Raw genomic sequence first — 288,358 nt, forward strand, 5'->3', positions numbered from 1 at the left:
AAAGCAGCAGCTGGCAACCCATGAGAGTGTGGAAACGCTATTTTAAGAGGCTGTTGTGTTAATGTACTAGAGCTCCCACCTACAATATGCTAAGAGACATTGTTCTAAATATACACTTATGCCAAATGTAGTTATTCAATAAAGAAAAAATACAGACCACCATAACACTAAGCCAAAGAAAAAAGATGGTTATTTAACATGCACTTTTCACATGTGTTACCTGTGTGTGTTGCATTGCAGGAACACATACTCTAATGCAGAATCTTTGTACTCACTTTTGCCTGTGAGTTCAGGGACATCATGGTAGGATTGTTTTTTGGGTTGCTCATTCAGCAGGTATTTTTCCTACAGTAGCTAGAAAAGAGGGATAGTTAGGGAATTCACAAGCTTCCCTTAAGATAAGCAACCATTTCCTCTTCTGGATACTTGCTTACATATATGCACTTTACTTTTACTACACATAATAGCAACATATAGGACACAAGAGAGAGGTACCAGGTTTCTAACTACACAAGTCTCAGAAGGAACTCAGCTGGTCAATCTGTTTCAGGAACTCAAAACCAGCTGCCTTTCATGTTTAATGGAAGAAAATGTTTAAAGCTACAGGCACTGCTTCAGACCAGCAAACCTGTGGGGTTTTGATTTTTTCGTTTGTTTTTGTGTCTGTTTTTCTTGGTGATGGTTTTTTTGGTGGGGTGGTGGTTGTGGGTTTGGTGTTGTGTTTTTGTTTTTTTTTTTTTTTCCCTCCAACTAAGGGTAGATCTAAAATGGTTACTTCATAATATAATCGAACAAATACAAGTCATCACTTGAACTATCAGGTTATTCAATCTCTCACCTCTAACACACCAATAATTTGGCTAGGGAAGCATCAGAAAAACATGCAAGTTTGTCTTCACACTTTTGTGTGGAATATAGATATAAAAGATTATGCCATCTTGTCTGTATCTTTGGTTTAAAAAGTTGAACACATTCATCTCAAAAGAAAAAAAAAATCTACAAATATCCTTATGGGCTTGTGTTGCCCTTAACAGAAAAAGAAAACCATGTTAAAAGATACATATACAGAAAAAGTGTAATGTCTGAAAAGGCAGGTTTATCAAGCCATCAACTGTTAACACTCCCAACAAAAACATACTCTGTAAATAATGAAAAACATCAACCAAACTTCAATTAAAGGGTAGAGCTCATGGTTCCTCTCAGACATCCACATGAAGTCCATTATGTTGCTCACCAGTATTCAGAAACTTGTTAGAGAAGAAATTGCCTTAAAAATTACACTGAAGTTCATGGGAACTTTGGCAGGTATGCAAGTAACAAAATGTTTGTTACCTGAACATGAAAAATTATAAGACCCATCACTACAGGTTAAACTTAATTACTACTTCAAAACAAAGCTGTAAACAGAGAACAGGTATAGGGGGAAAGCTTTTATAAGACAAACAGTGCTTACCAATGGGGGAGAACAGCAGGAAATTCATTCCAGATTTTTAGAGAAAAACTTGCAGTAGTAAAATTAGCATTGGGTAACAAAAATAACTTTTTCAAAATTGGTCTTCCTTTAGATTACAACTGCTTACTTTTGTTTTATTGAAAAAAAAAACAATTACTTGCAACACTCTCACTATATAAGAAACCCTGACAGTTAAATACACAGAAGATCAAAGACAAATAACCAGAATATCTGCATTAAAACAACAAAATGCTGACAAATGTTCATACTCAGCATTTTGAATTCATTGCTCAAATATAAACCAAGCTTTGCTTAAAGGCATGTTGTTATCAGCCTTGTCTGTTTTCCTCTCCTTGAAGCTGCAAAACATAAGGCCTTCAATATGACATGGAAAACCATTCTTATCTAATGCTTTTAAAGCCTTCTTTTACTTTACATTTTATCCTTGAGCTTGGGAAAAAGAACCACAACACAAAAAAACCCACACAACTTCCCCCAAAACCACCCCACAGAAGAAACAAGAGACAAACAACAAATGACACCATACAATTATTGTACCATTCCCACCTTCCCACCTCTGAGCACAGGTCAAGCAAAGGCTGTGGAGACAAGGAAAGTAACACGTGATGGTCTTTCAGATATCACAGGGATTTTAAAAAACTCATTTATGAAGCAGAAGCACACCCCGTTCAGTAGATATTGAATAGCAGGGAAGTCAGAAGATAAATGTTTTGCTTTCAGAGATAATGCAAATAAATATTTACATATAAGCCAAAAGTCTACAGAAACTTGATTTAAAAAAAAAAAAAAATCTGGGGTATCCTTATAACAGAAAAGAGGAACTCCTTGTCTGTGGTGAAGACTCATAGTCAGCATTGTTCTACTGCAGCATGAGCCACTGATGTCTGTCAGTTCTTCGCACAGCTTCTGCAGGGTTCCCACAAAGTTCAGAGGATTACAAGGACAAGTTTCACATACATCATTCTCCTGCAGCTAGCCTTCCTGCATGTAGTTTCTTTCAGACTTTATTGTGAAGAGAAGCCAAACTCGATTCAACAGCAGTTAGTCTTGTCTCCAGAGCCTTTAATACAGAATCTGCCTGTAAAGTAAACAGGGGAAGATACTTGGTTAGAAACAGAACTTGGCAATAGAAAGCAAATGTAGATGTTGGTTAAGTGCTCGAATTTGATCATGCATTATCTATTCTATTAGACTGCTCCTGCAACTTTCATAGCTTGAAAATTCACTCAAGTCAAACATTAACTCTCCATGCTTTCTCAAATTTTAATAGTCTTCAACTTTGTAAGTGCCAGATCCACATATTCAGCTTTTGCTAGACAACTGTCAGCTTTCATAGCTGACTTCATTACTCTATTTGCTTCCAACTGACTGCTACCTGCAATCAGAAGTTTTCAGTAGAGCAAAGTGTCAACTTTATTAATATTTTAATCTAAAGTTAGAGCAAAAGCATCCAGTCAGTTTATATGAAAGACAGAAGAGACAACTAAAAGTGAAAATCTGAAGTGAACCACAACTAGAAAGAAACAATTTCTAGTTACCAAGAAAAATAGTTATCTAAAGCTGTGCTTGATAAACAGAACATGCTAATTACCATTAAAATTGAAAGAAAAGTTACTGAAAATCTTGCATAACACAAGTTACTAAGAGCATGAAGTATGACAGCATATGTTAAAACCCACAGAATTGATCTGGATTAAATACAGGTATTAAGATGTCATAGAGGCAATTTGAACAAAGGACAACATGAGGTTAAATCTTACCCTTTGTACTACCTCTTCCAAGACAGCTCGACTTTCAAGAGTTAAAGGTTCCTCATCAGTAAGAGCTTGCTTTTCTGAGGATCCTAGAATGTAACTGATATGCTACAGTTTAAATCATGCACTTTTCACTCTGAAGGCAAAAAAACCCAAATGCAGGACTCATCCATTGTCCTGGTTTTAGCTGGGATAGAGTTAGTTTTCTTCTTAGAAGCTGGTATAGTGCTATGTTTTGGATTTACTATTATACCAATATTGATAACAATTGAGAACAATTGTCATGGTGTGTTATGAGATTATTATTAATACGCTAGCAAAGTGGAAGCATGACTCCAACAACAACAAAATATCTGTATTGGTTAATCTTGTAGACAAACCATATGGTTGACTAAAAAGACTTAAGTGCAGAGCTGCCAAGACACCACCACTTTATGAAAGTTAGAACTCCAAGAGGCATTCAGGAATTCTGGTGCTACAGGACACAGTGAAAATTTAAGCAGACACTCAGAACAACACAGCACTAGCTGGGAGAAGCATCCATCACCATTATTGTGCATGAAAATGTCATTTCGTTGCCATACTAGTGTTTCAGAGAATTTTAGTGCCATGGGAAAAGCAAAGTATCATAGCTGTGGAAAGAGGAAAAAAAACCCCATCCAGAGTAGGAAGGTAAACCACCATAGATAACAGCAGAATAAACTGGAACATGAAAAAAGCAGAAACATTAAAACTAGCCTAGACAGAAATAAGGGTAACCTGTCACTGTTTACCAGAGTAATGCTTGGATAAAAGCATTCATGTGGAGACATAATTCAGGATATAGTTATAAATAAAGATCATGCAATAGCACACACCTTCATTTTCTAGACAATTTTGACTGCAAGACAGTTAAGTGAGAGCCTCAAGCACATATCCAGTTTTAAGATTTGCTTTTGTCTATTTCAGCAAGGAAAAAAAAAAAGCAGACTTGATCAGTACAGTGCAGATCTCACCTTAAGTTCTGCTTAAGCCACTCTCCTCATGTTCTCTGCTGATATTTACCTCTAATATCTTACAAACAGGCCTATTTGGTACTACCTATGACTGCAGGGTCATTTTGTGTTGTCTAAAGCAGAGCACATATGTAGTCTCTTCCAGTCAAATGAGAAGGAAGCCTCCCGTGTTGTGTATCTAGTGTTATTTTCCTGAGTGGCAAGCAATTTCTTATATAAAAGGCAGCCCTGGCATTTTCTTTATTCTAGTATTTGTTTGACATTACATATATAATGTTTCTAATACTCCAGCACTACAATGCTAACAGCAGTAAACCAGAAAACCATTCTGGGACCAAGAAGCAGAAAAAGCTACTTCTAGACATGACAAAAATATTAATAGGAGCATCTTTCAATATGATGTCTGGAGGTTGAAGTTTCACTGGCAGGCTTACCAATAAAAATTCTGCCTTTACCTTTCAATTGAGTCAACATTGAAACAGAACAAATCCCTCTTGTAATCAAGATGCTTTGGGGTGCATCTGTAGATGTTGCCAAGCATCATTGAGCAGCCAGAGCAGAATAGTGTTTCAATCACGCTGTAAGTAAAATATGTAACATTTATTCAGAAAGAACGAAAATAAACTACCTCTTCCCACCCCATTCTAAAAAAAGATTCATCCACTAAAGCAGGTTCACCCAGAGCAGATCACACAGGAAGGTATCCAGGCAGGTTTTGAACGGCTCCAGAAGAGACTCCACAGCCTCTCTGGGCAGCCTGTTCCAGTGCTCTGGCATCCTCAAAGCAAATAAGTTTCTCCTCATGTTTAGATGGAACCTTCTGTGTTTTGATCTGTGCCCGTTGGCCCTCATCCTATTGTTGGGCACCACTGAAAGGAGTCTGGTCCCATCCTCTTGACATCCACCCTTGAGATATTTATAAACATTGATGAGATCCCCTCTCAGCCTTCTGTTCTCCAGGCTGAACAGACCCAGCTCTCTCAGTCTCTCCTCATATAAAGGTGTTCTAGGCCCTCCAGCCAGCTGACCTCAGCAAGACTAGTAGAGAAGCACTTCGTACAGATTGCCCAGAAGAAGCATTCCAGGCCTAGGTTCCTCAGCCCTGCCCAGGAGAACAGGAGCACTCCTGTCAGCAGCACCTGTCTGCCCGTTTATCACCTTCTTCCTCAGCACCTTTCCCGGGGTCTCTCAGCTCCCTCAGGAAAGGAAAGACCCCGGTGGGGTTCCCCAACCCTCAGGGCAGCAAAGAGGCGGGCCTCACCATCCGCACTCGCCAGGCCGCTTGGAGATCTTCCGCTCCTCGTCCACCGAGACGCTGGCGGCCGCACCTGCGCGGAGAAGGGGAAGGGAGGGAGGTGACCCGCGGCGGTGGCCGCGCCAGGCGGGCTTGGCCGAGGGGGGCCGGACTCACTGCGCAGCATGATGCAGTTCGCCGCGTCGTCGTTGGACACCCAGTTCAGCGTGTCGCCCACCGGCCGCTTGCAGCCGCCGCAGAGGAACACCATGGGAAGCAGGTCAGCGTCCTCCTCCGCGCCCACCTGTTGCCGCTGCTGCCCTCGCCCATCGCCCACCTCCAGCAGCGAGAAAGAGGAGTCCAGCTCCTCCACCAAACCCGGCAGCGGGTACAGCACACCCGCCATCACCTTCAAACCGCCCGCGCCGGAAGCGGAAAGGAAAGGAAAGCAACTCCCGCTCCGAGAGTGACGGCACGTTCACCGCCCGCCGGGGCGGGAAATACCACTCGCCCCGCCCAGGAGGTGGGGCATGCAGTGCTTGTTGCTACGCCCACTGCGCGCATGAGGCCCCCAAGTCCAGCCGTTAACGGCTGTAGTGGCGGTTGTGAGGCGGCGCGTGCTGCCTTGTGGCTGTCCACCCGGGGGCAGGGGCGCGTCGGGGGCGGCGCAGGGAAGGTGGCGATGAGGGGGCTTAAAACTGCCTTTGGCCGGCCTGGTGCTCTGCTTGCAGTACTTGCACACCGTGCTCCAGGTTCTAGGCGGCTTTGTGCCTGGGAGGCGCCCCGGGAGGCCTGCCTTCCCTCGGTCGGCCCAGAGCTGGTGGCCTAAACGAGCAGCCCCGGCCTCCCCCGCTGCAGCACACCCTGGGGGCTTATGGGGCGCGGCCAAGAGCGAGATGCGGGTCAGTTTCACGTGGAGCGTGAGCAGTTTGAGTTCCGTGAACCTCTGTGAAATGCCTGTGTGCGTGTTTGCTGAGGCACCTTCCACTGCTCTGCCAAATACCTTGCACTGTGTTGCTTTCATCTTGGGGGCCTCCCTTTCATCGATTGCCTTCGGGGCAGAACAAATTAAGACGTAGCAAAGCGAAATATGTGGTTATTCCAATGCATCCTGTATTTATGATGTGTTTTATCAGGTCTTGGGCTACTTCTCTATGTCAAGAGAGATTCCGCTATGTCTTTCAGCCTAGCTGTTTTCAGTAGCTCCAGAGCACGCTGCATTGCTGTGTGTTCCTGAGAGGGAAAGGGTTTGTGATCCAGTTGGCACTTGTCCACCCCATTCTTAGGTTACTTGACATCCATCTCAGTTTAAAATACGCTGAGGGATAACATAATTGCCCACTAGGAAGTGAGGACTGCATTTTAAACACTGCTGTTTCATATCTGTTTGTCATTAATGCTCATTGCTGCTGGATGTTTTTTAGTACCAAGGCAGTCCCTGAGCTGCGGGACCCCAGAGTGATTTACATAGGCATCAGTTACGCAATCTCTTTTGGAGGGCGCTGAAGTACAATGAAAAAAAGTGTTTGGTTGGAGTTCTGAGCTGGTTTAAAATGCACTACTGAAATGGCTAACAGAACAAACTCCTCTGAGTATTTTTGGTCGTATGAATATTATTGGGATTATATAGATCCAATTCCAGTAGATGGAAGCAAGTTGAAGGTTAATAAATGTAAGTATTGTAGAGTAGTAGGTGGTAATGTAGTACAGGAAAAATGTTGCTTGTCTTACTGACTTTTGGGTTTTTTCCTTGCAATAGTGACCATGTGGGGTTGTATGTGCGTGGTTTGTACGGATGGGTGTCTGCCTTCCAAACTGACTGTGCTCTAATACCAGTTATTACTAATAGTGAAACTCTGTATCTTACAGCATTTGAAACTATTAGACTGCTGATACTAACTTATTTAGAGGACAATAGGGGTTTTTTTAGCTATTTGCTAAATAGAAATCTCATGACTTGCAAGTCTGTAGTTCGGGTTGTTAGTTACCTGTATGCTGCTATCAGAAAAGTTGACTGAGCAGACTTTTTCGTAAAACTATTGTGTTTTCATCTTGGGTTGTAGGGCTTACATTAGAACTGACAAACATTCAAAATGTTAGTAAAAGAAGTAGTTTTAAGTTTCCGCTAGCCAGCAACGACAAGCTGAAAACATACTCTGTTGCCTTTTCTCCTTTGATTTAGTGCTACTGAACTGTAAGATAAATTACATAAATATACATTATCGTCAATATACTTTCTTGCCATGGAAGCTGATTCTGCTGGGTTTAGAAGTTTATTTTGAAAGTATATAATAGGAAATAACACTCGCCACATTCACCCTGGGACAGTTACTTCTATTTCACACTTGGTTTTGCACAAGAGATAGTGGTGTCTTTTTATGGCTACAGAAAGTGGTAAGTAGTTTTGTTTTGTTTTGTTTTGTTTTGTTTTGTTTTCCCTAACGTGTCTGGATTGCTTAGGTTTTGGTAAGATAAAATGACGGCTATGTCATGAAGAATCAGCTTAACTGAGTGTAGTCAGATGGATTGTGGGACAGCGGGTAGGCAAGTTTGAGTCACTTATGCTGTAGGCAGCGTTTTCCCTTAATTTCTACCAAGTCTCTCCCTATGGTTGTATCCTCATTTGAGTGACAAAGCTACGGACTTTACTGGTTGCTATTTAGTTTACTGAAGACAACCTTGACTGTTCAGACATGATTTCAGAGACTAAAATTTCTTTTCCCAAAGTTATTATAGTGATCCAGTCTGTAAGGAAAATGTGATATTCTTTCAGAATATTTTCGTCTCTCTAATTAACAGTGCAAGAAACTGTCTTCTCTAATAGTAAAGACTGAGCTGGACAGTGCTGGGAGCTTTGCGTGCTTCTCTTGCCTTATGAGAGCAAGAATAAGAGAGCAGAAACTCTTATTCGCACTGCCTCTAAAAAAGCTTTTCTGTCCACTCGGATGAGCCGAAGGTTTATTGCCTCCAAACTTAGAGCACCATGCCTTAAAGAAGGAGCCACATCTTTCCATATATGAAATCTGAATACTGGAGAGCAACATTTGGTGCTGCTGAGGTCAGGCAGGTTACAAGCAGCTTCTCTAATTCTGTTAATTTTACAGTTAGGACAGATAATTGCTTCCAATTCCACCAGGGAAACCCTGAACTGCTGAGTTAAGTCCCCTGCGTGTGGCTGGCTTAGCAAAAACCAGAGCTTAGGAATCTAACCCCTCCCCTCTTTCCTCGTTAATAACATCTTTCTAACATTTGAATTGCCTGATATTTAATGGAGGTGGGGTTTCTTTTATGGCATTTCCCTCCGTGGCCATTTATAGAATTTTCTCTTTATGCAGCTGCCTGTTTCCTTGAAACTTGTAGAAATGGTACTTCTGAGAGAAGATGCTCACCCTCTGTTAAATTTAATTGAAATTCATTGATAGTTTCATGGAGGAAATTAACACACACGTGTGTGAATGCTTATGAGTGATCTCATAAGCCTTATTTCCATTTAAAAAAAAAGGCAGACTAAACCAATCCCTTATTGATTTTTTTTTTTAATTATCTGTTCTCCCCCCGCAAACAAGTGGAGAAGTCTGCCGCTTTTCAGATCTTTTTATATTCTAAGGAGATGATTTATGCAATCATACTTTGTGTTTATGCGTCTGATCTGTTCCTACAGTAAATCCAACTTGTTGATCTAGTTACAAAGGAGTGCAAGCCTCAAAGATTTAAAATATCTGCAGGTTCTTCCAGCTGGTGGCTAAATAATGGAAGAAGAATATTGTGAGTGAAGATCTTTACTGACAAAAAGGCCATGGGGTGAGATCATGTCCTGTTGGACACCAAAGAAATCACCTCTGAGCTCAGCTTTGGGAAACATCTGCAGAGAAGCAGGCTTCTGTGTTTCAGCTGCTCAGCTGCCAGGCAAAGAAGAAAGATGAAAGCGTAGGGCTTGGGACACACTTTTTCCTCCCCTCAGCAGGTTAAAGTTAAAGCAATTTGAGTTCCCTGGGGTGGGTGTTTGTGTAAGATATTTTTAGGCAGCTTGATAAAATGGAGTTCTGTTCCATTATTTGTGTCTTTTAAAGAGCCTGCATTGTCTGTACCAATTCCTAAATTAAAAATGTTGGGTTCAGTTTTCTGATAGCCAGGGAAGTGGAACTGTTTGGCTTTGTTTGTTGTTTTGTTTTGGATTTTTTTTGCTTCCTATAAAAATAAACATTTTCCCATGTCAGCAGTCTAGGAGGGATGGAGACTGCATCATCTTGAGGCTTTTATTCTTCCTTCTTCAAATACCAGTGGGAGTACAGTGACTTACAAGTTATAAAGAAAACACCAAGGGAAATTATTGCACAGCTTGTTAGTTTTTTCCTTGTTTTGAATAAAAGCAGTAGTCAAGCAATGCATATAGTTTTTGGTTTTCCTGTCTTTGCATAATATTTACATTCTTACACCTTCAAAAGCCAGTATTGGTATTGTTGTCTTCATGTGCTTAGAAGTATGTAGATAAGTTCAGTAAGTCCTTGCCCTTTGTGCTGAAGATGAAATGTTATCATTTCCCCTCAGATAGCCACAAACGTTCCAAGTTTGGCAAAATGGCAAAAAGGATACTGCCAGGATTCCAATAACTGATATACTGATGTTCCAGAGGGCTTCTGCTGATTGACTGCAGTGGGACCTGAGCGTTTGTTTAGGTGCATTGCTGTATCATGAAATGAATCATGTGGTCATCATAACCCCTGGAGTGGGAATATAGCTCACTGATTCAATTTTGCTTTTTTTTTAATTTTTTTTTTTTTACTTAATGTAAAACAGAGACCTGAATTTTTGCCCTTTATTTCCTCTGTTATGTGGCCTGTCCCTGAAGCATTGTGAGACTGTATTTGTCTCATGAAAATTAATCTAAATCCAACTACAGTGATGGTTTTACTTTCTATTAATAGTGTTGTGTAGCTCTCTTCATTTTGTATAAATATAAAACTTAATTGGCCCATGAACTAATAGGCTATTAAAAACATGTGCACACAGACACAAACGGTGACTGTAAAATTTAACAACAGAAAAACTTTTCATGGATTGTTAAAATATGTTATCCCAGTTTAAAAAAAAATCCGAACTGCACAACTTTAAAAACAGTCAGGAAGTTTCTGTTTATCTCTCAAGACTTCCAGCTCCCCCTGAGACCTGGAGCAGATTTGGTTAGCTTCAGTGAATGCCATTAGTTGTATTAAGGCTACTTTTAAAAGATGAAAACCAAATAACTCAGAGAATTCTATAAATCTAAACTCTTCATTTCTATCCCAATGGCTCTGAACACTTCAAAACTTGGAGCTTTTCAAAATATCCCTTGACCATGAGCTTGCTTGCCTTTTTTTTTTTTTTTTTTTTTTTTTAACAGAAGTCACCTAATTCTCCCTTCAGGAGTTGGGGTTGGCCGGTAGCACTACATTGCCTTTTCCCGTAATAAGTTTGGGAAGAGCAGCTCAGAATATTTGCCCTCACATGCTAATTAAAGCTAAATAAAACTTTTTTTTTGAACAGAGGAACAGAGGAAGAATAAAATAAGCTGACCCTCTACAATCTTATTTCTCAGTAGCCCAGCCAAAACTCAGCTTTCTGATAAGACTCCGGCTGGGTCAGCTCTAGTTTTAGATTTAAAAGGGGCTGGAATCATTCCCCCTAATCTCTTTGTGGCTCTGATGACAGCACGTTCTGAACCTTTTCACAAAGAAACACCTAATCAAACATGTTTCAAAGAACACAATGTTTTCTGTCCTTTCAGATGGAAGATTTATTTTATCTTGGTCAATATTTGTCTCTGGAGCCAATGACCCTTCTTTTTCACTTCAGTCTAAGTGAGTAGCTGGTTATGAATTCAGGACGTTTCTTGACTTGTGTCCTGGAGAACACTGAACCTTTTCAAGGCTTTAACTGGGACATTCACCACCATCACACTAATCCCAGCATTTTTGAAACATTGACCAGATGTGCTACTGGAACAGGAGCAGATTCCTCCCATCTAACAGCAAGCCCAGAACTAAGGCAGGAATTTGCACAGCACCATAGCCTTCATTCGCGAGAGAGTGACTCCCTTTTCTCCCCCAGGCACTTCATACTCCCATTTGCTCTGGTCACCCAAATCTGGGGTCAGTTCATCTATTTATTTTTTTTTCCTTTTATTTAAAAAAAAAAATGTTTTCATCGGAGTCAGGGATAACAGCAGTGGTAGGGCCTTAGGCTGGTTTAAACCAATTGGGAACCCGTACATTAGCGCTAGGAATCCACTTACTTGTTCTTTAAATAAACTGCTTAGTCCTAATAAAGTAGGGTGCATTTTGAATTATTTTACGATGATTGGAGAAGTATTGCAGCTGAACAGGGTAGGGTTTACATTCTTTTCCTCAGGACTGATGTGCTGTCACAGACACTTTTCAGCAAGATTTCCTTGTTATTTCTCTTGGTAGAAAATGTTTTCAAGGCTAGAATTCTCTCCTTAAAAGCATCATCGTAAAGACTGTGGTGGTTGTCTAATATTTTTTCACCTAAGAGCAGGATTTGGCTATGCACAGAGCAGTAGCAGCTTGGTCATGAGTACCACACTGCTTACTGCACTGTGATTTAGTAAAAGGGACCATATTCCCTGCAAAGAGATGAAACTGCGAAAAGCATCCTAAGTGCTCAGTATTACCTTTTAAATATATGCACAGTACTAGTCATCATTGCACTCACTAGATTCTTTTTTTTTTTCCCAGCCTCTCCCCCAGCCCTGGACATACACTGTTAAAATGAACTGCTAGGAGTCCCTTAAGACATTTAACAAACTGTCACTCAGGTTCCTCTCTCTAAAAAGTTTAATTAAATTTAATTAACTAAATTTAATTAATTAAATTACACACCTTTCTTAGAGATCGTAAATCATATTGCTGTGTTTTATATTTGCTGTGCTACCAGTGACAGAATTACTGTGTTGTGTCCACAGATTCTATTGTCATAGCCTTTTGGGTTGGGCTTGCTGCGTTTGTGACGTTTCTTTTCCTTATTTTACTGTATATGTCCCGCTCTGGATCAACTCCAGTAAAGTAAGTACAACCAGAGATAAAGTAAGTATCCATCAGTGTAATAAAATAACCTACATGAAACATTCATTCACTGCTTCAAGTGATCCAGCAATTACATACATTGTTTGTAATTGCACACAGAGATGATACTTCTTATGTTATTATTCAGTTTGAGTGTCTCTCAGCCCATGGCTATTCACTGTTTGTATTAATCACCTGGATAAAAATAAATCCGTAAGGGATGATGTTTGCAGGTGACAGAAAGATGGGCGAATAGTAAACCACAAGGGCAGGGGAGAGCAGTCTGGACCGCTTGGTATGTTGGCCAACAATGTGCGTTTTACTTATGCCAGATATCCAGGTTGCGTACGATGGAAGTAAGAGTGTTTGTTTTACACACAGAATGGGAACGTACCTCTTGTAAACCACACCTGAGAAAGACGTAGGGATCATGGTGATAAGGGAGGTGAACACAGGCTCCCAAAGCAATTCTGTAAGCCTTGATCAAACTAAGAGAAAATTTGTAAGTGAGATCAGGAAGGTAATAGTATGTGTGCAATTGCTTAGGTTGTACATATGTTTGAATGCACTTTTTAAAAGAGGTTTTAAAGAAATTGGGAAGAATCAGGGGAAAAACTCATTTGAGTTCCAGAAACACATCCAGCAGTGAGAGAAATAAACTCAAATAAATTAGTTTCTCTGTGAACTGTCTACATCTTTTAGAACACTAGTGTCCAATTTGAGAGCCCCATGGTAACTATCTCATGGTAAAGTACCATACTAAAATGCAATGGCTGGAAGCTGATGCTACACAAACCCAGATGTACCACATATTTTATGTGAGGGAAATGATTCACTGGAACAATTTAGAGTAGAATATTAAATGGGTAGTGATGAATTATTTTTTTACTTGATGACTGAACATCTGAAAACCATGCATTTGTATTCATCCAAAAATTACTGTGAGAAGCCTATGGTCTGTCATTCTCTGGCCTGTTATGCAGAAGGTTAGGCAAGCTTCTTTCCTGCCTAAAATAAGAGCATGACTCAGTCCCTAAATACTTTTAAGTTCTTGTGTTCTTGTAGGTTAAATTAACTCAGTGAAATTATTGATTTATAATTGGCTGGAGCTGGGAACATTTTCCATTTTTTTTTTTTCTTTTTCTTTTTGCAAATCCTGACAGGAGTATGACAATTCCTTCCTTCCCAAAGATAGCCCATATCTGAACTTTTGTCCTTCAGCGTAGTAAGCCGATGGTAAAACTATAAATACACTTAGAGTATTAATCAGTTTGAAGTGTGGTTGTGAAATGACTTGAAACACCTACCAACTCTGGATGTGTAGCATTCACAGTGCCAGTCATCTTAGGAGTGAGACAACATGGTCAAACTGTTTTTCTTCTCTGGGGCAGAATCTTCTGGAATTAGCCTCAAGCCATTTCATTAAAGTTTACAGGTGTGATTCTGTCACTCTCACCTGAGTCCCTTAATTTAAATTTCAGTTGAGTGCTCTTCAGCATTAGCAAGACAGAGCTGGGTCTGAGCTGGTGAGTAGCCCAGTAGAGCACAGTGGCATCTTTGGGCTCAGAGTGTGCAGCATTTCTCGCTCTGTTAACAGAGATCCCTGTGTCCATCCCATCCAGGCTGCTTTTACAGCTGGGCTTGGTGAAACAGGGAAATATCCTCCAGTGGCAGGTAGCTGAAATAGCTCATCTACAGGGTGTTTCAAAAAGATGGACCAAACATGTTACAATTACAGGAAATTTTACAAACAGTTTAATGAGTTACCAAGTTTTAGTGATGTTTTTATAAATTCTCTATGTTCCTTCCACTTGCTGTACAGACAACATCAAGACAATAGTTGATAGTTTGTGGTTGCAGAGTTACAGTGATTTCAAATTGGGTCCATCATTTTGAAACACCTTGGACCCTAGCAGGTTAGTTCCGCCTGAAACCTCCATGGTTGAAAAGAGAGGCTGGATAAATACCTCACTGTTGACGAGCACGTCCCCAGTCACCTAAAAGGTTATAGCCCCTGTCCTGTGAGGGTCACGGTAGTGGATGTGCCCGATGGAGACGCAGCACCCACACACTGAATAGGAACATAGTTCTAGCACTGCCCGTGATTCTGAACTTTGTCTAAGGACAGGTTTCTGTTGGCAGCTTTCTACATGTGGTTTACTTTGTTTGCTGCTAGTTTTTCTGGCAAACACGCTTTATGCAACCAAGGATGCATTTGCCCACTGCTCCTTCTAATCTGATCAGGACGCAGAAAATTCAGCTCAGCCGATTAGGCAAAGGTTCAAGATTAGGTCACAAACAAGCAGAGGGAAATTAGTATAATATGGCAGTAAAAAGGAGCACTAATATTCTAATTTATTGGCACCCTAAGGCCGCTGGCTTGCTCACAAAAGGTAAAAACAACAATAAAAAAGGCATCTTGCCCAAATAAACCACAAAGCAGGAGGCAAGCTAACAATACAAGAAACACATGGAAATGGACATAAAATTATAGGGTAACAGAGGCATGTTCCCCATAATTTACTGTTCCTAAAAAACTGGCAGAAGTGTACATACGTGAAAAATCTCAGTGTGCTTCAAAGACTTAAACAAAAGTATTAATTTTAAAAAAAATTTCACTTTTGCTTTGTGTTACTGAGTGAAATACTTGGCTTGAAAATATCTGTATTTATCCCTGATATGTTCAGTTTTGCCCATCAAAAGACCTGTTGTGAACAAGGCAAGTCTAGGAATGTTTTGTGGAGAGCCTAGGAATCATTAATGGAAAGCAGTATTGGATGAGATCTGCTTAGGATTTGAAATCATCCTGTCTTATCATTTTCCTAGGCTTGAAATATACTGTAAGAAAACAATTTTAGGACTGAAGAGACTATTGAACCCTCCTGCAAAAGTTGCCCTTTTTGATTGAGTTCCATTTGTTTTTTAACCCCTCTACTCCAATTACACTTCTCCCAATTCCAGCAATAAAACAAAGTGGGGTGCCTGAAAGATACTCTTCCTCTAAACTTCCACTGTCTTCTGCTCTCATCTTCTTTTTCCATAATCCATCTCTTTCCCTTGGCATGAGGATCATCAGACTTCTGTATTGAAATTTCCTGTCTCTTTTCACGTGATAATTCTGATACATTCACTCAACAAACATACAGATACATCACTGGTCAAGGCTGAAGAACTTTTACCTTCACTATTTCTGTACTCATCCGTCTCTCTGTCAAGCCCAGGGGCATATAGGGCAGCGTGTACTGTTCCAGCTTGCTTGTATAACGTGCAGTGATTGCATCTCTTCCAGCTCTGTGGACATCAAGGCTGCAGTATTTTGACAAGGCCATGCCATCTACCACAGTATAGTCCGCTGATTTTTACCCACATATCCTCACAGAAAAGAAGTCAGTGCCGAAGTATTTTCTGAAAGCCATGTGTGACAACTAGAACTACTTACAATCCTGAGACACTGAGAGTTCTGGGCCTGAATTGCACCATGCTTCTCTGTAATTTAAAGTAATTTGGTGCCAAGTCAGATGAGTGAGTCTGGGAGAGGGGGAGGGTTGATGCAAGAGAGTTGCAGGAAGGAATCCATGTCACAGTCCCTTTTGTCACCATTACACTATCAGGAAAGAAGGGAAAGGGAAGGGAAGGAGAGAAGAGGAGGGGAGAGGGAGAAAGAAAGATGGGAAAGGGGAAGGGGAAGGAAAGGAAAGGAAAGGAAAGGAAAGGAAAGGAAAGGAAAGGAAAGGAAAGGAAAGGAAAGGAAAGGAAAGGAAAGGAAAGGAAAGGAAAGGGAGGGAGAGAGGGAGGAAGGGAGAGAGGGAGGAAGGGAGAGAGGGAGGGAGGGAGGGAGGAAGGAAGGAAGGAAGGAAGGAAGGAAGGAAGGAAGGAAGGAAGGAAGGAAGGAAGGAAGGAAGGAAGGAAGGAAGGAAGGAAGGAAGGAAGGAAGATGCATTTCTGGGCCATATGGTAGCAGAGTTTGAGGATACTGCTTGCCAGACAGAGATGTTTGAGTTGGCTCAAAAACACTTGTTCTGCAGCCAGCTGTCTTCTCAGTTTGCAGGTGAGAGTTTCCTTCATGGACAGACAACCACCGATTTGGTGGACAGACTGTACAATGTCCACATGCTCTTTCAATTTTTTGTTCTATCCAGATCAATTGCAACAGCTACTTCATTCCTGGAACTGGGGAACTTATTTGCATATTTGACAGCTCAGGGGTTTTCTGTCCCTAGGGCAGAAAAAAATCTGTAGCAATATCCTAGATCTCACATGGGGGCAGGTAGTTTTCAGAGCTGTATGGTTTCTTTTTTATTTGTTTAGGCCAACTTCAAGATTGTAATATTCAGTAGTGAACAATATAACCACCATATATATATATATATGTGTATATATATATATTTTTTTTACAAGATCAAAAAAGTACCTGTTCCTGTACATGAAGGCAGTGAATCTGATACATATTCCTCCAGATGACAGTAAGACGTGTCATAGCTGTATCTGAGCATGCTACCTTGTCGTTGGGGAGGGGAAGTCCTTTTTAATATGATAGGAAGAAGATCGTCATGCGAGGTAGTTCTCTAAGCAGACTGTGCTCCTGTTCTCTGCTTTCTTGAGGCAGCTGCTCCTGTTCTCTTCAGCTCCATCTTTCCTATCACAGTAGACTGTTTCCTGGAATCAGGGTAATTTGTCTCTCTCTTAGCTCAAGATATATTAAACTGTGGTCTCTACCTACTATCTCACTAGTGGTAATGTTATGTTCTCAGACCCAGCTATCTTGAAATTCACAGCCAAGTTTGGTGAAGAACTCAGGGATAAGCCAGTTTCTCAGTGGTACTTAAATCTCACAGTCAAGACACTCACAGGACTGGTATTCGAGGTCTATGTGACTTGTCTGCGTGGACTACAGCATCATTCCTTGTGAAAGAAGCAGCTGAGGCAGCCAAGTCTTTAGAACTGGTTTCCCATATACAGTGTTCCTGGGGATCTGTCCCAGTTCCTCCCCAATACAGTTTCTGAATTTAATCTCAAAGAGCAGAAAATAAATCTTGCTATTCTCAAGCCTCCAGTTTCAAGGGATAAAGCTGTCTTTCACAGCTCCATCATTAGGACAACTTTCCCTTTTTATGTTGACAGAACCAGCTCCCTTTCATGTGAGCATCTGTCACACCCACAGGAGCAGAGGCTGTAAAAATGGTTAGCTGTGAACTGTCAAAGCCTGTTACGAGACTTCAGTCAGCGGAGCTCATATTGCAGTGTCTTTCCCAGGACAGTGTTCTTATTCCTGTCATCTAAAGGAGCGTGCTCCACACCTTTTAGCAGGGTATGGGACCTGGGACTGGTCTCACGCTTGGTAAAGTGGTGCTGAGGTGGTTCAGAGATAACCGATCTCCAAGTGAAACTTAGGGACTGGCGTTTGGTTTAGCACCAGCCACCATGTGAACGTACGTGTGAACTCAAAGCCAGGAACAGAGGTTGCTCACCATTAGCCAGTGTCCCTCCTGGAACCTCGTACGCTGAGACTCTGCATTTGAGAGGACACCATGTGCTGAGCATGAGGCCAGAACGTGCCCTCTGCGGCTGCTGCTCAGACGTTCTCCAAGTCTGGTGCCACCAGGCAAACCCCCGGCCGGGGGGCGCTGTGCAGTGGACTGCTCCGGTATGGGGAGGCAGGCTGGTTGTGTGAACATTAAGGTGCTTGCCATTGCTCTCTGAAGTTCTTACTAGTTCTTGCTCTTTCCTACAAACTGAAACCATGGTGCTTTTTGTTTTCAAAGTGTTAAATCATTTTAAAGGATACAGAAAATCATCCTATCTAACAGTGACCAGAGAGATGCTGACAAGTAACAGTCACAAGAGTGAAATAACTCCTGAGCCACGCATTCAAATAACATCCTACAAAGTAGTGTAATATCAAATCCAACATTATCTCCTCAGAGGGTGCAGAATGCCCAGTCCAAGCAGTCCAGAGATTATGTCAGCTCACTCTCAAGGCACATAAAGATTTGAGAGTGCTGCCCACTGAGGGTAGGGATGCAGGCTCCCAGAGTCTCTGCCCTGCTGCTATATCTCTGCAGAGGAGAACAAGTTCTTATGTTGCTTAAGTTGGTCAGTATTTCTCATTTCTCTGCCTAGTTAAATCACAATGCCTTGGCATTCTATCTTGGCTTAATGGATAAACATCTTCAGTAAAATTAGGACTAAATATGTATTTGCATTTTAAAAAATACATATAGTTGCTTATTAATGATGAATGCCAGAAAGTGCTCACTGTGGATAGACAATGTAATAAAGATATGAAATTTTGGAATCACAGTATCACCTACTCCAGGCTTTCAAAAGATGATGTCTGTCCCCAGAAATCCATAAATACAAAACATTAGCTCTACTTTTTTTTTTTTTTTCTGGATATCTCCAGCTTTTCTGTGTGCCATGATTCACTGTTTCTAGGGAGAACAGTTTATGAAAAACCTGCAGTTCTCAATGAAAAGTACTATTGCCAGGGTGAGGCTTTAAATTGAATATATTAATATTATTTGAATAGATCCATCTTAACTAGCTGTCCAGTGTGTGCTATATGACTTACTCTTCCTTGTGTCACTGGATCTTTATCTGCATCTTTCACTCAGAGTGACTTTACATTTACTTCCAGATCACTGATGCAAATGCTGAACAGGATTGGGTGCCTGTGGAGCCCTGGCAGAAACAGCCACTCTCAGGGATCATTCACCGGTTATTCTTTGAGAAGCCTAATTCACATAACACCTGTTTAGTGGGGCTTATGCACAGTTCTTTTTAGTGAAGGCAGTGTGGAATACTAAGTCAAACACCTTACAGCAGTTTTAAATAGCTACATATATGCAGCTACCTTTATCTTCCAAATTGTGTACCACTCAAAAAATGACATCAGAGTTTTTTCACCGTACCTGTCTTTCTATAAAACCACACTGTCTGGAAGTAGTTTTTCTGTCCTTTGAAATACTTTTTCAGCTGTAGCTTATCTTAGCTTTAATTCCATGATTTTTCCAGGGGCTGAGGTCAGTTGTGCTGCCTTATAGTGACCTGGCTTGACCAGTTTGCTCTCTTCGAGTACTGGGACACTGGGGCTATTCCAGGCTCCTCAAACTTCCCTGCTGTTCCAGGGATGGTTAATGATTAACAAGATTAACAAGACCCGGCCAGAGTTCTCCTCAGACAGTCTCCAGGTCTCTGGGATGCAAGTTGTCCAGCAGATTTTAATATATGTGGATAGCTAGATGATGATGTTTAGCTACTTAATGGACTGGAAAGAAAACATCCTGTCTTGGTAAGAGTATTTTTGTCTTGCTTCTCTCAAACAGCGAGAAGAGAGATCTCTTGAACATGCCTGTCTCATAGCAGAGAAAACCACAAACCTGCCTGCTTGTGGTGGGCCTGTTGTTGAGACTTTTGGGCTTCATTTCAGTTTTTTGAATTACCATCAAGCAAAATCCCTGCTGTGCTAGTCTTGTCAGACACAGGTATTTTAAGCTTTCATTAGCAACTATGAAAATCAAGTCATAACATTTATATTTCCCTTCCTCCAAAGTGTTAAAATAATTATTTTGTTTTTCATCCCGTTTACTTTGTAGGTTTTTTTAGATTTTGGATGTTACATTTTGTGTAGCCACTGAAACAAAGGTGGCTTTTAGTCAAAGATGTCTTCTTTCTCATCTCTGAAGCCATGGCTCCAGGACATTAACAAGACTTTTCAAAAATTTCCCATTTTCATTCTCACTTTTGGATTACATTTTTCTTCCTGGTGTAATTTCCCTCTGCAGCTTTGAAGCCCTAAGGATATGGTAGTAGTTGGGATCTTGCGTTCAGCTGTATTGAATGGAACTTATCTGCTTCTAGGCCAGGACTCATCTGCTACTTACATTTACGGGTGAAGGTTGGGAAGCTGCTGGGCAGAGGACTCAGGGAGGAGGAGGCAGAGTGCACTCTGATGTTCCCATATTGTCACCCCCTCCACTCCACCACTAACACATTTTTCTGGCAGAAGCATACATCTTTGTATTGTTACTATTGTTACTATTACAACAGTAATTTCCTGCTGCCCTGGTCCTACCCGCTCCTTTTTAGGTCTGTCCCATTTTCTTACTCAGATCCTCACCAGCCTGTAGAGCTGTGTCTTGCCTTTTCCCAACCCCGGTCTCAGGGATCCTCTCCCGAATAACACACATCCCCCCTGTTCTTGCTGCAAGTGACACCCATTCACAGTCACACAAAGCTCTTACCCCTCTTTCCCAGAAGCAGCTGTGACAGTTCCCTTCACCTTCAGTACAGAGCAAGTCATAGCAAAGTTTCTAGTTTCCCCTTTAAAAATCCAGCTAAAGAATCAAGATTAAGGGCTGGGCTGAAGGTCCCATCTTGAGGGGGAATGGGTAAGCCACCACATGTCAGCCGCAGCTCATGCTTTTGCTGTTGGTTGTACTCTGTTTCTAGGTAAGGACATGATTCTCATGGTATATAAAGAGGGATGAAGTCAAAAGCACCTCTCATGCTGGATTAAATGTCTTTTGTTTAAAAGAACCATCCTCTGTGTTTTTAAAAACTTCAAAATTTATTTCCTTGTGAAACTGCTGTTATCTGTCTTCCAAACAGATGCCCCTGATAACGGTACTTTTTTTTTTTTTTCTCCACATATTACAGACAAGTGATTGTAGGGAACCAGATAGAAGAAAGCAGTTCCAGCGGTGAACAGCCTCACTGCGATGATCTCAGCAGCCCATACTCAGATGTGGTTGCTTCTCAAACACCTCCCTCTCTGTCAGGTGAAACTGGCATTCATGGAAGGATCTGAGCCTGAGTTAAAACTGGAAAAGGTTTAACAAAACCAGCAACACAGTTCTCCTGATCACAGAGAAAACTCAGTGCTGCGACTGCCTGTTAAACACTGATACTACAAACCTTGAATTAGTTCAGGAGAAGAAGAAAAATGTCTTTCACCAAAGGACAAACCTGAAAAATCCTGGATGCATAAGAGGAAGTCCTAGCAACCATTTTTGAGCAACGCTGCTGGATTTGAGTGATCAGCATTTTAGATCAACATTTTAGATCCTGATGATGAAAACAGTAGAATTTCTCTATCTTTTCTTAAGTAAGGCTTCAAACTCCTCTCCCAGTAAGGTGTTGCAAAGGGTGTGCTACAGGTTGAGTGGTTCTCATTCAGACTCACTTGGCTGAGAGCAGATTTATTCCTCCAGCAGCCAGTCTATCCCAGTTATGCCCCAAGTCCTGTAAAGGGTTCTGTCTTGCTCAGCTGAACACACACTGGGTCCTGTTATCCTCAGGGGTGTCTCTGCAGCATCAGTTTTCACTGGATTGTCTTGCTGTGATGGAAGAAAACAGCATCCCATTGATCTCACTGAAGAGGCAGCATAACCTATGTTGTTTATATACCATGAGAGCCACGAGTCATCTATTTCTGGCTCTGTCCTCAGGTCACACTCATCAGCTGCACCTTAGTGACATCTCCACTTGCCCATCCACTGAAAAATGAGCAACAATATCGAGTGCAACATCAACAATAAAACTTTGCTTTTAGAAAGGTTACAGCTTGCTTCACTAACTTAAAGCTCAACAATTCCCTCAAGGATAGAAAATGCTTTTTATTTACTTTTTTACTGCAAAAAAATATTTGTGTTACTTAAAATTTATTAAAACACTGATTGCCTAGAAGTGCCTTTAAAGAGCTAATGGCAGCACTAATTATCTCAAGTGAGTGTTTTACTGAATAAAGTCATTAGCTTTACCTGCTGCCCAGTAATACAGTTTTGCTACCAATAACCAATTACTTTTTGCATCCAGTTTGAAATGGTAGTGAAAAGAAACTCTTAGTATCAAACAGTCTTGAAATGGTATCTGCCAGTTACCCAGGCATTAGAAAAAGAGAAGTGTGTTTACCATATTTTACGTGAAAGTAAAATGCTGGCAAACCCACAAAAGCAACGTCACATTTCTGCATGAGTTTTCTGCTTTCAGCTGGGACTGAAAAGCAGTTTAACAGAAGCTACAGCCCTCCCTGAGGGTCACAGCAGCTTTTCGGTGGGGCGGAGAGATGGGTTCAGCTCAGCAGGAGCAGAGTCAAAAGGGCCACTTGCACTCCCTCTCCCTTGGGTGGCCCCTGGTTTATCCACCTCCCCTCACCCCTGGAGCTCCACCAAACCCAGGCAGAACGAAGTGAAGGTCCACGAATGGATGAGGAACCCTTAGAGCTCCAGTGAGCACAAAGCTGGGACTGCAGAGTTGGGCTGAGGAAGGTAGCAAGGCATGGAATAGACGTAAGCCTGCATAGCTAGTCGCCAGGCTGAGTACAACACAAAATTCATTCGAAATTTGAGGAGAAGCTTGGAAATTCCACATCCCCAAGCAGGCAGCAAAAACTCCTACAGTGAAGCACTGCCAGAGCAGCCTTCTGCTGTGTACAGGGAGCGTGGGCTGTGATGTTACCAGAGACTGGGTGGGTTGGGCTGTGATAAAAATGCCTTGAACACAAGAGACAGACCAAACTACCAGGCATATGTTTGTATTGTGGTGGGTTTTTTTTTTTTTTAATCTTAATTTTTTTTAATCTCTGAGATAAACACTTCTGCAGTTTGCTTCCCGAGCAAACTGACTACTACTGATGTTGGGCTTGGAAACCTGTCAGGGTGTAAAGTCTGTTGGGCCAGACTGAGTCATGGGCAGACAGAGAAAATGAGGGAAGGCTGCAGCAACTGAACGTGCAACATGGACAGGGACATATCAGAGAATCAAACATTTCCATCAGTCATCTCAGATGGTCACAACAGCCATCCCCTCAGATACACTTACCTTGTGCTAGAGCTGCGGTACTTCTCACAGGAGACATCAATCAACTCCCTTCTTGGTACCAGTTGTTCTGCTGCAATTTGGGAGTTACCTTTAACCCTGCTGTGATCACACAGTATCCTTAAAGACAGTCTGAAGAGGACCCCACCACCTAGACCTGTTTTCCTCCTCAAGGATGCAGCAACTGCAGTTCAATCATTCCTGCCGCATCTGTCTACTCCAAGCTAGAACATCTCTCCTACAACAGGACCACGCTGCCTGCCGGCACAATCTGCTCCGGCGTCCTCCTCCCTGACTCATGACAGACCCATATCACCTTGTTTTTCAAGAATCTCTTCTCCACAAATGGATTCCAAGGGGATTTCTGAAACATGTGGATACTCCCATTGGTAACAACTGGTGTTCTTTCATTAGTTGCACTGGAACATGACTCAAAGTAAAGACTTTTTTTTTTTTCTCCTTTAGAATTACCTGGAAATGGGAGGTATGTAGTATGAACTACGTGAACAGCAATAAATCATACGCAAAATGCAAGCTTATCTTATGGCGTCTAACTTGGGAGGAGGGGAGTGGGTGGGGAGAGAAATACATCTCCTTCTGTAACATTTCACAATGTGCCCATTTCAAGGTCTTTCAGTGCTTTGGTCTCCACCGTGAGAGACCTTTATTTTCCCTTCCCCCAGAGTCCTGCATTAACAGCGGCCTTCCCCATGTGGTCTGCAGCAGTCAGGGACGGCTGAAAAGCTGCACCCACCAGTCAGCCACATGTGACCCAAATCAGCTCCTGCTGCTGGTTCAAAGACATGGTTGACTTCCATAAAAACATTACCCCAAACCATTATTCCCACCAAGGCCACATCGTTCTGCCCAGTTGTTCCTGGGGTACTTTAAGTCCTCTCCTGCTAACATGTCAGATGTCTCCATCGGAGCACCAGCAGCCCATCACTGAGATTCATTTCAAATCCTGAGGAGCCTCACCTGCAACTCAAAACTGTATGTGGTCTATACACCCAGTACAACAGGAAGCCATATATTCTTTGGGGCTGTTGACTTTACTGAGTTTCTGTGAATTTCGAGCAAAAGGCTTCAAAGGCCCTTCCTGGCAAGGACTTCTGTGAGGGCAGACAACTGGGCCCGCTGCAGAGCACCTGGAGCTTCATCCACATGGTTCTCATTACAAGAACAGCATCGAAGTGAGTAACTTGTATTAAATCGTAGAAACTCCTTGTTTTAAAACACAGGCCCATGTCTGGGGCAAGTTTTCCATTTCCAAATGCTCTCCACAATTTATTTTAATCAAGTTTAATTTCTTAAGATAATGACTCACCATCTGTATAATTTCTTAAAATGCATTTTGAATATGTTGGCAATAATTCACACATACAAATCATTCACCTGCTAACCATCCATGGATTTTAAAGATACTTGACAGTTATTTCTAGAAGGACTTCATAATTATCTTTTAATTGCCACATTACTAGAATATATTGAAGCTCAGAGGCGGTGAGAGATTAAGTCTAATTTTTAAAATTTCCCACATGCACAACTCTTCACTGATAAGCACATATGAGCTATGTATCTTTTCAATGACAGGCTAGCAGCTTTAAATTGTTAGTCTGTTTGCACCTTTTTTGTGTTACCGAAACTATCATTTAAAAGAAAATAAATGTGTATGAACAATCCTCTCCTCCAAGTATTTTGGTAATAGCAGTATTGGAGATACTAACAAAACACTACAAGCCAGGGATAAAGCACTGACCGCTGGGCCTTCCTCAGTACTCAAGGCCAGGCCTTCAAGTGCACACCTAACAACATCCTGGCCCTGCAACTTGTTGGAGACTGTGTAACATACTGAGTTGGGGCACTGATTACAGAATTTGTGTCTTGTTAATTTATTAGGGGATTCAAAGGGGCTACACTACGTAACAAGGAGCGGCTGAGGGACCTGGGGCTGTTTAGCCTGGAGAAAAGGGGGCTGAGGGGAGACCTTATCGCTGTCTACAACTACCTGAAAGGAGGTTGCAGCATGGAGGGTGTTGGTCTCTTCTCCCAAGTGTTAGGATGAGAGGAAATGGCCTCAAGTTGTGCCAGGGGAGATTTAAATTGGATATTAGGAAAAATTTCTTCACGGAAAGGGTTGTCAGGCACTGGAACAGGCTGCCCAGGGAAGTGGTGGAGTCACCATCCCTGAAGGTGTTTAAAAGATGTGTAGATGAGGTTCTTAGGGACATGGTTTAGAGGTGGACTTGGCAGTGTTGGGTTAAAGGTTGGACTCTATGGTCTTGAAGGTCTTTTCCAAACTGAATATTTCTATGATTCTACATTATTGTGGGTTGGGATTGTCTGGCTGCCAGACAGCAACCCAGCTGCTCTCTCACTCCCCCTTAGCAGCATAATGCGGGAAAACGGGTTGAGAAAGCTCATGGGTCAGGATTAAGATAGGAGATTGCTTAGCAGTTACCACCATGGGCAAAACAGAGTCAACTTGGGGAAAATTCATCTAATGTATTGACAATTAAGATAGATTTGGGTAGATAAAATACATTTCTGCATTACTGGCTTGAGGCTGGTTGAATGGTCTTACCTCATTTCTTTAATTCTCTCAAGAAAATAGTATTATAAACCACTGTTGGATGTGCTCAGTCCCTCAAGACAGCTGAAAAACTCTTTTCCTATGTGTCTATGCTTCATCAGTATTTTCCAGTTAGATGAGATGGCAAGACATATTTCATTTTCTAACTCCTCTGGTTGCGTTTTGTCTGGTTTTTTGTCTTTTTGTTGTTGTTGGTTTTGTTTGTTTGGGGTTTTGGTTTTTTTTACTAAGTAAAGTGTTTTTTTCGTGCAAAGAAAATTTCTTCATGTCACACCTGAGAGATTTTATATGACACACATAAATAGCCTGTAGTGGGGGCTTCACAAATTTTTTCAAGAAATATTTTGTATTTTTAAATCAACTGTTGATATAGACAGTATGGCTTCTTTAGGACAATAATATTTATATGTAGAAGCAATCCACATTATTTGCATTTCACTTTTTTTTTTTTTTAAAGCACATTACAAAAACATGACAAGGAGTGTGCATTTCTGATTTCTTCCCTGTACAGAATTTGTACAAAGTACCCAGGCACAGCATATATTCATGAGTCAATTGAATAAATCCTGTTTTACATTTCAAAGGTTCAAGCACAGGCTCTGCATGTTTGCATAGCTGGAATGGTGTGTTAAACTGCCCCTGAGGCCACATTCAAGAAAAAGTTATCAGATTTCACAGAGAATTTTCAATAAAAAACATGTATATCAATGAGCAGCAAGTCATTTGGGTTTTAGTTCCATGTCTTATATTTTCAGAGTGGAGAGAGGATACACCTTTGTTGGACACACACACAAAACCAACGCAGAACAAAATAGAAAGGAGAATAAAAACAGAGCAGCTTTGATATAAATGTTTTCAAAGGCAATTTAATTTAGAAACAAGAAGAATCCCAGACCATCATGACTTCAGTGTTCAGAGTCTTCTCTTCATACTGGTTTTGGTATTGCATATCATGAAAGAAAACTGGGTTCTTCAAGAAATAGTAAATCGTTGTGGCAAAACCTCTGCCTACTCATTCTTTGCACTGATACCACACTGTGGTGAAGTTCTGCAGTCTCTTTTCCTCATCTTATATTGGAGAGAGGATGGATTTTAACTGCACAGGGACTGAAGTACAACCCAGAGGCAATGCACCAATGACTCTTTTTTGATTCTTCATAAAGTTAAAAATGGCTGTAATAAAAATGATATAAATAACATTCAGTGTCCCATACTGTTCAAGAAAAGGGAAATCATGGCTTTAATGTTCCACTGAGAGATGATGAATACAGTTTTTCCCCTCTGAGTTTGCAAACAGTAATAAAATATTGATCTTTACAACAAAACAAGTTAGATTGGTATGGAGAACAGTTCAGGAGGGTTTCATGGCTTGCAGCAATGAAAGCAGAACCTATAACATTAAAGATTAAGTGTCAGTTCACTGAATTAATGCCCCAATGTAGCCAAGTAAAGGGGTTTGCAAAGAGACATAATAGTTTTTTCTCCTTGTTTATGAGTTTCCAAGTCACCATCATTTAATCCATCATCTGTACTACTGCAGATCAATTTGACATGGGTTATTAACATATCTGGTTCCTGTGCTCCAAGCCATATGTCCCCAATGTAAACAGAAGTCAGAAATACACAAACAGCTGTGGAAGAAAAAATAAGAGAAAAATGAGAACAGATATTCTATTTCCACACAGCAATACAAAACCAAACCATTTTACCTCCAGACCCACATTTTAAAATGGCTTCCTAATTATTTTCCTAGATGGAAAATTTGTGAGGGTTTTGCTTATATAAAGCTAATGACCCTTCCTACACTAACAGTAGAAAAGAGTTTCCTGTTAGCACAACCTTCTGACATCTTTAAATAAAAAGGTCTGAAATCTGACCTGTTGTTTTTGCTATCAAATGATAACATGGAACAGTACATGGGTCAGAACCCATACTCATATGGATTCATTTGTTGCAGACTATTTTTCCCCTTGGAATTCTACTTTTTATACCTCATTGAACTCCATTTTAATCCTAGAAAGGAAAGTTCCTTCGAGGGAGTACGACTGTTGTACTGTCAGGAACCCCAACAATGTGACCCTGTTCTGTGCCTCCAACCCCTGTGCCCGGACCACCAAAGACGCAGCTTTAACTTTGTGATGAGCACCAACAGACACAGGGAAACTTTAGATTATTTTGATGAATTAAAATTAACATAGAACTACTACTATTTTCTACCATTCACACCTTGTAACATGAGCGAAAAGGAAAAGACAAGTTACCTTTCTTGTTCACATCCTCTTCTGTCATTGCTGACAGGCACAACTTCTTCACAAGTTCATGAAAGCTGTTGTTGGTCAGGCCCTGAGCATCCATGAGGTGAAGCATAATTGAACTGAACAGACAGAGCTCCTGACCAAGTCCCGCCGCCTCACCGCTGGCCTCACAGACCCGGGTGTAAAACTTGAAGATGTTGTTTCTCAGCGTCTCATCCCTGAGCATTTCCTGCACTGCCACCGAGTGTGGCATAATGCAGTTCTGTAGCCACCGCAGAATTAACAGAACATTTTGCATATTGAGGCTGTGCTCAACCATAGACTTCACCAGCCACTTGGTTACTATGAAAGCGGACGCGCAGGTAAGACTGACTGTTTCATCCGCAAGGTCAGCAGATTTGAGGGGCTCCCCTGGATGTTTGGTAGGCATGGCTGGGAAAACAGGCTTCCAGTGGGCAAATATGGAACTAAGATGATCCCTGCACTTCCCCAGCTCGGAGGCTTTCAAGTCTGCAGCAATGTTGTCTTCTCTTTCTATCTCATTCTTTTTCCGAATGTGGTGATATGCATGAGATGAGGCTTGAGATTTGTTCTTTTCTTTAATGTTTTCTGTAAGAAGGAAAACACCATCAAAATAAACATCAGATGCTCCAAAGGATTTTCTTGGTACAAAATTATGCAGGAACGATGGTATCATGTGTTGTTTTAGCTGCTAAAAGGATATGTACTAGCCTCATTTAGCAGCCTAATTGAGCCTATGCAATTCGGACCAAACGGGCTACAAGCAGCTCCCATTGACCCAAAGGCTGAAACACTTTCCTGAACTGGATCTGCCTCACTTTGAGGTGAGCAATGAGGCAACCCAGGCCCTGGCCCAAAGCCCAGCAAAGCCAAGGCAGCAATTCAGGGGTCCACGAAATGCAGTTTTGCCAGTAAGGCTACATTATTCACACTGCGGTATGAAGAGAGTTCAGAGCAGGGCGATGAAGCTGTTGAGGGGTCTGGAGCACAAGTCTGATGAGGAGCAGCTGAGGGAACTGGGGCTGTTTAGTCTGGAGAGAAGGAGGCTGAGGGGAGACCTTATCACTGTCTACAACTACCTGAAAGGAGGCTGTAGCATAGGGGGTGTTGGTCTCTTGTCCCACATAGCAAGTGATAGGATGAGAGGAAATGGCCTCAAGTTGCGCCAGGGGAGGTTTAGATTGGATATTAGGAAAAATTTCTTAATGGAAAGTGCTGTCAGGCACTGGAACAGGCTGCCCAGGGAAGTGGTGGAGTCACCATCCCTGGAGGTGTTTAAAAGATGTGTAGACGAGGTTCTCAGGGACATGGCTTAGTGGCAATATTAGGTTAACAGTTGGACTTGGATGATCTTAAAGGTCCTTTCCAACCAAAATGATTCTATGATTATTTACACCACCTCAGGAGAAACACCCAGGCTGCTACTCTCTGGCAAGGTGGGGCAGAGCAGGCACCTGCCTGTGGAAGGAGATTCGGGCACAGCTGCGCTGCTGCTGAACCATGCAGGCTGAAGCAGCGACATCCGCCTCCCTCCAGCACAGCCTGTCCTGGCCGAGCGTCTGGCTGGCGAGGTGCCACTGGCCATGGGCATGTGAATTCCTCACACCCCAAGGGAAGACACAGGCAGCCACATTTCTGAGGCAGGGCTGCCCTTTGTGAGATGCTGCCTGTGCCCTGGGGAGCAGCGCTGCTCCCAAACAGCAACAGCGCTTTACCAGCCTGAAAAATGCAGAGCCATTTTCCATCAGTCTCCTTTCAAGGAGTCACTGAGAAAATCAGCAGAAATATCAGTTATGTTGCACTCTGCAGCTTAAAAGGAACTAAATGCATTTCAGTATTTTCTCCTCGTGGGCCATGGGGGATGGGGACAACTCCTGAAATGTAACCTCAGAAACAAAATTTCAGATAAGGGTCTGTTTTTGTAACTGCTTTATACGCTCCCGAGGCTTGGAGCAACAGATTTTTTAAAGCCACATAGACACTAAGCTACAAATGTCATTAATAACACTCTAAAAACCCTCAGAAAGGCACTAAAAGGGTGTGAAAAACTTTATAAAAACTAAAGCCTTTATAGTATCCCTTAAACACAGTGATACTTTAGTCATTAGTTTAACTGATGCAAAACATTTAAAGAAACTTATGGAAATTTTAGTGTGTACCAAGAGCAGCAGTTGTATTTGCAGGAAACCAGTGTTGTTTAATGCCTCCCACTACAAAATTCCTTGTATATTTTATTCACAGAAATAATGAGAGAAGTCATACTAGTCCAAATGTATTTCTGCTTTCTTCCAGTACTGATGACAACAAGAAAAAAAATAACTATTTCATTTTCATTTGCTTTACTGATAGTATTTACTCATATTTCCCTTTCAGATCCCTCATCCACACTCAGAATGATTCAAATCTTTGAGCACAAAGCCTCCAGGCACCATCTCTTTAAAGATTTCATTTAAGAACGTGATTTTTCAAAGCTTGACACTAGATCTGCAAGTAAGTTTCCTTTCAAAGATCTTTCCCTTTTCAAAACTGTGTTTCTCCAAAGCTTCCAGAATTGTGTTAGAAATCACTACAACGAAGTCCTGATTTCCGTTTCCGCTCCTCCTCCCCCAGGCTCTATCAGATGGTCTGGCAAAAGTCATTAATACTATTTCCTATGAGGGCTGCCTCACTTGTGCAGTTAGCTTCCAACAGCCTCAAAACTATCACTTTTCCAAAATATTTTAGTACTTACTCAGCAATTCTTTGATCTGGCATTTCTGAGCAAGAGCCTGCACATCCTCTTGCAGTTGCAGGTCTTTTTCAATGAGGCTCCACTTCTGCAGCAGCAGCAGGATCTCTTTGTTGGAAAGAACACTGTCATTCACAGTGAACCGGCTCATTTCTTTGAAGGCCTCAACAACTATAGCACGATATTCCAGCACAGAATTGAGCGTACTGAAAAACTGAGTCAGTTTGTCTAGATCCAAATTAGTCCTACGGAAAGAAAACAAAAGTGTCATGTATTTTTCTCCATGCTAATTAATAAAATTAGTACACGTTTTTTCTCCTTACAGCTTCTTCCTACAGTTTTCTCATGCAGTTCTCTAGACATATACTTTGATTTCTCAGGACGCCAGTAATAAATAGTTCCATTCCCACTGGATTGCCAGTACTTTGCTCCACTAGTGTTTGGCAAAACAGACCATGAAACACGTAGTCTTTGCCCTCCTGCCTGTAAATACTAAAGGCAGATGGCACACAAGGAAGAGGACAGCGGTCTGGAGCTTTACCCATGCTTCTTTATTTTGCACAATTTTCCAAAATTTTAAGGAAATGACCACAACTTCTCCAGGTTGTGGCAATACTTGTCTGCACGAGGAGCTGCAGGTGCTCTTATGAACCCTGACAGAACTGGTTACCCATTTGCTTTCTACTCCCCCTGCTGCAACTGCTGTGCTTACACAGGTGAAGAAACTGACCCCTTCTTAACCTTGTCATGTATAACTTTGCACCGTTTCTCCTCCTACAGGTTGCAGGTGTGGTACAGACACAAAGCCTAAACCTTTGGAGAGCGTGAAATATCCTTGCAGCAAATAGCATTGTTAACTGCAGGCTTTAATCCAGCAGGAAAAAGGTAAAACACAGCAGCTTAAAAATGGCCAGTAATAAAGGATGTAGAACGTGACAGTAACTGTGCATCAGCTGTTACTTTATTCCCCATGTATTTAAACAGCTAAAGCTCCCTATCAAAGAAATCCCTCAAAATTCACTACAACATTCAAACTGAAGGCGGCGGGGGGAAACATTAAACTACTAGAGATCAAGAAATTCTTCTCGCCTTAACAAATTTCAAACTGGACAGAGGATGAGATGCAAACTGACTAAAAATAAAAAAAATAATAATAAAAAAAAAATAGGGTCTTACCGAATGTGTTTGATTAATGCAATCAAAACATACAGAAATTCATTTACAAGCTGAATTGGAAGAAACTTCCTGTTCTCCTTGGACTGATTCCTGTTTTCTCTCTTGTCTCCTAAATTTGTTAGCCACAGAGTATGGAGTAAGGAAATAACCTTATTTAGCATCTTGTTTTCCAGAAACCTGAAAAACAAAAAGAAAGAGGAAGCAAACACTCATTTGAAAAGCAGATCCTAACCAGGAGCCAGTCCATCCCCTAGAGGGGACCATATTCTAGTGTACTTGTGGAGCCATGCATGGCAATAGATGCATCTCAGCCAGGACCCCATCAGGGCATGAGAACGTGCTCCTTTGAAGCCGCAGCCTCACTGAGGTCCTGGTTACTGCACTCCCTCCTCTTGCCATGCTGCAGGTGCGGAAAACACCATGGTGTATCACGGCCCCTGCAGGGGACTAGTAATTTCTGACTTGCATCCTCCATCACACAGCTCTGCCAAATGTTCCACTACATTGCAACCACTGCCACCGTTTCTTTAGAGCAGCTCCTGCTCAGGAAAGCTTGGTTCCTTCATGGTTCTCAGACTTAGGTAACAACAGCGATGCTTACAGCAGAACACCAGGAGCTGTATTTACTTTGTTATTCTAAGGTGTGTGGGGGAGATGAAATCAAGGTGAAAGCATCTCAATTTTTTCTTTAGAAACACAGGGGAACACTTCAGAGTTCGCCACGTTCTGCAAGTACGGCCCTAGGTGCCAAACATAACAAGCGCTGACGGGCCATCTCCGTATCTGTCACCCTTGTTTTCATACTCAGTTGTGCAATTAGTCTACCATGGAGGGTAAAATTCTTCCCATTTCACTAGCATTTCCCTAGTTACCTTTCCTCTAAGATGTGCAGTATCCAGGTTAAGAGGCTGTGATCTTGTATCAGCTCATAGGCAGCTCTGGTGACATGGGCAGCATTTTGTAATATGTCCAGAATACGATTCTGAAGCAGAAAATATAATTTGTTCTTTTACAAAATTTATCAAGATCTAATTATTAATCTTTCAGAAGGATATAATCAGCAGTCTGACCGGTATATGGGATCTGATCAACTTAAAGTTAAAATGTATTACCAAACACCACATGTTCTTAGAAACCCCAGGGAAGAAAAGACATTCTCTTTTCAAGGCTTCATACATACAAACACCACTCTTATAAAGTCTTAAGGTAGCAAGACAATCTTCTCTTTTTGACCAAGATTTTGATACCTGATATACTCTTAACCAATTGGATTTCTCAGGGTGGATGCTTACGAACAAGAGAGCTTCTAGCATGTGAATTTTCTTCCTGCTAAAGCACTGTAGAGATAACATGCTGATTTAGGGAATAAACAGACCTAAAACAGTGAAGGCCCTGATCATATGAGGAATACTGCGGTATCTGTAATATTTTCCACAAAGCAGCAGAAATAAGGCTAGAGCCAGACCACCAGCTGATGAAACTGAGTAAGGTTCCACAATGGCAGGGACCTATTCCAATTTTAGCGGGACAAGGATGTGACACTGATTTAGACATAAGCAAATATTTTCCCCCTCAACACATATTCAAACTCAACAAGGAACAGAGTTTCAAGAGGGCTAAATAAGAGTCAATCACTTCTTTCTGCTTTGTATTTGTTTTAGATCTTCAAACCATGCAAACTTTTGTGGTTTTAGGTTTGTTTTGTTTTTAAATTCTTACCTGGGAGCCCTCATCACACAAAGGACTGTTGAAAAAGGAAAGAATGACCTGGAAAATCCTCTGGAAGTCATAGAGCTCGTAGCAATGTTTATCACGCAACCCTTCTCCAAGAAATCTGAGAATCCATTCACGTTCTATTTTGTACTAGAAACCATAAGAAAAATATCAGCATCAGACACCTGAAAATAATGCCTGCTCATAAGAGCACAAAAACCCAGGTTCCCTGGGAGTGCCAGCACACTCCTCAACAGCTTTTTCTGAACTTTTCAGTTTTCATCCCTATCAAATTTAATCAGTAATATCCATCAGGAACAGTTAGTCTGCAGCTCAAATATGCACTGATAATGGAACTTTAAAAGTTGCTGTTTCTAAAATACCTCAACTGATCTCAACATTAATAATCTAAACTCAAATATGAATGTAAGCTAGCTAGAGCAGAACATTGTTGTGCTTACAGAGCATGCACAGCACAACTCATTTCGTGTTACTATTAAAAAAAAAATACAAAGAAACCCAGAAATAATACTTCTAATTCAAATATAAAACAAACAAACAAACAGACGTCTCTAATTAATCACCTGTGGATGAACAAGATTTCATTGCATTTTTATAGCTTTGTTCTATTATTTTCTGAAGAACTAGTGGATCCCCAAGATGGGATTCTCACCTCGAAATCAAAACTGTAGAAAAGCTGGAAAAACGCTGGTACTTTCCTCAGGTCCAAATACTGGTGTGACAGAAGGAATCTGTTTATCTTCATATACATGTGCTCCTCTGTGAAGAGAAACAATGGTTATTGTGAAGGAGGACAATGTTCACAAAACACAACCATGCAGAAAAATAAATGGAACCTGTATTTTCCAGTGTTTCAGCTAGTTGTCAGAATAGTACATTCATTACAGAAGGAGGCCTTCTGCTCTAAGGCTGATTACATTGTTGGCCATCCCTCCTCTTCCCCAAAATGAAAAGCTCATTCAGAGTGCACACAGAGCAGGTGAAAAGAAGAACATTAAATGTGTCTCCCATTTCAGCAAATCCAATGCTGCTTCATTGACAAAACAAATATCTGTGGCAAAGTGAGAGGCAAATCTCTCCACATTTCAAGCCTAACACTTCACTGTTATGGTTAGGCAATCCTCATTTTTAACCTATAGACCAGACACATTCCCCATGAGCAGCAGATCAGGTTGTCTAGAGGGACTGTATGGTCTCCATCCTTGGAGGTTTTCTAGGGTCAGACTAGAGGTCTGCAGGTTTTCTAGGATAAAGCCCTGAGTAAAATGGCCTGCCCGCATAGCTGGCCCTACATGGGGCAGAGGGTTTAGCTAGAATCTGCAAAAGGTCCCTTCCAACCTGAACTACTCTCTGATGCTATGATCCTTCTTTGCAACAGTGACTTACATTGATTCAGTGTCTAGGGACAAAAGGACAACATACTCTGATTCGATGAACAGAACTCGCACACTCATCTAGTTCCACTCATCCAGTTCTCCACCCACCTCCACCCAAAATTATGAGGAGGGAGTGGCTTCATCCCTGATGGATCAGACCAGTTTTGTACACAATCAAAATTTCCCACTTCTCCAGTAAGGCAGTCTACACGAGCACTGGAAGCTCTTTGAAGTGCAGGAAAGCAGGCTTCATGGCTCCTACCAGTGTCACAGCTACCTCCACCTCCAGGATCCATCATTACTCCAAGCACAGTGGCTCTCTCCTGTTTAACGCCCCAGGAGTTCCACACGCACAGTAGGTTACATACCTGGCTTCAGAATCTGCTGTGCCACACGAGCAACATAGAGGGCCAAAGAGAAGGTAAATCTGAGGTTCGGCTGCCTGATTCCATTTTGCACAGAATCCAAAAGATACAGCAACTGCAGCAAAAGAGCCCAGGGGAGAAAAGCTTGAACCATAACCCAAACAAATACAGGAGATCATGAATACATAAATAAGCTTTTAGGGTGTTTCATAGGCCGTAAATCAAATATAAATCCCACCAGGATTTCCATTCCTGCACATAAAATTCCTAGGAAATTTCCAGAACACCTTTTTCTGCCCACTGATTATAACAGGAGGAAACATGAAGAATAGAAGAAAAACAATAGAACAGAGGATTAAAAGCTGCTTTTAGCTCTCTCACCATGTACATATAGACAGATGAGTAAAGCGATGACTTTCCTTTAAGTGCCCATGACCTAAAACGTCTTAAGTTGGCAAACTATCAACCAAGCTCAGTCTTACCTGACTTTTCTCTCGAAAGCGAGCTCCTTCCAGATGAGAACGAAAGGAAGCCAGGACAAAATACGCGGCTGCTCTCATGTTGGAATCATAGCTGCTAAGGGCAGCTACTGTTAGACCCAGGGCATTGACTTCAACAAACTTGTGACACGCCACTACACACTCTGTAGGAAGAGAGAAAAAAAGAAAAAGGGAAAGAAAAACACCCAGTGCATTATAGTGACATGTCATGGAGTATATAACAGCACTATAATCCTTAACAAAAATTCAATTCATAAGCACCAACTTCTAGATCTACCCCTACAAACTATTAGTTCACTGCATGCTGACGGCTCCTTCAGCTAACAAAGGCATTCTGCTAATCACTCTGAACAGGAATTCTTTACCTGAGTTGAAACTAATGTGGTTAGTTTCATTTATGTGAGACAGAGACGACTCTGCCTGCTAGACCATGCTGAGTTAGGAGTAAATTCTGTAAAGACATCACATAACTCACTGTTTCAGGAGAGTTAAGTACAAAGAAGAACAGGAGGGAAAATTCTCCTTAAAACATTTTTCTGTGTATTTGATGTGTCTGTGTCTGAAAGAAAGATCAGTGTCACCAATGAAAAGCCCGTCTGCGCTACAGAGCTTCTGTTAGAGAAAGGACAGGAAAATAATACATAAATAAGCCATTAGCCACACCAGTTGTTACTGTGCAGGCATGAGCGATTCTGCTGGCAAGGCATGTTCCAAGCGAAGCACTCAACTGTGCCCTTCTGGGACAAACAAAATCCTGCCAGGAACAGTAACCAGCCAAACAGAAAACACCCCCTTGAATCTAACATTTATCTTCCATAGCGTTTTGCCATCAATTGGGATTTAGAGTTTCTTATTTAAGGGCTGTGTGTTTTGAAGAGCTTGTGGCGAAACGACTTGATGTAAAACCTCTACAATAGCTTCTGTGCTACTTCTATTCCATTCACCAGTAACAGAAAAAAATGGCACCTCAGTAGTGTTTTACCAGCTAAAATGCAAATGTATTGTGGTTCCGAGTTTAACAACAATATTCACATTTTCTTGTAATTCACACTCAAGGTCAAGAGGAAGTTTCTGAGAAACAAGTATTCCTATTTAAGAAGAGGCTTTAGTCTTACTGACAAGTACCTATATTTAGTCCACTGATTTCCTCCCTCACCACCACCCACACACAACTAAAATATACACATATATATATTTCATAGATATTTATGTGAAAATCACAGATTATTTGTGTCCCCGCACCAGCAGCTGGGCTCTTTCTCTCATGTTTTCCTCAGCTGCCAGAACTCCTACTTCAAAATCTCGTGCCTGGCAGTTTCACATCCAGCTCTGCTAGTTATGGGCCAGGCAATGGCAGGGTCTCCACCTCCCAGCACTGCCCCAAACCAGCCCACTCCTACCTGACCAATGCAAAGGCATCGCTGAATTGCAATAACAGGTATTTTCAGTGAGTTGTTTAACAAGTTGTTTCAAAAACAGCAATTACTGTACATGTTGCTACACCACTCCTCACCAAAGCACATCAAATTTAACTGGTATACTGTAAAACATCTCAGCCATTCTCCTAGTGAGTGAAAAGATCCCTCAGTTGTTATCGTGAGATACCTCTTGCAACACCAGAGCTTGAACAGATACAGCTCTATCCCCCTCTGCTTCCAGGCACTGGGCAAGGCCCAGTGAAAACCATGAGAGGAGCAGCAACAACAGGGCAGGAGAAAGAGAGAGCCCAGAGAGACACCGAATCTATTATGCCTTCTGCCTGGGGCAAAGCAACTCCACACTTCCCACTCCTCAGGCAAGACGCAAGGGTGCAAGGTAAGCACTCAGAAATTGACGCTTTCTGTTGAACCCCAAGTGAACATGCAAAGATGATCTAAAGCTCGTCTGTGTGCAGAGGATTCTCCATCACTTACGGACATCTCACAGAGAGCCCTAGCCCGTACAACAACCCCTCTTCAGTACAGGATCAAATACGTGTTGTGTGCCCTTTCCCAGCAAGCCACCACATGGCTCTCCTTCAGACCGCAGTTCTTCAGAACTACTAATGTACGTGAACTAGACAGACAAAGTGCAAAATTTTATGGGGTCGTAACACATAGTGAAATCCAAGGTCCTCACTTCAGCAGTAAAGTGCACGCTGGTCACAGAAAGATTTATTTGGAACACTTTATTTCACTGAAAACATGCAGTGGAAATATTTTCCATCAAGCTGACCTTGGAGAGTGCATTCAACAACTAACATAAAATAACAAGCTATTATTTAAAAAAAGTTAATTCCAAGTCTGACATACAGTTTGTTTAAAGTACCTTGAGAACCATGATGGAAAAGATTTCCACAAGATGCTTATCAGAGCTAAAGTTAGACAGAACTTGCTATCTGCCCAATTCCAGACTTACTTTTTACTCAGTGAGCATTAAAGACTGTGCAACAAGTCTATGTTTATAAATTCAGCAGTTATATAACATCTGTGCACAGGGCGCTGCGCAGCCAGTACAAAGAGCAAATAAATAAAGAGGAATTGGGAATTCCAAGAGCAGCTGACATGGTTTAAGAGCACCATGGGACTTGAACGCATAAATCTCTTGGGTCATTTAAAAATGCCCCTCTTAGGACACAGACTCTCACTCAGCGTGGAGCAGTTACAAGACCCATTTTTCCCCTCTCCAGTTTTAGAGTCAGTCCATGTCAGGATACACACTGCCTCAACAGCTCCGCAAGAACACCATGTGCAATCGCTCCCCGAGCCCCACTGCTTCCCACACAAGCGGCTGTCCCCGCTGGCTGACCAACAGCCACCAAATCCCTCCTGCCAGTGAAGGTGGTGGTCTCCAGGTGGTGGGTGACAATGACAGGGTGCTTTTTCCAACTATTACACCCAGGTTCAAAAGACACTGGCTGTCTATGCTCTTAATCAACAACAAGGCCAAAGACCCATCATTAATTGGATTGTCTAAGATCCATCCAACTGCAAAGTGCCAAATAATTCTGGTACCTTTCTCCCCTCAGTAGACGAAGAGACAGTTCTTTTTACTGCTGTCAAAATTATACAGGACGGTTAAGTATAGGCTAAGAACACACAAACCAGGTACTGTACTATAAGGGTCTAGGTGAACAAAGGAGGACTGTAAGTATGATTTCACTCAAAGACAGCTATCAGAGCCTGCCAATTGCTTCTGATATTGTTGTCGAAAGCCAAACCCAGCTGTAACTACACAGTGGTTAGTCATAACACACAAAGAAAGCTGGTTAGGAAACTCCTTATGATATTTGTCTCACTTTGATCTTTAATGGCTCTCTAAATAGCGTGCCTGTGAAGTAAACCAGGGTCATGTCAAACAAGAGAAGTGAGTCTAAGCAAGTAGTTTTCAAGCACCATGCGGATCTCATCAAACTTTCCAACAATTGTGAGCACAGGCCTATTCATGACATACAGTGGCCCCATGCAGCTCTGTTCAATGGAAAATGAGTTGGGTGAAGTTTCCTTGTACTAAAACCACAGCCTGTAAAAGGCCAGATCTCCAGTTGATTCAGGCACAGAAATAAATACCCTTATAGAGATTCTCTCTGGTCAGGAAACAACTTCACCCTTCCCCAGAAATGCTGGCTTCTGGTTTATGCCCAGAGAACTCCTCCAGCATTGCAGGGCATGTTTTCTGACCTGTGCTGCCTCTGCCCAGCTCCTACTGACAGCAGAGCCGAAAGGAGCCGGTTACTGTTCCCAAAAACTCAGCCACAAGCAGCCCCCGATCAGAGCAGTCCTGTCACCTGCAGGTGGGGCACTGTGTGTAGCAGCAGAAGGCACCATCCCTCCCATGCCTGTCTTGCTGGGACACCACAGCTGATGCATAATACCATTCTACACATTCATCAGAAAAAACAAAACCTTCCAGTGGGGAATATTCTCTTCTGATCCCTCTTATGCTATTTTATAATGACATTGTGCTGGTTTTCATGCTATACAGAATGCTGTTCAATAGATCAGACTACATAAATCTGTGTCTACTTTGTCTCTTCCAAGCTGTTTCCAGTCTCAGTTTAAAAACTTCTCTTCATCTTAAGCAGAACAGTCCCTCTACAAAGGGTTAATCCAATCCACACTATGTTTAAAAGAGCTATGAGGGAGCACCTAGTCTTCTAGACAAGAGCAGCTCAGCAGGCATGCCTATTTGCTGCCACATTGCTCTATTTTGAACAGCCAAATCTTACTAGATGCAGTGCATTATTTGGAAAAGTGCTTTAAAAAAACCTCAAACTTTAATGCCAATTATGCCTTGTTAATTTTTAAGTTGTTCTGAAAATTATAATGCAATGGAGTAGGTGGTTAAGTGATGTATGTTCTTTCTCTCCAAAGCCAGGAACAAATTTCTTTGTAGTATTAGCTCTTAGATCGAAAATAACAGAGCTACAGAGGAAGCCATGCAGCTCCCACAGCAGAATAAAATTACATTAAATATCAAACATTCACTTTACCTGGTCTGGTCAATTCACTAAAGAGCTGAAGTAGAAAACAAGGATCGTAGAAGTCGTCAAGACTCTTGACACTTTCATCTCTATACAGTGACTTTTGTTCCTCCTGAAATGAAATCAAACCCAGTATTTATAAGGAGTAACACTGATTTCCAGCTTTGTTTCAAACTTCCTTGACCACCTCATCCAATTATAAAGTAGCTGATATTAAACCCCGCAAAATATAATGCAACACAGGGTGAGACGTGCTTGTGTTTTAAACCGGCTTTCATTACCAGGGTTCCAAAACTATTTTCCCTAAGTAAATCAAACAGGTCTAAAAGCATGCTAGCAGACTGTGTGAAAGAAAAGCCCACCATCAGTGGATTCTTGGACAGTCAAATTTAACAACTGTTTAAAAGTTAAATTTTGGTCTCACTTATACATGGCAACCTTTGCAATGCTGCAGAATCACACGTGCAGACAAGATGTTGTCCGTCTACTGCAACTCATTTGAGAAGTGCTCCTAAATAGTTCATTCCAGGCCTCCTATGAATTTAAATTACTTTCCTGATGTAAACAAATGCATTACATGAATGCAAAAAAGAAATTACTGAAGTGAAAGGCTCTTTTTCTATGTCAGAAGGATAATTCGCAGTCTGAACCAAAGCACCTCTGGTGACAGAAGACGGCGATGTTGTGGGAAAGACAGAATTGTCTTCATCATCTTTTCTCGATCTAGCAGACACAAAATCTCCTCCATGCTTGGCTGCTGCCAAAGTGACTTCCCCAGACTCTTGCACGTTTTGTGATGCTCCACAGCTGCTGGACCCCATAGCAGGATTCTTAAACATCATTAAAAGTAAAGGCATTAGTCAACAGACTGCTAACACTGAGTGAAAGGCAATTACAGAGGATATAAATTAGTATTTAAATTTTCCTTCACTTGTACTTATCCCGTGGGAACTTGAAACTAGAACTCGTTTCCCTAGCAACACCTTCTTCATCCATCCAAAAGCTTTTCAAACTCAGTCTGAGGGTGTCTCATTAACTATTTCCTACTCCAAGTCAGAACTTACCTTCTCAGAAAAAAAGCACTTTTAAAAAATGTAAACTGTAAGTGCAGATAAGTATGACAGCAGCTGCATGAAGAGACAAGTAATCAAGACCTGGTCAGACAAGGCTGTCTCAAATGCAATTGATATTTCAAATCAGAATCACAGTGGTTCAGTAAAACATAAATCTTTACTCTTCTCTTCCAAGTTGCTCCTTAGACACCACTTACTTGCTATTGTGCTTCAAGTGCTATTGATATTGTCATTTATTACATAGGTACTGTCAGTGAGGTAGCTGGAGGGATGGCGTTAGGCTTCTTATCCTCCAGAACCTGAAGACTCTCATTTGTAACACAAGTTGGGTTCTGCTGGGTTGCACGTACAGCACTTCTCCTGAATGTTCTCTGTAGTCACTCAAACTCTTCAGTGCTGGGATCAAGTCTAGTCAAAATGTCAAGCTACCAATTCACTTCAGGGTACAGTATGAAACTGTTTCTCCTTTAAAAAAAGCTATAAAAGTTTTGGGACCTAACTGCTTCTGAAATGAGTCTCCTCCTCACATAACACCCTCTCATTCACAAACACTTTCAGTAAAGACTTATACAGGATGCAGCTAGTGTCAAGAGTCCTGGCTTCTAGAAGCCACTTCAACTCCTTGCTAACAAGAACCTTCATCTTCTGTCCTCCTTCACAGGCTACAAGGATTATCTGTATTCTCAGACAAAGCTAAGGGAGGTTCTTTGAACTCAGAGTCCAGTCCTGCTGGCACTCTTAGCTGCTGTTAATATTTATGCTCCTGCCTCAAAGACAGAAAAATGCATTTGAGCAAGGCAGACCACAGACATCGGTGTATGTAAGAACTAACAGCAACAGACTTCCCTGTGGATTGCTTGGGTACAGGGCCTGAAAAGAAACTGACTATTTTATACAACACATGGTTATTTCTTCTGAAGCATGTAGATGCATTGCAAGGTTGCGCTGTAAGGATGGCTACAGTTCAGACTGATGAAAAACAAGGAAGGCATTGATATCATGTTAGTACCCCCAAACTAACAATATACATGTAATACAAGCAGTTATACTCTCAATCCTCCACTGGTATTTTCTTTTTCAGCAAAGCACCAGAGAGGAATATCCCACATACAGGGGTAAGATCACTGAGAAGGGCCAGCAAGGGCTGTAGTGAGTAGCAAATCCTGTATCCCAAGGGAACAGGGAAGGAGAAAGATTTCTACACTAGCAAGTTGTGCTTTGGTCTTATCTGTGATGACATCCCTACAGTGGATTCTTCTCTATCTCTCACTTAGAGAGTGAGGCACTGCTGAAATGGAACAGGCCCCCACCCAACCCACAAATACCCAAAACTTCAGGAAACACATGAGAATTTCGTTAAGAATAGGAAATACGTAGGAAAAATGTTTCCAAAACCAACATTCACCTCTAGGTTTGACCTTGCTCACTGTTTATCTCAGTTAAAAATAGGACCCTGGAAAAATGGCAATTGTGAGACTGCTTATTTCCATGTAGTTACTCGAAAAGGAAAGGTGGTTGGCTTACCTGGAATTTATAAGACTTTGATTATTCTTCTCATATAACTGAAGCAGCAGCAGTATCTTCTGATCTAAAAACCAAGATGAAACCCAAAGTCAATCACCTATGAAGATGAAAACCAGGTCTAGTAGGAAGTACCTTAACCAGACTAACGCACTTACCTACAGCACTCAGCGTAGCCCCATAGGCACCCAGCAACACAGCAAGGTGACTGCTCTCACACAGAGAAGGGCTGAGTTTCACAACTGTCAGCAGTATATCCACCAAGGCCTCTGAAATAAACACACAGCTTCAGCTTTGCTGCTCTCTCAGTGTGCATACAAATACTCCCCCCCCACACATACCCTTTCTAAATAGATGTACATACAGTACTGTACATTTTAGATCAAGATCTATCTCTATAAATACCAAAAGCCATCTCCTTGACTGCACTAAAGGACAATTACGATGCACTTAAGCCAAATGGAACAACATTTTTGAAGAAGTTAAAACACTGTTTCTAAGCTGGACACACAAATGTTATCGTGAGCTGGGGTACACAAGGTGGCACACTACCCTGCAGAAACTTTCCACATGTACACATCCGCTCTCCAGACAAAAAGAAGTGCTATACCCTATCCTATCATACCACAGCTCCCTCCGCTCCTAAGTAGGCATATTATATTAGCTCAGGACTTGCAGAGAGTAAAGGCAGACATCCCAACAACTTCTCTGAGCTACAGCAAGAACTTGTAAGTTCACACCCCAGCTGCAGTTATTTATCAAAATGCATTTAAACAGGGGTCATCACTGCAGGATCCAATTAGCTAGCCAGCTACAGGAACACTTTCCTGGGGGGCACAAAAATTATCTGCTTTTGTTTTATAACTAGCTGAGAAACAGATCAAATAAGTGATCAGGTTGCTCAAAGGCAAATAGGGTATCTGTGGCAGATTCAAGACCTGAATCCAGATTTCTTCACTCAGTGTCTGAAAAGGCATGGGCATTTCCCCCTAGTATCTACAGAAATATAAAATATACATCAAAACAAAACAGATCATAAAGACAACAGCCTGAATTCATGCATTCTTGACACCAAGTTTCTGAATTACTAAAGTTAGTCTCAAACAATCCATCTTGCTCTACAGAAATACATGCAAAAGGTAGAACACTGGCAGTATACAGAAAAGTCTATAACTTGTTTTTAAATTCACTAGATTTGTGACTTCACAAGAGCTTCTTGCTCTTTTCAGGTGATTTAAAACTTTGAAATTTGTTTACATGTTGCTAACTGATCTACACAAAATTTGTTATCAACATGCTGCCCTGAGAACTTCCTCCCCTTTTTTTATGGCTCCTTCAACCCCTGAATCTCAAAGCCCTGTACAGTGGGAAAAACCTGAGGTCTATGTAGATTTAATGATTAGTTCAAAGTCAAGTAGTACTTTAGTTGGCAGAGATGAAGAAACAAAGCCAATCCTACACGTAAACTATCACCCAATTTATATTTCTCATGAAAGGATATTCCTCATGAAAGTTTCCAATAACAAATACACATTGATTAAATCATCAGTTTTGATACAACTTGCAAAATCAACTTCTGAATCAAGCTACTGTCTAATGATGGCCTCTGTCACACGTTTCTAACAGAACCTATATGCCCTTCAGTGACCCTACACTAGCAACCTCACAGAAATCAAAAGAATCAATTCAGTGTTTCAACAAGGTTAAAAAACAAATAAAAACCCCAAACCCACTTTTTCAGTAGTTTCAGGAAAAAAAAAAGTGTTTAAAACCATAAGATGAATACAACATTTGGATCTAAGTAAAGGTAAAATTTAAAAATAAATGCTAATATTCTGGAATTGTTTAATAGCTCTGCAAGTATACGTAGGCGGATAGGTTACTGCATGGATAGAATATAATGCAAGACAAGATTACTAAATATAGTTAAAGGGAAGCGGTAGAAAAAAAAACAACCTCTTGTCGCGACGTTTGTGCCATCTTCTTCTCTTGACCTCAGTATGGCTGACAAAAATAGAGAGTGCTGCGTGACCATCATGTGAAGTTTGGAGAGCTTGACTAATCTCTGACTAAGTGAGGATTCTTTCTTGTATAATAACTGAACAGCAATGTTCAGGACTTTCAAAAATGCTTCATCTCTGTAGCGGTACCTTTGGAAGAAAGGATCACAGAAAATTCAGACCCAACCAAAAGGAAAGTTGCTTGAAAAACATCTGTTTAAGACATGAGAACTTTGCAAAGAAAGCAAATTTAGTAAAACCAAAACAGAATTTAAAAAAATAAATAAAACAAAAAAAAAAAAAAAAAAAAAGAAAACACATGTATCTCTTTTCCTGAGCTGCTTTATTTTTTTTAAGCTATACTGGCACCTTAATTACAAAAAAAGAGAATCAACAGAGAGTGACTCTTGTAGCTGCACTGATCTTAATAAAGGATTAGGACTTTGCCTACCAACCCTTCAGACAGCAATCCTTCAGATTAACACTTCTATCTCTACAGAAGCTAAGATTATCCTAAACCTTTATTTCTTTAATTTAAACGGTTTACATTTAAAGGTGAAAGATCTGATTCTGATTTCTTATGAACTGTATTTAAGAAATACCTTAAATAAAAGAAATCAGATAAGCATAAATGTTCTTTATGCCAGTCGAAAAGAAGCTACTCCAGCTACCTAGTTAGCTATGTTAGTTACACTAACTGGAGCACAAAATCCAAATCCGCCTGCTGTTGTGCAGGTTCAGGATCCAATGAAACCAGTGGATGTGATACAGAGTGCACCCTGAGAAACAAGGAGCACTGTCAAATCTGATTGAACTCAAGGGAAACAAGGTGTTTTCAGTACAATGTGGGACAAGGCCAAGTAAACAGAACTGTAGCTCTCCCAGCACTTTTGGTGCATCTCAGAATTACTTACTTGAGTCCCATCTTCACAAGGCTGTACCAGTCATCTGGGTCCACTTCTTCAACAAAGTGCTGTGCATGTAATAAGTTAAAAAAAATGTTCACATTTAGCACATAGAGCTTCTACAGATCATCAAGACCAGCAATTTTTGTTCAACAGACACACTAGCAATGTGCAAGCCAAGCACTCAGGTGGGATGATCAGAGGATAACAGGGAAGAAAGCTCCTGGATACAACACTCCTACCTCCTGATTCAAATGAAACTGCAAGTCTGGTTTTGTTAGTCCTAGGAGCAGGGGAGCATATGTGCTGTATGCAATTAAAAAGCACGTTGGTCTGTAGGTACCAAAACACCCAGAGTCTTGAAACTGTTCATACTCCTGAAGTGTGAAAGGAATAAAAAGTCCGCAAGTCAAAGCAAGAGACTCGGGTACCAGGATTTTGTGTGCCTACAACGTGAAGCTAACCAGCCTTTGCCTGTTGCAAACAGAGGTGGCTGGGTGTGCATGTTCTTTAAAAAAAAAGATCTTCCCTGAAATGTTATAAACTACAATAAGCAACAATCAGTTTTAAGAAGACTGACAGCTGCACATGCCAGCAGTCCTGGGGCTAACTTTGTCAGACCTGTGAACACCATCAGGATGAACACTACGAGGTGGACCCTCAGGTTCTGCAAGACTGCTGTCCTATACAATCAATCATGTCCCAAAAGGGAGTCTCACCAGAAGCCAGCAAGAGGTTAAAAGCATTCACTGCCTGCAAAGACCTTCATTTTTATGTCTCACATGGATCTGCCTACCTTACTGAACTACAGAAGTGTTCTTTATGATCATAAGTCCAGACTTCTACCTCCAATCCACAGATTTCTGCCACACACCTGGAGGGCATGGCAGGTAGGTCTTGTTGGAAGTGTCCCTATCGCTTTTTTTTTTTTTTTAATGAAGACATTCATTGGCAACCTTTGATTTTTAACTATTGAACACCTCAAACTCTGATTTTCAAAGGGAACTGTTAGCGGAAAGCCACCATCAAGAACAACTCAACTGCTCCTTATAAGGGATTAGCAGGGCTAAGTTAACTCTGCAAAAACTATTAGAACCCCATAGAAGCCATAATCTATAAAAGAGAAAATAAAGTCCAATCTGTATTTACCCAGGATACGAGAGTACAATAACAATTATGCACACAGTCAAATTATGGGAATCCAGATAAAAAGAAGTCTCACCAATAATTCTTCTAGCCTCAGCAGCATGGACCTCTCCACTTCTTGCTTGCTTTCATCTCTACTGCTGTTGTACATGTCAATTAACCCCTTCATGCAGGCTGACAACAGGCGCTTCCTCCAGGAATGCAGCTCTTCTGAGTTTTCAAGCACTCTAGATATGGCATCTGCCACCCTCCAACTGCAGAAAGATTTTTTTTTTTAATGTTGTAACATGCTTTTTGTATGTGTTAAAGATGTCTTTCTGCCCAAGTGTAAAGTGACAGATTCTCTGAAGAGATGATGCCAGCATTGTTCACAATATTTTCATTCATGCATACCTATCACAACGCCTTATAGGACAAGCCGAGTCCTGAAACAGGGAAACTGGACTTGCCTACCTCTCGACATTTTCTGCTTTCTCAAGAGCAGCAGGAAGCTGGTCAATAAGGCTTTGCAGCCCTTTGCTTTCTGAAGATGGCAACAACTTTGAAAGAACTTGCAGTTTCACAGTGGTCTCATGCGATGCTTCTGTGTCTTGCAATACGCTGCAGAGCTCCTTCCACAGAGCCTTCCTCAAGACAGGTGTGACAGCTGAGACCACTGTTGGGGGAGAGCAGAGAATATAGGTTCCACCATCGAAGTGTGTTAAGCAACAACAGACTTACAATTACAAAAATCCCAAATCACTTTTCTAATAGAGGCTCATATTACTTTGTTTCTAGGAAATTACATGACAGTAGCTGCTAATCTGCTACAGAGAAGTGCACTCTCTATTGCTCCATAGCACCATTAGGACTTTTCACTACCTGAAATTCTCCTAGATAGAGTTGGCTTTCCCCACCAACTGCTACAGTCAGCCTGGTTTTGTTGTTCACATTTCTATGCAATATGAGATATGAAAACAAAGTGATCCTGTTCTCTTGAGTTGAATCGTAACTTGTAGTTTTGCGGGTAGAAAATTTAACAGTCTTGTCAATTTAATACTGCTGTTCATTTGGAAAGTTTTGGACTGCCAATTTAGGAAGGCATTACTTTAGGAAGCTGTATTTGGAGATTTATTTTAGAAGGAAGTTTTGGACTCTTGTACAAGTGAAAGCTTACACTCTGCAAAACCATATGGCTATGGCATTCCACTCACCAGATAGGGTTCTATCTATGCCCAAGAAAAAGTTTTTACCTCCTATACTAAGCCAAGATAAGCATGAAGACAGATTTTCACATGCACTAGGTGTTAAGTAAGGGCTTCAAAAGAGAAAACTGAGCACCAGCAACTCTAAGAATACTTCGCTTCAGTCCAACAGGCAAGCTTCGTTACAGTCCTTCACCTTTTATGCTGGAGAGGTGCTTCTAAGAGAATCATCAGAAGTTAGACGTGTAACTGTTATCACCCCTACTTATTGTGCAGAGGATGGAAAACTTCAGAGCCAGCAGAGCCCACACTGAGCATCTGGCCTCCCAAATCAAAAACAGGGATCAGCTGTGGCTTTACCTGCAGAAGGTCGGGTGAAATCATACTGGTCTCTGCATTGCAAATACACATTAAAGAGCGGAAGAAAACTATCCATGTTTTTCCTGAGGTACTTTCCAGTGGCACTGCTCAGACACCACAGCTCAAACTGCAGCAGGTGAGTCCTACAGTGTTTTAGCAGCGTGCCCACAATGGCAAGGCAGGTTTCTGACATCTGGTTAAGGCAGTGAACATGCACCTCTATGCTGACTGCATGTGCAAGGACTGGCTCGCTTTGGAGAGCCTGAAGGAAAACTTTCTCCAAATCTTTGCTGGCTGATGCTGTCATCAGTACCCCCAAAGCTTTAATGTGCTCTGTGGACAGCAGTAGTTCTCCTTGTTGGGTCTGCCTTTGGTAGCTCTCCGTGAGAAGCTGCACCAAAATCTGTCCGTAGAAGCTTAATTGTTTCCCTTTTTTAGGGGATTTTTCAGATTTCTGAGTAGTCAAGGTCATCTCAGGAAGTCGCAGCATGGTTAAAGTGATCTCCTTCAGCTGCGCTGCAGCCATGTGTATGTGCAGCTCCTCCAGAGCCTCCAGCTGGTGAGACTTCTTGGGAGAGACCTGGCTTCTATCTTTCCCTGCAGCATGTAGCTCTTTCAAGACACTTTTTGTGATAGCTTCAAAGTACTTGGATAACACGTGTTTGTGATCCATGCTCTGCAGCATCGGGGCACCCATTTTCAAGAGCTGGAGCACACCGGAATTGAGGTGAGCCGACAGGAGCTTCACAGTGACAGGGTTCAAACTGTGCTGAGGAAGAGAACGTTGTTCTAAAGCCAGGAACCAACTCTCCAGCGTAGGATGTCTGAAAATCAACATCAGCATATCTTCCAGTGTCTGTAACAAATGGTTGTAACAATATCACTGAATTGAAAATTATAGGTTGGGGGCAAGGGGAAAATATCATTCATCTGCCTATTTTCCAGAGTATGTTTTTACAACTAGTGAACATGAAATTGTCTATTAACTGGTCAGAGGATAAAAATATTAACTAATTACAAGCACATAAATACCATTCTTTCAACATATATGATGTGGGAAGCATGCCTTCACTCCACATGCTTCATGTGTCTCAGCATTTCCAGGGGAAAACTGTGTATTCTGGGATTTGTCAACACAATCCCATTCTAATCTTCACAAATCCACAGAACAGATGAAAGGGGGCAAAAATTCACTCCTCCAAGTACATAATCTGCATAACCAGGCTTTACACTGGGCTTATGGAATAGAATTTCTTCTGCAAAGGTGTGAGATCTCTTTCAGGACCTCTCCTGAACACATTCCAGCTTAAGGATGAGACTGTGGATGATGGAGTTGGTCAAATTAATGTTGCAGCAAAACTTCTATTTCCCTAGCGAATAAATAAAATCAAAGTTTACTAGCAAGTGTGTTTCTGACCTCTGTATCAAGAGATTTGGTACCTTGTCATTTGAAGATTCCTCTGTAACCAGAGCTTCTTCATCCACAAAGAGATCTGATTCAGTTTGATGCTCTTCTCGTTTCTTCTGATTATCCAACTCTATCTGATTTCCCCGGCACAACAGGCTGCTCAGTAGGTCCACATAGAGGTCAACAAGGTGAGGACCAGAAGTTTTACTAAGCTGTGAAAATACAGACACCTTGAAAGTTCAGAAAAGAGAAGGATGGGACCAGAAGGATATTTACCCAACAGGAACAGAAATTAACTAAGAACTTCCTAGATTACAACCTTTTCTGAGACAAGGAATCACCCTCCTCTGTAGAAACCTGATTTTAAGAAAAGTCTGAGGGTGTCAAATAAATATTTATACATTTTAATCTACACTGCAACTTCTCATGTAACACAGGCCAATAAATTTCACTCTCTAGAAAGGCCCAAGGTCTATGGAGACCCAAGAGATGGAATTAAAATCTGGAGTTTATTTGCACTACACATAGATCAGTAAGATAACCCATGCAAAGTAAATCCAAGACTCCTCAACAATTAGGACAGGTGTTTGTTCACAAATTAGGTGCAGGTTTGTCTGTTGCTCTGTAGTGTCAGTGAGAGCTGAGCACATGACAAAACACCAGATCTAGATTATTACATTTTAACAATCAAGTCATTTGTACTTTCTGCTTTAAATGGAAATAAACAAACCCATAATATCATCATAACATTGCTCTTACGCTGCCGAAGTTCTCCACTGTGGATTTCAGGTATAGCAACACTTGCTTTACTCCTAACAAAAGCTGTTCAGGTGGGACCCGCGAAGCCAAATCTCTCAATTTTGTCTGGATATCATCTTCCAGTAAGGTGCTGCTTCCTCTCTCATAGGCTTTCTTTAGCAAAGGGGTAAACACAGAATCCAGGGCTACAGCAGGCTCTTTACCTACTTCTTTGTGTTTTTTAAACTGTTTAAAATGGAAAAAACATAAGAGAAAAATAAAGATGAGTATGAATCTAAAGTTTCTTCAGGTACCTTTGCTTTGAAACAAGTTCTGTGCTAAAACTGCGACTGAAGTTCCGGAAGCACATGTGTACAGTCCCATCACCACAGAGCTAGTCACAGGTATCCCATGGGGAACCTGCACATGGTCACTATTTGGCTAACAGAAAAACACACGAACACTGAGCACAGCTGGTCTGTGCATGCCCAACCCCATACCTGGCTGACACCAACCACCATAATCTGGTTCCTTGGGCCACACTGTATTTTATGCTACACTGTGCCTGATAAAGAGCTGTACTCTGAGTGACTGCATACAACCCCTGAGCCCTGGCTTCACTTCCCAGCCCCAGCACAGACCTCTTCTGTCATTGAAGAAAAGCCTTGAGCAATTTCGAGTCACAATGTGATCAAGAAGCAATATAGAATTAGCTAAATGTAAACACACTTTCTGATGGAAATGTAACCTTTATGGACTGTGAGGTTTTATAGTAAGTAATACTGGCTCAAGCATTCTAATGACTTCAGGTATGCCATACCACAGGTTGCTGAGATTGCTGAGGTATCCAGAGACTGTAGTACTGGTTAAATCGGTAGAGCTGAGGATACTTAGAAACTTTCAGTGACTGCAGATCTTTATCATAGAGCTGGAACATCAAGCAGAGGGCAAGGGGATCTCTTTGAGAGTGCAGGAGGTCAGTGAAAACAGCAACAAGATACTCTATGATGTGTGCTCCTAGAAAAGCAAAATAAAAAATGAAACCTCTGTTGACAGAACTAATCTGAATTGGCAGACAGTAAGGTAATCCTCTTTCCTTAAGGCCTGGGCAGCAGGCCATATAGCATCGTTTTTAAAAGCACTGAATAGGATTAAAAGGTGTTTGTGATAAGCTAGACAAGTGTTTCTGACCCACTGAGGTATCTGGAAAAATCCTCCATACAGTAGTCCTTGCTTGATGTAAATAACTACCCACTTTAAGATACATGTTTGGGTTGGCCTTTCTCCTTCCAGACATGCATACACTAACTCCACTTTCACTGTGTCATGCTAAACTTGTCTATATTTTGACAGTAAGGACCCCAGCCCCACACCACCTAAGAGCAGAACAGATATGTACTGGGGGGAACACACCCAGGTTAACATGCACTGGTTAAATATAGAGAATTTTCTTTCAGAACTGGGATGCTCAGTTGCAACCCAGGTGCTATTCAACAGCCAAATATACATAGGGCTTAGTGAGGCACTGTGGAGTTGGCAAATCCTGCTCTGAGGCCAACTCCTGCCCCTGTGATACCTTGCTCCTCCAAATCCTTTCCTCAAGAAGGTGGTAGAACTTGGTAGCATTCAGCCCTGGAGCTTCCAGGTCAAGACTGTATATGCAGGAAAGGTATCTCTGCTCCTCACATCCCCTCTAAACTGTGCTCAGAGCCTGGGGTCATTCTCCTCCTCCATTTCCCTGCATCTCATATGGGAAAACTGGTTTCTCTTCATCTAACCTGGGCAAGTTTCTTTTTTCCCACAGTAGGAATTCCCTAAAGTTAAATGGCAGTTCATAGAATGCCCAAATTTCCACCTGTTTTCTCCAGAAACCCAAAGCTTCCTTAGGGTCAGGAAAAAAGGACAGAAGCACCTCATAAGCTTTCATGCTTCTCAAGCAGGAAATGCCATGGAACTGCACCTCCTCCTGCTTGCAGGGAAGACAACAAAATGTCTTGAGAAGCTCACTGAGTAAGGATGATCCCACTTCCACTCCACTAGCACAGATGATACCAAGAAACAAAAGTCTGTACCTGTTCCATTTTCAGTCTGAAGCAACAGTATATTCCTGGCTTCTAGTGCAGCAGGGACAACAGCACTGAATGGAAATGTTTGGATAACCATGTCTTCATTTAAAGTGAACCCAATTTCTTCATCCAAGCCATCACTGCCCTCAATTAGGACATCCACCATATCCAGGACATCTATTAAGTGGGAAAAAAGAGTAAGCAGAGGGTTCGGACTAACCAGAAAACCACAGAAGTAGAATCCAACACGACAGATTATGAATTCCCCAAGCAGAAAAAAGTATGAAAGACACATTTGTGTAGCAATGTAATGGTAAACACAACTGTACAATTCACTGTCTCCTACAGTGTGCTTAGCTTTACTTCTTGCTTTTCAACACTGCTGTACAACTGACAGAAGAAAGGGAAGGGAAGAGCTACATCACCTACTGCTATCACAATGGCCTTAGGTAAGGATTATCAGAGCATAACAGTGACAGGAAACACATATGGGAAAGTATGAAGGAAGCAGGCACTTCCCCACTAAAAGAACATCCCGACTGAGCAGTCCTTGAAGAGTTTCTCAGCTCTGCATGGCCAGAGAAACAAATCTTGGTCACGAAAGAGTCAAAGACAGCTTTAACATATGAAGAAAATACCATGTATTCTGTGGCTGGCATTACACCTCTGTAGCAGCCAGCTCAAGGCAACTGATCCACATGGTACAGAGTGTTAAACCACCTCAACTATCCTATACTTATGTACTGCAAATTCCTACGCATGGACTGTTACAGCAGAACAACTAGCACGTGGTAAGTTGCCCAAGTGTCCACATCTGCAGAATTTTTAATTCGTCTACCGTAGAGCTGTAACTGGTCCCAAAAAACAGGAGCAGCAAAATTCCAGCTGTGTGCCAGGGAGTAAGTTCGTTCCCTGGATGCCTCAGCCCTCTCTTCCTGGATGAACACATACGAGCAGCCCCAGGGAGAGGAACTGTAGTAGTTTTCATTTTACATAAAAAATGCTACTGCAGAAGCCTGAAGAGAGATTTAAAACACTGTTAAAATGGCATAACTCCATAAAAATTACTTTTGGGGGTAAAGTGGTAACTTTGCAATTGAGACTTCTACCTCTGATACAAAATACAACTGAAGGGCTGAATCCTGTAGGCCCTTACTTAAGCAAGATTTCTACAGTTACCAGTCATCAGTCTGCAGATTAGGGCTTGAAAATTTAGCACAAAGTCTTGGAATCCTCCATTGTTGAGGGAATCACCACATACCATCAATGTGAGAGACAGGGATGCTGACATTATCAGAGTCTTGTTTAAACATATTAACTTGGAGCATACTGGCTTCCTGAACAAGGTCTGCTGCTTTATCTGTATATGGATAGGGGTTTGTCACCAGCTTCAACAGGATCTGTCAGGAAAGGGTGAGAGAGAAACGTAAGTCTACAGGCTATCAGGAAGATATGGTTTCCATAGGCTTAAGACAGACTATGTGCTAAAAGCGGTTGGAAGCTGGGAAAGTTTTAGGAGGACAAGTTCCATACACTTCTGCAGGAATCTACCTATGGTTACTGCTGTGCATAGGACACTGGGTGTGATGGCAAAAGAAATCTCCACTGCAATTTTGCACCTGAAGTGCTACCACAGACTCAGTCCCTGGGCAAACTGCAATGAAAAGGAAGCACTGGGCATTTAACATTCTGAAAGGTACACATGAAATGTCAACTTTTGTTGTAAAAGATGACAGTTTACTCAGATCTGATAATTTTGGCTGGTATTGCCACATAAAGAGGAGATAAGAGCTACCCCCCCCCTCCCAACATTCTACCCTTTTATCAACAATGCTGTAATAATGACGTATCTTTCTGGATTTAATTTTCCTCCAAATCATTTTGCTGTCCTCCCACCCAAGACAAGAAAGATGTCAGCTCTGTATAAAGAATTACAAACACTGCTTTTCTCAGAATTCATTCACTGATCTTTGACACTTTTCTCAACAATACCAAAAAAATAATTAGTTTCCATTAATGCTATTCTTGGCATTGTTTATCTGGCTAATTTCAACAGTAGTTACCCTTTCCAAAAATTGAATCACGGCTTCCTTTTTGTCTTCTTTTGTATTATCCAAGTGTTCCAGCCAAACTGAAAGTTCCTTCCATGTGTACTCGAACACTCCACTGTCACGTAAAACCTGTCCCGAAAACCAAAGCAGGGGGTAAATAAAAAAACAAAACAAACCTCAAAAAAGCACAGATCTTTTAGTATAGCAGCTTCATATTTTCTTCTTGGAAAGAAAAAGAGTAAGTTGATGAAAAGAAATATCTGTCATTCTTACCCCCTCAGTTCAAGAGGCCTTATTGCTAATCACCAGGACTACTCTAACTGCATAAGAGAGAGTAGAACTGAACGCGGTTTTTAAAACAAAATCTCCCAAGACTGCATTGTCTGACCTCAGCATAACCAGGGTCAAGGCCTAGTGTCTTCACCATGGTTGTTTTGCTTACTGCTCTCTCAGGAAGAGCAGCAAGAGGCAATACATGACTACATTACAGATGACAGATGAAACCCTGAGCTTTGCCAGACACTCTCACAGGAGCTGTAGGAAAAGGGCAAGAGGCAGTCCTAGGCCTTTAAGAACGACCAAAGCAAAGGGAAAAACATGGCTTACTCTCTCACAACTGGGAAAAATCAGCTGTGAGCAACTTCTCAGAGCCTCTACTCCTCTCACCTACTGTCTGCAGCACAAACTCAGTACATCTTCGCTTGGTTCTTGCCCTCACACTGACCATGTGTATGGGATGGATCCCATATGCACACCATTCGAGTACACTGCCACAGCTACTCACTGGCCTGGGCAGCCAGCATATGGCGATCTCACTCTGAACATCCACTCCCCTGCATTTGGAACACAAGACTTCCAGAAGTGCTCAGGAACCTGCTCCAGCACATGCCGGGGCAGCGTGGAGCAGACCCAGAGGTCATTGTGCTATAACACCTGCAGTGCTGCAGCCCCTCTGCCACTTCCCACGGTGTGGGGACACAGAGTAAAAGAGCTGGCTGCAGCACAGAGCCACAGCCACAGACAATCCATCTCACTGGTTCCAGTCAGCAAAAGAGCCTTGTATGTTGGACAGCCTCAGCAGAACTAGGGTGTCCTCTGACCCATCACATGGCCTGAAACAAAAGATGTTTCCCCTGCAACAAGGGCTACAGCACCATCTCACACACTGGTAAGGAAGGTGCCCCCAGGGCACAGCCAAAGGTAAGAGCCAGGATAAAGGCTGGCAGGACCTTTAGTCCAAGCATGTCCTTCTGTTGTCAGCACTCAGTCAGCACAAGCCTTACTGAGGTCAAAGTTGCCTGGACACAGAGCACTTGTTCCCTCCACCTTACTAAATCTTATTCTTACAATTTCAGGGGAGCAGGCTATACTGCTTTAAGAGGGTTGTACATCTTTATACCATTATAGCACATAACAAAAAGAATCACACCCTTAAAAACAACCTGTAGGGAGGTTTTTGAAAACTATTGATGTAATATAGAGGAAAATCACTGCTAAATTAAATCTAAATCAGGCACCTTGTGCTTAGAAGAGTTGAGCAGATGGGTAAACAGTCAAATAAATGAACAGTGGGTCGTGACACAGCAAGGTCCAGAGAGTAGCGTAGGCATACTCATGGTTGCTGTGGGTGGTGAGGCAGACACAATTTTACCACAGTCAAGTAACAGACATTAACATATTTAGAATCTTTTTCCCACTTCCATGCTATCTAAATTCAGGCCCTTATCCACGGCACCTAAATTAGGAACTTGGTGATCCTGTGCTTTGTCTGTAAAAGAAAGAAATGAGGAGGATAGAGAAGAGGAGAAGGAGGAAGATCTGTGTGAAGGACAATCCAGATGACAGGCAATCTGAAGTGCACAGCGGTAGAACCACCTGCTCCTCACTCTAAACAACAGAAGAAACCTTGACCAGCTTCCTCACTCCGGCACCTATGTTAAATAACTGCAATTACGCGGGATGAATCCGTGCTTTTGTTTCTCCCCACACACAAAATACAAAGGAAGCTATCACAGCTCATTTGTTCTACATTTACTCCTTGTATACCACTATCAGCTATAAAAATAACAACGCTGCTTACACGAATCTGACAGGATAATTAATTTAAAGAAAGGGGAAAAAAAGAAAAAGGATTCATTTTTAAATAACAAACTATTTTTGGTAGAGTCTCGAAATAGAAAATACACTTGCAGGTCTTGTGAAAACAGGCAGGAACAGCATGTGAAATCCAAAAACATGCCTTCCGATTATATGGCACTGTGTTGAAAAATAAGCAAAACACACTCATTAACATCTATTCTTAGCACTCTTTCTGCTGACATAACTGCCCTAACTTTACTGTTCATGTATTCTTTTCAGAAAAAATGAAATGGACTGAATCTAAAAGAGGAAACAAGAATGAGTCAGGCAGCCCACGTCTCCACTCAGCAGAAGAATCCAAATACACTGGAAAAACTGTACTGGGTAGATTTTAATTGAGATATTCCTTGCTGTCAGACAAAGCTAACCTGCCTTTAACCCCTTAGAGGGATCAAGGGCAACTAAAACTTAATTCAGTCACTGTAACTTGGGTGTAGTGAATTGGATTTTACAACTGCACTTCGTAATTGACACTAAATGCAAAATTAAATGCACAAAGATGTACACAAACTTGTATGCCACTACTACTATAGGACACCACACAAGGAGTCTTGTTCGGGGCTTAGAACAACTTTTTGGATTATCTGTTGGGGGGGACAGTTGTTTGGTTGGGTTTGTTTTTAGCAAAGGTCTCTACTTAGATAACTGAAATATGACCAGTTTTGAAAAAAAAAAGATACTGAGACTGACAGCTGCTGGTGCCCTCATGAGATTTGTAGTTGATCAGCACTCCTGAAAAGTCAGATAACTTATCTAAATGCACAGAAGGGGATTTTAATGCATTTTAAAGACAAAAGTACTCCCTGCATCAGAGCTCATATCAGACTGTAACAAACAGGACTATTTTGCAAGGCCACAAGCAAACTTGCTAAGGCTTTCAGAAGGCTAGAGTGATGAGGTACAGATTAAATAAAGGAGGATAAAATAGAAAGATCAGATATAATCTCTTCTTGATCAATGTCACGATCTTTGCAGGTACTAACTACAGCGGTTTATTACAGTATTGGAATTAATTCAGGCTGGGGGGGATAGGGAAACGCTAAAGTCATTTTCTTTATTATTTCATCAACTGTTGCAGCCAATCCAGTTGGCAGCATTTACTGTCACAGAATATTTAGCCAATACATCGTTATCTTACAGGAATTTCCAAGAACATCCACGGAAAACAGGAAAGATAACTGTTGGCCACACAACTGCAGTAAAGGCATCTGCTTTAAGGAAAATCTTTGGATACAGAAATTTTAGACCAACAGGATATAATGAATATCCTGATATTTCAGACACAACACTTACCTTGACGATCAGTTTTTTGGTTGAAATTTTCAGATGAGAATGGTTACTTGTAACAAACATTTTCATCAGTAAATAGAATACTGATTTTTCACCAGACACCTTCTCTGTCTCAGAGACATCCTAAAAGAAAAATAAATTAAAATTCCCCAGTATAGCAACACTGGATGGGATTGTGTTGCACTGAAGCAGATATGTATTAGAAGTATATTATTTTAAAGACCTGACCAAAAATACCAAGGCCAGAAATGAATGGGATAATTCATACTACTTTGTATTCAGCAATCCAGGAATATGAGTGCAATGGCTTTTTTGGAAAGTGGAATAATAGAGGAGCAACACAAACACCAACTAATACAAGGGTCCAAGATAAAGCCACCTTCCTCCCCAATCATCCATCCTACTTCTACTTCTGTTATCCCCAGGATTTCAGATTTCCTACCATTACTGTCTGAATAAGAAATATAATCATTTAAGAGACTGATCCCCAAAGAAGAGGAAAATAATGCAAGTCACAGGTATGCTGAATGCTCTCTCAACATCAAATGACAACCCTTCAGCCACCTTCCCCACTTTTCTCACTGACTTGCACTTGATACCTGACAACCAGAACCCGCTGTAACGTTGTCAGATTTGGCTTTTACCTTTTCTGTTAAAACCTGTCTACACTAGAAGGTCAAAGTCACAAGAAAATATATTAGCTTCTTTGCCTTTTTCCATGTTTTCCTTTACTTGCTCTAAACTCTTCCTCAGTTTTCTTTTACGGTCAACTGGAAAGGACAAAGTCTCTGCCACGGCAGGGTCACATCCACGGGTCTCTCTGCTTCCACACAAAGCCAGGCCCACTCTTTTCTCCAGATATGAAAAGCAGACTCTCTAAAGCTCTCTTACTCTACAGGCCTGCAGTAAAGAGGAGAGTAGGGGCCCTGAAGGCTTCCAGTAATTATGGAGAGCAGTGAGAGACTTAACAAATGCCAGAACCTTCTCTGGGAATGGGCGGGATGGCTCCCATTAGCAGCTTATTTCTTCGGTCTGAAATCTCAGGATTTTCAGACGAGTAGAAACCAGCGAATTCTCAGTCTTGCCCCTCTCCAAGGACAAGAAGAGCTGAAGAAACCTTGTCCAGCCCACTTCAGGGAGGCAAAGTTTTCTGTCCTTGTAGAAAAACTTCTCAGCTCAGAAGGGATTCTTCACTAATGCTAAGACACTAATTCCTACTGGTTTTACAAAAGGGTCACCTCCTAAAATGACTGGACCGGGGCTAGTTTAAAACTAGGCAGTGCCAGATGTGAAGATTTGAGGACAGCAGGCTGAAGGAACATAAATTTGCCTTGAAGTCTCCTACCTGTACTCTGAACCAGGCAAATTTATTCGCAGGAAGTTCCAAAGCCACCTTCAGTATATGGTGCTGCAGAACAGGAGGGACCTCCTCTCGCAGGCCCTTCTCAGTGACGATACCTGAGGTTTCAAAGCAACACAATCAACTTCAATTTGGTATATCCCCCTGAGATTTCAGGAACACTAAGCATTTAGAGTTTTAAACCACCACTGTAACATAAGCTGACAATCCACAAATTTTCATACCATCAGATCCCCAAACAAACTATGGTTATGTTTGGCCAATCTAAGGCTGGAATCCAGCCCTTAGCAGATAAAGTCTAACACCTGCCCCTAGCACAAGCCATCGCTGGTGCACGGGAATACAAAATCTCTTCTATCAATCTCAGTGACCTTGAAAAGTTGTGTCCTACAGCAAGTAAAGAGGATGTATAAACTGGAGATCAAAACACAAAATTCGAGTAGATAACAAATCTTAACACTTATACAGTTACGTTATTTGCTACAGGCTATGGAACTTGATATTTGTGTGTGTCTCCACATCACTTTTAGCATCTGCTTACAATAACTGCTTTGGCATAGCCTCAGAATTACTCACCTCACAGGTCACACAGTTGTGCAGAGACACTCGCAGTGTGCTACAAAAATTGACTTGCCCACACTTTAACTGCAGTTAAGCTACGTACAGAGATGAGCTGTATAAAGCTTTGATGTCAGTGTGTTTTTCATAGTCTGTGTAGTACCCTTGTGGCCCACAATAAAGAGAGAACAACAAATTTTTAAAAAGCAGCATCACTACAAAGTCTAGCCTACAGTAAGACCAAACAATAAAGCTGCATCAGCTGTGAAAAGCACATATTGCTACAAGGTAGGAAAACATCCTGCCTTTGGAGTGCATGTTTCAGTCAGGGCGAGGGGAAGGAATGACAGAATTCTCAAGCTGGCATCTGAGGGAAGGAAGCCTCATGATTAAATTACACCATCATTTTCTACCATATCATCTTTCATCAAAATTAATATCCAGGCTTACTTCACTACATTTATTTGAGAAAGACATTTTCTTTTCGATCCTGATCAACTTTTTATTTCATACTGTAACAAAACATACCATCACAGAGATTTCTGCCTCACAAAAAGGTGTCCTGCCTTCTGTTCATTTTGAAAAAAGCAGACCAACGCAAGAAATAATGGGATGAACAGGATATGTAATTCAGTGAGTCACCGAGTATATAAACCAATTAAATCTACTTTGTCAAAGGGAGGAAAAATCTCATACATGAGACAGATGATTCAAAGGTTTCTTTTTGTTTAAAGCCTCTTTTTAGGTTAGCAAATATGATGCCCATCTACAAGAAGGGCTGGAAGGAGGATCCAGGGAACTACAGGCCTATCAGTCTGACCTCGGTGCCAGGGAAGGTCATGGAGCAGATCATCCTGAGTGACATCACGCAGCATGTACAGGAGAACCAAGTGATCAGGCCCACTCAACATGGGTTTATGAAAGGTAGGTCCTGTTTGATCAACCTCATCTCCTTCTATGACAAGGTGACCCACTTAGTGATGACGGAAAGGCTGTGGATGCTGTTTACCTAGACTTCAGGAAAGCCTTTGACACTGTATCCCACAGCATTCTCCTGGAGAAGCTGGCAGCTCATGGCCTGGGTGGGTATATTCTGCGATGGATAAAGAACTGACTGGAGGGCCGGGCCCAAAGAGTTGTGGTGAACGGACTCAAATCCAGTTGGTGGCTGGGCACAGGTGGTGTTCCCCAGGGCTCAGTGTTGGGGCCAGTTCTGTTTCATCTCTTTATCAATGAACTGGATGAGAGGATTAAGCACACTCTTAGTAAGTTTGCAGACGACATCAAATTTGGTAGGAATGTTGATCTGTTGGAGGGTATGAAGGCCATACAGAGGGATCTGGATCAGCTGGATCATTGGGCTGAGGCCAGTTGTATGAGGTTTAACAAGGGCAAGTGCCATGTCCTGCACTTGGGTCATAACAACCCCAGGCAGCACTACAGGCTCAGGGAAGAGTGGCTGGAAAAGGACCTTGGGGTGCCAGCAGTGTGCCCAGGTGGCCAAAAAGGCCAGCAGCATCCTGGCTTGTATCAGGAATAGTGTGGCCAGCAGGACCAGGGCAGTGATCATCCCCCTGTATGCAGCACTGGTGAGGCCCCACCTCAAATCCTGTGTTCAGTCCCGTCCTGTGCCCCTCACTACAAGAAAGACATTGAGGTGCTGGAGCAAGTTCACAGAAGGGCAACGAAGCTGGTGCGGGGCCTGGAGCACAAGTCTGATGAGGAGTGGCTGAGGGAACTGGGGCTGTTTAGCGTGGAGAAAAAGAGTCTGAGGGGAGACCTTATCACTCTCTACAACTACCAGAAAGGAGGTTGTAGCATGGAGGGTGTTGGTCTCTTCTCTCAAGTAACAAGTGACAGGATGAGAGGAAATGGCCTCAAATTGTGCCAGGGGAGGTTTGGATTGGATATTAGGAAAAATTTCTTCACAGAAGGGTTGTGAAGCACTGGAACAGGCTGCTCAGGGAAGTGGTTGAGTTGCCATCCCTGGAGGCACTTGAGACATGTAGATGAGGTTCTTACGGACATGGGCAAGTGGTGAACTTGGTAGTGTTAGGTTTTCGGTTGGACTCGATGATCTTAAAGTTCTCCAACTTAAACAATTCTATGACTCTATGATTTTTTTCGCCTGACAGACTTTAACTGAGGCATTTGTACAACCCCCTTCCCTACACATCCCAAGACCTGCCTAAACCACTAAATCACAGATAGATTCTCCAGCTTGGTAGCCTACAAGCTCTGGTGGCCCACAGACAGCAATGATGCCCAAACATTTTGCTTTCTCCTCCAGCCTCATTTTTAAATGGATGCATTTATTGTACCACAAACAGTATTGGAGGATCTTGCCCAGAGTCCATAATTTGTAGCTCAACATCCTTGCAGGTACAGAACATCTCCGTCTACTTCTTTTTGCTGTATGAAATACCCTCCGTGAACATGACATCAGAGACAAAAATACAACAAAATTGCCAAAGAGCTTCCTCATAAATTTTCCACAAGAGATAATACCATACGGAACACTGTTCTTCTCCCTACATACTGACAAACTATGATTAAAAAAATTCAAAACAAAGCAAACAGAAAAAATACTTGAATGTGAAACAATTTTCCAGAGGTGACTGGTGAACTGGTATGTCCTTCTCTCCCACCCCAAACTTCCTGTGAACTGTCCTTTTAAAAAAAATTTGTATCACTTCAGCTAACAAGTTTGGAAATAACTTACTTATGTTGGACTGTTGACATTAAGTCTAGGATAATTACACTCCCAAATCTCATTAAGAGTTGGACATAAATCTTCCTCGGAAACATTAGCATCAAAACCCCATAAAGACCAAATTTTTGCAAGAATACGACACACAAAGAGGAAGACTGCAGCACTTACAACAGCCAAGTGTAGCGAAGCAGCTAAGGAATTTAAGAGGGCAGACTGCCAGGGCACTGCACAAATAGCAACAATAAATGCCAAGACAATGAAGAAACTTAAATGAGTTACTTTTAGAAAACAGTTCTTTATCGACACAGAAGAGCAAACATTCCCTTCTGCTGTGGACTTTGTAAATAGCCAGAGAAAGCAATGAAGGTAACAGAAATACCCATCACATACCTTTTAGCAGCTTGCTAAAATCAAAGTTGCTCCGTGCTACCAAGTGGGGCACAACCTTCTGATAAAGGCATATGACCTGAAGTAGCGCAGCTTTCAGAAATAGTGTCTCAGCATCATCTGAACCTAAACAAAGTGTTGACATAATTAGTTTCTCCTTCCTTCATACCAAGAGAGCACAGCGTAGCCCCTACAGCATCAAACATGAGAATTACTGACTACATTTCCAATACATTTGCCTATGAAATGATCAGTTATCTTCCCCACTAACAAGAAGAAACACAAAAAACACAGAATCTCCAGTTTCATTCCCCAGCATTACTGCGTGAATACTTTTAAAACTAAATCAGCTTGTTCAGCACTTAAATTGGCAGGTGCCGTTTCTAACTTGATTCTAAAGTGTTTACATCTATAAAAGACAACCTCAGCATTTTAACACTCACTAGAAGAATCCAATCAGTCCCACTGCTGTTCAATTTAAGGCTGAACAACAGAAAAAGTGAAAAAAAGGATACAGTCACACTGCTGGTTTTCAGGGACACTATTTTTACCTAATGCCCAGTACGCTGGATTGCAGAACTCTATGAAACAATACGCTAATTTATTACTTCAGTTAAAGATTTCTTTCTTTCTCTTTCCTCTTTCTTCACCAACTGCAGCTAAGACAGCCATCTACTTCTTAAGAAAAGCTATTTGAGCAGCTAAATATTGTTTTAGTTCATAACACCAGGACACAAAAAAGCTACTTGTTATCCAGTCACTAATGAAAGGAAGCAAAAATAAGTGAAGGGCAGTAAAAACTTTTTTTTAGCACCTACTTTTTCCCTGTTAACTGGATCTCCCTCAGGGAGCTATGAAGAACTGGATGGATGCCACGCATAAACTTTGTTTGCCTGAGTCTCAACTCCCATTAAAAAAGAATTCTCTAGTGGCCAGAGTGCAAATAAAGCTGTAAAAGGTGAACTGAGAGAAAGTGATATAGTTTTATCACGCTAGTGTGCAGAAAAAATACAGCTACAGTAGAGATTTGCTACCCCATTGGTTTCAGCAGGCACCCTCCAAATAAAGAGTCTTGAAGCGTGAGCATTGACAACTATTTCGCTGCCCAAAGCCACACGCATAAGGACACACACTGAAAAACTCTGCTCCAGGAAGTCTCACTGTGGAGTATGTCCTGTGAAGGGCATGAAACTGGCTGCAGATTAATCTTTAGTCTGTAAAGTAAAACATTGCAGGCTGCTAGCCAAGCTACAGAGAGTACTAAAACTTGCCGTTCTCTGCAACAGGACCAAGAAAGCAAGTCCTTCAGGAGTGACACTGGTTCTGAGAGAGGAAACCCGAAGCCTTCACTCCCACCCACTCTCCCTCTTCCAACACTTGCATGTTTCTACTTCTGTGCTACAGCAACACAAGCATTTGTGCAGCCACAGTAACTGCTTCAAAAAATGATCTCATGATAAAATAGGTTGGCCAAACTAAAATCCCTCCAAAAATTATTTTTTAGACATATCACACTCCCTGCATGTTTTACTGTGTGGCTGAAAAATACTCCTACAATCACAAAAGGGTCAAGGACAGGAAGGTTACGTTCAACAAGGGGAACTGCAGAGTCCTCCACTGGAGAAACACCATGCACCACTACACACTGGGGGCTACTGAGCTGGAAAGCAGCTTGGTAGAAAAGGATATGGAGGTCCTGCTGGACGCCAGGTTGAACATGAGCCTGCAATGTGCCCTTACCACAGAGAGAGCTACTGGTGCCCTAGGCTGCATTAGGCAAAGCACTGCCAGCAGGTGAGGGAAGTGATCCCCTCTGTTCAGCACTGCTGAGGCCACAGCTGAAGTGCTGTGTCACTTCTGGGCTCCCCAGTACAAAAGACACATGGACACACTGGAGAGAGCCCAACAACGGGCCATGAAGGTCATGAAGGGATAGGAGCTTATCTCCTATGAAGGAAGGCAGGGAGAGCTGGGACTGTTCAGCCTGGAGAAGACTCAGGGGGATCTTATAAATGTGTATAAATACCTGAAGGGAGGATGAAAAGAGGACAGAGCCAGGCTCTTCTCAGTGGTGCCCAGCGACTAGAGGCAATGGGCACGAAGTGAAACACTGGAGGTTTCCTTCGAACATCAGGAAACACTTTCTCACGGTGAGTGTGGCCAAGCACTGCCACAGTCTGCCCAGAGAGGTTGGAGTCTCCATCCTTGGAGATATCCAAAAGCCATCTGGACATGGTCCTGGGCAACCAGGTTTGGGGAGGAGGGCTGGACAAGATGACCTTCAGAGGTACCTTCCAGCCTCAACCATTTGTGATTCTGTGACAGCAGAAAGGCAAACTGCTTAACCTCCTAGTAGCAATGGCAGCCTATTTGTCAAACTGTTCTTAGGCAATTCTGATACTGGTCAGAACTAAACTGCTCAAAGAACTGAACAAAACAAATATGAACAGTAAATGTACTGGTGACTTCTGGACTCTGATGAAGCTAACTACCTTACATAGGATAAGGATTTCACAACACCCATTCACACATATATTGGAAGGGGTAACTCCACCTGCTTTGCCTACCATGCTGTTCAGCAGCTTCTGCTGTGTCAGTCATTGCCTTCACAGTAGAGATATCACTCTCCCTTTTCTCCTCCTGGCCACCATGGTGCTCTCTCCCTTGCTTCAGAAGGGACTGCCAGACAGCCACTATATTGTTCATGTCTGGTAAAAGCTAGAAGTAAAAACAGTGAATTGCAATAGCTCTCCGGTGTGAGACAAAGCTCTTGTGATAAAAATATTCACAACCAATACGAGGATTTGCTGCTCTTCACAAAGGTTGGAACTGATCTTAAATGCAATCAGAAAGAGATCTCAAATCAACTACTGTACTTTCACTTCCGTAAAACATAAATACTGGAAATAACACTTCATTGAAAAAGTTTCCCGTAAAAAAATTACAGTTTAGTTCTTCATCCTCATGGTATATTTTCAATCCAAGTGCTACATTGTCTTGTAACTTCTTACTTGGAATGAACTCTGCTGGCTACAACTTCCCTGAACCACGAGGAGAATTTGCTCTTGGAGAGAGAATTTGCTCTTGAGAGAGCCTGCTCTTGAAATTCATTTGCAGCAAAATAGCTGCCAATGTAACAAATTTGTCTCACAACAAAATTTTATTTGCATTTCCATCAGCCAGCTTTGTTAGGAAATGTAGACTACTACCACAGTAGTTATTAACACCTATCTTTGGGCAGGGTGAGGGGAAGGCTATCTCTGGGCTCCCAAGCCATAACTTGGGGAAAAAGTTCAAAGGAGTAGTTATCTGCTGCAAAATTACTCATGTTATACCCCAATTTTCTCTTTATTTTGTACCTTGCTGACGGCTTCTCTGTACAGCTGGACAAATTCCTGCATCATCGACAGCGTGTATATTTCTGACTTCTGCCAAGTTTCTTCATTCAAACAGTACTCTATATTCTTCAAGGCTCTTCTCAGAACCATTGATACAAGTGACAGTATGCTGTGCTTCACTACTGTGCTGGGTAACTAAAAGAAGGAAATTAAACTGGTGACATTTCATCACTTCCACATAATCTGTACTCTGAATATATGTTAAAATTTGTTAATGAATTAATTATTTCCTAAACCTTGGCTTGCAGGAAAGAATCTGTAGGTTTTCAGATTCCCTGCCTAAACCACTAGTGAGCACTGGCAGAGCTGGTGCTTGTGAACGGTTCTTGGAAGCAGTGGCATTGGGTTTTAATCCATTTCCCAGTACTTCCCCAAACCAGCTTTATCGTGGGACAGACAATATAAAACGTATGTAATCAACCTAATTAAGAAACTTATTGGATGAGCACACACTTAAACAGTATTAACAAGGGCAGAAAAATCCACTGAAATACTATAGGCTGCTCTTACATTTAGTCCTTGGGTGAACATTATTTTATTGCACACTGCAGGGACTGTTGTTACCATCACCATGGAAAGCAACTTAGGAAGAGGAATAAACTCTGAAGTCTTAAAAGAATTGGAAATCTCTGGTTGAGCCTCATAGATCTGAAACAAAAATAACAATTTAATCAATCTCCAATAGCCTCGGAAATAACAGTTTAATCTAGGGAGCATTTTACAGAAGTGTTTTGACTTGTCTAAAGTAACGACCGCATTAAATATCAAGTTTTATGCAGACATGCTACAGAGCATCCCCCAGACTCCTATTCAACTAACTGGAACATCTGCATGTGACCTGCACCACTGCTAAAGGCCACTCTTTTTCAACAGACTGCAAATCCTACTTGCCCATTTTAAGCTAAAGCAAAGAGGAACACTCAGAAAGGACAGAAGTTTTTTCTAGCTGAGCTTCTACACTGCTGCGTCTCAAAACATGTGCCATCAACATGATGTTTCCCACTGCTTCTTATGCCAATTCCTTCCTTCCTGGTTTAGTTAGATGTTTACAGAGCCTCCTGCTCCGAGCACGGCTTTTTACCAAATGACCTTCTAACTCTATGTCTACACTTTTTAAAGCAGCTGTGGCTCTTAAGCCATGGCTCGCTTTCCTCAGGACCCACAGAAAACAGGATACCATTTTCATCCCCTTCATTCACCGTTTTTGACATTTAGCAGCATCCTGCTGGTCCCTTCCTAACATACCTACAGTGATGGTGTTATTTCAGAACCATTAAGTCCTTCCTGTTTAGCTCACTTAAACCTCAATAACCTAACCTCCCCAGGGCTGAACTCGTTTGTTTAAAATAATTATTTGTGCAATACTGTGCCTGTCTGCTTTTTAAGTGATTTCAATAAACTCTAAAGCACTGTGTCTTTACAGCTGTGAACACATCTTCAGACATGAATTTCCTCTGATACAGAACAGCTGCTTCTGAAACAAAAAAACACCACTCCCTGATCCTCAGCTTAGTTCCTCTGATATCAGTGAAATTTTGTTCATTGTCACTAGGAAGACCTCAGCTAAGAACACGAATTCAGAGTTAGTTTATACCTAACACAGCCACACCACAGGCTGACCGGGCTCTGTACTGCACAGTACCCAAATTGTAACAAATTTTACAAAAGACTGGCATTATAATATCTGTCTGTAATAAAAGCAAAGGTAGGTTTACCAATCTACTACCAAGTTCCTTTGCATGGTAACTTTTCTGTAGGTCAGGAACGTTTGACTTAACCATCTTCCCTATTAGAATTTTGTGTAATTCTGCACTCCTGGAGAGGTGTTGTGCATCATTCATACTCTTACCTTTTTGAGTAACTTTATATTGTCCATCCAAGCTGACTTCAGTCTAGGAACAAAGGAATAGTGGGTCTCCTTAAAGTATCTATTCAATAAATCTGGGCATACTTTAAGAATATTCACCATGAGATCAGCAACCATTTCATCTTCTGTTGCAGTTTTTAAACCAAGCAGAAAGCGCAGAAGCACCATATTTCCTCCCCTATTGAAGACAAAAAAAAAAAAACAAACTTTTAAAAAGAAATCCCTGTTTCGATACTTCACATGCAATGCTAACTCTGCAACTCTTCTAACTGTTGCTGGGGTAAATTCAAGGCAAGACTTCTCACACCACTGGCATGATTTCTGAGTGTATACTCAGAAAAGTAAGAACTGAATTTACCTCCAGGTTTTCTGCACAACAAAGAGTAATTACTTTTAATTAAACCCACAATGTTTCAGAAATATTCTAACCAAACTTCACGAAGCTAAAAATGTAGAATTGAAACAATATTAAACTTGCAAGTACTTTCTGTGGTCTTTCAGTCCTCTTTCTTAAGTTTACTTCTGCATGTCCCTAAGCAAATGAGAATATTGCAGATACCAGACGAATACCAGCTAAAATTTTGCTCAAAGCAAGAGACAACCTGCTCTAGCACCACTCAGTGTTAGTACCCACTACTACAAGCTAGTACCTTCTTTGTCCACCTAATGTGGAAGTATAAACTCCGTCTCTGAGAACTCCTCCATGGAATTACAAGAGTCTCAATTATTTTCTCTATCTGTTATAATCTCAGTGAACGCATATTTTAACTAGTTAGCCAATGAAAACAGTAGGGCAAATAGGTGCTTCCAGGTAAGCGTTGCAGGTCAAATTCTAACACTACTGAAATAAACGTTGACATTTTGTCAAAATCTGGGATAAACCACATCTGGTTCTACAAAATGTAAATTAGACTAGATATTCTACTACCACCTGGTTTACACTGCAGCTCCGATGCTTCATTTTCACCTCAAAACCAAAAAAGTCTATGGTGCAAAACCACACCTTACAATAAGGGACATCATCTAGTTATTCAGAGATGGCTCAGAGAAACACAACTGCTGCCTAAGCCCCTATGAACAGGGTAGGCTGCTCTCTAGTATGCAGAGGTATAAGGAAATCCCATAGTTTGATCTTGAAAAGATGAAAACAAAACAACCCAATGTATTTATTTCTTCTGCCACAGAAGAAAGAGAAAGGGAAGCCGTGAAGTTCAGTGAAGTTACTGGTAAAGGCCTAGAAGTGCAGACAAGTTAACTAGTAAGGTCTCCCTTATTCCTAGCAGAGAGCACACACACAATCCCAGCTGTCTGGTGACTTACTTGCCAGAAGTTCCAAGACTTGGATCATAGAAAGTTATGCCATGTTTCAGAGAGCAGCAGAGGTCCATTAAGAAATTATGGACAAGCTCCCGTACCATCATCTTTCCCACCTCTTCAGAACCTTGGGTCACCTATAAAAAACAAAAAAGGAGTTTAAAAGGCTGTCACAGAAGAAAAGATTACACCAATTTCACTATTATTTTTATTAAGCTCCTTTCACATAGTTTGACTTTTGTTCAGATTAACATCGCAAATTTCAATTTCTGTATTAAATACATTAAATATTACAGTATTTTTTGTTTCAAGGAAAGTAAACCTACCAAATTTAGAAACATATGTACTATCTGTAGGGCATTACTGACTTACGACTTTTTGCTAAGAAGCCAGACAGAAGAAGATAGAGAAAAGTCAAGCTAAAGTAGCGATACAAAACTTAGATAAATTGGGCAAGGCCATCCTGGGACTTTGAAGTCAAGGATTTAAAATTTAATCTGAAATAAACAACTTTCAACTGTACAGGCCAAGTGCACTATGAGGAAGTTCAGAAAGACCAAAAATCAGCATAAAGCACATGAAACAAGCATGTGTATGATTTGGGGCCAATTCGGTAGAAGATGGAACAACTTTACCACAGGGCAAGAAAGATGGAGAGCTGACAATGCACCGAATACGCCAACACTTCAGGGAAGGGAGGTGGGGGATCAATGCCATTACAGTCACCATACAAAAATGGAAGAAGTGACCAAATATCTACGTCAAGTAAAAAACTGAAAAAAAAAAAAAGCGAACCCAGATTCCATTAACACTTCACCTCCTGCACAACTCAAGACCTCTACAAATGAGAAGTCTTTTGACAACTGCAGTTGGGAAATCACAAACCATATGACTCACAAGGACTGCATGAAATTTTAAGAAATTAAAATCACTCAAAACTGAAATGCAGGTTTATGAATAAGATTTGCATTGCTCCAAGCAGACACCTACTAGAAACAGAACTCCTCCAGAGAGTGTTTACAATATATCAGGATTGGAATGGCATAGGCATAAACATCCAGCAGAGGAAGGCAGTTGTTCAGTGTTGGAAGTTTTGAAGAACGGTTGGGCTTCTAATAACCCAGAGTTAATCAACACAAAGGTGAAAAGTCTGCAGCCCAAACCCAGTGGAAACACAGAAGCCTTTCTACTGCTTTGCACTGGGCTTACAGTCATGCCTTAGATATTCCCATAGTGAAAAGGAGGAAAAAAAGGGATTACAAGATTAAGCAAAAAAGCGAAAACATAACCTGTTTATGAGATGACAAAATATCTGCAGTACTAACTCTCCAGCTGTGGCCCTGATCCTTGTCTCATCTATGACTTTAAGAATGTGATTTCATGGACCAGTAGCATCAATAATGGCTCAGCCCTCAGAAATTCTGCTAGCCTCTCAAGCAGTGCAAACTGAAAAGGCTGGCAGCCATCTCGGGAGCTCAGCTCTCTGTGCTAGTTTGACTGAAAATGACTTAATTTTCCTTTATGCAGTTAGAAACCTTTCTTTTTCATAACTAGCACAGTCGCTGTTTGAATTCAGTTTGAGAACAAGAGATAACACTCGAGCACAGAGTTAATGTTTTTAATTGCTCTGGTGTGGGAGCCAAGGACATTCTGAGCGCTCTCCCCACAGGTGTGAGACAATGAGGAAGGGGGGCATAGATGGGGCAGAGCTTGACTGACATCCAGACTGATCAACAAGAGTATTCCATCCCATAAGCGTCTTGCTTCATATTTGAGGAGAGTCCAGGATCTTCTGGTTTGACTGTCTCTCTCTTTGTTGGAGCTGTGACAGAGACCTGTTTGGGGGAGTTCAGTTTGGAACTTTCATTACTTTGGCCTGTTGCCATCTTGCTGTTCTGCAGAGGCCTCTGGGCCCTTCTGCCTTTCTTCTCTCTCCCCTCTCCAAGACCAGCTGTTTGTGACCAGGTGCTGTTTTCCTGGACCTGGCTGCTTGGTGCAGATGGAGTTTGTGAGGAATTGCATTGAGTATCTTTTATTCTACTATATATAGGTACATATTTAGTAGTAGTGTATTAGTATTTTGTTACTTAATTAAACTTCGTTTATCTCTTTGTTTCCCCCTTTCCATTCTCTTCTCTATTTGGGGGGGTGGGGGTGGAGTGAGCAAGTGGCTGTTGTGGTTATATTGCTAGCTCGTGTTAAACCACGGCACTCTCATATCAGATCAGTGTGTAGGATGGGAACAAGGCATGTGGCAAGAACATTGCTCCTGATATATTTTTCTACAGAGAGAAATGTTTGTTCAGGCTGTGGAATGAATACAGCACTCTCATCCGAAAGCCCCATTTCTCCCTGGCTAACAGATCTGTACTGCAGTTCTGGTCATGAGAGACGGGAAATAAACACTCCTCCTCAAGCAGCGAGATGCAGCAGAAGGTCAAGGTTTCTTTTCAAGTAGCTTCAGTAGATCCCTCTTCTTGAGTATCTCAAGGTTGGAGCAACTGGGAGCTATTTCAGAGCCTGTGGGCTGCAAAAGGGGCATGGGTGGGAAATGCAGGACAAGGACTAGGAGGTACAAAGAAATAAATTACCAGACCTTTAAATCCCCAGGGCTGACATCAGTAATCCCATTCCACCGGTAAAGTGAAGAAATGTGAATCAACACATCTGCAGTAAAAAAGCGCACTTTTTGGGTTTTGGTGATATTTTTATTTTGAACGACCTGAAAACAATGAGAAAAAACCCCAAACAAGTATTAATTGCAAGTTATCACAAAATAACAGCAAATTAGCAATGCACTTCATTCTTCCAGTACAGAGACAGCTCACTCTCCTCACTATAGTGACAGAAGGTTCTGCCTGTCCTGTTAGCACCTCTTTCAGATGCTCCTGCTCCCACCTTGATATGGATGAAGCCATAGGACTCCACATGCTAAGCAGGACAGACTCACAAGTTCACCTAGAAAGCACAGAATGTATTTAGACAGCCACAGACTAGGATAATGGAAACCTACCAGTTCAGATGGTAGGACCTGCTACAAGTAAAGTTTGAGTGAAAGGGAAAACACAGTGGAGGAAGTTCTTAGAAGTTCTCCTACTGTTTTATCCGGTCCTTGTTTTTTTAAATCTCATCTTCCTTGCTAAACTCAAGGAGTCGTGCAGTGTGTTAGCTTTCGCCAATAACATAACACAACATGATGTACGATTCCCACATGGGAAAAGCTTAATTTAGAAAACAAAGTTTCAGGGAGGTTTATTTTACATTTAAATGTTAGCTTTTTTCTCCTTCTTCCAAGGTTATTGCAATAGAAAAATGAAATAATATTTTTGGCTTTAAACTGTCAGTTGTGGAAAATGTGAGTCTGAGACAGGCTTTTATGGTTACACTCTAAATTTGAAACTATTTTTTCTTCCTTTCCTCAATTGGTCATACGGCAGCTTGTGCAACATTGCAACAGTATTTCAAAACAGAAATTTAAAAAATCATAGATACTGGAACTAAAAGCATTTTAAATATATATATATATAAATAAATCTCTGGTCCAGTTACTGTACCCACAGCAGCAATAAGCTGGTGCATCACAGTGAAAGAGGCACTGCCATGCTCAGAATCTAAGGGACAACAAAGCATGGGAAAGGCAGTCAAGACTAAATCAACTCACACACCCTTCAGCAATTCCTGCTTTCAAATTTTCTGTCTCAACTGTGCTATATCACAAGGTTATTTCTGTCTGTTCTGAAAGAATCAGAAAAAACAACTTCAAAGAGGAGTACACTTACCTCTCCAATGGTACTTTTGGATAGTAGGTGGAAGGTACCCTTCCTTTTTCACAAAAACTTCTGATTTTGGCAAGACAATTTTACTATAAGACTTCCCTACTTCCCTTTTTCTCTACCCCACAAAGAAGTAACTTTGACTGAATTTATCTCCTGTAGCAGAAACCTTGCCATCCTAGCAGGAAGCAAATCCAAAGACCACAGGATGCGGCCCCAACGGAGCTCTGCCAGAGCTGCTTGGGGAACAGTACCGCACACCCTTCAGCTGCAACCAGACAGCTCCTAGAAACCCATTTCATGCCACAGTCTCCACACTAAAAACACACACACAACCCTTTTTCTCCTGGAAAGAGGATACTGCATGTCATTACCTAGTTCAAAGCTAACAAACTTAGCCAAATCTAGCTGAACTCCCCATTTCAGCATGAGACATTAATTGAAGGACCAATCTTACTGCCACTGGAAGCACCAAAAAGATTCCAGTCCTTTTGACCTTCAGGCTTGGCACTGATGCAATCACAACCCACAAAACAATCAGAATCTGCTGGACACCACATGCTAAAGATGAGCTGAAATTAGGATCCAAGTACAAGCTATGCAATGACTTCCTTTAAAGGAGTGCATTGGAAAAGCATAACAAGCTTCTCTCCTGAAACAGTGATACAGGCAAGCTATCAACCTTGAACGAACACTGGCAGTAATAGACACACTGAGAAACTTGCAGCAGTACAGTGCAAACATCCTAAAGAGCAATACATTTCATGAGAAATTACTGCAAAACTGTTTCCAGTAGCAAATAAAACAGGAAACAAGAGACGATGCAGTTTCAAGGGCATATCATACCTTAGTTTTCAGTGTGGAAAGTAGAAGATTGACAGTGGAAACCTTGTCTTCCTTTATTTCAGAGCGAAGAATATCTGGAATGAAATCTAAAAAGACATTTCAAATGTTAAGTGAAAACGTGAAAGCTATTTTCATACTAAAATGCTTCAGGTAATTCAAATTCATTTCTCTTCAATGTCATATTTACCGTGCTGTTACATTTAAGGATGAATCAAAAGGCTGCAATCAGGGTTCAGGAGGATAACGTGTCTGTAACTAAAGTGATGAACAAGTAATGCTGGCAAACCTACCTTATTGTAGCTAATTTGTCAACTTGGTTATTAACACTTATTGCAACAGCATCTGTCAACTTCAAACGTATTCTGGGCCCCAGAGTGCTGTGCACTATTGACACTTGAGTAAATGCCTATCCTTTCCACTGAAGGAGTTACAGTTGTTTCACTGAGTGGTTCTCAAATGTTTGGAGGTTACATCTTCAACCACATGCCTCATCTTTTGGCTCACCTGTGCATCCCAAAGTTAGAAAACTTCAGCTGACAGAGGACTTCAGTATCTCACAGGGGAATGCAAGCCAGCTGTGCTGACTAGATGTGCACTGCCATTCCCCATTCTGAAAGACCTGAACAACTGTGAGCAATTAAAGGAAACCAGCAGCCCCAGGGTAGCATGAACACCAGAAGTAGATCATTATGGCCGGTTCTCACACCCTCATCCTAGAAGAAGTTAAATGCTGCCAGCTAGTGACTACTCTTTTTAGAGCATTTCTAGATCCTTTCTGAATTCTTTCATAGCTTTACCAAGAGTCATAATTCACAACTTGAGGAACATCAGCAATAGATTGCAAACCATCAAAGTCAACAGAAGTCTTACATTATCTTCAGCCCATAAGGGGTCAAATATTAATCAAGTGTCTGTAAGACTGGACTTCCTGGATCCTGTTTGACCCCCCTCTCAAAGAGACATGGGTGTAACACACTCCTGGACTGCACTCCCATGTGATGCCTCCATAAAGGATGCAAAGGACACTATACCAGTCTCCTGAATCTTTGATAAAAATCAGTCTAATGCAGTATGCAACAGTTGTCCCACATGAGGATAATAAGGTATGCACAGTCTTTAACACTTTAAAAAATATTTTTAACGCAACATATCCACTACTACTGTGTTATGAGCAAGGCTGAAGGCCATAAAGTTTTTTTTCTGCTTATTGAATCTATGGTCTCAAAGTTATATTACCTTTTTTACATCTGTGTTACCAAGGGCTTTCTATTTTTGCAGAGTTTTTGAAGACAGCAAACATTATTCTCAAGCAGAAGAGGCACTCATTAGAATACTGAAGAAGTTTAAAGCTTTTCAGGGATTAAGATTAAAAATATGTATTTTGTATCTTATTACTACAGTTTAAGGGCTTCATATTTTGAATTAGCTCATATTTATTAACACCTATAAAAGACCCTGCCAAAACAAACAAACAAACAAAAAACCACTAGCAATTGTGCTGTACCTTTTAGTTCCAGCAACTGTGTCAAGACTGCATTGTCACCAGCAATTAAAAACGAGAGAGCAAACTGAATATAGGCCATACGGACATCAGGTCTCCCCTGAAAAAAAACAAAAGGCACTGTTAGCATACCAACTGTACACAACTGCAAAATTAATATTGCAACAGTTTATTATCATTGTAAATACTACAAAAAGGTAAATTAAACAACTTCTATAAACATGTTGCATATAGCCATACACATTTTTCTATACAATACATCCACAACAGATTCATCTGAAAAACTTCTTGCATTAAGCAGACCACAGTCTGTTAAAGTTAACATCAAAAAGGCAGGTGTTTCAACATATGAGACAGGCTGTAAATGAAAAAGAAAACATTAACAGTAGCTTCATGCCAAACCCTTGTACACACATCGCTGAACATCCTCACTTTTGCACCACTTGGTACACTGGTGAATTCACAAAAACACTCAAGAATGGCAATGACAGTAGTGCTGCTGCAATTCCTTACTACACAGGCTTCCACAGCAGTGCCAGTCTTGGGAACTCCTGTCTCTTGTTGCCATTTTCGAGCTGTAGTGCATTACAAACATCCCTCAGCTATCACAGCTGCCCATGCAGCTACCCAGGTCATGCAACTAAGACTGCCAAAAAAAAAACAACTACTCTTAAAAAAGGGGCTAATATGTTATAAAACTACAAACACAGTGGAAGTAATGAAAGCTTTGACTAGAAAAGGATCATAGGATATGAACATGATTTATAACGTTTTGAAACTTATTGTGCAAAATTAAGCTATGTGTAAAAATATCTGAAAGAAAATACTAAGTTAAATGTAAGACAGAAGTGACTCATGAAAGGGTTGAAAGAAGAAGTAAAGAGAAAGAAATGAGATTTTGCTGTAAGCTTTGGGCCTGATACTTTTGTATTAAAAATTTACCTCTGATAGTCAGTTTTGACATAATAATTTCACTGAAAGCTGAGCAAGAGTATGATCTTCAGTCTGTTTCTAGAAACTTTTTCTTCTTGTACCTTACTTGCATATCTAATAAGCTTACAGTCAAATGACTACCTGCATCCAAACATTTTAATTTAAGGGGTGGAGGTACTCTTAAACCTCTGCAGTAAGGTCAATAACATGAAATCTGACATTCCCTAAATGGTTTACATATAAAGCAATCAAGTAGAAGGCAAAAAAAATAAACACACCCCTTTGTCCCCTAAACCACCTTTCACAGTCTCATTTTTGACCACAGGTGGCACAAACCCAACATAAATGTACACTTTTTTTCTGCAAGTCATCTTTAAAAACTAGAAACAATGTATCAGCATTTAAAATAATAGCAGATTTATTATGCATTTATATTTGGAATGAAATATAAATACTGTTGTTCTGAGACACTGGTTCAGATCAGCCCTGATTATTTTTAGCAAATGGAGAGGAAACAAGAAATAAAGTTCCTTTTGGGAAAAGCGGAGTGACTTTTTGTACTCACTCGTATATCCTCCTCAAGGATTTCCACAAAGAGATTGTTTAAATCTCCTGGGTATATTTTCAAATGCAATTACTCTGACTGCACTACTACTAGGCAAAGAACTCTCTCCATTTCTACAATTGCAGAACCTCCATTTATTTCAGTGGGACCAAACGCATTGGAAAAAAAAATGAGTTCTTCTCAAACACATCACTGAATAGTTTTCAGGAGTTTAAGATTCCTTTCACTCCATTTTAGACATTAAAAGGGCAGCCCACAAAAACTACACATTTATATTTCATCACAGTTTATTAGAACCAGACAAGGCACTTTGATGTTCTGCAGTAAATTCTACAAGGTGATGTAAAAACAAGGTTATCCTGAGGAGTTCTGCACCCTGACAAGATGAGAAAGACCAGCATGGGATGGAAAACAAAGCAGGCTATACCTCAAGAGTGCAGGCCAGCTCTCCCACTACCGCAAATACTCAGAAACATCCCCTGGGGATTTCTTATATAAGTGGATGGGAAGCTCTTACCCCATAGATCAGTTCTGCTGGCAATTAAAAACAATCAAGAAGCATTTCAGCCTGACACAGGACAAGAAGGAATAGGCAAGCTCTTGTAGACAAAAAAAGTAGAGAGACTTTGACAACAGTTTAGTTTCAAATATTTGGCAGAAGAAAACTGACGGCACCATGGTGTAGCATTGCATGGCACACAGCAGCTTAATTTACCTTCTTACATCTTTTTTTCAATAATCCAGGCAGATGCTTATTATTGAAATCAAAATGGCTATACACATCCCTTGCTGTATCTGGCCCCTGAGCCACCATTGCTGACAACAGGGTAAGGCACACGCGGCTCATCCTAAAACAAAAGGCAGAGGAAAACCCGCAGGTTATTTCCAGGATGACAGTTACACAAGCAACTGAATTGATAGATCAAAATCCAAAGCAATACCTTTTTCCTGTAAAAGAAATTATCCCATTTCAGCTCCAATACCCACCCCAGGCCTTTGGGAGCTTCAGGCATGAAGTAGTTCTGAGTCAGTGCCAACACAAGCAATCCAGATAGCTGTTAGGAAAGCATCCCCAGTCAAGCAAAGCTCTTGCTGCACTTGATGGGAGCTTTAGTTGAATAAGTAACCAACCACTTTAATGACCATCACAATACAGATTTAGGCCAAACACAAATTATTCCGCTATTCACAAAGGACTTAGATTTTCTTTGTGAATAGCCTATTTCTACAAGCTTATGTCTTGCACAGAGTCCCCACTCCTGCAAATGTTTCTCTACTGCCACAAGCAGGTCCACAGGAGTTACAGCTGGTGCTGAAGTTAAGGACACACACAGTACAGGCCAAACTAAGACTGATTTTTTTTGTATTTTAGCTGAATGACAGACGTTTTCTTCAGTTGAAGTATGCAGCATGACCCTACCATAAACTAAATCCCAAGATCTACACTCAGTTTTGACTCCTGCTTACTGACCACTGGGAAAATATGCCTGAGAAAACAGAATGGAAGTTAAAATGACAAAAAACATTATTTTAGGCAGTGATAATGGCAACCAGGAAGGAGGGGAGAGGAAAGAAGGGAATGTCTATTTATAGTCTTCCCAAAAATTACACTGTAATGAGAGGGTGGATATTCATGTTATAAAGTAGGATAAAAGGAAGAAAGCGCCAAAATTTAAGAACTCCTAAATAAATGGGAGTTTGCCATTTATTTCAATAGGAACATGACAGGGCCATTGGCTACAAGTCAGCAGACCTCCATCATCTGGACAGCCACTACCATTATGGGGTTTGGAATCTGTCCATCATGTTTCATTCATGGACAATCTGTAAGAAAGCTGTATGATTAAAGCAGAGATCCCATCTAGATATACCACCACAATAAAATCCTTTTGCACGCCAAAGAGGTAGCACAGAAAAGGCAGAGCATATACCATCAGAAATCTGCAGCCTCCTCCATGCAGGTTCTAGAAGCATTTCTCCAAAAGCTATAACGAAGCACAGATCTTGCATAGCTCCAAAATCGACTTTACAATATACCTAATCACTCATCTTTGGGATTCTATGTACAGTTAAAATGTTTGTTGCAGTAAGATCAACTGAGTGGTGCTGGAAGCACAGTTGTGTCCATGAACTGAAAAGCATAAAATTCTGACCTGTCCAAAGACTGAAAGACAAGCTATGCAGTCTCTATTATTTTCTCTCCCATCCCCTTCCTTCCAGATTTGTATTAAAATTTCTCTGGCACCTGGAGCTTCTCTCACCCTGTCCATAGAGCATGAGAAATAGTTGTGCAGACTGGATTAGATAACACATGAGTGCTTGAAATAGGCCTAAAATGGCCTTAGATTTAAGAGACAGGAAATGTTACAGAGGAAACAACAACAAAAAATAATCTATTCTAGAAATGGAAATCTGACTACAAAAAATACAGTGAAATCAAGCACTCACTCAAGAGCAGCTTTTTTGCCATCATGAGACAGATTGCTCAGACTCTGTCAACTACAAGAAAGCCCGCTCTTCCCTGTTCCATGCAGTACATTTCACTTCACAAACCAACTAGCATTAAAATAATAGGACTCAAGATACCATCCACCTTACCTCCCACTGGGACAGGCATAACCAACAAAAACTAACAGCCTCAGGAAAGTATCATATAGCATTAGATTGCGTATTATATCAGAGCTTCCACCTTGCAAAGGCTTCCAAGTGCAATTATTTTAAGAAATGTGGAACAGTATCACTACATAAAGGTGGATAACTAGCAAAACGTCAAGCTGAATTTTGCAACATGTTATACAAATGTGCAAGACCCAGACAGCTCCTCAGGATCAATTCAGAGCAACTGACAGAGATTCTCTGCAACAGTACAAAGAAAACTTACCTGTGATTTTCAGAATATAAAGCAGCATAGACCAATCTCATGTAGGAATGAATCAACTTTTTGACTATGTTCATTCCCACAACAGAAAAATGGGAGAGGTCACTGGCTGTCCTCAGTAAAATGGCCTCTAATGCTTGAAAGATTAATATCATCTGTAAGACATAGGAATATGTTAATATCTGCCAATAGCAGACACAGTTTGAAATTATTAGTGGAGCAAGCAGTAATAAACACCATTTAAAAAAGAGTAACCCCATCACAAGAGGAAAGCTTCCACATATTAAATCAAAGTTAACTTCTGAATTCTCTTCCAAATTAACACTTCCTTTTCTATCGGATTAGTTCTGAGAGTCCAAATTTTCAAGGAAGCCCCTATACAGATACTATATGAAAGACCAGAGAACCACAGGAGGCCAGTCAACTCCTCATTTTTTTTTTCAGTTGCTAAACTCATGAAATTCAGTAGTATAACAGGACAAGTTCCACTGAAAGCCCAAGACGACATGCTGACTAAAGGCCTGGACAAATAAATTTAATGTAAAAAAGGGTTCCTCCTCACATGGGAATTGAGACCTATATGCATGACTTGTCTGCATATGCACAACAGCTTCTGGGGGTGCAAACACAGACTGCAGCACAATTCTCAGTGCAGGCTGACAGATCTCAAAGGCCTTTTTCAAGCTGGAGGCCAAGGCCTAGGGCTAATGAATCGATGCTTTATGACACAACCGCTAGCACGTGCATAATGAAACATGTTGAAGAAAACCATCTGAGCTGCTCCAGTCTTGCAATTAACTCCTAGATGAGTGCAGAGTCCACACAGCACTGGGACTGTATTCATTACAAGTATTAGTCTCTATTAGTTAAAGGATCTTGAAGAAAGCACATCACTGAACATGACACAGGTTGTCATAACAGACAAAAATGATCATTTAACACAAAGACCGACAAGTGGAGGTTGAAAAGAACACCATCCAATTTTATGTTATAAGCAGATTTAAGCTAATAATGCCACAGTATTCACAGTGGAAAAACATTTTTAAATTCTTTAGTTCGTTCATCATATTCTGATGAGGAAAAACTGTGTCCAGCTCAGATAAGAAAAGTGGGGTCAACTTTACCAGTGGCTTCCTAGAAATACAGATGTATCAGGGAGGTGTCTAGTTATATAAAAACAATTACTTCCACTGGACTATTTTTCTGTTTGCCTAACTGTATCTGTTGACCTCCTTACTTTTGAAATGGCCTTCTGATAACATTTAAAGAACCTTTAACAGCTTGATTTTGGCAGGACTTCCAGTTGTGTGCATCATTAAATCCAGAAACATCTTTGCACTGAAAAGGACATTATTTCCCACTTGATCGGTGCTTCTGCCACTACGACTTCAAGGAAAACAAACAAACAAATGCAAACAACACACACAGCAAAACCCATCCCAAATTATCAGTTATTTATGCTGCAAAGCATTTCTTCAGTGGTTCCTCTCCCAGCCTCAATGCATGGTGCCAGTCATTAAACTACAGGGTGTTTCAGAAAGATGGACCCAACATGTTACAATTACACAAAAATTAACGAACCGTTTAATGAGCTATCAAGCTTTAGTAACCTTTTTACAAATGCTCTACGTTCCCTCCGCTAGTTGAACAGACTGTCAAGAGTTTCGCAGTTGTGGAGATATAGCGATTCCAAATTGGGTGAATCTTTTTGAAACGCCCTGTATAGCACGTCTGACTTACTTCACTTTCAGGTTTCCTCTCCCCGTCCAGAAGTTTGAAGATCTCAGCACACTCCATGGAAATTTTTACGTATCCCTCCACGACATCATATATCTCAGGCGACGGCAGCGTCTTCGCAACGGAGACGAAGGTCTCTAGACCTGCGAGGCCGGAGTGTCACCCGAGAGCCACCGCCTCACGTGTCACACGCTACGAGCCGCCCCCCCCCCCGGGCTCGGGGCCCAGAGAAGCAGCAGGTACCAACGGGACAGCAATAGCCATCATCATCATCATCATCATCATCATCACCCCCACGCCGTCCCCGAGCTCCCCGGGGAGCCGCTCCAGCCCCCGCCGCGCCGACGGAGCACGCCTTTACCTCACCGCATTCCCCAGGTCTCTCACCCTTCCCGGCGGTGGTGGGATCCCGCAGCAGCGCCTTGAAGCGGGCACCGTTGAACTCCTCCTCCTTCTCCTTCTCCTTCTCCTCCTCCTCACGGCAGGCTCGCTTGGCCGCCGGCGGGCCGGCCGCGGGCACGCCGCGCCGCTTCACCGCCATGCCGCTGCCACTGTCCCCGCCCCGCAAAGGCCGCCCCGGAAGCGGCTGTGGCGGCGGCGCCGCGCCCCGGCAGGAAGCAGCGGCAGCAGCCGCCTCCTCCCCGGGGCCGGACCGGGGGAGTTGTGGGGCCGTATCTCTGCCGCTCTGAGGAGCTGAGGGCCGGCTGCAGCGTATAGTTCCCCCGCTGAATCTCTTATTTTATATATTTTTTTAAATTTTATATTTAGTAGTAGTATTTTGTTACTTTACGAAACGTTTTTTAGCTCAGTCCACAAGTTTCTTCCTTTGCTTTCGATTCTCTCCTATACTTAGGAGCAGGGAGAGGTGGGGAGTGAATGAGTGGCTATCATGGTTTTGATTGCTAGCTGTGGTTAAACCGTGACGGGGGTTTTGCTCAACCAAAGAGCTCCTAAGTGTACTCTGGAATGTGGAGTCACTACTGGCAATGAGTTGCACATATCTCAAGGCACAGGTCAGCATGGCATCTGGCAAAGCAATTCCTCTCAAGACAGTCAAAGATACTTTACTCAGAAAAAGCATTACTGAGCAAAACAGGCAGGTAAATGCATACATCTGCCCCAAAGGAACAAAGAAAATACATGAGAGTTCAAAACCTCTATGCTGCTCCTTCCTTCTCAATCGGTTTTGAACCTCACAAACTTTATCATCATGCAACTGCAAAGGAGCATTGCACAGCAAGCTTTAGTTTCAAAGCATTCTGAAGGAACAGCTAATGTCCTCCTGCCTCTCCCGACATGATTGGCAGGTGATGCCGTGTGTATTCTTCAGGTGAGCATAGAGGATTGTAAAAGGTGATTGCCTGCATGAACTGGAGAAGAAATCCAAACTTCTAAAGTTCCTCTGCTGCAAGTTCAGCTGGCAGTCTGTGCCATGCAGAGGCAGCAGCCCCTGCCCATCCCGGGCCCATCTCTCTCCATGACATTTCCCAGCACTGCTGCTCCTCCCGCCTCTGCCCCAGCTGCCTTGTGGTTCGTACAGAGCCCCCTCGCCAGCAGCGCTCCCCTGTGGCCCCTGCGGCCTCCCCTTTGGAGCTTTCCGGGAGGAAAATGGCGCGTCAGAAAACACCACGGCTGCAGCATCCCCCTCCACTGGCACGGGCCTGGTGTTGTGCATGTAAGACTTGGCTGCTCGTTTCTGGTGATGGACCTGTCCCTGTCACACATTTCAGTTGACATTTCGTTGCCCAAAACTGCCCTGTGCCTACGGTTATTATTGCATGCCAGACAGCCACCCTTCCAGTGAGGCATTTGGTCCCCGGGGCGAAACGCAAAGGTGCTTTGTACGTGTGTGTGCATAAAGCATAAACTACACTTTGCGTCGGAGAACCACAAAATGGTTGGGGTTGGAAGAGACCTCTGGAGATCATCTAATCCAACCCACCTGCTAAAGCGGGTTCACCCAGAGCAGATTGCACAGGGATATGTCCAGGCAGGTTTTGAATGTCTCCAGAGAAGGAGACTCCACAACCTCTCTGGGCAGCCTGTTCCAGTGCTCTGGCACACTCGAAGTAAAGAAGCTTCTCCTCATATTTAGGTGGAACCTCCTGTGCTTCAGTCTGTGCCAGTTGCCACTCATCCTATTGTTGCGCACCACTGAAAGGAGTCTGGTCCCATCCTCTTGATGCCCACCCTTGAGATATTTATAAACATTGATGAGATCCCCTCTCAGCCTTCTCCAGGCTGAACAGATCCAGCTCTCTCAGTTTCTCCTCATAAGAAAGGTGCTCTAGGCCCCTAATCATCTTCGTAACTGCCGCTGTACTCCCTCCAGTAACTCCTTGTCCTTCTTAAACTGAGGAGCCCAGAATCACCTAGTCCAACCCACCTGCTAAAGTAGGCTCACCTAGAGCAGATCGCACAGCAGTGTGAGTATGCGTTTGGTTGTCAGCACAATCAGTATCCAAGTTGACAAAAAGCGTTAAAAATAGTTATCACAATTTTTCTTTCCTGCCACTTTGGGATGCTTTGATCACCTCATTTGAAGTGCATCCACATGGTCCTCACTGGTACTGCTGAGGGGTGAAAGCTTCTGTGGTAGGAAGACTTCAAAAGCAGACCTCCAGCACCCTGCAACAGTCTCTCATCCATCGGTGCTCCCAAAGCCAAGCAGGTTTTTGTCTCCACAGACATCACAGTTTCACAGTCCCGTGCAGTCCTGAACCAAGGAGACAGAGATTTTGGCGTGGAAGGGGATAGCATGGAGTAGCAGAGAGAGGAGAGAAGTTCTTGAGATACTAGGGGAAAAGTAAAATGGTTGTTAGTTTGCAAAAACAATAGTCATAAACTGATTTCCAGTTAAGGGTCTGTGTTTACATTTTAAAATCTATCTAGTTAAAACACCTTATATAAACACTAAAAATTACAAACAAATAATGAGATACTATACAAGGGTACAGGTTGCCTGTCAGCCTGTGAAACACATTACTCAAGGTGGCCAAATATATTGTTCTCTAGACTTAAATTGAAACCAGAGGTTTTGCTTTCAGCAAGAGTTATTCGAGGAGAACCAGAGTGATAAGGAGGAATGGAAAAAGTCTTGTTCTGATAAACTGATATGAAATGTCAATAGTTGAAACACTAGCAGTAGATAAAGGAGATTGTTATGTCAGTACGAGAAAATGAAAATCAGGTTAGAGATCTATCAAAAACAGATTCTTATTCTTATTTACAAGTAATAAATAAATGTGCTATTAATGGTTTTATGTTTTTCCTGACATGAGTTTTTGTTATAACTGTTTTTTTAACAAAATCCTGTTTAAAGAAGTGATCCAGAAGAAGGCAACATTAACAGCCGTTCTAGGATTTAGGATGAATAAATGCTTTAATGTTGATGGAACATGCTATGATGTTTTGAGAACAGATGGTGGGTAAAATAAAAGAAGGTGAAGTTAGAATGCAGAAAAGGGTAAAATAAAAGGAGTACCTGAGACAGAAAGGAAATATGAAAATATTAATTGCTAGATACTAGGTACAAGGGCTTTTTTAAAGTACCGTAGAAAAACAAGGCTAAAAAGCATCTTAATGCTGCTGGTTACATCATACTCCAGACTCTACTACTGCTTTATGATATTTTCAGAAATACTTAAATATAACTCAGTAGATTTCAACTATTTTTCTGCTTGTTTTGATAGCAGTTTCATTTGGAATTCACCATAGTATAGCAAATTCTATGTGAAGGCACAATTCAATTCTCCCATTAAATTCTGTTCAGTTCTTCCATAAAACATTACTGGTAGGTTGTTCTGGATAATGGGAATCCTTTATTTCAACCTTAAAGTTTTCCAGAAGTTGGGCGGCACATAATATGGAAAGTAAATATCATTCTCAAGAGAGAGTTGTTTTAGTTTTGAGGTAATGAAAATGAAGGCTAGAGCTAGTAGACCTGAGAAAATATGTATTTAGCACAGCTTTTAAAAAGCTTAAAGCACCCATACTGATATCTTCTGGGTAAAAGTCATAGTTATCAGAGTTACAAGCCCAATCACTATCATCACACCATATTTCATAGAATATCTAGTACAAAAATATTACTGCAAAGTGCTATTGAAAATTATTTTAATTTCAACTTTAAATTAAATTATTATCTCCTCTTGCTGCCTGAGTAGTTGTCATAGGCTTTAACAGGGATGGTGAGGAAGACTGTTAATTTCACTTCAAACCAGATTATTTCCATGTTCTTGCTGTAGTGTACTTTGAATCCTGTGTCCTTTTCTTTCTCTGTTATATCTAGGACAGTTTTTCTCCCGCAAGCCTGTGTTTTGGCCAGCTCCATTCATGGAGGCACAATCGAAGAATGAGAGATCAAGATTAAAGTTCATCTGCTCTGTTGTGCCTACATGTTCAACAGATGTAAGCAGTGAATGAGTTAAGAATTAATCTCTAAGATGCCCGGTTTTCAGTAAATTGAAAGATAGTTCTGTGATTCTTGCCAGATGAACATATAATAATTTCCAAGATACACATTAGCCCTTTTGGCATTTGCTAGTCTGAAAAATAATTCTCAGTCCTTCTCATGAAATTTAGCTCTTGCCCTCCTTCAAAAAACAGTTCCAGACACAAAAGTAATCAAGCCAAGTGACCCTTTCCTGCACCAGCCATCATCTGACCTCTGAAGCCTCTGCTAGCTTGAACCATATTTAGAGTAACAAGTCCCAGCCCTGCAGTCCTGCCTAATTTGTCTCCTAAATTTGACCGTTATCCCTAGCTCTAAGATCTTCACTCATGCAATCCTGAAGACAAAATCTGTTTTGGCAGATTAGGCCAGTCCTTACACAATACCTTAATCAAGGTCTGTTTTCTGGTTTCAGCCACAAACTCTCCGGTCTTCCTCACACAGCCCCTATCTCTGGCTGTTAGCTGCAGCTCAGCAACACTGGCTGTGCCAGCCCTCAAGCTTAAGTCTGTCGATACAAACTTGTATAATTTCCTAACCATACCCTGGTGACCCTTGCTAAGCTCAGTCTGATCTCCTGGCCTGCAACCTCACGCTACAGTTGCATGACTATCCCTATGAGTAGGGCCACTCACAGACCCATACCTAAACTGAGCTATACATCTGATTCTAATCCCGGCTCAGACTTTACCTTTAAAACCACTGATGTTTGGTTTAGCAGAGCCCCTGGCAGTTACAGTACCACTGCACCACTAGTGCTCTTAGTGGTGGTACCACTTGGTGGCCATATATGATCTGTGATCTGCTCCACACTAACTTTGGGCCACAGCATGTAAGAAATGCAGTAGTTTCTTATAATGAATTTTTCGTTTGATGTTTAAGTTAATTATAGAAAGCATTCAGAGGGACTGAATATAATAAAAAATCACATCTTTGTTCTTTCATGGTTTACAGAATAGAAAAGTTTCCTTCAGCTTTTACCAAAATTTCAAGTTCCTGTGTGACATACATCTGTTCATCAGATCTTTCCACTTTCCAGCCTTTGACACCTGAGACATGGGATCACAGAGGGAGAAAGGGTGGATGCTGCCAAGAGACGGACTAAGAGTCAGGACCACTTCTTCAACACAGCCTCACAAGAACGGAATATTCCCAACACAGCCCAGCACTATCACTTCTTCCTCATCACATGTCCTGTGCCCCATACTGCCACCACCCTCGCTCTGAGCAGCCCAGGACCAGCTCACACACTTGAAGAAATGGACATCGCAAAGCTTGAATTCCAGAAATTTAGAAACAAGAGGTCTGGGTGATGCACAGGAATGGTATACGGACTCAGGAACTGGGTGGGTGGGCTGGGCTGAGGCAAGAACTCCAGTGAAACTGCCCTGCAATGCTGATCCCTCTCTGATGTAAGTAGTTCAGCAATTTAGTAAAACCACAGCTTTTTTTTGTTCTGCATCATGAAAAATAAAATCACTCCTCCTCCTCCTCCAGCCTCTTAGTTACTTCAGCTGGAGCAGCACTTCTCTGAATAGCTCAAGGAGTGCATTTAAAAACCTGACTAATGACAGTTTATCTTCCCTACCATTACACCAGAGCCTTATTGATATCAAAGGACCCAACTCGCCTGTGGCGTCAGCAGTATTAACATGCATTAGCACCAGGGTTTTGAGCCAGAGCGTGGTATGAGTCGGGAATCAGGCTGCTTGCCCAGATGCTGAAGATGGGTGGAAAGATGAGAAAAGAAAGGAAGAGGACAGAAGAGCAGGAAGGTCAGTGAGCAGGCTGGGAAGAGCTAAAGGAGGTATGAACTGACAGCAGCTATAGGTATTTGCTTGCAATAAACCGAATAAACCCTTAAATTCAACATACAGACCCTTTGGCACTATGGGATAGTTACATCCAGAGGCAGAAAAAGAGTATCTTCTATGCATACTAAAATCCTTCCTACCTTCTATATACAGAATAATCTTCAATAATCATCAGGCTTGAGTTAGTTTAACGTAGTCATTAAACACCTCTTCAGAATTTACCATGGAACTCCTATGGCCCGTAAAGGAAAAGCAAGCATTTAGAAACAATGCAATATTAGTTTCAAATTTTGTTATTTGCTCCTAATCTTGGGGTGCTCAGATTGAATTAGTGTGAGGCTGGATCTCGAAACTATTCACTCTCATTGATCAGATATTGACACAGGCTCCTCTTTTTTCTGGAACTACTGGGTTTGCATGCCTAACCTGAGAGACCCTGAGGACTGATTTTCCAAGGCTTTTGGAAAACCCACCACTTTTTCAGTGCTTTGACATTGATTCTGTGGCTTTAAAAAGCTGCTGTCTTGAATTTCAAGTACGCAAAATCATTAGGCATTTTGGAAAATCTGATCCTAAATACATACTTAAGAAGAAAGAGTAAGTAACTTTCACAAGTAAACAGGCTGATTTCCAAGACTGTGGTCCACCCAGAAGCTCTGTCCTAATGTCCTTCCTAAACTGAGAGGTAAGACACATGATCTTTTCTAGTCCATCTTGGAAGATTCATGTCAGGAAGTGACCTGGGATGACTTATATGCTTTAAGAGGGCAAGAAGCCAGGACCTTTTTTCTCAGTGCCTTTGTTCTTCTTCCACCTTAGGTCTTTTTTTTTTTCCTCTTGTTTGCGGCACTAAGCTCTGTAAAATGGGGCATGCCTCTGTCGTGAAGGGGATGATTTAGGGTTCTTCTTGCTGCAGAACACTGTTTAGATTTCTTAAATCTGCTGTGTGCATCCACCACAGGCTCTTACTTCATGTCTATACAAGTGCCCAGGTGAACTGCTAGAAGAAATAATCTGTATACAGGACAGGTACCAGTAAGACTGGTAAGAGCAACACGACTGGTGAAGGGACTTGAACACAAGACCTATGGGGAGAGGCTGAGGGAGCTGGAGTTGTTTAGTCTGGAGAAGAGGAGGCTTAGAGGTGACCTCATCACTCTCTATAACTACCTGAAGGGAAGTTATAGCCAGGTGGGGATTGGTCTCTTCTCCAAGGCAGTTAGCAATAGGACAAGGGGGCATGGGCTTAAACTTTGCCAGGGGAAATTTAGGCTGGATATTAGAAAGAAATTCTTTCCAGAGAGAGTGGTCAGGCATTGGAATGGCCTGCCCAGGGAGGTGGTGGACTCACCATCCCTGGAGGTTTTTAAACTGAGATTGGACATGGCACTTAATGCCATGATCTAGTAAATGGACTGGAGTTGGACCAAGGGTTGGACTTGATGATCTCTGAGGTCTTTTCCAACCCAGTCGATTCTGTGATTCAGGAACGTGAGGAGCGGTGGCCTTTGCTGTGTGTGGGGAGGATGCTGGAATGAGATTTCATTCAGATGGGATGAAACACAAGGAGATTGGTTTCACAAACTTGATGTGTTCCATCTTACTTCTTTTTTGTGAAGTGGTCAGGGTCTGTATGGCGTTATGATTAGTTCAGCCAAGAGCTGACTATGCAGGAAGCAGCTTATGACCACAAAACTCAAAACTTGTAAGCTAATTTTGCTTTCTCTGAAGTGAGTCAAAAACCAGTAGAAAATAGGAGATATTTCCCCTCCTTCTAAACCTGCTGGGTGAAGTACTGTGCTCTGTATTCATTCAAACTTCTACTGAGATGTCTGAGAATGTTTCCTAACTATGGCTTGCAGAATTGCTCCTCTCAAGTTCAAATTATTGCACACTTGAAGATCTTGTTAGAACTTAAAATCTGTAGCACTCTGTGAGAACTTACAGCATCCAAATCACATTTAGAATTGAAAAAATACAAGAGGCTTCTCTACCACTATTTTCATTCTTGTATCCATAGAAATAGAGGTCGAATCAGGAAAAATGTGCTATGTTATTTTAAATAATCACCATATAGTGATTACTGTAAAGCATGTGCTTTGTTTTAACTGGTCTGGCACTCATTTCCATAGAAACAGAGAAAGGATAGCAGCCTGCTTGTTTGAACTGTTGTGTAGATTTCATCTGTGTCACAATGCAGGAATATAAAGCATTTTAAAATGTGGGAAAAGCCTGGGGTTTTCTACTTAGATTTTTTTTTTTTACCCTCAAAAGCCAAAGAGAACACTAGTGAACTTCTTGGAAACTTTATTCTGGGATGAGAAAATAAAAATGACACATAAATTTATGGGAGAGAAAAGAGTAAGAAAAAGCAGTAGGAGGTATAGTGGGTAGATGTGTATATATATAGGTATGTGAAAAAGTATTTCTGAGATTGTCTATTTCTGATAATTTTTGTTAGGGTGCTATAGATCTGGTGTTTTGTTTGGTTTTTTTAATAAATAGAAAATTTTAAGCTATCTAACTCAACTGTCTTCTATTATTTTACATTGTTCATTTTCTAACTGACAGCACCAATTTTATTAGAATTTCCACACACTAAGCCATGATACAAGTTTCAAATTAGCAATTTGGCTAAAGGTCAGAGAAAAATGAATAATATGGGGAAAAAAGAACTGAAGAGCTCAGATTTTGGCTTTGCTCCTGAAAAGCTTCCATGCCACAACAGAGTTCCTGCATTTTTGACACTGTGAAATGATTTCTTTTGTCCCCAAGTTGAAAAGAAACTGTTTGAAGCAGACATGATATCTAGCCTGCATTTGAACTTATAGGCTTTCATTTTTTTGGGGGGGGGAAAAATGAATCTCATTCGTGTTACTTATAAGGAAAGGCCAAGGCTGAGAGATTCTGGAATTTTACATGCTGAACATGTCTGGATTAGTTAAGTTGTCTTCCAACGACTGAACGTTGCCAGCTGGTAGAAGCTATTTTCAAGGCTATGGCAAAGAAACACATTCTGTACATCAGGATAAATAATGCTTTCTCCCTTCCTACCTTTGTGGTTTACAGTGCTGAGGACGGCAGGGATTACCAAAAACACTACAGATTTTAGATTAATGTTGAATAGCAAAGTAGCCCACATCGGGGGGGGGGGTGGGTGGGGAATGGCAGTGCCATTTTACTGAAAACTTGTCTTCAATTCCTGTTGGCTCCAATGTTCGGAAGTTGCACCACTCCACAGGGAGGCTTCCCTAAAAGGCAGGTCTCTACATACAGGAGCACCCAGCAGCCTCTTGTGTTGTTAAGTCAACCCTCACTGCTTCACCTCCCTGGAGGTTACCTACAACATTTTGAACCTCTCCAAGTTTAGTCATTGCACTTGAAGACTGCCTTTGCCTTTGGGTTATACCTGCACAGTGCCAAAAACATACCAGGCTCATTCCTGCACTACTGGGATGTGTTTTTCCTTACAGCATCACGGGGCTAGAAAAAGCCATTGTTGTCTCACTGGAAAGAAAAGATTCACAAGTTCTCATCAGGCAAACAGCCACACAGGATCTTCCAATTCAAAGACTTTCAAGCACGAGTACAGGATATTTCTCAGTGATTTTTGACATTTTATATGTTCTTCTGCATTGTTTGTGCACTTGTCACAGATCCATTGTCTACTCAGAGTCACATACAACAGTTGCCATTGTTGACATCTATGCTCCAGGAATTAAGGAGCAATTCACAGAGAAGGAGGTGAAACACCTCCTGTTAGAGCTATAGCAGGTGGCCTGAATATGAGAACTGTCTCTGGGAACTGTACAGGGACTGAGGCTCTGGCATCCTGAAGCCATAGATTATCTGACTGCACTCACTTGAAGTTATTGTAGATATGTAGTTATGGTAGACATGGCAGGTATGGAGCTAGGGTAGACAAGTAAGTTCACCGTAGTCATCTAAACACCTTTCTAGAAGATCCAAGTGTGGTCCTCAAATGCTTCTTTTATGGATGGGTAAAAAACTATGCCACTTTTAACATTCCCCTGGCATTAATTTCTGCCTTTGGTGGAACTGATCTCTCAGATCAAGTGCAGGAAGTGTCGGATTAAATGACCAGGTATGGCAATATCAAGGGAAAAATTGAGAGGAGTAGGCAGGAGACTCCCACAAGTCTCCTTCCAGTACCACAGTTGGAAGGCAACTGGTTCAGTTCAGAGGCAAACACTGTCCTTACCTGAAGCAGCCAGAAGGAAGAGCTTCACACACCTGGCATGCTTGTTTGCAGTTGCAGATGCTTCAGAGCTATTCTATTTTATCCTGTTTTTTCGGCATCTTTGATCCCAGTTATCTGAATTCAGTAAAACTTGATGCAATGTCCCTGACCTCAGGCAGGTTCATGTTAAACCTGGTTTGCTCTTATCTGCCCAGGACTAAGGAAACATGGCTATAATATGTGTGTTACCCAGTTGTTGTTCTGTGTGTGAAGAGGGAGAGGGTGAGGAAAGAAAGTGGCTTCAAACTCAAACATGAAGTTCAAGCTGGTCAAAGTTCAGTGTAACCTCCAGAAAGAGGTGCCAAAGTTTGGAAATTCAAACCTGGACGGGATCCAACTTCAGTTGGAGCAGGAGGAGAGGAACGGATTTAACAGAATTAGTATGGTTCCGTCATCTCTCACCTATTCATGTTTTTTTTTCAGGAGAAAGATCAGTGTGAACATGTATGACAGGATGTAAACAACTTGATGTTCTTGCCTACCCACTTGAGTACATCCTCAGGGCAGAAGATGCTTTTATGTCCTGTTTCCAGTGTTGCTTCTAGGCTCTCTTTCCCAAGGGCAGCTCTTACAGGAACTAGGATTAGTGTCCTGATTTATTTCCTTTAGTCCGCTATACCTTAAAAGGAGAATCAAATTGTATTTGATGGTGGCTTAGCAGGTTGTAACGACAATTTGTTTGAACTTCCCACTGGCTTACTTTTCAGCCTTACAAAAGATTTCAGGGAACAACCTGAACTCTCTCAAAGTAACGTCAAGATGTTTTCTCACTTTGCAATGAAAGCTTTCAGCAAGCCTACACACTTCACACTCAGCTATGCTGAACTACACAAGTCTTAAAGCTAAGGGCTGCGATAAGGTGTTGTCAGGCAACAACATAAGGAAATGGAGAAAGGGAAAGTTTCTTTTGCAACATGGAAGAGTCAGGGCCATTTCTTAACACAGCTGTTTGCCCACTGGAATCTCCCATGTAGGGATCCTGCCAGGCATAGCTGCCAGCTGGGCTTTCCCCAGAGACCTGTGAGACAGCGTCTGAAGACAGGAGGCTGGGCTGGAGTGGTAGATTTGGCAGGGTCTGAAGAAGAAGGTCTGAAGGAGGGGAGGCAGGGAAATTGTGCTGCAGGGGACAGGGAGTGATGTGGAGCATCTTGCATCTCTATTGGGAATAATACAAGCAGGGAAAATATTGTTACATGAGTCAGGGCGTGTGTCTTAAGTTCGTGACAGCCCCCTAGCCATTGCCAAGCAGAATGAGGGGAGAAAAAATAAGACGAACACAAAGCCCTCTGCACAGGGTGTGAAGGCGAAACGACGCCCCTTAGCCAAGAGGGAGGTGCCGGGACCTCGAACTGCCCGGAGAGGGGTGGAGAGAGCCGGGGGAGGGCGGGCGAGGTGCAGCCGGGTCTGAGTCAGCCCGGCCCGCACGATGCGCGTTGAGGGCAGTGCCAGGCACGGCGCCGCCGAGGAGTCGCTTCCCTGCCCCACCGCCCCCACGGGCTCCCCCGCAGCGGCGGCGACGCGTCTCCCGGGATCCCACGCCGACCGGGACCCACTCGCGCCGCGGCGGGGGGTGGCTGCGCTGCGGCTTCGGCCAGGGCTGCTCCGCCCTCCTCCTCCTCCTGTGCCCCGTCGCCAGCGCTGTCCCGGGGCAGCCCGCGCTGCCCCGCGGCGGAGGGTGCCCGGCGGGCCGGGGGTGGCAGCGCCGTCAGCCGGGGCCAGCTCCATCATGTGAGGCGACGGGTTTGCCCCCCCGCCCCGGAGCTGCCCTCTCCCGCACCATGAGGGACGGGGATGCGGGGCAGTACCCACGCCGGAGACAGGTAGAGCCCGGGCGGCTCCTCCGCCTCCTCTCCTGCCTGATCCTCGTGTGCAGCGCGGAGGTGGCGGCACTCGCCGATTTCTCAGGTACGGGGCGGGCCGGCGGCGGCGAGGGGAGGGCCGGGACGTGGTGCCCGGGGCTGAGGGTCGCGGCGTTAGGGCTCGGGGCTCTGCCGCGGTGGCTGCGGGGATTGGCGGCGGCCGCCGAGGCAGGAGTAGGGCACCTGCGCCAGGGGTCAGGCGGCGCTGCCGGCTGCCTCCCCTCCGTGACGCCGCCGGAGCGGGAAGCGGCCGTCGCACCCCGGCACCTCCGGCCGGGCGCGGGTAGGAGGTGCCGGGGCCACCTGCCTCCTGCGCTCCCCGGCCGGCTGGCGGACCCCGCCCGAAATAGCTCGGGAAGCTGCGTATTGGACGGGCGAGCTCCAGGCACGGCGTGTCCCGGGGCCCGGACCCGGGCCTGGACCCAGGGGAGCAGGGGCGGATGATTCAGATGTGCCGGAGCCGCGGCACCGTGTGAAGGAGGGAGGAAGGAAGAGAGGGGTGAAGGGCTTCCAGAGGGGTCAGGTGGGAAGGGACGTGAGGACTCGGAGTGTCGGTTTCTTTTGAGCTGCGCGGTGGGAAAGCCACGCGTGAATCGGCCAGGGCCTGACGCGAAGTGCGTGGAAGTACCTGGAAATGTTCCCACTTTCTCCTGGAGACTTGGAGTCGGGCCCTGGGTGAGCCGTCCCTTACTCCGGTAGCAAACAAACGCTGCGCTTCTCTCTGCTGGGACAGCGTTTTGCCTGGTAGCGCTGGGATGGTGAGAGTCGCTTCGAAGCGAGCAGAGGGGCTAGTTGTCATTCCGTAATCACGTATGTGATCTCTGCAGGGGTGCTGTCTCATTGCAAAATGTTACGGCTGTAGAAATTGGAAAGATGTCCGTGTTTCCAGCAGAACAGAGAAGCATTTTTTCTTTTCTGATCGAGAAAACTGCACTCCTGTAACTTCCCTTGTGCTCCAGGACATCTCACTGCTGTTAGAAAATTATTTAGAAGAGCGGTTTCTCTCCTTTATGTATTTCACAATAAGCACAACATATTCTTGGCAGTTGCAAGCTTAAGGAACTGCCTCTAGGGCAAAAAACAAACCTTACCCTTAATGAAGAGAGGAGAACTTCCCAAAAGTCAGTTGAGTGCACCGGAACAGTGTTAGTATATAATTAATAGTCCAAAAGTGTTGTTATGCATATTAATATAGTTCATGTTAATACAGTTCAAAATGCTGTAGAAACTATTTTCTCAGCCATAGGAAAATACAGTTTATGATCTTATTATTGTGTCCAGCTCTGTAAGCCTGAACATTTCTAAATAAGCAACCACCAAATACAAAGACCAGAATTATATACTTGGATAAACTACCTTTCTCCTATTAGATTCTTTTCTACATGTAAAGGCTTTGAAATGCTTGCTATCTCATTCTTCGGTGTTTTTTTGACTTGGCTGCTGGCTTGTAGATGTTAGTTTTGGAATCACGTAGTAGTTCTCCACAAGAAAATAAAGTAAATGTTCAAATTTTCCCTTTCAAATAGCCGCTGAGTTAAAAAATATCCCTCCAGTTTATCTAGCAAAGTTCCTCTCACAAAAGTCTATTCACATTTCAAGTGAAGTTATTTAGATAAGGTTATCCAAGATACATTTCAGAAGTGCAGCTGTATTCAGTATTTCATTGTGTGGTAGAATGACCAAAGTAAAATCTCTGTCTCACCTCAGAGATCAGCATTAAAAATGTCATGTGGACAATTTAGTAAATAAGATGTAGAGAAGAAAATCAGATTGCAAAATTCTTGACAGACTGGGAAGTTTCCAAGCCTGAACAAATTATGCTCCCATTTTCTTTTTACTTTTAACGTGGAGATGTAATCCAGAATGACAGAAAAGTCCAAAGTGTTATGCCAGCCTTTTAAAAAAGGGTATTCAGAGCACATGGAGAAGTTTTTAGCTACTTCAGAAGTAGGTGCAGTGGGCCAGGAACTGTCAGAGGTAACAGGGCATCCTGCAGTGCCATCCCTGATCTAATACCTGTTGGAGAATTACAACAAGCTCCGTAACAGCGGCTTCAAGCTGAGCTTCTAAAAGTTGTTGAATTTCCTTCTTTGCACCCTCCCTCAGCAGGAACAGTGACTTGCTTTTTGTAAGCTGTGCTGAATTTACAGGAAAACAAATCTGCGCCGTTTAAAGGGGCAGCGCCCAGCAGCTGCCACGGTGCGGGCAGCTCCTGGGGGATTATCCCGAGGGATGAGGACCAGGGAGCTGGTTCCCCCGGCTTTAACCCGCCACCTGCGCTTCTTTCACTCTTACAGAAAGGGTCAGGTCTAACTCTGCCCTTCTGAGGGTAAAGCTTCCAGGCAGCAGGTTAGAGGTTTCCGTGTGATGGCAGAAGGAACTGAGATCTGGACCGTTAGTGTGCTCAACACAATTTGACCTGACACTGGGAATTTAGGAGTGCACAGACAACTGGAAGTCCAGTGGCTTAAACTTTTCCTCCTTTTCACAGATTTCAGGCTTTTATACTCAGATTATCAGGTGCATGCTTTCTTGCCTCATGACTTTTTGCAACTCTGTGTGCTTCCAGCATCAGATCTCTTACCTCAGCAGCCCAAACTCTGTTCCTCTCTCCTTCTCCCCTTACCCCCCCACCCACCCCATTCTGACAGCTTTTTTTAAGCACTTCCCAGCCTGCTGTCAGATTGCAACAACTTCATGTGACATCTTTGTTGTTCTCTTAATGTGTATATTAAATTGTGCTAGCAATTCTAACCTGCCCAGAGTCTATTTGTTAATCACAAGACTTAGCTGCTGCTTGTAACAAGGCAGTGATGACCCCTCTTGCGACTTGTTTGATGCTTTGGAAAGGGAAGCAAGGAGCAGTGCATGTGGATAGTGAAGGGTTATTTTTTTCTTTTTTTTCTTTTTTTTTTTTTTTAATGTTTGACTTGTATTTATTTCCCCATTTAGAAAACTGTGGTTATTTTTTATGGATCACTTCACAGAACAGAAGCAGTGAAACTTACAGTACTTATTCCTCCCTTTTCATGAGAGAGAGGTTGGTGGCTCTGGCTGCAAGTAGAAACTCTTTCACTTGGGTATTGCGGGTCAGTTGCCATTGTGGTCTTGTTATTACTCTTGCCCTTACAGGACATACAGCTGCAGGTTCTTGTTCTCATATGTTTCTCAGTCTGGCTTTTAACTATGAAAAGGTTTCTTTGTTGGGTGGTGGGTGATGTTTTTTTTTGAGAGAGAGACATTTCTTCACCATGCACTAACATTTCATGAACTGGTATGTGAACTGGTGTTTTCTAGGGAGAAAAATGTTCTGAAACAAGACTCCAGCAGCAGAGTTCTAAATCAAATTCTGTGAGGAGGACTTAGTGTCAGTAAGCGAAATTAGTTTCTCCTTTAAATAACAGGAGATATTTGAGGTAAAGGAATGTCAATACACATGATACTTAAAGATCTGTATAAGCTATTATTTTCTAGCAGTTTGATGGCAACAAAGAACATATTTATTAACTGCATTGGTATTGAAAGTCGAGGTTTACCCTGAGGTTTGCAGTCCTCTGTGTGATTAATTTTTTAAAGTGGAATCCCAGCATGTATGCCCAAATTTGAAACTGCAAACTGAGGGTTTGGAAGAAGAGAGATTTAATCCACAGTTCGTTCTTTACATCTTCATGCATGTTGATTTGATCCTACAGCTAGAGAGTTTTCCCCATGCTTGCTCTTCAAAAGACATCCAAAATACCTTTTCATGAAAATAATTATTCATGTCCACACTTTCATTCCTACTTGACAAAGCTCCATCCTCACATTGTTTTTCCCAGTGATTACTTGCAGCTTTCACATTTCAGATCAGGTGCCAGTCCAGAAGAATGAACACTGCTGTGAATTTTGCTGATTCTCTCATCTCTGGGAGCCTAAATCCTAAATACTCTGTGCTCCCAGGAGGCTGTCAGAAGTGAAGAGGGACACATTTTTCAAGAAATCAAGGCCACATGACAGTTATTTCCTCACAGCTCCTCTCTGTTCAAGGGCTGTTTCCCAAAACAGGCAAAATAAGGAGCTGGCAAGACCAGCAAACTTATATCCTGTACTTATATTGGTGCAATAGAAAGCCCAAGGGTCTGATACTGCTGCTGCTGAGTGAGGGTTGGTTTTGCTGGGGCTGGTGGCATTTGCTCAGGAGGAGCCACTGCTCCCTCGTCTCATCCCTCTGCCCTCCTTGCTGGCAAAAGTGACCTGTTCTCTTTTGGAAAAAAAACCTCTCCCTGGCAACACTGAGGAACACCCTTTCGCCTTTTTCTGTACTACTTTCTTCCACCTCTTCCTCTTTTCTCCCTGCTACTTTGAGCTTAGGCTCTCAGCTTGAGCTGGCCTCCTTTGCTCACTTCATCAATCTCACTCTCTTTACCTGAGTCCCAGCCAGGTTTTCTGGTCAGCTTTCAAGAAATGTGGCTGTAACCGAAGATCAAAAATGAAGTAACTGTGTGATTGCATAACTGGGCTGAAAAATGACTTTCTGGATGTGAACAGAAAAGCAGCTGCTGCTTAGGTAGAAGCTTTTCATCTTTGTCCGCTGATGTCAACTTTTCTTTTTCCGGAGCAATTCAGACAGAATTAGGCATTGCTTTAAATCCATAGACTTGATCTTCTGACCCAACAATAGAAAACAAATGGATCTAATGAAAGAACAAACAAGTTCACCCAAGAAATATAATCTGATCTTGTGGCCTTTCTGCATTAAAAGTTTCCATTAAGTTCTGTGGCATTCACTCCTCCCAGATTCCCCCAGGCAAAAGGAAAGCAAACCAATGCTTGGAGCAAATGCTTTGTTTGGAATAAGGCGGCAGGATCAATAATGACCAACCACAATGATGCAGAGGGTTTTTTGTTGGTTTTGTGTTGGTCACATAAAATCCTGTATAAATTTTCCTGAGTTGGTTCTGTTGACTCACCATGGCAAGTGGAGCTTGTCCTTCGACCAGGATGTTTAAAGAGGTGCTAAAAGGAGTGATGTCAATGATGCATCTTCTTGATACTGCCTTGTAAATGTCAAATGCAAATTTTGGTTGCTTTGTTTAAAGAAAAACATTTCATTTTAGAAACATGTTTCACTTCAGTAAGATGGGAATTAAAGTTCCAAGTAGTCTGGTTTAAAGTTTCTCAAACTGGAATAGGTTTGGATTTGTTCTGTGGAACAAAGAGGTGTGTGTCAGAAGTGAGATTTTTAGTTTAGATCATGGTGCTGAGATTCAAGGTTTAGTTTCAGACTTGTTGCTGCAGTTCTCGCTGCTTTCCTGAAGAGCTGTAGCTTATGAAATCCCATTTTAGATGTGGATTTTGCCTAAGATTTTCTGTTAGATCCACTGATCAGATTTAATCATCCTTGTTCGAGAAGCAAAATCTTTGGTCATATTAAGTTCCTGCACAATTTGTGAGCATCCCCCCAAAAGGATGCTGCTCCAGAAGCTCCCCTGAAGTGAGTGAAAACGTAGTGTGATACTTCTACCCCTACAACAACCGTTAGGAAATTCAAGCATGAGAACCAAACCTAAAGGAAACATGACTTTCTCAGGGCCACTGCTCAGAGACCAACATGTTTGAGTCTGTCTTGCAGATTCTTACTGCACCTTTAGGGCAGGGACTCTTTTTGTTCTCACTGTGCAGACTGCTGGCACCTGATACATTATACATTATTTTTATTCAAAATAAATAGTAGGGATTAGCTCCCCCTACCTTCCTATTCTATCTGCTGCTGATACCCTTCTTAGTAAGACTGAGCTTCCAGACAGTCTCAGGTTTATTAGAGAAAGGAGCTACAGACTTGTTCCAAATAAATACTCAGATTTTAATGGAAGTGTCCCCAGACAGAGAAAGCACTGTCTGACCAGTTAGCAGTTATCAGAATTCTGTCATCTGCCAACCATAACCTACAATTAAAATTGAAATATTTTGATATATTACCAAACACAGAGAAAATAGTGTCTTAAAGGGGACTAAAGAACAGAAGGAGGGGTGATTGTGCCTTATTTTTTCAGCGTTGGTGAGTCATTTCGTCTGAATTTCTGTGCATTTTAAGAGTTTTGTTTCAAAGGTCTATTGTGTGGCTTCTGGCAACAAATTAAATACCAGTGATGTTTGGCTCTTAATTTAGAATTAATTTTAAAACATCACTCATAACATAACAACCGATTGAAAGCCTATGGAGGTCACTGGAAGGATTCCCAAGGATTTCACTGGGCTTTGGATGGGGGTTTCAACCCACAAATATCTGTTTATTTTTCTTCGTTATATTTATTCTTGGATGGTAAAACAAGCATTAATTTTTCAGAATCGTTTTGCAATTTTGAACTTTTTATTTCCTCAGGCTAGAACTGAGTTGAGGAAGATGAAATGTTGTTAAGAAAATCATCAGGCTGTGAGGGTAAGGATGGGGTTTTTGACTTTTCTGGCTTGGACCCGCTGTGCTATAAGGCATCCTAACGCTGTAGGTCTGTGAGCTGCCAGAGGATGGACTCAGTGATTCAGTTGGCAAGTTCCCTTATCTCTAATTTATCTGGTTTTTTGAGTGTCAAATATAAATGGGAATACAAAAAATGTAGAGTTTGAGTCAGAGTTCTGCTTACAAAATCAACCCCCATCTTTTGTTTTCTGAAGGGCTGGCAGTGAACAGCTCCACTGTCTCAAAGTTTGCATGGGGGTTCAAGTTAATAAATCCAAGAAGAAATATTATTCTCTAGTCCCTGGGGTTCTCCTACTTGCAGTCTTTGGGAAGATTACAACTTTAGTGTCTCTTGGGCATAATGATTCACTTGTTTTTTCTCCAGAAGCAGTTGCCGCCCGCTGAGCCTTTCTCTTGTTATTTCTTCTTCATGGCACTAGAAGAGGCTACTCTTGTCTCCAGTCAAAGGAAGGATTTTCTGGCAAGGGCAGAAAAGAGCCTCACAGTCTCTCTTAATGGTGTTGTACCTCTTATCAGCATCTTGGGATAGGAGGGAGAAAGTCTTCCTTTTCTACTGTAACAATTCCATATTAAGTCCCAGGACAAGTGTTTGCCCCTATGGCTTTGTGGAATAGCTGAGGGAAGTGTAACCAGCCATAGCGTGGAGTTTACTACAGACAAAACATCTTTGGGGATCCGTAATAGTTTGCCTCTTCCTAACACAAGAAGGGAAGAAGGAAATGAAAAGAGAAAGTGAGCGAGAAAAAGGAAGCACGTAAGGATCTCTCAGCCATTGGAATACGATGAAAAGAAGCATCTCTTAGGAGACAACGCAAGGCAATATGAAACTGTATATCTGGAGGAAACAGAGAATATCTGTGGAAGGATATGAGAGAGAGAATAGGCAGCTGATCTGTGAGTGCAGGATTCATGGATTTTCCCACTCTGGAAAAATTTAATACACATAACTGCAAGTGTGAACTGAGTGGCATGGATAGCAAGAGGTTATGTGTTTCCTGGAGGGACAATGACCATTTGACATAACCAAAAAGCCACAGGAGATCTGTGCTTTCTTCATGATGTCTTGGTTTTGTTTTTCTAAAAAAAGTCCATGACTTGCTTTCTTGTGTATGCTGCTACTCACTGAATAAACCCTGTTCACATACTAGTGTTTCAGTAGGTTCTTAGGCTAAATTATCTGCTGGTTACCTGAGTCCTTTCTCTGGCTTAAGTGTAACCAAGCTTTTGCTTAATTTGACCCTCAGATTTAGCAGACAGTGAGACTTACGTTGAATAAGAAGGTCACGATGCAAGTTACGATCCATGAAGCATGACTATGAGGGAAGAAATAAAACAAAAGTTTCCTTAGTAAAGCACACATGTTCATAAAACAGTTCATGGAGGACCTGACTGCGGTCTTCATTGCCGATGCCTGCTTTGGTTGCCAAACTGTCCTGAAAGCACTTTCACTTTTAACTTAAGCATGTTCTTATTGAAGGCTTAATCCTTTGGCCAGTGAAAACAAATTGCTCCATTAGCAGCAGGCTGATTAACATCCTGGTAAATGTATGCTGTCCCTTCAACAGCCCCTTGACCTCTAGCATTAGTAAAGGGTTGAGTTGGAAGTGACAGTTCTTATTTCAGTCTGTCTGCTCAGGCTTCATTTTTCATGAAGCTTGTAGGAACTTTATTTCTTCGAGTCCTATGCCTCTCAGGTTTGAAACTGGCCATGGAGCTGAAAAGTTGTTGAGTTGAGTAAGGCAATGGCAGATGATGATTTCATAAGCTTCGTCTCCTTTAGAAGCAGTCAACTGAAAACGCGCAAGGTTTGATTCTAAGAACAGCAACAGTTTTGGATGCTCTGAAACCAAACTAGACATTGGGAAATTGGAAGGTTTTTTATGGTCGCTAGCTTATCAGTGAAAATAGATTACCACTAGGTTTTCCAAGCAAACATCTATCACATGTCAGAAAGGTTTAGATAATAAAAAAAATACAGTGATTATGCAAAAATTATTGTCCTTGCTTGGCAAACCAGCCTTTCATGCCATCTCCTCCTGTACAAGCAAAAGGACGAAGTTAGTAGGATAGCAGTCACTCGTAGGAGTGTTGAGAGGAGTAGTGGAAAAAGGCATACTGAAAAATAAACAGGTTATGGAGGGAAATTAGATCAAATTAGTGACTACGCAAGACAGCATATGTTAAGCAGATATGGATTTTTATGGGCATCTGCTGAGTGAAACTGTTATGCCGGTTTCTGAACAGTGAGAATAAGCAATGCTTCTGCCTAAGGGTATTTCTTACTGATAAAAGACTGTAAGTGGAAGCCTGGCTAGAATGACTCAAATGGTATGCCTACAAGGCATTTGGATGAAAAAGAATAAAATGATGGGGCAAGAAACATAATGCTGAGAATTTTAAGAACAGTGTCTTTCCTGGATAACATTTTACCCTCTGTCACAATTAGTAATTCTAAAAAAGAGCTGTCACAGAGAGGACTTGCAGCAGCCAAGGTAAGAGACTGAAGAGAGTTCTGAGAGCCGTGACCCTGACCTGCACGGTCTGTGGCATGGCTGCTTCTGAACACCAGTGGAGGCTATGGCAGAGGGGATGCGGGGGGAAACTTAGGGGTTTGTTTCTCTTCAATTCTTCCTTCGCAAACCAATGGAGAAAATATTGCTGGGGAAGTACTGCAGCTGGATCCCAAATGTCGATAAATACCAGATTGATGCTCCTAATGGTGTTTCTAATAGGGTTCATCAACAATTCTGTTATTACTGCATGAGATCTCTTCCTTCAGACTTGCCAGTCTTCCTTGTGTATTTTTAATGTCTCTTGGCACAGTTTTTCATAAAACTGTGGGAGATGATGTAGATTTATCAAATGGATTAGCCTTCTGGGACTCCCATAACAATATGTGTGCTATTTCCATCTATTTTGCTCTGAAATGGATTTTTATGTCTTTAAAATGAGCAAGCAAATTGCTGTGCTAATTAAGCTAGATTGAACAGTGCACAGGAACTAATATTACTGAATTGGTATATAAAGGCCCGAATCTGAGTATCCTCGTAGTCTATGTGCTACTCAGCTTCAGACTCTAAAAATATTACATTGCAAAGCTGCTCTCTTGCCAAAAAGACATTACATCAGTCAACACTGAGATTGCATTTAATGTGTGCTAGGCATTAGACTCACAGCTTGAAATGCTCTTCTCCTTGATGCTTCCATATGGTGAAGTTCATGCCAGTCCAGTGAGGCTGGACAGAATATACACATTTCTTTTTTACACTGATGCTGACAACTAAAAAAGGGCCTTAAGGCCTTGTATTAGTGTCTTTCACCATAAGGAACGAATCCAGCAAATCTGAGTACCGTGTAGTGTCTGTGCCATGTACTGGAGATGTAACACATCACTTGGCTGACCACGTCCAGGCTTTTTGGTAGTCATATTTTTTTAAACTGAAACTTGCTATGTTCCTAGTTTTTCACTGTTTATAAGAGGAAAAAAAATATCCAGATTTCCATACCTTCAGGTTCACTGCTGCCATTATTGTTGCTATTCAAAGCAATAATGCCAGGGGCAAATGTTGAGTATAAAAACCATAACATTTTAAGAACTTTATTTCACACAAAGTGGTATTTGGTTACAACCTTTACTTCCTTAGGCCAGCTATTTTTGTCTGTCATTGTCATTACAGTTATCAATCCCCCTTTGCAAGAAGAAGTGATCAGTAAAGCTTAAAGCTTTTTTCAGTTGCTCAGCCTCAGTGTTTTGTGTGTTTTTCTGGTGCTGTGTTTTTTTAGTTGAAGTTCTTTGTCAACACAGTGAGTACTGTGACTAATTTGGCTAATTCTGGAAGAAAGGATTACGCTTGGATTCTGCATTGGTGTTTTGAGTCTCAGTAAAAAAGTTACAGAGTGAGTAGTCTGGGTTATGCAGGCAGTTGAGTGGGATGATACGTTCTGGCCTTCAAATCAATGGGATCTGTTTATTGCGGTATGATTCAGGCTTAACTTCTGAGCCTGTCTGTAACATCTCATAGATTATTTTGTATGCAGAGAACCCAATACAATGCTTATGAGTGTGTGTCTTGGATAAATGGGAAAGCTCCTAGTGAGGCTTTCACACAGAGGCGTAGAGATGTTTTTTGAGCTCTGCAGTATTGCCAAGTTTTTCTAATTTAGACAATCCTCACAATAGTTGGCATTTTCTGTAAAGTTTCTTATTGTTTTAAAGATTCACATTTATTATTTTGAAATAAAGACAGAGGAAACCCATAGTCCTGGTCATTGCAGGATAACGCTTAAAGACGTGACTGTCATTGCTAATTACACCCCCTTCCCCCCCATATCACCCAACAACTCAGAAAACAAAGAGGAAAAAACCATCAGTTTTAAAACCTCAGGTTGTCTAAGGATTTTTATAGGGCCTGCATAGGATTCTGTATGCTTAGGGTAAGAAACCCCAAAACTCACAAGTCTTCTGGCTTCCCAGTAGCTGCACATGCAGGCATGACCTGACTCCCTCCATGCTGGGACAAGCTGTGGTTGCGCTCCAGCAATCCCTGTGTCCTGCTTTCCAAGGGAAGGGAATCTCCTCATGTGCTGGCAGGAGAGGAGGTAGCGAGTAGTCCCCTAGCACGCATGGGACCAGGACTTTGAGGTGTGTTGTAATCCAGGCACAGGCTCTACCTGCCATATTAGATATTCTAAAATAAAAAAATCTTAGAATTGACAACTGACATCTTGATTAATGAAACAAATACAAACCAAGAGATTCTGAACAACAAATAGTGACCCAAAGTGCCTGTAGCCCAGGCAATGTGCTGGGTCGATGCCTAAAAGTGACACAATCCTGCTGTCGCATTTGGACGGTGACATAACCCCGCTGTCTGTTTTGGATGACCTGATTTAATTGTGCCAGTTGAGAGAAATGCAGAAAAGGAAGCGTGCCTCAGAAAGAGCGATGGATCCATTCAACTGCTACAGTGCTCTCTCTCCTGATGATCACAGCTGTTATTAATTGTAGAGACAATAACTTAGTTTTTTCCCCCCCCTAACCTTACATTGCTGTTCAGCTAAATTTGCTGCCTCCAGGGAAGTGTCTTTCTGTACCAAATTTGGTAAACGATATAGGGATGCTCATGTTCTCGCGAAGATGAAGTTTTCTACCAGAGTGACTAGAAGGTCACGCTGCACAGGAAAGGTGGGAAAGCAACTGGAAACTGCTCCCTCCTTTGCAAGCACTGCTCCAGGACCGAGGTGAGAGGCAGCAGCTACTGAAAAAACTTCATTCCCTTGCCGAGCACGAGGCAGGCAACATCTGGTACATGAGGAGAGGAAAGAAGCTGGAGGTTTTGAGGGAAGAAGCAAGAGGACTTTTCGAGTGGGAATCTCTTCTTGCTGTGTCTGTGAGCTGCCCATTTGACACGGCTCATTGCAAAGGGCTGACCGCTCCACCTGTGTCTACAAAGTGTGGTGCATAGTAATAAAAAATGCGGTTTTACGTGGACTGCCATGTGAGGCGAGCAACTCAGATACTAGTACGTCACCACTTGTCTTATCAGAGAACATTAAGTTTCAGCCAGTTTCCATTACTATTTTTATCCTTTATTGTGTGCAAATACACAAGGATTTTAATAACAGCAGAGTCATTCTAAATGCCACTTGGAAGGCCAGAGAGCATGATGTCTTATTTTCACCAGTGTATCTAATGCTATTTTTACAAGTGAACCATATTGCTTATACAGAATGAGAGCAAGTTTTTTATAATGGCATTTTTTAGAAGGATTGAATAGTTGCAATTGTTGGAGAAAGGTGCTTAGATACTGGATTAGGAATTTGCAGGATCAAAGTAGCAGTTAAGATGCCAGGGAACTCATCCAAATCACAACATAGCTGATATTCTTTAGGGAATACTGGGCTGTTTTGTGTACAGCAGTCTTGGCTCCAAGTAACTTAAAACCTGAAGAACTGAAATGATTACAAATATCAGGCTAAATCTTTCAAGGTGTTGAGTGCACACAACTCACGTTAGGCTGAATATTCTTTACACTGTGGCCCTTTATGCTGTGATGGCAATGTTAAAGGCATTCAGTGGCAATAAATGCCACTGGAGGCCCCTTTACAGTATCGGACCGTAGCAAAGTCGTTTGGGTGCAATTGGGCATTCAGCCCATTTTCCTGGCAATACTCAGCACCTTTCAGGAGCATGCTGACAGAGGGGTGGCTCGGGCAGGAAAGCTCGATTATTGGTGATCTCAGTTACACAGAAAATGTAGGGGATGGATTTGTTGGGGTATTGTTTTGGCTTACTTTTTCTTTTGTTTGTTTTTCACCTGTGAGAAGTTGCCTCATTTATGCTGGGCTGGTCTCCTTGAGGTCTAGACTGCAAATACAGGGCACGAAATTCTCTCCATCCTGAGTTTAGTGCCAGCGCTCAGACTGGGTTCAGTGAGGTGAGGAACTCCCATCTTTGCTGGGCTGGAAGGTGTGTGTAGCTGACTCCTGCCCTCTCTTGGGCTCTATATGCGGAACAGCGAACACAGTAGTGGAGTAGGCTTCGCCTTTCTCCAGACTTCGTAACTGATAGGGGAGCTGAATTTTCCTATCCAGTTGCACAGCTAGAGCTGGAAAAGATGTCAGAGAACAGAAATATTTTGTTTTCCTATAATTTAATTAGAGTGCTTACATTTAAAAAACGTTTTTAAAATAACTTGCCTTTTATTAAAGGTTTAAACACAGCAAAACGTGTGAAAATGAAATAGCACGAGCAAACTCTCAAAATTTTTTTGAGAAATCTAATTTTTGTTTTAATGATACAAAAAAATTGTCATTCTAATCCTGATTCAGTCACCAAAACAAGAAAATAAGGTGGTTTTTTTCTCTGTTATACTTAATGGCAATAATGTTGCTGTCACCACAGTGGGCTAAGCAAGGCTTCTGAGGAGCAGATACTGGCTTTTGTCTTTAATTAGACCAATTATATGTTTGGAAAAGAGGCAAAGATGAGAAAATTATGATGTTGTAAATTAAAAAGGTACATATGTAATCATGGTCTCAGTTTTCAAACTTCTAAAAATCTTTTCTCAATAAATCAGTGGAAGCTCTTAGTTGCTTTCTCGTTACTTAATATGTTGCATTTGAAGAATTTTGTTTGACCCGAATGTGGTTGATTTTAGAGAGAATTATACAGAATTTAATGCATGCATAAGAATAAGGAAACTATTCAAATATAGTTATTTCATCCACATTAATAAAATGTTTGGCTAATAGTAGAAGAATTAGAAAACAGATTTGCTTTGATTGTAGTATATTGGGTTGCCATAAAACTCATGGGGGGAAAAGTGATTTGGGTGTAATTTCCATATATTTATAGACGAGCGATGAGGAAAGATATTGTTTCATTTGTAGACTATTTTGTTTTCTTTATCTCCCCTGTCCCTAATGCCTCTTCCTCCCCTTCACCCACAAACCTTTTCTGCTTAAAGATAAATTTCAATAAAGTGTGACAAAGTGGTAGAGATATCAAAGCTTCCTAAGTATAAGTGAGGAAAGTCTTTGAATTAAATTGCTCCTAATAGTTTCCCATCACAGCGGCTAATTCATAATGATCAAAGGTATCAGCCTGTATGTTTCCATTAAATTATTCTGCAGAACAGAGAGAAGGGCAGTAGAGGTTAAATTTATAAGTATTTGTGGTGATAACAGAAATCGTGGGTAAAGAGACAATATATGGTGAAATACAACTCAGAAGAACAGCTGTCATTAGCTCTGCTGCTCATGGACCTGTTTATTAGGAGATGCGAATGGCTGGTACAGCTGGACAGCTGTATGCAGATCCTGCCTCTCGCCCTCCTGGTAACACCGACAAACACTCTAGCAAACGCAAAACTTTTACGTGTTGTACTTCTGGGTTTCTGTCCAGCACATACGGTGTCCAGCCCTTATGGGCCACCTTTCCTCTGTTATCCCAGCATCTGATTCAGTGATACAGAGGGAATCACTTTTATTATCCCTTGTGTGAAACACAACTGCCTAGGAGCCCAGAAGTGCAAAGCATCAGTTTAAGACGAGGTGTAAGGAGCACCTTAGCCAGCTGGATTGCAAGAGTCCAGCCTGCAAAACCAACTGATAGCCCTTCCAACCTCTGCAACCGTGACTGGCAGGGACCTGAGCCAATTTATTGTCTGTGAAATGACACCTCTGACTTGGTGCCGGTGCCAGCATGCTGGTAGGGCTCTGACTCCCTGCCACGCCAACTCTTGTTTTGCAGACCTGAGTGTTACTAGCGTGTAGAAGTTGACCCATTCACGGAACTATGTGGTGTGGCAGCGGGCCATACGGGTAACCTTGAATACAATGCCCTTTCCAGAGACTGATTGTGGTTTTCTTATTGTCTAACGAGCTTGTCATTTCCTGTACTAGTTGTAACAGAGCTGAATATTTTCTAGGTTACCTAACCAAACTTCTGCAAAATCATACTGCCTATGCCTGCGATGGGGAACATTTGAGTCTTCACTGTCCTCGGCATTCAACAATAAGTGTTCAGTCAGCATTTTATGGGCAAGACTACCACATGTGTAGTACTCAGGAGCCTGAAACCAGGATGACAGAACCCGTAAACTGTGTGGCACCCACCTCTTTGCAGGTATTGCACGTTGTAAAGGTTCTTAATGCACAGAATGTTTTTGATGGTTTCCATGCGGTGAGCTGTGATGTGTAAGAACCGCAATTATTCACAACGTTTAATGAAATGACATCATGTCTGTGTCAGTTTACCGTGAAAAGTATTGCAACTGAAAGGATTTGTCTGGCCAGCAGGATGTTACCATAGGATTGTGAAGGCTTTGTAGATTGCCTTCTAGTTTAAAAAGTCTTGCTTTGGAAACCCTCTTCCCAAAGTTCTCTAGAATAATGAGTTCTCTTCTAATCAAGGGCTGGTCATGACTGAGCAGACCAGTCTTACTCCATCATGTGATCTCTCCTTGTCCTCAGGAGAGGGTACAAACATTTGATGGAGCTGGGTTACAAATCCACTGAGTAAGATGGCGTTCTCTTTGATGTTTGGCTTGTTCCGTGTCTGTCTTCACTCATGAGAAAGGCACTGTGACAGCTACACATCAAATCCTTCTGCAGATGGCTGCATTTCTGTGAATACATTATTTGTATTGGTAATATCCTATGGTTTGTCTTATAGGCTCACTTAAGTATAGCTTAAAATGATTTATACTTCATAAATTATTACTTTCTGCTGTGGAGATTTTTGTAGCAAGACCTAGAAGGTCTGACTTACTGCTGTCAGAGGTTTGTTTCATCATAGTGAAAATGCCCAGTGTCAAGCCATATTCAGTAAATCATTGCAAAAATGAGTAGTCAGTAGAATCTGCACATGTTCTGTTGGTGAAGCTGTTATAAATGCTCTGTGGAAGCTTTGATGAAGCTTGCAACATTGGTGCTTGCAGCCAACACGTTGCTTCTTGACAACAGGGAATGTCTGTTGCCACCACTAGTGAGCTGAAGAGTTTAACAGAGTGCTTTGGTGGTCATATCCTCTCTCCAGAAACAATATGAGTGCAGTTTTCTAAGTGTGGCTTGCCCTTGCTGTACTGCAACTTCTGAAGACGTGCCAGACATGACCTATGGGCCATGTGAAAGTACAGCTCCCTGCTAAAAACAGTAGGCCAGATGCATCCTTGATGTCATTTTACTGACTGCACCGAAGTGACACCAGTGATTTGACCTTTGCGAGGTCTTTATGGGTAGTTTTTTTTCCCTTGAATACCGTAAACACAGCACGGAATAACTATTGTAGGAACTATCATCGTCATTCAGGCACTGTCGCTGATCAAAGGCATGAAGGCATTTTGACAAAGCCATGAACGTGAGAGATATGAATGCTCTGCATGTTACGGAGTTCCAGTTCTGTCAAGGAGAAGAGGCACATCCTGTAAACTGATTTCTTAGAAAAGAGCACCAGTGATCTCATCCCTCCTCCCTTTCCCTTTGGAACCACATCTGCAGTCTGCATAATTGGGCATGATGCTACCCTGCAGTCAGGAGGAAGCATAACAGGCATTTTTTACAGTGACCTCCTATTTAAAGGATCTCTGCGAAGTTAGATCTGTCTTGAGATATTAACAGCCCAGTGCTGTTTCAGTATGAGTATTGTTGTTTGCCTTTGTGGCCGTGTGCTTTTGTACAGCAGCACGATAGAAAATGCGACTGCTGTTTGCATTAAGTAGGAGACAATGCAAACAGATGCACAGGAGATGATTCAGCTCAGGTGCAAACAGAAGGTGACTCTGTAGGGCACAGCCATCTCCACTTGCTCAAGATGTAACTCTATTTCACTGGCCGGTTCCAGAACAATCCCAATTAAGGAGTTATTTGTTTGACTTCCAGCTCTGTAAGAGAAGAATTGACTGATAAAATTAAGTCTGCTGTGCTTCTCCTTCCCTTTTAAACTCTTTAGAGTGCACTTAATGCTCAAAAGTGCTGGATGCAAGTCCTCTTCTACCAACGGGAACAAAAAGGCAAGAGTGTTACAGGATCACTGCAAAGTGCTGCCAATGTGGGTCATTTCTGCTCGGGAGGGACGGCTTCCAGGGATGACAGGAGAGATTCAGCCACTGCCAGCTTTCTCAGTCTGGAAACAAGAGTGCAGTTGTCTTATCACAGTGGTAAACTTCAGATTTGGCCTTTTGGTATGACTGAGACCCCCTCTGATGAGAAGCAAGGCTAGCATTCCCATAGATTTTACAAGAGTACCTAAACAATCAGAGAATGATATAGTTACTGCTGTCAAGAGCAGGGTGACCCAGAGATAACACCCTCCTTATCACAGTCTGCTGTGCTTTTAAACATGAAGAATCCTGGGCACAACAACACAGACTATGCAAAATACAGTGTGTAGAAAGCCCTCTCTAAGCTGGGCTTTGAAGGTGAATAGGAATTTCGTAAGTATACTGCTGCATTTAAACTGGGGTTTTTTTAGGTGCTTTGGCTTGTGACTGTATTAAAAAGTGGACTCAGAGTAGTCTTGGGCAATGTCTTTGTATTTTCTGTAGCTACAGCTCTGAAACCACTGATGAAGTGGGAACACTAATGTGAGCGTTAGAAGTACTTAATCCTTTTGCTGGACTTGGAGGGGGTCCACATGACACTTGCATATAACAGTACTGACTTTTTTATTGTCCTCCTCTGTTGCTACTCACAGTGAAACAAGTACAGTAAGAACCAGGGTATATTGCTGGGCCAAAAAATCTGGGGTAGATATGGCCTTAGAACAGCATTAAAAAGAAAGAAAAAAAAAAAGAAAAGAAAAAAGACAAACAGATTTAGGTTGGATAGGTGCTTTTGTGCTATCTGATCAAACCAATTCTGAAATTTCTTCAAGTGGCAAATCAAGTAGATATGTGCAAGCAAGAAGTAAGTGCCCCTTAAGCAGGAGGTCCTACATATGGCTTAAAAGTTGTGCTTAAGTGTCACTAAGCGCACCAAGTCCTTAGAACTGTTTTAAGTGAAGATACTACAGAGCGTGGTCAGGTAAACTTAAGCAGATCAAGATGAAATGGTTAAAAAGACATCATTTTGAGTTAGCATGCTTCACCCGAACATTGCATTCCCATAAATGTGCCTCAGGCATGTCTGCAAAGGGCTGGGGACTGAGCGTGTTCCCACTTACTCTGGGTTCTGTATGGAGTCCCAAACATCACCAAGGTGGTGGTTGCACACAGCAAGATCTGGCTGACCCACGTGGGGCAGAGGGAAAAGTGACAAATGACAGCAAATTAGTAACATCCTAAGTCGCCATGGGCATCACCGTGATGAATGTGTTCCCATAAACTTGGCCATGACTCAGAATCCAGTAGTGGTGTGGCCTAAATCCAGTGATACAGATGTTTCTTACATGTTTATAGCAAAAAAGTTGTGAAGGAATGATTTGTCTCCTGTATAGAACAAAGTACAATTAATTGTTCTCATCGCTGTATAGCTTCATACCTTGTTTTCAAGCCTGTCCTTTTTGCCCGTTGTTCTAGAAAGTACTGGATGAATGCCAAAACCTGAGATCCTGCCAACTCCTTGTCAATAGTCGGGTTTTTGGACCTGATCTGTGTCCAGGGACCACTAAATTCCTCCTTGTCTCCTTTAAATGCAAACCTAGTAAGTAATCCACATCAGGCAAATGTGTTTTTGTGTGTGTTTTGTTGTTTGTTTTTGTTAAAATGCCACTGCACAAGGCTTTGCATATATCCATGTGAAGTTTTGAGACTTTTAGATTAATAGCGAATTGTTTTTTCTACTTTACCTTAGCACTTCATTGTGTTTGCAGCTTCATTGTGTGTACTGCCAATTTCTTGACCAGTGTAGTTTGGCAGAGTCAGATGTCAGACATCAGACTAGAAAGGAAAAATGTTTTGGAAATTATTTTTAAAGAGCTGGTAATTATAATGTCATGTTAGAAAGATGGAGCTGAACAGCAAAAACAGGTGTTTGGTCTAAGGATCCAAATGATGAGGAGGACAGCATAATAAGGAATATGCAAAAATGCTTAAGGAGGTAGGTCCAAAGCTTTCAAGGATTCTCCGTTACTACCTCCCATTTATAGAATAATGGCTGGAGGATACATATGCGTGGCTAACTTTATCACAGAATTTCATTGTAGAATCACCTGTATTCTATGCAGTCAATTGATGCTGATATGTGAAGGGACATACCATGCCTCAAAGAGAATGCACTCTGTAAACATGAGAAAAGTGTAATCATCATGAGGTTTCATTTATTGGTGTTCTTTAGTTGTTTTCCTTGTTGCTGTTGTACATGAGAACAAACCCCAGTAGCCCAGGGGCTCAGCTTTTTTTGGCAGCTAATCTGCAGTGTGGCTGAACTGGGTCCCAAAGAAAATAGTTGAATGATGATTTATGGGTAGGTTCACCAGCCAACTCAGAAATACCATCCCACAAATAAAGGAGAATGCACAAAGGAGATTTTCTTGAATCAGAGCATTAAGATAGGCATCATTGGTGAAATAGGAACAGGGGTGGCAAGCAAACTGAAGGACCAGTTTATGCAGAGTATTGAAGTCAGAGCAGAGCTACGGGAATGGAGTGGGCAGATGTTACCTTTGGCAAAGCACTGACACAAGAACTCCCAATGAGATTTACTGGGCCAATCATCAGGGAAAAGAAAAGAGCTGAAATTTAAAATTTTAATTATCTGTTTTATTACCTTAATAGTTTGTTGGGTTTTCTTCATGTTACAATTACTGCATGGTTAATAGTAGATGGATTTGAATATCATAGCTGTCTCTGTGTCATTAAAAATCTCTTTTTACTAATCAAAAGTGGATTGGGATCCTGTTTGTTACTTTCATAAACTGCTTAATATTTTTCCCACTGGAAATGAGCTACTTTGAATAAATAATCTTATCTGTGGTCTGAATTTTACAAAAGCTGGTCAAAAGTGTATTTAACAACAAGTGCTGCCTTAAGAATTGAGGAATAGTCCAGTTCCAGTACAAATTACATGATTTCATGTGACAGGAAATTTATATTTGTAGGTAAGATACCAATATTGTTATGCTTGGCTGTGGAAAAACATCCTTTCTCAGGAAATCACTTGAATATAACTTTATTTTACAGTCTCCTTGCCTTCAAATGCGCACTTAAGCAATTGCCTGAATCCCTTTGTTTTTCATTATATTTAGAAATATTGTTGCTGTATTTCTGCAGAAGTCTCATGCATTCCTACCCCTGTCTTGTACCACTTGTGGGTTTGTTTTGTTGTCTGTATTTCCATGGCCTCTCCAGCAACCACAGGGCACAGCCGTACAGACACAGAGCCCAGCTTCAAGCTGTCAGCCCTTGGGCCAGAGCCTCTGTTTTCTTGGCATGATCCCCATGGGTGTACGGTGCTTCTGCAGAAGTAACAACCTGCAGCAGGCCAAGTGGTTTTAAAAATCACTGGGTTTAGACTTAAACTTGTGACTCCTGATGAGCTCAAATGGAAGAAACTGGACTATTATCAAGAACATTAACCCTTTTTTTTTTTTTTAAATCTGTTCTATTCTAGATGAAACAATAATGTTTTCTTTATTGAGTAGATAGGAGTTTTTTCTCTCTCCAGTTAGCCTAGCATCAACACTCACACTCCACTCACAGGGATACCACTCTAACAATAAGCTTTCGCTTTTCTCCTGCTCAGCTCAGGAACCTCCTTTTCCTGTTTTCACATTTTCGAAGGACAAAAAAAATGGAGCAGAATAGACTCTTCTCCCTGGCCTTATCTGCAGTAAAAAGTTTTGCCACCATACCTACACCAGGAAGACCTGAGCACTAAGATGCTGCAAGCAGAGTGGCTGCTGAGGCTGGCAAGGAACACCCTTGGCCAGATGGCGGATTTTAACGGGTTCCCCGTGAGGGATGAGCCGTGCTGTCTGGAGACCATCTCAGCAGCTTCCCCACCTCTGTGCCTGTGCCAGCCAAGAAAGGGAGGGGGTGTATTTTTCTCAGGATCCTGATTCACATCGCCTTGTCAGCAAAACCTTTCAAATGAGCCCGTGTGGGATAATCACGCCCAGGGAAACCCATGGAAATAGAGCTGGGAGGACTCTGTGTCTGAGGATATGCAGCCCGTCCCCATGCCTTTGTGTCTTCCATTCTTCAGCGCTTGCTTGGTGCTATGTGTGGTGGCACTGGGTGATGGCAGCCCATCCCCATGATTGATGAGCGGTTGGAGGCTCTCGGCACTCCGGCAGGCATCTGAAGTAGGCACAGAATGCAACATTGTCCTGGGAAGAGACAAAAGGGAAGGAGGAGGCTTCTCCTGCTGAGCAGCAGAGGAAAGCAAGCCAGGAAATCAGGCGGGAAAGGGGGAGGCTGTTCCACTGGGAGAGGAGATTGGCAAAAATTAACTTTTTAATTCCTTTCAAAAAGGAGCCGAAGGCTTTAGGTAGTCATATGGGAGCAATTCAGTTGGAGGAAACACTCCACTTTGCTGTTGGCTTTGCCTCTGGTTGCAATAGTGCCAAGTATCACTTGCAACAGAACTTGCAGAAAAGCTGTTTTCTGTCATTCTGCTATTTGCCATTAACAGTCCAGCCGGGTAAATTGCCTCATGCTACCATATTGTTGTTTGCTTCTCTTTTAGCTGAATACAAAAGCAAATCAGCATGTGAAAACCAGGAACTGAAACTCCACTGTCAGGAGTCCAAGTTCCTTATCATCTACTCTGCCACCTATGGCAGATGGGCACATGAGGAGAACGTCTGCTCAAGAGAAGTGGAGCGCGTCCCCCCCTTCGGTAAGTTTTTGTGCTGTTGATAGACATTCTCCAAACAGGTGCACAGAGAAGGGGGGAAACAGATGGGGAGAAAACTTTGGGCACAAGGGCAATGGCATTTTGGAAGAGCCAGTGGTTGAAACATGGAGAGATTATTTCTGGAAATCAAACAAATTGCCTAGTACGAGGGAGAAAGAAAGTAAGAAATGCAGACAAGTAATAAACTTTGATATAGTTAATCAGTCCTTAGTATGGTTAACATCAAAAACTCTAGTTCTGTTGGCTGTCTTGAACTTAGATGATGTTTACTAAATATCAGCTGTTGGCCTCTCATCTTCCTCCAACTTCAGGCAATGATTAGGCAACCTGAGTGCCACAATACCTGGTCTTACTGTTACTTTCTTCTCTGATCTCTCTTTCTGCCAACTCTTCCTTGGCTTAAGTGCAGACTATAAGGCCAGAGTCCGTAGGTCAACGTCCATTGCTTTAGATGCTGCTGTATGACCAGACTTCGAGACTGTGCATGTGTACTAGAAAACTGAATGTGCCTGGGACTTCCCCCTGGCACCAAGTCCATCAGGCAGGAATGTCCTCTTTATGTAATACTAAACTCTTCCCTCCAAAGCAGGGTGACTGCATGCAGACTGCCTCTTGGGGCTGCTCCCTGATCTGTGCTATGTCCTCAGCTGTGATGAGGAGTTACTGGGAGGATGCTGTTGGCCTGAGCCAGACAAGTGCAGGGACCACTTTTATCAGAATGGAGCACTCTGGTGTGATGCCAGAAACATGCCCTCTCACTGCTGTTTTACTGATACAGGTGCATCCCAATAGATATATTAATATCTAATATTAATATCACTATATGAGTAGTTAATATAAAAACAATATATTAATGTTGCTATAATGTTAATATTACTTTGTTCAGACTCCGAACACTTTCAGGCACAGATTGTTCACTTTTGAACAGGTGAAAGAACCCAAAACTTCCTAAGTAGTTGTATGGTCTACACTGATAACCGGTCATTGACTTCACTGTATAGTCTCAGATGGTGTATGATTAGTGACTTATGACTCACTTTCTATTGCTAAATATGTAAATTTATAGTAGTATGTGGTTGTGAGGGTGCTTGATGCTTGTATAAATAATATGTTCAGCATTTGACACCGAAGGTATGAAGGTAAATTTTCATGCCATGGAGACGGCCAGCACAGGATACGTGCGCTGTTCAAATACCTTAATACCACACAGGGAAGGACTTACATGACTGATGCCAGCCCTGTGCAAAGGCTGAACTTTATTCCTAAGAAATATGCTTCAAGCGAAACATATAAGAAGCATCTCTGAACATCAAGAAGAGATCGATAATTAGTCTTAAAAGCCACTTGTCTGCAAGCCAATGTTTCTGTTTAGTTGTGGAGATATTAAAAATGTATTGGTTGAAAATTGCAATCTGGTCTTACACACGAATCTATTTCAACTTGCCAGGTCTGTATTTCACACTGGCTATCTGGTGTGGTGCTTCACACAGACTTCAGCTCTGCCTGGCTGTTCTGTGGAGAAAACATTTTTGCAGGTTTCTGACAGACCCATATGTCCTTCGTGATGGTGGCGTTAGCATATGATGCAAGGCAGAGCAGAGATAGCTCAGTTGATCGAGAAAGGCTGCCATCATACTTATTTCTTGTACTTCATTCACCTCTGGAAATCTCTCACTTGCCTCTAATGGCAGCACTTACAGTTCACAGATCAGAATACTCCAAGCTCCTCTGACTGGATAAAGTTTCTCAGTATAGAGAAAGAATTTGCAACAGCAACAAACTCTTGGCTGCAGCCCCCTGCATATGAGCCCTTCTTGAGCAGCACCTTGGCTGTTGCTGGTTTTGTGTTCTATAAAGCGACCTAAAACTATGGTAACAGGAGAGAGCATAGAACCTGAGACAAACACCAGGTGGATCTGTAGGAGGTAGATTCTTTTATAGATTTCCTATTACTTAAAGTGCTTGGCCTTTTCCCGCATGGCGCCAGTAACCCTCTGCAGTGAGTATAATTTTCAAAAGCACCTGTGTAGCCTGGGAATACACATTCATTTATCGCAACAGACTTAGCGCTTGGGAGCCAAATCCAATTGACTCCAGATCAATCCATCTCAAGCTTAAATTTTATTTATGTGGTTATTTAAGCACATATAGATGTGAGTGGTGCTTGTGTACCTTTCTCTAAGGGAAAGCAATGGTAATTTGAATGTCAACTTGATCTAAATGATTTGAGACAATTTAGAAAACTTACTTCAGCTGCTCTCCATTCTTGAATCAGAGCCCACATACACTCATGTTTGCACCAAGAGCTAAATCTGCCCCAAGACACGTCGAATTGTTGTTTCTACCCATGTTTGTGCATCTCAGCCTAGATATTGCACTTGAGCCTTTCCATTTCTTTCAGTGCATCACAGGGAAGCTGTGAGGTGTTTATAGTACCATGCGGAAGTCGTCTGTAGGTCCTAATGGCATGTATAGGAAGTCTCTGTTGAGCTCAAGAGTTTTGCATCTATCCATACTGGATATGGCCCTTCTAGGAGTACTGGTTATTGAATTAATTAAATAATTCTCTAGATTTTGGTGACCTCATGTTACATGTAATATAGCTCATAAGCAGTTAATGACAAACAGCAGCTTTGAACTGAGACAGATGTATTCTGAATTATTACTTTTCTGTGAATAATCTATCAAATTGGCTGACAGATTTTTGGAGCTTTGCTTCAAAGGAAACACAGGAAGACATAAAATTTCTTTAACGTAAAGGCACTTCTCCATGTAGGAAATAGAGCATGTAAATCTGTCTCTGGTATTGGTGATGTCTGTGTGGCCTCAGAGCACTTGTAGGGTCCTGAGCCTCAGCTCAACATTTAAGACGACTGCCTCCCTTTGCAAATAGTTTTCTGAGCTGGTTTAATAATGTAAATTCAGTGCCATTTTCAATACAGAGGAGGAAGAATGGTGTCCTCCCTGATAGATAAAGCCTTTACAGTAGACTTGTTCCCTGGTCTGATTAAGTCTCACTTACACTAGGCAGCAAAACAGCTTTAGCATGAGACAATGCCAACCAAACAGCCCATGCAGAATGGGTTATGGAAACACACATTCAAGTCCCTGTTCTGATTTGGATAACGGTAAGATTTGAATGTGGGTAAAGGTTTGAACTACTGGGCACAAGAAACTTTATACCATGTATCACAGTCATAAGACAGCACTACTTCTGTCCCAAGACTGATATGTAATTATGCATGTAACTTGCACCCTTCGTTTCCAGTGTCTCTTGCTTTGGTTAAAAATGACCAGAAACAAAAAGCTGCACTTAGAAAAACTTACCTTGTTCAATGCAGTTTGGGGAAGGGGGAGGATTTGTCAAAGAATGTGAAATTTCCATGTAAGATCACCATGAAACATTTTTCCCATTTTTAACACTTTCACCATCAAACTGAAATATGGTATTTTTATGTGTCTCTGATCTTGCTCTCTGACTTGTCATCAGAGCCATTAATTCCAATGAGTGGTCATCAGTGCCCACTTTAAAGGACAGTGTAGAACACTTGTCTCCAGGCATTTTAGGATATTTTGCCTTCAGGAAGAGTTTATTCTGCAGATTAAGCTCCTACTGTAAGTAGCAGAGTTCACTGAAGCACAGGGAATTATTTCCATTATAAGATCACTGTATCTTCACAGGAGAATAAAAAACTCCAAGCAGTGTTCTGCTTCTGCAGCTGTTCAAATGACTGGCACTTTTAAGACTGTACAGAATTTACAGAAAGTAGCTTCCCTGTTTTACTAAGATTATAAAAAACGTCACAAGAAAACTAAAACTTTTTTGGGTGCAGTTTGGTAGCAGACGGTTCTGCTTAGAGGAATCTATTGTGCCCAGTGCCAAAGCAGGAAATCCAAGCTGTTCTTGTGTGAGTTGTTGCCTTTTTCTGGCATATTATCTCTTTTCTATTTGTACTAACATGTACACAAGGAAAGAGAAAATTTATTGGCCAAAAGACGTTAGAGAGTTGTGCCAGAACAGGTTACCACAGAGAGTACAAGGACGATTCAGGTCAACAAACACTACTCAAATCAGAAATTACTCCTGTTAATACATGAAAGTACTCGACAGAAGGCTCGGTAGTGGGTCACCTCTAGCTGCAACTTACAAGCTAGAATGCTAAAATGTCCTTCCCAGAAATATCACCAGGATGTGCACTGGCTGGTCGGATGTGCCCTTCCTCCAGCACTAATGACCAGCAGACCCCTGAATTGCGTCTCTTCGCTGCTGGGAGGTTGGGTCCTTTCCAGCACAGCACTCTCTTTCGCCTGTTCCCTCTTTTGCGAGCTTGAGAGGGGAGCTGGAGAATTCAGGCACTCATCACAGTTTGCACCAGGTATGATGTACCGTGGGGCTGAGTTTTGTCCTAATCTCCTCTTTCTGGTGAAATGGCATTCAGCTAAGAAGAAAGGATGTTAGCAAGGCAAGAGAGATTTCCAAAATCCTGCAGGTTCCTTCCAGCCCAACAAGGCATCATGGTTTTGTTATATAACAGTATTTTGTGATACTGTGATTCCTTTTTTTCTTTTTTTAATCAGTATTGTGGACAATTCAAAAGACCTATATCTCTTATTCCCTAACAGTGGTTGAAAAGCTTCAATTTCAAGTTTCTTTTACTGAGAGATGGATACTCCTCCTAGCGTGAGCCAGTCCCTTTGTATACATCTCTTGAGAACAAATATAAATGAAGTAAAGGTACAAACAGCTATAGGCCAGTCTGGAAATGCTTACAGCAGTTACTAGGTTCATGCTAGCTATAGACTTCTAGGTGCCATAAAACACAAACCGTGTAAGCTGGCCAAAACTTAGGACGTGCTGGATATTGAAGTACAGACACTTCATGGAGCACTTAGTCAAAGTACACTTGGCATTTGAGTCTAAAATAAGCCAAGGAACTTCTGCCTGTGTATAAGAAGACCCAAATGGTGGAAAACAAAGCAATGAGCATTTGAACAGAGGGAATCTGGTTCCAGCTGTCGCCAGCGAGTGTGGAGCTCCACTTTTCTCTTGCCCTTGGTGTCTGTGCTGGCAGATGGATTCCCCCACTCTGTGCATATGCATGTGCAAGAGGGAGAGAAAGACCAAGGGTTGTTTTGTTTTTGTTTTTTTTGTGCAAAATTCTTACAGACTGAATTCTGAACTCAGAGCCACTTGCAGATAAAACCAAGCAATGGGCTAATCTCATGCAGGCTTACAAGGGCCTCACAACAGGCACTGCAGAGAGGGCCAGAGGGAGGGTGCAGCTTTTCAGAGAGCCTTGGTGCTGTATTCATTTCCAAGGAATGGCCTCTGCTGGCAGTAAGTAGTATTTTTAGCAAATTATACTGCCTTGTTTACTGACAGTACTTGGACCTGGAATATAAAGGTATCAGCACACTTTTTGGAAGTGCTGAAACACTTCATAAGTGCTGTTGATCATATTGTGTGTTTTTGCTAGAATCCACAGTTCAAATGGCCCTTTTCTGATGCATAGGCAGGACCCTGTGTGCCATGCTCTTGCATAAATTACCATATTATTATGGTAACTTTCTTTAGGAGTCTGCAGCCTTAATTTGCTCTGAACTTCGTAGTTTCCCCTTGTCAGTTCTTACCCCCAGAGCTGATATTTGGGCTCCAAAAAGCACAAGCCATCCCAATTTGGTAGTGTGAAATCTCTGCTTTCAGTTGATATTAAAAGCAAGCTCCTTATTCTTTTGCATGTAGGCACAGCCTGAAAAGCTTAAAGCACCATAAGTTGGGATGAAAGCAAGGAGCGGTCGGGCTCCAGTGACAAATTTGTGGAGGGGCTTCTCTTTTGGGTGACCCGGTCCTTCACTTTTTATGTCATGCAGATCTACATTTGAGACACGTCCCCTACCCACCACGTCTTGAGTCTTGGCCTGTGCATAGTGATATGGGAGAAGGCAGCTGTCAGTGCTGTCTGGACAGGGTATGACAGGACGCTGTTGGCAGAGCTTGGCATGAGATGCTCAGACCAGCTCTGGCAGCTCCATCACCTGCAGGGTCTTGTGTGGCAGGGTGGAAAGACAAGAAGGGAAAGCTCCTGCTCTCTGCATTGAGAGCAGCTTTAAGAAACCAGAAGACAAATTGCTTCTCATTAAAGCCTGCCTAATTTATGGCATGTCATTTGCATGCCAAAACTTCCCTGAACAAAGCTAATTAGGGAGCTGAAAGAGCCTTTCCTCCAGAAACAAGCCTTTCTACACTAACTGTTAAATAGCTGCAGTCAGATTGATAGTTTATTACTGCATTAAGAACCTCTTCTTGACACCCGTATCTCTGGGCCATGCATATAAGTGTCTGTTTCAAAAGACCCACCAACAGTCTTGATGTGTAGCAGGCAACTTTGGGAGGAAGGCGTGAAAAACAGAGTGTTTTCCCAGCCACACATTGCTGCTTTTTCTGTCGCTGCTGGTGGGCGCCCCCAGCCTCCTAGCATGCCAGGAAAGTGCCTTTCAAGAGGCAGTTTATTTTAAACACATGGTACCAATTTAGCAAGCCCCATAGCTCACTTAGATATTCAGAAAGAAGACACATGGCATATTTATGTTCATCTCCTGATTCATGGTTTCTTTGGGACCATTCAGTAGGACCATTCATTCATTTACTCAAAATGCAGCACTGACTGAATCCCCTCTTCCTTCAGACCCTGCAATAAGGTGCGTGACCAGAAGGAGGACAAGTTATTCCTAGTGCAAGCTCTGTGTTGCTGCAGCTGGATTGCAGCTGTTTGGCTGAAACTGGCTTGACCGTCCCTTCGGCCCACACTGATGCCTCTGACTTTGGTGCAGAGACACTTCTGTAATGTCTGCTTGTGGGAGATCACACAGATGAAGCTGCAGATGTTGGAAAAGTAGCCTTCTGTACCAAATACACAGAATTCCCCTGAGCTGAACTCGTTGTTCAGCTGGCATTGTAGCTGCCAGGAAAGCTAATGGGAAGATAACAAGGATGCACATAAACCTGAGAGAAGAAAAAAATTGAACACTTTTTGACTGAATCACTAAAAGCCAAAATCTTGTTAGATGACAGGAAGCTGTTAAATATATTTTTGTTGTTGTTGTTGTTATAAATCTTTCCAGTTTGCTTCTGTGCTGTCCTGCAAAAGCAAGGCAGCCTTGCATTTGCTCACCTGTGACACCAGGCAAGCCTTGGGAAGTTCTCCAAAAACTGGCCAAGAGCCTGCAGGCATATGACGACTGGCTCCTCAGGTAGAGGAGCCAAATCCAACATGAATATAGATGATAAGGAGGTATTAACGCCCACAGAAACATGACCAAACATCTACCAAAGGCAAAGTGAAACATGTATTCACTGTACCACTGAATTTATAGAAAACCATTAGCAGAACAGCCTCCTGTGTCTTAAGACACTGTGAGTAGCTCAAAGGGCAGGAAATTTTGTAGAAAACATAATTCAGTTTACCAGATTGCTCTTGTGCTCCCAATCCATTCATTTATGAATCATCTGATATTTCCTCCTGATATTCTTTAGCTGTTTTCATACTTGCCAAAATAAGCTACTTGGCTGCCTCAAATGTCCACCCGAATAGATCCTTACTCATCTAAAATGGCCAGGGAGGGAAAGAGCTGAGTTGCTTAGAACTACCCAATGGTTTGGGTCAGCCTTCCCTGCCTGCCCAGCAGCCTCCCAGGCCATGGAGGTGTCAGGATTTTAGGTCTCTGAAAAGACAGAGAGTTGTTCTCCGAAAAATCCATGTCCAAAGGTAACCTGCAAGCCCAATGGCTGTACTCAAGTATATGATTTATTTAGGGCTGGTGTGAGGGGATTAACTCTAAAAATCATAAATGTGCCCCATTTTCACATACTAAGGGTGAATATTCTTTGTGAGGAACTCCAGTCTCAAACTTCCCCTTCTTTCCAAACAACACTGATTTGAGGAACATTTGTAGTGTCTTTGTGAGCACTATTTCTCCTTCCTCTGAAGAGGCGTAAATAAGCTTCAGCAGTTGGAGGGTGACAAGGTGCCATGCTAATCTGGTTTTTGCTATAGGAAGAAGGACTGGATTAATGCAGTATGTTGTCAGACCTCTATATTGTTCCTACCTCAGAAGACTGACATGAGAAATATCTGTCATCCACAGAAAGTCACAAAATGCATGAGATATCGCTGATTGGAAGTAGACCGCTTCAGAAGAGCATTGCTTACTCCAGATTGTTTAGAAACCAAAGGCATGGCTTGTATTTCCTTTGAGGCTTAGAGATTAGCACATGTGAATAATGGGAATTCAATCACATCTCTAGATATTATTTCTTTTTTGAAGCAGATTTTTTTAAAGTGTGTCTGATGCACACTCCCACTCAAATGATTTTAGCGTCACTGTAAAATCCTGGCAATCAAGTTTTATTATTTTATAAATTGCGGTCAAAGGCATAAGTCTTGAATAAAGAAATCCCAGCTCCAAGTGTAGGTGTCAGCAAGGCAGGTTTTCACACACGGCACATGCTTCTTGCTCAGTCTACAGGGAGAGGTTCAGCAATCTGGAATCTCTTCATCTGCACAAAATCGGGGTAGTTTAGGCTGCTTTGAAAATGGTGTGGGTTACCTCATGTAATTAGGGCCTGAAGGCAGTGCAGTGTAGATGCCGTTGAGATTGCTTCAGGCAGGCAAACTTGGCTTGTGGTGGTAGCCTTACCAGAACAGCCTGGAATTTGGTACGGGAGGAAGAAGCCAAATGCTTCCCGGGTTAAATATTGAGCCCATTTTGACCTCTTCACCGGTACTGAATGGCTCCTACCAGCAAGAGGCATAGAAAAACAAAAGCTACATTTAATACATGGAACTTCACTGTAGCCCCAGCTGTTGTGACACACAAAAATTGATCTCACCTGACTTGAACCAAATTTAGGCATTCTGTCAAATCATCTCAATAACCTGGGGACCAAGAGAAAGATCTGCAAACAGGATTGCATCTCCCTTTATTTGCACACTCATCTTGAGATGGAATAGATGGAGAGCTTCCTTGCATTGACAGATCTTAATATTTAATTCTGAAATCCTGCTTAGGCGAACATATGCCTGAAGTCAATAGCTGATTTGTATCTCTAGTCGTGCACGTAGCAGCTGTCATTTCTGATAACATCAGCGTTGTATGTTTATGCTATGTATTTTTCTTTCAGATTGTTTGTCTTACACAGCACTAGAAGTTTTATCAAAAAGGTGTTATGGGAAACAGAGATGCAAAATCCTTGTCACTAGCCGGGATTTTGGAAGTCCATGCCTACCTGGAGTGACAAAATACCTCAACGTCAGCTATGCATGTGGTAAGAGCAAATGCACAGTCGTTTTAAAGCTGTCATTCTGCTTGCAAAGCAAACCAATGCGAAATGGTGCACACATATGGGGATAGACAGACACACACACACATGCACACAAAGGCTTCCTGAATCTCCCTTTCCTTTTAGCCTAGGAAGTTTGTGACATAGCCATACAAGAACAACCAAATACGCAAACAGTTCACACCTAATGTAAACTTGGGCAGTAAGGGGATTTTTTTCCCTTAAAAATGCAACTGACAATAGAGTATGTGTTTTAATATTTTGAGAAATGCTATCAAAATAAGAGTCTGTTCTACAGAATTCATCTGCAGCAGAACTAGGAAAAATAAACTGGCATTGACTGCCACCAGTGCAGGTAAAGCAGCCCAGCATAATTGAAGTACTGTGTGCAAGCCCAGTCCTGAAATTTGATTCACCTGAGCACACCTCAGGCCTTCAGCCTTGCAGAGAGATTTCCTTTCTCATGGGCAGAGTCTCATGAAAAGTAAAGACCTGAGGTTATACATGCCCTGCAGGACTGAAGTCTACATCAGCTCATTCCTCAGACAAGTGGGAACAGTTTTCCATATTCTTTACCATAGACTAATATATTTACATCAGGACAAAGCAGAATTCTGTACAATGCTTTTTCTCAAAAGTCAAGGCCATGGGACAGCAAAGTGTAATCTCAATAAAGGTGAGAGAAAAGGGGTTGCAGAACTTCAGTGTGGTGCCTTATTTTGGCATTGCACATTTTTAGGAAGGGCTGTGCGTTTCCTCAGGTTCTGCTTTCCGCTGCTGGCTGTGGGGTGGAAGCGTGAGGGTTGGGGGTGATTGTCTCTCTCACACCTCTGCTTCAGACAATGCGGTGAAAGCTTTTTCACGCAGTTACCACTCTGCTTACCATGCACCGTTTGGAAAGCTGTGTGCCCTGCTCCTTTCTGGCTCTTTTTCTGGTCTGCAGGGAGTCACAGCAGTAGGTCCGTGGGGACAGGTCAGAAAGACCTCTCGCTGCATCTCTAGTGAATAGTGGTCAAAGGGCACAGGTTATCTGAGACGTGCTTTTGGGAACAGCAGTGTAGGATTGATTACCAGATCACCGTGTACCTGAAGATCAGAGGAAAATGAGCCCTGGCTGCTTCTTTGCTGGCATGAGAGATTTCAAGCCTCCCCATGAGTTAGTTGTCAGGTGAGAGTCACTGCAGTAATTCAGCTTTATGTTGTTGAAGAGACCTGGAGATCTGTCTTTGCACTGATACGTTATGATACTGCACAGTTACCTTCATGCTGTAGTAACTTTATGAATGAGTTGATGGAATTTTCTTTAATTAGAGTAAGGATAATTATAACACATCATTCTTTCTTGCACGTCTGTTTGCTAGAAAACCAGTTTATGTTTGTTTGTAGTGAGGCTATGCATTCTGTTATTTAGTGAAGTGGTTTTGCAAAAACACATGGGTAATAAACAGTGTTCTTGTGCGTTACTGGCACATTTTGAAGTCGTTGTCTTCTGCCAGATCCTACTGAGCTGTGCAATCTGAAGCACTAGCCAATTATTTGCAGGTCTAATTATTTCACAGATCATCTAGTGAACATGGGAAGGGTTTGGGCATATTCCAGAATAACATTTTACATTCTTTTCCCTCACTAGAATATCCCTGCTAACCTGATACTTCCCAAGATAAGGTAAATAGGCCTCCCCCTGAAGTGACAGGAGCACAACAGAGCAGAACACATTCTCTGAGGTCTGTGCCACATTTGAAAGTATTTCCATCTTGGTCAGGAATGTGAAAAAAAATCATACTCCCCACCTCAGTGGTCAGCAACTGTTTAGGGCTGGTTTGCCTGGCTGCATTTTTAATTTTGCAGTTAATTCCTGCTAGAAGAAACTTCACAGGAGCCAGGAGGTGCTGGTTTCTTGCAGGCTCAGTGCCCCTGATGACCTGCTCAGCATCATCTCGTGTTTGCATGAGGTGACATCTTCCTGGCTCTTGCTGAGGCTGGAGATCAGGAGCTTGTATCTGCACTCCTTGGATGCCACTCAGAATCTGTCTGTGGGTGCCTTTGGCAGCTCTCCATAGGTGACTGCCTCCAACTCTACTTGACAAAGTAGAGCTGGCACAAGTTGTAGCACAGATGTGATTATCTTGATAAAAATTCCTCATGCTAGTAGCAGTTACTCTGTTCAGCGACCTGATGCAGCCTGTCCTAGTTAAAAGCCCTTGTGTCTGAAATAAAGCCATAACAAATACATGTAGTCAAGACCCTTTTTTGTCCATGCTGTTTTGAACTGAGCATCCCCCTGCAGCAAATATTTGAATGGTGTATTAAATAGCTGTTCAAACTTAATGGGAAGACATGGGGAAAGGATTCAATCCTGTAGCAAGCAAAGCCCTGGGAGGAGAGGAGGAAGAGCATCAGCACAGTGAAGGAGCCCCTGCCTGGGCACCAGGCCATGTGACAGGAGCTTCAGGTCACACAAAGGTTCTGGGTCTGGTGTGTCCTCCCAGGATGTTGTTCATAACGCATGCACATTATCCTAACAACCAGGCCTGCAAATTCAAAGTGCAGTCTGAACACAAACCAACCTGCTCACTGTCTGCCTCATGTACCAACAAAAGCGCTCTGCTGCTGGAAAATGGTTCAGAATCCCGATGAGGTACAAGCCAAAATAGAAATGAGCTCATTCTCCCCTATCTCTGTTGGCCTTCTTTTGCAAACAGGAGCTAAGAGTCCCAGAAAAATTCCTTCATCGGGAAAGGACTTTGAGCCCACACACAAAGAAAAGTTCTGTTCAGAAAGAGTGCTATTTTTAGTTGTTTTTCAAAGGCAAACCATGCTAAGCCCCAAACCTCAGTCTCTTCTGTTCCATTTAACTTTCCCTAATGTTACTTCTTGGTACATGTTTCTATGTGGAATAGAGGTGAGCTTCATACTTGACATTTCTTCCTTGTCCTCCCCCTTCGCATCAGTCTGAAAATCAATCAGTCTGCCTTCACGTAGTACAGGGAACAGGTGCCAAGATCTGGGTATCTGAAAGGTGCATTCATTTAACACAGAATATGTGAACTCTTGATGTTTGTATGATGCACCTGCTTTTAGCTCTTTTAATTATGTGAAGAAGAGTGTGAAAACTTATCTGGAGAAAAAATTAATGAAGTGAGATGGACACAACCCCCTCCCATGCAGTGCATCTAGTCCCGTCCTGAGCACCTTGCCCCCCAGTGACCATTTGTCTCAGAGGATGTGCAGATATTTCTCTAAGAATAAGCATTTCTCTGAGAATTCCAGTGAACTATCTTCACCGAAAAACAGTCTCTAGACACAGGTTAGCATATGACTGTAGCCCAGTTGTTGGCCAATTTTGTCTCCTATGCACTGGTTGGCACATCCCTCATGGGATAGAAAAGAGGAGAGGCCAAAGCCAAGAGGGTAGATCCCTGCATTGTGTGCAGCTGCACTAATGTTTTGGAGCTCCAGCCGGCACAGGGCCTGGTGTGTGAATCCAGAGCTGCCCTTACTGGCCTCTGGCAAGAGATGACAGTGTTCAGTCTCTGTTCCTTTGGTGTTTTGCTGATCTTTAGGTGAATATTACTAGCTCTCTCCCTGTGCATCCCATCCCTCATGCTCACTCTTGCCAGCCACACTTGCCCTTCCCTGCCCACCTCACCTTCCTTCCAGTCTTCTTCCCAGTTACTTTATTCCCTTTCCCACCTCCTTTCCCTTCCCACCAGCGCTAACCCTGCGAGCAGCATGCTCTTTGCCACCATCCTGTGTGATCTGCTCTGAGTGAACCTGCTTTAGCAGGTGGGTTGGACTAGATGATCTATGGAGGTCCCTTCCAACCCCAACCATTCTGTGATTCTGTGATCCTGTGCTGCAGCATCCCAGTGCTATGCCTGCCAGTGCTCCAGATCTGTACGGGGTGGTGGAGGGAGGAGGATATGTCACTTGGCACAGCCCCCCTCCTGGAGCATTTGCCAGCCATCAGGGTTAGAGGACAACTGGGTTAGTAAAAGTCAAGGTGACCCAGCAGCAGCCCCAGCCAGGGCTGGTAGGGTGGGATAAGCAGCACAACTCTGTCTGGGGCTGCACCACATACCACCTCTGCCAAAACTCCTGGATTTCGGGCACAAGGCAGCATCTCTGGGCCACCAAGGAAGCTCAGGCTGGCTGCAGCACCAGGCCAGGCTCGCACATCGGCAGGGCTGGCTTTTGCCCTCGCTGGCTCCAGGCACAGCTGCCCACTCTGATTTCTGAGCAGTGAAGCCACCTGCTCCAATCCCCTCAGTACCACCATCAGAAACACAGTTAGTAAACCCAGGGTTGACAGTGGGGTTGGTAATTAACTGGGGATCTGGTTCCTAAAACTGACAGTAAACAATTTGTCTTTCACCTTTTCAGTTCCTAAATTTATCCTCACAGCTGTCAACCCCCTGGTCACCGATAGCAAGTCTTCTGTCAAACAGAATGATGGTACGTACTATCAAAAAAATATGATTTGCTGCTTTCCTTTGTCTTTGATTGGAATAGGACTTGTTCCCACTGCAGAGCTTGGTCTGAGGGATGTGGGACAAGGTAAAGGAAACCCTGCTGAAATAGCTGCTGTCACAGCACCACTGCAAAACAAGTGACCCCTCCAGACCTACCCATAACCAGCGTGCTGTCTGCTAACTTTGATTGAACCATGGGAAGAGTAACAGTGAAACTGCAATTGTTTCAGGGTTAAGACTCTATTAAGAGTTATGCCAACACCTACTCTTCCAAAGACAAAATTAACGATGTGGCTGCTGCATAGTTGCTGTCATCAATTACAGGAGTGTACTGCAGTGATATGGCTGGGAAGTCCATTTGAGAGCTGTGAAGCTCAATGAAGTAAAATTATTTCAGAAATCTTAATGGGAATAGGCAAGGGCTTTCATTTAGTCATAGAGTCTTTTAAATAAATTTGCCATTTTCTAGATATTCAATATTTTCAATACTTTGTTATTTTATTTCAATATTTATTTATCAACTGTTGTTTGGTCTAATGTTCCGCAAGGTTCCTACGGCACAGCACTGCCCTGCCTGTGTTTTATGTGTGCTTGTTAGTTTAAAAGTTATTAGGAGAATATCAGTTCAGTAGTTCCATCATCTATGATGTGATTTAATGTGCTTTACCACCTCGTTTCACAGGTGTCGACCTTGATCCAAAGGAATCAAGACTTCCGAAGAAAGATGGAATTTTTGTTAGCAGTTCCTTGGCTACGTTTGCATACATTAGAGGTAGGAAAATGAGGCTGAGATTGTTTGGTTTGCTAGATTGTGGCATTTGGGGAAAAGGGAGGATCACTTCAGAAGGTCATGACTGTTAATCCCATGTTTATAGTAATGGTATTATTACAATATAATTATGGTCTTGTAGATGGGACAGTCGCAGCATAATTGATATTTATAGAATATTTTCCATATTGAAGGATCCAAATTCTTTTAGACACTGCAGCCAAGAGTTTTTTTAATGAATATTCTTAATGGGGACTGTTGGTTGCTCAGTGTTTTTGGAAACCTGGTCCTGATCTGGGAGCAGTGCTGGAGGCATCCATTTTAGGAAATGTTGGTTTGCATGCATACAAGGATCATTGAGGGGCATTTAAAAAAAAAAAAAAACAAAAAAAAACCAAACCACAAACCAAACCAAAAACACAAAAAACCACACACACGCACAGAAAAAACAAACAAAACAACAAAAACCCCCACCAAACAACGACCCAAAAAAACCACCAAACCCAGCCAACTCTGGTATGGGACGTGGCAGGTTTTGTGACTTAGCAACACTAAGGCAAATTTTGTTCAGGCAGATAAATTTGTGATCCACAGATCTCTGACACCGTAGGAGAAGTCACAAATTTTAGAAGTGAGCAAAGGCTGATGTTGAGAAATGAACAGGCTGCCCAGAGAGGTTGTGGAGTCTCCTTCTCTGGAGACATTCAAAACCCACCTGGACACATTCCTGTGCGATCTGCTCTGGGTGAACCTGCAGGTGGGTTGCACTAGATGATCTCCAGAGATCCCTTCCAACCCCAGCCATTCTGTGATTCTGGAGTGAAGATTGCTGCTCTTCTAGAAAATGGCATGAACCACACAGCTGTTGAGCATCATCCCACAGCCTTTGCCAGGGCTTCCCCCACCAGCAACAACAGGCGGCCGCAACCTGCCGGCACAGCGAGACAGGCTGTCCTCAAACCCCCAGGCCCCACCACCCTTGGGACCTCCCAGCAACACCCCCAGCAGCCAGGGCCAGATTTCACAACCCATCCAGAAAGGCCATTTCCACATCTCTCTTACTTGTTGCTGTACTGAGAAATGATCTCTGACTGTCTCAAGGAGTTAAAACACTGCCTACCCCGCCCGGGCCTAGAGATGCTGCCATGGCTCCACAGGGCCCAGAGTTGCTTTTCCCATGCCCCCTCTTCACAAGGGTAAGGCCCGTTTTGGCAGCATGGCTGGAAAAAAATAAAAGGATATGCTTCTGGTAGCTGGTTGAGAATGCTAGGAAGCTGCTAATTTTTAAAAAGACAGGATAATGTTGTTATTTTATAATGTTATTAAGAGGCTGGGATTTTTGCACAGTAATTGGAAGAGGCAGAGACGGCAGTGTTTAGACTGCAAGTGCAGGGTGGTTTCAGTGCATGACAGAAAAAGCCTCCTCCCCTCACCCCCCCTCAAGCACCCCCACATCGTTATGGCTGCATAACGCGGGGCGCTTTGGAAATGGGAGCTGACTCTCATTGTAGCTGGGCTTTGGCAGAGTTTGTAAAGTGTTTAAGCACTGGCTTTCTGATTTCAGATCACCTTGAAAGAGCCGCTCTCCTCTTTGTGTCCAGCGTTTGTGTGGGATTAATCTTCACGCTGTGTGCTTTGGTGATCCGCGTGTCGTGCTCGAGTGACTTCCAGAAATTGCACAGGAAGAAGGATCAATTAGTGCCAGAAAGTGACAGAGTGTACGAGAACAGTGAAAATGAGGAGGAGGAGGAAGATTCCTCTGATTCGGATGTCCAGGATGAGATAGCGGGACTTTACAGACCTTCTTACTCAGGTTATAATTCAGCAGCAGCAGCAGAACTGGCTGAAAGGATAGAGCGCAGGGAGCAAATAATGCAAGAAATTTGGATGAACAGTGGTTTGGATATGACACCTCCTAGAAATATGAATACATTTTATATTAATGAACAATAAATGGCTTATTTTGGATGATGCCTTAGCTCTTTTTTAAAAAAAAAGAAATGTACCTTCTGTGAAGGAGCGTTTGTATGAGTGCATATAATTATTTGTAAAGTAAGGAGAAATGTATGTAATAAAAGGAGAGTTTCAAACCCTTGACTGTCTATAAATAATTTCTTGAAAAACATGTTTACAAGCTTTCATAGTTTAAAGCTATGTTAAGGGTTACTTTTCATTGTAATTTGGGACCAATTGCCATATGCAGGTTAAGGAATATTAAAACAGGACAAAAATATTTAAGTGGCATAACAGGGAGAAACATCTGTATTAGGACATGGCACTTGTCACCAGTTAGTGTGTTGCAGCTCATAAATTATATGAGAATATGCTCTGTTGATGAGAAATACAAATATTATTAATAGAGCGAGCAGGACAAAGCAAAGTTAAACAAATGTTCTTGAAGATTTTCTGGTGTTTTATTAACCAAACTGTTCCCCAATAGATTCCCCTTCCTCCGGTAACAGTGATCTTGATTCCAAGGGGGTTAAATTCTGCTTCCTTGAGTCCAGCTGATGCAATTACTTAGAAGACAGACATGAAAGAAGGGTCCCTCTGGGCTGCGAGGTCTGGAAACTATACTGCAAAGAAGTGCCTAGTATTTCAGTGAAAATTTTCAGGGTTTGAGAATTAGTTTCCTTAGTAGCAGTCCTCTGGATGTTAACTGCACCTGAAGTCAGGCACAGTTCAGTGTGCAGAGATTTCACAACACCTCTTGGTGTCTACAGCTGCCGTTTTAAAGCACACAACAGAGTTGGCCAGCCCTAGGCAGAAATGCATCGCTGGAGCATGGACATAAAGGCAAAAATCAGTCTGCATTCGAGACCTTCAGTACCCTCTTGTTAAGGAAAAGGTCACCATTCAAGCACCAGAGGATACCTGCCTGAGATGTAATCCTGCTGCTATACATGCCAGCAAATGTGTGAAGCGCAAGCTTGAAAATGCTCTCATAAAAGGCCCTGTAAGTTGATATGTACTAAGAAGACTTACATCCCAAGTGAAACGCTGTGTCAGTTTTTCTGATATTAAAGAATGGTTTAGAGCCAGCATTTGATTGAAGGTTAAATTCTCAAGATTTTTAAGTTCAGAGTCTTCGCTAGGAAATTGTTCAGACTAGTCAGATTTGGTTTCAGTCGGACAGAAAATTAAATCAGAAATGTATCTAAGTTCAAAACACAACCTTCCTGTCTTTAAATAAAATGTCTCCGACATTTTAACTGCAATCCACAGGGAATTTACTGAACAAAAGGAGGAAAAGCGTCACTTCCTATTGGTAATACTTCATGGGTTCACTGTGCTTTCCCGCTCAGATGCTCTGCGTCTAGGTATAGTGAAGTAGTATGAAACGCTTCGAAATAAAGTGACATGACTTGTCATTTCCTACTGATACAAAGTCAAATTAAGCATGGGAAAACTTTAATGGGAGGAAAGGGGCTTGCTTGGATGACTAAGGCACAATCCCGTGCTCAACTGGAAAAATCTTAGCAGTGATTAGCATCCTATTAGCGGAAGGAAGAGAGGCTTAAGAGACGGACAGAAAGCTGAGGTCGCCGTGGTGCTGGGAAACCACATGAAACCTATGGTGCAGCCCAGAAGCCGAGCTGCGTGCCCGTTGGGACTTCTTTCTACTTCCAGTAGAAAGTCATCATAGCCTGTGCCACTGCCCAATATTGATGAATAGGATTTGGTCTGGAAGAAACCCCATGCCTTTGTCCTGAGGGTGGTGGAATGCAGGTTTTCCTTTCGCCAGCACTGTGTGGGACAGCTCTGGGCAGGAGCTGGCTCCTTCCTCCTGGCTCATGGGGGCAGGTGCCACCCATTTCCTGGTCAGGGAATCACAGAATCATAGAATGTCCTGAGTTGGAAGGGACCCACAAGGGTCATTGAGTCCAACTCCTGTCCCTGCACATGACAACCCCACAGTTCACACCATGTGTCTGAGGGCGTTGTCCAGTCTCTTCTTGAACACTGTCAGGCTTGGGGCCGTGACACCTCCCTGGGGAGCCTGTTCCAGTGCTCCACCGCCCTCTGGGGGAAGAACCTTTTCCTCATGTCCAGCCTAGACCTCCCCTGGCACATCTTCCTGCCATTCCCTCGGGTTCTGTCACTGGTCACCAGAGAGAAGAGGTCAGCGTTAGCCACTCCTCCTCCCCTTGTGAGGCAGCTGTAGCCGCCATGAGGTCTCCCCTCAGTCTCCTCTTCTCCAGGCTGAACAAACCAAGTGACTTTAGCCACTTCTCACAGGGCTTCCTCTCCAAACCCTTCACCAACTTTGTAGCCCTCTTCTGGACACTTTCCAGTAGCTTTATATCCTTTCTATCCTGTGTTGCCCAGAACTGCACACAGTGCTCCAGGTGAGGCCGCACCCGTGCAGAGCAGAGCGGGACAATCACCTCCCTGGCCCGGCTGGCAACGCTGTGCTGGATGCACCCAGGACACGGGTGGCCCTCTTGGCTGCCAGGGACACTGTTGGCTCATGTTCAACTTGCCGTCGACCAGAGCCCCCAGGTCCCTCTCCGCAGAGCTGCTCTCCAGCATCTTGTCCCCAGTCTGCATGTACAGCAGGGTTGCTATGTCCCAGGTGCAAAATCTGGCACTTGTCCTTGTTGAACTTCATGCGGTTGGTGATGTTTAGTTCTCCAGTTTGTCCAGATCCCTCTGCAGGGCCTCTCTGCCCTCGAGAGTGTCAACAGCTCCTCCCAGTTTTGTGTCATCAGCAAACTTACAAAGCAATCCCTCAAGTCCTGAGTCTAAGTCAGTTACAAAGACACTGAAGAGTGCTGGCCCTAAGATGGATCCCTGTGGAACCCCACTAGTGACTGGTCACCAGCCTGACATAACCCCATTTACTAGAACCCTTTGAGCCCAGCCCATCAACCAATTGATCCCCCACTGCATTGTGTGTTCATTCAGCTGTATGCTGGACATCTTGTCCAGCAGTGAGAGACAGTATCAAAAGCTTTACTGAAATCCAAAAAGATCACATCGACTAGCTTCCTTTGGTCAACTAGGTGGGTAACCTTGTTGTAGAACGAAATTAAGTTGGTCAGGCAAGACTTTCCCCTCATGAACCCATGCTGGCTGGGACCAATGACTATGTTGTCGTTCAGATGTTTTTCAATAACTCCCAGAACACTCTTCTCCATGATTTTGCCAGGCACAGAAGTGAGGCTGACAGGCCTGTAGTTGCCAGGGTCATCCCTGTTGCCCTTCTTGTAGCTTGGGACAACGTTTGCCAGGTTCCAGTCATCCAGGACCTCTCCAGATTCCCAAGACCATTGAAAAATCACAGGGAGACGTCTCGCTAGGATGTCAGCCAGCTCTTTAAGCACCCTTGGATGGATCCCATCAGGCCACATCGACTTGTAGCGACCTAGCTGGAGTAGCAGATCTCGTACAAGTTCAGGATTGATTGGGAGTTTATCATTCTTGCAGCCACGGTTTTCCAGCCCAGCATTATGGGGGCCCTCAAGTCCATCATCAGTGTTGAACACTGAGGCGAAGAAAGCATCAAACATCTCAGCTTTGTCTATGTCCATGTTAATAAGGTCAGAAAGAAAGGGGAACTGATCTACCTCCAAACAATTCCTTCTGCTGACAAACCATCCTAGTAAAGCAGAGGCCACCATTTGATTGCAGAGGGTGAGCAGGGCTGAGGGCAGGGGCTCCCAGGGGCTGCCCCTTCCCCAGCATGGGGCCCTGTTCTGGCTGTCACCAAAATGCTGAGCCCCAGTCAAACTCCCTCCTGAAGAGCCTGGGGCCCACAAGCCAGCTGATCTCCAGCAGACTTATTTTTGTAAGTTATCTGTCTGGCAGTTAATACTCACTAAAATTTGTGTATTTTCTTTCTTCATTCTTTATCTGTAAGCTCCTGTGAGGCTTTAGTCCTGAACCTGGCATCAGAACAAAACACAGTAGTTAGTCTTCCACCTAGACTTTCACCTTCCTCAAGCCTAGGTAAAATTAGCACATCCTAGGGTGGTTGAGGAGTGAAAGTGTGGTTGAGGTTGGAAGGCACCTATGGAGGGCATCTGATCCATCCCCCCCTGCTCAAGCAGGGCCACCCATAGCCAGTTGTCCAGGACCATGTCCAGACAGCTTTTGAGTATCTCCAGGGATGGAGACTCCACAACCTCACTGGGCAACCTGTGCCGGTGCTTAGTCATCCTTGTAGTGAAAAGGTGTTTCCTGATGTTCAGAGGGAATCTCCTGTGTTCCATTTGGTGCCCATTGCCTCTGGCTTTGTCACTGGGCACCACAGGTCCTTTCCCTGTTGTTTTGCTCACTTCATCCATGCGCATTTTCCATTTGATAGTCCTGCTTTGCGGTTCCCAGCTGAAAACAGGGGTGCTTATTCCTGGTGATGAAGCAACCGAAGTGGCAGCGGATCAGCAGAAGCCAGTCTGACTTAGAAGTTGGTCCCTTCCTTGGAGAAAAACTGCAAAATACTTCACTTTTCCCAGCTCCCAGTTTTCTCAACTACTTTTACAACCCTGAAGGAAAAAAATCCTCTGTATTAAAGTGAAAATTCGCAATTTATTTTTCTGTTACCTTTGCCTATTTGCCTGTAAGTGACTTAACAGACCAGATTCTCTCCTGAACTCCCTCCCTACCTGCTGCCACAGGCTGCAGGCGGGCAGTAGAAGATTTCCATGGGTGACAGAGAAGAGCCTGATTCCCAGCATTTCACAGCCTCAGGGAGCGTGTTTTGAGAAAACAAAAAATTGCTTAATAATGCATGCAAATCTAAATGTATCCTCAAACATGGTGGCAAAGTCATATCATGAGCCCCAACACCAGAAGGAACCCAGCAGGGCAGGGAAAGCAGCTTTTGCTCCTAACTGGGAGGTCAAATTTCACTCAGGAGCTCTTCCTTTGACTGAATTGTTTATAGTCTGACTTTGGGTTGCTATTTTATTCTTTTTGCATAAACTTTCCAAGTCTAACTGGGGAAAGCTACCAATTAGTGGTTCACTTCATTCTCAAATGTTCAGTGTTCCCAGCAGCCTGAAAATTGGAATGAAAACAACGAAAAACCTGAGAAAGAGGCACTGAATTATTTCGATCTTTCTTCAATGGCACCCTCTGCAGAGAAAGGATCCAGCACAGAAACCAGAAAATTAATGGGGAGCTTACTTACCTGACCCAAGCCCACGCAAATCACATTTTTATGGAAAAACACAGCATATGCCCATTAAATAGCATGCACATTGAGTCAGGCTCATTTCAGTGGCAGGTCTGCTTTACTGGAAGAAGAGCAATGGTAAGAAGAAATTGGATTTGCCTGGTTATTAGTAGGATGTATAAACCGAAAAATAATAATTAAAAAAAAGAAGCAGAAATGCTGCAGCTGATATCTACTTCATTTTGAGGCTAAGGGCAGAAATACTGAGAAGGATGCCATAGGGTAGCAGCACTACGGCACTATGGGGAGTTGGGGGCATTCAGGGCTGGCAGCAGGATGAAGTTTCAGTAGTAAAATCTCCGCAATTGCCCAAAAGAACAGCCTAAGAGGGAAAACCATCACAAAGGAGAGCTTGCAAGTTGTTTGGCTGTAACTGTTAGGTTCATGCTACGTGCATGGCTAGGGAATGACATGTTTTTGAAAATGACATAACCCAGCATTAACACCTAAACTCACTGGAGGACAATGTACACTGCTGGAGCGGCTGTTCTAGCTCCCTGGTCCTGCCTTTAAAATGACCCAGAGTTCACCACCGGGAATCCCCGGCTGAGGCTGCAGGAAGCAGTAAATATAATAAATCTTTCCGAAACTCACACCTTTTATCAGCAGCCACTCAGGTGTGGCATCTAATGCTGGTGTGATGCTGTGGCTAAAAGTCCCCAGTGTCACCCCAGCAATTTTGCAGGAGGTGTTTGTGATGAGCAGGGCAGCATGCTGGTGTCCAGGGGGCCGGAGAGAGGCGATAGGAGGTGTGGGCAGAGCTGCGGGTGAGTGGGGGTGAGGGCAAAGCCTGAGAAAGTAACACCCAGGAAAGCAAAACTGTATGTGAGCAAGGAGCGAAACCAGGTGTGGAAAGCATCCAGTTGGCTTCATCTGCATACTGGGAAGCCTGAGGGTTAAATGACCGCTAACAGCTTTTTTTGTAAGATGTGTGGCTGAACGATGGAGGATTGAAGCACAGGCCAAGAGAGGGGATTTCATGTCACCTGTGGTGGGTTTTCTTGGGCTCACAAAGCCCTCCCAGACCCTGTGAAGCAAACAGGGGTCACCCTCCAGGGAGCTTTGGAGCTCAAAGCAAAGCACCACTGAGGCAGCAGCACTGTTGTCCTCAGAGGAGACGTGGGTTCAGGTGCCAGAGCCCAATTCCAGCTCGGGAACATGAAAGCAACAGACACCCTGCCAAGGAGCATGATGCAGCTCTGCAACGTTTGCAGCGTGCAGAGTCATGCACCAGGACCCCACATTGCCCAGGCCTGTGCCCAGAACACCCTGTCTGCTGGTGTGCTTCACCTCATGGCTTCAGCAGTGCCGAGGGTGCTCCCCACACTGCTGCCAAGTGTCACTTTTAGACATGAAGATAAAGGGGGGATCCTACCAGCCCTCGAGCACTGCCACCCCAACACATCCCCCAGGTGGCTGTCCCACAGTGGTCACCCTTGGCACAGGTGCTCTGAGATGCTGCTGGCAAGCCAAGTCCTCCAAGGATCTCCTTCAGCATTAACAGGACTGTTTCTGGAAGAAAAATAACCCCAGTCCCAACAGGTAGTTGGCCCAGTACTGTAGTAAAAAACTCATTTTCCAGCCCTATGGAAAATGGCGGGACTCGTGGCTTTTTGTGGAGAAAGAGACAAATCCCAGCTTGATGTTACAAACAGCTTTGGTGACATCCTGGTTACAGCCTGCGCAGGCACCAGATGCTGGGAATATGCCTTCAAACACAGAGCGCACCTGAGCAACATACATCCAGGGAGGGGTGTTGCATTAGTGGCTGTCCATTAACAATCCCTGTTGCAGACTAATTACGACTATAGAGGATTGCTGGTGTGCCAGCCAGGGGGTGAGCACTGACCCAGCCAAGACAGCTCCCCAGACAATGGGACAACTCCCCAAGCTCTTATTAAAGACTGTTGCATTTTTAAGACCACGTATTTTTAAGACCCAAAGACATGATGGCAACGCCCAGTCGCTCTTCTCCTGGGGTATCCAGAGCTTGAAAGTATCAGACAGAGCTCACACCTTGATCATGCAGTACAGTCAACCAGCTGGGAGATAAAAATCTGTAGGAAACCTTGGTATAACAGGTCCAGTTGCAACAGAGCTGCCTGTTGTTTGTTTTTCTTTTGAAAAATCAGGACCTCGAGCAACAAGATCTAGTTTTGAAGCTGGATCAAGTTCAGAATCAGGCCCCGCTCCAAGGGCATGGTAGGACCAGCTGCTCTCAAGAGGTTCTCCTGACCTAAGCTGTTTTATGAGCCTGTGACCAGTGCTAACCCCACCTGGACACCAGCCTTTGGAGCTGCAACAACCCCCCTCTCCAGCCTTTTGGTCGTGTTGCAACTCCAATGCCCTGCCAATACAGCTGCAGCAAAAATTTAAAACAGGGTTTCTAAAAATATCACTGATAAGGCCTCTGAATGAGGCCACAGGGTGTTGCTGAGGGAGGGGGAGGCAGGAGGAAACACAGCTTGCAAACTCATGACTGACCACTGTGCACGGGCCAATTAGAGGCTGAATCCTCAAACTGCAGGAGTTGTTGGTTGGGTGAGAGATGAAGCAGGGGTAGTGTGAAATACCACCCCACCCATACAGTGGTGCCCACAGAACCTCACATGGTAAGGAGTAGCAGCTGTATGTTGATTATCAGGGCAAAAAAAGCCACACACAACAATTTTTAGCTACACCGTTGTAAGTATTCACCTGTATTACTCAGCCTTCGCTGAGAGCTGCTCTCACAAACATAACTTTTGGAATAAAACAATAATTACATTTTTTTTTTCTTAAGGAAGCGCCAGATTTCCTATTTTTGCTAAAAACTTCCTCATTCACAACACAACTCCGCAGTAGCTGCTGTGCAGCCTGTACTCAATGAAGCATGGGGACAGACACAGCAGGCAGGTGGGTTTGGGGCAGGCATAGTTGCACCTCCAGCAGGTACACACAGCAGGGCTGGGTGGTGAGGAGGTAACAGCTCACCACTGCCCTGTCACCCAGCACCCTGAGACAGTGGCTAAGGGTGTGAACAGCCGGAGAAAAGGCATGAGCTTGTGCTCTTGGTGACTCAACTCACACGCTGATAACAACGAGGCAGGTGGATGTAACTTGTTGCATCTTCCTCCAAGACCGGTGTGCCAGAGCGCACAGGCTTGGGAGGTCACCAGCAGCTGCAAAATCCTCCCATCTGCTGACAAGACCTTGCTGCCTGTGGTGACAGGTCCCCTCTGCTTTCTGGCCCCACCAGGGCAGACCTTTGCAGGCTCCCATGGCTGTTACCACTGAGCACGAACAAGAGCTGCGCCCCAGTAGGACATCAGTGCTGCTGAAAGCAGTGGCTCCCACTCCTTGCACCCACTGGGCCCCCATCTCTAGTAGCACGTTGAGGGCCAGGGGCTCACTGCCCCCCAGGGTCACCTCTGCAGCAAGGGCAACCCACCACAGATACCCCATCATGCAGCCAGGCGGACAGCGGTCCCCTCCTCATATTTGGAAAACCTCCAACTGAGCACAGGAGTTTGTGGGCAGAGGATGGGGGAATGGAGAGGGAAAATAATCAGGAACCGCCACCAGGGTATTTTAAACCGTGTTGCGTACATTTGGCTCACCCTGCTCGAAGAGCTTCCAGTACAACAGCCAAATCCCAGCTCCCCAGTGGCTTTTGCCACTCCTGTGGTAAAATGAAACAGGACGATATGTCTGCGGAGTCAGCAGAAGCCACTGGTGGGCATGGGGTGGGCAGGTGCCTGGAACGGTGGCAGTGTCCTGGGGCAGAGCAGTGCCCATCCCACACCCCAGGGAGTGCAGCCACCATGGAACCACGTCCATGCAGCACCAAGTGCCTGTGCCTTGCTTCCTTCCTCCTGTTCTAGGAAACCTCAACAGCACGTTAAGGACTACAATGGCATTAGCAACTCTCACAACACATAATATAAATTTCCATTAATCAGGATGGTGATATGGCCACAAAATAAACATTTCAGCAACGTTTTGCTGTGCGTGTCCTTTGATAGAGAACGGATTTTCCCTCTAGAAGGGCATGTCTGCTATCAAACTTCCAGAAATAAACAGTTTAGAAGAAAGATAAAATGCTTTCACACATTTGCAAACCTGTGTATGGTGTTCCTATCTCATAATTCTCCAATTCTTTAAAGCAGATATATAATTATATGTAGGCTTTGCTTTGTTCCTTTGTACTCTTTCATCTTTCTCCAGCAAGTTCATTCAGTTTCAGCCACAACAAATGAATCCAGCAGATCCACACATGCTGCTGTGAGGACTCAGAAGAGTTCAGACCATTTCCCAGATAGAGAAGAAAACGGCCAATTACAGCAGAGAACAGCAACCAAAGGTACATAGGATAACATGGAGTTTCTTATATGTTAAGTACTTCCTATGCCTGTTTTTCCCTTGCTTTTAGAGTTGAAATGACAATATTATAAACACCATAATCAAAGGTCCTATTCAAACGCCTCCCTCAGAATCCTCCATATAATGGTAATTTTAAAGTCTCTTTCCCACTGAAACAATAACTGTCAACAAGTCTTGGAAACACAATGAAGCTTCTTGGGCTCCCTTGACACAGGTACACCAGCTGCAGAGAGAACTCTGGGAGGAAGGTGTGAGCAACGTGTGAGTTTTGTCACAGAAAACCAGTTACTTGTGGTCATGGATGGGCAGCGGGGTTTAATGAGCAATATCCAGGGATTATAGATATGTTACTGCTCATGTTATTTGTATTTTGCCTACTCTGCTATTGAATACTTTCCTGGCATCAAGGACATTAAATCAAATGGCCAAAAGCCAATGATGACTTCAGTTATTTACAGGACTGGGAGCCCACAGAACAAACCCCTCGGAATAGTACTAATCTAAGATGAGAGCTCTATTTGTAAGAGGGATCCAGTTGATAATTTTCAAGCATTTGTTACAACTGATTTAAAACATCTGGGAAGCTTCTTGCCAAGGCCACTGATCTCAATGCCGTGATGAGAAAGTAATTTAAAAGAACCACTTTCAGATCACAGGGAGCAGGCAAAGAAGTACTGGGGTGCATAAATGCCAATAAATAAATACCACTAGGTAAGGTCACATTGCAACCCCTGATCCCAGAGCAGATCCCCACCTTGGGTAGCTCTTGGGCAGCCCATCTGTTGGGAGTCTCCCTCCCAAGATGGTAGGACAAAAACCACATGGCACAGCTGGCCATCCTCAGCTGGCTTGTCAAACAGAAAATATGAGATTTTGGGGCAGGGGAAGCGTTGTCACAAGCAGCACAAGGAACAAAGCAACACCTGAAGGAATTCAGTTTGGGAACCACCAGGTTACAGCTGCCCCCCCAGATACAAAATGTGCCAGGCTGCCACAAAACTTGCTTTAAAAGCTTATAAACAGGGTTACATTTTTCCTAGCTGTCAAAAGGATGTAAATATTTTAGAACTCCATTGGAAAAAAGGAAAACAATTGTGCAAAAACCCTAAGTCATTAATCTATATATAGTAATTTGATTTTTTTAGTGCATATATATATATGTGTATATATATATATATTTGTGTATATATGTATATATACACACACAAAGTAGCCCAAACAAAATAATTATTTCCAAGCAGGACCTGTTTTAAAATTTGGGCCCTTGGTCAGCGTTTGCACACACCCCTGTGAAACCCATCAAGGAGAACATCGCAAGACAGAGTGAGGAGGAAGGGAAGGCTTTGTATCTGTAGAAGCCCCCTGAAAAGCCACAGCAACACCTCTGGCAACCTGAACCTCTTACAACTGGCAGGACTGAGCAGGAGCTGGAGCTAGGTGACTAACAACCTTATAACAAATCAATGACTCTTAGGATTTTATAATTATTTTCCTGAGTTCTCCCAATCCTAGTTATGGGTCAAGAACATTCACCATGCCACTGTGGGCTGCAATGCCAGTGATACTACAAAATTAAGTCTTTCCAGATTTTCTTCATCCTTCGATGATAGCAAAACAGCACACTAGGAAAAAAGCCTTCCACTATGGGAATGGTTAAAAATCTCCAAAGAGTTGTACAGGACGCTGAGTTTCATCTGATGAAGTTGTAGAACAAAGTGTTCTGTTAAAGCACGCTCCATTTTCTTGCCACATAGAAATAATTCCAAGTAGTTTTAAAGCATAAAATATTTCAAGTTTTGCAACTTAGGCAAATCCCACATACTGTTTTGTGGTTTTTTTTTTTTTGTAAAAAACATGTTACTGTAATACTGACATTCAAGAAAAACTACCAGACATCAAACTTTCCTAAAAGAACCAGTGATAAAGTAAAACCACCATTAATAGTTCACTGGATGCCTTTAATTCTCTATTCTGCATTTAACCTTCCATCTGCAAGTTCAGCAAACACTTCAGTTTCACTTGATCAGTCTCTCTCCAACCACACTAATACTTAATGAAAATGCTGATTTTTTTCATCATCAAAAAAGGACTAGTAAAACACTTTATCTTTGTTATTCTACAATGACACAAACAAGCAGAGAGATTTAAGCCATAAGTACTGAGATTTGTGAATCTGGAGAGCCACAGCCAGATATTTTTGGGAGACAGTCAACAACCACAGAATTTGCTCCCATCATTTGCACTGGCAGGTTGGGCAAGGCAGGAAGCTTCTGGCTGATATCTCAGTAATCTGTGATTTCAAGTGTCTCTGCCACTAAGTCTTCCTGACATGAGGATTAGGGTGTGAATAAAACAAAAATACTATCAATGACAAACATCAAATGCAAGTGTAAGTTCAGGCAGCAAACACAACCCATCTGATTGCCAGAGCTGCTGAGCAGCCCTAGCACCACAGTGCCATAACATAGCTATCTGCGAAGAATATTTCACATTAAAATTTTACTTAAACTACATCATGATGAGCAACTGCCTGTTCTTGAGACTGATGTAGTTAGTGAACACGATCCAGTTTGCCTCAGGTGGGAAAGCAGCACATGTCTGTAGGGGCCACTTGGTGTCCTGAAGTCTACTGCAAACTACAGAACAAGACCCTCAGCTGGTTGGTCTTTTCTGTGCTGCAGAACTGTAAAGGTAGATGTTCTCAGTTCCTTGCCACCCTAGGAACAACTGCTCTGTGGTGTGAATGAAGACAGCATTTTAGTTGTTGGCTGTGAGTGCCCACATTGGTTCACCTCTTTTTAAAAGACTCAATTGATTCTCACAGAATCACAGGATGGTTTGGGTTGGAAGGGACCTCTGGAGGTCATCTAGTCCAACCCACCTGCTGAAGCAGGTTCACCCAGAGCAGATTGCACAGGAAAGTGTCCAGGTGGGTCTTGAATGTCTCCAGAGAAGGAGACTCCACAATCTCTCTGGGCAGCCTGTTCCAGTTGTTTCTCCTCATGTTTAGATGGAACCTCCTGTGCTTCAGTCTGTGCCCGTTGTCCCTCATCCTATCATTAAGCACCACTGAAAGGAGTCTGATCCCACCCTCTTGACACCCACCCTTAAGATATTTATAAACACTGATGAGATCCCCTCTCAGCCTTCTCTTCTCCAGGCTGAACAGACCCAGCTCACTTTCAGGGCACCCTGGCTTTCCGCTGCTCAGTGACCTGATGAGGATGCACATCTGCCTCCATAGAAAAGCATCTCCTTTACGGATACCGAAGTCTAAACGTGTAGAACTTGAGCAACTTGTTTCTAAACATTAATGATCTACTTATCTAATTCTAGAAATTTAATTATCCATCAGTTATGCAGCATCCCAAATCAGAATCCTCCCTTGAAAAACAGACACAACGTTTGCTTCAGGCCTGCTGGCATTTCCTTTGTTAGTCTTGAACCCAGAACTGACTGATGATAGGTTTTAGAAATGGTAATGGGATCCTAAACATCAAGCATCTAGTGGAAACACTCTTCAATAAATTTAACAATTTATCATTTAAAAATGCTGATTTGTTAGAAAATAAACAATTCCAGTCATAATCTTAGAAGTACTACCATGTTAGAGATCTCGCCCTATTAAACTTGGTTTTACTCTATGCAATCTATTTGCAAACACTGCTTAGTTTTGTAAACAGATTTCTGCCAATCTTTCTATAAAAACATCATGGCCAACAGCTTGTTAAACTGAATCAGATCATTAGGTTGGCTTCCAATGTCAGTGAAAACTAAACCAAAAGAATGAAAATTAAACATTCCACAAGCATTTTCATGTTATTTGTGTTTATATAAAAATATCTCCTTTAAACAGTTGTTAAGAGATCAACTCATTTTCAAATGACAGTTTGGAACTAGCTATGTTGAAATGCGAACAAACACAAAAATCACCAACTTTCACTGGATTAGCCTGGGAAAACTGATTTCTTTTAAAATAAATTACCTTCTACACACCATACCATCTAAAAGAAATGCAAGAATCAGGAAGAAAGCATAAAGACCACTCAAAACAATACCAAACATTCTAGTGCATATTTACTAGATATAGTATCTATTAAATAGCTTAATATTTCAATATTCAAATTACAAATTTCTAATAAGAAAATGAACTTAAACAGGATTGATCCTATTCATCGCAGAGACAAGTGCTGCTACCGTTACATAGTCATGTAAACATTTACTGAAAACCTAAGGCTGAAACAGGCATCTGCTACAGAAGTGACAATTTCAGCTTTTGTCAGCAGAATCTACCGCACACAACACAACTCCTGGTTGCAAACAAGTCTATCAACCAAACAGCTTAAAGAGGCAAAAAGGTGTTTGCAGAGCTTCATCTCGGCCCCCATTTGATGTCTTTTACACCATGAAATTGCCTTTTCAAAGCGTGGTTGTCTGCCCACTCAGCATTTAGAAATGAGTCGTCATCATCCTCTTCGAGTTTCTGTCAACAGAAGTGAGAGGTTAAGGTGACAGCAATAAAAGTGACCTGAGGTTAGTGGCTACAACTGCACAGCTCACATGCAGTAAAAAGACACTGTTACCTTAAGTTCCTCCTGCTTTTTGTAGTAATACATCATCATCTGTTTTTGCTCTTCATGACTAATCAGAGGTTCACGCCCTGGAGCTCCTTGTCCTTTCTGAAAGGGAAATAATAAATTTTATTTATGATGGCGTTTGCGATATGAAAGAGAGGCTGCTATGCAGAGATAGAAAAATCTTTCTTTCAGACAATAGGGTTTCTCAAATTTAATAAGTTTCCACAGGACAGGAAAATAAATGTTGAGAAACTTCTGCTGCATTCAAGTAAGAATTATTTTTTCATCTCAGCATCTGAATCAAGCTGTCAAATTTGTGGACATCAGTGGAAACTACAAACAGGATTGAGACTATTTTACTTAAACTTCTGCTGTAGAAGACATAATAAATCTCTCTGCTTTACATCCATTCTAGATGTCTCAGGATGGGCCCATCCATCTCCGGCTTCCCTGCTAATGCAAACTCAAAATGCCATATGACTTAGTAAAGCAGGAAAAGAAGGCAGTTACAAAACACTACAAATAAAACAAATTTTGTTTGTTACTGCAAATGTTTTTTTTTTTCTAGGCAACTGTCTCATGGAAGAAATGATGCACACAGTAGAAAGTACCTGATGACAGTTATTGTCAACAATAGCAAATACAACAGTTTGAATAGAAATGGTGAACCCTCTCTGGAACAAAAAGGGTCTGAGGTGCTTTAAATTAACTCTCCAAGCCAAGAATGCAGGCATTCCTCGTCAGATAGAAAATGACCATACTACTTTGCATTCTCTGAAGAGGTCCATCAACTAACTAAACAGCAAGACAACTTTCCTGGGAGCCTATGCTTCAATGGCTGTTAAATTGTCACGCAATTTTTCAGTCACCATAATAGGAAAGAGAAAACAATTCTAGTCTTCTAAACGACAAACACATACATCACTTGACTCATCTTTGATGAATTCTGTTGCCGACACCTGCAGATAATAACACCTGCCATAAACATTAATGCTTTCAGTGGCAGAGAAGCTCTGACTGACATAGAAGCAAAATGCAGCTCCAGAATAATTCTGAGCAATGGTTAAGTACTCTGAGACATTTGATAATCACAAAAGCACCCTTAGAATGTGGTATTTTATATATATATATATATATATATATATACACATATATACACACACACACAAAAACTGGGTGAGCATCTTCTGAAAAAGCTCTGAAAGTCACTTGAAACATCAATTATTCTTCCCTTGAGCATGGCATTCTGAGATGAACACAACTGCAGAGTTAGCACAAAATCACATTGTCCAAAAACTAATGAACAGCCCCAGGAATGTGGTGCTAATTCTGATATTGCAAGAACATGACCATTGTGTCAGACAATGGTGCACACTGAATGACTGGCTTTTGCTGAAGCACCAGCTCTACAAGCTGAGGAGCAGCAGATCTTTGCCCCACTTTAGCACATTACTCCAGTGGATGACTCAGACCTGTGTTAATTAATTAAATTAATATAGATGGCCTCATCTGCTTCAGCACATCTGATGACTGGCAAGTCTAATTTCTTTAAAAAAATTCAGCTGAGAGCTTTAGGTGAGCTGGAGCCAACAGTGCAACTGGGTGGTGCAGGCCCAGCAGCTTGTTCTTCCTTCTAGCACTTAGCAAATTCTCACTGAACACTTCAGAACTGCATAAGCTCGGGCTCTTTCACAATCCGCGGCCTCTCAAAGAGGAGACATCCACATTTCCAAGGCAACTGATAGAGTTTGAGGACCTGCTGTCAAGAAACTCAGGACATCACAGGCAGGAAATTGCTGAGTTACGGACACTTTCTTTCAGACAACGAACAGAATGAAAAGGGGATGAGAGGTATCCACATCACATATGCGCTAAACTCTAAAACTGCTTTTTAAAGGCCAGGATAGGGACACAAAAACATTCACAAGTACAATTATTAAAACTGGGCAGACTGAATGATTGGCTCTGTTCAGTGTTCTGAACTGAGAACCAGCTGAGGTTTTTTTAGACTTTTCAGTTTGTATTTCACCTACTTTTAAATACCTCTTTGCTGTACTTTAGAAAGTGCTATGAAGCAAGTAATAGCAACTACAGTATTTAACTGATAGGCAAATGAAAAAGAGAAGAAAAACTTAGAATAAAATAATTAAAACCTTAAAATAGACGTACTGTTCTAAGACACTGAAGCTGGAACTCATCTATTCGATTTTATACACCTACTGACAATTCTCTTCCATACGGAATTAGCCGAAGATTAATAGTGTGAAGAAATTTTCAAGTGATACTTACTTTCTGTATCTTGACAATTATGGTGGTTTTCTCATTTTTGCCTACATAGTCAGACAGCAACTTCGTCTCTTTCAACTCCTTTCCTGCCCACCATAATTGTGCTTCTGATTCTTTTATAACTTCAAGTCCAGCCTGTGACAAATAAGCAAACAAGCTGAAGTGTTGGAGGACGTTGTTTTTTGCTTTTTTTCAAAATCAGAAAAGTTTTCCAGGATTTTTTTTTTTTCTGGAATTCCTAACAGAAAAGCCTGTGTAATTTTACACTATACATCTGTCACATCTTTCTCCTCATACTAATCTCTAGCATTTTTGTTCATATTCCATTCAATCTTGATCTAACATAAACACTTTAGGCAACAAATTCTCAATACTGGCATCAGAAAGAAATGACAAGTTATTTAAAATGAGTTCCAGACTTACCTGAACTTTGTATGACATTTCAAGCAAACTTCATTCATCTTATTTCTAGATAAGCTGTTGGTGTGCTTTTACAGAAATTATCAGATAAAAATACTAAACAAAATCTGCCATGCAAATGAAAACAACCGTCATTGATAAAACAAAGAACAGCACAGTACGCGTTTATCCCAGGTACCACATATAATCTAAATACATTACTGCATACATGAGTTCCTGACAAGTCTTCTTTATCTTCAAGCTCCATCCTAACTGGATCATGTGGAGGCAATCCCATGGGATACACAATCATCACAGCTCCTCGGAGCTGGTCCAATGCATCTTTCACCATCTCCATCGTAACACACACATTGGCCTGAACTTGTTTCTGAAACACAGACAGGGATCATGGGTCATTAAAAAAAAATATGTAAAAAGACTTCGCTTTGCAGTCAGTTCAAAGGTTCAACAGTGGGATATTTGAGCAAAGCTAACTGGCTGCACAAACTTATTAGGAGTGCAAATTTTCTTATTTGAATATTGACTTCTGAATACATCCCTAAACTTTTGCCCCTTCCAGTTTGCTTTCACTGGTTGGGGAAGGGAGAAGAAAAAGGAAAAAAAAAAAATAATAAAAGATCTTCAACTAAATTGTGTAGAACACATTTAGTAACAAATGTCTGTGGGATACAGGCATTCAAACAAGTATGCATCTGATCACAGAAACTGGACGGGAAGTCTTTTCTTCCAAGTACTTGTGATTCATGAACAAGATTCAAACCAGCAGAATCCAAGTGAAGGCTAGAGAAGGGGCCTAAAACTTGATGGAAAAAATAGAGCACATCTGAGTAGAAGAGTAAAGCTTGGCAAATTGCATGGCTTATGCAGAGATCCGTAAGATCGGATACTTGAGATCATTCCAAACCCTACTGCAACGGATAGAGGAAAACCAAGATGCATCTGGAAGAGAAGAAATAAACGCTTTTGCTTACAGATTTAACAGTTCCAATATTTTAAGTAACTAGGTTTATAAAAAAAAAAGCGAGCAAGAGAATGTTGCCTCCTTGTGGACATTCTTAAACTAGTTAACTGACAAGTACTATCGGTTTCTCAATCTCAGATTACCAACTTTTAATACTTTTTTTTCCGGTAAATACACAGGCGTACGTCTTCATTCTCGTGATTATGAAGTGATGAACCTAACAAACCACTTCCCTAACTGCCCTTAACTTCATTCATCAGTGAATGGCAGTAATTTCAGGAGTGAGCATGCAGTGTGGCATTTTTGCAACTTCTGATTGTTTTTGGTATATAACTGGAAGTTTCACCCAGGAGGATCTGCAGATATTTTTGACTCAGGAAGTAAAACTACACATTATTAATTTTCTCCCTGTTTAGAAACAGAGCTGATGGGATGCAATCCAACAGCAAAAAAAAAAAAAAAGTCCATCTGGAGAAAATCTTTATAGTCCAGAAGCTTTAATCTGAAACATCTCCCATTTTGTGTAGATTTTGCTAGAACTTTCGACACTCTGGCTGAAATCCTGCCTCAATTCAGGAGAGGTTTGCTGCAACTCAGTGCACTGGAAGCACTGACAGGCAACAGGGTAGCTCTTCACTTGCCTGCTGGAGGCCCTTGGAAACACTGAGCTGCTCACTCTAAATAACTGATACAACACTGTTATCAGCAACAGAACAGTCAAGAAGGCCAATTTAAGTGCACAGACCACACTAAAAATTCAGTAACATCATCTACTTGCATAACTGGTTTAAAGCTTTTTTAAGGTTCTACACATACCAATTACCAGAACTGTGAGGGGAGGGAGAAGAAAATCACTTGCACTTGTTTACAAAGAAGAAATTTGATAATAAATGTTACTTAATTTGTGTTTCAAAGTCATATGAAAGCTGAGACACAACACAGAGCACCTAAAGGTCTGGTGAAGTTGAATAACTGAGACCATAGCCCCATCAAGGCATATCCTCACGCTTTTCTTTAAACATACAAACTCACTGGGACTGAGTGTGAACCCAACTGCTTGTAAAATCTAAGAGATTAGAACACATTCTTCAATTAATTATACATAAAACTCAAAAGACTATCTTAACGAGCAGAAGTTATTTTATTTCAGGAACATGGCAGAATGCAGTTAATTTTTCACCAGAAACACGACAAGCATTTGCCTAAAGAATGTATCAATAGCAAATTAAGAGCGTGTGGATAAAATTAAATGTGATTTAATCATTCAATGTGGTCTTGGCTGCCAGCATTCACTTGGAGTTTAATATCTGATTCCTTAACTTGTTGAACCAGCTTGCCAAAAGCCATTAAGAAAATCATTAACAGAAATGTCAGTTTTTATTAGACTATTCACATCACTTTGTGATACTAGTCAAAAACGGTCAGCCCTTGCCCTGAAAAAGTCTATTTTTTCCTTAAGTTGCCCAACTACACAGAACCTATTAAGAAAGTCCCACATACCACATGTTACTTCAGGAAACTCACCTTAGAGATTAATGCCTTGGCTTCCTCTATTGTCTTCTTTATAACTTGCTGCATTTTTTCATTTGGAGCTAAAAATAATAGACACTTAGTTAAGAGGCTACACTTGCTATAAAGAAACCAAGCAAACAATGTGACCAGCTTATGCTCTATGGTAAGCAAATGAAACATTATTAAATCACAAAGCAAGAGAGATATTATTAAGTTGCAACCTTTTTACCAGTTTGATAGTTCATTGCCACATTTCTGACTAACTTATGAACAAAAAACCCAACAATATCTCTTCTGGGAGAGCCCAACTGACTTTTCCACAAAGACACCTGACTGGTATTTGGAACTTCATTTGGGACAAAGGTACTAAATAGAAAACAACCACCATAACCTCATAGCCCCCACAACCAAAACCAGGACTTTCCCATGGCATACTTAGGACTATTGTGGGCTTTACTGGCAGACATGCTGTAACCAGGGACAACAGCTTGGAGTTTTCTTTTTTTTCTAATTAAAATCTCAAACGTTTTTTAAATACAATGTGCATTTCACATTAAAGTTATCTATTTTAATTGTTATAAAAAGCCTCTCCTCAACAGAAAAATTCACTTAAAGCATACTCATTCACAGCTGAATATTTAAGTGCATCATTTGATAGTATTTAGTTTGGCCCGCATTTATACATTGTTCAATATTGCTGTCTTCCCACTGACAAATAAATGCCAAAGTACAATACTAGTGGTACTGTCCTTATGTTAATGTTGCTTGCAAACTTCTGCTGTAAGGCGTGACATTGCTGACAACCATGTGAAAGAAGACAGGCTTTGTCTGCATGCCTACATACGGGACACTCAGCTGTTTCTGAGAACACAGGAGGGAAAACATTTGCCAATAACATAAGCTCTTAAGCAAGTTCATCAAAGGCTTAAATTTGATAGGGCAACATGTGTTGGAAGAATTATTTTCCCTAAAATAAGACACTTGGAGTAAGCAGTTTGTGTATTACAGGTTAAGAGTAATTCAAAGATTCATGCTTAACTGAGCTGTCCCGCAATCAATGTCTGAAGGGCTGTGGGCCAAATGAGAGCTGTTGTGGTGTCTGTGCGGTGTCCAGAGCAGAGGGACAGACAGCAAGTAGACAATAGTGGTCCCTTCCATGCAATCAGTCCCCAGGCTCTTGACTCTAAAGTGGTGCTCGATACACGTATCAAATGCTGAGGCAAAACCACTTGGCAGCAGTTGCAAAAAGAAAAAGTGACAGGAATGAGTTCAGTGAGTCTGAGTCCCAGTGAATGAGAAAAATGGAGGAATATTAGAAAAACAACCTGTTATGCATCTTGGAGCCTCTGGAGAAATACAGTATTCAAGTATACATTTACAAACAGGGAGAATAAATTAAAGTGAAACAGTCAAACTTGCTTCTGATAATTGTTTACTTATCACTGGAGTTTACTTCCAAGTACTACAGCTGTAAAGCTAAACAGCGTAAGTGCTGAAGTGATACATGACTATTTAGGCTTTTAATTTAAATTACACCAAGTCCTAATCCAAGATGGAAGACTTATGTATGTAACTGACAGCTTAGCTATTGTGAAAACAGGCTCTTGAAATAGCTACTAAACAAATTTATAACTGCCTTTAATATAGTTTATTTATAGGATGATTTTTATAATTAGCAAATAAACATGAGCCAGCTGGCATGCTGGCCTAAAATCAAATTATATTTAGCATCTACCCATTTTTTATTTCTTCCAGGGCAGTGAGGTAAAAATGAAAGGTCCAGAATTATGGTTTCATGTTCCTCATTATATTGTAGATTATCTGGGTCTGCAGGAAAAGAAACAAACATTTGTTTGATTACCGTGTCCATTTCTTCGCCCAATTTCATCCTTCTTGAAGACGCTTCCACCGCTTGGTACACACTTGTCTGCCCATTCATCCTTTAATTTCAGTTCTTCAATTTGTTCATCTGTCAGTCCTTGCATATTATAAGGCAAGTAAACACCATGCTCTGCCAGATCCTCCATCTCTTTACAGCAGTTAGAGAACAAGATTAAAAATCTGTGTTACTGAAAACATAGTGTTTACAAAAGCCTTTCACATTGCATACATGCAGGCAAAATCATACTCCTAGCCTTCAGTTTTTAGAGTTATGTAAATGGAATAAATAACAATGTGTACAAATACAAGTATACAGATATATGCACTGTAATTATATTACGATTCATACATTTCACACACATGTGAAACCATGTAACAAATTATACAGTACAGGTATGAAAGCCTAGAAAATACTAGCCGGCCATGAACTGTTTCTTTTTTATATTTCCTTAGCTTTAGCTGACTGCATATTCCTTTTTCAAAGTACTTTTGGGAAATCAACTTCTTTCAAAATGTAAACATTTTATTGTTATACACTAACAGATTTCTTTGCAGTTCAGAAAATACGTAACTGGACTTGCTATAACTTTGTCAATATGACATCCAATCCAAGGGGTCAGATTCACACCCAGTACAAAATTTAAAAGGAACAAAAGTCTCTATAATAATTTATTTCTAACCACGGAACAACAGTACAGGGGAATTCTAGCTGAGACAACAGAGAAGTGTAAATGCTGGTTAACAACACACAGTCTGATGCAGGGAAAACAGAAAGTACACAAATGCATTTTCCTAACCCCTTTGTCTAGCTGATCCATGGCCTGCAAGCTACACTCACTACTTTCCCCCAGGACAATTTATCCAGCTGTCAGCCCACTTCACAGCATTCTTTCCCTGAAGGCCCTCCAGCCTCTTTCCCATCACCATATTAATTAAAGCATATCCACCTCACAACAGACACACCAAAAGTAACCCAAGTCCCAAGACATGGTAATTCTGTTCCCCTGGCCAGGAATATAGGCACACATATAAAAACATAAAGGCTAAGATTAAATTAGCAACTACGGTGGAGAAACAGCAACAGATCTGTAGAAAATAAGAGAGCTGAAAATATGGTAACCACAGTATCTGGGGGTTGGAATGTTTTTTATTTCAAATTACTCTCAAAATGGCTTCTTACACTACACATGTATTTGCAGCTGGAGCTCATCAAGTGTAGACGGTCTGCACCCTTCAGGTCAGACTCATCTGAAGGGAATTCCAGCTCATGTGTTCCCAGACTTAGCCACAATGCAAAGCGTGGTCAGCAGAGAAAAACAATAAATGTTTTTCAAAGCCAACTCCTGAATTGAACTAAAGAATCAATTTAGACACATCCAGTGATTCTCCACCACATGGCAAGAGGACGCCTTGCACCATGCATGCACTACGAAACACAAGAATTCCGTTTGCGTATTGGGTATACCTCTGGTCACAAAGGATTTATGCAACCACTGTGGGACAGGACATGCTGCACTTCACAGAACAGAATCATAGAATCGTTTTGGTTGTAAAAGACTTTTAAGATCACCAAGTCCAACTGTCAACCCAACACTGCCAAATCCACCTCTATACCATATCCCTAAGACCCTCCTCTCTCCATCTTTGAAACCCCTGCAGGGATGGTGACTCCACCACTTCCCTGGGCAGTCTATTCCAACCACAAAGAAAATTTTCCTAATATCCAGAATAAACCTCCTCTGGCATGACTTGTGGCCGTTCCCTCTCATCCTATCACTTGCTGCTTGGGAGAAAAGACCAATACCCTCCATGCTACAACCTCTTTTCAGGTAGCTGTAGAGAACGATAAGGTCTCCCCTCAGCCTCCTTTTCTCCACTGCAATTCCCTCAGCTGCTTCCCATCAGACTTGCACTCCAGATCCATTCGGGGTGCAACGGACAAATTTTCAGCCACGTACAGTAGAAAGGTCAGAACTCCAAACAGCCTCGAAAAAAAAAAAAGTACTACAAAACCCACAAGTAAAATACCAGAAAATGGGAATTCACACGATTTGACAGTTTCGGTGGGGATGTGTAGTTCTGCTAAATTTAAGGGGCGATGGCTTCCCTGCAGCAAGGCTAAGATTTGAGAGTTATTTCTTAAATTCTGCCAGTACAGAAGTCCTGCAAGGCCGCAGCCAAGTAACCTCCGAGTGCCGCCCCTCAGCTCCCAGCCTGCGAGCAGCAGGGCACAAACTACTCAGGAGATCAAGCACTGAATGCGGCCTGGCCCCTCCGCCTCAGCGCTCCGCACCCAGCCAGGCAGCGAGCCCACTCCAACACGGGGGGAGAAGCCAGCGCCCGCCGGCTGCCGGGGGCACGGGCCCGGCGGGCCGGTACCTGAGCAGAGGCGCTGCACCTTTAGCCTCCCATTGTAGATGCGGGCGACGAGGGGCGCCAGCTCGGCCAGACGGGTGCTGCCGGCCGCCTCCAGCAGGAACTGGCTCTCGTCGGCACGCTTCACGTGCAGCCGCACCATGTCGGAATCTGTGAGGGGAGAGGGGGAGAGAGGGAGAGCGGGAGGCCGTTAGTGCCGTTACAGCCACCGCCCGCCCGTCCGCTCTCCCTCCACAGCAACCGCTCCGCGTCCCTGGATACCAGCGGTGAGAAGGCAGCGCAGGGGGGAAAAGGCCGCTCCCGGCGCTGTGAGCCCGCCCCGCTGCCACTGCCCGCCCCTCGCACCGCCCGAGTGCCCACCGGAGCGGCGAGCAACCTTCACTCCACCCGGCGCCGGCCCTCCGCCCTTCCGCTTCCGGCCCTCCCGCTGCCTCTTAAAGGGCCCGCTCCATCCCTCCTAGCCATAACTGCCTGAAGCGCTGCGGCGAAGAGGGCGTCTGAAGCACAAAGAAAGAGAAAAAAAAAAGCTAAAATTTCTTCAGGGCAGGTATGTTTATTTCATGAATACACCGCCCCCTTCCACAGGGCAGACAGGGTTTCAATAGGGCAGCCCCGGAGAGGTCGCGCAGCCGGGAAGAGTTCGTGTGCCACAAGCCAGAACATCGTCACATTGAACAGAGTAATTTGCCACAGGGAACACACAATTCATGAAAACGTGTTGAGCGTCTCTAATTTTAATTCTTAGTATTTTCAGAACTCCTGCTAGTAATTATTTTCGTTAATACACGGTCACAGTGGTTAGCTATATATAGATAGATATATATATACACACACTATATTTTTTGAGCATTTCTTGTGATCTCTGCCATACTTTGCCATCAACTTCTCTAATCCTGTGAAGTGTAGAGGTGCTATATACCAGGTACATTTTAGACAGTAGTTTTTAATCACTGTAATTAAATATTCAACAAAGAACATATTTATCACGGAACTCCCACTAGCAAAAAGTTACCCCAAAAATTGGTTTGCTAATGTAAGAATATACCAAAACACCAATCACACAGATGTTTATAGCAACAGTTTAAAACAAGGTAATTCACATACTGAAGCACAAACAGTATAGTACCACTGCTGTTTAAAATGTACGAGTACTGTTTAATGACCCAAACAGAAAAAAAAGCACAATATTAAACTCACTATCATCACTTCTCTATCCAGCTGCAGCTCATGGTTAACCATATACTGTTTAAAGGAAGAGTGGATTATTTCATAAATAATGTTTCAATAGCATCTGAGAACTTTTTAAAAGTACTGTCATTATGTATTTTGCTACTATAAATATAACGCTAACCTGTTGTGTTTCAGTCCCTGGTTTTGCAGAACCAGAACAGTTTGTTCAGAAGGAAGCCAATGTGTGTAGGCATGTGTTTGCAGTCCCCCAAGAAGTGACAACATCGTGACACATTCAGCTTTGGATGAAGGTTTGCAGCTGCGTATACCGGTCCTGCCCTAAGACACTGCCAATTGTAAGGAGAACTGCAGGGTTTTATAGCATACCTAGGTGGAGCTACGGAAATCAGCTAAATTGCCTCAAAGTAATAAAAGATCCTGTTTTATGTAATCTCTTGTGAGCTTTAGAAAATCATAAAAGCAGAAAGAATTGCGTGTTTATAGCATAATGTGTAGAACTGTGACTCAGCTTTCATCAGCCTCAAGGCAGGACCACACAGAGGACGGTCCCTGTCTCTGGGTGAGGAGGAGCCTCTCGTTCAGTTTTAACTGCAAAAATGACAGAATGATATTGTTCAGCTCAGAAAATTACTCTTCTCTGGTTTCCTTTGAAAGTAAGACTTTAAAAACACAGGAGTAAGTCCAGCAGAGGGGGAGGATGCTGAGCGGACAAGCCCAGTCACACGAGATTACTTTCTCCTTCTCTGATGTTGCAACATGGTGGCCGATTCCTTCACTCGGGCCTTTCTACAGGGCAGGAAAGCCCTTCTAACGCGCAAAAGAGTGGGACAAGCCAGCTCCCGTATCATGTCTGCAACTGGTAAAGACTGCTTTGTATCACAAAACCCAAGGTTGAGGTTGAGGGAAAGCTTACTGTATCATTTTTTTCCAATCTGTGGGAAAAAAAGTATCTTTAAAATAATAATGAATAACTGGATGATATGGAACAATTATGCTGAAGTAATGCTAGTGAATATATATCACAATAGTATTTCATAGCTGAAATGTACTGACACAGAAAGTTAGTCAAATATTGAATATATTAATGTGCACAGTTTTGCTTGTATTTTGAAATTAAACTATTTTTGTTGTGCCTCAAATTCAAATATAAGCCTTACAAATATCCATAGCCTCTGTTATAAATCAAACAACTTCTAAACAATACTTGTCAACATTCAAATCTCAATAAACTTTGGCAGTTCTTTGGTAAATACTTATAAATATCAATTAACAAAACAGTAAAAAGGGAGTGGGGAGGCTACCAGCAGGGAGCCTCTATTTTTGAAATTCCACAAAGGGGAATGGAAATGAGAGAGCTCTCTAAGCAAAAACTATTTCCAAGACTGGTATATTTTAATGAGATTAGTAGCTCATCCTGCTTATCTCTGTCTATTCAAATACTATCACATTGGGATTTTAATAAATTTCAGACCATTTTTTGTGCTCTACCATATATACATATGCAAAATTTATACACCAACAATAGTGGCTGTTTACGAGTAAAGTTAAGTTTCAGTGCATTTGACAGTTAATTATTGCACACAGAATAATCTCAAATGCCCAATTATTCTACTGGATAAATGTAGCAACAAATGCAACCTCTCATCTTTTTGAACATCTATCTTTCTGTAAAATCTTGCGTTGGTGACACCTTAGGTGCCAAAGAAGTGAAAGGATCTGCAGGGGATCTGTTGCTGGTTGTTCTTGATGGGACAGGAGGTGCAGGTGGTCTTCTTGCTGGCATTGTGTAGAAGCAATCAGTAGAACTTTTATTCCAGTCATTATCAAAGTTAAAGTCTGAACCAAGAAAAGTATTTTGTTCAGTGCACAGCAAATCTGGACATCCAGCTGACTTCCTGGAACTGATTTGCTTAAAATCTGTAACACTTTTAGATGGCTTTAGCTTTGCATTGAAATTCTCCTCCTCATCATCAAACGTTACCCATGCTTTCCGCTGTACGTTTTTTACCATGAGAGATTTACTTCGCAAGCAAAAAGTGTTTTCGGGTGCATCAACAGAAAATACAGGCTTGCTTGTATTACAGCTGGGGGGAGTTAGAGAAGGGAAAGGATTGCAAGCGGCACGTCCTTCTAGTAAACGTGAAGTTATTTCGGACTCTTGTGTTTCTGTTCTAAATGGGTTTCCAGCACTAGGAGTTCTTTCAGTGAATGGATTTGTGCAGTTCAGTCCAGTAATAAATGGATTTGGAGAGCTGCGCTTATGTTCCTGGGACGTGTTAAAGGCCGGAATAGGAGGCATTGCTGGCATGCAATTTATGGTATTCAAAGCATCAGCATTTCTTTGTGTTGCTGAAGGCAACTGTATCAACTCCTTTTGGTTTAAAGTCGGAAGGTGTGATGTTCGAACAGACGTCTGCATCTTCGACACAAGCAGCTGAAATGACAAATCTTCAAAAGGGTCACTGTTCAACTGCGTTTCAAGTTTAGTGCAGTATGTTCCATTTGTTTTAGTCTGGAAAGAAAACAAGGTGCTTAGTAATCACGCAGCTGGCTGTTTTGAGATTATCAGTAACTCCCCAGTTCTCACTCTACTTATGAGAAGAAAAGAAGCTCTTAACCCGAAACCTCAATACAATTTGGTTGCAACGTGCACAATGCACTTGTAGTAGAATGATTGCTTCTTTTCTGGAAAACAATAACTCTTAACCCCTTTTCTGAAAAAAAAGCCTACGAGTTGTTAAACACAATTTTCCCCCTTGCTGGTTGATGCAGCTTGACTCTACTTCATGCAGGTCAGAATCCTAGCCAAAAGCACTTGTGACCATTGTATAAGAAAATCTTTAAGAAATTTGGGAAATGTTCCTGAATTCTAAACAAGTGATAACCCAGCACAAATATGAAATAAAAAGCTCTAGGTTTCATTGTTTGAGAGATTATGACACTGATGTTACAAGCAATATTTAAGCATCACAATGAAAGGAAAAATTAGTGTTATTAGTATATACCCTTCAGACATTTCTACGTATATGTGTGCATCTGTAGGCATCTCCAGTGCCTCTTGACATGTGAATGTACAATCATCAGTTTCTAATATTTTAAAGTGGCAAGTTATCATTGTTTAGAATAACACCAAATGGAGACAACAGAGTTTTTTTCCACAGAACTTCTCATCTTTTAAAAACAAAATATTCCTATTTTAATACATTTCTGCAAACAACGATGCAACATTTATACCTTATAACAACTGTCCAAAAGGCAGACTATCTACCTTTGTTCAAGTCATCACACTGACAGAACAGAGTTTGGAGCTTTCCCTTATAAAACGAATGCAAAGAATTAAGCTTAAGTTAAAACAGCTTCTGAGAATTCAAATTTCACAAATTTGCCATTTTAACACATCACCTTAATATATCCAAAGTTTGGATATTTAGCATGACAATTCTGTTAACTAATGTTTTGTTGAACTAGGATGCTAGTTAAAACTGTCAACTAAAATACAATATTATTATAGGCTGACCTTAGTCTTTAAGCATCTTGGTTTTACTGCATTTATCATTAATAGTTTGAGGCATGTCTCCACATAACTACTGCCTAAGCAGCTAAGCAAAATTAGTTTGCAGGCTTTAGAGACTCCCAGGAATAATAAGAATATTGTTCCTCCCAATGTAACCAACATAACAATTTCCTTCAAAAAATTGTAGTTGTAGTGTGAATTGGTTTGCAGGAGAAATGAAGCATGCTAGCAACAATGCATTTGCTCTGATGTTTTTTAGGAAATAATAATGTCAGTTGCGTGCATCCCTGGCACTACTATGTCAGAGAGTTTCTAAAACAGATGAAGGCTCATGTTACCAAACCATAAACAGAGTAATTCAATATTGGTATTTTTATATGTATATAGTGTTTTGCAAAATAATATCAAAACAAAAGCATCAAGTAACTGAGGGGGGAAACGTGAAAAACTGAACTGTAGAAAGAATATAAATCAAATGCAGCTTGGCACCAGCTGGTTAAGTCTTGTGTTCATCAACCAAGTAATCAAAAAGTACAAGATCCCAAAGAAACTATGAATCCCAGTTGGTCTTTATTGTAAGTAGAATTTGCTCTGAATAATCTGGAACCAAATGCTTTTAAAATTGTAACAAACAGTATATTTTACTTAGGCTAACAGTAAGTTATTGGTTCTTTGAGAAACGTGAAATATGTGGTTTATTTTGAAAAAACTTTGATAGTGCAACAGCATCAGGATTTATTTGCCTTAAAAAATAATGTTAACTCCAACACCTACTCGTTTTTTTCCAGATGGACTGAGATCAGGAGATTCAGCAGTGACTAAGCAACATACGTGAGGTTCTAATTGTTTCATAAAAGATGATGAAGCACAATATTTGCTATGGTGCTACTAAATACAGTTAACAGTATCAATTTTAATTGCATTATGAAAAGAAAAAGCAAACTATGGTATGACAGTCAATTCATTAATGGGGACAGGTGATTTTTAACGTGGATGAGACTGCAGATGTATGAAAACAAGATTCATACATCTTTTCTGCTTGAATAGATGGAGACCACATACAAGATTGGTAAATAGTCAGATACCTGTTACCCTGATGGTTGCTCCTGCTTGTGAAAGAGAAACAGACATCAAAGGAAAGAAAATTAGGAAGAAAATCCAAGTAACAAAGCAACCTCAAGTTAAAAATACTTCAAGTTTTCACAAAGCCATTTTTGGACATATGAATACAAACAAAAAATATCTATCACACACTACACTAAATTTTAAATTTCTGTTGTATTCTATTGTAAGACTTACAAGCTCTACCATTAAGAGTCAGAAAACCCAGCTCAAGCTAATTCTGGCATTATTTCCATACAGACATTCATTGTGCAGCTGATTGTGGCTTTTTTTGAAGACTGATTATAAGAGTTGGACTACTGATGGTCTAATTCTAACCATCTGTTAACATGAAGAGCACTATAGCCCTCATTCTGGGAACTGTGTGTGTATAATCACTCTTCTATAGTAATAGTTTTTCAAGCTGAAAAAAACATAAGACTTCTCATTCAATCAAAACCCCAAATCTCCTTAATTTACAATAAATAAAACTATTTAAAATAACTACTTTTGGTTTTGAAAGTATTGCTCAGTAATCTATAGAGTCTTGAATATTCACACGGTATGCAAGCAATTATTTTTATAAGGCGAGATTTAGATTCTTAAATATCACAATTGAGCTTTGAATCAAAGGATGGGCTTGGAATCCACTACCTCTCAAAAGATTTTGTATTTACGTAAAGACCTTTTCCCAGAAAACTTCGTATTTACAAACAAAAATCAAGAAATGAAAGAAACATTTAAAAGAAACCGAAATAAAAACCCTAACCTGCAGACAATCAATGAAGCTGAAAGCGGGCCTTCCTTGTGATTGCAGAGCCTGTGTTAATCAAAGAAATCTGATTGCAGAGAAAATTATAGTTCCCTGAACTAGCCTTAGACTAGCGGGTTTGTATATTGTTAACAATCTAGTCACAGCATTCCGTAGCTCAAAAACCTCTTTACAGTGTTCTTGAACATATTTTTGATTGCTGTGTATACACACAGATAAATGTAATTTTCATAATAATTTCGAGAGAACTGCTTGCACTTCTTCCACCAATCTGTTTCTAGTCACAAAATCGGTTCGTTCCTCAAGCACCTTATGCCTCCATGTATATTCTTTGCTGGCAACACTTCATACTTTCTAACAAACTGCAAGAAGTCCTGATATTCTATCTGTGTAGTCAAAAATATCCACCTTTTTTGGCCTAAGTTTCCAAAATGGAAAAAAAAAAGTTAACAGGCAGAGAGAGGTTCAGCAGGAAGAAAGGAAAAGCATTTAGATTTTTCAATTAGAATTCAAAATGAAGTCATTGAGGACTGAATTTGGCTGCTTGATTGTGATACAAAATAGGTATTAACTAACTGCTTTAGTGAAAGTGGGCTTCAGATGTAGAGATAAGGTAAAATCTAAAATACTGATGAAAACTTATGTAGTTAAAAATATCCACAGCTGAGTTTGTTAAAAAAAACCCCACAAACTTACTCTTGGTAAGAACTGGGCACAAATCCATCAGGTTCAATAAATTTGTGCTTTTATTCAAGTAGTGTATTATCTGGCCTAGGACCTGATACTGTAAAAACTAACAGCACTGGCCTTTAGAGAAGAAGTTTAGCCTTATGTATACATAGATAACACTGTAAACCTACTTCTGCATTTTTTAAACAGTAGTAAGAAAAGAAAAAAGGATTTTTTGCAAAATACCACTCTAAATGGTCCCACAGAACAGAATATTTATGTTACTGTATTAAATGTTCAGATTGTTTTGATATCTTTCTATATTTTAACTGACACTGGTGAATGGGGAGTAATGTATTTCTATTAAGAATCTATCAGTATCATCTTCCTGTAATGAATTATTATCAACATAAACCACCACATCATGCAATCCATAAAGCTTACTTTATAATCAAAACCTCAGTTAGCTAGTTACTATAGAGCTGAAGTCATGCATGTGTCATAATAAAATGAAATTTCTTAGACTGAGTTTCCATACAAAGCTGCCAAATGACAATGTAACTTCAAGAACAAGGTGTCCATTAAGTTATAAGTCATCATACAAAGTCTTAAGTTATATGTTTAGTATTTGAGATCTTAGTTTTTCATGGACACTACATAAGCAATTAAGTGTTATCCTACTAGAGCCTGATGATCTTTGAATGTAATCTTTTGACCTTTATTTTTGTTTGCTTGCTTGCTTTAGGAGTTTTTCACACATCCACAGCATTCAGTACAAGCTGTGTTAATTTACTTAATGAAAAAACATATATACAAGGTTTTATTACTTACTTGCTGCTGCGAAGGAGCAGATTCAGAAGGCAAACTGTGAGACGATCGGCTACGAGGAGGCGGTTGTGGGGGTTCCAGACTTTGTGGGGCACTTGTCTGAGATGGATGTGATGCCACAGGTATCAGAGGTTCCTGCATCTTCAGCACAGGTGGTGGCTGAGTGGTGGGCTGAGTGGGTCCAGCAGCCTGAGGCTTTAGTGGTTCAGGAAGCACTGGTGAGCCTGTAAGTATATTTGCAGCGGTTTTCACTGCAAAGAATCGTAATAGAAATCTTAGGAACGGCAAGAATGAGAACACGTGGCTGTGGAAGTACGAGACGGAACTGCAGAAGGTGCTATAAGAATGATGGGTGTTCAAGGCCACTAGATTAGAAGTCATCACCAGTAAAAATTGTTACTATAGATACAAAATAAAGAACCAGAAACCATGTAATTCTTAAATATACTTCAGTTGTATTTAAAAGCATTTTGGAAGACACTATTATAAAATGCATATTTTTATATTAATACAATTTTAAAAACTATTTAAGTCTAGGAAATGGCTTTGAAAGTGAAACATAAACACTATTCCAAATGTTACGATTACAGAGAAACCACTTCACAGAATAATCCAGTGATCAACACCTATGACAGGACACACCAATGTGCCCAGACCAGAACATAGCAATCCGATCAAAGTTTCTGATGGCATGAAATCTGTGGGTTTAGAGCTCCTCTGACTGCTGCCTATTATCTGATAAGGGTTTACAATACTTGTGAATAATCAACACTAACATAAACTGCCAAATATTACTACATTAGAGAATCTTAATTTCTAATGAAAAACAAAGACATCTGTTGAAAACAAAGCACTCAAACCAGAGACAGCACCTCTTGACTGAATAGTAACTTAAATATTTAACTTCTAAAGTAAACTTACCCCTTGGTGGTTCAGCTGGTTTGGTTTGAGTTTCAGGGGCTGGTCTTCCCCCAGAGGGACGGACATGGCTTTGTGGTGCACTAATAACTCCAGCTCGAGGTGGAACAGTCTGACAGAATAATTGGTAAAAAGAAATTATTTTAGCTCTACTTTGGAGCTGTAGTCATCTACTGTTAAATGATTCAAGATGATTAGGATTCTGTGAAAAATACATTATTTGATAACAGTTGCTGAGCTAATTTTTTAATGCACATAAAAAAGCAAAGAATATATTCTCATAACATTATGAGGGTTCAATTCAAAGTAAAGAATTTTTACAACAGTTTTCAACTTTATATAAATATTTACCCATGCGACAATGTTTGAAATACTTATTATTTTATTACTCTTAGTATGGTTATTTTACCTAAATCTGCAAATTGTTGTAAGCAACAAAAACAACAACTACTTTATTTGGAGATCTCATAAGGACACAATGACAACCTACTGTCAATGCAGACTGTAGACACCATCTACCTTTTAGGCTACAGTTAGAGCCTGCCATTTGCAAACAGCAGCTACAGTCAATTTTATGTAGTGAAAGTCCAAGATATGCATATAAGACCATGGTTAGTTCTTTTCTCTGAAACTTCTGTTTGCTAACTATAAGGCAGTTACTCTTGTTCCTCATTAACAACAACAACAACAACAACAACAAAAGTGGGCCATATAGTGATATATTAATAAATTATTTCCTCTGTATACTATGTTTTCTTTACCCAGATTTTTAGAAGAGGACATTTTACATTTCTGGGAAAATAACATAAAAGTGCAAAGATCAAGAACTGTTCACTGTGAGATTCAGTCTCTTTAAAAAAAATGAATAAGCAGAAAGTGATTTCAGTGGCGGCTTTCAGTGGTTTCAATACTGTACAAGAATTCTATAGAAATGGCAATAGCAGGAAGGTAAAACTGTTTTAAGCTCTACAAGAACTTTGGTATCCCTGCACTGCTGGTAGCATTCTTTTGTTTCTTGCTCATTTAAAAGGTGGAAAAGGAACTCTATAACCATTTATTAAACAAATTTATACAGATTTAACTTAAACTCTTGTGGTTAGGTGCATGGCTCCAAGTCTGACAACATTCAATAAGCAACTGGACAACGTCCTCAGACACATGATGTGAACTGTGGGGTTGTCCTGTGCAGGGACAGGAGTTGGACTCGATGATCCTTGTGGGTCCCTTCCAACTCAGGACATTCTATGATTCTATGATCTTTATTTTAACGGCTTCTTCACACACTCTCTCTCATTCACAAAAACTCGTCTAACACTTTACCTGGAAGAAAGATACAGCATTAAAGAAAAGGTGCAGTATTTGTTCATAGGTCAAAAAACTCATTGGTATCTATCCCACTGACATTTATGCAAGCAGAATGCTTTTCAGCCTTACCAAAAACTCCCATCTGTGCTCTCCATCCTGTCAATGTCTTTGTGAACATTATCCCAATGGGATAATGGAGATGGAAAACAAAGTTCTCGAATGACCAAGAAACTAATAAGAAAGAGACAACTTTTGCTGCTTTTTAGTCTGAAAAATGTCCAGGTATAAAGAGGGATGATCTAAGTTAAAGAGACTGGAACTCACACAAAGGGAACAAAGTAAGCACGAATGCTGTGGTTGATGTAGACGTACCAAGAAAAGTCCTTCATGCTGCTGCAAAAATTCCCTCTGAAATACGCTGCAAAGTCTAAAGAATTATCAACAAACAATACCATTTCTTAGTAATTCTTTAAGATGACCTATAGATATTAAAACACTTTCTCCTTCCCTAACACAAGGCTCCTACTTGGTGCTGTTAATAGAAATAACGCAGATGTCTTCCATCTCTTGATTTCTTGCTTGTAGTGAAGCATCCAAGTGCCCACAAATCCTTCATTCAATTCCTTCATTTCAATTCCACAAATAAAGAATGAAATGCAGAACTAATGTTTATTGAATATTTTGTTGAAATAGTTGAATGTTTCACTTTTACATGAAGAATCTTATCAAAATTAATTTTTAAAACAAGGTACAGAACTCCATTACACATCAAGTAATCAGCAATGTATCAGTTGCCTATATAATACATTAACTGCCTGTAACCAATTAACTGCCACCAGGATATACATTTCAGCACAGAAGATAATACATTTTATCATACCAAATCAGCAACATAGTCAACAGGAACATACAATGCAAAGAATAACTTCACCCTTCACAGTTATTTGAAAGTGAACAGAAAATACTATATAATTTGGGAGCCTATGAAGTGATTGCGTAGAGTGCAAAACAATAAAGTAATGTCCAGTATATATATTCTGAAGTATTTTTAGTCAACAGACAAGAATTGCTGGGGGAATTAACTCATATAAGCTATAAAATGACTAGTTAATTTTGCAGTTTTCTTACATCTGTTATGACTTACAAAACCCCACTGCCAGTGTAATAAACTGCTGAAACTTAGGAGAAGAATGATTTTAAGACAAAACACCTACCGGTCTGGTTGTACCATATCCAGCAGTTCCTGCGCCTGAAATTCCAGTTGAAGGTGGAGGCTGATTACGAACTGGAACAGATATCAGAGATTGCTGACTTAGAACTTATTTCAAAATGAACTTCTTTCTGTATTATAATTAGTACAAAGCATCTATATCTGTATTACCTAAGTTATCTTTTCTTTGTGTTCCAGGACTTTTTGGTGCTTTGAAGCATGGAAAAAAAATTAGATTATCTTTGTTAGATAAGCTAGAAATGGGTATTATATGGCACTGGCACATTATCACTAATGGAAACGGGAGCAAAAAGACATTAGTGATTTAAGTTTTTACATATTAAAGTCTAACCATCAGCTATGCTGTTACTCTAGCACACTCTTATCCCATGGCACACGTGAGGCAATATGACCCTTCGAATTACAAATTAAGTCAAATCACCTCCTATTTGTTGTAAGCTAAAGATGCCCACTTGTACAGGCACCCTGTGTTCTCAATTGTGCTAGAAGCAGTTGTTTTCTTTTGTAGTATATTCTGCAGATATTCTAACAGCAGTCTTTAAAACAAAGAGAACTTATGTAACATGCTGATTCAAAAGTCATGCGATCAGAAGAGTACATCTAATCATACATGGTTCAGCAACCTTCAGGGTCTACACCAAAGTTCTTGAACCTAGTGTCTTTGTTTATGGGATAAATATATTACAGCACCAACCTCAACATTTACATGCTGATGCTAACGACAGCCTTGTATGCAACATTGAAGTTGTGAAGTGCAAGATATGAAAAAATTACCTTTACCTCAGAAAAGTGCACAATTTCTAACAGGCAAAGAGGTTTACGATTCTGGCTTGTGTTTCTGTTGCCTATTTCCCAGGAAGGTAAAATCACCATGTCAGTTACAGTAACTGGAAGGAATATTCTGTGGTACATAAGACACTTAGTTTATCAAATTGACTTCCAGTTTTCAGACAACCCTGCTTTCTTAGAACCTGTTAGAATGGGCTTCTGGGTACAGTTCTCAGTATTGCAACTTGTACCCTGAGCAACCTGGCACTAGTTTATCCTACTTTGAGCAGGGCGTTGGACTAGATAACCACCAGACAACCCTTCCAACCTGAACTATCCTATGCATATAGTGACTTTGCCAATTCAGAAAAATGAACCAGCAATACAGCGAAAATTAATTGTAACATAGAGGAGGACACCTTGATTTTAGCTATATTAGGACTTACACTGCTATACCTATATTTGCTGCAAAGGGTGCCATTCATGAGGGAATACGAAGAAACCCCAAAACATAACTCCACTGGCATGGCTAAAACAGGACCCATTCAGCACTATATGTGCATATTCCAACTAGAATAATGCAAGAGAGATGCTCCTCATAAATGTATCTCACATACACTTAGGCACCAGAATGAAAATACATACACTGTATTTTGTACTTACATCTCTCAAGGAAGCAATACAAACATTAAATTATAGGCTAAATTATTTCAATGGAATTTTTTCTCCCCAAAACATACGAACATATGTAGTTCTTTATGGAAAAATTAGCCTTCCTAGTTTCTTGATTTAGTTGCAGGCATAGTATTTACTCTAGCAATCAGTCAGCTACAGCTTCTTCTTCTGAGTCAGGCTCCAAAGTGTTGTTCTTGATTAGTGCAGTCTAATTTTCACTTCATTTTTCATAAAGGAAGACTGCCTTCTATAACAATTCACACCATGGTTGAAAAGTGGCAAGCAACTTGCCTGTCTGAAAACTGTTAAATAAAAGAAAATAAACCCTACACAATAAATACCTTCATGAAACCACCTTTAGTATCACAAGTGCAACAATATTACTTGGGTATTAAATTAGAAATCTGTTTCTAGAATACAAAAATTGTTATGTTACCTTCTACTTCTCTCCTAGCTACCCCAGGACTGGGAGGAGCTCCAAGACCTTTTCAGAGAAAGAAGAGAAGCTGTACATTGCATAAGAAAAGCAGTAGATTGAGAAAGTAAAAACCAGAAAGAACACTGCCACAAGACAGTTTTACATAACTTAAAAATGGCCTAGCTAGATTGTAGTTACTTGTAAGACACAACTGCTTGCAGCAGCATGGGGAAACCAGACTCACATGAATTAAGGATCAGCAAGTACGATCATGTTTAGAAGCATGCTATTATTTCAATTTTACATTACAGTTGAAAGAGAATTTTACTTCTTCGGTATTCACTCTCCACAAACTTCTATAAATTCAGAATTATATTAAATGTCAGTCTTGAAACTCTTCTAAAGCAGAGCACGTATCTATGCTCAAACGCTTGAAAATAAACCGGGACATCAGTTATATCCTGCAACATTAAGTCTGTTTCCTGTAATTCAGGAGCATACTATATAGTAGGTTTCTGCCAAGACTACGCATGAATAAGCAAGTTTGTGGATCCAATAAGTTTCCCATTTTATACAACGTAATGTTTCCTACAGAACTGTATCATTGAGTTCTCTCCGAGCAGCACTCTGTATGTGGCAAAACTGTATTCAACTGGTGCACCGTAGATGTTACACTTCAGATCAAGAGAAAGAAGATTTTCAATCATGCATAACCATGCTGAATTATTCTATTTCTGCAATATGATGAAGTATATATGGGGTCCGTAAAATTGTATGGTAAAAACATAGCAGGAGATAGATAACACTAGAGGGTATGCAAAGGAGAAATCCGTAAGGCATGCGCATAGGAATAACTAACAGTAATATCTGGCAACTCTGGAGTGGCTCAAGTACAGAGGAAGGAAAGGGAGCCAGTGTTCAAGAATCCTACCTTAAAAGCAACTTTTGCCTTAGCGATGACACAGCCTCATGCTTTCTCATCATGTGCCAGTGTGTGGTATCTGCTCAGGAGCTCTCTATGATCTGGAAAGAGTGCTGTGAATTTTGTCAGATACGGGTGGAGGTGTCACTCAGAGTAGGAAGAGTGAAGGCTGCAGATGAGGCTGGTATGCGACTATCTCCAGAGATGTCAAATCTCTGGTTTTGCTGAACATCTGGTATGTTATATATTCTGGGTGAGTTCCAAGCTCTGCCAATTAACCTTAGATTTCCATCACAAAAGCTTCTGACAGTGAACTTCTCTGAGAGAGAAACAGTGCTGAGGAGGATGAACAGAGAGTGCTTGTAAAAAGGGGCACAGGAGGAGAGTGCTGCCTTGGGAATGTTTCATTGCCTTCAGGCACTAGCCCTGCCCTTTGCCTGTGCAACCCAGAGAGACCTTGAAGCTGAAACTGAAAACCCACAGGCTACAAGAAGCCTACCTGGGGAAAATAAAGGGAGATGGAGAGCAGCTCAAAAGAGTACAGGATACTCTTCTGAACCCTCTGTGGCTACAGAGTCATAAAACTAACTGTGCATCTCAGAGTATTAATGGAAATGGACACAATAAAACCTCTCCAAGGGCAGGGAACCAGCCTCTTCATTTCACAGATCTTCTGCACTTTCCCCTCCCAAAGCTCGACTCAGCCTGTACTTTGGACAGGTATTTTCAGGCTGCTCCTGTTAAGCAAGTCCTGGTTTATGCAAGATTGATTAATGAAATCAACTCCTTTCAGGAGAAGGAAGGCAGAGAACCTCTTTGCCCATAGCATATAGACATGTTCCTATGTTGGGGTACCATGTCAGGCGGCACGGACTTATGGTGCATGAGGTTTTGCAAATTTAGAAGTTTTCATTATATAGAAGAGAAACAGCATAAAGGTCAAAGACCACAAATTTCACTTACTAATAATATTCTTCAGAGATAAAGCAAAATTATGGTGCTGTGATAATACTGTCACAGTGGACATTATAGGAAGATTTTCATCTTCGGGACACTGAAAAATGTACATCTTAACTTGAAACAAATTTTTGGGGGTATCATTTTAAACTGTTACTGTAGTCTGCATATAGCTTGAACTCTCTATAGCAGTTTGAAACAGTACTTTGCAAGTAAAGATATCACATACTTGTTTTAAATAGTATTTTAAAGAAAGGGGTTGGATTTATACAGAAACAACCTGTATCTTATGCCCTGACACATTTTAGACAGAACTGCATGTTTTGCAAAGACTACATTTACACACTAGCTTAATGGAAAATAAAGCAACCCTACCTTCTCATAAAGCAAAGTGTGCATTTGTGTGCACATGTGTGTGTGTGCGTATACACAGATACGAAATCCACGCCATTTGCCTGCATTTGAACAATGCATTTACTGTTTTAGCATTAAAGCTTCTTGTTCCCTCCATTATTGAACATTCTTCTTCAGTAAAAAAAAAGTGCTCTTCCCCATATTTTTTAAAAACAAACAAACGAAAACCCAACCAAAAAGACCCCAAAACACCATCAAAAAAAGCCTTTTCAAAATGACTGCCATATCCTAATGCACCCAAACCTGAACTCTGTTCTGTAAAAAACAAAGAAAAAGAAAAGCTGCAAGGCAAAAATAAAGATGTTGGGGGGTTCTTGCAAAGGCAAGTTTAATGTGTGACCATGAATATCAGTGTACACTACTAATAAGTACGTGCTGCTTGGTGCATGTATTTTCATAGTTAACGTACTTGCATTTCTTTTAATGTCAACTTCATTTCTTTATTTTCTAGGTTTATTTCTTTATTTGGAGGATAATCACAGTGAAAATAAAACTAATTTTACCCAAATTATTGCATATACTGAAATTACTGTGCATTCTCTCAATCTTAACCCAATCTTAATGCCATTTTAACAGTTTAAACCAATGATAAGATACAACTGTACACCTTTCCTGCATTAATCAGGAAAAGTTTAATGTTATTAAAGGAAAAAAAGAAATACAAAACAAAAGTTATCTTTTAACTTCAAGTAATCAACAATTATCAGCCTTTATAATTTTTAATGTTCTACAAGAATCTACTCTGTAATGTATTAAAAAAAATCCTGGGTAAACAGAGTGCAACATTTAAATTTTTAACTATAAAAAAATTGAGAACATGTAAAATCCTCAGTGGAAATCTTCCATACCTCCATATCCATATCCAAATCTACACTTTGCAAACCCCTGCAATGAGTACACAGCCTTGTTTCCTTGAATTCTGAGTTACTTCTGATGTAAAATATGACCAAATTCTAAAAAAAAGCTCTGGACGCCCAAATCCTGTTCCCATCTTCAAAGCATACTGAGCCATTAGAAGAGATGCTATGGGCACTGAAGGAATTGAAGTGCTCAGAAAATAGGTTAACACACATGGGAAAAAAAAAGTGTAACATTTAAAATTTATAACATTTTAAAGACATGATCAATGTCACTTCGCTACAGAAGTCTAAACCCAAAGTTGAATACACTTTAACAGTACACGAGGATATTTTCATGGGGCTTTAGGAGCTTTCACTCTAGGTAAGTGAACCAGATGCCATTTCCCCACGTGTAGTGACACACTATGACATTTCTACTGCTTCCAGTCCTGTGCTAGCTTACTCAGAGCTGAGCTCAGGTAACACTGAAAAGCAAAACATTGTGATGTATAAATGTATGCCATGAGTGGAAAATGAAGAGGGTAGAAAATATACTACTGTCTCTTTTAAAAGATTGCATAAAAAGCAAGTTTTATGCAAGCTACAATTCTTCATGGAAAGCTATGTTGGCAAAGGGTAAACAAAGGTGACTGCTCTTGGCGCAATTGAGAGAAACTAGGCAAACAGGATTGTATCAGCGCACATAAAACTACCTAGGACTGAAGTAGTACAATTCATTAAATCTTACATATGTTGTGCGTTATGTATAAACTGGCTATTTGCTAAAACTTCAGCATTTTAACTAATATTCAAAATATTATGCCTTTGGCATAATAACCTCCTACCCTCAGCTGTATCTAAGAGTCTTGCACATCTCCAGCCAACAAAAGAATATTACAAGTTAGCTGATATTTATATACTATGTAAAATAGTTTACTTATTTTCTGCGATTGTTCAAAACCTTTGAATTATTTTCTCAAAAAACTTCTTTCCTACAAACTCAGTAGCAAAGTCTGAAAAGCCATTAAGAAAGTATTTCAGAGCCACTAACTATTCTCTACTCCATCCCATGTATTAATGAGCTGATTTAAGTCCAAGCAGGACAGCTCAATGATGAAGTGTGTGACAAAGAAGGACAAGGATTAGTTTCATGAAGAAGCAATTTTGAGAATGTGCGAGTTGTTATTACACGCAAACCCAGATCAAGCTGGTAAAAAACAAAACTAGCCTGAAGGGTTGATAAGGCCATCAGCATTGTCAAAAGGGAAGGAATTAGGGGAGAATTATTTTGGAATTTTGTTATTTTGCAAAGACCTGCAGCTCTCAAGTGTCTTGAAAGTAACTGAATAAATTATTTTGCTAAGTTTGTGTTTCTGAATGACATGTTGCTTCCAGGAACTATGCAGGATGTTTCATGTCTCTAGGAAGGCCTTAGAAACACATTTCAGACTTGGAAACTGAAAATAAACTACCTATATGTTAGTGTTCAGCTTAGAGACAAATACAGCTCAGTCATTTGGAGCTCTCTGTTAACTGGTCATCATCCAGGGGAAACAGGGCCAGACCAGCAGTAGTGACAATTTGAACAATTAATTAATGGATAATGACTGCAAGTAGCTACAATCACAATCCATTGTACAATGCTCCTTGTCACAGACTGTGAGGAAAAAACTCACCTAAATGAAAAATCTCACCTGAACTAAAGACAAGTTTCTGCTTTCACAGAAATGTTAGCTGGGTATATTTTGACCAGGACAAATTAATAAAAACCTGGACCTATCTGATTATAATGTTACCAACATCTGGAGAAATATTTTTTCACTAAAAAGTCAAATGTAATTCAGAAGAGAAAACAAACCCTGAGAAAGGAATGACATTGATCGTTAAGATCTTTAAGATTTTTATACCTTTGCACATCATCGTATTAAGTATTGTCACAACAGACCACCATAGTAGTTTTGCTATGTAGTCATTCATATTGAAAACAATTAAAATAATTACCTCCAAATTCCTTTCTAGCAGGTGCAGGACTCCTACCGCCTTACAGTATTTAAGAAATGAATGCAGCAATAATGAAAGATATCAGTACAGTAAGAGGGAAGAAAAAGAATGAGAAAGTTAAAAATGACAAGGGTCAGTTTGTTAGTAACTATGTTGCCCATATGCTTCTGAACATCCGGTTTCTTAGTGCTCAATTGCTTACATTCTCAGATGATCCAGATGAACTCTACATTAAAATCTCAGACATGATTAAATGCACACATACTGATGCAAAAATTAAAGAAATATAAATCAATGAATGTACAAGATTATTTACCTTTTATTTAAAAAATGAAGATGCTATAAAAATGAAAATGTTTGCTATAAAAATGAAAATGTTGAGTAAACACTGCTGTGGGAAGCCCACATATTTAAACAGTGAAAGTAAGTTTATAAAGATTTTAAAACTTATTCACTAAGCAAAGACCATAATATTTAAATGGTATGGAAAAATGTTGTTATTTCCCATGCTGTTATTGCTATTCAACGCAACAACTAAACATTTTACTGAAAAATTGAGGTGTAGTTCGGCTGTGGAACTTCAAAGTTTAGCTCACAGACCTGAAACAAAATATTCCTGACCTCCTGATGTACATCATCACATTACCTGATGGTGGAGGTGGCCTCTGTGGTGGAGCAGGGCGTGCAGGAGGAGCAACGGGACGAGGTGGTGGAGGACGCTTAGGCTCCAAGCTCTGAGACGACTCTTTCTGCTGCGTACTGTGCTGAGGTTCAGCTGGAGAATAACAACAGAAAACAATGCAAAAATTAATCACTTGTATATTCTAATCACACAAAAGCTTTTCTAATAGCAAGTTATTTTTTACAGAGATGACAGTCAGTCCTCAGCCCTGGAAAAAACGATACAGAAATTTTTGCAAGAGGGAAAACAAAATGAATAAACTCATGGTGAAAACAAACAGATTTCCCAAACCAATATTTTTGTCTCATATGCTCTAATCGGTATATGCTTTTCATGGAATCCTAAATATTCTTAAAACCTGCAGGTTCCAAATTTTGATTTTGATGCTAATCTATTAAGTGCTCTGTAAAAAAGCATTACAAGGGGAATTCTGAAGGCATTTTATCAGTCTTTATAAAGTTACTCCAAATTACATTGACATAAACTGTTCTAGAAGCCATTCCAAACACTGTAATTGTAAATGTCCACTTTTTCATTAAAGTTGCGTTTAAACAGAAGCCTTCATATTATACACCCAATTTACAAATCTACTGATTACCATTTACATAGTAGAGCTGAGAGAAGCTTTAACTGAAATGGGCTGTATTTGAAGAGTATGACTGAAGTGAACTGGGATTATACTGACACATTGCAACAGAATCCTCGAACAGAGGTTTCAGGCTAATCAACACAGAAAGCGTACTAATTGCATAGCTCTTTGAGGTGTCTCTTTCATGATGAAACACTAAAGAACTAGAGCAAGTTATGCAGTTTGCAGCACTACAGATCAGTGGACAGTGTATTAAATATGACTCAGGAAACAAAGCTCTTCCACTGCCCATTAAGAAAACCAAGACACAAAGAATGAGGTGATTTACCCAAGGCCACTTATGCATAAAATGCTAAATAATGACAAGAATAGTCTTTTATATGCTTCTAAAAGCTCTATTAAAAACCACCTATAAGGTAGCATTCTATCAGTGAGCCATGCAGCTGCCAGATTGTGTAGCAGTAATGGAGGCAGCTGAGCAATGTAATACACACTGTGTGTGGAAACAGGTGGTCCCGGGGTTTTTGTTGGTGCCCGGCTTGGTCTCACTGGGAGTGTAGGTCCATCTGACAGCGTAGGGGATTGACAGGGACTGGAACGTGGTGAAGAGCTCGGGGAGGTTCCAAGACCAGAGCCTGAAGTTGGCTGTAGATGCTGAGGCAGGATTTCTTCTACTTCGGCACTATAGTCATCAATGTCTCCTAAATAACAAACCCCACCCCCACAAAAGAAAAAGCATGTCAAATAAAGAGAAGAACAGTTATTTTACAGTTATTTTTAAAAGTGGGGAAATTATGAACTCATTCTGGGCATGGGATTTCCTGCAAAAAGCCCTCAAGTTCCAAGGAATTAGCTCAACAACCCAAGCATGATTCTTGCATCATAAAATTACTCATGAAGAATGCATGTGTTTTGAAAATAGCTGAACATACTCCAAATGCATAATATATGTTATAGATCTATACTATAGGTAATTATAATAGTGTGGCAAGTGTAATGTTGCTTAATCTAAGAAACAATTACCTTTACAAAGAAGACCTTTGCAAAAATTATTTCCTTGGTTTGCAAAAGATGGCAAGCTTAATTTATTGTTCAGAAGGCTGAGCAAGGGATTTCAAGATATCTGCTGTTTGTAATACCTTCTGTTTCAAAAGGTGATGATGCTTACAAAAAGGTTCAACATGGGCATGTTTTTGAAAAGTAAGCTGCCAATTTAGAATATTTTGATGTTGATGTTCAAAATGCCTAAAATAGACAATTAGCCAATCACATGCCAGTAAGTCCACAATAACCTTTCTTCCATAACTTGTAGGCTTCACTCTCTTCAGGTATGTGAATGACACACAATGCTCTACTGAAGTTCCAGCTTCAACGCTGCACTGCTCAGCAGTAACAGAGTAACCAGGCTACTAATTTGACATTAGCTCTTGAGTTAAGAGTCTTGTAGGATTTGAGATGTCACATTTCAAGAGAAACATACAATTTCACATACGACTATTAATAAAATTGACCAATCATGCAAGCACCTAAACTGGTAAAGTCACGTTTCCTACCTGCACTGGAAAACAGATAAAGTATCTTGTGACACCGAGACCAACACAAATTCCAACTTTTCATACAGGTTTTCCCTATCTGTACCCTTACCAAAACATATCTTCCTTTATGAAATGCCTGTACAAAAGCCCCTTAGTCTACTCTTTCCAGAATATATAACTGCCATCTCTTTTTCTTGAAACTTTTGCAATGTTACGTATGCCACTAAGGAGCTTTGACAGAAATTCAAAGCAAATGAGCTACTCAAACTTAAAATAAATAATTATAGACACAATAACTACATCTAGAAAGTACACCTCTTCAAGAAATTACAAAAAAAAAGACCCTGTAAAATACATACGGGAATGCAATACAGAGGAAGTGTCAGCAGGTAAGGTGTGGGACATTTGTTTTGCTGCTGTTGGAAAAACATGTTTTACTTGCCAAGGATGTAAGAGAATGTCTTTTAAAGTAGAGAGGGAGTGAAGCAGATCTTTCATTAAATTAATTGTTTAAAATACAAGCTGTGACAAAGTACATAGATTAGAAAAGCAGTAAAGAAAAGCAGAAATGCAGAGGCACAATTGCTGCAACAGTGATATTCAGGAACTTGAGGATTCCACTAGAAAGGCATGACACAAAAATATATAGAAACCCTTCAGGGAAAAAACAAAGCCAACAAAAACCAGAGAACTTGAAAACAGCAACTCATCAGTGCCAAAGATCAGACTGTTTCAAGGAGCAACGGAGGCTGAAGGTTTCCTTGCCCAAGTCATATTTGCCTGCCAGTCAAAGACTCAGCAAGTGTCTTCTGGGGGCTGGTAAGCGTATCGATGCTTAGCATGGGGTCTCATTAGACCTATTAATCTATTACGTGTATTAGCAAAACAACAATTGTTTTGCATTCTGAAGCTGTGTATATCCTGCTTACAGGCAGTCTCCAGGAACAGTAAAAGTTGCCTGAATGAAGTGACCCTGAGAGGGCAGGTCACAGGATGAAGTGAGAAGAATAAATAAAATGTCAGCAAATTAGTAAAACCTAGAGATACAGCACGAACTGACACTGCTCAGCAAGTTGTCAAGATACTCTTGGAAATAATGTGATTTCTAATTTCTCTGTTTTAGATGGGCATAAACTTGTTAAATAAAAGTATTGTACACGGGTTAAATTAACAACATTATTTAGAACTGTAAGCATATCAAAACAAGGAATACTTGATTTCAACAAACCTTCCATATCATAGTCTGCAGTAACCTCAGCATCTTCACAAAGCAAAGTGGAGCTTGTCGATGAAGGCAGCCCAATATTAATCTTCTCTAGATTCATTTCTTCTTCCAAAGTTCTGATCCAATCTGGATTTTTCAAGCTTATGTTTATAATCCTTCCTAGTAGCTGAATTGCCAAAAAGGTATGCACAAATCAGAAATTGTTAACAGTAGGATTTTTTAAAAAGTGAAAAAAAACCCCTGAAAATATCACAAATAAGGTTATCAGAATTTCTGGGACTAAACAATGATTGTGACAAGTCAAAAAAATAATTATCCTTTTCATTTTGTTGGGGTAATTAAGTACATTCAGGTAGTTTAAACTGTTAATTACAACGACAGTTTTCTAAAAAAAGCTAACAATTTGTTTCATATTAATGAAATTATTTTTAGAGACTGATAAAACAGTAGGCCTTTATTCTGCAAACTGACACATGACACTGAGCCCCATCCTGCATGGACTGTCAGCAAAACTCTCAGCAGATGCAAGGATCCATCTGCAAACATCACATCACAGAATCCAAGTCTTAGCAACAACATAGATCAGTAAAAAGTTGAACATGAAAATTAAAATTTTTCTAAAGATTAAATAGTGGCCCTACAGAAGTCAATGAGAGCTGAAATGTTGACAATTTAAGTGATTGCAGTACAGAAGTGCTGAATTTAAAATAATTGCAGGCTATAAATATGATAAACTGGTTCATACTACAAACTCAAGGTTAAAACTCAGCTTTTTAAATCACTACAAAAGTATATATTAGAAACCCCTCATTTGATGAAGATGCCCCTCAATATAGGATCTTCATTTCTCTAACAGCCCATTCCTTCTAAAAATAAATTAAGTTTGGTACTTCTCTCAAATGGCTTTTGATAATCAACATAATGCTATGTGGCTATCAAAAGCATAAATAAAATAAAATAAAATAAAATAAAATAAAATAAAATAAAATAAAATAAAATAAAATAAAATAAAATAAAATAAAATAAAATAAAATAAAATAAAATAAAATAAAATAAAATAAGTCTAGTATGGAACTTGAACTTTTAAGAATTAGAAACAAACAAACAAAAAAGAATCCACCCAAGCACTCTTTAAAAGGTTGGATTTTTCTCTTGCTATACATGAGTTCAGTAATTTTTACATTACCTCAGTACCATTCAAATTCATAACGTTCAAAGCAGAGCTTCCTTCCAGAAATGTTACCCACATCTTGTCTTCCACGAATCTGCAAAGCCCATTGGAAACAAAAATTAAAATAATTTAATCTACCTACTAACTTTTGAAGCCTCTTACTTACAGGTTTTTCAATGTTTCACTTGATGGAGAAGAATAACTTTAAGTTCGCTAAAATATACATAATTGGATAACAAGCTTTAACTTAGTGTATCCTTGCAACAACAATAACAACAACAGAAAAGCAAAAGTGAACCAGGTAAATATCACACACCAAAAGCACTGTCCTCTTAAAAATTATGTGACTACAGTTACATATTCAATATTAATTGTGTTGCTACAGGTTAGGTATTTGTATTAGGTGTTTCACATAACATCACACCATGGACTTGGGACTATGCTGCTAGTCTTCTGAATATAAAAACAAAACCAAAACACACACACAAACCCACCACCAACAAAACTAAAACAAGCCCCCCAAGCCCCAAGCAAAATACTGCAACACTTATAGTTCAATTCACAGCTCAGTGAAAATGCAACATTCACAGGGATTCTTTCTTCTTCATTTAAAACTACTAACCTAATTTTAAAATACAAATTTTGTATAAAATTACATAAGTGACAAATTTTAAGTGTGACTGGTTTCTGCGAAAGTCAGTATGGTACTCTGTCTCCAAAACAAAGAGTATCTGGGAAAATTAAGTCTGAAAACAGAGGCACATACGGGTATGTAAAACTAATTTTCATTAAAGTTGAAGTCTAAATGTTAAAAATGAAGCAGATCATAACTGAAATGCTCGCTAAGAAAGTAACTTGATCCAGGAAATAGGTGGGAACAATGAAGAATAATAGAGATTTAAAAAAAAAAAAGTCCTTTTAACCTTATCAGTATAACTTCACCATAGCTCGCAAATTTTTGAAGAAGTTCATCAATCAAGTAATCATCAAAATAGTTTTCTTCTGCCGAAGAACTTCTGATGGAGACCATTATAGTACCATCAGGTGGTCCTTGCATTGCAATCACCTCCTTATAAACTTTTTGTCTCTCTTCTGCTTCGATTTCAAATATGTCGATGTCAATCAATGCAACCACAGGCCTTGGAAAAAAAAATACACGAGAAAAACCTGTAAGCAGAGTATCTGAGCAACAAAATATACAGCATGAATACTAAATCTTCCATGCTTAGGAAGTAATGTGTGAAACAAAATTGAAACCTGTGATCAGATGTCTTCAGCTCTGCTCTTCCGTAGTGCAACAAAGTACCAGGATTCCATGTATAAGGGACATTAGTGTCATCATGAAAACTGGCATTTAGAAGATCCAGGTCTTCAGCTACATTGAGTATTAATGAAAACAAAAGGGGAAAAACAGTGATTGCAAGAATATGCTTTACAAAATAAGCTATTTCTAAAAAGATCAAAAAGAAAGTACATCAAAACCAAGTGTTTTACAGAAAAAAAACAGAAGTTCCTCTGGAATTACAGAAATATCAGTAACTGATATGTAATCCTTCATCCTCCTGTTCAGCCTCACTGTATTTACTGCAAATGCTATTACAAGCTTTCTGTCTGAGGCACAGTCAGGGACAGAAGCTCAGAGTCACTGGCACTGTGAATGTAACTACATGGATTCTATAAGCCAGTTAAGAGAAGGAACCAGTCAAACCTGATCGATCAAAAGGCCACTTTCTTCTTCTCCAAAGAATACGGTCCGTCCACGCCGGTGTGCGACATTTTTCACTGGTGTCATAATCATCAGAAAATAGATCATATTTGTATGTAGGAGCAAAATTTATTTTGCCTTCCAAAAATCCCCTAAAAATCTGTAAGAAACAAAGCATTTATGTGTCATGCCAGAAGACAGAAACAGATGGGTAACAGCTTGAAACTAATCAGAATTCTCTTTTCTAACAGTGAAAACCTGTATACGCATCTCAAAAAAAAAAAAAAAGAAGTTAATTTGAAAATATGAATCCTTCTCCCAAATTGTATCTGCTGAAAACATGCTGCGTTTGTCACTAAGACTAAATAGCGACCCAGACCTATCATCGTTAAACAGAAGTATGTCAACATTTCTATCTTTAAACACAGGCTCACGAGCAACCTACTGTTCCTCCAATGTTGTTTAGAACTTGAGGTCATCCAGAACACAGACACTGTCCACAGCATTTTAATTAGTTGATTAGTTGCTCATGTGTCAGCAAACATTGGAAATTAAGGTTTACATTTTATGTACCTTTCTGAACATGCAAAGCATTCCCCCAAACTGACACAAGACGCCCTACCAATAAGCAGGAGATAAGGAGGAAAACAAAAAAAAAGTCTTCAATACATTCAATATTTTGATATGAACTGAAAGATTAGAGAGCTAATATCACCATTTCTTCTCAAGTGAATAGGAAAACAGATTAAGAAGAGATATGTGAAATTATCTGTCAAGGTATTGTATTTAGAGATACAGTCAACTGAAAGGAATCAAAGAGTCCATTAGGTACTTTGCAACATAAACAGTTACAGCCAGCTGACACAAGACTGTGGAAGGCCAGGAGATTTGCTCACTCCTGAAGTGTTTAAACTAGACATAAGCTAAAACCCTTGAGTTAACCAGCTGCAGTCTTGAGTTTAATCTTGCATGGTCAGTTTTACTTCACATCAGAGATCTGTAAAATACAAATCTAACTTAGATCTTATGGTCTGCATCAGGTTAGCCTGCTTTTCTTGTTGGAAATAAAAACTGAAATCCAGTCAACTTAAAAATCAATATCAGAAGATCAATATGGGAAGATCCATAACTTCTGAGACAATTTATTAATTTCTTTGCCAGTTGATTCCCTCTGCTGCCCTGCCAGCCACTTCCAAATACTGGAATGTCAGCCGAACAGTGCAATACTATTCTTCTACCAGCCAGGAGACTATTTTAAGTCTTCTTCATATTCCAGTAGTTTCCATAGATCTTTCCAGTTTCATAACTGCTGGAAGTGTCCCCAAGACCCCTACACCTCTCTTGCTTCGGTTGAATTGACAAGCAATCATGTTGTCTGCCCATTTGAACATATATTGCTTTTTCTCTAGGAACACGGCTATTAAAAAATAAAATTATCAAGTGTTCTCCTGCCGTTCGGGCACACAAGACAGCAGCACAAATGGAAGAGAACTCTAACTCAGAAAAAACACTGCTTATGATCAAAGTGCTGGCAAGCAACCAAAACTAACAACAGAGGATGCTCTCTCATTTTACCATCTACAGCATTCCCATATAAAGCTGGAAAGAAATATCACTTTCACACAGAATTTGATTCATTACAAATATTCCTTTAATTGCTATGTGCTGCCTCCCAAGAAACCCGAAAAATCTAAAATATGGAGCCTTCTCCATACTTTGTTATTCCACAATCTTTTTCTTTGTTAAGTAAAAAGGCTATATTTTGGACCATTCCTTTTTCCAACAGAACGACAGTAACAGCATTAGACCTTTTACTGCAGCAATTTAAAGTAAACAGTAACATGACCAAAAGCACTTGGATAAATTTTTTTTTTTAATAGTTGCACCCAACAAAAATAAAACCATTATAATTAGTAAATTGCAACACAAAGTTCTAAAAAGATTATAAAGTTTCCTTTATTTTCAGGAAAGAAAAACCTCACTCCTACAACTAGCAGCTGTATTTGCATCACTGCCTCTTTAGGCCAGTTACTACGAATAAGTTACTAAATGTTGCTGTGTCCCACCCTTCCATACCACTAGCTGGACAAAAGCAATAAGTAAAATATGCTGAGGATATAGATTTACAGAAGCACCACAAAAATTGCTAAAGCAAAAAAGAAAAATAAAGTATTCTTAAGTGTAGTAACATTTGTAAGATACCTGTCCAGAATTCTTCTGATTGATAAGTTGGTCTCCTGCTATAAGGGGATCCCAGTTCTGTTGTCGTATTAGGTCCTTAACCTCCTCATTTGGAATATCTATCCGATAATTAAAGTCACCACACCAAAAGATATAGTCATGGGAAAAGAGCATCCTTCCCTATAAAACAAAAGCACACAAGGAAGTTAAAAACAACTGAGTGATCAATTTACTAGTTGCAGGTGCAGAAGTTCAGTTTTTGGTTGTAAAATATGCATCATTACTAGCAGAGCTGTTAGTATTTAGTGTTTATATGGTTAGAACAACACGGCCAACTGTATGGTATTCACACATATAGAATATGAAAGAAGTAACATTTCTTTTGTAGTTTGCGTTTCTAAAGAAACATGATGTTTCTAAAGAAACATCATCTGAATTAGATTCTGAAATTCTTCATCTTTCTAATCCTGTTTTAGAAGGCTGTTCTAAGATGATGACTGCTACTTGTGTCATAGAGAGGTTAAAAAGAAGAACAAAACACTACCCTGGGATCTTGTGGCACAATATCCTGACAAACTGAAAACTGCTTTATTATTCAGATTTAATTGAAGACTCTTCAGTTACATACAATTTTCATGGCTAGGGAGAGACAGAAGGGCTCTATTAGTTTAAACAAAGCCTAGGGTTTAAAGTGAGAACTTCTGCTTCCTTCTTTGTTTTGATTTTTCCATTGCCCTTAAGTAAATCAAAGCAGATACACTGGTAGATTAAAACAGCAGCATTCAGGAAACTGTTTCTAGGGACCATAAGAATACAGTACTTTCAGGAAAAAGTGAAACTTGACCATGGGGACAAATTCAGAAAATAAAAAACTCTGTAAAATAAGATGTCAGACTCCTGCAGCATACCATAGAAAAGAACAAAGGACAGCGTGACTACAAAATTTAAGACAGGTTTAAGTCTCAAGGAAGCGTTTTGTTGCAGTGATAAAATTATCAAGTATTTACTTGGTGTTTGGTAATCCTTTCTGAGGATATGGTACAGAAATGTTCAATCCAATATGTCAAAAATGAGTAAGCAGTAAGTTAAAATTAGTTAGGAAAAAATCTTTCTTGTGTACTGAAAATAGTGGTATTTCCCATGGAAAGTCAGAAATCTATAAGGTCTGTTTTCTATGCTAAATCCTTGATGCAAGTGAATTCATGTTTCACCCTTCTCTAGCAGTCATTGTAATGGAAAAGTCTATTCTTTCTGCAGCCTTCTATCTTACTAAAAATTGTGGGAACTTAGTTATCTCTGAGATCTCCAGCCCAAGGAAATTTGATTTCTACAGGAATCTGGCGAGAGGAAAATAATAAACAGAGCTTTTGGATGACACTGCTGCAGTGCAAGGGGTGTAACTTCTCATTCTTTATGAAATTTTAACACTGTTGCTTACCATTGGAAAACTGAGCTTGCGAGCTATTTCTACGAAGTCTTCATTTCTCTCTTTAACTTGTGATTGCCCTGCAGCAAAATGGCTGCAGACAAAGCAAAGACTCGATGTATGAAACAACATCCGAATTGCTACTGCACCTTTATTACCAGTGGCTCCTCCCATGCCGGTCTTTACAGTGTCAACAGCAACATCCCTAAAAGAGTTAACAACTATTAAACCTTTAAATACAATGGCACAGAAGTTAATAGATGTAAGTATGTCTGAGTATGACATTATGTTGGTAAGAGAACATTTTCACATTATCCTTTTAGCAGTAAGGCCACTGGGCTATTTTTAAAAAATGCCAGCAGCTATTGAGCAGGTAACAATATAACACTTCAGCTTTTCAAGCTTTCATGGCAACTGAAGTGGCATTTAAAAACTAAGATAAAAGAATTTAAGCAACTAGCTCCCCAGAAGATGGAACAGCTCTTTTAGAGCCCCGTATGCTTCTTAGTACACTTGTACGCTCGCTTGCAACACAAAGCAAATGGAAGGTGACCCAACTTGGGCACAGCTGTGTGTTCACTGACCTGATAAAAGGAGCATGCTGGGGCCTGATGAACACAAAAAGGCAGACGCCCACCAGCTGCTCAGAAGCCAGCAGCACATACTTGTAATCTCTCGATATGGTCTTCTGCAGTTCAGCAGCCCAGAGTTTCTGATTGGTTGTGCTAGCAGTGAGATTAAAAATGCCAGTTTTAACATAAATCAAACCAAGCAGGTATCTAAACTGTACATCCAGTTAAATAAACTTCATACAACAACCTTAACCAAGCCTTGAGGTAGTAAGCCAAAGCCAAGTTGTGAATGGTGCTCAAATGCCTCCTAGTGGAGACACAGGCTACAGACTGTCATGACATCATCATTTCAAATTCAGCCTCATAAAATGCTGCCTCACTTTTCTCAACACCACAGACAATGTTAGGAGTCAAAGCTCTCTTTCCTGCATTTCTGAGGTTGGACTACAGGAGCAAAACCTAAGAATTTTTCTAGGGACTTAGTTCCAAGCCTAGAGCTCAGTCAATACTGGAAAACAGAGATGTCCATGGTCTCTGACCAAGAAGAAACCTCCTTGGAGACCTAACAGACCATGGTTTTCAGAGCTAGCACATATAAATGAAAAATATCAGACCTGGAAATGGTATTAACTAGATATAGTATGAAATCAGGGAATGACAAATTGCCACTTTGTCCTCAAGACAGAAGCCTGTGCAAAGGTTAACAGTGTTACAGGCTTTAGATGCTTTTTCTCAATGAGGTAAAGCTTGCTGAACACCAGAAAACACACAAAACAGGCAGACTAAACAATGGACAAAGTGAACACAATGCTAAGACTACACATAAAGGCTTCATCACTGGTATCACCCAGCACTGGTAAAGATATATTTTCATAACCCACTCTGCTAGGGGTGAAAAATCCAAACTCCATGATAATATGTATGTATAATATATGGAATGACAGTGCAAACTGACAGCATGGAAGGAAGCCTTGCTTTAAACAGACCAAAATCTGATGCAAGACACTATATAAAGGAATAGCAACAATACACGCTTTTGGAAGGAATTTCACAGGACTTGGTGTTCCCAGCAGTAGGAAGGCAGGGAGACTACAGAACGCTATAAGCATCAAAGGTAAATTCCTTCAAAGTGTTAAATGAAGGAAAAAGTGGAGGGTCTGCTGAAGGTGTAATCCAAAATATGGTCAAGTGATGCCTGTTTGGATTCTTTACATTACATTATACATGATCTTAAGTGATCACAGTATTGCTAGGAAAGCTGAGATGAAGTCTGCAGTCCTGGCACAGAAACCATCTGAGAGAACGGAATACAGTCAAAAGTTAGTCCAGATCAATCCCAAGCATTACAAAACAGGAGAAAAAAATGTAAATAATGTTTTACTCAAAAGATGTGATTATCAGCTGAAGTAGTACTGTATAGATTGTATCACCTACCTGGCATTCACAATGTTTCCTGCATTTAACTCCACCATTTCTTCAAATCCAATAGCAAATATGTCTACAGGCTTGCTTTTGCGATCTGCATTTAAATATTAAAAAAGCTGTTTGTCATTTATAATTAACTTTAGAACTAAGACCTCATATATCTATTTTAATGTTTACGAGCTAATTATGAAAATCAGAGTTTTCAAGAAAAAATTGACAGAATACAAATCCTACCTTGGAATTCATGGACACCGGCTAACTTTGGTGCATCTAGAAGCCAGTCAGTGAGGGTCTGATTTCTAAAAGCAATACTTCGAAACTGCTTCCCCCCGTTGACATTCCATGTCCCAACGCAGACTCTAATTTTTTTCGGTTTTGCATACTTATAAAAGTTTTCACACATACTCTTTAGCACTTTTACAGATGCTGCAAAAACATTTTAAAAGACATCATTTCTATATAGAATTTTCCTTCAGAAAACTTGGCAATGAGATCTTTCCCTTTAAAAAGTGGCAACAAATCCATGCACAGACATATAGGAAGTTACACTGTGAAAGCAAGATGAATGCAGCTTTTCACGAGGGAAAGTATATTTGCAGACATATTACTTGTCTTGATAGGATACTGACTTAATAAAAGACAGTAGTAATTTGTTCAAAGTAATATATATACATATAAATAAATATAGAAAAGAAATGTAATATCTATGTTTTCTAAATATCTGCCATTCTTTCAGCCTATCTGCAATTCTCTATGCACATCATTGTTTTTCATATATAGCAACGCAGGTATCTACCTCATTTTCACAGACTAAATTTATGAAATTCAATCTCATTGGACATTACAAAAACAACTTATAGATATGTTAATTTCTAGCAGTGTAAAAAAGACTGATATACTACATTTACCCAAACAGATAGGTACATTATTTCATCATATTAGAGTATGCCTATTTAAGCCACAAATCTGAATTACTTTTTAGGTCAGTTGAATTCCTAAAATTCTACTTTAGTGAGGAAAGTAGGCTAGGATTCGAAACAATTAAATTCATTTCTCTGTCACACCAGCCCTTCTCTGTGCCTTGTTTCTAATCTGCCAGATGGGAGAGTAATGGCCCATCTGTAAAGGCATTGTGAGAAAGTAACAAACATTATTCAAAGGTCAGACACTAGAGTTACAGAGATTTTAGAAGTCCCTCCATAAAACAGTTGCGTAATATACAGATATACAGATACAAATATTTTTAAAATTATGCTCCTTTTTTCCTTTAATCTCAGTGGAATATAATTTTGCATCAGGTATAAACAGGACTGTTAGCACTGTACTTTACCTAAGAGGTATTAATTTACCCGTTTTCAATACTCTCATGGTTATGAGACTCTGTGAGAATCTGATAAACAACAGTAGATGGAATTCTTCCCTCCACTGTGTGCTGTCTTACAAAATGGTCAGCTAATGTGCACAATATTTTCATTCACCAAAATAGGATGACTAGTGACCTGTTGTTGTCTTTTTTAGTTATTCTTTTTAAGTTCACCACCTTTCAATTTGCTACAGGATCTTGGCTACCCAATTGAAACAAAAATCAGGGATTGCCTAGCCCTCATGGTTTTGAAACAAACTGGAAACAACAGAAGAAAAAAAAATATATTGTATTTGTTGTTTGTGAATTCTTTCACTGATGAAGAAATTGTGTATCTATATATGGGCTAATTGCATCTAAAAGACATCAAACTGACTGGTGTCTCCTTGGGGTACTACAAGCAGATCGTGCTTGGGATCGCGCTTTCTTTGTCATTATCCAGGTAAATGAAGGCAAGAAAACAGTAAAGAGCTACCAGAATACTTCACACCTTAAGGTGAGAGCCCAGTACTGAGTCTACTTCTGAATGTCTCCACACACAGGGTGACAGGCCAAGAAGTCCAACAAATGACAGCAAAGCCCCCGAGGGTCAAGGACAGAAGCTTCCCAAGCACCTGACCACTGAAGAGAAACCAACCCAAGAAATACTGTAGCCAGGATACATCCAGGTACTGAAATCATCCAAAGGGTGAGCTGAACCCAGGGAACCCAAAATAGCAGGATAGCCAGCTTTGAAGATGCACTCAAATGAGCCTTCCTAGTACTCTGAGCAAGTTTAAAAGCAGAGTTTGGACTTCTATTATCTCCACTGCAGTTCCCTCTTTTTCTTTTGGAAATTTAGCTGTTTGGAGCTTAATTTTAAAGAGTTACTCAAAATAATTCATATTTGCTAACAAGCAGCTTTCAAGAAAAGCTGTAAAATTGAATTATTTAACTCCTGACGTTGTCATGAACCCCTAATATGAAAAATCTTAACAGGACAGAACTTAATGTTAGAAGTGAACTGACAACACATTTATTACAAACATGAAATTCATACCTTTAAACTAGTAAACTTTCTAAATTGTAGAATGACTCTTTTCTAAATTAGAATAAATGTGTTTTTTTAAAAAGATTAAGTTCCATCAGTTTTCCAAAATGGGGAGTGAGCCAATTGTTTTTCAGAGCTCCTGAGCCTCCCACATACGTAATTTTCTTACATATTTCAGGCTATTTAGCTTTTCAACAAAACTGTGTCTCACTCCACAATGTTAAAAATCCAATCAATTACATTTTCGGTTATTTTGCAGAAAAAATACTGTCACTTCTGTTCATACTATGTAGGCAGACATTTGGAAATCAGTTCTATGAAGGAAATACTAATTTTATACTGTGCAACTTGACTGAACTATTTGACTACAACATCTAGATTACTGTAGATATGTTTCAACATATGCAATTTGGATCCACATAAAACCCACAGTGAAATATTACATCAAAAACTTAAAAAATAGCTGGCATGTATGACTCTTCATAAGTTATAAGTTCAGCTGATATAGTATAGATAGTAACACCCTGAGTGACAATGTGACTGTTTATTCCAATAAACGGTTTTTAACAAGGACAAAATGCCAGTGAATCAGTTAATTTCAGGTGTCTATTACCTGCGACTCAGCTTTCATTGTTTAAGTACTCCGTAAGTTAAGCAGATACAGTAAAACACTGTTAGCAAAGAAGTGATTTTCCAAGGGGAAAAAAAAAGGGTCAAGATAGTACTGCAATGTCTCAAAACAGAAGATATGGGGTTAACTATAAAGTTCCCAAGAGTTTCACCTAAAAAGATGCTCTAATACTTTCATTTTGTGTCACATGCAGAGGTAACCGTATCTCAGTGTTTTGACTGTACTTTTGCTCCACAGAACACAAGTGTGAGCACGTTATTTCAGTTCATTCCAGTACAGTGTTAATCTTTGCTGGGAGATACTAGAAAATCAGTCTGTCTCATGCAAGAACACAAGCAGGTAGAGCCTTCTAATGGCAAATAAGATGAAGTTACAAATCGTACTGAAGCATTTTACCTCTTATCCCAAAACAAAACATTTAGATAAAACAAAAGAAGCTCCCAAACCAAATAAAAAAGCAAATTCCTCTACAGCTAGAATACAGTTTTTGCAAAAATAAAACCCACAGAATTGATTGCCTCTTTTCATAACTCACACTCAAGCACAACTGCAACATTTTTCACCCTTTATATTTTCACATTTCTTGTATTAAAGAGCTTTTCTAGGATTCAGGGATTTTGGGGCACAGGAACGCCAGATCCAAACACTACTAGGAAAATGTGGGCCCACAACCAACTATTATGCAAACAGGCACAAGAAAAAAGCCAGAGAAGAACAACAGCTGCTCAGATATTTACAGCTTAATTTACTATACTATACCTGATTGTAATGATTGCTCTGAAACTACGGATGCAGTAAGAAGGAAACAAGAAAAAAATCAGTCAAACAAGTAATTGCTTTTAAAATTTTTCCAGTAACATGTGAAAGAACATGCGGTAATCTACAGTTTATTACACATGAGTGTTTGCATCAGTTAAAGTACATCTTTCATGCTGCAAAATCTAAAAAGTTCCACAACAGTATTAAAAAAATCACTTTTCTTGCTTTATTAATAATGGATTTATATATGATGAAGTATAAGTATCTCCCCAGTTAATTCACTGCCTAGCAGACATAGCCAAGATGGTATGTTCAGTGAAGAGGGATTAATGTTCCTCAGCTGACAGGAGCTACAAATATTGAAAGGATAGCTTGTAGTCATAGGGAAAGTGAGAAGAAACAAAAATGACTTGCAACTAATTTTGAGTTGAGGTTGATTTAGCAGGTTTCAGATGCAGAAAAAGTTAGAATAACATGAAACCTCTTGGTAAAGAAATGAGAGGAAAATAGTCTTTCAGGTTCCACACAGGAAATTTATAAACACCCATAAGATGACTATGACTGGGCAATAATTTTTTTTCTTGTGTGCCACAGATTTGCACTGAAGCTTTGACATTCTTTTCTCATTCTAGGTTGAGAAGTGTCCATGAGAAAGGTGGGGAAAAAAATAATAGGAAAAAGTAAGAATTTTGTTAATCCCTAAAAACAGTAATAACCTACCATTTAGGACATCCTTACCTGGGATCTTGGAAAGAAGACTCAAATTTAAGTTCTTTCTTTGCCCCAAAATTAGCTTCTCTAGTTTTTATATCCCAGGAGAGTACTCTAAACACAGTCCTACATCTGGCCCACTTAATATTTCCTGCCCATTGGACCTCTGGAAGGATGGGACACGGCTGTAGTCCTGGGAACCATGTAGCCCACACCTCTGTCTGGGGAGGCAGGATGCTGTGGTTGAGCTCCTTCCTCTGCTTAGGTGACCCACCTTCCTGCAACCAAACCAGCCAAGTCCCACACGGCTACTCTGCTTAAGCAGAGTTTCTTAGTGAAATCTCTCTGATTGTGATGTAGAATTTCACTCAGAGCCTGACAAGCTTTGTGGTGCGCAAGTTCCTGGGAAAGACGTCTTCTCACAAAAAACATTTTTGTGATGGAAAATCATTCATCAGGAATTTTCTGATAGCTCCTGTTATCTTAAATTTTCTTCTATTACCAAAACCCCTTTTGTTCCTCAGTACCTTAGAATCCAAAGTGAAGATAAATACCAGCATTTTTAAGCTTGATAAGAGAAAAAATGCTTCCTATCTGGTTTAACACCATGGCAAGAATTTCTTCAATGACATGACAGATCAAATTAAGGAGACAGATAGCAAACAATAAAAACCCCTAATAGCTTAATAAATCAGGATTTTTTTTTCCCAAATTGAGCACGTAATTGTCATGATTAACACTTGTTATAAATGTGTTTGAAGAACTGAATGGAACATATCTAACATTCATCTTCAGTAAAGTTCTGAAAAATATGCTCCACAAATATTTACTATTATACCACCAGACACCAACAAAATAAAAACAGTAAAGAAACTACTGCAGCATGTTAGTTTAGTAATATTAGTAAAGCAGAAGTAACTTTCATCTTTTAATAAGCCAACAGAACACAAAACAGCATTTATACTTTCCAATATTGCTTTGAAAACAGACTCCATACAGCTTTCTTAAACCAAATAGTTATCAGACAGATTAAAATCCTGAAAGACACATACCGCGTAAACTGCTGGTGGTTAAGAGAGCCCGTGCTTTATCTGCTAAATCACTATTTAGGGTATTTCCCAATAACAAAACATCAATGGCCTCCTGCTTGGAGCTATCAAAAAAGTTATTTTGAATCGTTCTGGTCACAGAACGAGCACCATCCTTCAGCTTTCCAGCCTGTTAGGGAGGAACACGTATAAAATATTTTATGTTGGACACTGCTCACAATAACATTGGCAATATTCAGTAACATACTTGTAAACTATGATTTTAAAATCAAGTAAATTTCCTTCTTTAAGTGTTAAATAAAGTCTTCTGAGACGACTGTACTATGCGTGCTTCTGCCCCCGCAAATGCTAAACAACACAGTAGTACCTTCAAGGTATATCTAACAACCAGATTATTCCAGTTTAAATTATTTAAATTACACAGAATACTACAGGGAGGGGTATATTTTCTTCTTTCCTAAACCTTTGGTCTTCAAAAATTGAATTGATATGATGCCATGCTTAGACCACAATATAGAATTTTGGGCTTTTCCCCAAATAGTGAGAGATGAGCAAGCACTTGAGTCCAAATGTCATGATACACGAACATGTATGTATATGCACATACAAGCACATTAGTTCAGAATTCACATCCTGAAATATCCATGTTAAAAAAAGAGATAGCTTCAACTTAACCCCCTAACTTTTTAAAATAACATGCAAGTCTCATGCAGTATCCCAGAAGGAACACATACACTAATCTATAGCTACATACATATGAAGACACTGTTGTTGCACACACCGCACACAAGTGGCACGACTGAACAGTGCTCCGAAAGAACAGTGTCCAACCACCTGACCTAAATGAGAATCTCCAAGAGATGTACTCCTACTACAGATATTCCCTGGGGGTCAGACACCTAGGGGATAATGTAATCAACACGCCATACGGTCTCAAACTTGATTCAAAAACCAGCAGTGTTAATTTGTGTACACAGCACTGACAATGACAGGCACAAACACATTTTCTTGATTACATGGTTTATTGTGTCTTATGCAAGTAAGTGTATTTTGCCTGTGGGGTGTCTGTAAATGGCCTCAAGTTACACCAGGGGAGGTTCAGATTGGATATTAAGAAAAAAATCCTTCATGGAAAGGGTTGTCAGGCACTGGAACAGGCTGCCCAGGGGAGTGGTGGAGTCGCCATCCCTGGAGGTGTTTAAAAGGCATTTAGAGGAGGTTCTTAGGGACAGGGTTTAGTGCTGAGTTAGGTTAGGTTATGGTTGGACTCTATGATCCTGGGGGTCTCTTCCAACTGAAATGATTCTGTGATTCTATGTAAACACATGCCATTGCATGTATAAGAAATACAGATCGTAATCCATCAGGGATGCTGCATGGTATTACATTATTATTAAAAATACCCCAAGTTCACTGCTTGCATTGTTCTTGAAGGTCTCCCAAATGCAGGAGAAAAAAAGACAAAAAGACAAAAGCTTAAGAAAACTACAAAACTAACCCATAATTTAGTTCTATGAATTGTACTAGACAACAAGAAAGAAACTACTTTTTTGTCAAGGATAAGTAGTAGTAAACTGGCACCATGATTTTCAGAAGACAATGTGGATGAGGTGTTGATAAGCGTACTATTGCAACAGGATTTTAATAGGATGCTACTCCCTTTCCATCAGACAATGTATGACTTATGACATGATCCAAAAAATACACTCACCATTCACATATCAGGCAAATAATTGAAAGGAACCCAGAGAAAGCAAAAGAAAGAGTAGGTAAGGAGTTAGATTTAATGAGTATCATAATACTTTAAAAAGGACTGGCTTTCAGTACAGAAATGTATATTAACACATTTAAGGTTAAAATATTTTTTCTCCGATCCTAAATTTCCATATTTTTACTTCTAAGTACTCTTGGACTTTGAAGAAGCAAACTGACAGGCAAGAAATGGAAGAATTTCAACCATTGAACTTTTCATTTTAGAAATGAGAATACAACTAACAACTTTAAAACTACATTTTAAAATATATTATTAGAGCACTCAAGAAAATGTTGAGTAGTGACCTGGTCAGGTTTCATTCAAACAATAGCAAGTATTGCATGGCTTTGCAAGTATTAAAGATCCTCTTCAAGCAGATGGACTTCTGAGGGATGCCGTGTTTGATTTATGAGATGCAGTACTCATTAACAGCTGTACCAGGGCAGGTATCCTGTGTTCTTACACAGACAGTAGAGTAAATGTGCTCTTGTGTTTTAAATATTAAATATCAAAGTGTAGATACAATAAACACATTTTTTAAAGTAAAAAATTTAAGTAGCCACACGAATGGCAAAAAACTATTAATTCAGGAAAAGAAACAAGTAAGGTTGAATGAGAAAGTCAGGAGAAAGGGAGACATCCCTTAAAATACTTACTGTAGTTTTCCTGATGGTCTGGGTGACATTTTTGTAAGAAAATAAAACTAAATGTCTTTAAACAAATTCCACTTTTTACTAAAATGCAAGCAATTCCCAAATGAAAAAGTCTTGTATGCACCAATTAAGGGCAGAATAAACAAGTCTATTTTATTTATTTTCTTTTTATGTAGCTTACTGTGATGCCTTGTACATGTGCATAGAAGGACCCTAATATGGTATGAATGAATGACTGATGGAGAAACAAAACAGCTAACTATGAACATATAGTATATAACATGCAATATGGAGCAGCGCATTCTTCAATAAAAGAATGGTGTGAGAAGAAATTCCTGAAGGAACAAAGGGCAAAAATTGCTATGGTTCAACATTTGTTTGTCTTGACAGGTATCACCTAATAAGAGAGAGGATTATGGAAACAAAAAAAAAAGCAACATTGTTAGAAGAAAAATAAAAGATAGCATTAGCAAAGATGAACAACTCAGGCATCAACAAAGACAAAACAAGTTGAAGAGAAACAGAGCATTACACTGCCATGTAGTACATTAGAAAGCAAGACAGAAACAGAATTTGGGTTTTTTTCAGTAGTTGCAAGACTCAAAAGAAATAGCTGGAGGAACATGCAAATAAAAAACACTCAGCTGCAAGCTGTTAATTTTTAACACTGTTTATAAACACTAAAAGCATAAACAACAACATCCAGTGAAACACATTTTAAAGGAAAGGAGATATACTGAATGAAACTGAAACCATAGGAGGCAGAGTCACAGACAGAAAAATGAGAATATTCAAAGAAACTAAAGTTGATTTGAATATACATTTTTTCTTAGCTATGGTCTAAAGAAATAAAAGTTTTGAGCCTCATTGTTTCCTACAGAATGGTATTGTCTGGGAAGCACAGGTATGGCTGAGAAAGGATGTACTGAAACAAGATCTGGTTATCAACATAAGCAATCTTTTAATGTTAATTTTTTTGTTTGTTTTTTAGGATTACAACAAAAGCACATAGTTCTTATATTAATAAGAAAATGTTTTAAACCCCACACTGAACACTGTTAAAGTTTTTCATTAAAGGTACTTTACCTTAGCTTTTCCTTCAAGGGCTCCAGTTCCAGCATAAATTTTACTGACAGAATCACCATTCACAGACCACATGGATCGGAAAACTTCCTGAAAGCGAGTAACCAACTGAGGCTTCTCAGCTAATCCCAGTACCTCCAGTTGTTTTGTTAGCATCTGCAACAGTTGAGGACAACATTTGCAAAAGAAAAATCTTTAAATCTATTTATTAAAGGTATAACACATTTATTCAGTATATATGCACCCCCCCAAAAAAAATCTTCGGTTTATATGTATCATTCTGAACAAACTGACAGCATGTCATGTTGAAAAGCTGCATCATACACGTAACTTTAGCAACAGCATTTCATTTTCTTCTAAAAATAGGTAGTAATCTAGGAAAATAATTATGCACTTGATTTGTAAATATTTTCATCTAAAAAATCACTAGTTACAAGGTAAGCTATTTTTGGTCTTTCTACTTACATAATTGTGAATTAGAGCAATTCATGTTCTTCCCAAAAAAAGCGTAATACCAAACACACTGACCTCTATTATAAAAATGCAGCAGCAACCGAGCTCTGTGATCAGTGAAACAGCAATGGCTTCTGTCATTCACTCTTTTCATGCATAACACGCAGCAATCTTTACCCTTCCAATCAATATACCTGAATTAATTTTCCACGGTGCATGGTCTACATTAAATGCATTTCGATTGTATACATATAATAAATATAAGTGTATTGTTTTACATTTAAATACATTACTTAAATGTAGCATTATGCTCCTGGATGTAGAATGGGTCACTGTGCCATTTTTGAAATCCTGGTTTATGGAATCATGATTATTTTTAAAAAGTCAAGCAAGTTTCTAGTGTTTGTGGCTATCAACACGATACTGAAAATAAATACCAAAAATTAAAACTAAATAAAAAAGCTATTTTCAATAGCTTTAAAAAAATCTTTAAAACCTTGAGGTGTCCAACAGCAAGAAGGAGTCTAAAATGATGAACATAAAATGGCATAAAGGCAAAATTCTGAAGGCTGGACAGGAATTAGCAGGAGTCAAACTTAGTTTATTAAGATGAATGGAGCCATCAAAAGCTTTTCAGAGCTACTCTTCTAACCCGATCAGTACTATTTTACTCCATCAATTTCTGTCAGGTTCATGTGTTCAAGCTCTATTTTATAAGCCCACAGGCCAGAACCTTTGTTTCAACAGCAAGTCAATATGCTGAAGCACAACCCTGCAGGAGAACTAAATCCCACAGTTAATTCCCAGCTGCTCAATTTGAGTGTGGCCGAAGCCTCAAGCATGATATATCATCCCACGAAGAATTCACATCACTGTGAAAATATGAAGACACAGCCCTGGTAGATGCTAAGAACAGTAATTCTATATGCTGAAGAACTTCATTTAATAGAGCTACTGTGAATACAAGTGTTTTTGCGAAGGACTACAAAACTACTTCCTCTTCTGGAAATGCAAGCCTGAACCTTAAGAGACATAAGAAACTGATACCTAAAAAGAATGAACATTTTTCATAATGCTGCATGACTACTGTTTAATTACAACTACTACACAACTACTGCTTCTGTAACTACTAAGATCTGGTTGCCCCAGAATGAGAAAAGTGTCACACTATAAATCTGACTGCCATCTACAAAACATTGCAATTCATCGTTCATGGGGAAGGCAATGGTACAACCTAATTGCTACAGAAGCATCAAGAGCAGCTGTGTATCTGGACACTGTTTTTCCTACCTCTAAGCCAAAGAAAGCCTGCACGCTGTTTGTTCTATCCAGACAGTCCAAGCAGTTTGTTCTGACAGTGCCGCTTTGAGATCTGTGCCAAGGACAATGAGAGACAGAGAGAAAAAAACAACTGAAATAACTTATTTAACACACATATCACCAACAAAGACAGGGACATGAAGATCTGAAGCAGAACAGTAAATCAGGGTATTATCAGTGCAATGCTACTGTCATCATAAGTATGTTTATAAATGCATCAGCAACAGAGGGTTATCTCCAATAACAGCAGTGTTCACCATACAAAAATAATTTCTTTTCTGCAAATAACATGAATCTTTCTTATTCAGTTTTTCTCCATTCTCCTTGCTTGCTCGGTTCAAGTGTTACACAGGATTAAGTTTTCTTTTCAAACAATCCAACTAACACACTTCCCAAGAATATCAGACAGAAATAATAACTCTTAATTGAAACAAAAATGAAAAAAAAATTAAGACACTTATTTGATTTAACTGAAGTAAAAGCAACAAATTCTTGTGATAAAACTACTGCAAATTTTGACCCCTCACTACTTTCTCTTTCTTTCCCAAATAAAAACGAAAAATAAGCTTATCTCCCTTAGCTTGACAAATGCTTGAGGCACTCAGGCACTCTGAACTTCTCCCCCTTCTTTGGAGATGCCCACTAAACTCGTGCTATAAAGCTCTCAGAAGGACCATATCAGGCAACATCCACGTTCTTCCTGTCGGGCTATGATTACAAAGCTCTCCCAGGGACACACACTTATTCATCAGTAAGGCTTCATAACATTTAATTGGAGATGTAACCATAAACTGTAGAAAGTTTTGAAGAACTTTCTTCAAGATTGTTTTTCATTACTATCTCTGTGTTTGATTTGAAATGTAAAGCACCTTGTTATCTGTGTTAGAAAAAAACCCCAAAACTTACATTGTTCATGAACTTGTAAAAATCAGCACTGTGTCTTTTGTTAACACAATTCTTCAAGCTATCACAAGACACAGGCTATTTTGTTTTCATTCTGTTTTCAGTCTTTTTGATAGGTGATGATATTATTTGAATCACCATCAAGACCAAATGGCATTCTCCCAACACTAAGTGTCACACCACTTTTAAAGCTCTTTGGAGAATGGGTGGTGACGTTCTGAGGTGGAGATGGGACCTAAGCTCACTCACACTAAATCTAATGTTATTCAAACCTACTCAAACTTGCCCTTGGAGGACTTAATCCCACAGCCAGGCTAGAGCACAGAGCAGCACTGAAACCATCCTCTGCTCTCCCACCAGAGCAGAAGATGAAACCCCACTGCACGTGGCATGGTCTCCTCACTCAACAACTCTCATTCTCATGGGGAATCGCACTCAGCAGTTTGCTCTGGTACTAATTAAAAGGAGGAAGGGTGTGGAAAGGAGAAGAGCAGTAATGTTGCCTCTTTCTAGCCCTGCTTCCCTTGGCCTGCTGAGATTAATTACTACAGCCTTTGCTCTGGGAAGAGGTGTGGGGAAATGGGCAGAAGCACAAGTACAGCAGAACTGGGAAGTGCAGAGTAGGGCAGAAAACATGCGTCCCATTCATACTTTGTGGAGAACTGAATCTCTCAAATGGGGGATCCAGGTGCAAACAGACTTAGAAAAAGGCAGAACTGAACATCAGTGTTTAGAACAAACAGAAAATGGTATGCTCCATCGCTGAGGAAAATACGAACAACATTATACAGGAAGATGGAAAAATATTCATTATTTAATCCCTTGTGGGTATTCCGAAGAAAAAGTCACTTGCCCATTTTCACATAAATTGTGAGCTCATAGACCTGAAAATAATTCCTGCCCCATCAATGTCTCAGAGATATTCTGCATTAATATTTTTAGAGCATATTCAGAATGAAACAAAGTTTTAATAGAGTAAAATAAGTGACTTCTATTTCAGTTGTTGAGTATCATCTTGGATACAATAAAAACACAATAACACAAGTAACATTTTTGCTTTTATCTTCTTGCTAATGGGTGAAAAGCATCCCAGAACCATTGTTTAATTTGAAGAGATTTACAGAAGTTATACACACAAACCTTTTAACTTCCTTTCCATCAAAATAAAAAAATCCACATTCTAAGAATTTCTGGACTTGAGGTTTAAGCACACTGTGTAGTTTTTCTGCCTTTCCACCTTTAACCATCTGATGATAGTCAAAGTTCACCATTTTGATATCAGCTGAATGTTCAGATGCTTTCAAATGGCTCTGACATTGTAAAAAGAGAAGAAAAAAGTATAAATATTCCGACATCTGAACACATAGTCGTACAAGCTAAATAAGAGGCTACAAACATTTTTAAAGCTGTTTAACTGGCCATCTTACTTATTACATGCATTCTCTTAGGTAACATGAAATCATTTTTACCATTGTTGTTCAACGAATCACTCAGAACTGACTAACATTTCACCTGTTTTTTTCTTTTTCTTGTCACAATCAAAGTCAGTTTTTCTCTTATTATACTAGGGGTCATTAAGACAGTTTAAAGCCTCTTCTACTGTTACAAATGCTTCAGTTCGCAAAAAGCTGTTTCAGTGGAAACCCTTTTCATTAACAGTCACCATTTTAGACATATCTGCCAGCAACACTCCATAAACTACTACCGAAAACACCAGACAAATGGTTTAGGTTGCTGTGAAGGGTGGCTTGAGCAAAACTTTCCCTACTAGTCCCTGAAAAATCTTGAAGAGCTCACCCAGTTTTTGTTGGCAAAGCTGTGATCTGCATTGGGCATTGATACGGACCTGGGAGCACTAATGTCTCCTCCCAGGACAGCTGGATACAAAGAGATGCTGAGGAATGGCCCAAAATATTCAACCATTATCATACAAAGGAAAAAGGGAAACAGCAGATGGCTCTTGACATGTTCTCTGGCTTCAGACAGAACTTCTCAATTTGTCAGTATTTCTGGACTACAATGCGACAGTTATTTTTAACCTAACCAGTGCGAATTCAGGAAAATGGCCACCTATAGTTAACATCTTCTGAACAAGTATTTCTATTTAACCATGAAGCAGCTTTTATGTTTAAACTGATCATGTAATTTATGATTTTTTTAAAATATTGAGGAATATATCAGGAAATCCAAGGAAAATATTACTAAAAAGAAACATTACAGTATTAAATACGACAATGTATCATTTATTCACAAAAAAATTTTGTTTTATAAATCAGCCACTAATAAGGAAGAAATACGAAAATAACTGAAAATCCCTCAACACTGTCTATGTTGCTGTTGTAATTTTTCAGTAGAGTAAACCAATCTAAGCATAACGAAACACTAATTGCATATAGAGCTTTTAAAAATTCACTTCACTTTATGTATCTTAAGCAGTGCTTTTATGATAAGATAAAATTTTAACTGTAAACGGTAGTTCCTCCAGAGCATAGCAGACCTGCTGCAGCTTTTGAAGCCTATATACAAGATTCATCACAAACAGGCAAATTCCAAGGACATGTACCGTAAAAGAATTGTCATACTCACCTGAAAAGCTTTGCTGAGCATGTGCTCCCCTTCTTTTGCTCCAAGTAAATTTACAATAATTTGCTTGCCATATAGATTTTTAAGAGTTTGAAAATGCCTGTTAACAAAAGAAAAATTCCACACTCATCTTCTGGCATGCAAAAAATTAACACAAACACCTGCAGCACTGACTGAGACACTGCAGAAATGTATCAGGTACTCTAAGAACTGCTGCAAGCCTTTTATTATGCCGTGTCCAAACAAATCAATGTAACTCAATAACGGCATACAACCATTGTCTGCTATTTAATTAGGATAATAGCACCAATTTAACAACATAGGTGTAGTTAAAACCATAAGGCTGGGAAGCTGAAGTGCCATGGCAGGAATAAAACCAAAACATAAATTTTACTTATATACAGCAGCTGACAAATATAGGCTATTCAATTTAAACATGTCATAATTTTTGTTTGAAATTTAACAAAGTATTTTAAAATTTCTTCTAACTTTCTAACAAAGCTTTCAAAGGTCTGAGCAATACTGTAGAAGTTTGAAAAAGCTGCCCAGGCAGTTAGCTGCTTTCTGAATCACACATTTGTATAACATGTGAAAACCTCCCATTTGGAATAACATATCCCATCCCCCTGATGCATCATTTATCAGAGGTTTGTAGTGCATAAACAAAATTTTAAGACAGTCTTTCACCTGTCAAAAGCTGGTGCATTCGCCTCAAAACCCCTTGACATTCTGACACGATGGGATCCCACCTATGACATGAAGATTACATTAAGTTATTGGTCTTTACACATTTGATTAATCCTTTTTCAACGACCTCTTATGATCCTAAATGTGGCCTACAAATTCATTTCATTTTCCAAATTAAATTTCCAAAATGTATTCTGCATGCTACGGTGTGCATTCTTTTTACAGGCTTTTCTTAATGTCCTTTTCTTTTTCCTTAGTCATATCATCTAATACTTCTTCAGTAAAAAGGCATGTAAATGTTTCAATAGTTCTATTGCAAAATGCTTATATGTCTAGTTTAAGGAACCTAGAGTCACTGTGAGGCATGAACATTTTTTAATCTTGCCTGTAAAAATTGTATCACAATAGTAGTCACTGATACAATCCCTGTTTCAAGTAAACTAGGACGCAATTATATTATAGCAACTCTTGATCCATATTGACTTATTGAAAAGACTTATCCTCAAGAACAATTCAGAATAAACCAGTCTTTTTGGGTTCCCTTAGATTACTATTTTAAAATAGCAATTTAAAGTAAAGGATAAAAATTCGGAACTTCAAAGAGAAAAGACCTAAAAAGCAATGGACATTAAATCTTGTGCAAAACAGCATTCAGATACTCAAAAGTGGCAGGTTTGATGAATTAACAATAGCACCAACTTGCTCCCAAAGGATAACCTCATCCTGACAGGTAACAGTACAGAAGAGCCTAAATACTACTCTGTATAATTAAATCTATCTCCTGCTTACCTGCAGGCCTGGCTGTTCCCAAAATAATGGAACAGATCCTCGAATCTGTATAAAAGATGACACAGAGTCATCTAAATATATCACCTGTTAAGAATAAAAGCATAGTATTAATAGGCATTAAAGGGTGTAAGGTTTCAGGTTTCTTAACCTTAGTTAAACGTAAATAATTTACATATTACATATTCCACACTACAAGCTAAAATATTGTGTTCCCTAGACTTTTCTCTCTATGTCCTCTGAACAATTCCCAAGAGAAGTTCTGGCACTCTCATGCTTCCTTGTAGAATCATGATTCAGATTACCTAAGAAAACACAGCAAGCATTTATTATTTGGGCCTGAACAACAGTTGTGCTAAGAGTAACTTGTTTTAAAAAGCTTGATAAGACCTTCCTGTAGATTGCAATGTAAACCAATGCACAGATAACAACAATGCAGCCTACTCAGAACACCTGCATAGATTTTGTGCATCAGAATCCAGAATACAATGGTCTAATAAGTATACAGTAAAGGAAACTTTAATTGGAATGATATGCCACAATCATTGAGTGACATTAACCTGCCAGGAAACTTGGACAGAGAAACTCTAACAACAGTGTTCTGACTAAACTCCTGAAATCAGATGTGTACAAGCAGAGCCCTTCCTGGATAAAATCCTACTGAAGTCAGCTAGGCTGTGCAGAGTCAGTGAGTCAACCAAAGATACCAGCTCACATGAATACAATTGCAGGAACAACATCTTGGTAACTATGCTATTGTAAGAAGCGAGAAAAGAAAAGCCAGCAAAGAAAGATTTACTAGTTTCTTACATTTCTGTATAATAAGGGCAAGGATATGCAATCAAATGCAGTGGAATTACAGTGGCTTTAAAAATTACCTTTCAGTAGAGCCATGTCAAGTAACCATAGGAATGCTTTTATCTTTCCTGAACCACAAGGTAACATGTATTTGCCAAAAATCTCTTTTGCTTGTTTCTAAAGTCTTTTACTTTACAGTCAGCTCAGGGCAAAAGAAGTACACGCTCATCTACAGCTCAGGAGGCTGAAAAGAAGTACAGTCATCTACACCAGTTCAGCTGATGGATAACAGTGTCTTAAGCTATTGAAACTCACGCATGCCCTTACCCTAAGCTACACGAAAAACCAAGATCATCAAATTATGTAACCTACTTAGATTCCTTATTTAGCAGCAAAGGAATTATTTCAATATCTGTTGGTTACAGACTTGACTTGTGATCTGCTGATTTAGGGCAAAAGTCTAACCGCACACACGCTTATCTTGAGTTCATCAGCCAAGCAATGTGCACTGTAGCGTAACATACCTGCTCTGTTTCAACAAAATTAGCAACATGACCGTCATCATTTGTTCCCCGAACATTAAATCTGGTGCCAGCCCGCTCACAGCTTAGTCGTGAAATGAGACAAGCCTTTGCCTGCTTGTGAGCCGCATAAATTGTCCTTATCTCCACTCCTCCACACATGAGACGTAACAGCCAGTCATCACAGTTCACACCATAGTGCTTCAGATGTAAATGCAGTGACTGGTTCCTATTAGGAAAAGAAAATAATAGATTAACTGGAAGAAAATAAAATACAGCTCAAATTGTTAAGTCAGCTACTGACTTCTTACATTTTATGTCCACTACTACAAATAAGCAAAGGAAAATATGTTACAGTTTTATGGTGTAACTCTGATTTAAACATACTCAAAACAGCAAAGTTTACAAGAGAACAGCTTAAACATTTGCACAATGAGAATATGGGGTGAAGCCATGTATTTTAACGCCTTAAAAAATCTCCCTTACAGCCTCTGCTCTTCATCCGAGCAAAAAAACAACACTCCAAGTTTGTTCATGTTTCTCTACTCAGCCTTGCTTTGAGAGGCCACACATTACACACTCTGGGAAAAGCAAACCAGAATTCCAGTTTTGGGGTTATTTTTTGTGATGAGTAAAGCACCATTCAATTTCACACCACCATAAAATAAAGCTAGAATAAAAAATCTTGTCAAAATACTCTGATTATTTCTACTATACATCACCATAATGCATCACTTGCCCAGACAAGCTTCTAGGAATACATTCGTAGCAAGCTGATTTTCAAATTTCTGTAAATAATGATTTCAAGGTTGAGTGTTGGAACACTATATACTGCATATACCGTTCTCTAATACCAACTACTGCTCAAATGAAAGAAAGATCCACAATTTGGATATACTTGTGCATTACGCAGTACCAATCAACAGGGCAGTAACTAAATAAGACTAGAGTTTGGGTTTTGTGAGTTTTTTGTTTTAAGTCACTCTAGTGGGGCCTGGCTTTTGATTTTCTTTGGAAACATTCACGTGTATAAAAAGGAAGTACAGTTTTCTGCATAGTAAAGACAAGTAAACTCTAGTAAGATGGTTGGTTTTGCCACTGCCCAGAAAACTCTACATTAATTGTAAATAACATATTTGGTAAAAAGGTCAAAGCTATTCATTTTAATTTTAGCCTTTTCATTCAAAAATTCCAATTAAAAAAAATCTGCAACTTATCAAACACCTCAGTTCAATCATTAGTGAAGATTCAAATTCTGTGAATCATATATGCATTCACTTTACAGAAAATTATACAGATGCATTACAAGAGGAGATGGAAAAAGCAAACAATATTCTTTCCCTGGGCAATATGAGACTGGAACCTTTGAACAGAAAAAGCCCAAGAAAGCTTACTGAAGTGCATGAGCAGAATACCTTCTGTTATTGACTTTTAGTGTTTACATTTTTAGATCTTGGAATCTGGGACATTCAATCTACCTCCTGCAAGGACTGATTTTTACTGAGAAAAAAAGGTCAGATAACATAAAAAGTTTCATGACAGGGGTCAAAAGCAGCCAGGCTGATCTCGATCGGCTCAACAAGCATCATCATTCCTCAAACCTCAAAATACTGACTTATCAACAGAGAGCCTGGCCTTCTTCCAGATGCAGAGAGAGACTAACAGCTAGGTTCCTATAACTCCTGTAAACCTACATCAAGACAAATGTATTTCTGGAGACTACAGCTTATTTTCCACCTTAACACTGATATTTTGTCTTATATAGCAATCTGATCATATTCCTCTATCTGACCAAAATAGTGGCAAAGAGTAGAATAGCACTGGCACGTATGCCAGAGCTGGCCTGGTATATATTGGAGAGGGAGGAAGATGTAGCTTTTCACTTGTTCTAAGAGTATACTGCCAAGTTTTTAGGACCCTTCCAAGGCTCATGGACACATACATCTTTTTCAACAAAGGCTGAAAACATGGGAGGAGAATTTCTTACGTGACAGTATGCATCACTGGCATTATTTAAGCTGCTTATTGTCAGAAACAGTAGTATTCCCTTTACCAGGAATTCTCTGTGTGAAAACCTATATTTTATTCAAGAATGTTCTGTAAAAAGATAGTGAGTTCAGCAGGCAAGCAGTATGCACTGTAGCATAACATACATGCTCTGTTTCAACAAAATCAGCAACATGACAATTATCTGTGCAATAAAAGTTGTAATGCCCTTTCGTATGTTGGAAATCCACTTGGAAATTATATATAAACATCACACTATCTTAGAATCTAGAATGTTCAAAAGATTAAAGTTTTCTTTAGAGTTCCGCTACCACACTCATTTTAAAAAACTGACATGCTTGATTAAGAACTGACACCAAAGCCAAAACACAACATCACAACAACTGTTCAGGTCAAAGTACAATATCATAAGCAGTGAAAATCTGTGTCTTCTGATTAAGAAACTCCAAGTGGCCATGGAAGCATATCATTAGCACCATATTTTTGCCCTTAGAGTTAAAATAATGCTGTTCCCTCTCATCAACACTCGTGGGACAAAGGCATATATGTAAGAGCTCATAAAGACAAGGATAAAAACTTGCCATGGCTTAATTTATACAGGCAGGCATTATTCTATATAATGTCTGATAAAACACATTATGAACTCACCAGAAAAACCTATTGTCAGTGGTGTGCTCCTGCATGCTGCGGTGAGCGTTGAGACTAAGATCTAAACTGACACCAGTTGCAGACCATGCAAAATAAAAGTTTCCTGAGTTCAAAACTTTGCGCACTTCTGAAATACGATCCTCATCTGTTGGTTCAATTCGTAATGATACGAATTCAGTGGAAGTAACTCGAAACACTTCAGAGTCTTGAATCTTCCCCACAGACATGCATCCTGTTACTAGAACCAGATAATGTAACAATGTGTCTCCTGGAAAACAAAACAAGGCCCAGGTAACAATGAATCTTACTGGAATGTGATGCTGATGTAATTATATGCTTAAATGCACTCAATCTAATCTTACTTTGCCTGAAAAAAAGTACAAAAACAATCACCATCAAGAACTTATTCTCAGGTTCTACAGAAGAAAAGGAAATGCAAACAGGAAAAATTACAGTGCAAATAGGAAGGATTGTGAAAACGGAAATTATTTTTGTCCACTCCCTCATTTCTGGGAGTGCTCCAAACTTGCAAGATAGTCTACAAAGAAAAAAAGAAATAAAAAAGAGAACCCAGTTCCTGTTGCAAAGATCCTGTTCTATGTAGTTTTACAGGGGATGTACAATTTTCTTGAAAAACTAAGATTTAACATATTTTACTCACCAAGGTTTAATCTTAATACACCCAAAAGCCCATATGCATCCATTACTTTGGAGTAGGTATTTTTGATTGTGTCTTTTTCTGCAGCAGCTGTGGAGAGAAAACATAAGATTTTAAGATATAAAAGACCACACACTATGGCAGGGAGAATGAGTCCACTCTAAACTGAAAATCCAAGAGATTACAAAAGTAGTGCTGATGTGAAGCTTCTGGAAAGAAATCAAAATGTATGAGCATATGGTATTTTATAATGGAAAACGAGTATTTGATTTTATGACAAAGTATGATCACACTGTGGTTTTAGGCAACAAAAAAGGACTTGCAAAAACTCCAAATGATACTGAAGGAGAATGCTGGCATTTTTCACATCATCATCTCCTAATATAAAAAGTATCTAAAACAGGCAAATGAGTTCCATGAGAATGCTCTCCTGTAAATAGTTAAAATTAGAGTAGTGCTAAATGCTTTTTTTTCCTGGGAAAAAAAAAATCCTTTTTATCCAAGAATAAAACCATGATTTAGCAGTATTATTTTCAGATAAGTAAACAGGACTATCACAAGTGCATTTTAACTAATTTTAGATATATTCCAAGCAAATCAAAACTCTTGGAGGTCCACAATATAATGTTATTTAAAAGCCATATCTTAGATTAGGAAAACAAAAATTTCATAGACATAAAAAAGTAATATTTTAGAAGAAATTGAAGCTTAGCATAGTCCTGCCTGTGCACAAGCCTGTCCCTTCTGTTCAAATGTCCATGAGCTCTGCTATTCAAGTGGATCAGAAACTCCAATATAGATGAAACAATATTTAACCTCAGCCTGAAATCTAAGCTCATCCAATGTTTTAAGTGCATTTTTAAAAGAGCTTCTTTGACTATTCACACTGATACACGGTATTCCTGTAATCCGGTTGCTAAAGATAAGAGTTGTAGCAGTGTGATTATTTGCAAAGTCCTTACCCATAATAAGTGTTAAGACTCACAGACAGTTTAAGCACATGGTTTACAGACAGTGATTTTGTCGGCATCACCAAATCATGTTTTTCTTAACCAGATCACCATCAAGCTGGAAAGAACAACTTCAAAACTTCAAAACCTGGTTCTTCCAAACCATTTTTCCAGCAAGCATTTAATGATGTCACCGTACTCTCCTAAACTCAGCTTTTGGTAACCAAAGAATTGCTATGTTCTTCTTTCACATTTCAAATTATTAATGAAAGATGAGGTTTAGTTTCAAACTTTTTGCCAGCATTTAATGACATTTCAGAACAATAGTTTTTCTGTCTTCTATGGATTTATTCTCTTTTTCCATTGCATAGAAGCCCTGTTATGCTTGCTAAGCCTTAATAAGTAAATGCCTGAAGTAAATTAAGTAATATGAGCTTTGCAAATTCAGATCAACAAAAAAGACCATGGCTAATAACACAGCAAAGGGTCACAAAAACAAAATTTAAAAAATGGAAATAGAAAAAACTTACTGTGGCTACTCTATTATTTTTCTTAACAAAGCATCCAAGTACCAACCAAAAGCAGTTCATGCCATGTTTTTCAGTTTCATTAGATCTAATACAGTGTGAACTCTGACCAAAGCTTTTCCACAGTGAGCGTGTAAGCATTTCTACCTTGTGCTGCCTGCACTTGTCTCATCGTTTTCTTTTGAAGGCCAAAATTCACATGGAAAAATGGCAAACATCACACAGCTCAGAAGGTTCACTTCATCCATCCTGTCCTGGCCCATCCTCACCTATCCTAAGGCTTCAGGCATCGCCTCCACAGAACCCGAGTCTAGGTGCAAGGTAAATTTAATAGGCCCTGCGGCAGGCAGCCAGAATGCAGAAGAGCTTACATGCACCATGCTCCTACCACCCTCCCATAAGACACATCATAACACATCTAATATAAATTCATTTGGCAGATTGCCCTTCATTGAGAGCATCCATTTGAACCTCTAGCTGTCAGTGTTCACGAAACCTGAAAGAATTATGAGATTTGGTGATGACTGATATCAGCCAACACAGAGGGATAAAAAAATGGTTATCACACAAACTCATTTTTCTTCAGAAATGGAGCTAAAAAGAAAGCAGTCACAAAAGTAGGACCGGTAGCAGAAAAGGAAACAACCCCATAGCACCGCACTGCTGCCTTTTCCCTGCCACAACAGCACCAACCCACGCTACGCAGGGATGTTTGGCTGCAACAATGCACAGACTGGAGGACTGGAGGTTCCATATGAATATGAGGAAAAACTCCTTTACTTTGAGAGTGCCAGAGCACTGGAACAGGCTGCCCAGAGAGGTTGTGGAGTCTCCTTCTCTGGAGACATTCAAGACCCACCCAGACACATTCCTGTGCGACCTGCTCTGGGTGAACCTGCTTTAGCAGGTGGGTTGGACTAGATGATCTCCAGAGGTCCCTTCCAACCCCAGCCATTCTGTGATTCTGTAATGCTCAGGCTGCTTTTGGGATAATGCACAATAAGGGACTTCCCACAATCAGGAGTGCTACAATATTGAGAAAAGGCACTTGAATTTTCTGAAAACCCAGATGCAATCAGGAACAAGACACAGCTACACCACGCTCCTTTCCATTTTCTTCCATTTGAACTGTTGGGACACCATGGGAACCAGCATCTCTCTGGGGGCTCCCCCAGGGAGGTAGGGCAGGCAGGGGCACTGGACACCAGGCACATCCATGGGGGTGGCCTGAGGCCAGGTCAGGATGTCAGTCTGTGGGCAAGGGTCAGGCCTGGTGAGGGTAACCAGGGCCAGACAGAGCCCCAGGATGGCCAGGCAGGTCATAGGGACAGGGACAGGCCAGGGCTGGGCTGGGACATCAGCCCAACTCAGCAGGGCCCATGCGGAGGCTGGGCAAGGTTGTGGGGAGCTGGAGACCAGCCCTGCTGCATCAACCCTGGGGCACGGGCTGACCACTCAGGAGGGACTAAAACAGGGTCCTGGGCTGTGGGCAGGGTGGGTGGTGCCCTCAGTACCTTGACATGAACAAGCAGTAACACTGTGAAAACTTGCAAGTGGTTGTACAGCCAGTTTAGAACAAAAGTTCATTTGGCCTCCAAAAATTTACAGGAGTTTCCTGAACCAGCACCTCCAACAGTGCTAGCCACAAAGAGCATGCCTTTCCTTTACAGATGCTAAAAGAAAAAAAAAAGAAAAACAAACAAACAAACAAACAACACCAACCACCCATGCCAAAGTGTAACCTATTCTGACTGCCACCGCTCATGGGAATTTCCGTTTATGAAGATACCAAAATTAAATTTACAGGTTTTCATATCACTCCCTACCAAACGGTCTGAATAACGAAATAAGATCCTCACCATAAGTATCATATTTAACTCTTCCTTCTTCACCAAAGCAGTAAGTTTCGTGAAGATCTATGCTCCCTCACTTCATTCAGCATGCAAAGTCATCATATTCGGCCAGATGTGCAAGAGCTGCTGAAGTTACAAAAACACGTGGCTAAGACCCCATTCCTATAAATATCACTACCTAGTGTTTGCAAAGCCAACTTGCAGTTTCCTCTGTGAATGGCTGAAATTACCAACTGGGTGAACTGCAGTTTAGAAGTTAAACCACAGGAAGGCTAAGGTAATCCTGACAGGAGCGAGCATTTCCAAGAGCATTTCCTCTGTAACATTCTTAATGAATGGGAACACCTCTTCCCAGAACTGTAGGTTGGCCGGCAGCCAGGAGAACCCTTTTGACTTTGATTTATGAGCTCCATATTTTAAAAAAAATGCAACTAATATAAATATGCACTTAGAAAAACATATAGTCTTACAAATTAATGAACCTACTTCTCCTTGAGAAATTGACTTTTCTATTTATTCATCTTTCAATAGATGGAAGTAGCCAACACAATTAAGGCTGTCTGAAAAAAAAAAAAAAACAACCCATAAAACACTTTTACTCAGTAAGAAGAATGACAATGTACAACTTCTAAGGACACAACTTCCAACGGGAATGACAACTTTCATCCATAACACTGGACCTAACAGATTTCAAATTCTACTGTAGAGGAGCACTGAACAGTAGACAATAAAAGCATTCATATGTCTGTGTATAAAGATGGACACAAAACATTATGAGGCAGTATTTCTTCTATTACTTTGTGTCAGTTCAGATGTTAAGCAAAAAGGAAATTAAAGACAGCTTCTTGATTAACTCACTGCACTACTTAGATTCAAGTTGATTAATTTCTAAAACAGAAATAATGACTCGCTATTTAGCAGTACAAAAAAAAAAAAAAAAACAAAACACTTTTAATGTTGTTTTCAGGTCAAGTTGTAATGCATTCTCATAGAAAGCCAGCAAGCCTCATTTGTGATGTCAAGAGAAAAATAATAAATTAATTTTAAGTCAATCTTTATTAAAAATTAACAGGTCATAATATTTTTAAATGTTAAGTTCTCATCTGTTCCAAGTTAAATCACAAGCGTGCATGTGTAACAATCACACCTTATCAATCACTGCCTTGTTTAAGAAAGATTACTGATTTAATTATTTTAACGGGATTGTGTCAGCCCTCTTACTGTTACATGAACAGAACCCCATTAAAAATTCTGCCTTCAGGACAACTTGCTTCAACATGTATTCTGTTTAATTCCAGATCAGAAATTAGTTTTGTAATTTTAACATAAAAAAAACTAAGGCTGCATCAGAAGTTATCATTTAGGCTTTCTACAGTTATGTTCTCTTCTTGGTGGGTTCACAAGGTGCCATGATGACACACTGCAAGTTAGTGGCTACAGCTCCCAGTTAGAACATGCGACCCCAAGCTGGGAACAAAGACACGCTCCTGAAATTATGTGCAGTTCCTTCAGAAACAAGACTTATCAATTAAGTTGGACAAGAAAAAGCTCATGCTACTATTGCTGTTAGAAGTTTAAAATCTGAAAAATTTATGAACTATGCTTACACATTTTGTTTTTGAGTTTTTACAATTGAGCTTTTCAAGCTTTTTGTCAAATAAGCACAGTTAAACTTTCAGTATTTAAATTAAAGCTAACAATTTAATACTACCACATAAGCGACATTAAAGTGACATCAGAGGAGTCACCACTTTCATTTACAAATCAACCAACTGAAGCACCATTTTATTACTTTTTATTCTTTGCTGACATGAACGGATGCACATAAAACTGGACAACAGCTGATATTTAAATCCGCCATAATTCATACAATATCTGCTTTGAATTTACAAGACTAATTTTTTTCCACTCTATTTGCTATAATTCGATTTACGAGGTACCATTATTTACTCCACAAAGACATCTACACGTTACCATGATCAACATGTATCTTAAGATTATGGGAAGGAACCCCTACATAACAAGTAATCTCTATCCAGCAACAAAAAAAAACCTAGATATCTCTAGATGTTAGCAATTATATTTAAATACTACACACCAGAAAAAAAAACCTCACTGTTTGGAACAACAAAAAATAACTATAACAGATGATCAAATAAAAGGCATGGTTGCTTAAACATTATTTTTCAATATTATGCAAATTTATTTCACAAAATGTATCATTTCACCTAACACCACTGAAGGGGGGGTGGGAAACAAACTGAGAAATAAAAGTATGAAAACAAAGTTGACCTATGCAACATCCTACAAGCACTTCCTTTCAATCAGATTTGGGCTTTCTGACCCAGTTACATGTTCTACACTGAAAATAAAAAATATATAGCACCAATAATCTAAATATTTTCATCTAATACTGAATGTTTTGATTAAAATATAGTTATTTTACATAAAAGCCAACTGTTGCAACTTTCACCTGTACAAATCAATTCACAAAATGACAAAATTTTCCATTTAAATATGTGCTAGGATGCAAATACGTACCAAATCATCTGAAACATAGAAATGCTAATTAGTTTTCCTAAATGATGCCTCAGTAACTCCAGAAGTATGGAAACTAAACTTCTTAACAGGTATTTAATTAGCAAGAGCTATCACTCACTGGATGTCCAGTAGGGCAAACCCAAGACTTTGCTATCACACGTGCTACCATAGAAATTAAAATGTACTGAAGTGAAACAAAGAACATTTATAAAGGGATTTGTTGCCAGCGAAATCCCTTGTTAAAATTATGCAAAGGGCTGTGGTACACATGCAGAACGGTCTTGACTATTGCTGTAAAGCTAGTCTACCTTAGGAAGCAGAAAGCCTTCAGATTCTAAGTAACAACTTTTTGCAATTTCCAGAACTGTGGACCAAATCTTTGCAGATCCATTATGCCATTCAAAGAGGTCATAGTCCTCCCAGGCAAGAGTTACTGCCTCTGCCAACCTCCTGGGAAGATTCACAGAATCATTCTCACCATACTTTTTGTACTTTTCAAAGAGTGCTAGGCTAGCACTGTGATCTTTGTTAAACCATGTGATTTTGTTGGAAATGCCTGGAAAGCAATGAGCAGAACATCTTCCTAGTAGATCTGAAAGGACAGTGAATTCTGGTAGAATCCTAGGAAAGGCAGGAGGACAGGTTAAAGCCTCTTCCACCAGCACAGCTGCTCTTGGTATTGACTGGAGTTGTTGTTTCCCTGCAGCTTCTTAAGTGTTTTAAGATACTGTTTAATGGGAAGGCGTAGTCCAGAAGATGACACTTAGTCAAAACAGTAATAAAGACAGGAAGGTGAAATTGCTGTTTGCCTGTGCATCACAGTCCCTTCAAATTGGCTTCAGATGAATATAACATTACATCAAAATACATTCCAAAATTGTTTCTACCACAACCTGTATTTGATCTTTCCTCTCTAACATAAAGACACCTTTTTCAGATGACAAATTACTGTTTGAAGAAATTTAATTCTTTTATTATTGTACATTTATACATGTACATAAGGCAGGAAAACACTTATATTACACTTATTTTGTAGCATCCCGTCACAAAAAAAAAAAAAAAAAGGAATAAAGGAATATAGTAATTTATTTTGAAATATTCTCCTTCCCTAATTAATGTTTTAACTCTGCATAAACATTATCTGGGGGTGTGAAAAAAATCACACATTGGTAGTTTATTACTGGTGGCAGCAAACACAGAATTAAAACAAACAAACAACAAAAAACCCCACACCACCAAAAAAACCAAACCAACAACTCTGGTTGTAAGCATACAGAAGAATGTTACCCTCCTTAATAATTATGTACATACAGCAGGTGCTCATCAGTTGTATTTGTCAGCATGTTTCTTGTCTGGGTGTCTAAGTTTCCACGGGCACCATATCAGCTTAAAATGGCTTGCAAAATTATTATATCCCATCTGCTACTGTGGACAGATAATAGCATATCTGCCTTTTTCTTTCCCCCTCCCATCAAGAACACAGTGTGGAAGAGTTTTCTTTTTAAGAAGAGGTGGAATGTGAATAGCTGATAGAGGAGTGTTGCTAAGCATGCCAATGAAAACCAGGATGCCTGCTGCACACAGGTTTTTACATCTCCTGCTTTATGTAGCTCCACAGAAAGCTCAGCTTAGGGTGGGCATAAGTGCCTCTTCCTGTTCGCACCTGCTCTCTTCTCAGCTTTACCATAACATTGAAGTCAAAGGATGTGCATGAAGCTTCAGCTCTCTCCACTCAGGGCTCATTATTTTCCCAGACAACAGAACATTCTCCTTTACTCATCAGAGGCGACAGGAGTAAAGACAGCGTCCCACTCATTTTGTTATGACTCACCAGAGAGGAACAGCGAGAGAGAACATCCTCCTGCTCAGTCAATGAAATCTTTACAGGTAAGATATCTCACTAGACAGTCTTATTTAAAGGAATAAATATCCTGCCTATTTTATATGTCAAATGAGAAAAAAATGACATCCTCCTACTAAATTCTAATCAAATCAGCAGTGAAGCTGCTGACATTTAAAACTAAGTGCTCTTACAAGGCCTGGAGAAGCAAGTTGGCAGGATCCCCTCAGACTTCAGCATCTTGGGTTAACTCAATACTAGGAGTGAGTCAATAAAAGAGATATTGAATATACAAAGACAAGCAAAATATTTCTTAGATGTTTCAGTCACCGTAATGTTAGCTAATCTGCATTACAAGCATCACATAGAACACTGCCAGCAGAAGCAACGCTTGGGCTGTTTCCAGGTTAAGAGTGAATGATTATGCAATAGCCACCACTGCAAACACTCCTTCCATGCTCTTCCTTTCTTCAATCCTATTTTATTGACTTGAATAACAGATTCAGCACATGTACAACATGCACTGAAAAAAAATCGCACACCATAGAAGTTGTATAGCATTTCATACATAGGCCTAACTAAACCCTCTGAATCATCTTGCAATGCTTCATCGAATGTAAAGGGGATGAAGGTTAATGCTGTTATCCTTCCCTTAGCAAAATGACAGATGTACTTCCTTTAAGATGACATTTAAAGGATCAGCAAGCTTTCATGCCTTTCTCTTAGCCCATTTCAAATCCAAATTTCTATATATGGATACCCCAGAAGATGCAGTTCACTAAGGCTCTCAGAACTGAACCACATGAATCACTTTTAATGGTATTTCACTAGGTTGTGCCTATACGATACATCCTGCATACAGGTAAGAACCATGATTGGGTATAATGCTGGATACATTATTTTATCTTCAAGATTTATTAAAATATTCTGAAAAATATCAACAGTTTGAGATCAGTATTTTCAATTTTTGTGAAGTCTAAAAAACATTAACACCATCAGGAAAATATGTGACTCTTCAACAGTTCGAAGTGATGCTATTCTGGATTTAAACTGACATATACTTGATCTGGCCATTTTTCTATCTATTCAGACAGATTTTACAAACATCTGGAGATTCTTCCTAAGGGCCAGTATTTCATTAACTGTCCCTTTTAGATTTGTAGCAATATCTGGAAGTTCGTAAGGCTACAGACTAGAATATTCTGACTGGTTTCTGTGGCATGACCAGAGAGCTGAAGAAGGAGTATTTTGCAAATCTTCCCCAAGCACTAACAATTGTACTCCTTTAAATCTGTATTAAAAAGAATAGATGCTAGAAGCAAACAGCGAGGAGAAAGAGAAGGAAAAAAAATCTTGAGCTAAGGAACTGTAGTGCTTTTTTTTGCTGTCAGTTTAAGGGTATGATCGTAATTTTTCAACCATTAACAAAAGAATCATGTTTCAGTACCTAAAGAGTTTAGGTGCAAAAAGGGAAATTAAGCAAAATGCCACAGCTAAATATGTATTGGGAAAATATATTCATTTACCAGATACAAAAAGAGCAAGCAGTTTACTGGTTAAGGTTACTGAAAACAATATTTAGAGTAACTACTTCTAGGTAAGCATGAATGTTTACTACGTTGTAACCTACCAATCAGAATACCAAGGACAAACCTTTACAGGTTAATAACATGCTATTACTAAGTACAGAGCCCAAGAGGAGAGAGCCTTTCAAACTTCCTTCGAGTTCTACTCCCTCTGTTTGGTAACAACGTGAGGCATATAAGAGAGCAGGAACTTTGATATAGCTTTTAGAGAAGAAAGTTTATCCAGGTTCCCACAGCGTATCGTAGCATGAAAAGTATCTAATCTACTGTCCTTTTTGAACATAACTTCCAGGAATAAATTCTTTTTAATAGATTGCTCCTTAAGTAGCTTAAGCATGTTTAGTAATTACTAAATACATGATAAAATAAAGTTTTCCACAAGTTTTCAAAGCATTTTTTCCTGTTTTACAGATTCCACTAAACCTGTTCACCAGCTTTATGGCTCCACACTTATTCCCAACCGAATCCACACTACACAGCGCCTTTCAAATACTGCTGACAAAGTCAACAAGATTACTTTGCTATGTAGCAAGAAGAAATTGTATCAGAAAAAAAACAAACAAAACCAGTTCTCAAAACCAGGAGAAAAGCACTTCTTTTCAGGTGGATGGTCGTACAATTACAGCTATAATGTCAGCCACACTGCATGTCCCATTGCCAGGCCTCTAACAGTTAATGCCAGCTTGTTCAAGTCACACATTGAAGGTGCAGATGAAGCTGTATGCTAGAGAGCACTTGTTCTTACAGCCTGTCCTCTACAGATGACTCTATAGCTTGACTTCTAAATACCTTACACAGGACACATGGACAGGCAGGTGCCTCAGAAAGGGACCACATCACTGCCAAGGAGCACTCTCACATACAGGGCAGCCAATTACAAATACCAGAGAAAGGAAATACATCTCAAGTTCCACTCTTCTTTGGAACTCACACTTCTACCTCTGAGTCCTGTTAAAGAATGCACTCCCCATTCAGCCTACTCCAGTCTCAAAGCCAGAGCATCCTTCTGAGGGACAGGTCTCTGAGCGCTCTCAGGCTTCAGGCAGGGAATCAAATCTCTCTGATCAGGTGCTTAGAATAGCTAGGCTAGAAAACTACAAACAGGCACCAGAATGAATTAATCAAAATGTTATTGATTAAAAAAAAGAATACTTCCTTGGTATGAAAGCTTTCTGTAAAAGAGTCAAAAACAAGCTTAGAAACCCTCTGCAACCAGGTGCTCAGACTTTCTGAAGAATAAAAACCAAACTACATTTTAAAACCCTATCTATAGGATTCATGGATCTCTTCTGCACTTCTCATTTTAGTGTCCTCCTTCAACTACGACTTTAAAAAAGGGGTGTGGGGAGAAAAAGAATTTAAAAGAAACATTTAATGCATTTATCACTGAAAAAAATGTAAAAATAACTTTGCAATGCAAGACGCCTTGCTCAAAATATTACTCATTTTATTACAAGAAAAACCAATACAGAGTCCAAGACAGGTTAAAAATACAGGAACAAAATAAAGCTAAAAACCAAAAAGCCACCAAAAATCATGATACAAAATTAGATGAAAAACAAATTAGGATGATATACCATTCAAGAATATAGAAATTTTTATTATGAAATACAACATAGACAATTAGCTTTTCAATGAGTTATCATGTATTCAAAAGGAGGTTGTTCAGAACTAGAGAAATAAGCAGATGTTGTTGGAAGCTATTAGAAGAAAATTTAGTATACATGAAAATATACATGCATGATATAATTAAATGTGTAAAATTCTCTCGCAACAGACGAACATATGAAAATGTCTTTTTTTCCTCATTTAAATCAGAAGCCTCTCCATTAGCAAATAAGAAAACAGAATAGTTGCTTCTTTATATTCCATAAATAAACAGCCTATACAATGCCAAGTCTGCTAACTTTTTACATTGTAGTTATCAAAACATATCGACTTACAGAGGACAGCCACAGCTCCGGATTCAAACATGAGACATTCTTCTCTGTTTCTGGTTTCCACTATCACACTGAATGGAAGTGGATCCAGCTTGTGATAGACACGGTATCCTTTACTGAAAGCCATTTTGCCTTTATCTGTGGCAGTCCTGTTCAACACAAGACAATGTTAGTGAAACCTTCTTGTGCTTCCAGATACCTTCTACAAAGCAGGTCTGATTTGCATCCTTTCCCAAGGATTTTACATGTTAAACAATACGAAAAAAAAAGACCTGCTAGCTCTTCCTAACTCATGAGACTTACTTTATCTCACGTTCCAAAACAAATATAGGGATTATCTAATGAAGACATAACGTTTCAAAAACACAGTTACCCAGAGAAACATCTTTCGAAATAAAGGATTTATTGAAACGTTTCTCAGAGAGAAGAATTTATTTCGCAATACTTAATAAATAGGATGAAAAAAACAATGAAAACAACATTTTCTAGTGGCACCTATCTTAATCATAAACGAATACCAAACGCGGAGCAACAGAAGCCTGGGCAGGCTTCAATTTTCAGATCTACTTTACTGATTCTGACCTTGTACAAAAGGACAGCATATTTTAAACGCCAAAGCTGTTAAGACGTTTTAAAAGATCATACTGAAACATTAACCTGTTTTTTTTTTTAAAAGAAAGTAGCTTTTTGTTTGGATGTAAGCCCTCCCCTGCAGTAGCTGACAACTGAAACATTGCAGTATTGTACTAGTGAAACTGCCTGTAAGCCACAGAGATAAGATCTTCTTTTAAAACAATAAATAACCCCAAACAATAAGAAACTATAAACAAACAAGAGGGCAGCCAAATTTTAAGGGCTTAAGCTCAGGACGCAAGATTCTTGAAATCCAGGAGCAGGGTTTTCTGCCCTGTCCCCTCCCTTCGGCTCCGTGTCGGCACCTCTAGGGCGGACACGGACCTTAAGCCGCCGGTACGAAACACGCCGGTCCCTACCCTCCAGCTCAACCCCGGCGGGCGCAGCAGCAGCACCGCCCGGGGAGCAGCGGCGCCTGGCCGGCCCTTCGTCCGCAGCCCGTCTCCCCTCCCGGGCAGGAGGGAAAGGGGCTGCCAAACAGCCTCCCAACCGCCCGGCCGAGGGTCCGCCCCGGAGCCCGCACCGGGCCAGCAGACCCCCACTACCACCTGCCGCCCGGGGCAGGCTCGCACCGCCGCCCGCCACAGCCCGCGGCGGCCGGTGCCCACGGCGCTGACAGAGCCTCCATCTTGTCTGGCGCCAGCGGCGCCCCCGCGGCCCGAGTCCCGCAACGGCGACAGCCGGGCCGGCTCCGCCGCGCACTGACAGGCGCCGGGCGCGCCGCGGTGGTGGTGCCGCCGCCCTCCGCCTCCCCTTCCCCTTTCCCTCCCGACCGCAGTGGTACCAGCGCCTCCCTCACCGGCCGCGCCACCTGCCACCAACAGCCGCCCGCTCCGCTCCGTGCCGCGGGAGCCGGCGGAACCTCACTTCCGCTCCGGCGCCGCCGTCCCTTCCGCATTGCGCCTCCCGCCGCCGGAAGTCGGTAGAGGGCGTGAGTGAACGGCAGCACCGACCGCGGCGGACGGAGGCGGGGGCTGGGGGTGCGGAGCTGGCGCGAGGGTGGCCGTTAGGGTGGCTACCGGCCGCCCCGCGGAGAGAAGGAGGGCGGTTGGTCGGCGGGAGAAGGGGCGGCGGTGCGGACGGGGAGGTGTTGGCCCGCGGGAGCAGCGGCACCGGGCCAGGTTGAGGCTTTGCCAGAGCTGCGTTCCTGTGAACGTTTAACGAAAGAATGTTATTTATACAACTGATCTGGCACCTGACCCCAGCAGGGGGGGAAGGACTGAGAGACATCACACTATGAATCCTTACTTTAAAACGAAGCCTCTTCGAACTAATCCCAGAATGCAAACTGATTCCTGTATTTAAAAAGCTAGGCTAGGGGGCAGGGTAGCCAGAGAGCCGGGAATCCATACTTTAAATCGATAAGGGGAAGGGCATTGTTAGAATTAGATGAATGAGATATGCAAACTGAGGCAGGTGTCAGGTCGTCTGTAAACCCTGTGGTACCAACCAGTGGGGAACAGGGGGGGAATTTGTGGCCGGTATTTGGGGGGGATATAACCAGGGGCTTTTTGCGCTATTGCGTGTGCCTGCCACTAGGTAGAACACTCGATCTTGCAAAATAGTTAGTAAAATACGCTTTGCTGAGAGATCCTGCCTGGGCCTATTATATTGGCAAGGTAATAGTTTCCTAGAGTTGCCGGCACCCTGCGGGGGAGAGGAAGGGTGGTTTGTTGGTGGGAGAAGGGACGGGGGTGCAGGCGGGGAGGTGTTGGCCCACGGGAGCAGTGGCACCAGGCCAGGTGAAGGCTTTGACAGAGCTAGGTTCCTGTGAGTGGCGTCCCTCAGATAGGCCCTGTACGGGGCTGTGAGCGTTGGGCAATGCCTGCTGTTGGGGTGGAGTTCAGCCTGAGAAAACCTGGCCCCTGAGGGAAAAGAAGAGAGCCCTTAGAAGAAGGATCTGTTCTCTCTGACACGCTCATCATTTCTCTCCGGCAACCAATGACAGAACCCAGGGGAATGGCAAGAAGATGTGCCAGGAGAGGTTTAGGTTGGACATGAGGAAAAGGTTCTTCCCCCAGAGAGTGGTGGAGCACTGGAACAGGCTCCCCAGGGAGGTGTCACGGCCCCAAGCCTTACAGTGTTCAGGAAGAGACTGGACAATGCCCTCAGACACACGGTGTGAACTGTGGGGTTGTCATATGCAGGGACAGAAGTTGGACTCAATGATCATTGTGGGTGCCTTCCAACTCAGGACATGCTATGATTCTAATTTTGCTTTTGGTGTTGTCTTATGGCAGTGCCAGATTGCAGGCTTCAAAGTTGAAAGATGTGCTGTGGATGCACTGTGACGCTATGTTAAAACGCTGTCAGCCTCAGTCCCAGTTGTGTATTTATTGCAGGTGCAGCACGGAGAAAAATCCCAGGGCTAAGCTTACAAATAGCAGTGCATGCTGAAAAACCTCGCTGTGCGGTCTGTGAGGGGCATAGGAGCTGTCAGCACAGATGCTCACCTGAGTGCCACGGGTCGGATGGGAGTGCTGAATCACAGCTAAAGCCTGCCTCTTCCTGATAGGCTTCAGAAGTTTTAGGGACAGACTATAAGCATTTGTTTGGAAATTTCCATTCAGCTCGTCCATGGAGGAGGAGTATTGCTTCACAGGAGCTTTACTGTATTGTGTTGGTAAGACATTGCAAACTGCGGAGGAGAGCACAGAAGGCAGGTTTGAGAGCTACGTGCTAAAATGAAGAGAGAAGTGGGATTTGCCGCACTTCAGATACTGCTGGGGCCAGGATGGCAGTTTGAGTGGAGAGCTGAAGTAAAAAAAAAAAAAAAAACCAAAATGTGAAAAACTCTGTAAAAATTCCCTTCACTGAGACTATAATTTGAACTAAAGAATGTGCATAAGGGCAAACAAGAGAAGTATAGCTACCTCCTGAGAAAAGAGCTGGGCCATGTTTGATTGTAGATTGTAGCATTTCTTCCCACTACCTTCTCGTCAAAGGTCAATTCCCATTGTGAAGGGTAAAAAATAAAAATGGAAAGACCTTTTTGTTTCTTATAACCTTTATATTGAAACACAAAATATTATGTTTGGTATGTATTACCTGAAGAACTCTGGTCTATTCTAAAGAAATAGTAAATTGCATACATAATATTTTGATATTTAAATATGGACTTGTTCCACATACCTACCATTGGCTATGTACGAGTTGAGTGGAGTACACTGGTGGGAGAGAACACAGAGCAAATACTTGTGATATAAAATACAGCATAAGTAGTCTTTGTGTATTTTTAGCTGGCCAACTTCCTTCAAGCTTTGTAATGACCGCTGTGAAAATGTTCTATAGATAAATAAAAGTACAATATTTTAAAAGTCTATTTAAAGGTAAGTTTCATGGATTCTTAAATTAAAATGCATACTTGCTAATAGCTTACAACAGCTTATACTGTTTCCCACTTGCTTGTGGTAGATGTTCATATGTAATTGAACTTTCTCTAGCATATTATCAAAAAGAAACACATGAAACTTTTTTGCTGTTGAGAATGTGAAGATAAAAGAATGACAATGGCTGCTGTGGAAGCCAAGTAAGAGTGTCCTGGTTTTAACCATGCATAAAGATCACTAACAGGGACAGCAATTTAAAGATTGTTTTATAAGATACATCCAAGGCTAAAATACTATATACTTGCAGCATAAAACAATTGATGTATCAAGTTCATTAACCTTTTCTTTTCAGCAGATAAAATAGATTCAGATGGCATGTGTGCTTGTTTTCTTACGAAAATATATATTTTGCTTCAGGGTAATATAATTTTTTTCTGATAGCTAATCATTATTATGCAGTTGGAAATGGACTACTCCATTATTTGCTTAGTGACTTTTCAAAACATCAGAGAAGTGCATCAGTTGAATATATAATCACAGAATAATCAAATCACAGAATAGTTTGGGTCAGAAGGGACCTTAAAGATCATCTAGTTCCAACCCCCCTGCCATGGGCAGGAGCACCTTCCACTAGACCTGGTTGTTCCAAGTCCCATCCAGCCTGGCCTTGAACACTTCCAGAGATGGGGCATCCCCAGCTTGTCTGGGCAGCCTGTTCCAATGTCTCCTCACCCTCATAGTAAAAAATTTCTTCCTTATATCTAACCTAAATCCACCTTGTTTAAGTTTAAAACTGTTACCCTTTGTCCTGTCACTACATGCGTTTGTCAAAAGTCCATCCCCCTCTTTCCAGTAGGCCCCCTTTAGGTACTGGAAGGCCACTCTAAGGTCTCCCTGGAGCCTTCTCTTCTCTGGGCGGAAGAATCCCAACTCTCAGCCTTTCCTCATAGGAGAGGTGCTCCAGCCCTCCAAAACGGGAGGTCCCTATTTTTGTGTCCCTCTTCTGTTCTGACTCCAACAGGGCCATGTCCTTCTTACGGTGGAGGCCTCAGAGCTGAATACAGGTGGAGTCCCACTAGAGTGGAGCAGAGGGGTAGAATTGTCTCCCTCAACCTGCTGGCCATGTTTCTTTTGATGCAGCCCTGGATACAACTGGCTTTCTGGGCTGCAAACACACGTTGCTGGCTCATGTCCAAATTTTCATCCACCAGTATCAGTTTACATCAGCTGAGAATGTAAAAAGTGTATTGCTATCCAATAGTGGGACCTTTGATAAAGCTATTATTAACTTCAGAAAACACTACTGTTGATACATTAATGGACAATGAGAATGAATATTTTATTCCAGCTATTTGCCAGTGTAGTATAATGCATAGTATGGCAAAGCATATTACAAACAAAGTTTAATTTGTTCTTCAGTTTTGTGTAATAAAAGGTTTTGGTAATTTTTATCCATCTGACAACTGAATTTCAGAATCACGAGCCTGAAATATATGGAAATGTTGAGCCATACCTCAGAGCTTGTGGAGTGGGGAGGAGCTAGAAGACTCATGAATGAAGAAGTGAAGTTGAGCCTGGGATACAGGGGCTGGGGGGGGAAGGTGGTGTGTTATCGTGGTTTATCACTATCCAAATTTATTTTAATTGGCAATAAATTAAATTATTTTTCCCCAAGTTGGGTCTGTTTTGCCCATGACAGCAATTGTTAAGTGATACTCTAGTCTTTCTCTTGACCCACAAGTTTTATTTCTTCCTGTTTTCTCACCCTGTCCTGTTGAGGATGGGAATGAGAGAGCAGCTGCGTGGACATCTGACTGCAGCCCAAAGTTAACCCACCACAACTTCACTGAGCTTCAGCACAGAGCCCATTTAAAGCTGCTTTGCTGCCTGAAAGCAGAGTTGGCATCTTGGCAACCTAGGCAACCTTGAGTGTCAAAAAGATGGGGAAGCTTAGGGCAGTGCTGTGTCTGTCTTACCTGTGACAGACAGTATTGGGATGCCTGAAAAGCAAAGAGGAAGGTTTCTGGGCCTGCAGATCCTGGCAGCAGCAGCTCAGGGCTGCCAGACATTGGCACATGCACTGCTGGCAGTGAGGCCACCCAATATTTTACCCATTCCACTAAGTCTTCAACATTTTCTCAGGGCCATCTGTGGTGCAGTACCTCACTAAATTGGCACACCAATAGCACATAGACAAAGGTTTTGAAATGATATGTAGTTTGCATATCCTTCCTAACACTCACTTTAGGTTTTACTCCTGAAATCTCTTGTTGCTCATTAGAACTTTAAAACTGGTTTGCTCTATCCTGCAGATGCAGGTTCTCTGAACTGCTAGCTCTTTGAGGTAGTAACCATGAGTGTGCATTATAATTTTAGTATCTTTAGTTCAATAAATGTCTTATCCAGACTTGAGCTTTTGGGTAAAATGGCAAAAGGTAATTTAAGTAAAATACAATGGTTTTGAGCCACATGTCCCCAGGGTGTATGAGGCCCATAGCCACGCAACCTACATCCCACTTCATGTTTTCTGTTAGCTAGGTCTGACAAAAGTCTTAAGACAGAGAAGTAGCAAATACTCAAGAATATGTATGGAATCCAGGCTATGAAAATTTGGGCTTAAACATTTAAGAAAAAATCTACATCAAATCTCGGAGATACATCTGTGCTTTACTCCAGGTCTCTGCTCTATGAAAATATTTAACTGTGCACATAAAGCACAAAAGTAATGTGAGTGGAGTCAGTATGACAGTTCACTCATTTGAACAAAACCGTATGCTTCAGTCACTGTTTGGAGCAGAACCTGAAATTGCAGGCCATTGTATTAAGTTTGTCTCTATGCTATTATCCTATCCCTATTCATTTATTTCTGCATATTTAGGGCAAGAGTTTTAGTTATACACAGAAATAAAGTACTCTTGGACTAAAAATCCTACGTTATTTCACAGAATCACAGAATGCTAGGGATTGGAAGTGACCTCGACAGATCATCTAGTCCAATCCCCCTGCCAGAGCAGGAACACCTAGATGAGGCTACACAGGAAGGTGTCCAGGCACGTTTTGAATGTCTCCAGAGTAGGAGACTCCACAACCCCCCTCGGCAGCCTGTTCCAGTGCTCTGTCACCCTCACTGAGAAGTTCTTCTCAAATTTAAATGGAATCTCCTGGCTCCATCCTCGTGACACTCACCCTTTATATATTTATAAACATTAATGAGGTCACCCCTCAGTCTCCTCTTCTCCAAACTAAAGAGACCCAGCTCCCTCAGCCTTTCCTCATAAGGGAGATGCTCCACTCCCTTAATCATCTTTGTTGCTCTGGGCTGGACTCTCTCCAGCAGTTCCCTGTCCTTCTGGAACTGAGGGGCCCAGAACTGGGCACAATATTCCAGGTGTGGTCTCACCAGGGTAGAGTAGAGGGGAAGGAGAACCTCTCTCGACTACTAACCACCCCCCTTCTAATACACCCGAGGATGCCATTGGCCTTCCTGGCCACAAGGACACAGTGCTGGCTCATGGTCATCCTGCTGTGCACCAGGACCACCAGGTCCCTTTCCCCTACACTGCTCTCTAATAGGTCATTCCCCAACTTATACTGGAACCTGGGGTTGTTCCTACCCAGATGCAAGACACTTTCCCTTGTTATATTTCATTAAATTTTACCCTGCCCAACTCTCCAGCCTGTCCAGGTCCCGCTGGATGGCAGCACAGCCTTCTGGTGTGTCAGCCACTCCTCCCAGCTTGGTGTCATCAGCAAACTTGCTGATAGTACACTCTATTCCCTCGTCCAAATCGTTGATGAATATATTGAATAATATAGGCGTCAGTACTGACCCTTGAGGCACTCCACTAGATATAGGCCTCCAACTACACTCTGCCACATTGACCACGACTCTCTGGCTTCTTCCCTTCAACCAGTTCACAGTCCACCTCACAACCCAATCATCCAGACCGCATTCCCTCAGTTTAGCTTCAAGGGTGCTGTGGGACACTGTGTCAAATGCCTTACTCAAGTCAAGGTAGACCACATCCACCGCTCTGCCATCATTCATCCATCTTGTTATGTCCTCATAAAAGTCAATGAGGTTGGTCAAGCACGACTCCCCCTTGGTGAAGCCATGTTGACTGCCCCTAATGATCCTCTTATCCCTGATATGCCTTGAGATGGCACCAAGGATAAGTCGTTCCATCAGTTTCCCAGGGATGGAGGTGAGGCTGACCAGTCTATAGTTACCTGGGTGCTCCTTCTTACCCTTTTTGAAGACTGGAGTGACATTTGCTTTCCTCCAGTCCTCAGGCACCTCTCCCATTTCCCAAGACTTGGCAAAGATGATAGAGAGTGGTCCAGCAATGACCTCAGCCAGCTCCCTCAGCACCCACGGGTGCATCCCATCCGGACCCATGGATTTAATGGATGTCCAGATTGCCTAACTGCTCCCTAACCCAGTCCTCATCAACCAAGGCAAACTCCTCCATTGTCCTGACTTCCTCTGGGGCCTCAGCAGTACAGGGCTCCTCAGGACAGCCTCCGGCAGACTAGACAGAGACAAAGAAGGTGTTCAGTAACTCTGCCTTCTCTGTATCTTCTGTCACCAGGGCACCCACCTTGTTCATCACTGGGCCTACATTGCCTCTGGTGTTAGTTTTATCTGCCACATATCAGTAAAAGCTCTTCCTGTTGTCCTTGACCCCTCTCACCAGCTGTAATTCTAAGGAGGCCTTAGCTTTCCTAGTTGCCTCCCTACATCCTCTGACAACAGCCTTATATTCTTCCCAAGTGGCCAGCCCCTCCTTCCATGATCTGTAAACTCTCCTCTTCTGCTTGAGCATACCCAGCAATTCCCTGTTTAACCACGCAGGTCTCCTGGCTCCCTTCCTTGACTTCCTACATGTCGGGATGCTCTGATCTTATGCCCAGTAGAAACAGTCCTTGAACACTAACCAACTATCTTGGGCCCTTTTACCTTCAAGCAGCCTTGCCCATGGGATTTCCCCTAGCAATTGCCTGAAAAGGCCAAAGTTTGCCTTGCTGAAGTCCAGGGTTGCAATTCTGCTTGCTATCCTGTTCCTGCCACATGAGATCCTGAACTCCACCATTTCATGGTCGCTGCAACCAAAGTAGCCCTTATTTCATGGTGCAGATTGACTAATTCAACTAACAATTGTAAAACTACTGAAGTTTTATGTTTATGCCCCACATGCAGGGCAAAACGGCTCAGCTCTGGTCCATCCTGTTGGTTGTGTGCAAGTTTCTCAAAAAAAAAAAAAAGCACCAAAAAAACAGCCGTCCTCCTCCTTGAAAGAACCATTTTTGAAGCCTCCTCAGAGCTCTCTTTTCTGGACACACTGCTATTGACTCTGGCAGGAATGGTTTGTTTGTGACTTCACAAGTAAAGCTAATGGGCAGATCACAGGTATTGTTATTTCCTTTTAGAGCATTGATCACAGAACAGTTAATTTTCACTGGGCAACTAATAAGCCTGAGATGACATAGATACTGCTTTAAAGCACCACCATGGGTAAGAGGACAGTTCGGCTTCTTAAGACAAATATCACAAAGTCATTCTACCAAAGCTGTACACCACATCAAAACTGCAGGTGTATATCCCCTCCCCCAGTATATATATTTAGGATTCTTTCTAAAAAAAATGGGTTTTTTTGTAGAGTAACTTATGGAGAACTGAAAGCAGAACCACCAGTTAGCAAACTTTTGCAGAAAATTAGATGTATCTGAAAGGAGGAGAAAGAGGAATCTTGGGCCTTCCTGTATCTGCACGATTTTTCTTCAGACTCCTCCATTTCACATGTCAGATTTCATTTTGTTTTCCTTTATAGCAAAGGACAAGGTTTTCTCTTTGCTATTCATGTTCCTTAGGGTAAAGGTAATTCTGTAATAACTGTAATACATAACTGTATAATAAAATAATTATAATAATTACACCGTAATAATTCTGTAATATATTATCCTGTTCATAAAAATGTCAGACTGACAATTTTCTGTGCAATTTTTTTCTTACGTGTTCTACATCTTTCCTTTTCCTAAACAACAGTAACTACTAAGAAGGTTATTAGACTTTCTCATGAGTCCCTGTGGAGTTCTGGGCAGAAATAAGATTGCCATGTCATTTAGTGACTTAGTACCTTCTCACGTGGGATTTCATCATCATCTAAGACATCAGCCTCCTAACATGTTGTAATTATTTGTTAATTTTGATAGTGAACAGTGGGATACACATGGTAAACTGTGGGACAATAATGTTAATGTCCTCCATTATACCTCAGTCAAGCAACTGTTGTGCAACATGGTTTAAAGATCATTGCATGAAGTATGACTGCTTTACTACTAGCATTAATTTGCATCAATAAATGAGATACAGGTGAAGTGGAAGTGGTGAAAGTGGTCATTTTGTTTATAAATAAAATTGGGTAGCACTATTTACATAGAGTCTTTAAATGCCTGTACAATTCTAACCATTTATTACATATGAAAGGTGACACATTGCTCCAAATGAGAAGTTAGATTACACCCATAAATTTACTTCATTGCAGGTTTCTGCAAGCTACTGTTTTCCAAATGTGACGTTGTATGGGAATAGGAAGGAGAAACTCCTTGAGTGCACAAGGGCTTAGACATCATAGCCATGGGGTATCTTTGTTGTAGAGGGAGGACAGGCCAAGTGCAATATGAATAGCTGGTCTTCCACAGCAGTTAATTAGGAAAATGTCTACAGGCTCTCTTGAAAAAAGATTCTCTGTAGCTGTAATTTATAATGAGGTTACAAGGAAGATACTATCTTCATTCCCTCCCTGACAGTCCTAGTCACAATCCAAATTGGAGCAAAATGCCTGGATTTTTAATGATGAATGTCTTGAACTTTGCTGCTCCACTAGTCTGGAGCTCCATTAGTAGTGTGCACACCTGCTGAAACCACAGTTGCAAACCTGCATTTAAGTTTTGTAGTTTAAATACACATATATACATAATGTTAGAAGAAAAGCCAAGTTGGAGGTGATAGCTGAAGGCTTGAATTTACAGCTTTTCTCCTCCCTGAACTACAGCCAGGGAGTGAGTGGGGAAATGACTCATCACAAGTATTTTTCCCAGTGAGGCAGTAGAGTATGTGAATAAACACCATTTTCAACCCAAATCCGGTTCCTGTTGTTTTAATAGCCCAGCCCAGCACACCCGTGCAGAGCAAGGCTGAAGAGGGCTTGCAGAGCAGGTGGGTCACTGCTGAGCACCTTCTGGAAACGGGCCACCTTTTCCAAGAGGCACCTGGCCCCAAAAGATAATAGTTGACTCCAACCCTCTTCCTGCCCTCTTCAGCATTATTACACCCAGTGTTTGAAAAATTTCGTATTTGAACAGCCAAACTCTGACACCTCCTGGTCAAGTGCTTTCCTTGTTTCCTTGGAATCTGGCTTCAGCATCAGATGGCAGTCAAAATTCTGGATGCAGAAAAAACAGTAAAAAGCTTTGGATTTTAGGTTGTTACTCAGTGATTCTGAACAAATTTGACAGTGCACAATGCAGATTTATCTTAATATATTCAGAGAGGACAAGCTCCTAAATTTTTGCAACTCTTTGAGTAATGTCAGTTGAATTCCATTGTCTAAATTATCCAAATAGAAATTAAGTATGTTTTTCATCCCTGCAGTAACATTAGTTGCTTACCTTCATTTGCAAACAGTAACACTAACTATCCAGTTGGACAACCGACCTAAGTTAGCAGCACCGCTCTTAGAACTACTCGAACATGTTTTATTTTGTCCACAGAATATACCACCCCCTCCACCCACATGTATAATCACAGGTGTAAGGGTAGCAGCTGTTCTGAATACTGGCAGTAGTTTTGTTGCACCATAAAAGCCTCTGTTAAGGCTTTACCTGAAGCCAGGAAGTTAACCTTCACTGAGCTTTCTGCTGCAGTGGCTGCACTAGAAAGAGTAGCCAAGCTAGACCATGCAAAAGGTGTCTGATCTGGGCATCCTCACCCATGGAGACCCTGCAAGTAGAAGGGAGGCATGTGTTAAGATGCAGAAAAGTCTCTGTGCAGTATTGGTCCTCCTAAAAAAAAATAAAAATCTAATTTTGCATATTTTTGTTGATTATCCCACTTCTTCCCTCAACCAAACATGCTACAACTTTGAATCTCTCTGATGTTACTTGAGTATAAACAAATACTCTCTTAGAAACAAAAGCAGCATGGATTATTTGTGTCCTCTTCAGTCTAACAAAATACTGAAATCAGTAAAATCTTAAGCACAGAAAATGCCAAATCTGTCACTATTGAAAATAAACCATGTAACTACCAGCATGATAATATTTTGAGATATCTTAACTACCCTTTATGTCATTATATGAAGTCCAGTATTTATCCCATTGCTTTTTCAAAGTAACAACATTTTTTATTCACTCCAAAAATCCTCCTTCTAAGGACTTTTTTCTGACATATTGAAATAGAATAGGCCAGCACACGCATCTTCTCCTCTACCACCTTCTCAAAGAAACAAAGCTTACCAAGTTGCTCCTTGACAGACGAGTTTATTGAAACGATTTTTAAAAGCAGGTATTTCTGAATGTAGTCCATCAATCCCAACAGTTCAGAAAAACAATGGTTCAGTGTCCAAATGAAGTGTGCAAGTTACAAATTGTACATTTTTAATATAATCATTTATACCACAACATGAGCATAGAATACAATGATTTCTTATTCAGTATGCCAATTTATTGCTACAGATCCCCCCAAATGTAGGGCACACCTGGAAATAGCTCTTAATCCAAGGCCATTACAGCTAATCCCATGCCTTGGACTGCAAGATCAAATCGCTAGTGTTTTGCTGTAAATGACCAGATATTTAAGTTGTTTTCTTTTTAATTCACATCTAAATTAAATGTCTTGTTTTGCAAGACTATTCTTAGATGGTATTTAGTGGAAAGTGTAACATTTTGATATTTAATGCAATATAAATACTTCAAATCATAGGATATACAATTTTCTCCGCCTTCATTTTGTTTGACATCTTTAGCCATGCCAATCAGAAGAAACAGGTTCCACATACTGAAAAACAATAAAACCAACAAAACAAACCAAAAAAACCCAAACCACAAACGGTGAGCAAAAGGAATGAGGGCCCAGAGGTCATGGCTAAACTATTACTCCTACAAATTGAAAGGTGTTTGGGGTCTAGGAAGTGCTGTCATGTATACTTGTGCAATAATCACAAGCTCTTATTGTATGCCTGTACCAAAAAAAAAGCAGTACTGATCTGGGTTTTCCTTTATTTCTAAGAACAGTCTTAAGAATTCCATATTCTGAACGCAAATAATGTTTTAGCTATTGCAATGAGTGCAACACAACTGCTTTTTAAAGGCCAGGTTCCATTTGAAAGTGTCTCTATTCTAGCTCAAATGATTTTCACATTTTTGAATGTTTTGCCAGCCCTTTTGACCAATACTATGATCATTTTGTTCTCAAAATAAGTATTTTTTTAGCAAACAAAAAGCTTGAAAAGCTTATTGAACAGTACAAGATCTCTATATCCAGTGTGACAGCAACATGGTGGTATAAATATATGCATACATTGCATTACACATAATATAATATACACATTCCAGTTAACCATGGAACAATTAACAGGAGTAGATGATGACTAATCATGGGTACAAAGCATTTTTGTAAACAAGATTTTGAGAAACTTTAAGGAAAATCTGATTTCTGGAAAGATGACAATCTTGGGATTCCATTTTTGTTTTCAAATAAGTCCATTTTTTTTTCTTTAAGGATGCTGTATATAAGAATGCACTTTGTATTAAAACAAAGATCAATACTTTACAGTTTAAGAAACTTTACATATGTACATAAATTACACATCAGGAATGGTTTTAAAGCTCAAAATGAGTTGTCAGAAAAGTCTATTTTCCTTCTATTAAAATCTTTAACTCTTTTACATTGTGATCATTCGCAACTGTCACAGCATGATCAAGTGCTCGGATACTTGCTAGAAGCTTTATGATCTGCTTTATGTGCTCCCTGAAAAAGAGGAAGGAGAGATCAATACAGGAATGGAACAATCATGTACAAATATTAGGATTGACTGAAGACTACATTATGAATCCATAGAGCAAATAATTTTCAGCTAACTTATTGTCTCCTCCACTTGCTTAGTCTGATGACATAAGGTTGTTATCAGCTTTGTACTGAAAGTGAAAAATTTACATTGGGAGTAGGAATTAGTCATACAGTGTGGTTTAATACTAGAGACAGTACAAGCTCAAGGAAAAGACTTGGATTACTTATGGTACTGTGCAATGAGTCATAGCTTTCTTGGTAACTAAGGTGCAAGCAAAAAAAGTCAAGGCAGCAAGTATGCTTCAATGCATGCCTTAAAAAGGTACGAACTTCCCGTCAACAAACTGCATTACAATTCAGGTCAGTCCAGGGAGCTTAGAGTGAACAAACTGCTAGGAGGACTGTTCTTCTTTGGCTGTCAAGAACCATTTTGGTATCTTGGTATGGGGATGGACATGAAATTTAGACAAGTCTCACCAAAAAATACTAGAAGTTCAAAATCTATCTTAAAAATGCACCTAGCTGACGTGTGAAAAAGCATCCAATGTTTGGAAAACTAGCACCAGACATAGGTAAAGATACACTTCCCTCTTGGCAGAGGTTTATGCATTTTTGTTTCAAATAACTGTACCAGGTTTTATATGAAAAGACATGACATTCTTCAGTTATAAAAAGTAATATTTCTCCTGCAGTCTTATTATATCTGCTTAATGGTGACAATGGCAACAGATTTGTTGAATGCTGGGAAAAAGAAGGACAGAAGAAAGAAATTAAATTAAAATCCTCTATGAAAAAATAGATTAAAAAAATGGATGTTTCTCTTCCAATACAAAGTTTTTACCAAGTTCTCATTTCAGCTGGCAAAGAAAGTTCTTTCAAATTTACGAAGAGGCTACCAAAATTAGTCTCTACTGTATTCTCTCTCACCTCCCTTCATTTCAATTCCTGTATCACACTAGGTTAGGCATTTTGGTTTTACAAAGGAAGGAGCAAAAAGTCTATTTTCAATTTGAATCACAGGGAAATTTAAATTGGTATGTGACACTGTGGATACAAAGTTCTGAGGCATAATCTAAGCATGGATGAAAAGTTGTTTGAGCACAACTCAGTGTGGCACAAAGCTCAGTGTTTTCTGAAAATGAGACAATTCATATGCCACAGCCAAAAGTGACTCTAAAGATGGCAAAGTGTCTAATAAACAACACGGTAATTGTAAAAAAACCTGATACCAGAAAAACCCCAAAACTTCCTAACCAAGATTTTTGTGATACGGTTTAAAGGTAATTTCTGTCTCTTTGCTTCAGTGCTATGCATAAAATAAAAAAGGGAAAAGACTCTAATCCCCCAGAGATCTTCAATAATTGAAGAGTAACTCAACAACAGCTCAAGCAAGTTCATATATCTAGAATGACTAATGCAGGTAGCAAGGGTTTGTCTTTTCAAGTTTCAATTGAACCATTAACCTTGAAACCTCTCCTTTTCATGCAACAGAAAAAGTCTTCCAGCCTTGTTGTATTCCTGTGTATCTGCCTAACAATTTTGGTTTTAAGTTTATTATTACTTAAAACAATACACCCATAGCATTTCAGGTGACTTAGCAGCAACATTTACACATCTAATCCAAAATTTAATTATGCTGGTTATCAGATACAAGTAAAGTGAGTCCTTCATCTAGGGGAAAACAGGTTCAGCTAGCTGGCTGTGTAAATAAAGCCAGAACTTTTGTACTCTACAGAAGCACAACTTGTAATTTAGAAGCCGTGATACAGGAATCCGCATCACAGTTCATAAGGTGGAACAGTCCAAAACCAGTAACTACAAAATTTGCCAGAAACTTGCCAGAATCAGGGACACTATGCATTACAAATGCTTCAAGATTTCCAGCAGTTGCTGTTTTCAGGCACCTTAAAAATCTCCCCATCTACCATACCATGATATTTTAAAAGTTTGAGTTCACAATTGTTTCAAAAGACATGGAGCAGTATGAAGCTATTTACCCATGTTTGCATGCATCAGCAAAATAACACAAAGCACAAGAACTGCAGTGCAAGAATTGCATTAATGCAAAATAAGTTACCTTGCATTTCTCTTCTCTACATCAGAGCAACCAATGCTGTTTCTATAAATTGTATCAGCCAGATGGACAAGGTATCTACAGAAGTTTTCCAACTGAGAAATAGTCTTGTCTCCTTTTAGATTAATGAACCACTGCTTAGGAAAGCAAGCAATTACCTAGATATAACAGGAAAAACAAAATTAAACAAAATGTAACAAAATTTTAAAGCTATCTAACATGATGTGCAAAGTCTGCCAGGTAAGACTGCAGTTCCAAGGTCCAACTGAGTGAAGCTGGAGAGGCACTGGGAAGGGAGAGATCCAGAATTCAAGAAGTAAAACACTGGAACTTGCACCATACCTAAACCATCTACAGGTATGAGCCAGAGAAGCTTCTTTTAGTCTGCGTACTAAGAAAAAAAAAAAAAAAATCTATATTTTTCACTGGCATTATGATATCGATATATCAAAGCCAGTATTTTATAGGTAACCTCAAGTTTTAACTACGTTTTTCCTTAACTCACAAATTTCAAGTGATTGTAAACCTTGTTTGATTTTACTTACACTTTGAGCTTTCTTAATGCTGTCCTCTCCATACTCCGAGTTTTGAAAAGCCATAAGAATGTATCTATTTAGCAGACCATCTATTGACAATTCCTGAAGAGTTTTGTTTGAAAGGATTCCATACCACTGGAGAAAGTTTCCTAATAACTGAAAATACAACACAGGGAAACTAAGTATTTTAAAATGTACTGAAAGGAGAAAGTTGATCAAACACTCTAGAGCCTCTTCAAATGCAACAGCACAGCCAAGATAAGCAGCGGAAATATGCCTTCTGTTCATTTCAAAACTATTCAGAATCAATAAAGGACCAGCTAAGAGTGTTATGAATTTTCACACAACCACCCCCAATCACAGCTTTGCTCATATTTTGCACAAGAAATCAGAAAAAAAGAAGTTTTAAGTCATCTAGTTCTCAAAATTTGATGTCCATGTCAAGTGAGGCCTGGCCTTGCCATAGGGAGACAAATTCACAGCCCCTTTGTCAATCAAATCCCCAGCTACGCTGTCAGGATACCCTGATTCCCAAGGCACAGTGACACAAGAGACAGAGAAGGTGTCACAGGGGGTGCTGGCTAAGCCACCTGTACAGCTGCTATTCCCCACTGGTGTATGGTCTGTGAATTGCTCCAGCCTCCTACAAATGAACGTTGCCAGCAGTTTACTGTTGAGGCAGATCACCAGGAAACAGCAGATGAGCGCTTGCCTCCCAGATTCTATTTCTGCTAGTCTGTGATGCTATAACTGACTTGCCAGCGCAAGAGAAATGTATTTTTAATGCCTCCCTAAAATAAAACTGCGGTAACAGCACGAATAGTTCTCAGCTGCCCAGGCTCCGATAGACATTACCAGAAGCAGGCAATTTCACTCTTAAAAGAGACACAAGACCTAAACAAGGAATCTTTTAATCCTTGAAACAACATTTTAATAAATGATATTTGTGCGGTTTATGTTCTAGACAGCATTTAAGGAGTCAACTTTTATTTCCAAGTGAAAGAATTTAGTGCCAAATATTTTATGAAAATGAAGTGATTGCAAACCTATCCAGAATACAATCTTCCTCGCTGCTGCAGTTTACATAGAAAATTCAGATAAGAGTTCTGTTAGCTTGATTGTGGAGATCAGCAGTTTAATTGACAGGGATCTCATACTTTATTTTCCTGTTCAGTTGGGAGTTAGTTTCCTTCACAGCCTTATATTGGAAATACACTACATCAGTCATAGCTTCCTACATACCTCTGCAAACTCTACACTGCACATTCCGCACACAGAGACTTTCTGTCACACTCTTTATCATTTCAATGAAACTAAGGTTACAAATGCTCTCACACTTTTTCAAATAGCAGTGAGTTTTCTGAACAGAGCCAAGTTATTTTCATGAAGATTCTCACACTATATGTTAAAAACAAAACAAAGCCCCAAATCCAAAAATTCCCCCAACAACAAACTAAACCAAGCTCTCTCATTTGCACATAAGGGAAATAAATGCACCATATTTTATTCTGTCAAGGACAATGACATTAAAAAGAAGTGGGTTGAGTATGCTAAGTAAACCCAAAACACTCAAGTTAAAATGATGGTGCTTTCACTTGGCAATCTTTTGAAGAGGGCACAGTGCATTATCAAAGACTAAGAATCCTAATTTAGAGTTCTTTCAACTAAAGTAAAAGCAGTTTCCATCTACCATTTTCCACAAATTTGAAGAGGTTTTTATTGCTACACTAGACCAAAGATTCAATGGATATATTTCCTGACTTACCTTGACAGAGGACCAAAACTGACGTTGGAAAAACAAATATGGACCAGAGTTCTTGTTTTCTAAGACACTGGAAAGTAAGAGATTTCTTTAATGAGCAACCAAGAGCATCTCTGTCTGGATTTTTCTGGCTTCCTCCTTCCCACACACAGATCATTCCTATGAACATTTCCTTCCATCCTGCTTGTCCTTGCTAAATTCTCACAGCATGATAACGATCTCCTGTATCCAGCCAGTGAATCATACTGGGAAAAAAAACCCTGTCAACTACAGACAGAAGACACTGACTTGCTAATAAAGGTCTAACACCATAGTTAAAAGCAAACTTACTTTTTTGGATATAAGGGCATGAATACGTCATCATCTAGTGTTCTCCTCATTCTTAGCAACAATGCCTTTAGAAGCATCTGAAACAGATAATTTTTTTTAAAAAAGTGTCCAAAGCACTGCTTACTAGTTAACCACTCAGAAATCAGCTTTCAAAGCAACAAAAAACATTTGTGACCCCAACAGTAAGAGGCGTACATATTTAAGCACATGTATAAATGAAGTTTTAGAGAAGTCTATAATAATTAACAAAGCTGAAATTTGACACTTTCAGTAAAACTGAAGGCAATGGAATTACTTCATGGTTAAGCCTAGATACACAATTAGCTACTGTAAAGTCATGGTCTTTGTCATTTTTAATAATCTGCTAACTTCCCCATACACACACACTTAGACCTCCCATTATTCTAAAAGCAATGCATACATTGCATTGGCTACAGCACCTGAACGCATGACATCAGCTACTGTATTCATAGAAGATAAGTAAAACAACCACATTCCAAGGTAATGCATTTGAAAAGGTTACAAATATCTACAAAAGAAAAGTCTGACTATCTGTGGCTTACCCTCAAAGCAAAACTGCAGACCAAAAAGTCTTGGTACATTTGGTATCTTTTTTTATCTCTATCATCTATTTTGGGGAGACTTTACTGAGTTTCTTCTAATTTATCACTGTACTTGGTTCTCTGTAACTAGGCTGCAGAGCATCAAATAACTGCAAAATTATCTTTCTTGCTCCTCACTAAGCATGCTGTGTTCTCCAACATAGTATATTAAAAAGATATTCAAATTCCTTAACTTATCCAATATATTTAAGAAAAAACAACTTACTTGTGTATTTTTGTTTTCTGCATTCACCACTGAAGGATATCCATCTACTAGTTTCTGTACCATTTCTACCATTCTAGATGTTTGTGTTGTAGAAAAAGGATCCCATATATTTTCAGAAATTACTGTAAGAGATCAAAGAATTACTCCACTTTGCAAATAATCAAATACAGGTACTAAGACAGCCAGACATTAATGTACAAAACAGTAAAAATCTCAAAGCACAAAGAAGCACCAGCTCCCACAGATATCCCTTTTCCCCAGTTTTCTTTCTAAGACTATACCTGTTAATTTAGGGAGAACAACTCTCTCCACAATGGTAGGCAACAGTGAAATATCTGCATCATCTTTCACTTGCTCCTGTTCTTCACAGCCATAAAACAGCAATGATTCAAACCACAACATAGTCTCAAAATCTCGACACTTGCCCTAATAAAAGAACAACTGAGGTTAGATTCCTAAACAGAGATTTTAAGCCAACACACCATCAACAACAAAATATTTGTGCAAGTATGATTCACTCACAAACCAGAACAAAACTACTTTAAAACAGTTTACCAACTAGCCTACTAAGTGTGCTAAGCAGGCAGACTAAGCAGCAATTAAGCACAACAATGACTCAAAATCTAGTCCTTTTTGTCCACATGTCAGTATTAATGTGCACTGGAAAAAAAAAATAATAACAATAATAAAAAAAAATAGTGCCTCTCTATAGTCTCTTAATCTGGCACAAGGATGGGAAAATTACTTCCCCTACTGCTTTAGCTCCTCTGCTTCTGAAGCAGAGATACTGTTTCCTTCAGAAACATAAGCGAAGCCTGATTCCTATGAAGTGAAGAAAATGTCATGCCTCTTCGTCTGGACACTACTAATCATGCTATCACAGGTCAGATTAGTGTATATGGACAACCCAACTCAACTAAAACCTGAGAGACGATGGGGAGTAAGGTCAATTTTCCACAAAACAGCCGAATGAACCTATTCATTCTACAAATACAGGATCACTAGATCTAATAAAAGTGAAAACAGTTGAAATAAGACTTTTTTTGGCAGCTGCTGCCCTACAGATTTTAACTTCTAATTAGACCTGAGTCAAATAAAAGCCCACAGATTGGGTAAAAGTGAGAACTATTGTTCATTTGTGCTGCATTATAAACCCATGTTTTCTGGATTAAAACCCTCTTTTTATGAATGATTTGTATTTTTTCTAACTTAACAAAAAGCTTAACAGGACCAGTAATATGGAGTAGTGAAAACAACCATGTATGAGAATCCTGTACCACATCTCCAACGAATCTGAGCTTTTTTTTTTTGCCAGCTGGGACCTCACACAGAAATAGCATGGGAGAAGGGAGAATTTATAAAAACATTTTTGAATTTAGTGAGGACACCCTTCACAGATTTTCCCCATTTTGTTCAAATTAAATACTCTGAATGGTCTCTGAAGAAGACACTTGCTTCCCTTCCTCTGCAATCAGAGCAGAGGCAACAGATTCTCTCAGTAGTTACGAAAATAAAAACACTTCTGAAAACAGGAGAGATTAGGTCACTTGTGAGATAGGCTGACACATCTGCAGACAGTGCTGTAGATGAGCTAAGTTTTGAAAGGGGAGAAGACAGTCTGTCTTACAAGCCCAGTTTCCTAAAAAACCAAGCTCATGCAATGGCACTCACTTCGCCTAGACACACTCCTATTCCACAGTCAAAGCCAACACGGCAGAAAAAAAGTGAGTTCCTACCAGTATAGTGAAAATGATCAGCTGACTGCAGCAGAAATACTTTACAAGAAGTTCCACTGGTAGGAAGAACAGAGCGGGAGTCAAAAGTAACCTGAACTGTGTGTCCTGATGGCTACTCATGTCAGCACGCATGTGCAGACTGGACAATGAACGTGTGCCAGGGATACTGGGCTGTGACAATGCTGTCCTGCTCTTCCCATGCTCCCTACTTAACAACTGGGCAAGGAGTCCTATGAGGAATACTTGGAAATTGCCAACCAGTTCTACAGGGTATGAAGGTGGAGGTGTGTAGGTGAGAGACATACAGCGTAGAGACATAGATTATAAATGAATATTAAAAAAACTTCTGAAGAAACAACATCTCTACAATCACAGTGTTCTCTTAAGTATTTTAACACCTAACTGTATTATTTAAGGAGTTGTTTGGCTCTTGGTCTATACCACTCACAGAGGTGGTACTGGCATGTGGCAAACTGAAGTTTGGCGTGCTGGGAAGACACAGGACAACATTTCAGAAACTCCCCAGAAAAGCTTCACCCCAAGAGGGGTTCCCATTTTAAACTTCATGCCTAGAACATCACATTTAGAAGAAGCACACATTAAGGGTGTAATTTACTTTGCTCTGCAGAAGCATGAAAGAACAACTATCTAGAAGCTTACACAGAAGTTGCTTGCACATGACCTTACCTCCAAAGGAGTCCAGATAAGCAGCTGAAGTCTGATTAAAGGGTTAAACAGCTTTGGTAAACAAAGGCCAATATAAGCATCCTTGTAAGAAGCAAAATACTTTGAGCGCCAAGCTTCAAACTGTGACTTGATACAATCAATTGAGTAAAAGCTTTCCAAAACATCTTCAAAAACTTTGCTAGATTCTTTCAATATACGATCTGGTGGGGAAGAAAAACAGTAATAAGTTAATCATCTATTGCCTGTAATACCTCTTTCAAGATGGACTTTGATGCTCACTGATCTAAGCTAACTCCTAAGAACACAACCAAAACAACCATCACCTTTAGAAGTTCCCTTACATCTGCCGCAAATGCACACAGCAATAAAAACATGAGCACAATAACCACTTTCTGATATGCTGTTTAATCAAAGGTCTTACTTTAAACATTTCATACAACGATTTTCATTCAGTAGACACTGGGCTGGTGATGAACTTGGCTGTACTTGCAGAGTAAAGTGTGGATCTAATTTCAAAGGTGGCCTTGCTCTGCACAGGAGTTTGGAACAGCTGATCTCCAGGTTCATTCCAACCCAAATTATTCTATAACTTTGCTCATCCAAGTGCAAGTAAAGGAGGGGATTTCACATCAGCCCACTGAAATGGCAATTCAGACAGAGTGGGTTCTGGCAGACACCATACTAAACAGCTGAATGTAACATGGTTTAGCACTGGGCAACCATTACAATCCCTTACCATCTTAATTTTTTTGTATTTGCAGTACCAATATTATATGCAGTCCAAAACTTTTTCTCTATGTTTTATTTTCCCTTCATCTTTTCTAATTCTTAGGGTTAATTTAATTTCAATCAGTCATTTTTGTTGCAGCCACAGTTTTAATGTTCAGTTACAGTAGTAAACTGCACGCAACTAACATAACTAGTGCACACAGCAGGCAGAGACAGGGCTGAAGGAATATGAGATTATGTCACATATACGCACTTTTCACACCAAGAACAGATGCTACAGGTTCCATATAGCTCACTGCTGATTCTGGACTAACCTGAGAGCTACGAATGATTAAAAAAAAAATCAAAAGCTCTGGAAATACTATGCTTACTCAGAAACTGATGAGACGCCTACAAAAGATTTTTGTAAAAGTGCCAAGTTACAAAGAGCAATTCAACCACACTGAATTTTTAATCTAGATAATTTAACTTAGCAAAGTTAATTATAGCACCTAACAACCCTAAAACAGTTAGTCTGTTTATCAAAGAGCTCTCTCCCTGCATCTGCAACTTTGGTAAATCAGCCAGTAACTAAAGGTGTAGAAACTGTTTGCATCTCTGAAGGATCCAACTGCTAGACAGTTGATCTAATTGCTTTTTTAATCTGTTCATACTTCGGGTCTCCACAACCTCCTACAGCAATGACTATGGCATTTTTATTACACTCTCTGTGGGAAGTAACTTGTTTACTTCAAACCTATCTTGTCACTTCACACCCCCTGCATCTCTCACTGCGAAAAGTCAGCATCATTCTCCTAGCTGAAGAGTCCAAAACCATTTAATCCCTCCTCACATACAACCCAAGCCATTCTATGCATGTGATCCTTGCTGCACCCCTTCTCCACATTTCATCTAATCTCATTAAATCCCCTTTAAACAGAGAGAATGATAATTGTACTCAGGTTCAAAATGAGAAGGTAACAGGATAACTACAGCAATGTTCTACTTTCTTCACTACTGTTTTCACAGTAATCACTGGATTTTTTTTTTTGCCTTTTAACTGCTGCTGTAGCAGATGACCGTTTGATCGAACTATCCCTACCTCCCCTAACCTCAGGTTTCCTGAAGTTCTCCCAGTGCTTGAGAGGCACTAGCTTAATTTACAACCCCGTTCACTGCATTATTAGAGTTATGCATAATTAAATAATAATGGTTACTTTGAGCAAACCAATCATAAAACTGCAGATGAATTTCAAATCGAGTCAGTACCAGAAAATCTTTCTGCAGAGTTTGCATTCAACATGGTTTTCTGTCATCTGCAAAGTTTGCCTGGCTGTAACAAGAGTCTACAAAACTTTCGTCACTGGATTTCTAGATGCTTACGCAAAACTCCAGAAAATACTTCCTGTTAGACAAAAAAAGGTTTCTAAAGCACTGAGGTTTTCAGAATAAACCACATCACAAATTAGAAGGAAGACCTAGTATCCACTGAAGGTACAAAAAGCTTATTGTTTGACAGCACAATAATGTTCAAATTAAATAAAAAGAATCTCACTAAGGATCGTGCATTTAGTTAGCTGCAAGCTATGCAACAGGTTGGAGAAAGACTGTTTTGGTCACACTGACAATCCAGTAGGGAACAGTTTCTAAACTTTCTCCTAAATACGGTGAAATATACAGACAAGGCTGCATTTGGATCAATTGGTTTTTCTGCCAAGTTTTCTGTATTTTGTTACATGAAGCTTCAGTAGCTTTTCTAACCTCGCTCCATGTTGAAGTTTGTAATATCTGTTGAAGTTTCCTCATCATCACTGGAAAGGCCTTCAAGGTGATCTGCCATCTTCCCAGTTTGCTCTCTTGCTTGTCTACGGCGAGTTCTGAAAAAGATCAGTGGTATAAAACAGCTATTACTTTCTTCTCCCCCCTTATACAATGAATAGACCTGCCTAAACTTACTGTAACTTTTCATGCAAGGAAATTCAGGTTGAAAAAAACTTTCACTATGTCACCACCTCAAATGTTCCACTATGTTGTTGCCTCAAACAATGGAAGGAAGAGAAATCAGAGACCATATAGATATTGAATGGGTTTACTATGCTTGCTTTCAGCAATTTTAAAACACTACCATGTAATGGTGCCTGGTTTTGTACACTTGCGTGCTAAGCTGGGATATAGAAGAACATCCCTGCCCAGCACACCATCTTAAGGTTTTTCTTCCTTTTTCAGGAAAGAAGCAAACATTGCTACTTACATTACTGTGTCACACAGGACAATCATATTCTGCAAGCAGGTAGAGATTCCTAATAGACAAGAAATCTCAAAACTCTACCTTCTAGCCTCTCTTTCTGCAGTCCGACGCTTTACTTGTTCTTGATAGATCACTCTGTCTCGTCCAAAAGATTCAAGATTTGGTGCCATCAGGGCTTTATCTGTGAAATTACATTGATGAAAATTAAAATGCTTATCTACAATTACATAAATGTGTTGTAGGCAGTTTCATAAGAGCCTTTTACCTACTTTAAACTAAGTGCAATTGGAAGCAGAAAGGTGAAGTTTTCAAAAAGGTGCACCCAGAAGCCTGAATTTGCAAGTGCAGAGGTTAAAAGAGGAAGTAGTGGAGTTTGAAAAAATCTCCACTTAAATGTCAAATAGTTTTCACTAAACTTCACTCTCATCCTTCTCACAACAGTGCCCAACTATATAAAAGCCAATAGTTTTTATAGAGATTGCTCAAACTGAATGTTCTAAGACGAAAAGCATGCCTTATATAAACACATTCACCATGTATCTTTTGAAAAGAAAAAGAATAAAAAGAAAAGCAGAGAAGAGTGACCAGAGCAGGCATATATGATATTTCTGAGTTCTAGTCATAGTGTTTTCTAAGTTTATATGCTTTAGACAGCCTAAAGTTTAAAACCCATCAAAATCTACAGCATATTGAATCATCTTCCTTCCTCTTTTTCAGCTGCAATTCATTATAGATGTTTCTGATTATAGAAACAAGACAGCTAACCACTAAAGCAGCAGGCAGACCCAAGTGTGTTTCCAGTTCATTCTTTTCAGGTAAATCTTTAAAAGTGGATTGAATGTTAGCCAGTGACCAAGTCCACCCACGAAAATACAAACATCAAAATTTAAACAAAAGCCTACCCAAATTTCAGGAGTAAGTTTACATGTCCTAACTAAATCTATTTACAAATCCATTTAAAAAATATTAATGATGATCTGTGTCAGTATTCCAATTCTATACCAGAACTACTAAGAGCTTTAACATATGGATGATGCCATTGTTTTTCCACTTTAAAAAATGTTATTTGAAGCTGAGCTACTTGTCTTTACACAGAAGTGAAGCACAAGCTGGCAGGCCAACTTAAATTCACTTGTAGCCCTTTAGTGTCCCTACACTGTATGAAGAAAAGCAGGTCATCTATGTCTGCAACACATCCCAAATCAAAGGCTGGCATAATTTCTTAGTTTCTCTGATGATTTGAGGCACAGAACTGAACTATGTCTAGACACAGTGAAATTCATTCTCAAGACTCCCAGACACTAAGTAAGATCTCCCTTTAAAACCTAGCCTTGACAATAACAAGTATTCCCACCCCATCATTAAATTCCAGTCTAAAAGAATTCATTCCAAGCTTCTTTTAGGAAATATGTTCCTAGCACATCAGGTTTCTAGTTCTCATAACAGCATTTTCATGGTGAAACAGCGAGGACTACATGCAATGCCTGGGGCTCCAAATAAAGCTGTAAAGGGAATATGTATGCTAACCACTCTTGTAAAGGGCCAACTCTGATGCCCTAATGCTTTATCACCCTCAGTAAGTTCTATCTAATGGTATAAAAAAAATTCATCTCTGGACACACCCTGACAGAACAGGAATCAGATTTCTTATGGCATTTTAGGTCAGCAACAGGACAGAGAAGAAAGTTTTTTAAAATGAGAAGCTCTCCAAAGCAGAAAGACAATTACTATTAATATGGTATTTTACCTGTTGTTTAACATGCTGAATAAAACTTCCTCCAAGGAACATACAATTCCATACAAGTTAACATTAAAACTTTTGTCAAGTTTTACAAATTGAAGATTAATCACAACAAGGACTCTTCAATGAGAATCCCCCATCCACACACTCACAATAAGCAGGCATTTTAACTGACTAATTTTAAGTTGTATTTCATACAGAGTCACCTTGTATTAGTCTGAATTTTAACAATGGCATCAGTCTCTTCCAGTTCCTTAGCTATACCAGTTAAGTGCCTGAAATGAAATACTATGCTGCCTACAAAAGAGCGCATTAGATAGAAGTCAATTCTAGCACAGTGCTTCACGGCTTTGTACAGAGTTAAATGCAGATGTTATGGGAAATTTATAGATTCAAGGAGATTAAAAAAAAAAAAAAAAGAAAAGTCCTGATATAAGAGGAAAATTGGTAGTCACACGCTACCACTACTACCACTGCCACCATGCATACATTTTCAATGCTAGGAAAGAGAAAATATAGTTAAGAGCAACAGAAAGGAAAGATGAAGTTAGAGTTACAAGTGGCTTTGAGTTTAAAACAAAAAAGATTAGAGAACTTTTAATCTACACTTGCTTCTACCCATCTCAAGAATAAACTTTTAGTCATAAACATTTACATTTAATTTAAGCCATATTAAGTAAACAAGGTTGTTTAATGAATAATAAAAACCTTCAAGATGGACTGACTTGAATGGCTTGAAAACTCCGAAGATTCATCTTTAATATCATCTTGTCGTCTTTGGACAAGGCGGGAAGCTCGCTGTTTGTACAGCTGGTGCATTGCAGATTCAAGCTCATTAATCAGAGGCACCTGTAAAAATACAACACACTACGTAACACCAAATTCTTCAGGTGCTTAGTTTCTGGGGTACCGTACTATTCCGAAGCATAATGCTGTCACTGTACTTCTAGCAGCACAAACTGTTTCCTTCTACCCATTTGTATCACTTGGACCAGTAAATATTTCAATGTGAAGAAAATGCATGCACTTAATAACGTCGACAACTTTCAACTGTAGCAAAAGCATTCTGAAAGTAACTTCTGTTGGCTGAATGAGAGTGTGAAATGTTATTTCAAGTGTGTTTTTTCTCTACCAAGTGTGTTCTGTATTGTGTTAAAATGCTTAACAATTCTCAGACCTTAGTTTCTTCTCTATCTTTAAACAAGAATGGAGTAGTATTCTACACATTAATGAGAAAATAACTGGACTGTACACAGAGAAAAAACAAAGCATGAATCTAACCTCCTGAAGTCAGCTTTTAAGTGGACTAAATTTCAGTAGCAACTATGGCAAAAACAGATGATGTTATAACAACTAGGAATTTCTTGACGTTAAATAGTAGATTCACTGCTTACTTTTGCAAAAAGTCATTTCCCGGGACAAGTTGAAATTAGATCATTAAAAATATTGAAACACAAATCAGAACTTTTCAAAATCTCTGAATTTGGAAAGGTAACTCATCTTGGTATGAACTTTAAAGCTGTATCCTCCTTACCTCCAAGACATATGCTTAGTCCATAGTCTTCCAGCTTTTAGCTCAAATATTTCATTGCTGCCTACCATCTAAGCTTTTTTTAATTCGAAACAAAGGCTAAAATAAAAAAAACAACGTTTCCTGATGTAATTTAGAATGTGACTCAGCATCTATTAAAGAACCTTCTCCAGTAAAACATAAGATTATGAGATTATAGCTACAGGGCCATTTCAGCTGTCTGAGACAGACATCAGAAGATATTAAAAAGGAAAGAAATATTAGCTCTTTGTGGTATAAATTGGGCTACAGGGATTAAAATGAAAGCAACTCCACACCAACTCAAAATATGTAGAACTTACTTTTCGAGAAAACAGCAGAGAGAACTAGGAGAAGGTAATATCCCAGTGCTGGAAGTGTATATTCTGAATTTTAGACAATTTTGCAAACAGAAACAATAATTAAAACCAAACAAACTAGTTTTACTGTAGTTTACCGTAGAAAACATAGCTTCTTAAGTGTGTAACGGGAATTCTAAAATTGAAAAGCTAAATGAAAACTTTTTCAAGCATCTGTAGAGGTTCTTTCTAGAATTGCCTCACGATTAAAAAAAACCCAGTTATGTATTCAGATATATAAATCCACTCAAAATATTTCCTATGTAAAACACAAGAGACTTGGAAGCCACTATTCTTCTATAATCAATACTGTGGTTGGATGAATGACTAACAATTTCATTGACTACTATAAAGTTACAGCTCTCGTTCATTGTGTTTTGTTTAGTCAGTACCTCAAAAACTGTGTTTTGGGGTTTTTTTCCTTCACTTTCACTGTCAACAATCTAGGAAGAAAAGTGAAAAGCTCTCTGAATATTTAGGTGCCAAAGAGAATTTTAACCTACAGTCCTCCTCTCTGACAGACAAAGTGTTTTTTGATAATTTGCTTTTGCAAGTAAAATAACAGTTCCTCTAACTGTACTGTCAAAGATATGCTCAGAACAATTTAATCTTTCTGTATACGTTGCATATCCCTACATTCAAAATGTAAAGACACGGTTAGAACTTTCTAGCCTTCTCAGAAAGCATAATTTTGACAGTAATTACTTGAAAAGGAGGTCATGCAAGCGTTTTATTACTTATGGAAAAAAAAAAAATCATGCAGGATTTGACATTTCTGTTGCTTGTTTCTAAAATGTGCATAACTGCTGCCTCATTATACTCTCCATTGCACCTTACCAAGGAGCAAAGTGTTTCTAACATCCAGAATCTCTTTGAAACAGAAAACAAACAAAATGGTTTTGATTGGTTGGTGGTCACAAAGGATTGAGCAGAAATAAGATGCTAAGGGGAAGAAAGTCTAACTTATGGGTTTTTTTTTTTCCCCCCCAAAATGAATTCAATAGACATACAAGAAAACTCTAGGGGAATGGACAAATATATTGTGCACCCATTAGTACTTCTTCAGCAAACTACTTCCTCATTCAGATCAGTATCAATGTGAATTCGACTAATAATTATGACTAGTCCTAATAAAATAACAAGAAAGCATCAAGGCATCATATTTGAAAGGACAGGGAGGGATCTAGCTTTATACTTATTTAGAATTTGTGTTCATATATGCATGTGTGTATGTATATGTACATACCCATATATTCACACACACAATATTGTTACTACACATATGGATACATATTTTATATGCTTATGTATGTTATAGTAACAGCTACCTACATTATAAACACACACACTCTTTAAATATGAAGTAATCAGGGCACAGGTTCTAGAAAAAGCCAAAGGTAACTTATTCCTGCACTCAAAAGATAGGCATTTATTGTCCTGCTGCACTTTGTTAGTTCATTTAAATATAAACTGATATTGATTTTATAACTTTGCCCCCTTCCCCCATCACCTTTTTAAAAAAACCTTGTGGTGTTCTGTGGGCTATTGTTCTTGAATTTGATAGCACCTTTATCATGCTGAAAGCACTGAATTCCCAAACAGATTATCTCAAAGAAGTGAGGAACTTTAGGACATCATAATAAATGTAATGCTCCTGTTAAACTGATCACGTCACCTCCCAATTTTGCAACTCGTACATACAGGTACTGCAGCAGCCTCCAACTGAAAACAGCAAAACTCTGTGAATGCTCCTGAGAAGCATGAGATGATACAAATCACATCTTAAAAGTTCAATGGACTGGCACAGCAGGTAGAGCATGGGAAGGGTGGGAAGGGGGAAGAAGGTATTCAGGTGTAGAATCCTTAAAAGACCAGCTACCCAGAAAGCAAAGGCATATTGTAAGAAAGCAACTTTAGAAGCTTGTTAAATTATCAGCAGCTAATTTGCTGTATAATGGCTGGAACTAATTTATTCCCTATTATAGCTAGATAGGTCAGTAATCTTCCTACAAACTGAATGGAAATCATTACACTATTAGTTAACAGTAAGGTTTCCTGGTTTATACCCAATCTGGGAAACTAAAGGGCTTGGTTTACGCTCAGAATGGTACATTCTAAAACAAACTGTTTAAAGAAAACATTTGAACAAGACAGCATGGGCTAACAAGGAGAACCTGCAGACATGCATGGCTTACAGTTACCACAAAAGAAATGTAACAAGAGGTCTTCGGAAAGCAAAAGCTGAACAGACACAGGTATTTAATTTGTCTTCTGAAATACAAATTTACCCCAGAGAAAGAATGTAAAACGTGATCTTTAAGTAAGAATCTGACATCTGGACAACCAGCACTGACATAGATACAAAGGAAAGCACCTTTCTTACCCCTCAACCGCTAATGCCAATACAGGCTCGGGAATACTGCTGCTTCAGTGAGCAATATCTACTGTACCTAACCAATTAGCTGGGTCAATTCATTGGTCCACACTTCCTGGCTTTGTTCACGACAAAGTTATTCTCCAGTTCACAGGGTTGAAGATGGGACTCTCCCAATACCAACTAATGCTGGACAGTTAACGTCTAACTGATTAGCAACCCCTTATATTCCATTATATTGCTCTCCCACACCTAACAAGCCAGGTAAGCAGTAGCTTCAACTATTCTAGCAGTTCTCACAGCTAACGTATTAAGAAGATACTACACTGTTGTATTCAAGTCAGAAGACAAGGAAGAAATAGGCTATGTACTGCTAACTGCATTTTATAGCTCCTGGCTTTTTTATATATATATATATATATATATACACACACACACACATACATACATACATATATATATATATATATTCAGGAGCTCCTGTTATATTTACAACAAAGTAAGTAACTAAACCATAATGAGTAACACAAGACAGACTAAGTTTTCAAATTAGACATATACAAAAGTATCACACTACATGAAAGAAGTATATTTTTAAGTTTGGGTGTCTTCAGACAGCTACACTAGTTTTACTAGAGCAATACCAAGTATGTGAAACTGCCTGGCAGGAAGAAGTTCATAATAACACACAAAATACAAGTCTTTGTTGCTGTATTCATAAAGCATTCCAGAAAACAGCAATGTTGTAATTCAGCCCTTATTTCTGTTAACCTGATATGCAACACAAGAGCAGCATCTGAGTAAAGTTGAAATGCCATAATATCTACCAAAAATCTAAAGACATACAATCTCTGTGTATTTTCAGGCGAACTAAAGTCAGTGATCTCTTTAATTCTGAAAGAGACATTTTTGATAATCAACTTAGCATGACATAATTTATCTTTTCAACCCTCAAACAATCAAACCTTTGGAAGAACATGTTCTCAGGGCATTGTTTTTTCAAAAAGAGGGAGATGTGGTGTTTGGCATGTACTATGAAGATTTTTTTTTTTTTTTTTTTTTTTTTTTTTTTTTTTTTAGAAAAAAATATGAATGTTTTTGCATCCTTACCTTTTCACTGAAACATTCAAGCAAGTCTTGGACATACCCTCGCATTTCTTGCAAAAACTTATACTGTTCACCAATACCCCCAGAAGACCCTTCTAATCTTTCAATTGCCTTGATAGAGTCCTCTCGGCTTTGCTGATGTTTCTCATATTGCTGCCGATTAGCTTTGTGCAATTCTTTCATAGAGTCCAACCTGAAGGGCAATGGATAAATAGCAAATTTACATCCAAAAGTCTATATATTTCAGACCATTGAGATATTAAACACAGTGCAAGCACCAAATCTATGTATGGGAAATACTGCAAAGACATATTGTCTAATTTTCACGTGTCACTTTCTCCCCTCTCTACACAGAAAGCAAAACTAATGGCTTAAATTTATTTGCTACACTATGCTGAGTGCATTGCACTGCCAACTCCAACGAATTCTTACAGGAGTTGACAGCACAGAATAGTGCAAGGCTGGCCCTAAAGTAAAACTGGGAGGAAAGGTTTTGGGGTGGGGAGAACTACAGCTTATACAAAGCAGTTTTATTCCTCTACTAACTCAATTCACTGTCAAAGGCTGTAACACTACAAGGGGCATACAAACCAATTTTGAAGACATGTAAAGTGCAAGCTGTTCATTACAAATGATTTCTCACTGCAATTGCGCTGTTCATTCAGTAGGACCTTTTGAACACCTGACATGCAGATTACAGTGTTTAAACCAAAAAACTCTGTATACACTAAAGTTTAAATTCTTTACCTACTGAAGCCGAAAATCTGATTCACAGTTTAAATAATGCAACATGACAAGCTAAAACCTCACTGGCCTTTCAATTCTTGACTATAAGACTGTGCAGTGTCCAGAAGATGCAACTCAGACCTGTCTTCAACAAGATCAATGGCCTCACATTTAAAGCTTCACTTCCAGAGAAGCAATCCAAGGAGATTTTCGAACAAACTGTCAATGTCATCTTCACTTTGAGTTTTTTTTGTTTGCCTTTTTATATTTTTTTAATGGATGTGCCAGTCAGTACTTTTCCAGCGATGAAACTCTGTGTTTGCTCACCAGACTAAAAGACGCCTGAGGAACAGAAAGCTAGGGGACAGGTCTTGTAAGTCTAAAAAGATGGTCTGTCCTACCTGTCTTTAAGCTGTTTCTTTACCAAATCAATAGTAACAGGAGTCATCTCATTACTGGGAGTTTTGAAAGGAACTGTATTATCTGTTTTTTGAGACTTGGTTTCCGATGATCCATACGCAGTGTAAGTGTATGGAACGCCATACGATGAACCGTAAGACAGTGTCTGGTAAGTGGTCTGGTAGTACATATTATTCACTTCAGCAGGCTGACTTGGTTGAACCTAATGGAAGAGAAAATGCAATTTTAATATATTACACATTAAAGAAAGAATAAACTTTTTTTTTTTCACATCTCAAATGTTATAAATGTAGGCAGGTACATTTGTAAAGTCTGATTATCAAGTGGATTTAAGTGTAGAACTCCCAATACCTAAGGTGGAAGAAACAAATTCCCTCAGAAGCACCTTCTTAAATGGACAAACTCTTAGAAGTATTAAAATTCTAAATATTTATACTTAGTTATTAAATGACAATCTGAATCAGCCTATAACTCCTGCAAGTATTTAGGACTATACCACATTTTGCTAAGACTATTTAATAGAATGGTATCGGTTCTTTTGAGTCAGGGTGTTTGGTTGTGATTTTGCTGCAACTTTTTTTTAAAAACGTATCCTCTTCAGCTGAGTGGCAACACTACTATGAATGCACAGACAACATATGGTATGACCTGCTACAAATTACATCTCTATGCTGCAATACAAGATACAGAAGCAGACACTGTTCAGACAGACTCTACAAACTCAATGATAAACAAGAACAGATGTCGTTTCAATGGGACATTATTCTAGCTCTGGTTTAGGCTGCAAAATAAATGCTGGTTAACAGCACCACAAACAATCACCATCTACCCAGAACAGAGAGACTAATGAAACCAATAACGCTGGATACTTAAAATCTGACTTCTCATTTCTCTTTAAAGAACATCAGAAGTTACACACTGAACTTGTCAGATCACACAGCTTTCTGTAAACTATTCCAGTTTATAATGGATTTAGCCAATATATGCAGAAACAAACAAGAGTTCACAACTAAATACATGCCTGAGGTATGTTGATTCCTTTCCGTATCTGTTCTTGCTCCCATCTACTGAGTTCTTCATCTTGCTCCCCTGCCCCTAGTGCTTCATCATCGCTTCCCTCAATACCTTAATATGAGAAAAACAGGAAACAAAAAGAAGATAATGTATTCATGGTAAGCACCAAGGGTTCAAAAATCTGAGAGACCATGTTTTGCTAGGAACATCTCAGTACACCCTCATTCCCTGTACACGAGGAACTAAGGACGTTAGCCTGTGAATTATTATCACAGAAGTTCCACTTGAAAAATCCAATAGGTAAATTTGCAATTCATTACTGGTAAAGTCCTCTAATGTTAAAATCCTATATTATCTTACTAATTTTCCTTTTCCAAAAGGTTATTTTTCCAGCTTGGTAGCAAAAACAATGTTATATCAAAGAACTCATGTTTTTCCTTTCACACTATGTACTTTCTAAGAGAGTACAGGAACAATACTAATTACGTCTTAGTGTAAGTTTCTACCAGATTGAGTAGAGTTGTGTGCTTCTAAGCACAGAAACATAGTTTGTGCTAAAAAAATTATATGCAGATTCCAATATGCAGTACTTTTCCTTAGAAATGGAATACGACTCCAGATTCATGCCTATTTGAAAAACCTGTTGTTTAAAAATGCTGAATGGGAGCACTTGCAGTGAAAACAGTGTGAATGTTCATCAGCTGTCCTAAAAAGGTTTTACCTATTTCCTCAGCAATCTTTTGCCTTTGGGATTTTTCCTTCACTGTAAAAACTATCCTCCTCTTCTCGTCATCATCTTCATCATCACTGGCATCATTTTCATCTTCTCGAACAAGGCGGCTTTTACCTGGTTCACTGTCAACGGGGGTAAAGTCTCCAAGTTCACGAGCCATTTGACGTTTTTTCCTAGCGGCATGAATAAATGCAGCATCTGGAATTTCTCCTAGAGACAGATATTTGCACCGTTAAACAACAACTGCAATGAAACAGGTACTATGACTTCTTATTACTCACCTCTGCCACCCTACCAAATCATTTGTGCAAACAGAAAAAAATGTGAGAGGAAAAAAAATCCATACTCACAAAAACATTTGCAAGCAACTCACAAGCTGAACATGCAAACTCTCTGACCAGAAACACTCAAAGCTGGGATCTTCCCCAAAAAGTGTGGCTCTGCCTCCAGCAGCTCATATGCCGTAAGAGCAGAAGCCTGATGTCCCTTTGGGAAATATTCTGGAGAAAGAGGAAGACCTTTTACAGGAGTTGCTACGGCAAACGGAGAAAGAAAACACTTCACTATGACACCTCCTGTCCTTATATTGCTCCCAACTCTTCTTAATTTGGAGGAACAAAAAGCATCGGCCATTCCAACAGATGATGATAACTCAGAGACTAAGAGGACACGAAACCAGACAAAGGTAATATGAGAAGACTGAAAAATACAGGGGAAAAAAGAAAAGCACACCTAACTAAAACCAAAACACTAAAATCCCTAGCACAAAATCAACGCAACATACACATGTCATATAAAGAATGGTCCCTCCAAATCAAGTTTTTGAAACATTAATAATTTCAGCACTGCTTTGATTAGGCATGCACATAAGGTTAAAGTTCAAATTTCTTTACACTTGACATGAGATGCTCTATTCAAGCCAGCAATATCTTTACAGATGCAATAATGTACATTTCATACCACTTTGCAATTATTCCTAAAAGGAAAAATTATTTCGGGGTCAACCAAGAAATTATTTCTCCTTTGAAATATGGTCAGGGCAAGCAGACAGATCTTCTGTTTGGGGGGCCAGCTGCCATGAGTTAGCCAGCCATTAGTAAGCTAGTTTCAAAAATACTTTCTCAGACCAATTTCTTTGGCCTCAGTGCCTGAGTAGAACCTCATTAGAGAAAATGAGATAGGAAAACAATTGAGGTACCATGCAGACCTCTAACTGAGACATTCAAACTAAAGACAGAATTTTAATTGAAAGCAGTTAAATTTCACGTAAGTCACCTATTCCAAATCTAGATTTTCTTAAAGCTTGTCATCACTTAGACAAATTCCTGCTTTTGACATCAAGATCAAGCATTCGTAGTAAAACATTTTCTCACAAGGCTTGTAAAATTGAACAGCTCTGGAAAAAAACAAGTTTCCAGAATTCCCAGATGTTGGATAAGTTGCTGGAAAATATTTCCTAATCTCTCAAATACCTTACACTGCTGTAAATGCTGGTTAAAGCATTTGTTAACATATCAGACATATTACAGTAACCAACCTGGGCGGAGAACATTCAGTGATGACAGAGCACTTGAGAAAGCCCCACCGGCTTTTGTTTTTTCTTCTTCCTTCTCACTTTCAACTTCCATTTCTTCCTCACCATGCTCACTGTTTGCAGTCCCATCTTCTTGACCTATATCCTTAATTTGTCCTGTCTTGTCTAGTGGTGGTTCAACTGGTAAGACAAAGTCCATGTTTTACTCTTTTTATAAAGATCACTCAGACATATTTTTTAAGGTTTAACAACCAAAGGAAAAAATTAAATGAAAATGTTAAATGATAATTTTATTGCTTAAGATCTAGTAAAATATGCATTCTTAATTGTGATTAAGTTACTGACATACTCTCAAAACAAAGTTCACAAAGCAGACACCCCAGCAACCACTAAACTTTCTACATATTGCCAAGTACTAAAAAAGTGAGGGAACTCAATAATTAAGATCACGTGTGCAACCTTCACACAGCCTCTTAAACAAGTAATTAGAAAGCATTGCCTCTGTTAAACCAAATTGTCCCACAAGAACATTCATTTCAAAAGAATATTTTCATATTCCTCTCGGGCTGGGTGCAACATTACCCTACATTAGGTGGGTAACACATATATACAGGCAGAAGGTACAAATATTATGGAAAAAAAAAGCATGTTAAATCCAGCTATCCAATGCAAGCTGCACATATCTGAGTTTTCAGAATTTAGCATTTGTTTAGAGAATCTAGACTACTGGCTCAGTAGCAGCCATGGTCTTTGCACTATAACCAAACCAACTATAGAGACTGCAAAACAGACAAACAAAATGAAGTATACACTAGCCATGTGCAAAATGCAATTCTTTAAGGATCTCTGTGACAGAGGAAAAAATTAAGATCAAGGCTTCCACAGATCACCTGAACATCAGCCACAGAAATTATTATTTCTGCTTTTGCTCATGCCTCACACCACTGCATAGGTAACTTGAAGATTCTAATAAGAAAGAATTTGTGTGTTTTTAAAATGCAGACGAAGCCTTTAAAAATCTCAAAGATTTTTCAAAAGACTAATTTAATTAACTTAAACTAGGGCAATTTTCTGCATGGCACCATGTTCAACTCTCATATGCTTCAGCTATATCACTGCAATCTTTGCCGCTCAGCTTGTGCTTGTAGTGTTATGAGTTATTACTCTACAATGACATGAAAATCCCAGGCTCTACTCTAAGCTCTGGAGGACTGTACGTTGTTAAAGATCCTTCTGCTCCAACACTTTCATCCTGTCAGTTTGATCATAAAGTCTACTCTAAGGTCCAAGTCCTGAAATAGACAGCTGTTGAATAATTTACTTTAATAACAAAGAACACCACTCTGCTCACCTCAAAAATCTTCCTTTTCGAGAAGATGGATTACAGGGACACATCCTGACAGATAAGCACCAGACACAGTTCTAAACTAATTTAACAACTGACAACTGTATACATATCTGAGAAGTTTCATCCTTCTACACTCATTTCCACATGAGAGAGAATCAAAGAACTCTCTACAAGCTTCAGAACAGCATCTGGAAGGTTCAACTGAACATTTAATGCATGCTTTACTTCAGTTCTAAGTGCTAAATCCTCTAAAAAGACGAACAATTCGTCTTGAAAATAAGTAATTTGTATTTACAATACTTAATCTTTCCCATTACAAAAGTTACTGTTAGTTTTGCAGTTACCATCTGTTGGAGAATTGACCTCTGTTCTAACTTTTGATTTTTCAAGATCTTCTTTGTATTCTTTCTTCAATTGTTTTACAATCTTTTTGCTGTAACTTGATTTCTTCACTTTAAAAACTTCTTCAGTTTCTTTAAAAGAGAAGTTGGAAAACATTACATTAGACTTATGAAGACGTATACTTACCTATTAAGCTTCTTAATTTTGTACCTAGAACTTAATAAATGCCACTAACAACATAATTTAATGTGACTTCACATTGGTGCTATTGCAACAAAACCAGTCCCATACCCTTTCATGCAGACTCATGTCTGCCTCATTTTTCTGGAGTTATTTTCAAGTGTATTCATCCCGCTCACAACAAGGTCACAGAAGAGCAAGGCAGAAGATACACACAAGTGTACACACATGGCCTACTCTTATCTGACTGGAGGGGTTTTTGTTTGGTTTTTTTTTTTTTTAATATAAAACCAACCACACAAAAAACAACAACCAAACAAAAAACAGCTGATCCTTCACTGCGACTACAAATTTGGAAGGATGTGAAGTCACAACATTTTGGACCAACAGTCTTTACAGCCACACATACACACAACTCACGAATAAGGGAATGGCTGGTTCTGGTTGTACTACCAGTTCAAATGCCTGCAGCACTACCAATGCCTGCAGCACCACAACCCACCAAAAGGTACTAAGTAAGTTAAAGAACTAAGTAACATAGAAAAAAAAAATAAAATCAAAGTTTGATGTAGAAAATCTAAAAATCTGGTGGTCTTTTGTTTGTTTTTTTAAGTCTGTAGTGTAACTCCATGTTTCCAGTACTTCTGTCAAGATTTCAAATCACTAGTTTTAGAATCCAAGTTCCAGTGATTACAAAATAATTCCTTCTAAGAAAATTCAAGATGCATACTAACTCTCCTGATGACGATGGTATCACAAAAATAAGCTTCTCATTTTATTCACCCAGAACTTCTGGGATGCAATGAACTCTGGAGTTTGAGCAGTGTTTTTCAATAATTCTTCATATGTAATAACTGTTATTCATGATCAGATTATGTGAGTGTGAATGGACCAATTCATTTGTACAGCATCTGCTGGAATACTGCAGAATTACTTGCTGAAGCACAGTACAAATACAGCTATGCTATTTTTCCAAAAGCTGAGGTCCAGAAGCTGCTCAACCACTTTTTCCACTATTTGCGCAAGTTAATCTAATAAACGTCGTGGGCAGCTAGATGAACTAACTGCAACAAAACACCAGTGGCTTCCCATGGAGTCTGCTAGGACACCATGCAGCCCTACATGCAAACACCAGCCACATCAGATAAAAACAAAGCTGCCCCTCAGACAGCACTGCTGGTTCTGGGGGGGCCTGCACAGGACCTAGGTCTAGTACTTGCTACCGTACAAACCCAGCTCAGGCTAAAGCCTGTGCCCAGCTGCAGTGAGCCTAACAGGGGTGCAGCAGTCAGACATCAGCTATACGGACGTAGACGCGATCTACCTCGCTAGGCCGGAATTAAGCCCGTGGGACATCACCCCAGTGCTGGAAGTACGGTGGCCCCGCGAGAGGGGACTCTGGCCCGCGAAAGCAGCACGGCCGAAGGCGGCTGCCCACGGAGCGCTCCCTCCCTCGCTTATGCCACCCCTCATCACCCCTACGTCACACGGGGCAACCCGACTACCTTAAAAAAAAAAAAAAGCAAACAAAACACACCAACAAACAAACAAACAAACAACACCCCGGCTGTTTTGGGGGACGGGGTTTGCGCAGACGCCGGGCAGAGACCCGCTGCAGGCTGAGCAGCCCCAGGTCCCTTCCAGCCGTGCAGGCAACGAGCCAAAGGCCGCCCGGCCCCCGGTGCCCGCGAGCGGGCAGCCCCCCGCCTCACCCTCCTCCTCGTCCTGGAAGCTGAGCAGGCTCGCCCGCGGCACCTCTTTGTTCTCCCGAGGCCTCTTCTTCTCCTTGGGGCGCCCGGCCCCCGGCAGCCCATTGCCCTGCTGCTGCGGCGGCGGCGGGGACGACAGGAGGGCGGGCGCCGGCAAGGCCCCCAGGCCAGCCCTGTCGGCTCCCATCAAGCCCAGCCCCAAGCCGAGAGCCGCGCCGTAGCCCGCGGCGCAGGCGAAGGCCGCGGGGCTGCCGGGCAGGGCGAGGGGCACGCAGCCGGGGGGCAGCGGCAGGAGCCCAGAGCCCGCCGCCAGCGCCATGGAGGCCTCACCGGGCCCTTCACCCCCCGTGCCGGCCACCGGCCCCGGCTCCTGAGGCGGCTCCTCGTCGCGCTCTTCGTCTTCCTCCTCCGAGTCGTTCCGCTTCCTCACGTTCACCCTCCGCGCCTTACGGAACATCCCGCCGAGCACCGAGCCCCCGCGCCGCTCTGCTCCGGCACCGCCCGCTCCCGCCACCCCGCGCCGCGGCCCAGTCCCGGCTCCTCGAGCATGATCGCCGCCGCGCCGGCGGCTACAGCGCCACCTGCCGCCCTCCCCCTACTGCCGCCTGCCCGCCAACGGCAAGCGGCCGCCCGACCACAGAGAGGCGGCGGAGACGGAAGATAGAGCGTACACCTCGAGGAGCGTAGAGAGCCAGGGCTAAAGCAGCCCACCTCGCCGCCCGCCACACCCCCTCTTTCCTTTCCCAGCGGCCGCCGCGGCCGCCATCTTGTGTCCAAGAAAGCCCGGCGCGGCAGAGGGAGGCGGGAGGCCGCAGGCCGCGCGCGGGGCCCCTGTGGAATGCGCAATTGCCCGGGTGGGCGGGGGGCGATCGTGGCCGGTGTTCCCCCGGGGTGAGGCGGGATGCGGAGCTTCGGTTTCTCCGTCCCCGCCCCGGTGGGCTTGTTTTTGACGACCAGCTTGGGGACGGCGGCAGCGGGCACCCGGAGAGGGTGCAGATACCCAGGTCCACCCTCACAACGTCATTCTCGGCGGGTAGGGTGCTCCGGGGCTCCACACGGCCTCTGCCGGAAAGCAGCTGCCCTCCCTGAGGAGATGTTCTCTTCTGCCTTGGAGGGAGAAATGATGTGGTCTTGTCATCATTAGTGCTACACAGTGGCATGTTTTATGTGTGGGGCCCCTTGAGGTTCAGTTTGGTCGGGGCTGAGGGCATCTTCGGGAGTCTGCCGAGCTTGCCTTATAGAATCACAGGTTGGTTTGGGTTGGAAGGGACCTCTGTAGACCATCCAGTCCAACCCACCTGCTGAAGCAGGTTCACCCAGAGCAGGTTGCGCAAGGATGTGTCCAAGTGGTTTTTAGTATCTCCAGAAAAGCAGACTCCACAACCTCTCTGGGCAGTCTGTTCAGTGCTATGGCACACTCAGAGAAGTTTCTCCTCATGTTTAGATGGAACCTCCAGTGCTTCAGTGTTAAGGAAAAACTGAGTTTGCTGGCAGATACCAAAAGATCAGTGGCCTTTTTGAGGGCAGTCTTTCTAAGTACAAGTGTTTGGAACTGGAGGAACATCTTTTCAGTCCTGCCATACCAGGAGGGTGAGACTGCCCTGCAGCCTGTCTTTGCCAGCCGCCTTGGGAGGTTGCCCAGGAGGAGATAGAGGGGCCTGGCTGGTCTCCTGCAGCCTCTCACTGTGGCTGCACAGCAGGATCTCCTGTAGAAAGCATTGCATACTTTTGGGGTGTTCTCAATCTCTGTTGACTTCCTGAAGTCACACCAGAATCACTAGTAGGAAGAAAACTGTAAATTTATAGCTTCTATCTCCATTTCTTTTTCTGATTAAAAAATAATCACCTTGATTTCCATTCATTGGCATATCTAGTAATCATGCATCAAGGTTAAGGACTGGCAAATACATACAGGTTGAATCTGATACATCGAGAATTAAGCCATTGTGTATATAAACATTAATTGCTGTAAATATGTGACCAAATGGCATAGGATGTTGAGTGTGGTTAAGTGTGAGTACCTTACACTGGGATTTAAAACAGATCTGCAAAATCACAATTATTTCTGCAGAGTGATACTTAATGTACCGTGTGTAGTTTACATGCAGACAAAAGAAACTTCCACCAACTGCTAAAACGTGTGGTATATGTTTTCTATGTGTTGCTCTGAAGAAAGTCTGCAAGCTTCTAATACAGTAATTTCATATGGCAAAGCCATATAAAATTGAAATTGGGAGAAGAATGGGGGTGTTGAAAACATCACTGCAGTACTGGTGCTGTGAATTTCTGCTGCACATATAACTGAGAGGAGGATTTTTTTGCTGATTCCTGGAAGATCTGCAGTGCTTAGTTGGGCACAGGAATAAAAGGTCTTTTACATAAGTATTATTGAGAACACTATAGTGGCAAAAGTAACTGAAGCTGTAATTTGCAGTGTTAGAAAGCCTATGGATTTATTCATGTTACGGTTTCTTCCTGACAAGGCCAGAATACATACATTATGTTACTGCTGCATGTGTGAGTTTTGAACAGGAACAGCAGTGAATTACTGCTGTTACCGCAATGTGGAAGTACTATGTTATGCAGCACGGTTTTTACTAGAGGGCAGCAATACCTCAGTGAATTCACTGAAGATCATTTATCATCATCATCATGTGATTCTCTCAGATTTTAAAATAGAGGGTTGGTAACATTTAAAAATGATATTTGTGTGTGCCAGCTCTTTTTGTTTTTGGTTTTTTTTTTTTTTTCCCCCAGAAAGCTATCCCGTGCAGGATTAGTAAGTAGCCAGTTTGTGAAGACAAGGTTAGTTGCACAGACAGTTGGAGCATGAGATTCTTGGACAGACAATCTGAATTATTGGCCTGTGGCTGCAATACATTCCAGGCACGCAGCATGCTCAGAACACCACCCCTCCATCCCCCTACTGCCAAGCTCTGGCAGCCCTAACCATTTTGTAACCTGCAACACAATCATGAGAGGTGTCACAAGAAATATTTGTTGTCTGGGTAGAAGGCTTACAGTTTGTTGCCAAGGTGCTGACAAAAGAAAGAACATCTTCACAACAGCTGATTTAATAATTCTCTGATTGAATTAAATTGGGTTCAGTCCCCTGCCTTCAAACACCTGTGTGCTTAAATCTGTTAATTTGTAATTGCAAGAAGACCCCATTAATTCAGTAGTTATGCATGGTTGATTTCAGTGAGAAAACTCACAGTAATGGAAGGTGTACATGTATTTAAATATTCTGAAAAATTAAGTTTTGCTTCTTAGCAAAACTACTCCATCATTTATTATAGTTATACAAAAAGTATTTCTTTAAAGTTGTTGAAGCAAATTCATTGGTTCCTCCAAATCTAAATAGCCATTCTCCTCAATACACATATTTTATCACAATTTGTTGCAGTCCTTTGCTGGCAATGCCAGACTGTTAGGACTTGCTGTTGTAAAGCCTTTATTGTACTATATGGATGAATCCCGGCCGTAGTCATATCTCATAGAATGCAAATCCTGCTGACTTTGGGCTATATCAATAGTCCCAACATATGTTTTTCAGGGGATGGCGATCTTTCTCTTACAGTGCATCTGAAAATTGTTTGCTACATGTCTTGCCAGAAGCCTTGCCTCCCTTATCAGATGAGAGTCTTTGGATGGAGCTTTTCTCTTTCCTCATAGGGGAGAACATGAGCAGTACTTGCTGTTATCACAAAAGATGAAGTCAAGCTCTCTGAATTTGGGGAAATTGCAGGTGTTGTCACACCTGATGCACAAGAGGCAGGACTTTCCCTGTGAAGAGCCTCTTTGTGAGCACGGTGGTGTCTCATCTGTTAGGTGGCTTCTTGCCTGGTGCTTTTCCGTGGTGCGTGCTGGGGCTTGGCAGAGAGCAGAGCATCCTGGTCATCACCGAAATGCACTTTCAGTTGTGTGCTGAGGTTGGAGGCTGCCTGTGTAGCCTGGCCTTCCTTTCGTAAGACACTGCATCACCCAGCCTGAGCAGAGGGTTCCCAGCTCTGGTGAGTACCCAAGGGCAAGGACAATGCTGTGCTTCCAGTCTGAGTAACCTGTAGCCACCTCACACCCCTTGAACCTGACAGCAGTGGGCCGTATTGACAGGGGCATGGCCAGTAGATGAAGGGAAGAGATTATTCCCCTTGTCACAGCACTTCCTAGGCTGCATATGGAGTGCTGTGTGCGGTTTTGTTCCCACCAGTGAAAGAAGGATATGGATTAACTGGTGTGGTCCAGTGGTGAGCCACTGAGATGGTCAGGGGCTAATGCATGTGACTGTGAGAAAAGTGTAAGGCAACTGGGCTTGCTCAGCCTAGAGAAGGGAAGGCTGGGCTTAATATATGGACAAACATTTCCACATGCAGAGCAGGTTGCCCAGAGAGGTTGTGCATGCTCTGTCCTTGGGGGTTTTTGGGACCTGATTGCAGAAAACCCTGAGCTGCCTGGTCTGATCATAGAGGTGGCCCTGCTTGGGGCAGGGGGTTGGACTGGAGACCTCCTGAGCTGCCACGTAACCTAAGTGATTCTCTGGAGGCTCTGGGTCTTCTGCAACTGGAGGTACGTAGTTACGTCTCTTTCTGTCCAAGGCACAACCTTAAACCAAAATTTATCTGCAGATTTCAGTTCTTAGTTGATGATATATATATATAAAGAAAAATGTACTGATGCCTTCTAAAACAGTCATTTCACATTTTCTTTGTTCTTTAAGAAAGCATTTTGCTGAATTAGTCGGATGAGTCTGTCTCACTGGAAACACCACCTTGTAGAGTGCTATCACAGTCAAAACTCCATCCCCTAACAGCTCCTCTTGGCCAAACCAAACAGACTTAAGAAGTCCCATCTCTCTCCTAGAAGTTTACTATGCCTCCGACTAGAGAATATGTTAAATAACTCAGTAAATGAATGTTACAACATAGCTCTTGTTGTCTGAGGTTGAGAAAACATCAGAGTAGAGCAGGCTGGGAAAGTGCTCTGTGATACTAGAGATGTTTTCCACGCTGTACGACTTCAGCAAAGAATATCCATTGAAAAGTGAGGTATCCAGAAAAGAAATGTATGCAAGCATTTGTCTGTCTTTGCTGTGCACTGGAAGCAAGTCATCTTTTTCATTGTTGCTGCTGCTGTGGATGGTTACACTCTGCTCTGGAAATCGTCCCTTGACCTTGTTTACCCGAAGCTTTCGAAGTCCCCAGATTGCCAAGTATTCTGTTGGGAGAGGAGTGGTGCCACAGAAGGAGAGCTTCAAATCCCATACCCTTGTGAAGTTGAGGAGCATCTCCAGCACAGAGGTGTCTGTAAACCAAATGGTCAGGTGGCTCTTGTAGGTAGTTTTTTCCATGGTAGAAGGCAACACTGTTTTGCAATTGCACATCAGGTTTGCCAGGCAGTAATCACAATCACGGATATCAACTGAGCAGCTGCAGTTGCGAATTGTGTTTTCCTTGGTGAAAATTAGTGTATGGTTCTTCTGACTTCTCACAAAACTGCCAGTGATGTGTATGCCAAGGAAGCCAGCCAAAATGAGAGCCAGCCAAAAGGAGAAAGCAGAGAAGGCTCTTGGCTCCATTAGTACTAGGGCACCAAGCTGCCAAATGTCTTCTTTTCCTCAGTGAATTATATCACTTTTCTTCACCTTCTGAGAAAAACAATTTATTTATTATACTGAAGACCACTCAAAGGTTAATATTACTTTGCTCTTCCCTCTCATTATCTGTCTCACCTGTTCAGAACCATGTTGCAGTTTTGCAGGTTGCCCTGCTTTAGAGGAGAAGTACAACTGCACTGATTGAGAACAACGAATTGCAACTCGTATTTGAGATTCGTCTTTCACTCCTCTTTTGCTCTAAATGGTTTAATCTGCTTATCGGACGGCTTGGACCCACTTCTCTACCCAGGCAGCTCCTCAGCCTGCCCAGTCTGAAGGTAAGGGCAGAACTCCCATTACCCTTTTCTGCTTTCTGCTTTCCCTTTGTCTGTCTCCCAAATGACCATGTTCTCCACTCTGACGAGTGAGACAGTCTGGGAAGGGCTAAAGACGGAAGCTGGAAGTGGTTTGTTTCACACCTGAATTGTTAAGTAAAGGTTGTGATAACCTTCCCTTTAAACTGAGCGTGGGATATAGAGGGCAAAGGGAAAGAAAGAAAGAGTGGCTAAGGACGGAAGTACTGCTAGATGCAGCACATATTCTCCTGAGCCATGTGGAATGTTAACAGCTTGTTGCTGATAAAACCTGCTTTTGATACATATGAAGCTACCTCTGCTCCAGCCTCAATCTGTAAGTTTTGGGGAGCAAGGACCATCTTTCACTGTGTCTCCACATAGCAACTAGCATAGGATAGTTCCTGGCTTTGTTGGTTGCTCTGGCCCTCTTTATTTACCCTGGCAAATGAAGTAGAACCTTCATGCATGTTTATGACAATGGAGCAAGTTTCCATCCCAGCCATGCTCCACTTCAGATGGTTGGGAGCAGGTTTGGTGAGGACTCTTGGATTCTCAGCTACCAGCCCTTTGGTTTTCAGAGCAGTGTTGGGTCTAACCATGAGCATCTGGGCTCTCCTGGCATATTATTAAATGACGGTACGAGCAGAATGTCATTTCTCAAAACAAATTATAAGATGTTGGAAAGTTTGTCAGATTTTACTGTAATTATTTTGAAGCACCAAGAGACATTAGAGCCAAATTTTGACCAAAAGCAGCAAGTCTTAGTGAAGGCATCAATAAGGTATGCACTGGACAGAATTTGGTCCTTAGTACGTGAAAATATTTTTCCAGGTCAAGAATGCATGTGTCTAGCACTTCAGAAAACATGGCAATATACCTAAGGTTTTGGAGAAGCATACCAGATAAACAGGAAAATAAAAATATTTATAATAAATATACAAACTGGTTTTGTCTGTTACTCAGTCTTCCATCATTAGACAGTGGAATCTTCTGCTATGAACTTCATAATCATTTAACAGACTGAGAAATGTGTTTTTAGGATCACACTAAAGTTCTCTTAGTCATTAGCATTACCATATACATGGTAGTTTAACAGATATGTGATTTAGATCTAAATGTTTTAAGTCCAATTTCTGCTGAAAGTTCAAGTGAGAGTGTTCTTTGCCTGATATTAAATATTAGGAAACCCACAAAACTGTCTTGACAGAGTAGTTTGTGTCCAACTTTCCACATTTCTCACTGATAGAGGATATAGTCCTCTAGTACACCATTTTTGTTCAAAATTCATACTCCTGTCAGTGAATCTGTAGAAACTGTGATGCTTGGGAAATGACCAGCACTTTGCCACACATAGGAAGAGAAATAAAAGGGAAAGTTATGTGCACATGGAGGAAGAATCTGCACATAAGAAATGGTGGACTCTGGGCCAGACATTACCACCAGATCTTTTCCAGGAATGAGATCTTTAGCTTGTGATAAGACAGTTGCATGAAAACATCGGTTTGTTGCTTAACAACTATTGAAAAGTAATTAAATTGTTAAGATGTAATAGGAAAATGATGGAGAAAAAGAGACCGTGGTTTTGAGCTACTGCATAAGTCACTTGTTTGCTGATACTTGCCTGTTGTGTGCAGTTCAGATCCCAGTATTTCAGAAAGGAGACCACAGGAATGGAGTTCAGAGAAGAGCAACAAGAGTGATGAGATATGGAAAGGCTTCTCTTTCAGCAAGGTGCAACTGTAAATGAGAAAAGAGATGGTTGCGGCAGGATATGGTGGTGACCTATAACAGCACAAATAACATGGAGATGATGGGTAAAGGTCAGTTTTTCCCTGTTTCATGCAAGAATGAAACATCTCAAATAAAACCAGTAGGGTCACAGCTGACTTGTTGATCCTTAGCAAAGGTGGTGCAAAAAGTTTTCACAAATCCAAGGCAGGACTGGGTAAGTTCAGTGAGGACAAGTCTGCTGCAGTTATCATGCACACATGCACCACACATCTGGCTACAGAAGGCCCTGTGCTGAAAATAGTTGGAGGCAAAGGAAATTACAGCAGTAAGTATCACATGTTCTTATCCCATTTGACATCTCTCCTACGCACAGTCTTATAGCTGCACATGGAGATGGCTACTGGACTAGAGGGGTCTTTGGTCTGACAGAATATGGCCATTCGTGTACAAGACCTATATAGTGCAAATGTGTGCAAACTGACTCCAGTGTGATTTAGTTCTGTATGTACTCCCTGAATTCAGTGTGTTGTTTTCTTAAATGGAGGATACAGACATTTTAGTGCTTATATCAAATATCTAATCTGTGTTGTGGGACATACCAGAAATACCAGTCCAACTGTTGGCTAATGTTTAACTTCAAAGGTCGGACTTATCTAAGCTATAGCTCTTCTGCTATCATTACTACTAGATTAATTTGGTCTCCAGTATCTAAGCATCTAATCATGCATCACAATGAAAATCCTGTTACTAAACCTGCACACTGTGCTTGCTAACAAATGTGATAAATCAGAAATCTATAATATCACTGCTGTTTCACAACTCGATAAAATTATTTTTATTTATCTGTTTTAGAGGTAATATTTTAAAGAAGAATTCCTAGACAATGCTAACAATATGAGTTTGAACTAAGCAAAAGAGATTTTAATTGAAGACTCGGCACGTCTGCATTTCAAACTCCCACGTTTGTCAACATGGTGATACTGCTTTTCACAGTATCACAGTATGTTTGGGATTGGAAGTGACCTCAAAAGATCATCTAGTCCAATCCCCCTGCTGGAGCAGGAACGCCTAGGTGAGGTCGCACAGGAACATGTCCAGGTGGGTTTTGCATGTCTCCAGAGTAGGAGACTCCACAGCCTCCCTGGGCAGCCTGTTCCAGTGCTCTGGCACCCTCACTGAGAAGAAGTTTTTTCTCAAATTTAAGTGGATCCTCTTGTGTTCCAGCTTGATCCCATTACCCCTTGTCCTATCATTGTTTGCCGCTGAGAAGAGCCTGGCTCCATCCTTGTAACACTCACCCTTTATATATTTATAAACATTAATAAGGTCACCCCTCAGTCTCCTCTTCTCCAAACTAAAAAGACCCAACTCCCTCAGCCTTTCTTCATAAGGGAGATGCTCCACTCCCTTAATCATCTTTGTTGCCCTACGCTGGACTCTCTCCAGCAGTTCCCTGTCCTTCTTGAACTGAGGGGCCCAGAACTGGACACAATATTCCAGATGGGGTCTCACCAGGGCGGAGTAGAGGGGAAGGAGAACCTCTCTCGATCTACTGACCACCCCCCTTGTAATACACCCGAGGATGCCATTGGCCTTCCTGGCCACAAGGGCACAGTGCTGGCTCATGGTCATCCTGCTGTCCACCAGGACCCACATAACATGTGAGAATTTACTAGTCGTAAAACATTAGAATAAAATACTTTGATGCATTCTCATTAGTTTTAACTCTTCATTCATTTTCATATTTTTTTCAGTACCTGAAGAGCGGGAAATCTTTAGTTGTCTACTGTACTGCAGCCAACCAAACCCCAATTTCTTCCAAGGTTAGCTTAGTTGATAGCATTTGGGCTCTGTCCATCAAAATCCAAACAAAATTCCTAATTTTGGCATTCCAGGAAATGTTATCTCCAGAAATACTTGATATCTTCTTCTGTTCCCTGCATGCAGAAACATTCCTATCAATTCAGGTCTTGTTATTTAGTTTCTGTGTGGTTTTGGTGAGTGATATGCAACCAGTGAAATATATGTTGCATGTTGTCCATCAGTGAAGTGTGAAATGCACCTGCAGTGCACCTTTACTTAAGCTACCAATTATCTATAGAAAAATGTGTCTGTTAATCAAATTACTTTGCTGTCTGCACTGATTAAGGCTTGGAAAAAGCTTGGCTTAAATTTTAAGGGGTGAGGGGAGCTGCCTTGCAAGGAAGAAGCAACTTAAAGTTAACTGCACTCGGTTGTTGACTCTGAGTTGTATCATTTTGAACTATTACTGCTGTCAAGGGACTGTTAAAAAGGAGGGGGGTCACTAGTTAGCAAGAGTTTCTTTTCACTGAAAGCCTAGGAGGGGAGGTCTTTATCTTTTCTTCTCTAGGGGTGGCTCAGAAGAGTCTGAATTTCAGTAAGGAAGATAAAGAAGATTGTGAAGCAAAAGTTTCAGACATGGCAGTTGACAGGACTTTGCCAGGGGAGAAGGTGGGGGAAAAAGAAAGAGGATCAAGGAAGAGCACGGATCTGAAAAACCGGGCCAGGGCCTGAATCTACGCAGGATGATGTCTTGTTAACATGAAGCTAAATGGCTTAGGTGATCTGAGTTTAATCATTGAAAGGACTGAAACACAGAATTGTTAATGTTTTTTCAGTTTGCTGTGTTGATGTCATGATGAGCTACACAAAGAATAAACCCTTAGTCTCTCAGGAAGTAGTTTTGAAGTTGCAAAAACTAATTGAGTTATTTTCAAAAATCTTCCTCCTTTGCAGAGATTCCTTGTATTTTGGATTGTTTGTAATGCAAAGGTGCATTCAGCAAGCCTCTTGGAGATGCAGGAAACGCCTTTGTTGTAATACCGTCATTAAGCTGAAAGAAAATATGGGGCAGTTCTTTTTCCTGTTTTGGGGCTGTGTTCTCCATCATCTCCAAATTTACAAATAACAAAGGAATGTCTTTAGAGAACTGGAGAATTTCGTCTATGGGATACATCTTTCCATCATGCTCTCTCTCTGAGAATTACCAACTCCCCTTAACAGAGGTAATTTACCCATTGAGCTCACTAAAATATTTTTACGTATAACCTATGGAAACCCAAGGAATGCATCAGATTTTGGTACATGTCAAGAATTTATGTACCATTTTCTAGGGAAAATTGATGGATATAACATGTTCTGTTCCCTCATTTTTAAATCAAGCTTAGCTAGATTTACAGTATAATCAGTACATATTCAGAGACTAAGCAACAAGTTCTGCAGCCTTCTGCCTTGGTTGTGTCTAGAAGGCAGCATTTTAGTGATAAAACAACCCAACAGACTCAGTCTATGTCTTACTCCTCTACTATGCTACCAACTTTGGCAAAGGGAGGTTTATCATATCGTTACAAAGACAACATCAATGAGTGTTGTTTCTCCTTAACATTTAAAAAAATCTATAGATATTTAAAGACTTTTCCACCTGACACAATTAATTTTACAGCTTGTTTCCACAAGCCATTCAACATTTCCTTGCTTAACAGCATAGTGGGTTTAGCAGTCCTGTAAAAATAAAATCATAAGCATTTTTCTTCTTTTCAGTTTATTCTAGAAGATTGATGAACTTCAGAAATCAAATCTGAACTTGGCAAATGATCTGAATGTGCTTCCCTTACAGGTCAGTAAACAAAAACCTGCCTGCTTTTATGCACGTGTTCTGTTGCAGAGAATAATCCCTTTGTCTACAGAAGCTCGAGCTAAGAAGGAGCTGGTCTGCATTTTATTTCCATAAAATTCAATTCAGGTGTTCTAGACAGTCATTCTCGTCCAACCTTTCATGTGGTGGTCATCAGTCTTTGAAAGTGACTGGACTAATAGTAATGGTGACACATTTTCATACCAGGGGTGATTGGATTTGTTCATTAACCAGTTGCAGTGAGCTGATCAATAAAAACGTTTTGATTGAAACACACAATGGCTCTGTAGCCTAAGCGTGGTATGTGCTATAGGAGTCCTCTGCTACTGCTGAACGTTTCATTTAAACTTTTGAGTAAAAGAATCTAGAGCTCTGCCAGGCAACAAGATGACCTCCAGCAGAAGTAGTACCACCATGGGTTCACTTGTTTGTCCAATTCAGTAAAAAAGTAATTTGTTCAAAAAGATGGTGATTTATTCTAACATGGTTTCTTCATGGTGGTATTACTTCTAACAATAACCCAAACAGTCATGTTTCAAATGAGGTATAGGTGGGATATAATAGCAAGTCCTTCACCCAAGTGCACTGATACTTTTTCTAAGTTTGTCTCATACAGTCAGCAAACAATTATGTAGTGTTCTGAAATTACGCACTGTAATTGCAACGTTTCCTTTCATCTGGTCAGTTTTTGTTACAGCTACAACATGCAGCAAATCAAGATAAATTGGATAAAATAAATACAAGTAAATTGGATAAAGTAAAGCCTGCTTTCTTTCTATCTTCACATAGTCTTGTTTTGGAAATACATTTTGAAGTGGAAAAAACAATAGGTGAGTAAAATTAGTAGATAAATAGCTGCTGAATCACACCCCCACACTGCCTTACCATCCAGAGTCACAATGTAGTAAGCATTTAATGTTTGAGAATGAAGTAAAAAATTAAATTGGTGTATGAGAATGAGCCAGCGCCTTGAATAATAATTAGACTACATTGCCCCAGAGGTCTTTTCTTCTGCCTGCTTTTTCTCTTAAGCAGTCACCCAGCTTCACTAAGCATTGGTAGAGTATGACTGCCCTATAGGAATTACTTATGGTTGATCCAGTTCTCCTCCAAACAGCTGACAGTGTTTCCTCAGTATTTACCTGCCAATTAAAGCCTGTCAGAAAGATTTTAAATCATGGATTTCGGTGTCTGTGAATTGAAGAGTTACCTTGGTTCAGGTATCAGAAAGCAACGATTCAGTGATTACAAAAAGAGTAGTGACAGAAACTCAGCCGCTGCAAGGGATTCCTGGGAAATGGGCAAGTGGAAGTGGGATGTGTTCAAGATCGAGAGATTCTTAATTGCCCTGAAAATGTTAATCATCAAGGTGGCTTTGTTGATTGGTATAATCTTCTTGGTTTTCATCTGGCATTTAAGCTTCCTGAAGTCTAAAGCTACCATCTAGTTTTCATCATAGACTGCTTCAGAAAAGTCTTCCTTGACATTGCTGGGAAACTCTTGCATCATCCCCAATTGGAGGACTTTTTGATACAGCCAGGCCTTTTGAGTTGGATACTTGGAGAATAAGGAAGAAAAGGCAGCTCTAAGCACCAAGAGCAGCTCCATAACTACTGAATAAGTCCATAGTAAGGCATGTATAGGAGCACCTGGACACAGTACCTAAACCCTGGAGCACAGACTCAGCAGGTGCAGATGGGTGAGGAGGAAACCACAGCAGCTCCTGTTGTGGAACGAGGAAGCTATGGGCAAAGGAGGCAGCTGTAGAATGAAGGGGGAAAGGTGGTGATAAGGGGCTTGGTGGAGAAGAGGCAAGTGCAACCCAGGGATAGGATGAAGGAGTGAAGGAAGAAGTGGGAAGCCTTCCTGAATAAATCAGGAAGCTCTTTAATAGAGCAGAACATAGGGAAAGAGTATAAAACTGAGGTCCTGGGGCAATTTTTTTTGCTAACTTCACAAACATCTCCTAACAGAAAGTAAAGGTGAAAGAAAAACATTTTTCTAGAAGAGCCACCCATTCTGCTTCCACTTTGGCTCCTGATTTGTGCAGTTTATAGGCAGTCCAATATTTGTTCTCCAGTAATGTGTTGTTCCTTAAGTGCAAAAACTGGAGGATAACTAGATCCCAGCAGCTGCCTTGGAGTCCATCCAGCCTACTGTGCTAGCCTGGGGAGGGGGAAGGCAACCACTGCTTCAGACCTGTGATCTCTGTGGTAGGGAGGGGAGAAGAGAAGCTACATTCTCTGCTTAGCAGCCAGCAAAAATAATAATGATTTTAGGGAAATTTTGCTTGCTTCCAGTAGCAATAACCTGCTTCTGAAAAAAAAAGAAAAAGATCTAAATCTAGCAAATCATTTATTCATTTTTGTCCTGAGTGGAGGGCCTTTGGAGTGAAAATTGGATTAGACATAGATACCAGCAAAAAATTATTCCAGTTTGCTTGCTTCAGCCATGCATGGTTTTAGATGTGTATCCTTTCCCCAGCATTGAAACCACTGTTTTGTAACACATTATTGCAGTTTTCTAGCTCAGGCTTCCATCCCCAATCCTTTCTCTTCATAGGTTTTGGTAGCTGAATGAGATTTTCAATGCTTATTCAGTAATAGTGTCATTTCAGGTTTCTGAATCTGCTTTGATCATTCCACTTTTTTTTCTTTTTTTTTTTTTTTTGCTAATTGCAGTTCTATGTATTAAGAAGACTGCAAAAAAGCAATAAAAAGCCTTTGGCTGTTGTGTGAGAATGCTACTGTCTCAAGGAAAGTTAATTCTATTCAATGGAAGTCCCAAGCCTATACAATTAATTTCTTCACAGGGTGCTTTCTTCCATTCTCTATTCAGAAAAAAAACTAATTAAAACCCCTCATTGATCTCTTGTGTTAACATGTGCCTATGTGAAAGTGCTGTATTAAGCAAAGAGGAGCTTAAATCCATATAATCTTGTGCAGCTTGAGTAATGTACACAGGATGAATACCAAACCCACCCATTTTAGATCAAAATAACATGAAAGGCTGGACAAAACCAAAAGCATTTAGTAGTAGAACTGCAAGACTACCTCTGTCTTTTCCTGTATGCATGCAGGTATGAGAGGAACGTGTAAAAAAATATGATGCATTTCACAGCAAGGGTGGCAATGAGGACGTGGGGGTCAATGGGCTCATATCACTGCAGCTGATGCGTCGCTCACCAGCTGCCCAGAAACCACAAAAGGGAGGCAAGAGGGAGAGGAGCACAGACAAAACTCCCATTACTCTAAGGAGCAAAGCATGCCCCAGACTTGCCTTCTCAGTGATACTTTATACCAGTCTAACCTGTAAAATGCTAGTTGGAAAAGGGATTTTTAAAGAATGCAGAGGGTGGCTGTGTTTGCATCATGACTAACTGGAGGTTTTTGAAGTGCAATTTCTTTGGCCTTTGAAAGAGTAAATGGAATTTTTTGTTGTTGTGGTTGGTTGGTTGATTTATTTGTATATTTATTTATTATTGTTAGTTTTGTTTTTTGTTTAAAGATAATGCTAGCAATTTGTTTGAAAACCTGTCAGATCTTCTGGAGAAAAAAGAAAAAAACTTTTATTGTTAAATCATAGCTGAAAAAAATAACATCTGTGGTCTGCAGAGAGGTATGCACACGAGAAACAGCAAGTTTAGCTTTTAACATCTACTGAACTAAGCAGGTGTTGAGATACGAGTTTACAGGAAAATGTAAAGAGTTACGTCAAGTCTGAGGAGTCATTCTCTCCATAGGTCTAGTCTGAGTCTTCACTGCAGCATAGCTGCATTATCTGACCAGAAGACCCTAGGGAGTCTCAGGCCCTGAGGGAAACAGATGGCTGGATTTGACCTTTTTACTCTGTGGGAGTTTGAGGAGTTCCCTAAGTGGACTGATGTCAGAGAGACCGGTATTTTGTTTTCCATGTCTTTGTTTAAACAATTATTATATTTATTTAGTTACTCCACAGATAAATGCAGGAAAATATCTCAGTGATAAAAGTTGACATTCTGCAGACTCCAAGGCTGCAGCGTGATCCATGCTTATTGTCAATAACTTGAAAATTGTATTTGCATTCGCTTGTGCAGCGAAAGCCAGGGCTGCACTGGCTCAGCAGCCAGTGCAGAAGCAGTGGTGCCATCAAGTGTAGCGAGACAAATTCCTTCCCAGCAATGATAAAAATGCAAGATAAAATAGGCAACTTGAACACCACACAAACCATTGAAAATATTAATGTCTGGGTATTTTGGTATTCAGGTGTATACAGGCTCCAAGACAGACAATTGATCTAAAATCACCTCTGCAAAATCAGGTTCTCGCAATGCAAAGAAAGAGTTTTTCTGTTAAAGGCCACTTGGGAGGGGTACAAGATGTCACTCCTCTGAAAGAGCAAAGAAAGTTGTTTCTCATGGATCCTCACTGGGACTCTGAATGCAGCTGTCATCAAGCCCATCTGTCCCATACAGAACTTCTGTCCATACTGGAAGCAAATGTTACAGTGGGGAAGGTTGTGACACGCTCTCTACAACTGCCTGAAAGGAGGTTGTAGCATGGAGGGCATTGGTCTCTTCTCCCAAGTAGCAAGTGATAGGACGAGAGGAAATGGCCTCAAGTTGCACCAGGGGAAGTTCAGATTGGTTATTAGGAAAAAATTATTCATGGAAAGGGTTGTCAGGCACTGGAACAGGCTGCCCAGGAAAGTGGTGGAGTCACCATCCCTGGAGGTGTTTAAAAGACATGTAGATGAGGTTCTTAGGGACATGGTTTAGTGCTACAGTTAGGTTATGGTTGGACTCGATGATCTTAAGGGTCTCTTCCAACTGAAATGAGTCTATGATTCTATGTAACCACAAGGAGGCAGATGAATAGGAGAGAACCCAAGGGAAAGGAAGAAGTCTTGTCCTTCCAAAGAACTAGGAGTAGTGATACCTCCCTTTTTCCCTTGGACATATGTCACCACCAGCAGGTCACAGCCTGATTAATTCCAGCCCTGATAGTAGAAACGATGCATATGTAAGGTCTTCATTTTCATGCCTTGATTCACACACACGTTCTGCACTTTTCCTAATAAAGAGCAGGGGACTAAGATGAGTGACAGGATTTGCTTTGCCAGGACAGACATGGAGCTATTCCAGCACAGTACGTGCTCTCCAGGAAGGCTGATACACACTGATCTGACACATTGATCTGGGTATTCACCTTTGAATTGCACCAGGATAAGCATTTACTTAAATGAAAAGTGAGAAGAAAGTGGTATAAAACTTTACCATCTCAGGAGGAAAGCACTGCTCTGGTGCAGCTTTACAAAGCAGCAGCAGATAAAACATACCTTACCTGCTCGAGCACCGTAGGTAGGATTTGTCATTACACCTGTTTAACCGGGTTGAAATCAGTGGTATAAATCTGATCTAATGAAACAGAAAATCAGAATTTTATTTCTAGTAGTGCCATTATGGCAGCGTGTTTCTGTCCTGCCTGCTATTACAACCTATGACTACAAATCCCAGTCTTCTGGTCAGTGGTTATGAAGTGCTTTAAGAGTCGCAGAGGGAAGGCATTACAGAAGTTTCTTCCTTTTGCTATCTAACCAGGCAGCTATTCCAGTCTGTTGACTGATATTTCTCTGCAGTGCCTTCTGCATCTTTCAAATAATGGAAGCATTAGTGGCTTGAACTCTGGTCCTGATGCTTATGAGAGAGGCCTGTACCAAAAAGGTGTCAGGAAATAAAAAATTGCACCCTAGCTTTGCATTAAGGAGATACCCCAGAGTACAAAGGTATATGTTACACTGTGAAAAGATCTTCTACTCCAAATCATAGATCACTACTTTTCAATAACTTCATCTTTCACTTCTTGAACAGTCTAGCCTTTTGCCTTCCAGTAGGCTATTTTTATTTATTTTTGTGAAAAAGTAGGCTTAGCAAATACAATTTCCTTCAGTACTAGCACTGACTCTGAATGTGCTGAATGCAGGTAAGCTACAATGTTAGGGGGTTGTGCTTCCTGTGATTTAAGGTCTGAGTATTCAAAAAAAAGTGTATACACATGCATAGAGCGTGCATTTGTATGCTCACAAATGCACAACATTTTCTTAAAACAAGTACTTTTGTAATTGTAAGGTAGGCACAATCAAATCCCTGTTTATTTATCTGTCCCTAGAAAGGGACACCTTCTGGGAAATCAGGTGTGCTGAGGATGGGTGATCAGCACCGTCTGAAAAACAGAGTTATCCTTGATGGCTCAGGTTGAACACTGAGATACTAAAATTAATTTTACGTCCACTTTTAAAAATTCTCTGTTTTTTACATCAAACCAGCTACTCCATGGAGCAAGCGTACTTGCACTGCGTGAACTTTAGGGAAGAAAATTTGCCTGCAACTTGTTGTTGTTATTATTTCCAAATGCCCTTTCTAACTTGACCTGAACAAAAGTTCAAGTTAAGCATTACATGAAATTAAAGATTTGCCAAGCCCAAAACATGATCCTTACTCCACAAATGAAAATGGTATAAAAAGCATACTTTAACACTTCATTTTTCTGTTGTTCAAATCCTAGATTAAGAAAAAAAAATGCGAGAGGAGAAAGCTGTGTGACAGAAAGCTATTATGAAATGTTAATGACCACTGAGCAGCTGGAGACAGAAACTCTGAAGTGGGACCCCCTGGTGCTGGGCATCTTGGGTCCCGTTCGCTCTCCCAGATAGTGGATGTTGACATTGCCATTAAGACTCCAGAGGCATATAGTGATGGTGTAGGTACTTGGTTTTGTCCTTGCTGTATCACTGACCAGATTTATGCATTAAGTGACAGAAAGAAACACAGTTCTAAAGCACAGGTAAATTAAATGGCAGAATAAAACACAGGTCTTAGCTGTTCTTTTCCCGAGCCTCCTCTTCCAGTGCTCTTCTTAAGGCAGTTTTAACTGAATAAAATGACCCAACTCCTGTCAGCTGGAATAATTCCCACAAACACTTCTGTCACCTTTACAAATTTGCCTGAAGAAGTGCCTGCAAGATGTAGTAAAATCTTTCCTGTGTTGTTTGTGGTTATTATTCATAGAGCTATTAATTATTACCAAAGACATACAGGTACAGTGTATAAACAATTGCAACATACGAAAGAGAAACTCTGCAGAATCTGTTATTTCACCATGATTACAAAACAAATCTGAAACAAAATACCTGCCAGGAAGAAAGAGTTACTGGCAAAAAAATAACTATGCTGGAAGAGAAACAGTCTCATTCATAAAAATACAAGCTATTAAATGTTCCTTTGTTATTTACCCCCCCTTTCTGAGCCGAAACAGAGAGAGTGACTTACTCTTTCACCGGGTGCCAGCAGATGGGTTCGTCACCACCCGGCTTCCCGCTTGGCTGCGCTTGCCGAGGCAGGGATGCTGGGCTGTGGCTGGGAGTGGGGTCAGCCCATGGGGCAGCTGGCACTGCCTCCTCTCCCACTCACTGCTGCTCTTTTTATGTTTTCAAAGAGCTGACAACCCGTACTGTTCCCCTGACAAGCAGGAGAGAGGTCCAAGGTCTACCGCTGTCATTAACGCCACCGTGGCAGGAACTCTACCTGTCTTTATTTCATCTGCTCCCGTGCCATCGTACATGAAGGGATCACCTGGAAATGCTTAGAGGTGGCCGATGGCCTCCCCAGGAGCATTAATTCTGGGAGGGGAGCTGGCATGTAGCTGAGTGGTGGCAGCTGGTGACCAGTGTTTGCAAGGGGGTGTCCAGCCTGGTGCACAAGGAGGGAGGTGGGACCTTGGGCGTGCCATGCTCACTTCCTGGACCTCCATTTGGGGAGCCCTGTGACTGTCCCCATGGGACAGATTCTACTCTGCCCACTCTCCGGTGGCTTTGTGTGTAGGATTAAAACAGAAAAAACCCAGGTCCTGTTTGAAAGCCTGTTCACCCAACTGGGAGGAGTAATTGGAAATTTTCAACTCACAGCTTAGCAGAGGTGCAACATAGCTCTAAACAGTGTGCATGCTTCTTCATGATCGAGCATGGAAAACGATATCTTTGTGGCACGTTTCATGATGTTGTTACCACAAGAGAGTACCTACTGAAAGCTGAAATCTCTACAGCTAGCCTGGCCAGCAGGTTTATTTATAAGGAGAGGCCAGTCATAAGTAGCTTCACAAGCTTCACAAGGAAATGCAGTAGGAGCGTCTCAAAAAGCCACGAGGCAATGTACTGCAGGGCAAAGGTACTCTGGCAGGGCACCTGCGGGGAACAGAGAGTAAGAATTTCTGTGATTCAAATGAAAAGATATTTGCTGCTTTTTCAAAAACAATGCCTGGCCTTTATATGAACAAGAGCCCTCTGGGAACTGCTGGTGCTCTCACCTCAGTAAGGGCATTTGGCCAAAGCCAGGAATAATAGCGTCATTTAGGCCCAATTCAGAGAAGTGTTTGGGCATTTTGTTGTCACTGAAACCAATGGATGGAAGTTAGACACTAAAATGCTGTTCTGATAAAAGCCCTACCTACTAATTTATGAGATGTATTGCATATGAAAATGTAAAGGAAAAATCCCAACTAATTATGCTATAGATATTTCAGGCAAGTTATCTGATTTGTGGATTTGTGAATTTGGGATTTGTGCCTGTACTTTTTCTTTCCTGAGTGACCTGATGCATGAGAAACTCCAGTTCCCTCTCATCCTTATTCAGAATTGATGGAGCACTAATTCACTCTCTGCCCACGAGAACTCCATTCAGACCCCCGAACTCACAAGATGCCCGTTCAGGTCCTGAAGGAGACGTGCTCTGGGCAACCCTGTTTTGTAATAAATGCATTAGCTGCGCATTAGGTAAATATGAGAAGCACACCGAAATTGTTCATGTTACACAATGAGACACTTTGCCTTACTTATATCACACATAAGGTAGTGGCAAATTTGACTTAATATATACTTATCTGAAAGTCTGTTGTATTTCAGGATAAACCCATTTTGTCCCGCTTGGATGCATCTAATAGGGGAATACCTTTATTCCACCTTGCTCCATACCATTCTTAGCTTTATGTTTTCCTTTAGAGCTAACACAAAGTGCTTTTATTTCTGGTAATTTTAGTCTTCCTTTGGGTCACCTGGGTGCTGTCAAGTAACTTAAGAAAGGATCTGGCTGGCAGCCAGCTCAATAGCCCAGCTATAGAAACTGAGTGAACCTGAGTTTTATACCTGTATGTACCTCCAATCCAAGGATATGTTACCCACAGCTTTCGAGGAACTCTGAATGAATGTCCTCAAGAGATAGCATTATTTGCCCTTGACGTTCAATAACACAAAACATCAGAAAAAGGTAAAACCAATAAAGACTCTTCCCTTAATCAAGTTGTAATCCTTTCTTGCAAGGTATAATCATCTGGTACGAGCAATATAGAAGAAAATGATAGGTTGTTAAGGCTGGCTCATCCTTCCTTTTTGCAGGGCTGAGCTGTCCCTGGGGCAAATGGAGAGACAGTTTGAAGCTGAGTTACTGCCAGCTTCTTGCTCTTCCACCTTGGCACCCCATATTGCTTACTTGTGTTTCTACTGTGGTTTGGTGTCACAAGGAAATGAAGGTACTTCCATTGATGTGCCTCACTGTGAAAATATAAGGTGCTGTCAGTTGTAAAACATGTTTAATTAAAGGTTATTAGATTTCCCTCATGCTTATTGTTTGTTGCTTTCAAATACACCAAAAAATGCACATGCCATTTGTGCTGTGAAATACAGTGTTAATTTATTTTTTCTACTCCAGTGATTTCTAAAGAAGTTTTGTATTGCTATGCCCAAGAGCTTGATTTTCAAGAAAAGCAGGATGAGGCCCACAGTCTTACAAGTGATTTCATCTTGCTGCTGAGAATTTGTAGACAATGTGTTTATTAGGCATCACTTGCACAGAGTTTGATGTTACAACTTCATATTATAGGTAGGATCAATAGGAAGCTCTGGTCAGGACTCATTTGTCTCTCACACACTTGTGTCTGCATACATGATATTTGACATTATGAAAAAGTTTACTCACCTTTCTCACATGCAGCTATACAGGTGATTAGGTACAGAGCCAGCTTTTGCATCCCTGACTCTTCAGCCATTACTGCTCAGTGGCCTACGGTCAGGTACGTAGTTACATAGAATCCCAGAGTCGCTCAGCTGAAAGGGCCCTTAGGAGATCTGTAGTCCAACCTTTTGCCCAGAGCAGGGCCCAGCCTCTCTGACATCAGACCAGGGTCCTCATGGCTTTCTCCGGTTAGATCTTGACAACCTCCAAGGATGAAGCCTGCACAACCCCTCTGGGAAGCCGGTTTTAGTGTTTGAGAATTTTTTTTCCCCTTACATCAATTTGGATCTTCCTGTATTTCCCACTGTCTATTGTTCTCCCATTGTGCACCTCAGTAACAAACCTAGCTCTGTCTTTTCTATGACTGCCCAATAGACATGAGGAGGTGGCTGTTAGGTCCCTCCCAGCCTTCTTTTCTCAAGGCTGAACAAGGCCCTTCCTTCTGTTTGTCCTCATAGAACAAATGCTCCAGTCTTCACCATCCTGGTGGCCCTCTCCTGACCTCACTCCAGTTTATTGATGTCTTTCTTGTACTGCAAACCCCCAAACTGCATGCGTTACTCCAGATGCAGCAGCAGAAGTGCCAAATAAATGGCAAAAATCCCTTCCCTCGATCTGCTGGCCGTGCTCCCTTTCCAACAGCCCGGGGATACTGATGGCCCATCTGCTGCTGAGGCAGGCTGCTGGCCCATGCTCTACTTGCTGTCAGCCCAGACCCCCAGGACCTTTTCTGCAGAGCTGTCCCCAACCAGTCAATCCCCATTCCTTGCCATTGGAAGGGGCTGTTCCTTCCCAGGTGTACGATTTGATAACTGTCCTTGTTAAATTTCTTGAGGTTCCTGTTGGCCTATACTGCAGCCTCCTGAGGTCCCTCTGAGTGACAGCCCTGCCCTTAAGCATCTTGACTCATCTCTCCCAGTTCGATTTGTTTGGTACTGAACTATTCATCCCAGCCTTTCAGCTCAGCAGAGTGCTTGTTTGCATCAAGCTGCTGTATAGCTTCAGCTCTGGAAACGTTGATTGTCAAACCCGGATGACGTGATGAAACAAATTGCTGGTAGCTTCAGGTCAGTGCTAAAAATGCTGAGAATTTCTAGAAAGTGAGATTTCAGTACCTGGCTATAGCTACACTGGGGGAGGCAGCTTTCCACGTCTGTGGTTCCCTTCAGGAGACCTTTTATCCAAGCTGCTTGTCTAGCAAGGGGAGAGGGAAGTGGAGAGATGGTGTTTGCAGGCCTGCGAAGTGCACGGCTGCCATCTTGTGGCACCCTGCTCAGCCCTGGGCTGCTGCAGCCCAGAAGCAGGGTTTCGAACACCTATTAGTACTTGTTATTAATATCTGAATTGGAGTAACATGTGAGCCCAGCTAACATCATACTGCTATTTATACAAGCTCCTGTAGAAACCAAGAGGAGGCCCTTGCCCTGAAGGGTCTGGAGAGAAACAGGGAACCAGGAGCAGAGCTCCTGATGTGACACACGCAGGAGAAAAGTCTTGCTATTCCAAATAAGTCTGTGAACTATGTAAACACTAAAAAAAAAAAACCCACCAAAAACCAATCCCAAACCTGTTGAAGAGTTAATTCCCAGAGGAATGAGGTCCAATTTCAGTTGTACCTTCCTGCTCCAGAGAGCCTGTCTACGTTGCTGTGTTCCAGCAATGTAGACATCTCAGGTGACTCTCCTGGACACATTAAAATGAATCACAGAAACACAGAAAGGCAGAGCCTGAAGACACCTGAAAACCTTGTGTACTCCATTTCCCAGGCTGCAAAGCAGCTTCAGGTCATTGTTTTAAAATCTTCACTTAAAGAGATTCCAAAGCCTTCCTGTTCAACTTTTTTCAGTGTTTAATCAAGCTTAGCATTAGAAAGTTTTCCTAAGTATATAAGCTGCAAATAATTTTTTTTTCCCCCTAACTCTTGATGGACCACATATTTAAAAAATAAATTCAAAACTGGTCATTCTGAATCTTCCCTTTTCTAGAATAAACAGCTCTGTCACCCTATGCTCCTAAGCTGAGTTTCTAGACATGACTTTGCCAAGATGATGGCTGAAATCCACCCCAACGTTTAGCCTTCCTGAAGCCTGTGCTCTCTGACACCCTGCATCTAGTAGGTCACTGCAGCAGGACCATGCCCTCTTTTCCACCTGTGGGTAGCTCTCTGCTCAGCCAAGGGGCTACCATAAGCAACCACCAGCCTCTGTAGTACCATAGCCTACTAGACAGCAATTGGTAAGTTACTTCCCTGAGGACCAGATTCTGCACTATGCCAGGCACTCCCATCCCTGTCATTTCAGCTCTCACAACACTGCAGGGTCAGGCTCTAAATGTCTACTTGATTCAGAGCCAGGCTGAGGAATAGATATCAGCCTTGCCTGGCTTTAGCTCTGTTTTACGCACCTGTAAGTGAGCTGAATGGCTTTTGTCCAGCAGTGTTCCTGCTTATGTGTGTCCAGCGTCTCTCAGTATGTTATCACGGGGAATGGTATCGTGTTCCTGTCTGTGTGCAAAGTGGACTGCTGTAAAGGCACTTGCATAGGATAACTGATATATTTTCCTATTTGTCTTTGAAGGAAAAGAAATACACCTGTTACATGTTCTGTGCAGGTGCATGTGTGTACATATATACATTTGTATGTAGCTTCTTGAATCAGAATTATTCTGAGTTTCAACATTCCTCCAGAGAGAATGTGAAGGCTTGGGTTTGGGGTACTTTTTCCCCTTGTCCTCTGCATTCTTCTCCTGCGAATGTGAAGACAAATCCTATAACACATCAGAAAAGCTATAGCCTTAGGTCAATAAAAATAAGCAGCAAGAGACTTGAGTAGCAGAGAGGTTTTATGGAACAGAGCATACATGTCACAGGATGGAATAGTATAATTTCCCATATTATGACATAGAGTAATAATAAACACATTATGTATGTATGTATTACAGCAGTATTAGAACTATGTGAATTGAATGATGACTTGGTGTGATAAATTAATGCTTGCTTCTGAGTTGACTAGGGTTGCCCATTAGGGTTGGTAGTCACTGTTCAGTTTCTTCCATAAAGTGAACTGGATGTTTTGTCCTGTTGTCAAAGGATGAACGTTTCTAAACAAACACCAAAACCTCACTTTGGAGAAGCATTTCTAAGCAAATGCCAAAACCCCACTTTCACACTTGGCAACAACCAGTGCTTACGTGAACCCATGGGCCAAGGACTGTGTACACATAAGCGAGATCGTGTCTTCTGCTAAGGCTTGAGAAACCTGGTGAAAAACAAGGAAAGAAGCTAACTGTACTGACAGCCAGATTATATCAGAAGACTTTACCTTGGTTTCTTCTCAGAAAGAGGTCAAAACAATGTGCTTAGCCTGCAATGTGTGGCCCACCTGACATAATGCTATTTCTCAAGCACAACCTGCTTGCTCCTACTGCTCTACGTACAGTACTAGCAATTTTACTGCACACTAAGGCCTCGACAAAAAAAAAATCTACTCCTGTTAAAAACCATGTGCATTGAGGACCTTATGCTGGCTTCACCCAATTCAGCAGGTGATTCTGAGGAGTTTAATTCTGCAGGGCACTTGTGTTTTCTCATTGCATGTCATAGACAAAAATGTATTATTTTAATGTTGTTTGAAACAGCTGAGCAGGATGGGCCTTGCCCATGGCAAACAGACATTATTCTGCTGGCACTAACATGGGGTACCTAGGTCTGGGCTTACATTACACAAAATGACTGCAATATTGATTTAGGAGCTGTAAGTCAGGGCTTTCTTGTTGGCTTGAAGCTGGTCACACCCGCCACTCCCCAGAGGAGCTCTGCTGTCAGTTATGGCTGTAGTTTTTGTTGTGGAGACAGTCATCTGCTAACAGTTGGACTAAAACATCTGGCTGATTTTGTGTATGACACCATTTGGGTTCTCGGTGGTTACACCTAGATTTCAGCTGACATGTGACTCTACTGATTTTGGCTTTATACACATGACTGCACCAGGGGAGCTGGGTGCAGTTTCCCAATAAACCTCAGCTCTCCCCATCTCCCAATGAATGCAGCAGCTCCATTTCTCCATGTCCTTTGACAGCAAGAAGCTCCCATGTGCCATCTGGAGTCACTGGTCTCTGAGGGCAGGAGAAGGATTGGGCCCCTCTCTTCCTCAGGGAGATGCAGCCTGTAGCAGGGTCATGAAACTGAGCCAGTGTGCAGTCAAGGTGCAAGCTGAATTTCCCATCCCATCAATCTTCCCTTGCTATTTCTCTACTTCTAGTGCACCAACTGCCTCCTTGGCTAGTCTCTGAGTTGATTCTACAATGATAAATATAGCTAATAACAAGCAACATCCAGTAATCAACAACCTGTTTGATCTTTAGGGAAGCAAATCACCAGCTTCCCTTGACAGTCCAAAAGCACCAGAGGGGCAGGAGAAGCTCAGGTGTTGCAGACCGTGTACACAAACGCAGATACGTCGCAAGAAGAGCCAGAGGCCACGAATGCATTGCAAAGAGCAAGTTTTATTTTAGTTACCTCTCTGCTGGGGGATCTCCGAAGCCACACCTAAGCTCCCGGGCAGAGGTGACATAAGCGGGGGCGCAGATGCTGGTAAGTCCAGCCCTGCTGGAAGATCACAGGGCCTGATGAGCTCCCCTGTATTTCAAGGCTTCAGGCAGGTGCAGCCTCCCGCTCTTTCTCACAACAAAGCAGGAATCTCAGACGTAGTGATAAGGTGCCTAGAGTTTCTCACAGGCCTATGTTATCTAACACACAGGTTCTATTCATCAAGCACACAAGGTCAGTAAAAAAACTAGTGTGATATATGTGCTTTTTCTACAGACAGCTGCAAGTCACTTGAGCGTATTTGCATTTAACCAACCTCCTCGCCAATCTTGTGCTACATTCCCATACACAGACACATCTCTGTGGTCCTCCTCAGGCAGCAGAGGGGTTGCCCTGCTGCTGTGCCAAGCGTGAGGTGGAAGAGGGAAGGACAAAGGATGGAAACCATACTGCCAGATTTCAATTGGCAGCTGGCTTTTGTTTAGCTGGCTCAGGGTGAGGGCAGCTGGAGCTTGTACCTGCCTGCAAAATGCTGCCTAGACATACCTATGGTTTGAGAAACCTGCCGAATTGAGGTGGCAGACATTGAAAAGATCTAGGCAGCAAATTAAGGAATTAGCGTCAATACAGGGATTTCCAGTGCTGTAGGAGGGATTTATCTTTTATGTAAGCAAAACACAGATGTGAGAGCAAAGCTGAGGGGGAAAGCAATCAAAAATTATGGTTCGCGAAAAGCCCCAGCCAGGCTGCTGCGGTCAGGGTTCGCTTGCGCTGCTGCCTGCCGGCATTCAGGGATAGGAGGCAACAGCAGCTAAAAATACTCCGCCCTGAATTCGTCGGCCCTTCCAATACCGCGGCGCCGGGTGGGCAGCAGAACCAACCCGCGCCGACACGCGTGCCCGTGCGTGTGACACGGACGGTGAAGTGGCGGCTGGGAGCCACCGGGGAGCGGTGGTGCCTCTTCCGCCGCCGGCGATCCCGAGAGCGCGGCCGGCGCCGCAGCGCCTGCCCATGCCGCCAGGGGGCGCCCGCAGTCTGGCTGGCTGGGCAGCGCGCGGCAGGAGCGGGCAGGCAGAGAAGCGCGCTCCTGCCCGCGCGCTGCCCGCCCGGCCCCGCGGCGGGCGAGCGCCGCCTGGCGGCCTGGAGGGGGCCGAGAGCGGGGTCCTCCGCGGCCCTACCCCGGGCGCTGCAGCAGGGGTGGGACGGAGGTGGCGTTGCGGTACAGGCCTGCATCCCCAGCCCTCCTGCCCCCGCAGCGTTTTCTGTCACAAACCCGACATTCCTGGCCGAAATGAAAGGTCAGGTCCCTGGCTGGTATTGATCAGGTTATGTTGTAGATTTAATCTCTCCCAATTAATGAGCAATTTGAGGCAGTGAACCGTGGGCAGCAGGATCGCTGAATCATTTGCAATGCAGAAACTTTTGCTCACACCTCAGGCTGTGGAGGACATGAATTCGTGGCACGGCCATCCTGTACCGCGGCAGCTGACGCAGCTCCCAAGCAGGAGGAAGACCCCCTGCAGCACACAGCCAGGATAGCTGAGCCCCTCCAGCTCGGGTCCCCTGGCCAGGAGGGGACACAGATGGCTGGGGAGAAACCAGAGATGGCCTGGGGTTTTCTTTGCTCTGGCTGGGATTTCCCTCCAGCCCTCACTGCTGTCCCCAGGTGGCTTTGATTCTCTGCCGCAGGCAGTTCTGGGGCACTGCTCTTTGTCATCACAAACTGGGAGGCTCCCGAGAGACCTGTCGCAATGAGAATGCCTGTCTCAATGAGAACGGGTGCTCAGGGATTCCAGGTGACTGCTGGCTTCCCTCGGGGCACATCCTCTCTGGAGCCTCCCTGGAGATGGGGTAGCAAGACGTGGTCATGAAGGGGACGGGACATGGGCACCAGGGAAGCGTCAGGCTGCTGGTGCCCATGGCTGTCCCAGCTTTGGCAGAGTCGCCTTGCCTGGGATTAGGTATGCCTGTTTGTAGCTAAATGCTGCGAGGGGTTCCCGAGCAGTGCCCCTCTCCAGGTGCCTGCTACTGTTCCTGCCACTGAGGGCAGAACATCTGGTGGCACCTTTGGTACCCTGAGTGACTCCCTGCTTCAAACTGCCCATGTCAGCATCATGTGGGCTGTTAGGCTGCACTGCTGATCGTGTATCTTTTCCTTCCTTCCTATCACCTTTTTATTTCCAAAGAAGAGGGAGGTTTATGAAGCTGGGGAGACCTTACGTATTAGGCTTGGGCAAGGGTAAATTTGTATGGGGGAGACAGAGAGAATCCTGTTACCTGTCTCCCTGCCTGAGTCTTTGGAATTATTCTTCTAAGAGCCTGGTTCAGGGGAGATGCTGGCTTGGTTTGTATGCTTAAAAGTAACAGGAAATGAAACTAAAGGCAGTATTTGTATTAAAGATGAAATGCAAGGATCTTATGGCTTGGTCAGGAAAACAAAGCAAAATGTGCTTAAGACTCAGTGGTTTCAGTGGGAATTAAAAAGTTGGCTTAAGCAAGAGTGAGAGATTCCTGCCTATGTTTTGATCATATGCTCATGGGAAAATTCATTGCTCCTCAGAGGCAGTGATGCTAGTAGAAAGCAAATAGTTTTCACTGCCATTGAAATCCTTTACAAAAATACCTGATAAAAAACAGGCTTAAGGACCAAAACTGTGTCACTCTTACCTTACAGACTTACCTGCCATATTTTTAAGGCCATCTCTGCACATCCTTTCTCAGTTTTCCTAAAGTGCACCAAGTTCATCTCTAGACTAATAAATCTTATTACTGATGCTCTGAATTTGCTTTTATTACAGTTCTGTGTTTGAAGTGGAACACTGGAAACAATTGTTTGACAGTGTCAAATAATTTGTAAATGTTGATGCAGTACACTTGCACCAAGTATCATGCAGGATTTCTATAATGTATCCTTCCTTTTGTGTCACATCTTTATCTCATTACCAAAGACAGGAAAGGCATTGAAACAGAGCACATTCGTTTCTCACTGAGGAGAAATGCCTCTTGTTTCCTATATAAAATATCCCTGTTTATGTTCCTCCAGATTAATTGCTTTTCCCATATTCACTGACCAGCACACAACAAGGCACCATCCAGTGAAAAGGACAGGTCCTTACTCAAAATGAAGGAAAGATGCCTTACAGTAGAGCTTTTAATAT

General features: G+C 40.9%; 7 protein-coding genes and 1 long non-coding RNA gene across 34 annotated transcripts; 2 read left to right on the forward strand and 6 right to left on the reverse strand.

The window, feature by feature from the left end:
• Nucleotides 1–423: 423 nt before the first annotated feature.
• On the reverse strand, nucleotides 424–5,921 carry MIS18A (MIS18 kinetochore protein A). Its single transcript, XM_065862580.2, has 5 exons — nucleotides 5,635–5,921; nucleotides 5,485–5,551; nucleotides 4,679–4,801; nucleotides 3,235–3,328; nucleotides 424–2,552 (listed from the first exon to the last, which is right to left on the reverse strand). The coding sequence occupies exons 1-5, from the start codon at nucleotides 5,861–5,863 to the stop codon at nucleotides 2,472–2,474; spliced, it is 594 nt and encodes a 197-aa protein (XP_065718652.1). The 5' UTR covers nucleotides 5,864–5,921; the 3' UTR covers nucleotides 424–2,471.
• A 922-nt stretch (nucleotides 5,922–6,843) lies between these two features.
• Nucleotides 6,844–25,011, forward strand: LOC136116336 (uncharacterized). Its single transcript, XR_010653409.2, has 3 exons — nucleotides 6,844–7,129; nucleotides 12,419–12,518; nucleotides 21,177–25,011. It is a non-coding gene; the product is annotated as an uncharacterized lncRNA (long non-coding RNA).
• Nucleotides 25,012–26,353: 1,342 nt separating this feature from the next.
• URB1 (URB1 ribosome biogenesis homolog) lies at nucleotides 26,354–82,824 on the reverse strand. Its single transcript, XM_065862559.2, has 39 exons — nucleotides 82,645–82,824; nucleotides 82,261–82,400; nucleotides 80,524–80,675; nucleotides 78,358–78,490; nucleotides 76,148–76,244; nucleotides 74,644–74,729; nucleotides 72,621–72,746; nucleotides 70,031–70,161; nucleotides 68,693–68,888; nucleotides 67,354–67,491; nucleotides 66,805–66,978; nucleotides 66,013–66,163; nucleotides 63,449–63,571; nucleotides 59,773–59,885; nucleotides 58,431–58,550; nucleotides 55,011–55,127; nucleotides 54,209–54,347; nucleotides 52,954–53,124; nucleotides 51,702–51,898; nucleotides 50,903–51,127; nucleotides 50,176–50,355; nucleotides 48,736–49,591; nucleotides 47,645–47,846; nucleotides 47,268–47,445; nucleotides 46,055–46,113; nucleotides 45,097–45,290; nucleotides 43,299–43,409; nucleotides 43,144–43,207; nucleotides 41,205–41,376; nucleotides 40,556–40,658; nucleotides 36,067–36,227; nucleotides 35,588–35,699; nucleotides 34,496–34,602; nucleotides 33,829–33,972; nucleotides 32,982–33,091; nucleotides 32,110–32,286; nucleotides 30,937–31,178; nucleotides 28,191–28,793; nucleotides 26,354–27,560 (listed from the first exon to the last, which is right to left on the reverse strand). The coding sequence occupies exons 1-39, from the start codon at nucleotides 82,796–82,798 to the stop codon at nucleotides 27,355–27,357; spliced, it is 6,864 nt and encodes a 2,287-aa protein (XP_065718631.1). The 5' UTR covers nucleotides 82,799–82,824; the 3' UTR covers nucleotides 26,354–27,354.
• An 11,346-nt stretch (nucleotides 82,825–94,170) lies between these two features.
• Nucleotides 94,171–133,077, forward strand: EVA1C (eva-1 homolog C). Of its 2 annotated transcripts, XM_071810443.1 has the most exons (9): nucleotides 94,597–94,690; nucleotides 101,006–101,062; nucleotides 109,534–109,730; nucleotides 113,122–113,245; nucleotides 116,231–116,383; nucleotides 125,583–125,726; nucleotides 130,125–130,196; nucleotides 130,896–130,985; nucleotides 132,547–133,077. In XM_071810443.1, the coding sequence occupies exons 2-9, from the start codon at nucleotides 101,032–101,034 to the stop codon at nucleotides 132,933–132,935; spliced, it is 1,200 nt and encodes a 399-aa protein (XP_071666544.1). In that variant the 5' UTR covers nucleotides 94,597–94,690; nucleotides 101,006–101,031; the 3' UTR covers nucleotides 132,936–133,077. The 2 variants fall into 2 exon arrangements, with proteins under 2 accessions (XP_065718648.1, XP_071666544.1); XM_065862576.2 differs by lacking the exon at nucleotides 101,006–101,062 and having other exon boundaries at nucleotides 94,171–94,690.
• Nucleotides 133,078–146,335: 13,258 nt separating this feature from the next.
• CFAP298 (cilia and flagella associated protein 298) lies at nucleotides 146,336–156,972 on the reverse strand. 2 transcript variants are annotated; one of them, XM_065862577.2, is made up of 8 exons: nucleotides 156,898–156,972; nucleotides 156,541–156,687; nucleotides 154,142–154,309; nucleotides 152,293–152,360; nucleotides 150,016–150,174; nucleotides 149,391–149,522; nucleotides 147,108–147,203; nucleotides 146,336–147,007 (listed from the first exon to the last, which is right to left on the reverse strand). In XM_065862577.2, the coding sequence occupies exons 2-8, from the start codon at nucleotides 156,677–156,679 to the stop codon at nucleotides 146,897–146,899; spliced, it is 873 nt and encodes a 290-aa protein (XP_065718649.1). In that variant the 5' UTR covers nucleotides 156,680–156,687; nucleotides 156,898–156,972; the 3' UTR covers nucleotides 146,336–146,896. The 2 variants fall into 2 exon arrangements, with proteins under 2 accessions (XP_065718649.1, XP_065718651.1); XM_065862579.2 differs by lacking the exon at nucleotides 156,898–156,972 and adding an exon at nucleotides 156,799–156,891.
• Nucleotides 156,973–157,070: 98 nt separating this feature from the next.
• SYNJ1 (synaptojanin 1) lies at nucleotides 157,071–220,785 on the reverse strand. 23 transcript variants are annotated; one of them, XM_065862574.1, is made up of 33 exons: nucleotides 220,637–220,761; nucleotides 219,208–219,353; nucleotides 207,971–208,057; nucleotides 207,310–207,577; nucleotides 204,658–204,883; nucleotides 203,339–203,422; nucleotides 202,550–202,611; nucleotides 201,866–201,962; nucleotides 200,420–200,589; nucleotides 198,347–198,428; nucleotides 196,607–196,759; nucleotides 193,118–193,274; nucleotides 191,355–191,378; nucleotides 187,806–187,997; nucleotides 187,581–187,665; nucleotides 186,159–186,299; nucleotides 185,587–185,779; nucleotides 184,170–184,328; nucleotides 181,971–182,127; nucleotides 181,520–181,637; nucleotides 181,186–181,401; nucleotides 180,278–180,356; nucleotides 179,095–179,257; nucleotides 176,826–177,032; nucleotides 175,707–175,835; nucleotides 175,061–175,099; nucleotides 169,946–169,993; nucleotides 168,217–168,255; nucleotides 168,050–168,120; nucleotides 165,534–165,642; nucleotides 164,616–164,836; nucleotides 162,328–162,351; nucleotides 160,113–160,240 (listed from the first exon to the last, which is right to left on the reverse strand). In XM_065862574.1, exons 2-32 carry the CDS (start codon nucleotides 219,329–219,331, stop codon nucleotides 162,331–162,333), a joined length of 3,921 nt encoding a protein of 1,306 aa, XP_065718646.1. In that variant the 5' UTR covers nucleotides 219,332–219,353; nucleotides 220,637–220,761; the 3' UTR covers nucleotides 160,113–160,240; nucleotides 162,328–162,330. The 23 variants fall into 23 exon arrangements, with proteins under 23 accessions (XP_065718644.1, XP_065718633.1, XP_065718632.1 ...); XM_071810525.1 differs by having other exon boundaries at nucleotides 193,118–193,283; XM_071810517.1 differs by having other exon boundaries at nucleotides 162,328–162,348; nucleotides 164,616–164,863; nucleotides 193,118–193,283.
• Nucleotides 220,786–231,691: 10,906 nt separating this feature from the next.
• PAXBP1 (PAX3 and PAX7 binding protein 1) lies at nucleotides 231,692–259,840 on the reverse strand. 3 transcript variants are annotated; one of them, XM_065862558.2, is made up of 18 exons: nucleotides 259,284–259,797; nucleotides 257,394–257,522; nucleotides 255,705–255,881; nucleotides 254,156–254,377; nucleotides 253,442–253,545; nucleotides 252,402–252,622; nucleotides 251,278–251,467; nucleotides 246,611–246,734; nucleotides 244,226–244,325; nucleotides 243,658–243,773; nucleotides 241,189–241,388; nucleotides 239,047–239,191; nucleotides 238,766–238,887; nucleotides 237,938–238,014; nucleotides 237,611–237,677; nucleotides 235,855–236,001; nucleotides 235,313–235,467; nucleotides 231,692–233,196 (listed from the first exon to the last, which is right to left on the reverse strand). In XM_065862558.2, the coding sequence occupies exons 1-18, from the start codon at nucleotides 259,735–259,737 to the stop codon at nucleotides 233,079–233,081; spliced, it is 2,868 nt and encodes a 955-aa protein (XP_065718630.1). In that variant the 5' UTR covers nucleotides 259,738–259,797; the 3' UTR covers nucleotides 231,692–233,078. The 3 variants fall into 3 exon arrangements, with proteins under 3 accessions (XP_065718630.1, XP_071666677.1, XP_071666678.1); XM_071810576.1 differs by lacking the exon at nucleotides 231,692–233,196 and adding an exon at nucleotides 233,203–233,976 and having other exon boundaries at nucleotides 259,284–259,839; XM_071810577.1 differs by lacking the exons at nucleotides 231,692–233,196; nucleotides 235,313–235,467; nucleotides 235,855–236,001; nucleotides 237,611–237,677 and adding an exon at nucleotides 237,684–237,852 and having other exon boundaries at nucleotides 259,284–259,840.
• Nucleotides 259,841–262,027: 2,187 nt separating this feature from the next.
• EPCIP (exosomal polycystin 1 interacting protein) lies at nucleotides 262,028–265,145 on the reverse strand. The gene has a single exon (XM_071810583.1). It carries the CDS (start codon nucleotides 264,853–264,855, stop codon nucleotides 264,181–264,183), a length of 675 nt encoding a protein of 224 aa, XP_071666684.1. The 5' UTR covers nucleotides 264,856–265,145; the 3' UTR covers nucleotides 262,028–264,180.
• Between the last annotated feature and the right edge of the window lie 23,213 nt (nucleotides 265,146–288,358).

This window comes from Patagioenas fasciata, chromosome 1, assembly GCF_037038585.1.
Source record: "Patagioenas fasciata isolate bPatFas1 chromosome 1, bPatFas1.hap1, whole genome shotgun sequence".
Classification (NCBI taxonomy): Eukaryota; Metazoa; Chordata; class Aves; order Columbiformes; family Columbidae; genus Patagioenas; species Patagioenas fasciata.

What these genes read in the sequence shown, in the direction of transcription:
- MIS18A (XM_065862580.2), bottom strand. Translation starts at nt 5,863, where the DNA reads ATGGCGGGTGTGCTGTACCCGCTGCCGGGTTTGGTGGAGGAGCTGGAC. An exon ending in CGGCCTGGCGAGTGCGGATG is followed by an intron (nt 4,802 to 5,484) that starts GTGAGGCCCGCC and finishes TTTTACTTACAG; the next exon opens with CGTGATTGAAACACTATTCT. An exon ending in TGGAAGAGGTAGTACAAAGG is followed by an intron (nt 2,553 to 3,234) that starts GTAAGATTTAAC and finishes TTTACTTTACAG; the next exon opens with GCAGATTCTGTATTAAAGGC.
- URB1 (XM_065862559.2), bottom strand. Translation starts at nt 82,798, where the DNA reads ATGGCGGTGAAGCGGCGCGGCGTGCCCGCGGCCGGCCCGCCGGCGGCC. An exon ending in TTTCCACACTGAAAACTAAG is followed by an intron (nt 72,747 to 74,643) that starts GTATGATATGCC and finishes CATTGTTTTCAG; the next exon opens with GTCGTTCAAAATAAAAATAT. An exon ending in AGGAATCTTCAAATGACAAG is followed by an intron (nt 49,592 to 50,175) that starts GTACCAAATCTC and finishes CATTTGTTACAG; the next exon opens with ACACTGGAAGATATGCTGAT.
- EVA1C (XM_065862576.2), top strand. Translation starts at nt 94,564, where the DNA reads ATGAGGGACGGGGATGCGGGGCAGTACCCACGCCGGAGACAGGTAGAG. An exon ending in GGAGCGCGTCCCCCCCTTCG is followed by an intron (nt 116,384 to 125,582) that starts GTAAGTTTTTGT and finishes TTTTTCTTTCAG; the next exon opens with ATTGTTTGTCTTACACAGCA. An exon ending in TTCTGTCAAACAGAATGATG is followed by an intron (nt 130,197 to 130,895) that starts GTACGTACTATC and finishes CTCGTTTCACAG; the next exon opens with GTGTCGACCTTGATCCAAAG.
- CFAP298 (XM_065862577.2), bottom strand. Translation starts at nt 156,679, where the DNA reads ATGGTGCGGCTGCACGTGAAGCGTGCCGACGAGAGCCAGTTCCTGCTG. An exon ending in TGGGCGAAGAAATGGACACG is followed by an intron (nt 152,361 to 154,141) that starts GTAATCAAACAA and finishes TATTATTTTTAG; the next exon opens with CTCCAAATGAAAAAATGCAG. An exon ending in TAATTGTCAAGATACAGAAA is followed by an intron (nt 147,204 to 149,390) that starts GTAAGTATCACT and finishes TTTCCCTTTCAG; the next exon opens with AAAGGACAAGGAGCTCCAGG.
- SYNJ1 (XM_065862560.2), bottom strand. Translation starts at nt 219,331, where the DNA reads ATGGCTTTCAGTAAAGGATACCGTGTCTATCACAAGCTGGATCCACTT. An exon ending in CTGAAGACATCTGATCACAG is followed by an intron (nt 181,402 to 181,519) that starts GTTTCAATTTTG and finishes TTTTTTTCCAAG; the next exon opens with GCCTGTGGTTGCATTGATTG. An exon ending in ACCAGCTGAACCACCAAGGG is followed by an intron (nt 164,864 to 165,533) that starts GTAAGTTTACTT and finishes GATTCTTTGCAG; the next exon opens with TGAAAACCGCTGCAAATATA.
- PAXBP1 (XM_065862558.2), bottom strand. Translation starts at nt 259,737, where the DNA reads ATGTTCCGTAAGGCGCGGAGGGTGAACGTGAGGAAGCGGAACGACTCG. An exon ending in CTTCCAGGACGAGGAGGAGG is followed by an intron (nt 257,523 to 259,283) that starts GTGAGGCGGGGG and finishes TCTCTTTTAAAG; the next exon opens with AAACTGAAGAAGTTTTTAAA. An exon ending in GGAGTTTTCAAGCCATTCAA is followed by an intron (nt 244,326 to 246,610) that starts GTCAGTCCATCT and finishes GTAATTTCACAG; the next exon opens with ATAAAGCCCTGATGGCACCA.
- EPCIP (XM_071810583.1), bottom strand. Translation starts at nt 264,855, where the DNA reads ATGGAGCCAAGAGCCTTCTCTGCTTTCTCCTTTTGGCTGGCTCTCATT.